We start from the raw sequence: 228088 nt of genomic DNA, 5'->3' as shown, positions 1-228088 counted from the left end.
AGTTCCCATCCTGGGCAACTCCTGAGAACTGCCACCCCCTTTAAGAATTTAACATCTCCTTGCTAGGCTCTGGCCTTGTGAGAATATATATATATTAATGTGGTTGGACACATCTGATTCCCAGATTAACAGCCTCTGCACTCTTCCTTTACAGCGTTCTTGGTACTCTCTGTTGAGTAGTTTTATCTTTTTACTGCTTTTTTTCCTGCTCCAAAAATCTCTTCTCTGTCTGCATTCTTTGTAGGCAGGCAGAGGTATCAAAGAGGCATACCACAAAAATATACAGCTAAGTCTGTGCTTCTCAGCAATGTTATGGAGGAAAGCATCACTTAGAATTTGCAAATGATAGAAGTAGGTGGAATAGTAAAGTAGGAGAAGAGGTCCATGTTACAGAGCAATGTGCCTCACTTGCTAATAGAGATTTGTGCTTGTATGGTATGATAAATAACCAATTAAACCTGAACTGCCAGTGCAAACCTGAGGTCATGGGGTAAATGAGGTTCTTTCATGCATAAATTGGTCACTGTCTGGAAGGCACAATTAGATATTGCTATTATTGATTGTGAGAGAATGAGATAAATACTTGCATTGAGTTCTACAATTTCCATGCATCAACACACTAGAAAGGTCTTCTAAAGGTCAGAAGTTCTGGGAAAAATCTCTTATCATGAAAGAAATAATTACCCCAAACTATTTTGGATAACAAGGAAACTAAGAAATAATCCTAATCTGAAGTAGCTGTGTTGTCTTAACTCAGAATTTGCATTGTCCAGGAAATTCTGACACTGATTTTTTTTTTTTTTTTCCTTCTGAAGTGGCCCATTCTGGCAACAGAGAACAAAGGACAGATGGTGCCTACCCAGGCAGTGATTCATACAGATGAAATACAAGGGGAAGAAAGAACATTAGGAGCATCTGTTTCAAATCTGTGTCCATAGATTACATCCATGAATAACACATACTTTTAATTCACTTTTATCCAATTAAAAAATAATTCAGTGATTTTTCATGTCTAGGAAGGTCAAACTACAAATTAAGGCAGTAGACTGATTGTGGAGCCTTGGTTGCAGGTAGTAGTTGTGTCTGGCTGCATGTATGTCATTATGCAAAATTCTTAATTCTCATATAAAAAGACACATTCTTTAATGACCTAATAATGCCCCGATATGAAGGAATGGCTGGCTCAATTTGTTAGTGCTCCTAGAAATTTCAAAAGTTACAGAATATTTTTATTTTAATGTACATATTTTAAATATTTTTATAGATTTATTTTTTAAATAAATTAGACCAGTTTGGAATTATTCACATTTCCTCTGAGACAAAAAGCCTTACTGTTTTCTTTTTGAGTTTCTTTTTAGAAACCACTTTTGCTGTGGTTCATATTGGCCCCAAATCATTGTTTTGAAGCATTTTGAAGTGATTTATATATGGCCATGCATGGTATGTTCAACAAAACAGTCAAATATGTTCACTTTTTGTCTCCTACTGAGATGCTAAGTACTAAGTTTTGTCTAGGTGATTTTAAATTTTTTTAAAGTGCGATTAAATATTCTTTGTCAATATTTCATGTGCCATTAAGTAGCTAACTTATTCCGATTTTTTCAAGCTTCTCTTTACACACTTTATGCCTTTAGAGCTCACGTGGTGACTGCTAAGCTCCTTTCCTTTCAGATCTGCACGTGTAGGATAGAGCTTGTTTTCCTTAAGGTCCCTGATGAAAAGGAGCGTGATGCAGCAGCACAGTCAGGATCCTAGTGGGTTTTTTCCTTGGTGGGATTTAATGTCTCATCCGTGCAGGAGGATCTGTCAGTCTGAAGGTCTTCCAGGGCTTGGGCTGAGGCCATCCAGAGGCAAATGAGGAGACAGCACTCAGGGTTTGCTGAAGGGTGCACAAAGCTGTGGAACAAGGCAGGGCTCCTGCCGCGGATCACTGCTCCAGAGCTGCACAGTGAAACCTTTGGTGTCTCTGTCACCACGGGGTTACATAAGTGAGATACACTTTGGATCTATCCAGTGTCTCCATGGGGCTATGCACACTACGTAGGAGTGCTCTTGCTGTATGTATATGGAACATTTTTATGAATTTGAAAATATGGTCAGTGAATGTATGCTTTAAGATTGCATTTTTTTATCCATTTGCTATGGATATATAGCAGCATGTGGGAAGGACTTTGTACTTTTGCTTTCTCTGATGTAAAATCAACAACACTGCCTGTGTGGAAATCTACCTGTGCCTTTATTTGTATCCTACTGCCTATCTGTTTATCTGCATATTTGCAGTTCAAGTGTTCTGGTATGTATGTAATGTTTTCTAAAATTATGAAATAACATCACTGAGGTTTGCAAAACCAGGAAAAAAATGTCATTTACACTTAATCTGCTAGGAATATTATGGATTACAGATTTCTATGTGCACTAACCCTCCTTTATTTACCTCATCACAGCTCTGACTAAGATAAATGTGTGCAATCACTGTATGCCTTATTTTCAAGCCATAGGCACAAAACTCCCTCTCTGATTCTTTATAGACAGAAAGTGTTACAAGGGTCAAGCTTGCTTTGTGATAATGTCTTTTGACAACTCTGAAGATGTCAGGGAGTTGGCTGCTTTTCCTGAAAGGACAGTTAACAAGAAATTTGACCTACTGGAATTTGCAGGTTTGTGCTATTTAATTTGAAACCCTGCAGCTACAACTCTGAACAGAATTTTCAAATTTTTTGCACATGTGTATGAACAAAGTAACTAAATATTTAAAAATACGGAATATAGGAACAAGTTACTTAAAATACTGAGATTCTTTAAAAAACATTTTATTTCTGCAAAAATTCTAACTAATAATTTATTAAATACATATGTTCAGTTTATATGCAGGTTTAATTATTTTCATAAAGTAAGAATTCTTTATTCATTAAAAGAATAGTATAAAATATTCAAAATAACAACACAGCTTAAACATATCTATCATCCCTGCTTTAATTTTCTGGTCTGAACAAACCTGGTGGAATATAATAACTGAATAAGCCCATGGTGTCCTACTTTAACATAAAGACCTCATTGCTAAGGCTGAGGTTAATCTAGGATGCTGAGGTTTCTGTGTAAGAAATCATGCAAAACCATTTTGTTTTGAAAGTGTACAAGTAACAAAGGCTTCTTCTGTTAGCTATAGATAATTGTATACAGAGCCATATTTCCACATCTATAAAGGATCAGAGTACCCAAAATTGTCTCGCTATGGTTGCACATACAATTGTGAAGAATATGTGGAGGAAGGAGGAGAACCAAACAAAAATAAAAATTAAATATCCTAATAGCGTTGAAATAATCTCATGACCTTTTAATTTGTGGGTTAGCAAGACTGTGATTTATGGAAGGTGAACAATCTGATCAACATTTCAGGATACTCCATCTGAGTAGTTCAGTGCCTTCCTGCCTCTGTGTTTGCAAGTAAGATTTCAGTAAATATGACCCAGTGGCACAGGGTGACAGACACAGGCTTATGACTACCTGGTAGATCTTTGGTTTTTGGATCTCTTTTGGTTTTATAATTTTATGGCTCCACACTGACTTGGCCTTCAAAGCTTAGAAAACTCAACCCCTGCAAACCTTGAACTAAAACCTGGCATAAATTGAATTTTTCTGAATAAGAAAGCAGAGAATGGTGAACACCTATCTGATACAGATAAAGTTGTCTTTATTATGTCTTTTTGCCCATCTAGGAAACTATTAGTGTGAGGAAAATAATTTAGGTCACCAAATCCTAAAAGGAATGATGCCATTTCATGCATGTGTCCAAACTCAAACTGCTGTCAAGATATGATGAAGGAGAGAATATTTTTGCCTGCAACTTGTGAACAAGCATGTTTGAAATATTGGGTCTTTTTGCTGATTCTTTGGAAAAAGAAATTCCAGATACTGTAAAGATATGCACTGGCACCCAGAAAGATTCCCATGAGCAACTATCTCCAGATATTTCTCTCTTTCTTTAAATCCACTTATAACTTGTCTTGCACAATATTTTTATCCTCACATGGAGGAAATATCCTCACATGCAGTTGGAGGCATATGGGTTTTTATTAGAGAAATTAACAGTAATCCACTCTTTTACATTAATTGCTTTTAATCAGTAAAGACGTTTCTATTATTTTAATTTCAAACACAAAAGAGTAATTAAGGATGGAAAAGTTGAAGAAGATCAATAAGAAAAGTGTAAATCTTTTTTTCTGATATAGCTCTCACTTGGAATACTTCACTCGCTTTATAAGTTGTCTGTTTTTTAAGCTTGTACCCACATTTTTTTCAGCAAAGAAGTTTTATTTTAAAGAAAATAAAAATTACAGAGAAAACTGTTTTACAGACAAAGAAAAAAACCCAAAACAAACAAAAAAACCCCCAAACACCGAAACCCCAAAGCAGCAGAAGAAGCAGGAACAAAAGTAATGCATTGGGAAAAATTTCTATTCTCTTCAGCTGCACAGATGAGGAAGACTGGATGAATCCTCAGTTAAGTATGAATCCTACTGTTTGTGTTAGTTATCATAACTTTTTCTTTGTCAAGTATTATTTCAGTCTGGTCCCTTTCTAGTTTATCAGGGCAGGAAAGCTTTTGCCAACATTAAGAAAGCAGCTGCACACATTAAAAAAATCAACTCTTGCTTTTTCCATCAAAACAGAGAACTAAACCTATCAGTGCTCGCCACTGGACAGAAAACTAATAAAACAAGTGGTCATTACAAAGCCAGAAAATTCATGTAAGTGGCAATAGTGCCTGTACAGAATATTTTCTGCCATCTCTTTGCACCAAGATGCAGCATGTAAGCCTATGGAGCCTCTCAGTAACAGGCTTTTAGTAATGAGTCACTTCATTTCTGGCTTACAGATAGTATTTTGGATGAAAAAATATACTTTTTGAAGTAAGCCTTCTGACTAAATGTTTTATTTTGCCTTTTCTCAAGGCTTTTGAGTTTGTTTTTTAAATACATGGTGCACATTTGGTTTAAGTTGCCAATAAAGTCCTTCAATAGGATAAGACAGTCCTTGTAGTCTTCCATGTCACCTGCAAAGATTTAACATATAAGCTACTGCTTTGAGCTTCTTCTTAAAAAGGTTTCTCATTTCATGTTCTCCTTATTTAGCTTGTGGATGTTATTCAGGTAGTAAAAACTAGACCTAAAACTGGGCAGCTGGAAGCTTTGCCAAGGGCGAGTACATCAGGGAAATGGTGGATGGACAGGAGGAAAGGAACAGAGAGGTCTTGTTTATGTTTGGGCCCTCTGGGGCAGGGTAGGCCTTTATGCCAAGGAATAAGAGGCAAAGAACATGATTTTCAAATCAGGCCTGCCCAGCAGAACCCTCACAGTGAATTTAGCAGACTTTGAAAGAACTACCACCCTCTCCTGCACAACTTGTGTAAATCGACCTGGTTGATTTCACTCCCTGAAATATGTCAAACCAAATCCTGACTTTAATGTTTCAAAGAAATCTCTCTAGATTAATGCTACAAATACATTTAGGGATGCAGAGAAAGCTTCATTTAATTTCTCTGATAAACTCAAGTTGCAGGCACGTTTCTGCACATGAAAATGCAAATTTATCAACATATGTTAAATCTAGCATACTTTCTATTATGTGGAATTATCTACTGCAGAGGAAATATCCAGTCTTGCATCCCACATTGGACTATAAATCTAATTAACTGCCTAAGACATTTTTATTCAAGTAAGTTAGAAGGCATTTTTTGTTTTGGTCATGGACAAAATAGCAGAGAGAACAAAATTTGATGTATTAAGTAAAGTTGAATTTGAAAGTCTTATTCATAGACTTTTAGTCTTTTATGTTCTTATTCTCCTCTGATAATAACTCATTAAGGACATTGTTCAGATTAGAAAATGAATACATTTCACTTAATTCAATTAATACAGTCATATTAATCTTTGTTACAGTGAAAGCACTCCTATTGAAAGGAGCAGTGACCTTTAGTAGACTATTGGAGTTTCTCCCAGGGATGCATTAAATAATCTTACTAACTTCTGTAATGTTCCTCTAAGGACTTAATTAAATGGAAGGGAGTGCCATAAGTGAGGCTGTCTTGATGCAATTGCTACAGTGAGCTCAGAAAGGAGACACATAGAAGGAAATCTGCATGGCCTTTTAGTAGAAACTGGTAAAGATTACTTTGATATATTAATGTGACTTGCTCAGCTCAATCCTGACATTCCTTTAATATGCTGGATTTGTTTTACAGAAATGTAATGCACTTATTCTCTTCTTGGAGGAAAAGCAGCTTTATAGGTTAAAATATAATAATCATTCTGACCAATAAAATATTATTCAGATTAAAAATATATGATAAAAAGTCCTAAACAACTGTGATGAGAATAAGACACTGACCTTCCTGGGAAAATCTGGCTGGCTGATAATGTTTGTTTGATATTGGCATCATTATTGCCAGTTGATGTTTATTACACTGTGCATTTTGAGGGAAGAATCCTTGGTAAGAAAAAGCATTACTGTGCATTTTGAGGGAAGAATCCTTGGTAAGAAAAAGCAGCTGGAGAGGCTGTCCCCAGCTGCTGAATTGTGCTGCTCTCAGCACCTTGGTCTAACATCTCGTATCTGTCCATGGTGCTGGACATGCCAGAAATGTGCATTCCCAAGCCAGAGAGGCAATTCTATCCCAGCTGCATCCAAAGCAGTGTGGCCAGCAAGGATGATCAGAGGGATGGAGCACCTCTCCTGTGAGGAAAGGCTGAGAGAACTGGAATTTTTCAGTTTGGAGAAGAGATGGCATAGGGGTGGCCTGATTGTGGCCTTCCAGTATGTAAAGGGAGCCTAAAAGAAAAACAAGAGGGACTTTATAAGAGGGAATGTAGTGACAGACAAGAGGGAGTGGCTTCAAACTGAGAGTGGATTTAGATTAGACTTAAGGAAGAAATTCTTTACTGTGTGGATGGTGAGGCACTTGATACTGGCTGTCCTGAGAAGCTGTGGATGCCCCACTCCTGACAGTGTTCAAGACCAGGTTGGATGAGGCTCTGAGCATCCTGATTTAGTGAAAAGTGTCCCTGCCCATGGCAGGAGCGTTGGAACTAGGTGATCTTTAAGGTCTTTTTCAACCCAGGCCATTCTGTCTTTATAGGATCACAGCTACAGAGTTAGGCATGACAAGGATTTAGTTCACCATTTTTCATGCTGCTATTTATATTGTCCCTTACATGTACTCATTCAGATTTCAGGATGCCTATAAAATTCATGTGGTCTTGCAACAGGCATATTGGATGAAATGTAATTTTTTTTTTCATGAGGTCATCAGTGGAAGGTTGGATGGGACAGCTGAAAGTCACACTGAGTGGCATAGTTTAACTACAGTGCATGTAAAGGCACCAAAAGCACCAGGATTGCTCAGGTTTTCCTCCTCCCTCAGTACCAATGGGATCACTTGGAAGCAACCACAAAAATGCTCCAGTAGGGAAGTTCAAACAGATGGCTAGTGTAGCTCTGATCCTGCCCTCAGGGTCATTCTGCAGAGCAACACAGACAACATTTGTCATGTGAATTTCTCACTGTGTTATTGGAAATGGAGATTGGTTGCTTGAAGGGTTTTACTTTGAATGTGGCTAATTAATCTCCAACATTGGTTCGGGATTTTCTGTTCCACATACTTATCTCTGGTCTCTTCCCTGACACATATGAATTCAAATTGCTGTCTCTTGCCAATGTATTTTGGGGGATTTGAGCATTCAGATTTGGAGACTAGAGAGGATTTTGGTTATGCTTCAAGAAGGAAGAAAGATAGACTGGCATATTTCCAGAAAATTGACAGATGTGCTAAATTGTGTTGAAGCCCCAAAAGCTGTGCACAAGTGTCAATATTCAAGTAAAAAGGCTTTTGTAAAGGTTTTGTTACCCTCAAATAGGCAAAGGCTTCTTTTGAATTTAAATCTATTGAAAACTGCAATATTTTAAGATTTATTTGCATATGCAGGTTTCTCACTGAAGTCCTATTTTATAGAAGTGTTGCATAGAAATTGTGGTTAAGGGAGGATAAAGAAGAGTACTTATAGATTATTACTGGTCTTCAATTATGCTGTCAAAATCAGGAAGCATAGCTCTTGATTGTAGTGTAGTCTAATGAAACTGATACAGTAACTAAAACCATCAGGGGTAGGGAAACAGTGCAAAGTTATCTGCCCCAAATCAGGTAAGCTTCAATTACCCTAAGTTCTGGTGCCCATTCTTATTATCTGGTGACTGTTCCATTATTATCCACAGTGGTGGTGATTTGGGACCTGCTTGCTAGACATCTGGATTTGAACTGAAGGGTGAGGAATTGTCTGTCATGTGTCTGGATTAAAGTGCAGCAGGCCTGAAAATGTCCCATTATGCTCTAATTCAAATCAGCAGCAACACAGTTTGCATACAGCAGAAGGGAGGTTTCCCTGTTCTTGACAGGGAACCTGACTCACTCAATAATAGGTAAAACTTTGGAAGGGATCAGGATTAGTGTTGCTTATGCTTGGTTCTGTAAGAGATTTACTTTGGGAAAGGGCTTCCCTTGAAAGCTAAAATACATTCTACCCCAAATCAGCATAAACTTGTGTTTCAGTATATCATGGATTTAAATTTCATAAAGTGCGTTGTATATTGGTGCATCATATTTGGTGCGTAATCAAGCTAGTTTATAAACACCAAAATGTCAGTATTTTTTATTATTATGGGAAAAAGTTGTAAATTTATTGAAAAATGTTCTTAGGAATAAAATGTACAGATAATTTCCGTGACAGAATAGTACTTAAATTTACAAACTATTGCTTATGAAGTTTAAGAACAGAAAAAACAAATAACTATATTTTTCCGCACAAAGCATGTAAAGTGCTCATGAGCATCTTTTGAAATTTATAAGCACTAGGGCAAAATTGTAAAAATTATATATCACTGCTAGTGGTTTTTTAAATCATTATTCATTTTTACTTTACATCTTAGTTACAAATGCCCCTAATTATGATAATTATGATAATAAAATCTAGTTTACTTGCTTGTAGACATATCCTGTTAGATATTAAGAAAATAATTCTGAAATAATTATTACAACTCTTTGTAAACTGAGCCAGTTTCAACAGTTTATTGGCTTTCATATAGATCTGTGTTTTGAACATTAAAAGTTTCAAGATTTGTAGGACTAGAACTACATAAAGCTAAATAAATATTTACAACACTTAGAAAGGAAAGTCATAAAACAAAGCATTTGAATATCAAGAGTTATATATCCACAAAGAATTTTTTAGTCAAAGAGTGTTATGGAGCAATGCAGTGTCTCTGAAGTAGAAAACCTGAAGGGCAAGGAAAGGAATTCACTTCAAGTCTTTATCCACTTAGACCGAGCTTGGTGATTAGTGCCTCAATCCAGCAGGTACATTCTTGGCTTTGAATATCCAAGCCAGCTCTTTGAGATCAGCTTTCTTTTGATCAGTCTTGCCACACACTACCAGCCAAATACAGAAACACATTTCTATGAGGATTTTTTGCTATCTAGTATTTAGAGCCCACTATAAATTTCAGAGAATTTTGGAAAGGAAGTCAGTCAGAGCAATAAAAAAGAATTAAATCTTTCAGGAGCCATTTCCCAGCTGATCTTTAGTCAAACAGTTTGTCAACACTTCACAGGAGAATAAAAGCTTTTCATTTTGTTTTAATCAGGAGTATAATTTCTCCACAGCTGAGTTGTCCGTGGCAGTCTCAAACATCATTCAGGTATGACATTCATAGGGCTTAATATTAATCCAAAGTTATTTGTTGTTTGTTTATTTTTTTCTTGCCAAGCTTATCAGAACCAGTGAATTATTTGAGACTGAAAATCCAAAAAGCGCAATAAACTTTCTAGGAATAATAATGCCTAATCTTTTGTAATCTAAAAATCTGTAAGCCTTTGAAACATAGTATTCAAAAAAAAACCTTTGAAACAAATATGGTAATTCTAATATTTATGAAAAGTCCAGTTTATCTTTAAAACACCCTCATTTCCTCTAAAGTACTTTAGAAAGCGTACCTGTGTAGTTTCTAGTGCCAGGTTTCTGCATAGTTACATAGATGTCCTGTAATTAATAAACCCCATGTCATTGAAGAGCTCTGTCTTCCTATGGGTTGTGCAGCAGGTTTCTGCACTGCTTGCCACAGAAGCTTTTTGATGCTGGCCTACACTTAACTACTTAATGAAAACCTATTATCTTGGGAAATTTCCGGAGGAAAGAGGTCATATGCTAGTTCCACACTTTTATATTCTAAATCATATCAGCCCTCATAAAGATATCTTAAATCTCTAACACTTAGTTTATTTCAGGGTAAAATAATTTGCCTTTCTGAACCCTTTTTTCTAAGCCAGAGCTTCTGCTGCAGCACAAATGGGTCCATCATAGTTGCAAACAGCTCTCATTTTGGCATGCACCCAAACCAGAGTGCAAGGCCAACCAGATATTGAGAAGGGAGTGACTGATTCTACCCCATGTAGCTGTCATACAGTGTGTTCTCTGGAGAGATGTCGAATTTGCCAGAGCAGGAATTGTAATAAAAATAGGCTCAGATCATGTCCTGCAGATATAGTGGAAAAAGCCTTGATGCTAAAAGATAAATCTCTGTAATATACTAATAATATATATACATGTGACCTTCAGGGTCACATGTAACCCATATATGTAAGGGGGAAGAACGCTAACTTGTTCTTGCTTAGATGGAAAGCCCCTCTAATGAAACAGTGATTTCTATTATTGCTCATAACTACCCTATTTAAATTCACAGATAAATGCAGACTTCCAGTTTAAATTAGAACCTTCTTGACATGCACAAGAATATGATACTTGTGCTCTAAAATAAAATTATTGGAGTAAAAAGACTGTGGCACAATTCTTACTCTATTTCTGAGAAACTGGAATATCTAAGTCTAGTAAAAGATGTAAGTGATATTTAGAGAAAGAATATAGAGACTTTGTTGTCATCTGGTAGATATGCAAAGGATGAAAACTACTGGAAAATCTATACACAACTGTTTTTTCATTAAAAGAGTATTTTAATTCTTCATGCAAGAAATTAATATTTATTTGATAATAATACATAATTCAGCTGCTCAGCTCTCGTCTAACATCACTCAGGGATAAGTGTCTGATCCAGAAGTACTGTCCACCGCTCAAACTCATTTTTCATCGCAAACCAGTTCTTTCAGAATTATCAGTCAGCCTTACATAATTATCATGCTCTTCACTTTGTGTTTGGTTTGTAAATTGCCTTCCATTTATTTTTCTTTTCAGTCATGAGAATTAAGGAAACTATACTACTGCCTATTTTTGATTTTGGTCCTCAATTACTTTAGCTAGTCCATAAATATTTAGTTAAATTGATTGGATATTTCTTGTTGGTTTTTTTGTGAATACTTTGGTGTCCACAGCTGAGAGAGTCCATATTAGTATGCAAGTTCATGCCCTCTGTGTTGGTAAAGGAAAAATTTGTTTGAATGGGAATACATCATGGTATTTACTTCCATGCTAGACTTCCCCTTGGAGAAATAAAAACATGCTTAGCATTGTCAGATAGTAGTATTTAGGAAAAATATTCAATGAACATACACTAAAAATAATATTAAGATGCTCATTTTCAATTGATTTTCTTATGAAAATCTAAGGAAATTCCTAAATATTATGCCAACAGTAGGGTACCAGTACCTTCAATTATAAGTTGAATTAAATGTTTTTCTTTTTTATTAATAAGGTTTACAGATTTACAAATTTACAAATTATACCTTTGTACCTGTGTAAAAATAAAAATTCACTTCCATGCATATATTTTAGAATTTCTATGCTGTGCTATGTAGCCCACTTCTATCTTCATCATTATCACTAGGTACTCATGCTAAGGAGCAAATGCCATGCCAAACACCAACTAATTTTAAAATCATTTTATAATAAATTACTTGAAATATTTTGTGGAATGTCCCATTGAAAACATGTTATTCTCTCGCACTATTTTTATAAAAATAAAAAGAGAGGAGAAAGCCATATGCAAATAAAAAAGATGTATTTTTACTCAGAGATTAGTTCTGCAGCTCCAAGTATTTCCATATTTGAGAAGCTAAGCATGAAAAATGGAATGGGTTTGACATGGCTGAATAGAAAAATACTAACCTCTATTTGAATACCTGCATCTTCTGCATTTTATTCTTCCTCAGTGAGCACAGTTCTGAAGTTGCCTTCGCCAGATGCTAGTCCTGGACAAGAGGAATAAGCCAAACATAATTTTATCCTAGGAAAGGACCAAAATAAACTACCAGCATTGTGTTTGATAGAGGGACGATACAGAATACTGCTGAGAAACTTCCTTGACTGACATCCAGCCCTACAAAGAATCAGTCATTCTAATAGTATAGATCTAATTTAGAATAAAGATGATACAGTTATTTTTTGGTTTGGCACCATATCACAGCATCTAGTGAGACTGAACATCCTTCTGTTTCAAAGGCAGTTTCAGATCTCCAGTTCAACCTGTATCACCTAGAGAAAACTGTTTTTACAATGCTCTTACAAGTTCTTACTGATACCAGTTTCATGTTATGATCCCAAGACAGGTGTACAGAATAATATATTACTAATTATGAGTAATTACATAATACTAATGTAATCAAGATTTGACATCCTAACAAGTGAAAAATCCATCTTAATAATTTTACATTACTTATCCACCAAGTATTGCTACCTCACTATTATATAATAAAGCAAAGATTTCTCTCTTTTCTTTGATCCTTTCCAATTAGTTGTGATAATTTTTGTACTTCCCAAACCCTTCAACTAGGAAGAGTGTCTCTGTACAGTAATGCCTTTGGACTTACTTTTCAGTCTTGCACACAAAAAAACAAATCCAAAACCAAACCACAGTGGTAACAAGCCAGTCATCCATGATTTCTTTCTAAGATATTTCTTCATTATTATTTCCTTTCATTTTTCTCCTCTGCAGCATTTCTACTTTGGTGCCTCTGTCCCCACTTGAAAACTAACATATTTTCACACAAAACCTATAAATTTAAACTTAAAATTCACGGATCAGCTTTAAAGATATGCACATAAAGTTGTATTCAAAATCATTTGAGAAATTATGCTTGTGTTTTCTGGTAAAATAACTGCTAAGAAGCAGGATTACATATAATAGAAATAATTGATATATGTCTATGTTAATCCATTTTAGCATGACTTACTCCTCCATAGTTCTAAGGCAGTAGATGTGTCTAAGAAGGAAAGGAATTTCATGCATTATATGCAAAACTAATTTCATGCATTTTGCTTCTCCATGCTGCTTGGGAGGAAAAGACAGGGTTACACCTGGAAGGCCAGGTGTTAGAGCAAACCATTTTCTACTGATGACAATTTCATTCTCTGATAGCTCTTACAATGTCTTGTGGAATCTTAATATTAGCCATTAAGCCAACAGACCACATCAGCTAAAAATCTATTAAACCAAAAGACAGCTTACTTCAAATATTTTTCAGCTAAGTAGTTACAACACAAAGTATTCCCACCCAGACAGGTTTGTAATTGCTGGAGTAATTCGGGTTAGGAGGGAGCTTAGGGGGCCCCTGGACCAGCCTTCTGCCTTAACCAGGCTCAGCTGTGAGGCCAGGCTGTGTCTGGTTAGGGCTGGAAATCCTCCAGTGATGGAGGCAGCTCAGCTTCCCCTGCTGCTTCTCTGCCTCACTGTCCTCATGGAGAAAGGTTTCCCTCACACGCAGCTCGAACCCCTCTTGTTTCCATCTATGGCACTGTCACAAATCCTTCTGCCATGCACCACTACAAGGCTCCATCTTCCTGATAAATCCCTGGCAGGTATTAGCACGTTGCTGTTGGATCCCCCTAAGCCCTCTCTTCTCCAGGCTGAACACGTTGCAACAATGCATTTGCAAATCCATTCTGACTAGCTTCAAAAGAAAGCATCAGGAACAGGCACTAGCTTGCATTATTTATGGTTTTGGTTTTGGTTTTATTTAAGGGTTGTCTGACATGTCCCTCCTTCTGGTTCCTTGTTTTTGCTAGGACTGGTTGAACTCAACTTTTGGCTGTTGGGTTAACCAGCATTATATCCTGCTGCAGCATTTATCCTGCAACCTTAAGCACATCTCTTACTAGCTGAGTCTTACATTTCATCATTCTCAGTGATAAACATTCTCTCTTCCTAGCAAAGGACAATATCCAAAACAACAGATTATAGTCTTAAGATAATAAAATTAATAAAAGAATAATTTAACAAAACGCAGCTATTTTCTGTGACTTTACTTCTCTTAATTTAAGATCTGAGGTAATTCCATCACCAGGGTTTGAGGAACAAGAGGAGAAGGAGAGCAAAAATCAAAAGATGGATTGTTTTTATTTGTATCAAGTCTTACGGAAAGCTTTTTTCCTTTAATTCTGCCTGTGTGGGAGGTGGAAAGATGCTGGGAAGAGTTCTTTCTCAGATAGATATCCTGTATGTATAACACAGAAAAATGTTATACAAACAAAATAATTGCATCTTTCCCAGATGTGCAGGAGTGGAGCCTGACCAGGACAGCAGAAAAGCTTTCATAAGAAGTCATCATGTAAGGTGCAAGATGTCACTTTCTGTAGAGCTGTTGCTTCATAACCCTGTATAATATTTGCTAGACAGCCCAGAATCCACAGGATTAAATTAGGGCTCTAAAATAAGGTTACCAAAATAAAAGCTTTCTCATCAAGAAATACTGTCATAAACAATCCTTCACAGCAGAGGTACTGGGAGAGTCACCTGCTCTCTCTCTTGGCAACAGAAAACTGCAGGACAAAACTGATACTGTTTTTCGAACACAATAAATACTGTATTGGTGCACTACAAAACCAGTTACAGCTTGATGTAAACTTTCTCCCTTATTTTTGTAAGGTTTTGACAGAGGAATATGATAATAGAAATATCAATACAAGATAGTTGGGATCTCTCTGGTAACTTTGGCTGAGATACCCCATGAGGCTCATGTTCCTAATTCCCATAAAAGTAGGAATTAATTCATTCAGGGATATGAAAAACTGTTGTTGACTAACAAATTGTCCACTGCAAACACTTGCAGTGATAAAAACCCATCTAGTTTTTTTCAAGGTGGTATTATAATATTTTTAAAAAGTAATTGTGTCATTTGGCTGTCTCTTCCTGTTATAAAACTTCTTATTTACCACTTTCTAATTTCAGTCTTTCTTATGACTTGTCAGAGAATTTTTACTGCTGCTCTGTGGTGAATATATAGGATGAAACTAGGTCACTTCAGTAACCTGGGGCTGTCTTTGCTCTGTCTCAGTGAACACTGTTGGTCCGTGGTGAATGAATTATTTCTTTCCTTGACTGACAAGAGGAGAAATTATTTTAGGAAATTTTATGCCCATTTTAGACTGCTAATGTATTAATATGTAGACCACTAAGGCTTTGAAGACCTGATCAGGATACAGTGGGAACTGCTCAGTAAAGACTACCTGGGAGAGCCTCAGAAAGGTCAGTCTTTGCTCTACATTTGCATCATTTTTATGTGAGCAAAAGCAGACAGATCTTGGACCCAGGTACCACAGAGGTGGAGACAACACTTGGTTCATATCTCCTGACAACGTGCAGCGGTATGACAGCCATCAGGAAGGCAAAAGCTAAAGCAAATCGAATAAATTTTTAGCCACAATGAGCTCTTTGCCCATGACACCCATGAATAATATTTTATACTCTGCATAGAAGGAATTATGGCACTCTGGGTTACAGAACTGACTTCATCTAGAAAACAATTATATTGTGTTCCCACAGGACTTCACCACTGCACTGTAGCCCAAGCCAGCAGTTTAGGAAGCAGCCTAATCTGAGACATCCACCGATGACAGTGACTGCTATGAGCAAAAGTAGCCTTTTGCTGTTCCTGACACTGGTTTCCTACATGAAGCCCCACATTAGGATTTCTGTCCTTATTTTCAAAGTGCTTACATTCAGGAGATGCTTGTGGATATGAAAGTTCTCAGTCAGACTTAAAATAAAACTTTAATAGAGATCACCATGGCAAAACCCTAATGATTCCTCCAGTCTCCCATGGGAGGCCCATGCTGGAGCAGGCTTTTGGCAGGGATTTGCAGACCTGTGAAAAGGGGAGCCCACATTGGAGCAGGTTTCCTGATTGGACTTCTGACCCCGTGGGGGACCCACAGTGGAGCAGCCTGTCCTTGAAGGACTGCACCCTGTGGAAGAGTGACCCACATTACTGCAGTTTGAGGAGACTGTGCCTGTGGGATGGGCTCACACTGGAGCAGTTCAAGAACTCTCTCCTGTGGCAGGAGACCTGTGGGGAGGGGCAGGGGAAGGACTCCTCACTGTGAGCAGTGGAAATAGCAATGTGTGATGAGCTGACCATAACCTTCATTCCCTGTCTCCCTGTGGCACTGGTGGGAAAGAGAGGAGGAGCATGGTAGAGCTGGGAAGGAGGGAGGGGTGGGGGCAGGTGGTGTTTTTGAGATTCTGTTTTACTTCTCATTATCCTGCTCTTATTTTTTTAGTAATACAATCAGTTCATATCTCTAATTCGAGTCTGTTTGGCCCATGATAGTATTCAGTTAGTGATGCCTCTCTGTCCTTAACTCATCAACCCTTTGTTATATTTTCTCTCCCCTATTCAGCTATGGAGGGGAGTGATAGGGTGGCTTTGGTGAGTGCCTGGCATCCAGCCAGCACCAACCCACTACAATGGGCATCCTGTAAATGCCTGTGTGCTATGGATAACAATTCCCAAATGTGATGGCTGTAAAGGCTTAAACAAAGCCCCTGTCTGGTCATGACTTGCTTACTCCAGCTGGGATTGTCACCAATCCTTTCCAGCACCTCTTGTTTCTAAACAGTAACCAGCAGGTCCATCTGAAATCAGAAACAAGTGGCCAGACAGTGAAAAGAAGAGAATGGAAATTTTTATAAATTCAGGACTGTATCTCTCGCTGAGCTGGGGCATCCCACACAGTTTTAGCACAAACAATTGAAGGCTTCCAAAATTTGTTCTTTGATTGCTCATTGCTGTAGTACACTACAATTTAGTTTGTTCAGTCATTACTAAAGCCATCCACCCACTTACAGCTATTCTTATAGAAAATAGCATCCTTTCCCACTGATGCACATAATTTGTATCTTCTGATAATTGTACATATGATGCATGGAGAGAAGACAATAATAGATAAAGGCTTCAACTTGATTTCTGACATACTGCTGAAAAAAGGAGGCAATGGCTTTAGTTAATGTGTGCATACATTTTGCCTGAATGATAAAAAAGCAAATGGAAAGCTTCAATTGCACTATTCAGTAGTGGCAGTAATGTTCTGAGTTTATGAGTGACTGAAATGTTATCGAATGGACATGGATATGCAGTCACAGGCATAATGATTTTGCCTGTAAGTAACTTGCAACTTTTAAAAACTAAAAGTTAAAAAGCATGTCAGACTCTATAGATGCAGTTGAGAAGCCCAAATTGCTAAATAAAATGTGGCATGAAAAAATCTTAACAAATGTATTTTCTTGTTAAAGGGAACATTAGTTTCTATTTGGTATTACTATAAGACTTCAAAAATTATGTGTTACTTATGCAGTTTAATCTATCAAAATAATGGAGTACACATTTAAAAAATAAAAAAAGCCTTGTCCAAGAATTTGGAATTCAGATGCTTAGAAAAAGAAGGGGGAGACAAACATAGAGTCATAAATCACAGGGATTTGGAGGCTTGGAATAATTTTCTGTGAACTTCAGGAAGTACCTAGTGACTGTTGCAAAGCAAATTAAAAATCTGAGGAGCTGAGATAAAAAACTTCATAATGAAGCTCTACAATTATGGAATCATATATTTTAATGTCTACCTATATCAATGTAGAGTTCTTCTGTGTTCCATATTCAGCTGACACGGCTGAGGATAAAGCAAGCTGTGCCTCCCACCTCTCCTCACAGCTGCCTGACCACCAGCTTGTGCCTTGCTTGGGGCTGCTCCAGGGCAGAATAAGGAGGTGTGCCTGACACTGTGCTCACTTGTCAGCTCTGTTGGGCTGACTGCAATTCCTGCAAGCAGCAGGTAGCTCCAGCCAGCCCGAGTTCATGTCTGTAAGTCTGAAGTGCACAGACCTCCTCCTCAGAGCTGCCTATGGCAACAGGGAGAAAAGGTTCCACTAGAAAATCCTTTTCATCTGTACATGGAAGGATATATTATGTTTACACAGACATCAAGAAAAACTCATCCTGTTGTATAATCACACAACCTTTGATTTATGCACATTCCATTAAGTAACATCATACACATCTTTTCTGTACCTGACACAGAAAGTTTAATGTCTTGTGATACTATGTGGGACTCTTCCTATGGAGTGCTCATGGAAGTCACATAGGTGAAAAGTATTGAATATGTTAAAATTATATGTGGAAAAAGAAAGAATGAAAATTTTCTGCCAAATATAGGTCACCTATTTGTGCAAGTTAGCTTCACAGTTCACTGCCTAACCTCTTGCTTTTTCACCTAAGGAGTGTTGTGTAGCTAACCCAAAATGAATATATGGTACTTAAGCTGTTTTAATGTTATTTAAATATATTCTTGAGGAATGAAATTGAGAGTAATACAGCTAAGTAAAAAGAAGTACACTGGACCATTAACATGATGAAGTTAGTGTAAGTATACAGGATTAAGTAATGAGTATTAAATGCCCCAAGTATGCTTACAATTATAGCAAATGCATAGTTGCATTATTTTACAAATACCATGTTGTCATATCCTAAAACTTAATTTTAATGTAGGAGCCAAAATGAACTTTTTGATGCTGTTAAATTTTAGGCAATGGATGTTAAAAAAATAAGCAAAATAAATAAATTCCTTGCACATGACAGTAGGGTACTACTTCTATATGTAGCTTTTTGATGGACTCTGGTCACAGAGGTCTTACTGTGGAGGTTGTTTAAACGTACTCACTTCATAGATTTAGGGCAAAATTAGAAAGGTACCAAAATTTCCACAGCCTAGAACTGAATTTGCACTTTATTATGAAAAATAAAGGCAGGCACAACTTCCTAAGGATGTTTCCTGGGAATCGCAGAGAGGAACCTCAAAGAAAGAGAAAACAATTCTTATCTTTACTTGCTGCAGCTGTTGTTTTACACATGTGGAATGTGTTAGGAAGATTGTTTACCTGAAGTGTTCTTAATTGGATTGTGGTGATGTTGTTTATATTAATTGGCCTGTTGGGTCAAAGCTGTGTCCTGGCTGTTGGCAGACAGTCGCGGGTTTTTCTTTAGTATTCTTTGTAGTATAGCATCTCTTTAATATAGTATAGTATAATGTAATATAGTTTAAATAAAGCAATTGTTCAGCATTCTGAATCAATGGAGTCAGATGCCAATCATTCCCAGGTGTTGGAGTCATCCCTGCTTTACTATATAACACAATAAAACTGAAAAGTCATCTTGGAAAATGTGTCTTTTTTAACCAGGATGAGTTCTCTGGTAAGACTCGCTGGAGAGCAGCACAGAAGGCTGTGACAGCGCCCGGTGGGGCTCGATGGTGACAGAGGTGCTGCTTTCAGTAGCATTGCCAGTCTCTGCTGCCCTAAGGTGTTCGTTTACCCACAGCTTGGGTGTGCACCTCCTTAGTGCCGAGGTCAGGCTAGGTTGGGGCTGGCACAGTCCCATGGCATTGCCTTCCTGCCCTCAGCTGCGTGCTCTCACCTCTCTTTCCCTTGGCACTGGGATTTTACTCACCCCTTTGAGAGCTAGTTGGGACAGTAAAGGGAGCAGGCAACTGTACGCTTTTCTTACTGATTTAATTTTCTGTGAAGAGAGCCTTCCACACTGACATATCAAAAGGTCAATATGAGCAGCACTATGGGTGGCAGCACGAGAGCAATGCAAAGCTGTGGGTAGGGCTGCAGCATCTGATCTGAGTTGTCTTAAATTGTCTTGGAAGTCAAACTGGTTTGTGGCAGCCAAGGCTTACCAGGATTAAGCTGCAGTTCTGTGTTCGTTTTCCTGGCTGCATGTTCCTGCAGACATTGGCATACATGGAAATTGCATTGGTCCAGGGATCAGCTGAAAACTAGCTACTCTTTTTTACTAAGTAAGATTAATTTGCAAAGGGTCCAGCTGCTGAGCCAGCTTCCCTTTCTGGTCACATACACACCCACTTAGGCTTGATTAAACTGCTGTGGAATTGCATTTCAGGGCGAAGTGGTTTATGCACTGAAAGATCTCCATTGCATGGGAGAGCCTGGAAGGGAAAGCAGCCAGAGACAGGAGCCCTGCAATGTGTGAATTGCTGCATCCCTCCCGCTGCTGCTTTCTCTTCCCAGAGACGATGCCTGTGGGCCTCTGAGCTGGCAGGGTAACCCGGGAGAAGCAGTGTTCCCTGGGTGCCTGCTGGAACATGTGGAACAGCACAAGTTCACCTTCACAGCAGCACCCCCAGCACGCTCCTGCCTTCCCAAGCTCTCATTCCAGTCCCTGGGACATGGATGCCAATGTCATCCACCCAGCAACGTGACAGGGAAATGGGAGGTTTTGCTGTCCTGGGAGGGAAAGCATCCTGTGACCTGGGTACCTCTTTACAGACTGCAGGCCTGCCCCTGTTTCTGACTCACTGTCTGCCGGCAAAAAAATTAAATGCATCCTTGAACATACAAGTGCTGACAGCTACAAATAAGGCACATTTTTCTAAAAAATCTGTCTTGTGAGCAATGTGGCTTCCAGGTACTGTGAGGCTTCCTTTTAAAAAGTGCCAATGGATATGCATAAACATGCTTATGCTAAACATACATAAATAAATTGCATATACAGTAAGTTAACTGTAACTAAGCACAAAACAGAAAGGATAGAAAAGGGAAAATGTGTATTTCTGTCACAAAATAATGTTGGGGAGTGAATCTGATATGTTTATGTGTTTCTAAAAGATCTAAGCAATTTGGTGGAAAGGCATATAAGAAATACCAAATTTTAAGAGAAAATATTTTCTTTGTATTTACTGCCTCATACATACTAAACCACAGCTTTCCCTGGGGCTGTTTTATTTATAAATTCATAGTTATAATTCCCATAGAGTTACTCTGAAAAAATTGCAAGATGCAGTTAGAATAATTAAATAAAAATACAGTAATTTTTACAGGAAATACAGCAAAATAATACCTGCAATAATGCCTTTTAAGCTACCCAGTCTCACAGACTGTATTTAGAATTAAATAACACTGAAATTACAAGTGTGGGTGTATCAGAGTTTACCTTTTTTCAAAACATATTCCCTGGGGAAGGCATGTGCTGCCCTTGTGCTGCTCTTCACAGCCAGGATACCTGTGCTTAAACCCATTAATTGGTGTTATAATGAGGCTCTGGTGAAGAGCCTAGGGGCTTCAGAAGGAACCAGTTGTTTTGTTTTCAAGGAAATTTTCTCAGAAGTCTGTGTCGACCCAGAAAAAAAAGTAATTGCATTTTTCCATCTGCAAACAGGTAAGTAGGAACCTGTTTTGTCTACCCATACTCTGTAATATGTGACAAGTGTGACATAGGTGTGTGTGTATCCTGTGCGTGTCTGGTACCTTTCTCCAGTTCTAGGCTGGCATTCCTCAACTGCTGGGTCAGGGGCATGCATGCTGTAAATGAGGTGGCTGAGGGTCAAAGAAAAAAGAGGACTGACCCTGATGTAAGAACCAGACTGTAGGTTTTAACAGGTTTTTAACAGGTTTATTGTAATTTTTGCGGCATATTTTTTTTCCTTTATTGTTAATTCCAGTTAGGGTGCCCACTGCTGGGGTTCATGAAATGGCTTGGGCTCCTGGTCAGGGTACTACAAACATGGACCCACATTCTCTTTTCCACTGCTGCTCCTGGAGCAGCACACCCTGGCAGAGGCTTTGGGTCTCCCTGCAAGATTTGCCAGGGGGCATCTGTCAGAGCCCAAAGAGGTAACAGCTGCACAGGGCAGGGTGGAACATTTTGGAAGAGAGCGAGTACTGATAAGGAAAGAGGACAGCAATTTTTGTCTGCCTAGGGCAGCAAAAAACCTTGCATCAGCTCTACTCAGTTTTATTACAGATTTTATTCTGGTTTTGTTCAGTTTTCCTAGGGAATGTTGTGATGTGCATTTGCATTGCATCTGCTCACCTTACTCAATTTAGGGAAAGGTATTCTAAGCAGAATACATTTTAGAGTTGCTTTTCAGAATGTGAAGCACATCAACCTAATGAATAGCCTCTGGAAGGGTCCTGCACCCAAAAAGCCACACACACTGGTGCCTAGCAGTTAGAAGGCAAATTTAGAGAAATGAAAAAGGTCACTGGTGCTAAAATATGTACCAGGAAAGAAAAGGAAAGAGATTAAAAAAAAAAAAAAAAAAAGAGTGTTGCCATTATATACTGAGGGAAAAATACATATCTGAAGATTGCCAGCATTTAGTGGGAAGGTTTGACAAAAGCTGTGCTTTTCCTTCCATACAAAAGCCTTGGTGTTTACTGAATAAGTTCAAACCTGTAACTTGTAGAATTATTACAGGATGTAAAACAAGACAGTGTAAGTTCAGTGTAGAGACATTAGTGTTGGTGATCCTCAAGAAGCTGCAGTCTCTTAGTACTGTCCAGAAGTGAAAGGAGATGTCACTTTTGTTGTTCTATCAATTTGTTCAATGCAGAGTCCTCCATGCAGATGGAAACAAAATCAGATTTCCCCAAATGAACCTTAAAGATGTTCAAGATGCAGATTGGGTTTTTCCTTGAGTGTGCCATGTCTAGCAGTGATGACAGAAGTGTACATTACCTGCAAAGATGCTAATGAAACTTGAGAACTTCTTAGTTCTCATTATTCACTTACCATGAGCCTTTCCTACAGCAGTTCCACAACTCTAATGTGAGGACTAGGGTGTCCTTGCCTTTCTTTGGAAAGCTCATAAGGAAGAAGCAGTGCTTTTCATAATCAAATATAAATACTTTTCCTGGATTTTTTTTCCTTGTCTAGGCTCAATGCAAGCTGCTTGCTCCCTATGGGAGCATGAGCTGTGTCCTGAGGGTTACCCCAGTGCCAGCCATGCCCTCATGGGCGGGTGTGTTTGACCATAGTGGGCAGGGCTGGGGGACTTCACAGGGTTCAGTGACAGCCCCTGAGAAGGAGAGTGAAGAACCAGGGCCAGGGACCACCCAGGAGCTCCCACCAGGAGCTAAACCAGAATGGGTTGGGGGCAGGACTGAGACAATGCTGTGATGAAGGATTTGAAGTTCATACAAGGGACAGAGATGGAAACAAGGTGCAACATATGACCACAGGGGCCATCCAGGAAAAAATAGGTCCACGGACATCCAGGTGGCAGGGCCAGAGACAGAGGTGGGAGATTGGCACTGCTTCCACACAGCCCAGGCAGGGGTTTCGTGGGCAGGAGTGGAGGAAGATGTAGCTTCTCAGGTCCATTATGGCCTATGGGTTCCCAAGGACCTTGATATTTCCAAAGGAAATCTTCTTGAATGGTTCTTCCCATTACTCCCAACAGCCTCCTGAAAGATATGGCTACTCTTGTCTTTCATCCTCCTGCTGTGACAGCAGCAGCACTGACATGGTCAGGCAGAGCTCCCAAGTCTCAGTTCCTGCTGGACTCTGTCCTCAGGAGTCACACTGAGGCAAGATACCAAGAAAAAGTGGATTAAAAGCAGAAAGATTTTTCTGGGAAGCATCAACTTCAAAGTTCTACTCAGTTTCTAACAGCATGTTGTTTTGTTTTTTTTTTTTTTTTTTTTTTTTTTTATTTGGGAAGCAAAACATAAGCTGTTGCACCAAAACTCAGAGTGTCACTGGGTTTCAGATTTAGTATGAAATCCTCACTGCACTAACTTAAGCAGCAATTCTGGGATTGACTTCAATATTTTTTTTCCACCTGTTATCTTCTTATACTTAACAGGATGTATTTGGTACTGAGGAAGCCACAAAGAAACCATGCATAAATGCTGAGAATCAACCCATAGGCCTGTTCCTCAGCTGATGGATTTGAAGTTCTGTTGTATGATTTCTGAAATCAAACTGGATTTTCGATGCAGAAATTGCATTTAGATATTGCTTTGCATCACGAGTAAGGCACACTAAGGCTCCTGTGATCTCCTGGCCATCAAGAAAGAAAAGGAAATAAACCTAAAGGAAGTTTAAATAGAAATACCCACTGTGCTAGGGAAAATGATAGATGTGTACATAAGAGGGAAAGGAAGGAGCTGAGGCAAAAGGGAATGGAAAAGGCAATAAAGAAATATGATCAATTAACCTACAACAATTAACTTTGCTAATAGTTACCTATGACTAGTACCTAATGGTTTGGGAGAGAGTGGATATATGTCAAAAATCTCTGTAGACCTGTCTGAATATGATAAAAACTATATTGAACAGCATGGGCAAATAGAAGTTGTTGGCCTGCCTTTGAGTGGTGCATGAACCCAGGGCTCCCCCTGTATGAGAGGATAATAAAAATGAATCTGAAATTCCTCTCCAGTGGTTTAAAATATGAGACCTGATTTGATTAGTGTTTACAGCTACATTGTCTCACTGCTCTTTTGTTTCAGTGATGGACTGAATGTTGCATCTCTGCTACTGTAGTTGTCTCAGAAAAGTACAGAAACAAAGGCAGATGTTGAACCAATGAGACAAGCATGTCCTTGTAGCCCAAGGCCATGAAACAATTTCATATATATACACTCAAATACACTCTGGGGAAGCACCATTTAGGCTGTATCCTGGGGTGAAGCTTTTCCTTGTTCTTCAAGACCACCTTTTCACTAATGTACCCATCAAACTGCTGGGTTTGCACACATTCAGATAATCACCCTGCTCAGTTCCAAGGGTCCTGCCAGTGGCACGTGTAGCACCTCCCCAGCTCAGTGATTTCCACACATCCCTCACTGTGGCCCATGCACTGTGTCACACCATCTGTTTCCCCTGTGAAGCCAGATGTGGATTGTCTCCCAGTGTACAGATGTTGAGGCCAGTCTTCTGGCTGGAAATTTTGCTGGCTCCATTTTGGTTATTATTTATCCCAACCACAGTGTCATCAGTAGATGTCCCTCAATTGTTTTGAATTAAATAATGAGGCAAGGACATGCAAGTGTCCTGTTCTACCAGACTTTCTTTCTCCTGCTTCTGACTGCAGAGCTGCAGGGACTGCTAGAGGCCCTGACAGAAGGCAGGGAGAATCTACAGCCCATGCTCTCTGTCATTTTTTTCTGTGACTTTATGCAAGTGATTGGCACCTTCACTGGGAGAGCTGTCACCTCTCATCATCCTCTGATATTTGGATGTTTCTAAACAATTCTGCATGTTTCTCTGAGCTGTGTCACCTTCTAATTTAGTAAATGTGCTCTTCTCTTAAAATAGTTTTGTTTATTTCTAATATAATAGAAAATGGTTTTTTCTTCTTTGTATATGGATCAAAATTTACCAGGTTAGACTACAGATATATTTGGGGGTTTGCTGCCATCTGCAGTTGAAACTTAATAATTATCCTAGTTTGCGTGAGTGAATCTTCCGTGTCTTCAAAGACCTTCAAATCTCAGCAAGCAACAAAACATACAGTGATGCACTATCATTCTGTTTTGATTACTGAGTTCCAGTAGGAGGAAGAGTTTACTATCTTTCCAGCTTGTCAGTGAACTTTACAGCCAGAGGTACAAGTTCACTGACAAGCTGGATAGATAGTAAACTCTTCTCAGCTCTCCCTTTGGTCAATTTGTTCAGTTTCTGGTCTATACACACTCAAGACACAATGCTGCCGTTTAAACTTTGAGTGGAAACTGATCAGAAACTTTACAGCCTTAACACAGAACTTGACTGGTTTGGCAATGTGAGTTGACCATCTGCATTTCTGAACTGGACCATCTCCTTGTTTCATCTCTGAAAGAAAGCTGCTGATGTAAGATAGCTCTTCCCACAACACTGCATTGGGTTTTCTCATTGGGATATATGGTGTAGGAGAGAAAGGCATTAAAGCTTGCTGTATAAAACAAAATAAGAAAAGTAACTTTAATAAAATTTACTCCTACAGTACTGAAATCATTCTAGACACCAAAAGATCCCAAAAAGTTTAGATGCATCATGGGACATTTGGAATAATTTAAAAAAACTAAACAAACACCTCCTAAAAACCAAACAAACCAACCACAAAACAACAACAAAAAAAACCCCATAAAAATCCCTGAAATGACTTAATTTCTAAATATTTAATGGTTTAGTAAATAATGCATATTAAATAATAGGAGAGTAATTCATGCAGTTCTTCACACATCCTGCAAGTAATTACAGAAACATGTAAATAATCACATAAAAGAATGGGAATGGCACAAGTGGAATAAGTAGACGTATTAAATTGTTGTGACATGAACAGTCTTGTATTTTTTTTTAATTAATCTACTCAAGCAACTTCACTGAGGTCTTAGTCTAAGAAATTATTTATCCTGCACTCCACTAAAGGAACTGCATCCCATTTCACAGGTATTGGTTTTAACTCCTTTATTACAGCACATTTACCAGTTAAAAAAATCTCTGTACTCATAAGGATGTAGTATGACAATATCGTCTGATTTTCCTATCTCTACAAACCTTAGCAAAATTAAGAAGTATTATGCTTGATCCTCAAGGACCAGAAATCACTGTATCTCCTTGAAGCCAATAGAGAAACAGAAGATCTACCCCTAGATTTTAAGTGTTTCATAGCCACTTCACTCAAACCGAGAGATATAAATGATGATTCAAATGATAGTTTTCCTTCTGCATATTATAGTTTATGTTCTCTTGCCCAATTTGCAGTACTTAAAGTATCAACAAATATAATAAAGTACAATATAGCAGTGATCAGCATGAAGTACATCAAATTACTATAGTTAAATCATGGAGTGAACTGCCAGCTTGTTTTTGCAGTCACACAAAAGCAGTGTCTTAATCTCTTCTGACAAATGGAGATTGTTACTTATGCAGATGGTGTGTATATGAAACATGAGTGCTAAAATTTCGCCAGCATATCTTTTCCAAAAGAAAGCTTAACAGAGCAATACTGAAGTTCACATAATAAAAAACTATTTCCATGCTGAGATCTAAGTCAGAAATTGTAACCACTGTCAATCCAGCTTCAACAAATTGTCTGTATGGTTGAGACTTTGTAGTAAGGCATTCCAGGGAATCTGGGAATGTTTCTGGTCACTAGGGAAATGGACTTCATCTGGTTTGAATTTATTTTCTCCTCCTGGGAAGACTTCACAATCCTCACATGGGCAGAAGTGGTCAGGTTTCTTACTCAGTACCTGGGAATCATGGGATCAAGTCTGGGCTATACTACTATGTACTGCTGGATTGAAGCACATCACTTATCTTCTTTTTAGTGTTTAAATTTAAGTGCCAGTTTTTTTCACTAGAAAGTCAGTAATGTCACTGTTGAGTCAGAAATGACACAGATAATGAGTGACACGCTCCATACATTCTCAGAAGGTAATAAGGGCAAAAATCTTTGTGTTTATTGAGAGGTCTTCTTTTATATCCTCGTCTGACACAGGTGGACCTGGTTGGTCATTTAATCAATACATTTCACACGACTGGCTAATTAGGAAACCACCCTTTGGTAAACATATGTCCATAACACATTCCACATGTTCACAAACACCAGGTGCAGCAACTTAAGATAAGAATTGTTTATAATTCTTTTCTCTGAGCTTTTCACAGCTTTTCCCAGAATGATGCCTGGGAAAGAATCCATTTCTCTCTCACAGTATCTACAAGTAATACTGAGGTGAAAAATTTATTACCAGCTTGATAATTCTGTTGATGAAAATGCTAAGAGTTTTTTTTACTTAGTGTACCTTAAAAGCTCTTACTATGTACTATGTAATTTGTCTATTGATGAGGCCATTCAGAATTCATAGATATAAAAATTATCTTCTGTAAAACTAGGCTAATAAACTGAAGTTTTTATTGTAATGCATTCAGATTATATCTTGAAAAAAGGATAGATCAAAACATTTTTGCCAGATTACATTAGTGAAGAGTATAACCTTAACAAATAGTGAAAATAACTTTAGCTTGTCTATTTCTTAAACTATTGGTATACTTCAAAGTGTTTTGGAACAACCTAGCAATAACAGAAAAATAGGAGACAATACGTTACTTTCTGTATTATAGTTAGTGACTAAATGGTGTTGTTTTCTCTAATTCTGTACTACAATGTCTAAGTTACAAATTTTCTGAGAGACTATAAAGGTTCAGTTTGTAACTTGGTTCAAGATAGTGTATCTACCATAAACTCAGTATGTGAGGTTTAGAACTTCAGCTTCTTTTCGATTTAAGCTTTAGGTTTTGGCCATGTGTTCTAACATTTAGATGGGGAAAAATTCCTATCTTAAGGAGAGACCTATGACTCTTATTTTACATAAATCAAGCAAAACTCTCCTTTACTCCTTTTATGATCTGGTGCAGTTGACAATGTACATGACAAGGGAGAGAAAGAGGGAATAAAATACTACCAGCTCATTTGATAAAGAGGTGAGGGTGCTCCCGTTTCTCCAACACTTAACCAAGGTAAAGAAGGGAGGAGAGGAGGGAAATAAAAAGCCCTTAAGTGTCATCTAAATTGCAAGATTAGGAGGGGAAAGTGGAATGAGCTCTCAAAATTGTCCTAGTGGTCTGGGGAGAAAACATAAATTTGAATAAACAGAAGTAGGAGTTGGGGAAAAGTATTAGAGGAAGGATGGAGCTAAAAGGCAGCTGTGAAATCCTGTAACATAAGTAATGGTGAGATCTTTTTATTGAGTGTCAGGGCACTTGGTTTAACGTCCTTGGGAATATAAACAGGCTTTGCCGTGGAGCTAGTGAACAAGGGGAGTTCAAAAAGCAAGAGAACCAAAAAGTACCAATTTGGTTTTATAGTCCCAGGTTTTCCAGGGTAGTAAGAAGAAAATGGATAGAAACTCACTAGAAACTGTGTCCACATGAAATCTGAATCCTCAGCATTCCTGACCACTGACATGTAATCAGCACAGGGTGTTTTGTTTATTGTCCTGCTCCAGCTGTGATGATCAAGTGTAGGGATGTGTCACAGTTTTACATTGACAGGAAGTAGGTTTTTTTTTTTGGATATGCTGTGGTCACCAATAGGTGCTCAGATTTTAATATTGGCACCTGTTTTAGCCACTGAAGTTCGGACATGCCTCTGAGAACACACAAGAGTTGAAAACCAAAGCTGCTCCCCTGGGAGGGTCTCTTGGGACTTGGAGGCGAAGAGGTCGGATCTCCCTTCCCCGTCCAGCTGCTGCTGCTGGGCAGGGGAGGGGCAGCCTTGTGGTAGGCCTGGGCCTGGGCAGAGATGGGAGTGAGGAGGCCCTTGAGGATGGAAGGGTGGAGGAGCCCCAAGAGACATCGGGCAGCCCCCCCCCAGCAGAGAGAGAGGGAGAGCCGGCGACGGAATATGACAGCGGCCGGCCGAGGAGGAGAAGGGGGGAGTGCAGCGAGAAGGTGCCTGGCAGGGCAGCATGGGAGTGCCGGAGCTCCAGACAGGCAGAGACTGAGATATTTAACCCTTTTCTTGCATGACTGGGACCTTGCAAATGCTGATCCTCCAGGAGCTGAATGAGAAGAGAGATAAGAGATGAGATAAGAGGGGATGGGCCACGAGGGAAGTGCAGAAGACTCTTGAGTGGGGGGAGAGATGACAGAGTGTCCTTCTGGCTGGACTTTTCTTGTGTGGCCATAGACTGAACCATTTTTTTCCCTGTGACACAGAGACTGCATTTAGGGGGAGGCAGTGCCTCAGAACCAGGAGGGCTCAGTGTGGGTACCCCTCGGCCCCAAGGGGTGAAAAATTTGGGGGGGACAGATGTCCCGAAGGAGAGACTGTGCCTTTTTTGGTGTGAGACAAGGCATCCTTAAAAGACAACCCTAGAAGCAGCTCTGGTCCATGCACAGTGGTGAGAGCACTGGGCATGGAAGGAAGATGTCACGATGGCAAAAGGACTTTCTGGGCGGTGCTGAGTGACATGGAAACACACGAGGTTTCAGCGTGTTTCCAGGGGAAGCCTATGGTGCAAGAAGGACTCCTCTCCTCTTCATGAACTGAAGATTGAGTATTCTAAAGGGTGGTGCTGAACTGAGAGTTGGTGATTTGGGGGAATGTATTGCATTGGGAAATTTGGTGGGGGCGAGGAGGAAAATGCTTTTGCAAGGTTTTAATTTTCCTTGTGTTTTTTCTTCTTTTCTTGTAGTTTAGTTAATAAAGTTTTCTTTATTTCTAAGTAGGAGCCTGCTTTGCTTATTCCTGGTCACATCTCACAGCAGACACCAGGGAGAGGGTATTCTCATGAGGGCACTGGCATTGCACCAGTGTCAAACCATGACAGGATGCATAACAGGCTCCCCCATACAGCAGCAGGCTCATGGTCAGGACATTGCATCATCATCTTTCCTGATCCCCTGTCCCGTGCTTTGTTTCTGGGTGAAGGAGATTTGCTGGTTTGTTGTATAGTTGTGGGTTTGATACAGATTTAGTTCCCTTTTGGGAGTTCTGTGTTATGAATAAACTAATAACCTTGCAGCTGACTTGATGGGACTCCCTACTTTTGTGGCTAGAGCTAGATGCTGAGGGGAAATGGGGCAGAGCCAGCTCAGGGAAAAGCTTCAGAAAGCCAAATAGATGGCAATTACTGAGATGACTGAGGAATAGAAAGCAGTAAATATGGATATTTAGATGAAATTTGTTCTTGCTGAAGAGGTAATTATCTTTTCTGAGGGTATACTAATTTATCTCTGTGGTTTTTTTTGCTTGGTTTGTTGATAATTCACACACTGTTTGGGAGCTGGATGCTGATGTAAAGGTGGAGCCTTCATAGCTGAGGCATCTGGAAGTATTTTATCTTTGGTAATACTTGCAAGACCTGATGAGTACAAAGAAAGGGAAGAGCTGAACTAGGTAAAAGTAATTAAACCTAAAGTGTAATTAACTAATGTGGCCTGTTAAGTGGACTGACAGTTGGACAAGAGTTGCTGTAGCTGGTGTGCTTTGAAGGAGCAGGAAATAAAGGGAAGGAGGGGTGGTGTGCTGGTACTGTGCAGTAGAAACAGGCCAGCAGCTGGTGTTAGCATGGCAGCAGTTTGCCTTAGCTTTTAGTTGTGTAATGCAATAAAGTACAGTTAGAACACAGTTAAATGAGGCTAAAATCAAAGTTTTCTATGAGAATGTTTGAAAATAGAGGTTAATCTGATTTAAAAAACTTAGTCTGTCCTAAAATAATAGGAAAATAGTACATATGCTACTAATCAAAGAAATGTAATCCATATTGCTGCAGGCCTGTTTGACTGCCAAAATACAGAAGCCTTTATAACCAACCTTGAAACAAGAATATGTGGGAACTTGTACATAAATAGAAATCAAGATGAAATGTGATGCATGTATTTACTAGCAGTACTTTGTGTCAGGCTGACATGCTGTTTTTTATTAGTCCTCTGCATCACTTGATACAATTCCAGGGTGGAAATAATTATGTGAGAAGAGTCAAATTAGTGGAAAAATGTGGAACTGGTGGAAGACAGACCTCACCCACAGCAGACCACACAGTGGTCAGAGGGGAGATGAAGGACACATAGTGCAACAAGAGAAAGTCTAATTAGATGTTGTTAAATGTTTTTTCTTTCAAAGTGAACAGTGTCAAACTGGATAAAGTTGTCTGGAGATAAAATTCCACTCTTGAAGAAGGTCAGAATTCTGCTGGAGTTGTCAGATCTAATGTCCAAGCTGACTCTGCTCTGAGAGGTAGGATCAAATGATATCCAGAGACCTATTTTAAATGAACTTCTCCTAGAATTCTTTGAAAGATCCTTTTCCAAGGCAAAATTTACGAATGAAAGGTTGCTATCAGAGTATTATTGCAAGCATGGATTTCTGGGGCTCTTCAAAGTGTCTTCATTTATTGTAGCTGTAGACTTCTGGGAAAATTTGGGAAATCCTGCCTAGTGCAGGGAGATGAGGGTATAGATGAGAAACAATTAAGACTGTAGTCATAGCAGTGAAACTATTTTGTGCATTGCTATATAAAAAGCCGAGAACAATAAGAATTTTTAAGAGACAAAACAGATCAAATGAGGATGCATGAGCTGATTTTCACCTGACGAGGCCACCAGCGCTGATGCAGTCATGGCAAAGGCAGATATGGTTCTAAGATGACAAATAGGTGCTTACAGTGGTCATTATCAGGAAATAAGAGTTCAAACCTAAATAATCAGGCATGGAGGGATTGGAGAGCTTTTCTTGAGAGGACTTGACTTAGTTTAGGAAGATTCGACTGAATGCCAAAATGTTTACAATTTTAAGATCATCAAAGCTTTATGATAGAAGAAAGTCTGTTTAAGATACAGGGTAAGATATTGGGCTCAGAACTTCTAGCTGTAAGATTAGTAAACGTTGAATAAAGTTATAAACCACCACATTCAGCATTCAACTTCTGAAATAACTTCCCAGAAGAGGCAATAGGGTGTTGACTGATGCTTGATCTGCTGTTAAAATAAATTGTTTGATATGGCTGTGGGGACAGCAAAGGACAAGAGCTGATGACTTTGAAACATAAGACTGGGAAGGACATAGTCTTTTAGAAATATAAGCAGAGCAGTTTGATGAAAAGCTACAGTAAATCACTCTGATTCTTAAATGCCATTAGTATTAAAGGGTTGTTATTTCTCCAAAGGATCTAGGACATCCTGAGCCACTGAAAATGTACGAGCCATTTATTACCAAGGAGACTTAGACTCAAGAGCTGCCTGCACCAGCATCCATACAGCTGTCATGGCCCTCCAGTGCATGGTAAATGGCTCTGCTCTGCCCTGGCCCAGGGGTAAGGTTCCTTCAGCTGAAGAATTGCTCTGCTTGCTGCTGTGACAGAAGGCAGATTGTGTACAGGAATCCCTTGAAGGACAGACTGCATCTGAACTAGACCTGTTTTAATATTCACTCAACCTTGTCCATCTAAAGCCATTACGAGGGTCCTGCCCTGCCAGGGAGATAGTGAGGCCTGTTGAGTGCATCTAAGGAAAGCAAAGGCACTTTTGAACACAGCAAAAAATAATCTGCATTTTGATTGTTTTCATTTAGTCTGAGGTCTGGGCACTTGTGAGAAATTATCTAAATATATAGTGCATTGAAAGTTTCCCTAAATTTCACTGCTCTGCAGTGATTATATTCTTATATACATCTCTTGTTTGCAACAATCGCCTTGACATTTCCTGAAGGAAAATTTCACTTTTCTATCTGACCACACAATTTTTTTTAAATATAAAATAAACTGAACTTCTACCATGACTGACTGAAATATGTAACTGTACTGTTTTTGAAGCAGCAGAAATCAAAAATCTTGCTGTTTGGAAATTATTTCAGTAGTAGTCCTTGAGTAAGAGTTTGCAATGGCTCTGCTTAAAAGTTTGTAGACACTGTTGTGAAATACTGTAATTTAATTTATCTCATATAAATGCATGTAATTTTTATGTGGTAGCACTGAAGCCACCTTTAAACAGGCAAGCCTAGAATACAGGAATGTACAAAGTCTAAACCTGATACATTTGCTGTGTTGTCTGAATGAAACATTGCAAGACAAGATTTTGGTGAGGGATGCAGTGATGTCTTCAATAGGATTATATTTCTTTTTCTTTCAGAATAAATTATAAATGTCACAGTTCTTCACAGCTGAAAAGCCTGAATTAATTAGTGTGTCACCTGAGAGTTTTCGCCCTTTCTGGGAAGGAGTGAAGTGATTTGAAAGAGCACTGGAAAAGGCCCTCATCCTACTTGACCTTTGCAGAGATGCGGCAGGCAGATCGATAGGGAAGTGACTGCATTGAGCTGGCACCTTGCAGAGAGGGTGTACTTCAGGAGTGCCAAAACAGGTTATAAAAACACAGGGGCTGCCTGCTTTGTTTTATGAAAAGCCTCTCTCTTTCTTTTGGTTAAGGCTGAGGTAGTATCTGACCATTTTGTCCGTACTCTGACTTTATTTTATTTTAATTGCTTGCATCGTCATCAAAATCAAACCCTTCCTCCTTCAAAAAGATTGCTGATGGGTATTTATAATAGCTAATTGGGGGGTGGAGGGGTGAATGATCTGACAAAGTTGAAAATGGCTCTCTGAGGTGGAAGTTTTAAAGATAAATTGGGCTTTCTATCATTGTTTTCCTCTTTTTTTTTTTTTGGCTCAAAATCAAAGCTAAATGGCACCACTGTAGAAAGCCCAAATGTGCCTCGCTGGTGTTGGTAAGAATTGGTGATGACTACAAGCACATGCACACACACACACAGTGCTGCAATGCTCTTGCTCCCTGTGGAGTATTGATGCAGGGGTTTGTTCCTGTGATCCTTGGCCAGCTGTTTCCTTGAGGGAAAATCATTGTGGTTGGAAGTGTGTGTGCTGATTCTTGGACTGAGAGTGAATTCCACCACACCAATCTTCTCTCCCAGACATTTGTCCATTTGTCTTTCAGTGTTGAAGCCCACTTGTGAGGAGTGATGCAAAATAGCAAATAACATGTGGGTTGAAAGTGTGCCACCTGAGATGCTGCTCCTGAATCCCCTTTGATGAGCTTTCATGTAGTGAGGGTTTTACAATTTTAGTTGCAGGCATCAGGGAATCCTATTTTCAGAGCCTGCCCTGCCTTCTTCAATTGTTTCCCAACAAGCACATTTATATATTTAATTTTTTTTCTTGTATCACTAGGCTCAGAACAGCTAACTGACCGGGGGGAAAAAGCATCAAGAGATGCAACACAAAACTAAGTAATTTAAGTTGATGATAGTAGGCAAACCAGGTGTACTACTCCAAAAGGAGACAAGAGTACCAGAAATGAGTTAATAAGGAACCTTTGCAATGTCACCACCTTTCTGAAATTCAGTCCTCTAGCAACTCAGAACTGTGTGCCTGCTACACTGCTCTGTGTTGCTGTGTATGTGACTGGCAGAGAAGTGAGTGAACAGGAACCATATATTGTGCCCATATAGGCACAAGAAGTAGGACACAGTGATTATGAGGTTGATTAAGATTAGTTTTTTAGATAATACAGTATTCAAATATTGCCAATGTACCTCAATAGCAGCTCTGTTATCTGCTTCATGGATTTTAGTAGAAGCCATTCTTGGTGCCTCCTGTTGAGTCATGAGCTTTGGTGAGATACCCTCACTTCCTCAGCTTTTCAGAGAAGTTTAATTGTGGCTCAATCCACTTAGTCTGAGATTTGTTCAACAGTCTGTGACTAAAGGGCTATAATATAAAAAGGTTGAACTAGAAATGTATAGGTTTACAGTTTTTTGCTGTAGATGTGGCTGGTCTGAAACAGCTGATATCATAGAGAAAAGGCTCTGGCATTATTTACCTTTCTGTGTTGGAGTAGCCATCATCTCTTCTAGAAAACAGGAGACAAGCTGAATCTGATTGAAATAACAAACTGAGCACTTGTCTAGTGTGTGTAGGGATGAGGTCACTCACAAGGTGATGCTCTAAGCTCTGGTCTTTGTTTTGAGGATTTTCTATATTGAAATTAAACAATTAGTGGAGAAGGGGAAGAGAATTAATCCTTTCCCCCAGTAGACTGGAACTGTAGCTTACAGTCAATGTAGAGTTGCAGTCTTTTATGCTCTTCTTCTGGCTCATTTAATCTTGATTTCCACTTATTTTACGCTGAGTGACTTGACCAGGAATAATGGACTGAGTCTTTACTTACAGACATCCTCCTAGACTGGTGATTAGGGCATTTGTGTGAAACAAGGATTTATAATTTATTCATATTGTGCATCTAACTCTGACAAATTTTCTTGAGGGGTAAAATGAAAGATGAGGCAGAAATTACTGGTTTTGTAGGCCATGATTATATTGATCACTTTAAAAGTTCAGTGTTCTGTTATTCAGTGTAGGACAGAAAGTTGGATACAGGAGGCCTACAGAAAGACACAGGAGTTATTTGTACAAGCCAGCATACTGTGAGTGCCTCTGGTCATGGCAAATCCCACTTCTGGCGTGGCACTGGCTGGAGTTTTCTGTTTTATCTATTGAGAAATGATGATCAATGGCTACTGCCTTTCCAGGCATGAAACACTCCCAGGTAAACAGTTCCCATACTCAGAATCCTATGGGTACCAAGGGAGAGGGTTTTCCTGCATGTTCCATCTGTGTACCCTCCCTGGGTATGATGGAGGATGAGCATTCCATGTACAAAGCTGTGTTGCTGTGATTTTTCATCCATCCTGTCTTCTAAATAATCACTCTAACTTTGAAACCTGCTGAAGGAGGTTTTATGGGTGCTGCTGCCTAGGAACTTGTCCAACTTATTCAATGTTGTGCTTTGTTTAGTGCTCTTGCCCCCTTCTGTGTGTGAGGAGGGCAGTGCTGAATGACTTTAGTCTTGAATTCCTTCCCGTTAAAAAAGTAAAAAGAAAGATGAAAACATTTCTTAGAATTTTTGCTTTTCTTACCAGTCTTTCTGTTATGAGATCTCTTTGAATAGAACATAGCTATTTTCTGAGACACTGTTTATCTTTTCTTTTGCATTTGAAACAGAATCTTTCAGTTTTAATCATCAGCTTGCTCCTGCTGTTCTGTCAGTGAAAGAGATAATCTTCAGTGAACTGTGGAAATTCTGCAGAAACCAGAGAGGCTATTAATGCTCCTAAAGTCCAACTTATTGCCTGAAAGGGATCTTGGCAGAGAAGATCACTTGGGCTTCAGTGTGAAGACTATTATTTTACTGCATGGAAGTTGCAGAAGTACCTGAAAATCCTTGTTACAGAGGTTCTTTCCTTAATCAGGCAAAATGGGAAATAATCTGAACTGCTGTTTTACATGCAGAACAGTTTGAAGTTCTGTTTAAAATATAGAATGAAGAAGCAGTGATACTTTCTGATCTGCTGGAGAGGAAAACATTTTATTTTCATTTTTCTGTTAGAACTTGACACATGGTCCAATAAAAGGTTAATAACTCCTCCGGGGTGAAATGTAACCTACCTAAAAGTCTAGAACTGCTGGATGGGCACTGCACAGGTCAGTCACTGTGCCTCACAAGGATTAATTTTTAACGTGATCTTCTGTGTTTGGTGTTCCAGCTTAGTTTTCTAACTCACCTGGTTTCAATTTTTCTCCAGGAATAATAAAAAAAAGCTCTTGGTAAACTCGTTGTTGGTATGCTAATAAGACTAGCTGAAATAATCCAACGTGCCTGTTGCATTGCTGACCTTCTGGCAAAAAAAAAAAGAAGGGAATATTCAACTTGGACCTATGTTCCTAGGGCTTTCAGGTGATGCATGGTGCTTAAGAAAGGGATTGTTGAGCACCAGTGGGAGAAGCAAGATATCTGGAAATGTCACAAATAAATAGGTACCTAACTAAGACAAATAAGTGCCTAATTCCTCATCTAACTCTCAGTTGCGTACTCTCTTGGAAAGGAGACTGGCTTGTCCCTCTCAGAGCATGGTAGAAGGAAACTGAATTCTTTGCTGTGAATTTGGCCATGGTCAAGCCTTTACTTAGTGGTATAGAAAACCTGCCAGAGGAATTTCTGAATACTGTGAAATGTCCCACAGGATGATTGCTCTGTCTTCAGGATTTATGGATTTGTATAAATAGTGAGCCTCTTTCTCCCCTTTCTTCCCTTCCCCTCTTTTTTTTTTTTTTTTTTTTTTTTTTTTTTTTTTTTTTTTTTAAGCTCCGTGTTTTGGGGTATTTTTGCCTTGTCAGACATGTCAGAAATGCTGGCCAATAGAAACAGATATATGACTCCGTGCATATAAATTAGAAAATGAGAGAATTACTCTGAAGGAACAGGAAGGCATTCCTTATGGTGTACAAGACTAAGGTTTGTATCTCCACTGAAGAGAGAAGTTCTGATCTCAGTTTTTTCATATTAAATGTGAGGAAACATGACTGGCTTGGAGAGAAAATACTGCAATACTGGAAAGCCCACACTGGCTCATCATGTCTGTGCTGGGTTTCAGTGTGATACAGTTAATTTTCTCCATGGTAGCTGGCATGGTGCTGTGTTTTGGATTTGTGCTGGAAACAGTGTTGATAATTCAGGGATGTTTTAGTTTCTGCTGAGCAGTGTCAAGGCCTTTTCTGCCTCTCACACTGCCCTGGCAGCAAATAGGTTGGAGGTACACAAGGAGCTGGGAGGGGACACAGCCAGGACGTCTGGCCCTGAAAAATTCAAGGGATTTTTCCCTACCATAGGGCATCATATTCAGCAGATAAAGCTGGGGAAAGAAAGAGGAAGAGGGGTTGTTCTGAGTGATGGCATTTGTCGTCCCAAATCACGTTAGTCTGATGGAGCTGTCCTTTCCTGAACGTAGCTGAACACCTGCCTGCCCATGGGGAGGGGTGAGTGAATTCCTTGTCTGGCTTTGATTGTGTGTGAGGCTTTTGCTTTAACAATTACACTGCCTTCATCTCAACCCATGAGTTTCCTCACTTTTACTCTGCTCACTCTGTCTCCCACCTACCAGGAGTGAGCAGCTGTGAGGGGCTGAATTGCTGCTGGCTGTGGTTAAACCATGGCAATGTCACCTGCCCCGGTTAAATTGCAGTCCCACAAAAACCAGCCTTGCTGGTTTTTAGTGCTTGGGAGCATTTTAGGTGCTACTTATTATTTCCAGCTTGAGTCTGCCATGTCTATTCCATCACACAAGTCCCTGAAGTGGCCCTTCTCATGGAACAAATGATGACTGTGAGAAAACAGAGGTCTTGAGAGATGCATGAAACAACATTTGTGGGCCTTGAAATGCTTTCCTTAATTTGCTAAAACCTTTTGCCATCGACAACTTGCCAGAGACATATATTTGGCCATGGGACTTACAGAAACAGAGGGATATATGGCCACACGTTTGTTTACAAACATTTAACAAATCCATCAAAAAATTAAATAATGCACAGTTTTTTTTTTTTTTTTTTTTTTCAGGTTTATGTACGTGAAGTGAGTGTCCAGTACTAAGAGAGCTCCAACAATCCAATAGGCAAGTGCAGATTGAGTGTTCCTGATTTTCCTCTTAGAATAGAGATCTGATTTTAAAAAACTGTTCTACAAATCAATGTACTAATGAAACTAGAAGAGTCTCCAAACTATCTTTCTGGATCTTGGATCTTGTGTGTTCATGAACTGGATTGTAGCAGCCTGCAGTGCCAGATCTATGAAGTATTCAATAACAAAGTAGGCAGTGCTTGGTGTGCAAAAACAGTTCTCCCAGACAGATAAATTACTAGAAAAAAGTGCAAGTATGCTTATTCTGACAATGAATTTAAATTATTGGCTCTAAAAATGGGGCATCTGTCCAAAGCTGTGAAACACCTGATTTTATTTTATTTTTCCTTGCAAATGTTCATAGGCAAAATAAGCCACATATAACTGTGGTATTACCTTCATCTATCCTGGTTTGCTAATTTCTACACTATTCCACAAGAAATCACAGAAAGTTCTTTGGCTTCATTTCAGCAACAGAAAAAAAAAAATTGAGCCCTCTTTAGGTATTTAACCTCCTTTAGTGGCTAGAAAGAAGGCTTGGGGTAAAGGACTAGTCAGAGAATTTTTCACTTGGCTGTAGCCAAGTGAAAAATTCATTCCTCAAAAACTCATTCCTGAGTTACTGCAGGCAAATTAAATATTTTCCTTTTTTTTTGTCTGTTGGGATTTCTGTACTACTGTTACCTTTCTGTCTTCCCCTAGTTGGCTATAAGTTGTTTCAGACAAAACCATCTGTTATAGGGTCTATACAAGATATATAGATGCCAGCTTCTAGGCAGGAAACAAACTAGCTTGTTTCTGCTGCTGGTCATTTTCTAGAATGTTGATAACTGCTCAGGATTTAAAGTTCCTTTAGGTAAAAACCTTTTCAATACATATACATTGTATAGCCTGTTGGAAGTTTGTTCCCTTTTTAGTGAAGAGCTGCTTTATTCAACCCTGAGGAATGTAAGTATGTAAAGTGTGAGAAAAACTTGTGGGCTTTTTTTCTCCTTTTTTTCTTTTCTATAAGGTACGGCCTTTGCCTCTAGGAGAAGTTATATTTACTAGCATAACCCTTTTCAATTATCTGCACCATGACATTAGTATAGAAATTGGTTAATATTCCTTTTTAATCTTTTATCATCTCTCTACTTTAGAAAGACATGTAATTTTCCAGCCTACTCATGTAATTCAGAGTAAAGGAAAGAGAAGCTTGCTATGACATCCTCAAAATTTTTGGTTGTAAACCTTTTGAATGTAAACTTAGAAATATAAATGAATAATGAATTGAAAATGATGACATACAAAGGGACTCTCTATCTCTTTAAGTGAAGTGTATAGAACCTTCCTTCTTGTTTTTTGTAAAATTGAAACCTTTTTGTAAGCCAAACTTTGGGGCCTCACAAACAATCTCTTAGAAGTTTGACAGTCTTAGAGAAAACCTGATTTCTTGGAATTAGGAAAGACTTTGCTGATAACTTAAATCTCCACCACAGAAGACTTTGTACAAAGTTTTTGTTGCACTTTAAGGTCACAGTATCAGATATCTATATTTTATTTCTTTTCCTGATATTATAAACTATTTCCCCTAGTTTTTCTCCTTCCAAAATCCAGACAGAACCTTGTTCCAAACTATTCACACAACAATTGCAACAACATAACTACCTTTATGATGCTGTGTTTGAATCAAAGATTTTTAAGAGAAAAGCAACTGTGGTGTCTATGAATTATTCCCTGATTTACAACAGCCCTAAATTTTCCTAAGTTTTTCTATTAGAAGGGTCTGATCTCAGCTGTGCCTTTCCATATCTCACTGTCACTGAAGCCTGTCTGCACCAATTTCACTGGGAGTTTCACCAGAAACAAGAAGAATCTTTAAGAATATCAGCAACAGTTATTTGCTTCTACCCACTCACATTCAGAGGCCCTTCTGGGGTTTCCATAGGCTACAGGGAAAATGCTGTTACTCTGCTCTGATTCAGATTTGGGTGTGAAACCTTCCCTTCACTTACACACTGCACACATTGCATTTTACAGCCATCGTCTTGATTACTGAGCTGCAATTGATTTACTACAGAGCAAATTGAAAAATTATCTCTAGACTTCTCTGTAAAATTACCTCTGATAGCAGGAGCATTAGACAGTGCCTTGGTGCTAACAGGAGGCTGTCAGCCTGTCACTTTTCCTGCCAGCTAACTCTGACTGCTGGAAGAAAATTTAGGTCCAGCTTTAGAAGCTACAGCCACTGACAGATTGCCTCCTAACAATGGCAAACTATGGGACAGCAGATTGGGAGGGAGAGAGACACTCACCTTACTTTATTTGAGCAATTGGGGTTCTTGGCTGGCCCTTTAAATAACAGTGATGAAAGAGTTTTCATGCCAAAGTCAGTAGGAAAGAGCAACATCCTTTTTATTTCAGCATCTGTGGGTTGCACACATATCTCCTGTAGTGAACTGCTACTCATGTGCCTTTTTTTCCCCTCATCAGGAGCAAGAGACACACCATAAAACTCAGGCAGCAGCCTTAGAGCAGAGGAGGCAGTAGTCTTTCCCACAGTATTCAGTGCGGATGGAGACATCATTGTTACAGATTTTGTAGAAGCTCAAAGTACAAATAATTTTACATGGAAGTGTGAATTTTTGTTTCCTTTTTTTTCAGTATGTTCAAGGAAGATAGAAAGTTGAGAACAGATTTTTGACCCACAGGGTGTACTCAACAGTCATGACCAAGTCTGTTCACATTTATGAATAAGGGTGTAGTTGAACAAACAAATTGAGACAAGGTAAATTAAGTTAAACCAGACCAATACAAACCTCACTAAGGAAGATGCCATCTGGAATTTCAGGAGGGATTTTGGTGCTGAGAAGGATGAAAGCTGAACTGGAAAGAATTAGACAATAAGTATGATAGAGAAATGGTATTGAGATAGTAGTTGCAGATAAGACCAGTGGAGCCTCAGGTTTATGTTGAGAGCCAGAGGGGAAGGAGTATAAAGTCAAAACACTGACTTCAGTGTTTTGATATGAAAAACCAATATATTTGTGAGGAGAAAAACTGAAGGAGCTGTTCTGTGTCAGAGGGCCAGGAAAGTTCTGTCTTCTAGGAGCTATTTTGAAGTTGCTGTTGAGCAACAGGAGGAGAAAAGCAACGTTTGCTTTTTTTCTTAGAGTTAGTGAATACAGGCTATTTTCATACAAGGGTGTTTTTTTTTCCTTTAGGAGAGAGGCTGTCACTGGTGCAAATGAAAATGTTGATTCCCTTCTGCAGAAAATTTTATGTACTAGTGGGGATGCAAGTGAACACATGCATTACTCATATCTCCTGGGGCTTTCTAAAGTTGTGATTTTAAGGTCTCCAAGTGGAGTCACACCTATTACAGTTTTTACAATGTGTTTTTAGCCTCACAAGTCCATGCACAGCTAGAATGTCTTTAGATCTCACCTTCACCAGTGCACATGGGTGTGTGTATGTGTGTGCACACCCTGCTTGGTATGGCCCTTACAGCTTGTGTTAAAGTCACAAGCAGCCACAGAGGTGACCTTCCTAACTGTAAGATGACAGTGGTGTTGTCATTCTGCTTGGCATGGCTGGGAGCTGTAGCTGTGAAAGGGCAAGGCCTGATTTTCTGTCCTTCCCTTCCACCTCCCCCCCAAACAGGGCTCAGCAGCTTGCTAATGGGAGGCTGGCTTCAGCAACAGTGTAGTGACCCCTGGCCCTTTTATGAACTCTCCCCTGCCCAGGAAGGAGAGACTGACACACTCCCTCGTGTCTTCCTTGAATTCCTTCCACAATTTCTGCTTTCTTCTCTTGCCAGACACTTTGACACCATGACTTATTTTTACACTCACAGCCACTTTCTGCTGAGAGCCCTAATGAGTGCAAAAGGGCACTTATGACTACCAAACATTGCAAAGCATAACAGTGCTGTGGGGGAGACAATCTAAAAATGAGCAGAAACAGCAAAACACTGAAGGGCAAACAGGGCAAAGCCATCTAGAAATAACTACATATCCTGCAATGACTTTGTCCCACCCTGAAAGTCTTTCCTCCTCTCTTCCCTGCAGCTTGCAAAGCTCTGCCTAGGTGTTTCAAGGGTGCTTTAAATTAGGCTTTACAAAGCATTGGGGCACTGCTAACACCATGTAAAAACGTCTCAGTGTAAGCTTGCTGCTTTATGGTAGAACATTGTTAATGTTTGACAACCTTTAAGAGCCAGTCAGCTTTCTTTGGACTCCAGCTTGTTGTTGTAGGTTACAGACTGTATTTTCCCCTTCCTGTGGAAAAAGAACACAAAAGGGAAAGTTTTATTGGCATTTATCCTTTTTTTTCAGCTTAATGATCTGCTTTATGCACTCCTTCAAATGAGGCATTGACAGTTCTTATAGAAAAGTGAGTTTAACAGCCTGAGGATGCTCTTGGGCTGTTTATTTCTGCTCAGGTCTCCCATGTCACCAGCCACAGGGCTCCTTTTCTTGCTGTTATATGTGTATTTGAAAGGTGTGTATATAGTATTTGGAGCTACCACTCAGAGTTTATTAATCTGCTCTTTCTTGTCAAGGTTCTTGATTTCTTGATGTAACCTGCTTAAATGTGGAACTAGAAGAGTTCTTTGCCATTGAGTTGAAGGGTTGGAGCCAGGCATTCTCTAGGCAGGAAGGTGGAAGTTGCTTTGCCAATTCTCTTGATCAAGATATTGCTCCATTCCTTTATGGTTTAGGGTCTCTGTTGTTTTTCTAATCTCTATCTATATTAAGAGCTTCACCCTCCCTCACAGAGTCAGAAATGTGCAGTTGAAATCCTTCAAAAAGCCCACTCTGGGAGAGGATCCTGTGGACAAAATAGCTTATTTCTCAATTTCATGGAAAATACCCAGGGCCAGTCAGTGCCTGTCAGTATGGCAGGGAAAATCCTGAGCCTCTCTTTACAGTGACAACCCTTGCAAAGGTCCCTTTACGGTGGACCTTTGGGACATTTTGGGACATGCAAGGGAAGGTGCCTTTCTACTGAATAAACACACCCTGAAATCCAGGAAACATAGGGATGTAACAATGCCTAAGCTTATTTGTGTCTAAACTCTATCACAGACTAAATGTGGACTAATAAAGCAGACATGGTGACTTTAAGGACCTAAAGAATATCACCAGAGCAGAATTGGTTTGCTCCATATGAGTATGGGGTCAGCTCTGGGTTTTGCTCCTTTTTTGACATGCTGAGTGCAGCTGCAGGTACTCACAAGCTGCTTCATCAAGGCTCTTCCTCTGAGCTAAGACTTTTTACCACAGGCTTCCAAATGGTCCTGTAATCACAGTGTTATGGATAGCATAGGGCGCTCAGCAGACCTTAATATGTTTGGGAAGTGAAACAAGGTCCCTCATGCTCTGACAGCTTATCAGCTGCTTGTACCATGTAGCAGTTAACCTTCCCAGATTCCCAGGTTGAGGAGAAGTTAATTTCACCCCAATATGAAGTGCTGATACTTGGAGGGCTGAGGACAGAGGGTGGCAGCACAGCCCTGTCAGAGCTCACCCACACTCGCTGTAGAGGCTGTGGCAGTGCTGAGTGGCTGTAAAACATTTCACACACAATTGCTGCTAATTAAATGTACTTGTTTGTTTGTTTGTTTTGCTTCACAACAGGGCAAAAGTAACTTCTGTTTGCTCAGTGTGTTTTAAGCTGTATCTTATTGTTTGATTTACGTTATGTGGTGAAGTTTAGAGCCACAAGTTGTGTGCATAGTGTATGTGTGCAGGGAAAACCTTGCCTCAGAGATCACCCACTGATCTTTCACTTATTAAATGCTCTCTAACTGATGCTCTTGCTGATTGTCCTGACAGCAACTAACAGGCCAGCTCTTAGTGTAAGGCAGGTAAGTAAGAGACTGTGGTACTGAGGATATAACCAGATCTAGCTTGGGGGCAGAGTGAAGAATTTTGGTACAAATCATAGCAGTGAGGAATGAACCACATTCGTAGAAGGAGGCATGCTTCCAAGAGCCCTAAAATGCTTCATTTTGAATTTTTTTTCATTGGAAAAACTGAGATAACAAAGTGCTTAATGTGCTACTGAACCAGGGTAGAATTTTACAGTGCTGGGTGCAGGGCTAAACAACCCCAAACCCAGCAGCTCCTGAGCCTCCTGAAACCAGATCTATGAACCTCACTGAAAAAACTGGTACAATCTTCATTCCTCTCTCACTTTCCCAGATAAGTGCAATGAAGGTGTTGGGCTGTGGATATAAATACATACCATGCTATAAGAATATGCATATGTTGAAAACTTTATTCCTGAACCCTCTTTGTTCTTTGATGAAAACAACAGTAGGATTACTGAAGGATCATTCAGAGTTCTCAGTACTAATAAAAGGTTTCCTGAATGAGTGTCAAAAAATTATCTTTTCTTAAAAGAAGTTCACAGAGCATTGAAAGGAAACCTTGCCCATTTCCTTCATTAACAGGAATAGTCTTTGTTTTGCATGTTTTGAATGAAAGGTCAATTTTCAAACAGCAGACCAAAGTTTCTGGTGCATGCTGGTCAAAGCTCAAACATAAAAGTTTTGTATTGTTGAAAATTTGTGGTGTGATTATATTGTTTTTAGTGCTTATATTGTGCTTATTTATATTGTTATGAATTGATTTGGACCTGTGTAATACCTTATTGTTGTACCTTGAAATCCCTGTAAATCTGAGATAACAAACCTAACTACCAAATGTTGGTTACTGGAACTCTATGAAAGCAAAAAATAATTTATTTATGACTTGTGCTGTAATAAGAGCTTTGAAAATTAAGAAGTATAGAGACAAACACCAGGCCACTTTTACAAATGCCTTTGTCCTCATTAATTTTGTTTAGCACTTCAACATTTCACTTACATGAAATATGATGTCTTGCCTTCAGATCTGTTGGTTTACTTAATCTTGTCTTGCTGGGCTCTTCTGGCTAATCAGGAAATGCATCACAATCTGTTTATTTGTGCAGACAAAATAATTTTATGTCTGCTAATTTCAGGAGAGGCTATTTCAATTCTGAGATGTCTCCAGAAGCCTTAAGTAGCTTACTGGAAACCAATGTTTATACTTATTTTGTACTGGTCATAATTTTAGATCAGAACAACATAAAAGAATATTCCTGAGCTGAAGATATAATGTGCCTTTTTCAGCAGACAGAATATCTGAGTTTAAAACACACCAGAGGAGAACATCTTCCATCAACCCTCTTTGGATGTCATCTCTCTAGATCTATTTAAAAAGACATTAAAAATCCTTGAAAGGACAAAGGTCAGATCTGAACAGGCTAATTTATATATAAAATAAAAATGGTATTAGACAAGTCAAGACCTGATTGATAGAAGTCACAGTCCACGTTTTCATTGGAACTTCATCTTTGTGAAAAGAATCTGAAATATTAGTGAGAGATCATTTCTAGTTATACCTTTAAACAGAAATATGATAATCTCATGCAGCTGTGCTAACATTGCCGGAACCTTATGCAGTTTTTTGCTGACCTCACATTTCTTAATAAGTACACTCTGATCCTCACAAATCAGACAAGAATTTGAAAGAAATATTTGCAATTACCCATTTTCTGCAAATAGAGTATTGTCTTCCCTATAAGCCATTGTTTTAGAAAAGCTTTGTTTGCCAGAAAATGATGAGGGTGTGCCAGGGGTGTCTCCAAAACTTACATTTTACTCCAAAACTACAATTTACAAGTTGTAAATTGTATATGATGACACACATTTCATTGCCCTTCCATTGCTGCAGGGAAGGGTCAAACAAAGTAGGACAGCCCCTGATTTTGGGCAGGTTTGCTGTGTAATTATTTGGTGGCAGTAACATTGCCCTGACTTGAAAGGTGGGACCCTCCACCTGGGGAAAAGCATTTTTGGGATGGAAAGGGATGTGAGGGACACAGCCACAGGCTGTGATGTGATGGTGAGGCCAGGCAGGTAGGTGAATGTGTAAAGCAGCTGTCTGTGTTTCTTTGCTGCAAATAAGATTAGTTTTTAGATAGGTTCACTTTGTGCTGGGAGCCAGAGCAGCTCCCTAGAATTTAGAGAAGTCATTTGAGCCGAGTTCAGGAAGACTCAATAATTGTGCCCTTAGGTTCTGAAGAGCAAGAAATGTTTTGAAATAATTATTCCCAGCGGAAGCTGTAATGAGGTTAGGTTAGACACGATGAATAATTCTAATTCCTTACTGTGTAATGACACAATTTAAAATAGCATTTCAGACATGGGCCTCCCAGGTAACTGGGTTAGATCAGTAATCTCCTGCTCTGATAGAAGCCCTTCTGCTCATTCCTCAGTGTTGTCTCTTTTTGTAACCGACTGAACACAGGCTTTCTGGGTTTCAGTACAGCAATCTGACTATTTTATTTATTTATCATATTGCAACCATATTAATTAAGCAACAAAATGCTCCAGACAACTTGTTGTTAAGATTGTTTATATACCGTGTGTGTTAAAGGGGGAGGAGAGGAATTAGTGGCTCCATCCTGAGAGGTGACTAAATGCTAGAGGAAACAATTCCAGGCTTTTTATAGCCTTGAATATAGAGGCTATATATTTTCCCTGTGACTGTACATATACACAAGATGCCTATTTGAGGGCAGGGTAGAATACAGTTTTCAATATAAATATTTTGGTTGTGGGAGAAAAACAACATCCTTGAAAGTGATTCAGGGGAGGAAGATCCTTTTGAGCAGCTGTATCCAATGTTAGACAGAGTAACTGCTGCATCCTACCATATTGTCACCCTGGTAGCTGAAAATTTGTTTTCTTACCAATGAAGTCTCCTTCCTCCAAGTAGTCTCTGAAGGGAAATTGATAAAATAGAAATTGATAAAATTCTCTTGCAAGAGAAAAGATGTGTATGAACTTTACAACACAAAAAATAACAGATTGTCCTCAGCAGTGACGAAGTCTATGCTCTTAACTAGCACAATATACATGTAGGGCTCCCAGCATGATTGAGCCTTCCTCATACAAACTGCTTTTGTCTGTCTTCTGTCCTCTCAAGCATTATTCTGCTACTGTTGGTCATGGACACTGAGCCCAGGCCATGAGAGACTTTGTGTTCCACCTTCCTCTCTCAGCTGTACTTACTTGGGCATCAGTTCCTCACTGCTCCACAGGGACTGGCTGGTACATAGCATTAGGAACCCTGAAACTATGAAGAAAAGCTCAGGTGGTAATGGTTCATCCTTCTCCAAGGGAAAACAATTGGGGAGCAGTGAAAGCACCTGAAGCACAGATGCAGTTGTCTCAGTAAAATGAGGGCCTGACCTGTGTTTGTTAGCTGCTTGGGAGATCTGTGGTGTCCCTTAAATGTGAATCCAGCTTCAACACAAGCAGAAGTTTATTTCTTCCCTTCTGAAAGAGATTGTGGAACCATCTGTGCTGAACTTGAAGGCAGTGCAAGGGTTGTACATTGATCTCTTTTTATGTGGAGAAACAAAATGACTTTCATATTGCCTCTGTTACCCCAAGTATCCAGGCAAGTACCTGTTGGTGAACTTCCTCCTCTCTTTCTTGCTCTTGATTTCTGTTTGTCAAGTTTGCTTGTATAGACAAAGTTCATCTGTGTCCTGCACAGATGAATTGTATGGCACATCAGTTGTATGGCAACCTGAAGAGTGGCACATCTTCTGCTTGGGAAGGCAGCATGTTCCTTGGCAGGCTCCCCAGAAGGCTCATCTAGATTTGTGTCTGTCCTCGCTGTACTCATCACCTTGTGGTTAGTGCAGATGTCTGGCTTAGTCCCCTTAGCAGGGTCAGAGAGGGGAAGTTTCAGATCTCCTTATTCCTCTGTTTGCCTTGGTTTTTTCAGCTTCACAGGGGAGATAACAGCAGCACTGAGACAGCCAAATATTTGCTTGTATGAGTACGTATCTTAATTAGCAGAGTCCTTCGAAAAGCTGACTGTGGCAAGTGCTCCAACAGCAAAGAGGAATCCTTCATGCTATAAAAAGCCTGGAATGTTTCCTCAAGCCTTTAGTCACCTCTCAGGATGGAGATACTAATTTCCCCTCCTCCCCCTTTAACACACATAGTATGTAAATAATCCTAACAAGAAGCCGTCTGGAGCATTTTATTGCTTAATTAATATGGTTTCAATATCCTGAATAAATAAGACCACATTCAGATTGTGAGTACAGTAAAGTTAAGGGGATATGATCCAAGAAGGAGTTTCAAATCCCTTCGCATCTGTTCCTCTATTTTGTTGGATTAATTTTATGTTCTAAATTAAATTATTCTTATGAATTTGTTGCCTCTGATGTTCTGCCCTCCTCCCCCCATTTTTTTCATCATCTGTCTGCTCAACACCTTTCCTGCTCCCTCGCACAGGGAAATAAAAGCCACTTGACAGCCCAGTTGGCTGAGCAGATCTGTGCTGCTCCTCTCCATCCCTTGTGGGGCTGCTGAGTGTGATGGGTTTGGAAAGCTCTGGACTTATTAGTCTCTGTTTTCAGATGAATGCAGGCTTTCCAACTGGCATTCATTGTTACTTTGATCCAGGTTTTAATTGAAAACTTGGGAATTCTAAATCCATTGAACTGTAGTAGACTAACTTTTTAGTAAAAGATCCTTTTCTTCCCCTCTTACCTGCCCTTAAATAAAACTAAAAAAAAAAGCCAAACAGCTCCCAGGGCCTTGCTTATTTCTGTTTAGCGAAGGAGAAAAAATTGTTAAGTATTCATCTTCTTTATACAGTCCTTAGAAGGATTTTTTAAAACTTTTGGCTACAGAAACGCTGATGTGACTATAGTTTCCAAGTTATCAAAGAAGGTCAAAAACAGCCTGAAAAAGGTCACAAGGCTGGGGAAACAAGAAAAACCTCATAGGCATAAGAGATGCTTATTTGGTAATTAAGCCTTCATTTTCATTTTGTTAAATTATAAATTGCCAGTGGAGGGAGTCTCCTCAGGCTAGGAGAAGGACCTGGCACATTTTGGGCATTCCCACAAGGGGAAAATAACTTGGTTGCAGGTATAGATGCTAAGGAGCTACTTGTTCTCTTTGGCTTAAAGAAGAGTCTTTGCTCAAAGGTTCTTCCTTACAGACCTGACTTTGCACACCATAACCTGCTGATTTCCCTTGCTGCTGCCTCCAAAATACTGCAGCTCCTGCTGGGGTGCAGCTGCCTCCCCACCTCTCCCCAATGCCCCTCTTGCTGAGAGCAGCCAGCAGTACTGCGGGGAGTTATTGATGTCTGTGTGCTTCCTATTTTCCCTAAAGTGAGCCGCTCCATGTTCCGAACTGATTTACCACCACCACAACATTTGATGGGATCAAAAGCTGCCATAAATCCCCTCTCCTTTTTCTTAATGTTGTATTTTTATGGTGTGTGGTTGTTAGTGGAACTGGAGTACTTTATCTCTGGTAAAAAATTGTCCTGAAAGGTTAGAAAGCCCTTGGAGAGGTACAAGCCCGCATGGCCAGACTAAATAACCATTTAGAAATGGATTATGGTTAGAAATCTAATATTTTTTTCCAGGAGTGTTGTCAGGCCATGGCCATTTACCTGCTGTCCTGTCTCATTGTGCATAGTGAAAGATGAAGACTGGTAACTCCTGGTATCCCTTTTAGTAACTCTTTGTACCAATTTATTAATGGTTACTCTTGCACTCTTGTATTGCAGATTCCTGACTGCATCCAACTGCTCATGGAGCAATCTGAATGGCGTGTGCCTTTTCCTCCTGCCCTCACAGGGAATGCAAAGAAAGGATGCAGGAGGTGTCCTAAGTCAGCTCCCACATGTTGAGGGACATGTGCTGTGCTTGTTGCTTCATGCTTTCTCTTTGAGTCTGACTCCTGAAACCTTTTCCCATTTAAGGCATATTAGCCATAGTCTCTCCACTTCTAATTGTAAAAAAATATTGCTCTCTTTTACTACTTACACTCATCTCTTCTCCAGCAATAAAAGAAACAGCAACTTAATGCAAAGTAAATCACACCTGATTTATGCTTGTATAAACAGCATGTATCTCTTCACGTGCAGGTAAATGGAATTATAAAGACATTTGTGAATAAAATTTTGAGAAATGAGAGAGTTCACTAGTAACTCATTTACAGTGACAGGAGATGAATAGAGGTAATTTAGTCTCATAAAAGTAAAATTGGCTCATGTCTTGCATGGGGATGGGAAAAAGATTATTGTTCAGCAGCTGGAAAGCTGAGTGGAGCTGAGAATTGGCAGCTGTGCTGAGGGGGTTTGACTGCCTGGCTCTGTAACCTCGGGTGAGTCATTTAGTGTGCGTGGTGTACACGCTGCCTCCTGTAAATACAGATCTAATTCTTGGCTAGTTTGTAGAGGGATCTGCTCTCCCCAGGTGAGGCACCAGAAAATGGGACTCTGCTGCTCTATTGCTATGCTTGAATAAGAGCATTTCCTCCTCTCCTTCTCCCGTGGCTGATATATTTGTTCCAAGTGTATTCAGTCTTCACATCTTTCCTGGGGACAGAGTGGAAAGTAATCTTGAAAGAAAAGCAAATATCCTTTGGTTTTAAAGTTATACAGTAATAAGATGAAAAGATTAGGGCCTGTGGGAGTAGGCATTATGAGACTTAGATGAAGTACATAATCTTCTACCTTGTTGGACAAATAAGCTGGACTGAAAGCACAAATGAAATGAGCTTGGGATCTTCCTTCCAGGACTGTTACTAGTGAAAATGTTGTGGAAATCCCCAAGTTAAAGGATGGTCAGGGCTCTGCTCTGTGGTGTGGGCTGAATGGCAGCTCCCTCTCAGGGTTTAGATGTTGCCTGAAATGAGAGACTTGGGAAAGGATGAGGTGGATGTAAAAAGAAAAAAAAAAAAAAGGCATGAAAAGAGGTAAAGATATTGCTTTACTAACTTTTTGAAGAACCTTGGAACCTTGTTCTGCCACTGTAGAGGAGGACAGAAGGGGTGGTGTGTATTTTATTTTTGAAGGCAGAGTAAGAGAGGAGTTCTGAATTGCTCTGAGATGGCCTCTGGCTTTCAAAGGTTCAAGAAGGTGCTTTATAAAAATCTATGGCACTAGCAAAAATGCATTGGTTTTGCAGTGTGGGTAAGGTTTGTTTATTGATGTCAATGGATTGAACCCCACAAAAAGTCCATTTTTACCTAACCTGGTCACTTTCAGCATTTTTAGGCTCTTAAGAAAGCTAAGCAAGGACACTGGCTCATTCCTACTGGTGTTTTGTTTCCTAAGAAGTGTTTGCAACAGTCTTTTTGAAGCTGGGCTATTATAATAGGAAATGGAGTTGCTAAACCTTGCATTATCAGTAATTAATATAATGATTATGTTTCTCTTTTCATTTTTGTGGGCTTTCTGGTTCCTCTGAGTGGTGATGATGTGCAGGCTGCCCTTTCTTAATGAATTTTTTTGCACATTATGGCTGGTAAATGGAGACAGAAAAATACTTTGTGTCTCTTTATAACATTCCCTTAAATTACTCTGAAGATGCTGCTGTCTCAGTACTACCACACATAGTACTTCTGGGCTTTTAATCAGCTCCTCATGCTGCAGATCTGTGAATACTGTTGTTTACAACAGTTTGGGGCTCTTGGCTAAACACTACAAACAGCTTCAGCCTAGGGCTTGCTGGAGTCCCCAGTGATCACTCCAGCCCAAGTGCTAATCCTTCTGCTTTGCAGCCTGGGCTGGGATTTGCCACCAGGATTTTAAAAAAGCCAATTCAAATATAGGAAGCTGTACAAATGCTTGAGGTCTGGGTAGGCAGGGGAGAGCTGTGTGAGTTCAGGGAAATCGCCATCTCTCCTAACCTTTAAAGGTCTGTGTGCATCTCTGGGTGATTTACTTGAAGAATGCCTCTGGATTCCCACCTCCAAGTGAAAGGACAAATCCAGTGAGGGGTTCAAGTGAATGTGAAGTGTAGAAGCTAAGGACAGTAAGTTAATAACCCAAGAAAGGGAAGCTATGCAAAAACAATTGCAACTTTTCCTGGTGTTTTGGTTTAAGCCCAGGCAGCCGCTCCCTCATTCCCCCACCAGCAGGATTGGGGAGAGAACTGGAAGAGTGAAAGTCAGAAAACTCATGGGTTGAGATAAAGACAGGGAAAGAAAAAGCTGCACACACAAGCAAAGCAAAACAAGGAATTAATTCACTGCTTCCCATGGGCAGGCAGGTGTTCAGCCATCCAGCAGCCTCCTGTGCCGTGGGGAAACAGAGATGCATAGATACACCATGATGAGAGATGGGAATTTTGGAGTTGTGAGAGGTCGGAAGATCATCTTGCAGTGCAGGGTAATATTTGGGTAATGTTTTGAATTTTTTTTATTTCTGGTTGTAGTAAATGTTTTCAAAGTCAGTGCCCCTGCAGATGCAGAGCAGGCACACCACAGTTTCCCTCTGTAGCATGTCTGTTCTGTGAGCTCCAGTCCTTGAAAGGAAGTGCCATTTTTAAATTCTTAGCCTGTCTGAAGATGATGCTTTTGAAGTGCCCAGCTTGTGATTCCTACCCATTATCTTTGATTCCTTCTCCTCCTCCATTCTGAAGTACCTTAATGTTCTCATGGATCATCTTGCCTGATGTAGTAGTTCCTGTTTATAAGTTATGCCATTGTCCCTTAGCCATCTTCCTTTCAACCCAATGCTTTCAGTGACCCATTTTGCCTTACTCTTTTCACTGCTGATCTCCCTATGCCCTTTTCATGTTAGAATAATTGCCCAGTGACTTAGATTTACCTTATCTTATATTGTAAAAATTTTCAGGAAGAGATTGTGTCCACATAACTTGCTTTACTTTTATGGTACTGCAAAGTAGAAATGGTTGCTATTAATAATGCACACCAGAATGGCCTCTTATTTGACAAGTGTACTTTTATTTTAACATATAATATTTATGTCATGCTTGCTAGTTGTCAGCATATTTCATAAAATTAATGGAGTCCCACAAAATGGGAACTCTCTGCTGTGTCTGGCTGTAAAATTTTTGCTGGGAAGTGGAAAGAGGCTGCAGGATTTTGTATGCAAAATAAGAAAGCTGAAGATTTGGCTTTGTGTGTGTTTGGCAGCCAGTGTTGGAAACAGAGTGATATATGGGATATATTAAAACATTTTAGAATGATAGAGAAAAGAAAGCTTCAAATTTTGTTGAAGCTATTCAAGTTAAGACATGCAGACTTTCATTAAAAAAGCCAAGCAACAGCTGAACTGAAGCCACTGATTTGTTTTCACTGTGAAAAAACAGCTCTGAGTGATAAGAAGATGGAGAGTTTGCTTAGTGAGAATAAATTCATACATGATGTTTATTGTCTAAACCATATTTGAGAAACTGATAATCTGTAGGATATTAAAAAATAAAAGAAAGAAAAGAGAAGCATAGTATGTCTGCTGCCTTTCCCTCAAGTGTTCCTTAAGCTGCATCCCCTCCACAGGTCTCCATCAAAATTCTATGGAACTGTTTTCTCTGTGTGAAAAATTGACTTTGATTAAATGAACAATTTTGCCACTGACTTAAATGGAGCTGGTTCTCTTGCTGTACAAGTTATTTTTAGAAAGAAAAATGTTCATTGATGCAAGAAATTTCTCCCTGATAGCCCATTTCTGGTGACACCACGGATATAAAGACAGAAGATTACCCAAGCAGGTTTCAGCCGTGACCAGCCAATTAAAAAATGTTCAAATACTTTGGTGTGACACTGTTGCCTCCTTGTTTTTTGCTTTGGAACAGAAAGAAGGGAGAATTAGATACTGAGAACTATATCACAGTCTATCAAATCCTATGGCAGAAGTGGATAGTTGTAAGGTTTGCTTAGATCTGTAAATATATCATAGTATAAAACACAAATAGAGTCTGAATGTTCTCTCACTTTTTTAGTGAGAAATGTTCAGGTTTGGGATTAAAGCAAGATGTGGACAGTAGTATTTTTTCTGGACAAGATTGTTACAGAACATTAAAACCACACTGCCAATTGGCTTTTTTTCTTTAATTAACTTTTTTTTTTTAATAACTTTTATTAACTTGAGGTGCTCAAGACTAATAATAGCTCTGAGCTACTTTGATTGATGATGTGAAAGCAACACACAACTGGAATGAAGACATAAAATATTAATAATGAGAGGGGTCCTGTAAAATGTCAGCACAAGAATGGAAAAAGGCAAGCAACCTTCCACAACTTGGCCACAAAGTGTGCACAGAGTTTGGAGAGCACGTGAAATTTGAGAGGCTTCCAGTGGAAGGGTTTATTATGGTGAGTTTACAAGGTGAGTGAGAGCTGGTGCAGACAGAGGAGCAGGTACCTGAGACATGAGGATCAGAGTGCTGGCTTTGGATTAATGCTGAGTGCTAACAGCCTGCTGGGCTCTAGCTGGGTTCTGCAGACATGGGACTTGTTCCATCCACCACTCTGAGCATGCATGAATGCATAAACCCAGGAGAGAGCAAAACCCTGTGGTGTACCTCTTGTTGCAGTATTCAGTGTCACAGACATATTTTCTGAAAAATCCTTTTGCTAGGATTTTTCTCCTGAGAAGCTGAGAGGCCTCAGAAACAAAATGTAAACAATAATTATTGTGTAATAGGTGCATCTTTGATTAGTCTCATGTGGTTGTACTCGGTGACCAATCACAGGTCCAGATGTGTCAGACTCTCTGGTCAGTCACAAGATTTTATTATTCATTCAACACATATTATTCATTTATTATTCCTTTCCTTTCCTTTCTAGCCTTCTGATGTCTCCTTTCTCTTTCTTTAGTATAGTTTTAGTATATAATTTTTAATATAATATAATATAATTAATATAATATAATATAATCATATCATATCATAAATCAGCCTTCTGAAACATGGAGTCAAGATTCTGATCTCTTCCCTTGTTGGGGTTGCCTGCAAATTCCATGTATTCAGAGCGGAACTCTTGAATCTCAGTGACCATTTCCTGGGTTTGGCAGTTTGCTTTTCAATGTGTAATCTCTCCTCCTGCATTTGAGCTCAGCTAGGACAGACTAATCCCAAGATTAAGGCGGATCAGATGAAGGGCTGTTTCCATAGCAGATGCTGCCGTGTGAGTGCTGAGTTCCTCTTGTGATACAGCAAGGCCATAGAGCAACGCAAATGGGGCAAATCCTGTTTGTCTTGACTAATTGTCAACTCAGCTCTAGTTCCCTTTCCCCCTGCAGAAAACAAACCACACCAAGCATCCAGTTAAGGAGAGTGAATTGGTTGAAATTCTAACCCAGGCTTGTGTTTACATCTCTTCTGAATCCCAGTCTGCAGGAAGGTTTGCATTAGTTCATGTTTGCCTTTGTCTAGTGCTGGGGCTGGCTGCAGGAGGGCACTGTCTCCTGACTGCCCCAAGGACTTCACTGTGTAGCTGAAACTGCTGCAAAAAATCTCAGAGCTGCCCTCAAAAATGATTTAAGCAGGTCTAATGAGTAAGTCTTTTGACAGGAATTGATACTACTGAGACTGTTCTGTAAAACCACAGCAGTTTATTTCAGTATCACCTTGGGAGGAGGCTTCCTACTAAACAGAGAAAACAAGGTTATCCAGGAGGTGTAGCTGTTATTTCAATATTTAGATTGGAAATCTTAATGTCCTTCTGAAACAAAATATAGTTACAGTTCCTATGACAACTGTTTCCCTCTCGTCTGGAGCATGGGCTAACGACAGGATTTCATTACATGGTCATGTAACACTGGGCACTGTGACAGCCTTGTCATCTCCACTGCGCTGTTTGCTCCTAAATGGCATTTAGCTTTGCCCACTTGTGTTGTGCAGAGCATGAATTGTAGCGACTGACCGTCACTGTGCTTATTGCCTGCCACCTCCCACTGCCCAGCTTCCCTCTTTTCATTAGCAGGCTCATTTTCTACCAAAGTACATTTGGTATGCTGAATTTTATTGACAAAAAAAATCCTAGAAACTTATTTCAGTGGTAGAAATTCTATACACTGGCATTAATTAAGAACAGCATCTTAACAAGTACACAGAGTACTGACAAAAATTTGTGAGTACAGCAGCTAAACCAGATTATGCAGCAGATTCCTGTAGTTACTTCTGGCAACACACGTAAGAAAAACTATAACCAGTTGAACAGATATATTAAAAGACTTTATTCACAATAGAGAAATTTTTACAAATATAAGTTCTTAAAAATTAAGCATCTTGATCTATTATGTTATTCCATAATTTCAGTTTATATAAAGATGATAAGACTAAATGGAATATGTACAAATCAAAACCAATTTAAATACATGATAGAAATGGATATGTATGAAGTTACCATAGAAACAGTGAGCTATTGGGCATTGCAAAAAATCTGTGTATAACCAACACATATGCAATATTTATCTCACAAACAATCAAAAATTTTTTTCCCTGTGAAACAATGTTGGTGCCATTTAAAGGGCTCTACCTCTTGGGACCCAACATATGTAGATTTAAATGCATTATTATGCTACAAAGAAGTGGAAGAAGTGTGGGCAGTGCATTTATGTAACGATAATGTGTCCATGTCACTGTGTTCTCCCCCCGCCACCTCCCCCCAACAATGAGCAATTTCTTTTGCTCTTATGAATGACTGGGAACACAAAGTCACCATCACTAGCCACTTCCATGAAGTGAGTTAAGTGAATGGGAATTAAAATGCACGTTACCTTACTGATCTAACAAGCAGTGGTAAATATGGACTGTTCAAAAATGATTGCTCTAACTTTGGTGTTTTGGGGTTATTTAAAAACAAAAAGAAAAGTTGATATATTCTCAGTTTATGAAAAGTTTTTTTCTTACAGCTGGCAGATCTACACGTTGTACAATCTTCTCGTCTACTTACATTACTTTACAAAAAGTACAGTATAGTGCAGTTTGTACATACAACCTGAATACCAATACCACATCAAATTTGTGCTCTTTCAGATCATCCTAACTCCCACGCGAAGGAAAATTCCACGCTATGAAATGTCCATTTTACAAGGAAACAACCATGATGCTTATATTTAAGTACATGAGACCCAATGCACATAGAGCTGTGTGACTGGAGCCTGCTTTTGAAACAAGGAGAAGACCTGTCTGGTTCTCTGCTCTTCCCTTCAGCTTGCTAAGTACCAGCAACATCACCACAGACAGCGGGGGGAAGCAAACCTTGGTTAAGAAAACCATGTAGAAAGTGGCTTAGAAAACACACTTCTCAAAGACTGTTTCTGTCTGAGCTTTTGTAGTTATTTAATTGAGATGAGGTCTAAAGCAGCACATACATGTGAGGGGCAGTAGCAGCAGGTGACCCACTAAGCATAACTAAGAAAAAAAATATTTTTACATGTTAAAAAGAGAAAAAATATTTTGGTTTTATTCCACAGCTATGGTGATTCAGGGGATGGAAAAAAATCTCCTTTATAAATACTATTTATAAAGAAATACAATTAAGTATAGTCTTCCAGCGGTATGAATTCTGGAGAATCAAAAGCAGCAGAATTTCTGATTTTCAACAGAGGAGAGAGTCAAGACCTCATCCTTGCTTGGCTGGGTTCAGAAACCTGCTGTGCCATGAGGGAATCCATGCTTTAAAAAAGAAGATAAAAATTTAAAAAAACAAAGTTTTGAGCCGCTGTGCCTGGCTCTGCGTGAGCTGGCTTTACCTGCACATCCATTTCTATTTGTTCTCCCAGTGCTGGGTGGCCCAGGCTCACCAAGGTGCCCCAATAACTCTCATGCAGGAATGGCCAGCTCTGCCAAGCTGTGCTGGAGCATCAGTGGATCCTTGCCTTGTCCCCCACACCAGCGTCTTTGGCAGCTTGTGGGGCACGTGCCATCTCCTCTGTCAGCAGGGGAGGCAACAGGCAGCGCTGTCCTTGCAGACTTGAGGGCAAGCTCTAGCTGCTATATATAAAAGTGTAATTAGTTATTTTTGGCTTCTGCCTAAGAAAACCTCCACTGCAGACCTCTATCAGCATAGAAAAAATGCACTCTAAAGCTTAAACAAATGTGTTCCCTCAGCTGTGATTAGCAATGCTGGACATGTGAGCTATCTTACTAAATACCATTCAAGAACATTACTCTTCAGAACCAGGTTTGTTCCACTGCAGTCCAATCAATGAATAATGTTCTTTCTCAGAATGGGAAGCCAGGCTTTTTCTACCTGAAATGTGTGGAAGTCATCCCATCACTAAATGAAAACAGGTAGGCTTAAAAATCATGTAAACCACTTCAAACCAAGTAGAAACAGGAATTAATTGTGCCTCATTTATTTTTCCCTTTGGTGATGCCACAGAGCAAAACATTTTTGGCAAAGCTGTTACCTTTCTTAATAAGCCAGGCCTCTACTCGAAGGAATATTTTTTAAGCCCATTGCATTTCTGTTACTTAAGACAAGGCAGTGTTGTCAGAAAGTTTTAGTTCAAAGCAGGATAACTTCCTCTCTGAATTACTTCACTTCTTTTGAGGAGGCAGGTTTTCTTCAAGGCATCTGAACACCCAAGTTTATTCACACAGATATATCAAACTGCTTTGTGACAATTAACCACCAAGCCTGGTGTCAAGTCTGGACCTACCTAAATCTTTGCAAAAGTAACAGAAAAACAAACAGACTGTATCTGATATAATCTGAACTTGCAGGAAAATGTTGTTGAGTGGATTTTTTTTTGCCAACCAACCAAATGAAAGCTACTGGACTAAATATATAAAGAAGGCTAATAGTCCCTTTCTTAATATGAAATGATTACCTTATTTTACTCCATAGTAGCTTGACTAAAGACATAAGAATAACACCACCTAGAAAAGGGAGGAAACAATTGATTCTATTACAATACTCTAATCAAAACCTGAAAAACTAAGGTCTGCTAACTAATGTGCTAAATCCATAGAAACTATTTTAATCTAACTTCAACTTATACTGCAGTTTCAGAGTTGGGTCTGCATGAGATGAAAGTACCCCTATGTCGACTTCATTGACAGTGAAATACATCAGATACTCCAGCAAGTAATGATAGACCCGCATAAGAAGAGGCTGTCACAGTCACAAGATTTGTCCTGGATGACACACAAAACAAACTAACATAGAACATAAAAAAAAAAGAAAAAGAAAAAGCTCTTTATACTTAATTCAATATGGCTTTTTGCAACATGGCAAAATATTACAGCTTAAAGCATACATCTCCTCACAGAGGAGAGAAGAATTTTGCAGTCAAATTAAAAGCATAACAGGAAACAAGAAACATGCAGACCTTCTGCTTTTTTTAGCCAAAATGACACTGCAGCCTAACAGAATCTGGGAAGATACCCTATTTCACTTCTAAGAAGGTATTAATCTGAATTAGAGGATTAAGGTTTTATCATAATTAATTGGGTACATTCATAAAAATTTACTGTTAAAGAAAACAGACTGCAAAACACTTGATTAAAAAATTTAACTTAGGAATTTAAAACCAAATCATGTGCCCTAGTCCTGGAAACGTAAGGAATGAAACAAAGTATAAATTAATCTTCATCTATTTCTGGTTTTCTTCTTTATTCCCATCATCTTTGTGAAGAACAGGGAGAGGATGAGCCTCTGTGTTGAAGACCCAGTGTTCAAATGGAAGAAGATCATCTTCAGAAAACAGCAAATACAGGTACCTGGCAAGAAAACAAAAAAACCCAGGAAATGAGACCACATCAGGGAAGTGATTTTCAGGAGAACACATAATAATTCATTTTTAATTTACTTGAGTATTAAACTTCCTGTTGAGATGGCATGACTGATTTTTTCTTGCACAGCAAAAAAAAAAGCAAACCCAGAACTGAAGAGATCAAAACAAAAGTTTAATCTCATTAAAAATTTAGGAGATGTTGATAGATAATGAAAGCATTTGTTTTTTTCTCTTAACAGGCCCTGCATGCTTTCCATGGAAGTTTTTTTTTTCTTCTTTTTCTAAAATTTTCAAATGAAAAGTATGCTCTATAAGCCTGTTATGTTCTCTGCCTAGTCAATTTGTTTCATTAGTGCTGGCATATATAATTAGATCCTATCAAAGACAGGAGATGCAATGTCTCAAAAACTATCAAGTACCTTTATCAGAAGTAAAGATAATTTGCAGAAGTCAGGGAATTTAGATTATTGACACAGACTGGAAAAAAAAAGGACAATTTTGCTTCCTGCCACCTAAGAAGAGCTCTGCTATTTCACTCAGATTTTGTAACGTGAGAGTGTCAAGGGTACTAATGATAAATACTTATCTGTAAAGATGATACACAGAACTACTTCACATTAATGAAAGTCAACTGTCTCAACTTACTTGAGTGTCTCTGAAAGGAAGAAACTTTGCTGCACATCATCATGGCTTTCATGATTGTTATACACATCTCTAAGGCCAGAATAGCCGCCGTCGACTCTGCAGTGTTTTTCCAGCGCCTGAAACAGAGATCACCCAAATCCGTGGGATTAACAAAATAAACATGCCAGTTTTTCTGTTTGGCAATAAAACTAGCAAAAAAAAAAAATCCACAAATTCCTTTGATAAAGAGGTGAAAACTTGGTAAAGGTCAAGATAGAAAAACTCTTTAAATAAAAAGACATAGGCATACCTGTCTAATTTCATATTCAGGAAGAGAAGCAAAATAATAAATTAATAAAAAGCGAACACAAACCGGCTTTCAGAAGGAAAGACGTATGGTATGAGGATTTAAAGACATATGGATTTTCACTTATATTCTTTTTCTTCTTTATAATAGGAGTAACAATAGCCTTTCTCTCCCAGTCTCTCAGCCTTTGGAAATTGTGTTACCTATAGCTTTTCTGGTCATAGTTTGGTACTTAAAATGATTGTAACATGATTGTACACCATACTAAAGATCAGTCTTTTTCTTAGCTCCTGCAAATCCCTTCCAAAAAAGGAAAGGCAACTCTTCATTTTCTGTGTAAGTTATATGGCTTCTCTTTTCAATTATTTAATTTTTCAATGGGAAACCACTGATATTGGGCTCTGACTGAATTTCTCTTGTGCAGAAGTCATATTTTTCTTTGCTACCTCTCTGAAAAAGCTTTTTCTATTACACAGGCATAGATAGAAAGTCAGGACTTAACACAACATAATTTAGCTGTAACAGTAACAATGTATTTTTCTCTAGCTAGTTTCCAAACTCTTTATTCAGTTAAAAGGTGTAAAACAGATGACTGATTCCTATTTCACAATAAAAAGGAGTACATAGGCCATCTTTTCTGCCCACAGGAATGTCCTATATTTATGAAGGAGAAAAAAGATCAGATGAAAAGTATATAAAAGGGCAAAATAGATGCAGTGAGACTATTTAATAAATTTTGTTGCTTTTTAAAAATTAGGTGTTTGCAATAGAAAGGCGGTACCTATATGCATATATATGAGCCATAAGTTCTTTAAATATACTGCTATCCAATACCTTATTTGAATATTGGTTATCTTATCACTACTATATTTAAAAAATTAATTAATAGGGTTTTTTCTTTATAATTTATGTATTTAACAAGGCTACAAGTATTCTTACTCCATTCATTTTTCCTCACTTTTACAACAACTCTCTGGTATCAGACAGTATAAGGAAGGAGTAAAGAGAATTTAAGATGATTATATTTAAAACAATTCATTATTCAAAACCAAATTAAGAAAATGCTATTTAACCCTAGTAACTTCTTGCAATGAAAATGACAGTAAGGATTGTGGATGGCTGCATTCACTCAGGACCACACTACTGTGAAACAAATTGTTTTCTGTGGAGATGGCATTGGAACAACAACTTTCAGGCAGAAACACCTGGGGCTCTATCCCCCCCAAGAGAGAGCCAGGAGATAACTGGTTCCTCCCTTTCTGAAGTTACTACAAATACCACTGAAGTGAGTACAGGATGAGTAGATTTTATTTAGGGAAAGATGCTGCATTTCAAAACACACAAGCTAAAAAAGCAAGGCAGAGGATATATCTAAGCCAGGCAGAATAAATATTTTCTGAAGACAGATGGGACTAAGAGTCACTAATAATTACTGAAGTATTCATCACCTTCCCCTGCTCTAAAGGCTCTTTAAGATCTGTGTTTTGCTGTGAGTGGATATCCTAAATGTCCTTGATTTTTCTGGAGTCCCTGTAGCTGTGTGCACACATTTGGCTTGCATGTCAGGCTCTCCTTGGTTTTCACTGGAGAGTAAGCCTATCGTATATTTAAAAGGGATTTTTCTCCAGAAGAGATCCTTTAAAGTATAACAGCCTATTTGTCTTTTCTTATGTGTCCTTAGGTTCTTTAATTTTCCTGGACACTTTTACTAAATGACAAATACACTTAAGTTTAAAGAAGTAATTTCCTCTGGCTGGTATTCCTTCCCTCTTGTATACTTCAACCTGCAAGGAATTCCAAATTCTGCATCTGTGTCTGGATTTTCAACGTCAAACAAATGATGATGCTTTTTAAGGCACAGCAGAAGCAGAACTTGAAGGATAAGGCTACTGTGCAAGGAAATATCTGCATTCTAAACAGGATGAGGTAAAATAAAAGCAAATTGCATTTACCATTTATGTGCTCTAATGTACTTTGAGCATTCTCTGAGTTCAGAGGCATCATAAAGGTACTTGGAGGCACTGCTATGATGTAAACTAAGGGGTTAACTTGCCCCATGTTTGCCTTCTGGCAGTATCTGCTTGATGCAAATATGAAGCATCTCATCCCTCAAAGCTACTTTCCACCTAACTAAAGGAACAGGACATCCACCTGCAGGATTAGTAGGATAAAAAGGCTCCAGGTTGTCAACCATCCTGGCAGTGATGGGCTTTTGTGCCCTCTCCTGCCATTTGAGAGCACATGATGTTCACAGTGATAGGGGTAGTGGTGGGCAGGAAGAAACGATCAAGCACATTTTAAATAAGCAGTTCTCAGGAAATGAGGGTGGCTAGGATCAGTTATGATACCGTAATGGAAAACATCAAGCACAGTGAAAACTGGCTGACAGTCTCAAACTATTATAAAGGGGAAAACAAAGGAAGTGATACAAATTTAAAATATGTGCCACATTTATGATGCAGAGAGGGAGGCTTTCATGAGCTAAGCTGATAAAACCTTTCTGACTCAGTAACAGTGGATATTGCTGGTGGTCATAACTGCATTTTCTCCAGCTGCCGAAGTACATACAAAATTATCTTGGACTCAAAGCAGCAAAGAAAATTCACAAAGAAAAAAAAGGACAGGCAATAGCATATTTTTAGTCTATAAAGTTAGAGAAAGACTTAAGAGACTTGTCAGAGAGTTTAGAAGTCATGACTCTAAACCTGCCTCCTTTTCTACTACAAAGGCCCTGGAAAAAAACCTAATGAGTTCTCATCGCCAGAGTAATGAGTTGAAAGTGGACATGAAACACATGAAGAACAACTTTTTTTTGGATAAAACCCAAATGGTCCGATCATTAGTTTCCTCTTTTTTCTTGTTTAAATCTCAGGTTCCCCTTTGTGCAACAGGTATTGATAATTAAACCAATGGCCCTCAGTGGTTGGAGGTTTCCCCAAGGACAGAATGGATCAGGTGCTCTTTGGGGCAGCATTAAGGAGCAAGAGGGAACAGAATTTATGACATAGTTATGGCAAGCTAGCATGATATGTGCTGTAACAAAAATAATACTGTATCAGGTGGAGCTGTACAGCTATAAACACCAAGAGAGAACGGAAAGAAAAAAGATTTTAAACCTACAACTGACTGCATAAGTTCTGGAAAGCTGCAAGATTTGTTTTTGTGAAACACCCAACTGCAGGTTTGGAGAGTGGAAGATGTGCCCTGGGCAGAATGGGACCAGCTGCATCTCCCACACCCATCTGGTTGTGTTGGAGTCAGATTGAGAATAACCACAAGAATGTTAAACAAGGGACACGTGGGGAGTGAGAAGGAGGTAAACAAGTGTACCAACCTGAAAGAAACACAAACAAACTGAACCAAATGGGTAAAGAATAATAATAAGGAAAACATTTCAATTGTTTATAACAATGTTATCAGTGTGGGCAGTAACAATGAGTCAGGAAAAACATCTCCTGGAGAAGGAACAGTTGGCATTGCTGAAGCCTGATGGGATGACTTCCACAAACAGCCATTGTAAATATGCCAATTATAATCTGCCTGGGAAGAGTCCAGTAGTAAAATGTGTGCCTATGGGTGGTGTTAGCAAAGAAGAAAGTAAGGGAACAGCCTTCTAAATTAGAGGTTTTAAAACCCAAATTGCTTTGGAATTAGTAATTCAGAAGCATATTGTTTCAGGGCCCCCCAGAGCCAACACCTGAGGGAGGCAAACACAATGCCCTAAAATAACTGCTCTCTACCTAGCTGAATACAGTGCTCAATGCAGGCATGGAACAATTGTGAATATTCAGGCAAGAAGTTTAAGAGTATACTACTATTTTTAAGAGTTTAAGAGGTAATACTACTACTCTTTTTTGGAAAGCAGATTTTGCTTTACATTTAATTTCTGGAGGATATCTAATTACCTGACTTGAAATAACCTTTTTTCCACAATGCTCAACAGCATTTGCACAACATTTCTGATATGATCAATATCTATACAGTGAATACTGAATGCATTTAGAGATCTTAGTTGCTGTGGAGGGAGTTGGGTTTATGGGGTCATAACCCAGTAACAGCTCTCTAGTAGGGTCGCTTAGGGATGAGAAATTGGAGGGCACAAGTTTACATGTTCTACCCTCAGAGCAGAGCAACCTTCTATAAGTAATTGTGTAAGCCCCTCCAAGAAGGTTGTAATCACACATTTCTAGAAACAAGGTGTTGGGTAAACTGAAAAACAGGACATTTTTGAAATCCTGGAAAGCAATACCTCTGCACAAGAGAGGTCACTGTCAACAAAATACTGCAGAGAGTTTTGATTTTTTTTTTTCATTTTTCTTAAGTACACAGAGCCAGAAAAATAATGTTCTTCTGCTTGCTGTATTTCCTGTCAGATTTCAGCTAATTTAGCAAGGGCAATGTCAGTGTGAGGAGGACAGAAGTGAACTCCAGAGAAGTGTAATAACGACCCATACCTCGAGGATAAAACCTGGTAAATCTAAAGGCTCTCAACCTTAAGAGTAAAAGTGATTAACTGCTGAAATAAGGTAAACAATAGATTTGGCAAGCCCACTCTTTGCAGTGCAGACCAGCTGCCCTTTTGGAAGGCTTGTGCTAGACAAACACAAATAGCTAGGTTCAGCATGATTGCTTGAAGCTCAAAGGCCAGTGGCACAAAAAATTCAAATCCATAAGAGACTGCTGTCATTTAGGGAGTTTTGTCCATATAACTTATGTTTCTTGAAAGTGACATGGTTTTATGTTTGGTACTATCTAGTCCTTCATCCTGGTCTTTGTCACCTTAATTGAAATCACCTTCATACTATTACTGAAAATACATTTCATAAAACTTATTTCCATATCCAAGGCTCAAATCTGACACATGTATGCATTTTCCATTCACATGCAGCAACACCCAACATCTGGGACAGTACATCCGAATATGACCCCTAATCCTAGAAGTATTTAAGATGGAGAAATAACAAGGTACTTTTCTATTATACAATATCAGCATTTTTTGATTTTGTCAAAATGTCATCTATTTGGCAAATGAATTCCTGGAAATCTGAGTTGATATCCCTGATTTAAAATAAATATTCAGCTTCCAACTGCTGAACAATGTCCAGCTATCATTCAATAGCTCACTTAACAATATTACTAGGATTTAACAACAAAGAAGTCCAATAGAACATTACCTCAACAGCTTCCCATCCCCACTCCCTGTACTTTGGATCATGAGTGAGGCGCCACATGTACATGTAGGTCTCTATGACTTCTGGTCGTAGGATGTAGTATTTTTCATTTTGTCTTGTAGCAATGGCCTCAACACCACCATCAAACCTGAAGGCTTCTGGTCCCAGTTTCATTCCTAGCCAATAAAAAAGCACAGACTAAAATAAAGGCATTAAAAAAGGTTTCAAATTATGTAACCAAATCAAACTCCCCAAATTACCAAATCAAGCTAGGCTTTTATGTGGCACAAAGCCAGGTTACCCAGAACAATATAATTTATGAAAGATACTGCAGTTCCTCCTGGTTTTGATAATTTATAAATAATTTGGAGTAGGAGAGAGCTGTTCTTCACCAATGCCTTAAATGGCAGTTTCAGTTTGAACAGTGATGCTAACATTTGCATTCTGGAAGACTTTGTGTAACTAGCAACAAGTGAAATTTTGCCTAAAAGATGAGGATATTTACTTTTCTATATCAAACTGGAAAATACACTCTGGGACATGAAATGCTGCCAGGGTTATTTCTATAAGAAGATGATAAAATCCAAAGAAATTTCCTGTACAGAAATCCACTTTCTTTGTGCAATTCTATTATTTGCAGCATTGCATCAACAGGACTGAGTACAAAATATTCTTTTGTGCATAAAACATGAGTAATACCTATGTTGATGCATAAACGAACAGAGTCCTTCTATTTCTCGTATTCAGCTATACAGAAATTGGCATAATGAAAGAACCTTGTTAATTACTGTTACGTAATTGTCACGTCAATTACTACAGTGAGGAGATACACTTCAGGTGCACAGAAATTATTTACAAAACAGAGCAGCCATTTGAAAAGCTACTCTTAAAGCAAGGCAGCATTTGCTCAGAAGGGATGAACACTTCTCACTGTGCAACAATTTTCATTCAGCTTTATGCAAAACCACCAGTGGCTGCCTTCATGGGGGCAAGCAGGGCAGCCAGACTCTGCAACGTGGTACTCACGCGTGCGGTCGTAGGATTCATGGCAAGTCCTGGCAATTTCAGCACCCAGCTCGATGTGGTGGCCTGTCTTGTCACTGGGGGCTCCATCTGCTCCCAGGGCAAACATGCCCCCAGCAAAACAAGTGAGGTGTCCCATCTTGTGTTCCAGCAATCCGCCCTTCCACTCGGCGATGTACGTCAGGCCCCCGCTGGACTTTCGGATGAGGTGGGTCTCTATGGCCTGCAGAAGGACACCATCTCAAACCAAAGGCCATTTGGAAAAGTGCAAAGGACAAAGCTGTCTTGTATGCTGGTTGTTTTTGCTCTCTATTGCCTTTGCTCACAAAGTGCAATGGATAATAGGAGCCAGCATAACTTCAAAGTCAGCCAAACCAAGGCAGATGAGCAGACATCAGTAACGATGACTAATTTTGCTTCAACTTCAAGCAATTTACAGGGTATGTTTTATAAAAATGTTGGAAAGACCTACCAAATACACTTCAAATTTTGAAATATTTTATTTTTTCCCCCTTTTACACTGAGCAGTTTCAGGTAATTTAGCATTCAATAGTAATTTAACTTCCAACAGTTATTAGCCATCACTTTAGCTTCTATATTTCTCATTTTAACTCTGACTTAAAGGAGGTGGTTATTGATATAATTTCATGTAAATTATATGCAGCCATAACTCATATTCAAAACACATGACTCAGTGTGTGCAGTGAATGATGTTAGGCCTCTGAATCTAGATGGCATTCCCAAAGTCCAGTGAGTTTCCCCTCCCAAACTGAAATCCTCCACTTATCTATCAAGAGCACGGTCTCACTGAGATCTCTGGAAAAAAAACCATAAGCAGAATAAGAATACACAAATCTAGAGGGAACTGGAAGTTGATGATGTTAGCAATGTATGGTCACTAATTACAAAATCCAGGAAGGCAGCCTGCTATTGTGGGAGGAACAGAATTAAAATGAGAGAGAAGATGCAGAAGAGCACATTAATTAGAAGCCCACAAGGAAAGTAAGGTATTACTCTTTAAAAGAAGTAATGGAGAGGAGAAAACTCTGTTACACATTCAGCTATCCATTAGTGCTCTGGTTGTCCTGTTGAAATCATAATATCCAGAAACAGTACTCAACATGCATTATATAAGGGAAAAACCATTAAAAAATATCACTACAGAAAACTATTAACAAAAAAGCCAGAATTTAAAAAAAAAATTATGAAGAGAAAGTAGTGATTGTAGTAATGCTTTCCCCCATTTAAGCATTTGTAAAGGTTGTTCCTATAAGCATGAAAAATCCTCTCTAAATTAGAAACAGCAGAATAACTGCAGTTTTTACATACTGGGGTTTTTTTCTGCCAAGAACATAACATTGAAAACTATACTTTATTTTCCAGTAATATGAGTGCAAAGCACTTAGTAAGGATGTTTTCTGCCCAGATCCAGAGCCACTATTAGCTCAGAAAAGTCCTCCACCCCTTGTTCTCACCCTGATTGCATGCTTTTACTACTAGGTACCTACTGGAAAACATACCTAAATTTTAAAGCAGAAGTAAATAATGAAAATTCCTGTGCTTTAAACAAATTCTGCTTTTAAAAATCCTGTGTAATTTAACCTATAAAAAGAGGAATTAGATATGAGAGGGGAAAGGTAAGAAAACACACAATAATTTTGCAGGAAATAGCTTTCAGACCTATTTGGGCATTCTAACAATAAGCTACCTAAAACCAAGATGAGAAAGGAAAAACTTTAATGACATTTCATCTAACCTTTCAGCAGGGTATCTCCCATCTCACCAAAACAACAGTTCTAAAAATAGGCAAAAACTCTACTGGTCACTTAGCTGTTGGATCAGAATTTATTTAAAAAGTAAGCAACCATAAAAATAGATTGATAACTAAATTTACCTATGTTGCATTTTATTTGAAGTTACAACTGAAAACCAGAATGAAGTATTACTGTATCTGCCTGACATAACAGCAATGATGCACTTTTGAACTATATATTAACTAGACCAGAGTTGATTCTTGTAGTATAAAAATGGATTTTGTGATACCAATTAGTGTTAGAACTTTTTTTCCTCTCTTTTGGCTCAACATTAAAGTTTAGGATAAAAAAGGATGACTTCTAAGAGTTTTTAAATTATTCTAGGAAACTGGTGTTAAGAAACTAACAAATTGATGTTGATTGATACCAAGAATGTCGCAAAATAAAAATATATTTCCAATTTAAGTATTCGTGTTTAGTAAAGCAAATCATCTCTGTTTTATAAATGGGGCCTATTAAGAACTAGTACATATCTCTATTAAAAGTTATTTTCTTATGTAACCATCTTATTTAAAGCTATTTTTATGAGGTAGGTATTAGATATATTATAGACACTCAGACTGCCTTGTCATGCTTTGTACCATCCTGGGTCCCTGGGTGCCTGATAACACCTTTGCAGTGTGTATGTCTTTGTTAAGAGCATGCTAGGTCACTCTGCATTTTTAGCTAGACATGAAAGCTGAGGTTTAAAAGCAGGATAGGAAGGAAGGGTTATGTTCCTGTAGAGGAAGGCTATGTGCTGTCTGCAGTGCTTTGGGTGCAGTTCTGGCAGGGAAATCAAGTGAGTAAAACAAATTATCTTAAAAGGAGAATATGTAGTGTGGTGACAAAGATCCACCCAAGTGAAAAAATCTGTCTGGTACAATTGATTCTGAATTTCATACTTAAAATAAACTCATTTTTATTTTGATATAATTATGTACTCGCTTCAAGAGACACATCTATTGGAATTGCAGGTCTATTTCAACTTGCTCCCCAACTACAAATAATTCCTTCCTGCACTGTTTTCAGATCAGGTGGAGGGATGTAGCACCTCTCCTATGAGGAAAGGCTGACAGAACTGGGATTGTTCAGCCTGGAGAAGAGGTGCCTTTGAGATGACCTAACAGCAGCCTTCCAGTACCCAAAGGGAGCCCACAGGGAAGATGGAGAGGAACTTTATACAAGGGCATATAGTGACAGGACTAGGGGGAATGGCTTCAAACTGAAAGAGGGTAGGTTTAGATGAGACATCAGAAAAAAGTTCTTTCCTGGGAGGGCGGTGAGGCACTGGAACTTGTAGCCCAGAGAAGTTGTGTAAGCCCCATCCCTGGAAGCTTTCAAGCTCTGAGCAAGTGAAAGGTAGCTACAAATGTATGTTACCAAAGAAAGCAATAGCAGATGCCACCTGGGAGTGGGAAAAAAAAAATGAAGCAAAAAAATGGAGACAACCTGATTTGAGGCTGTAGTGGACAGAAAAGGAGGGGAAAACTAAAGGTAAATAAACATTTTATGGACATTTAGAGAAATACATTTACTGCATGTAAAGCTGGTGTGGTATACAATATGTCATGCACCCATAAGCTCCTAGAGCCAGAGTAACTTTTTACAGCTAATACAGTTCCTGGCAATTTTTCTTTTTTAGCTTTCACCTAAGGCTTTGCTTACATACCTCATTGTAGTAAAGCCTTCAGCCAAATTACCTTTTTCTCCATCTTGTGGGAAATTATTCCTTCAACACAACAACTGTATAAATGCTTGTGCACTCCATCAGAAACACTAACAGTGCTTTTTACAGTTTGAATTGTGACTCAAGTGCTCCTTGCATTACTACTGGCATCTTTCTCATGAGTCTGCACGTTAAAATCATGGCCTTGCCTATCTGTCACAGTGAATGAGACATTAGGAATGGTTTCAACTACAGGACTGCAAATTGCACATTTGTGTAATCTCTGTTATTGACAGCATAAAGGAGAAACTCTTCAGTTTTTCCCAACCTGATTTCCTCCCCCTCCTGCCCTCATTGTTAAGGCAATATGTTTAATGCTCTCTGCTTATCAACCTGTTCCTTAACCTATGCATTATACTGCCAGTTCTTAACCTTGCAAAATTAAGCAGAATTGGACCCTCCTAATAAACAACCATTCTTCATTCAGTTCCTTCATGTCTTTAAGCTTTTCACACATCTTACATGATGTCTTCACCACCCCCTTCAGTGCATCCCTGATGTGATTTTGTGGTTGCAAAGTCCTTCATTTACCCTCTGAGTTGTTTAGAATGTATGGTTTACAGGGAAACAGAGAAGACCCAGAACTGAATCATCTCTCTGTTCAAATGAGTTAAAAACTAATCAATAAGATTATTTTTACAGGGGTTCTCTTGGTGGATTACACTGATAGGTAACAAAAACACTAACTGAGATGCCTGCAGAGCACAGGTGGAGGCTTCTTAGGAAAACCAATCTGCTCCTCAAGGCTGCTCAAATTCCACATAGACATGTGCCATAGAAGTGTTACCTCTGCTGGAGGAGCTGAGATAACAAATTACAAACCTCAAACAGCAATGTGACCCCACAGTTCTGTTACTTCTAGCTCTTAGGCATTTCACCTCTCCTTTTACAGTATCTTCTTAATTATGATTAATGAATTTCAATGATTACTGCTGTTTTAATGAAACCCAGGTGGTTTCACTTCCCTGCCTCAAGATGTCACTGTAGCTGGAGATAAAACTGCTCAGCAAGACAGTTCCATATTTCTGTACCTTAATAAATTTGAAACTTCAGAAATATGATTCTAAGTTTCAAGGGTTTATAATGTCTGTTTTGGGGATAATTACAACTCTGCAGGCGTCTTCATAACAAAGCACCATAAATTATCTCTGTTCAAACTTTTAATATATTTTTCTTCCCCTAGGAATTTTCATAAACAGTATTTTGATCATTTGAAGCAACCGTGAGGATGAAAGAGAATTCTATCATGTGTTATTTTCAATAATTCAAAGATGTAAAATGTCAATTGCTTATTTATTTTTTTTAATATTTACAGCTTGCACCAGTACATTTTATTGCTTTGAAACAGCACAGAGCAGCAGGTCAGGATTACTGCAGATTTACATTCTGCGAGTTTCTAAGTAAATTGCTTTCTTGTTACTTTTTTACTTCCCTTACATTTTCTCTGTTTTGTTGATCTAATGCAATAGATACTTTTCTTTCTCAACCTTCACAATTATCCAATTTTTCCTTTATTGCAAATTCCAGTGAGTTCATTACAAAAAGTTTATTGATGGAATAGGAAGTTCAAGCCCTTGTTATAAACAATTTAAATACTTTTGCCAAAGAAAAGTAGTGTCTTATGCTTACTAAACTGAGCTTTAAAAATCAGAACTGAAATCTGAACACAGAAGAACTTTCATTTGGTTAAACACAAAATATAAGAAACATTTTAAAAGCACCAAAGCACTTGACTGCTTTTGGACTTCAGACAAGTTATGTAGACAAGCTTACATGTGCAATGAAATATGAGTACTTATAAGGGAGGTACCTACATTTTTAAAGGGAATCAATGGCAAACATTTATACTGTGAGACCTATTCATTTGTTCAGTAAAAAGATGATTAAGTTCCAAGGGAAAGCTGACTATTTACTTGTGTTTGAAAATATTTTTTTTCCCTCTATAGATCTATTAGTGTCTCTTAGAGCACCAATGCTCTAACTCTAAATGTATTAAATGTGTTTTACCAGAAGGATAAATTTATTAATATTTTAAAACAGTATTAATGGTCTGGCATGAATCAAATCAAGTCACTCTCAAAATGTTAGATTGTGCATGTTCTGAATACTCTAGGATATCTGTTGATTCTGACAAGTTTTTTATTGTTGTCAGAAAAGGGAAGGGAAAATAGCATGACTAGTAAGAGCATGGCTGCTCTGAAAAGTGCAAAGCCATGAGCAAAACCCATACAATTTCTCTTTAGACTTCTCTAGCTAAAATCCTCCTTAAAGACTTCTAACATTAAAGCTTGCTGCTTCTCCTGAAAGTCCATAAACAAGCAAAATATTTGAATAAATACTTGATCTGGTCCAAAATGTAAGACATTGTGCAGTTATCAGTAAATTATTAACAATTTAAAAATCTGCAGAAGCCTGTCTTTAGCCTTGATGTTTTCTGTAAGCATTTGTAGAGAGTCTCAAAACTTGTGCTGAGAGGGGAAATGCAGTGAAGAGAATGAGAAGGAGCAGTGAGTCCTCTGGACGTTCTGGTGTGCTCAGTGTAATGAATCTTGTGTTCCTACACAATGCAGCCACACTATCACTATGTGCACAACACCAGTGCAGCTGGCTGATAAGTATTTTAAACATGACAGCTGACAAAACTTCCTGTTTATTGATTTTAGCACATTTAAGTTACATTCAGTTAAGTTGCCTTCTGCCTCCTACACCAAAAAAAAAGCCCCAAAACAAAGTATGCAGTGGGAATGATGGGTACCAACTGTTTCATTCTAAGATGGGCTGCTATTGCAGCATCCTGCCTGCCTCATTTATGTATTTTCTTCAATGCCAAGAAATGCTTAAGTATTAAATATTCAAGACATTAATCACTTTTAGCTTTACCCAGTATGACAAGCCATTATATTTGAGTTGTTGCAGTTCTCTCCTTGTCCACATCAGTTATGCAGTTTTTAAGACCACTACGATCACAAAGCAAACCCCTTCAAGCAGCTTAATGGAGACTGCAGATAGCACAAACCAGCCACCAGACTGTCACCTCAGTTAAACAGATCCTCACAAAAGTTCCAGAGATGAAAAAGGCCTGTCTGCCAATATCATGTTTTCAGTTTGCTAACAACAGTTTGTTTTCCCTCTCCTTTCAATGAGAAAGGAGTCTCCATGGATTTTTTTTTTTTATTTTTCTGAAAGGCTGAAATCAACAGCTCTGAAAAATATTCACTACTTAATGCTGACAGTTAAATACACCCAAAATCCCCCAATCAAAATATCCAATAAATATACCCAAAATCCTCCAATCACTACCTTTGGCCTATATCAAAGCCAGCCTCCAATGTTAGCGATGTGCCAAAAAAAATTAAACCCCCCTGAAAAAAGTAATTCTATATATTTTCTGTCTGAATCCTGGGGCCAGAAATTACTTTTTCCTCTTTTGACAGAAGTTTACTGCATTGCCAGCATTGCTTAATTGTGTAATCCAGCCTAGCGGCAATTTCTGAAATGGTGTTGAAATCTGGCAGAGTGGCCGTGGCACTGCTTCACAACACATGTTCCTCTTTTGGCCATTTCCATTGTTCCCACTTCCAGTGCTATGTTCTGCAGAAATCATTTGTATTCTTGTTAGGATCATCTGAGCAGTTGTTACCCATTAAGAAAGAATAAACAATCTTACTGTCTAAAAGGGAACTAGCTGCCCTGACTCAAGGCAAAAGTGCAGAAAGCAGCTGCTTTACCTCACTGAAACCACAGGGCCACCAAGGGCTGCACCGAACTGAGCTGCCTGGGAAGTGCTGGTGAGGATTCTTCCTTTTCCTTTGAAGTTCTTCTGGGGTGAGTTACCATTCTCTTTACAGCCTCTAGATATGCCACTTCTCTAGAACTACACTGAGAAAGTGATGCAGGCAGTGTCAGAGAGAGAGAATTAATATATATGTAAGATGCAGAAGGATTGCAGAAATGGCCATAAATAAATGTAATAGGAAAATTTGGAAAAGGTACCTGACCATCAGGCCTCAAGTGTGAGACAACCTATTTACAGGAATAGAGGGAAAATTGCCCTTCAGCTTAGGAAATGAGGGCTGGCACATTTAAGAGGAGAGGATTTGATGCAGTTGCTTGTGACACTGCTGTTGCTAGACTAGATATAAATGAACCCACAAGGTCCATTTTTGCTCTAAATTATCATATTCTCTTACAAACCTACTCAATTGTGTCTCAGAGATCAGCTTGTTAACTGAGAAGAGTGAGATGATTCCTGTCCTGGATACTTGCAAAGACTGATGGATTATTCTATTGGCAGTTATTTCTTCAAAATATAGCTAAAAGCTGAATACACATTTGTTCTGTAACTGAATGCTGCATGCTACCCATTGAAACCAGTTTAGAAAGATCTCTTATTTTATGTATTATGTGAAGCAGGACATTATTTGTATTACTTTTCAAAAGAGAAAAAATAACTTACATTAAAAATACATTCACTTGTCTTTTTGTGTGAATTCTACAGTTTATGAATCCCTCTGATGGCCTTATACATTCATACTATGCTCTGGTATTCAAAATAAGACGATCTTGTGTGGGATCTCAGCACCTCAGGACTGATGTGCAGAGTGACCGAGACCACCCTTGGGGGGCTCGGGAGTCCTGGAATGTTGCCAGAAGTGTCTGGTGGCTGGACTTTGATCCTACATGGGAGGCGACACCTGTATGAGGATGGGAGGATTTCACTGGGGTAAATGGTGAAGGGATAAGTTAATTAGAGTGTGAAACACAGGGTTTAAGATTTCTGTACAGTGGGGTTTAGAGAAGTAAGATGGAGGAACTGGGGCGTGTCCTGTCCTTCTTCTTCTTCTTCTTAGCCTCCATCTTCTGTGGTGATGTTGGCACTTTGGGATTGGTTATTACTAAAAGCGCACAGGTCAATAAGGGTAAAAGGTATTGGGGAAAATTGATAAATATTATATACGTAATTTTGAGTATAAAGATAGGTGACCGCCCCGGGGGCGCTCAGTGTGCTCATGGCTGGCTGCTGTGCAGACCTCTGTCGGGCCAAGGGAAAATCTTTTAGATAAATAACTAATAAACACCGAGACCGAGAAAAGATCTGAAGCCTCTTCTCGTCCTTTGAAGCGTGGGCTGTCCAAGGCCACCCCGGGCCTTTCCAGGTCATTTAAACAGACGAGAAACCAACAATCTTGGTCCCTTTTCCCATTAGGAATAAACTCTTTCAATGGCTTCGGCCATAAATGCATTTTCATGGCAAGCAGAAGCAGTTTTTAAATCTAGTCTGACATTTTAGTTATTGCTTTTAACTTAAGCCATTATATAATCGACAGGTGATACAAAAATTCTAACGGAAAGCATTCATTTTTTTTTAAAATATGATTTACAGAGCAATGTGAAAAATAACCCCAAAGCTCCATCTAAATAGATTTCAGCTTTTCACAGTGAACTATATAACTCACCATATATTTTCCTTTGTGGTTTCTGGATAGCAGAAGGTATTGAATTAGGAATCAAGCCTTCACATCACTCTTTCAGAACTGGGGGGGTATGTGCTGGACTGAATGGCCAGGAATAATCATGCTGTTCCCTTTGGCATAGTCTTAAAAAGATTCTGAGAGCGCTGGGGGAAATTTCTCTAAGAAAATACCAAGCAGACTCAGAATGCCCAAACTTTGCAGCCTCAGTTGTAAAGAAAGACTGCAGCTTGTGCAGACTCCTAAATCAGCTTTAATTTAGATAAGTAATGGATCAATAGCAATGAAGTCAGTACCAGGATGGATTTCAAATCAGGATAGTTATCCAATGAAGAACCTGGAATCTCAGTGGGGCCCAATCATCCTGCAGCTTCTGTGAGGCTGAAACTTTGCTGCTGCTGCTTTCTGAACAAGCTACTTTACAGCATCAAGCTGCCAACTCCTAAAGCTGCATGTGCACTTCCAGCTTCGGTTCAGATGTACCTCAGTACAAAAACCAAACAGGAATGCCATTGATCAGAAAATACTGGAAATAGCAACAGCCAGCAGCACAAGGAAATCTGGTTTTTAGTCAGGTCCTCTCAAACACACTGGTCAGACATGATGCTCGGACTGTTTCTGAGCTAGTACTACTAAAAAGTGTTAAGAAAATAGGTACTGTAAATACAGTCATATGAGCAGAGCTGAGACCCTGTCACTGACACTGCCACATTCAGTGATGGTGCTGAACAGGTGATTCTGCTCCTCCAGCTGAAATCTGAGCAGGGAGAACTGGTCCTTAAATGTGGGGGCTGTCACCACTTCTGCTCCCTGCTGGGACCTCAAAAAAAACCTGCAGAAGTAGAAAGCTGCAATCAGCTTTGAGGTGCTTCAAAATGTCTTCAGTGGTAAGATGAATTGATAATTTCACACACTTTGTTCTCTCTGGCTGACAATCCAATGTCTGAGCTATTACAGCAGCACTGTTCTTATGTTATAGCCTCAAATGCACTCAAACCTAATTTAAGATCCACCTTTTGCTCTGAAGTTGATACCATGCTAGCAGCAAAGATGAGGCTGACTGCATCCAAATCTGCACTTACAAAATTAAAGGCAAGATTTCCTTAGCAGAGGACACTTGGTTGTCAAATTTACAACCACCAGACATCACACCCTCCCTCAGATCTTCACACTGACTTTCCTCTGTAATGGAAAAAAAGATGGTTGCAATAAGAAACCATGGCTGTATTTTTTTAATGCCACCACTTTTTGTGTATGGGAAGTAAAAGGAGACTTAGGACCTCCCTAGGGACAGTGTGTTTCCAGATATATGAAAGAATAAGCAGATACTGCTTAGCATCTCAAAGCCTTGTCTGTGGAGGCACCATAGATACACACTGTTAATAAGAGATGAAAGTCCTGGCCCTAGACAGCTTCCAGTCAAAACAGAATGAAAGGATAGGGAAAAAAGAAGTAATATTATCCTCTTTTTTAATATATATATCTATATATATGAAAGCAAAGAACTGAGAAAATAGGTCATTTGCCCAGGATTGGAAGGAAAGCCTGTAAATATGCATTTAAACTGAATACTTGCCAAGTCTCAATCTGGTGTCACAAACCTGTTATTTCTCCCAAAAGAGCATATTAAGGAAATACCATAAAAAAAAAGAGAGTGCAGACCAGTAGGATCATAAATACATATAGAAATGTAAGTATGAATAGTTCTGATTTTATAAAACTTTCTCTTGTGTCCGTTTGGGGTGTTTTGCAGAAGCTGGCAAGTATATGCTCCTATACAAAAAAGTCATTGTGAAAAGACACCCCAATTTTAATTTCTAATTATCTACCACATATTCTAATTATCTACCACATATATACCACAATAACACATTGATCCATGTGTGGACCACAATCAGAACACTTTTTATGGCTGAAACTCATGAGAGAATTGAACACAAGAGAGGAACTCCCTCCTGGATAAAAAGGAAAAGGACAAGACTGATATTTATCTAGAGAAGGCTCAGGAAAAAGAGTTGAACATCTATCTGAGTGCTACTTGTAGATGCATTTTTTGTTGCTTCTTTTATACCTCTCTCCTCCAGAGACAACTGACTATATTGCAGTAAAAGAAAAAAAAATAGTTATACTGCAAAGTTCTCCCCTTTCCCGCAGTATCTGTATTCCTCTAGCACTTCTATTTGAAGAAGTCTTTTTTAGAACAGAAACTAATTCTTTGAAAAAACACCCTGTGGTAGCAAATACATAAATCTCTCATGTTGTCCTCACAGCCTGTCTCTTTAGGATTATTATATATTAGATTATTGTGGAAAAGAAGATTTAAATGTCTTATTTACCTGAACAGAATCATAATACATTTTCTTGCCGTCTTCATCTGTCTTGTCCGACATCAGCCATGCCTTGAGCAGATATTCATAAAAGCTATCCCCAAGCCCTCCAATGGAGACATGATCTTAATAGGGAAGAAAGAGATTGAACAGCAATTTCATCCTCAGCCATGACAATAAAATACAATTACAGTTTGAAACAGTATATTTAATGATCTATTTCTACAACATCTTTAATAAACATAAGCCCGGAACCTCAGGAAAAACTTTACTAGTTTATACAGAGAATTGTTTCTTTTATTGCTGTATTTTTAATCTAGCTAAAATACCATAGTTATTTAATATCCACAATGTGCCACAGGACATCATGGCAAAGCGAAAACAATTTATATGTGTCCATTCTAATTAATGTAGTCTATTCCATACAAAACCACGTCAAACTAAGTTTTTTTCTTTTTTTATTCTAAAAAGGTAAAAAAGTAGAAAGTGTTCTCTGATTTGATAAAGGCTTTCCCTTAAAGTGCAGGCATTGCTCTTTTAGTCACTAACTTTCCATTTAAGTCACTTCATAAAAAAGGCTTTTAGCTCCTTACTGCAGAGCTGAGTTTCAGGTTATTTAGTGGTATTTCAAAATGCTGAGCCATATGTTTAAAAATAATACTACATTTTTAAACTTCTGACTGCTCTCAGAACTCAGCAGTGGTTTGGAAGGAAAAAAAAAGGACTTCACCTCATCTGCAGAAGATTGTTGCTGTGACACTGCTTTATTCTGCCCTATGCTTACTATGTGAAACAATCTGGTACTACAGATGCTGTGATTATTCAATTGCACAATTTAGTGACTCTGGAAACACTAAGATCACACAAGCCAGACATGCAACATCAGTTGCACCAGTGATGGGAAATTTAGTGATGCTCTCAGTTGCTTGTACAAGATTGCACGCACTTACTGTCCAGGAACCTAAAAGATTCTTGGCAAAATTTTGATGGGTTATCATTATTTCAGCACAGATTCCCTAAATGCATTAAATACTACAACTATACATACATGTAAAGTGTTTTTCTAAGCTCCATTAAGTGAAGAAGTAGCTAGAGGTTAGCTTTTGAAACTTGTTGCTGCCTGGCAAAATTAAGTGATTTGGCATTTATCGAGTCTTCAGTGAAAAATTTCAAAGTGCTTTATGGGGACTTCTCATCTATAACTGTCAATTTTACAGCAAAGGAGGGATCTGCTAATTCCACTCAAGAAATCCAGGGATCACACAGCAAGAAATTACAGAGATCACACAGCAAGTTCCTGAGTCATACCAGAAAATTCTGGCCGTGAGAAATCCAAAAAGCAACCTGGATGGGATGATCCAGACTCATAAAGCGAGATGCAGAAGGTTAGTGATCCTGCGCTCACACTTCCTGACACATAACTCTGTTCTTAGCTTCAAAGTTATGCTCGTGTTGGTAGAATTCAAAGGAACACAGAGAATTTATTTTTATACCCCTTTGTGTCTTTTCTCCATGGAAAGCCTCCCTTCACCTTCCAGACAGCTTGCAAAGACATGCAAATGTAGAAGATAGATATTTGTCTATTCCAACTACATCAACAGTGTCCTTTTCCTCCACTAGCCTGTGACATGCAAAAAAAAAATTTAGTTTTCTGAATGCATCCTGTCCCTTTGCCTACCAAGTATATTGTGCCATCAAACCTGGGTTTGAAAAGGCTTTTTTTTCCTCTCAAACCTCTTTTGAATGAGATATATTGAAATTCTGGGAAGACTACACCATTTTTTAAATTAAATGTTCATGATCCAAAAGGAGAAGAGGTTTCTTAAAACAATGGGAACATTTCCTGTGATCAAAGGCTGATCTTTGAACAGCAGCATTTAAATGACCTTTACAATTTCCTAAATAAATTACCATAGAAACCTCTGACATTTGCAAACTAAATAGCACAAGCAGAGTTTCATCAATAATAAGCCCTGTTATTATATACATTATTGCAGTAGACAAATCCAATTGACGCATGCTGCAGCAAATCACTGTCAGTTTACTGTCAAAATAACAAGGGCTAAATGAATTTACAGGAACAATGGCAGAGATCCATCAGCAGCCTTCACAGCTACAGCACTGCTGGAGAAGAAACATTCAGAAACCATTCCTCCCTCTCCACTTTATATTTAAGATAAAATATTTCTGTCTTGTGCCAATTAAGGGTCTTGATTGTTTGGTTTTTCCCTTCTGTTGTAATCAGCAGAAAACAGCCTAGAAAAGCAATCTCAAATAACATATTTTTCAAGTCTCACGTTCTGATTTTCTCTGTGGGGAAAAAATTAGTTAATCAGTGTTGGTGAATGGAGGCGACTGATATGAAAGAGATGGAACAAGATGGAACTTGTCTTTGCTGCTTCAGCATGCCAGGAACAGACCTGCATCAACACCTGCACCCATCATTCACAGGCATGGGAAGCTATTTATTCATCAACACTGCATGCTATTGGAAAACAAAACTCCATGGACACTGCAAATTTTTCTGTGCACACCAACAAAAACTGGCATTTCATGTGAATGAGGAGTGCTTAAGACGAAGTAATATTAAAAATATGGAATAACAAAAGCCATAAGGCAGAGTAAGTGTTTTGACTGCTTTAAAATGTGTAAGGCAGAGTCACTAACTGCCTCAGCCTCTGGAAAGATCTGCTCTCATGAAGCATCAAAAAGCAGTCTCTATGGCTAAGAGAAGCCAGGAAAGGAGTTAACTGCATCTATCTCACAGGTGCTGAGATTGTCTCTAATTAAATCCAGTACCTACTGCTGTAGGATCAACCCTTCCAGGGGAGGTTTTTATGTCTTGTAAAGCTGTGCTGAACCGACACGTGTTACAATTGGGCACACGTCTCAAATCTGTGCAGGGATGTCACGGTTTATACCAACATGCAACCACAGCTGATGGTCATGCATGCTGAGCTGCCACAGGCCTTGTGGCACAGTGACCTGCAGGGAGCCTCACAGCATAGCAGACTGAGAAATGACAGTGCACTTCTAATTCATAAAGGGAAATGGCATTTGCATTGATGGGAAAATACACCTGAGCAGCAAAATCTTTTTGGATAAGATTTTAACTCAGAGTGACACAAAACTTTCAAAAATAGATTTTAATCAATAAAATCAAAGAAATCACAGAAAGGAACAGGTTGGAAGGAACCACAATCCAACCTGTCCAACCTCCCTGTGCCAGCAGGGTTATCCTAGAGCACATGACACAGGATTGTGTCCAGATAGTTATTGAATATCTCCAGTAAAGGACACTCCACAACCTCTCCCAGACAAAGGCAATTTGCTCCAGTGCTCTGTCACCTGCACAGAAAAGTTCTTCCTCATATTCAGGCACAATTTTCTGTGCATCAGTTTCTTCCCATTGTCCTATTGCTTGGCAACCTGGAGAAGAGCCTGGTCCACCCTCTGACATCCTCTCTTCAGGTACTTAAGAGACACGGACAAGGCTCTTTCTCAGTTGTCTCTTCGCAATGCTGAACCAGCCCATCTCTCTCAGCCTTTCCTCAAAGGAGAGATGCTCCAGTCCCCAGTCATCTTTGCCACCCTCTGACAGACCTACTCCATCTGATAGACCTGTTTCTGGTACCAGGTCCCCAGAACTGGGCACAGCACCTCAGCTGTGGCCTCAACAGGGCTTTGTAAAGAGGCAGGATCACCTCACTTGGCCTGCTGGGAATGCTCTTCCTAACGCTGCCCAGGATGCCATTGGCCTTCTTGCCCACAAGGGTGCTGCTGGTTCATGGCCATCTTGCATATCTTGCTTGGTTTTATTCAATAATGTAAGGAAGAAAAAACAGAAAGACAGAGTTGCCTGAATAGGATGGTTACAGACTGAACCTAAGCAGGAAAAGTGGAAAAAGCAACAATGTCTCTAAAATCATGATCCTGCACACTGTGCACACCTTCTGACAAGTTATGGAGATCAGAGAAAGCAATGAACAACAATAAAAGGCTCAGTCATCATGAAGGAGCTAAGGAATTCAAGTAATTCAAGTAATTCAAGTATTTTATAGTCTTTTCCTTCTAATTTTGGTATCTTCAGTAATGGTTCCAAGGGGATTAATGCCATGACACATTTCTGTTTAGTTTGCTTCCTCAGTTGGTGGCATTAAATTTCAACAGAAATCACAGCTGGGATTAACTGGAAAGACATGTCTTATTACTTTTTTTCCTTCAGTAGAGCCACATAACTCTGGAAATGTGGAATTTGATTCAGACAAGCTGATAAAGCTTCCTTATACAGCTACTTCAGAGAGCACTTTAGATTTTTGAATAAGAGACTTCTGTAGACCACAAATTCCTTTCCAAAGTCATACATATTCATACATTTCCCGACTTCCACAAGTCACACTGAAAGCTCAGAAAAAGTATATTAAAATATAGCAAGTAAGATTATTAATTTTATATTAGTATTTTTTTTTACATTTTATAGAACCTCAGATATAAAGTGAGTTTCTATACATTATAAAAGTTCTTTTTATATTAAAAGAACAGGTAACTGACTGAAAGAAGTTAATGACTGTAAAGAGAATGCTGATAGACAGCTCATAGTAGCAAAGACTTCAGCTACTTACGCTGGCCCCACTGGCCACTGCTGGGGTTCAGGTAGTTGGGGTAAAGGCCCTCTGGTTTATCCAGGCGATTTAGAACTTTTCGGATATTCATTACCTAGTGGAAGGTACAAAACACTGAGCACTTATCCATTTTCCCCACAAAATACAGGAGTGTAAATATGCCTAAAAATAACCCCCCTGATCTTATTCAACACACACACACACCCAAACACCTCTGTGCAATTGTATCACTATTGACAAAGCTGATATCATCATGCAAACAAGTTCCTGAAAATCTCGGGAGTTTCTGTGCCAATTGTCAGCCATGAAACAACACAACAGGAGCAAGCTGCAAAGTTCAGGACTTGCCATGCAGAGTATCCCCCTCCTCCCCAGGATGCTGAAATTCACTGAGGCTATTTGCCTTAACTACGCTCAGCTACATCAGCATTTATATTCCTTGTATACCTAAATCAGAAATGCTATTAAATATTAAGCTTATCACCTAGTGCAGGTGTGGAAGTGCACTGCAAAGGAGTTTTGCCTGGAAAGGAGAGCACGGCTGGAGCTGACTGAGCTTTACACCAGCAGCTTGCCCAGCAGCAGGGACCCAGGCAGCCCCCAGCGCTCTGCCAGCACTACTAAGGAGCTCACTACAAATGAGATGCCCGGGGAAACAATTACAGTCCAGATGCTCAGCAGCTGGAGCCATCCAGCAGCACAATCCACTGCAGAGCACATGAAATGAGTTATACTGCATTTTAGGATTCACGGAAAATCAAATGTCGCAGCTTGGAAGAATGAGGACCCTGAGCACTGCAGGCCAGAAATTGTAACAAAAAGGTACTGACAGCTTCATTATAAACCCCCGAGTGCCTAGAGACCAAGTGAAGTAGCTACTGAAAAAGAAGATAAATTAACTTATACCAAGCTGCAGAAGGATTTCTGTTGTGGTACACAAACTGCCTGCTGCATCTTGATACTACTCACTGCCCAAATGCAGGCTGCAACGAGTCCTAGACCTCAATTAATGGGTTCTTCTATGAATACATCCATGGAAAGCTTATTCCAGTGTTTATTCTTTATCAAGTGTACCAGCCCTGGAATGGTTAATCTCTGAGGGCTTTGGAATTACAATCTCTTAAGGGTTTTAAGAATAGCTTACATAAACAGATTTCCAGCATCTTGCAGCTAGAGCATGATGCCACAGTGTAGAAGAACCATGGGCTAGGACTTTTAAGATACACAATTTCATTGTCTCTTAGTAGAGAGATGTTGTGCATTAAATTACCATAAATGCCACAAGATCATTAACTTATGTTCGAAATTTATTTCTGGCTATTCCTCAGTGCTGCCACTCCCTACTCATCCACTCCTCATCCCCAGTCCAAATTTAAGAGAAACTGTCCTTATATTTACCCCTAAATACATGAAAACTGCTAGGAGTTTGCTTCACAAAATTTATTCCAATGCTGACAATGGTCCTGCTGCAAAGCCCCTCAGTCCCTACCCAATAATAATTTTAGATTTGGCTTTGCTTTTAGAGCTACTGCTAAACATTTGGCATCTCATCAATAATTAGATTATTAAGTAGATAATATCAGCTTTAGGTAATATGGGGTGGCTGCAGTAAGAATACAAAATCAGAAGAAGTGTACGTTTTAATTAGGAAATATAAAGAAGAAAAATGATAAAGTGATAAATGAACAAGTGATAAATGATAAAGTGATAAAGTCCTGATAAAGAACAGGACTTGCTGCTATTAGTACGTTAAAAAGCAAAGCAAAATTGTTCAGGTGGGAGTTGAGGGAAGGAGGAGTTCTGCCATGGCTCATATATATAAAAAGTATCCAGAAGACAATGTTATCAAATTTTGGAAGAATTAGTGTGCACAACAACTGGTTTGTCTAAGGATGTGATTTCTTTTTTCCTTCCCCAAAGAGAGTTCAAAATATATTTCTTATAGTGCAATGGAAGGGCTTTCTGATCTCACTGACAGCAGTCATATTATACAGCATTTTGAAGAGTAAACTTGTTAGAATCACCATGGTGCTTTGCTTTCTCTAGGCATCAGTTATTATTCTGAATATAAAGCCACGTTTTGTTTACACCCCATTAAGTAAAGAACTGAAGAAAGCTGTACAGTCTGATTGCTTAATGTGATACTAATGTAGAAAATAAACAGAAATTAAGTGTTTTATGGGGCCATATACAAGAACATATATCAGAATAATTTTGGAAGAAACTTTTGACTTTTTAATACAAAAACATGACAAGGTAATTAGGGAAAATGCGACAAATGCTTACAACTGAGGGAAATCCAAATCCCTCCCTATTGATATTAGTCCCTGAATATGTGCTTTATCTTTTACAACATGATTTTGATGGAGCAGTCTGACCTTTTCAGCAAAGACTGGATTTCCAGACAGGTGGCTCAAATGTACAAACTCCAGATGCAAAGTCCCAAATTCTGCCAAAATGCTGCTTCCACCAGAGGCCCATGGCCAATTTCGACCGATTCCACTAAGATGGGGGGAAGAGAAAGACAGAAAATAATCATGAGCATCTGTAAGGCAATGCTAATAAAATGTAATAGGCAGTAGCTATAACATTATCATGAGAAGATAACTAATCTAAATGTACTTAATATGTATGTAAGGAGTCATGCTTCAGCAGCCTTCCATGATTTCCCCACAGGACCTTGAATTACTTCAGTCCAGCTCTGCTTAGGCTGTACAGTTGCTTTTTGCAAAAACCCAGTCTTTCAGCTCACAAATGGCTCCATCACACTTATCACTGTCACAGTGTTCCATTGCAGGATACCATGTTTAAAGACACGACAAAAAACTACTAAGCAAGCATTCTCATACTTCACCTCTTTTCCTCTGTAATTAACACAGCACTCTCCTATTCTAACTCTAATTTCTACAGAGCAATTTCTCATTAACTTAAATTAATGCATATACACAGAATAGGCTTTAAGTTAGAAGTACTGCATGCAGCATATACTTCTTAATGCATGAGACTTTGATAGGGTAGGATAAGTATGTATTTTCTGTCTGGGCACTTGTACCAGGATGAGTAACTTCAGTTTTAATTATGACCTAAAGATACTTCACAGCAAAATTAATCTTAGGATTTGTATTGAGAATAGAGAAAATCACATTTATTGCTAAATCTCCACTAGAAACTAAAGCTGCTTGAGACTCAGAATGGCGAGTCTACTGAAATTTCATTACAAAAAGGTGGAGATTCTTTCCCCCTTGAAATTTCCAGCAGCAATATTCAGAAAAAAACTCCTGAAATTAAAGAAAGTTTAGCCACTGTTCCAGAGCACCTAGTTGAATAATGACATATTAGATTGGCTTATTATTAGGATGAATGTTACATACAAATACACTTATTAGGTACTGGAACACCTTCCACATTTCCAAGTTGTAAAAAGCATTAAACACAAAGACATCTGTATATAAATAAAATTTTCATTTTACTTTTACACATAAGCAGCCACTACATCAATTAGCAGTTGCACAACCATGAAAATATGGTATTCTTCCTGAGTTAAAATGTGACTCAAAAAATCCAAAACCAGCAAAAAACTCCAATAAATCATGATGGAAGTTCTCAGATTTATTAAACTCTTCTTCAAAAGATCGTCTATAACTGAAGTTTAACCAGTGGATGGAAATTAAGACTCCATTAGGTCAATCTCCCCGCTAGCTATATCAAATGGTATTTTGAGACTTCTGCCAGACACACAAAATAAAACCAAGTCATTAAGCTTCAAAAGCAGAGAAAGGCACAGAGAGCACAAAGGAAAGAGATCTGATGAGGCTGCCCTGGTTGACCATAAAGGTGCAAGAGGTGGAGACACATATAAGTCCTCTGATGTAAATAATTGCCCAAAAAGTGTTTCTGATCTTCATAGCTGCAGACCAAAATCAATGAAAAAATGAAATCAGGGTACTGCAAGATGCACACAATCCCCATTTGGTATGGTATTTGAGTGACTGAAACAAAACACAAGTTTTATGGTATCTTAATATCTCATTTTAAGATGTCTCTTACAAAGATTTGAGTATTTTTTACACAGTGAAGAGAAACCCACAGCTGGTTTACAAGCTTTCTGCACTTCAATCTCCTGTGGCTCGGAATTTTTTTGAATGGTAACATAAAAGCATCACATATTACAGAAAACAGGATCAAGGTGAGTACAAGCAGACAACATATCTGGAAACCTCTCCACTACAGTCTGAAGAACTTGTGGACTGGTTATTCACCCAAGAACAGACCCCATCTCTGCTACATGCTATCTCAAACTGCTGACTTCTAGATGAAAATATCTTATCCTGTTTCCAAATCACCCAGATTAAAAGAGGTGACATAAAGTTCCCAGGAAGAAAAAAATGAGAAAAACCCCCTCAATTTCGAAAAGTTAGCATGTTGTGGTACAAATGGAAAAAGCACATGTGCTTTTTCCTAGAAAGTTTCTCAATCCATCTCAAAGTGAAAACATTGAGCTGTTCCTGCAGCAAGGCATCAACCAAAATCGACAGAAAATGTAATAGAGTTCCTACTTGGACTCTACCCCAGTGTCTGCTGATACCAATACAACCTGCCAGAACACTTTGATGTAGTGTGTTTTGTTAACAAGGAAAATTTCCAAACACAGCTGTCAAAAGGTTTTCTGCATGCAGCAATGTGTTTTGCCATGAGTGGAGGATTCTTCTTGTTTAAGATGGTTTGAAAATCATGAACTTGCATTATTTGATCTTAAACAAAATATAAGTAGAAATAAACATTTATGTTACATCTTAGGTACTATTTAATGGAGCTTTCATTTTTTTCAGTTGGGTCAGGTGGTTAGGAAAAAAAGGCATTTTTTTCTGGTAAATCTGCAAAATAAAAAGGCTATGTGTTGGCTTAGCCTCAGATGTGAACTCTGTCACTGGAAAGCTCATGTCAATAACGGTAGTACTCAAGATTTGCTCTTCAGTCCCTCAACTATTTTTCATGCAACCTTCAGCTATGGATGTCTGGTATTTTGTCATACCATAGAATGGCCTGGGTTGAAAGGGACAGTAAAAACCATCTGGTTCCAACCCCTCTGCCATGGGCACCTTTCACAGGTTTCCCAAAGCCCTGTCCCACCTGGCCTTGAACACTTCATGCCACAGCTTCTCCAGGCAGCCAATTCCAGTGTCCCCCCATCCTCACATAAAAAGTTTCTTCCTGGCATCTAATCTAAACCTACTCTCTTTTAGTTTAAAGCCATTCCCCCTTGTCCTATCACTACCTGCCCTTGCCAAAAGTCCCTCTCAGCTCTCTTGCAGACCCCTTTAGGGACTGAAAGGCTGCTGTGAGGTCTCTCCAAACACTTCTGCAGGTTGAACAGCTCAATTCTGTCAGCATGTCTTCATAGGAGGGGGGCTCCAGCCAACTGATCATCTTCATAGGATATATTTCATCTTTGGGAGCAATAGAACAGGAAAGTTTTCTATATTCCCTCACACTAACTGGGACAGCCACAGTACTGTTTCTGATTCCATTCAGCTCCATCCTTATTTTAAGATGATACTCCAGTGAGCATTGTGCAGACAGTCAGCTCCTGGAGAGAGAGACCAGGAAATACTCAACAAAGCTTTCAATAAACAAAATGGGAGAGATTGCACAGTCTGATCATTTTTGATTGGGAAAGTAGACTTTGACTTTTGTTTAACAGTATTTAGGCTTAAAAAAAAGAAAAGGAAATGAAGAGGGTGCTCTTTTTTCAGCCCTGCCCTCACCACCCTCCAAATAATAAATATAGCACCCTTAAAAAAACCCTACAGAACTTTAAAAAAGAGGAAACTAAACAGAACAAAATAAACAGAAAAAAGACATCTTTGTCAGGGATTATAAACAATGAGTACATTTATAAATTACTTGAGGTGCCCTAGAAAATAACATGCAATAAATACATCTAACAGCTCAGTAAATATTAATAACTAGACATAGTAAAATACTGATTTCTGCCCATGCATGAGATAATATAACCAGGGCTCCCAACTCAGACATTTTTCAAGCTCTTCACCGTTACCATTATGAGGGTGAACAAAAACTCCTGCAAAGTTAAAAAAAAACAATGCTGAGAACCTATTTACCATTCAGCCATAAAGTCAGTGCTGGGTATCTCATTACTCTTCAGTTATGACGTTATGCACTGGCTTCCTGAAGTCTTGAGATGCAAACCTGAGTCTCTGGTGAAAGTTTTTATTTCTATTCCCAAGTTTTAGCAAACCTACATAATGTTGCAAGTTCCTACATGTTTTTTGTCTGGGGGTGTTCATTACTCAAGTCAAGAAACAACAGCAGCAATCTGAACCCAAAGAATTATCAGGGCACTTGGAGGATTCTCAAAAGGTGGTTCATAACTCTGTGCCAAACTTATGTGCAGATCATTCCTCCCAGTCAAAGCAAAACTTGTAAAGCACCGAAAATTTTTGCATCTTATTTTGACTCTGTTTAATAGTTTAATGTCACAAATGTCTTGTAAGCTGACAAATGCAGTTTTCAGAAAGAGATGGAGGACAGCAAAGGGGGGCAGATATGATACTTTTTATATTAGCTTTATTCCTGTGTTCTGCTTTTTTTTTGTAATTTACCTTGCCACTGAATTTTTCAATTTTTCTTATATTGATACACACTACAACCTGTACTGTCAGTCATGTACTCACATCAGGGTTAGAAACCAAACTCCTACTGTACACTTCAGGAAGGAAAGATGGAAGGAGACGCACTACTCAAACTACTTTGAAGATCCAGACAAGTGCTAAAATATCTGCAGTTTATAGGGTACTATTTTAACCTATCTGAAATCACTGTGTCTAAAATAGTATATTTTACACTGCATAAAACACACAAAAAGTTTCTGTAACACATTCAGAGAACTTTAGGACTTTTTATAACTTTTATTATGTAATTAAGGCAAATTTGAAGTGAGAATCTGGATCAGAGAAGCATAATATTTTGGTTTATAATATTTCTCACTGATTTTATAAACTTTGTTTCTGAACACTGAGTGCCACAGAATCTGAAAACCAGTGTTTGTAGTTCTACTGTCATTCATTCTTGGCAAATGTGAGCCTGATTGACCTGGGCTGCTGGTAACTCAATTCAGTATTTTTCCAGCAGATCATTGTTGGTTCATTTGTACATAAGAACAGAAAGCATGAGATCACTAAGTCTTCTAAAATGTACAGAGTGTACCAAGAGAGGGAACCACAGAGGAAATATAAATATTCAAAGGTTGCTTTTTAAAAAATCACTGAAATTCAGAAGCACAACCATATTTAAAAGAGTTTTAAAAAATTATCTACATCCCAATATATATAAAGCAGCAGCTAATTTTCAACTGAAAGGAAAAGCAAATCCTCAGGGAAACTGCACAAGTACTTCAAAGGGTCAAAACACTTATCAAAATTCTTGTCATCAGCAAGCAGAACTGTTTGTCTCTGCAGACAACTTGTTTATTATACCCCAGCCTTTCCTGGAGGATGCCAGGACAACTCTGCAAGCTGGAGGCAGAGCAAGAAGTCAGAATTTCAATATTTAATGCAAAATGCACCAGGCACAACAGAATAGTCAGTGTCCTCTTGCAGACTCAGCCAGTAAAAAGTGAAAGGCCAGAATAAAAGAGACACAGCAACAACAAGTGATGTGTCCATGTACCACTGTTGAGAAAGGTTTTAGAATTAAAAATGAAAATAAGTCCCAACAGCCCCTTTGGACTTTACTAAAGCTGATTTTTTTTTTTCTGTAAGAAACTACCCTGTGATTGTGGGTGAAAATGCAAAACGCTGTGACAGAGAAATCACTGAGAGGGGTCCACTGAAATTCACCAGAGCTGGAGCACGCAGGTTGTGCCTGGTACTTCCAACAGCGCTGAGGGGCCAAGGAGGATCTGCCTGGAAAATACAGATTGTGACTGGAATTGGTTAGGCTTAATCCTCTTTTAAGAGGATTTCTGCAGGAGCAGAGTGTAGCCCAGCCCAGTGCTCAGAACCTGGTTTATGTCCCCCCACACCACCAGCTGTGGCTCAGACACCCAGGCCAGAGGGGGACCTTTCCAAATGGAGGTCGAGACACAGGCAGAGGGTGTTGCAAAGGACACACAAACTTCCCTGCAGCTTTCCCCTCCCAGCACCCCAGGATGCACTTCATGCTTCTCCTTGAGTCTCAATCCCCAAGCAAGCATGCCTTGAATCCAGAAGTAATGCAGAATTATCAGGGCTTTCTTTGTCAAAGAAAACCACAAATCCTCCCCTGCTTTTTTCCCCAAAGGAAGCCTGGGGTCCCCAGACAATTTGGAAAGCATAACATGATTGCTTTTCCATGTTTTAGTCTTAAAATTCTGACCACAAGCCATTTGGCTGCACAGCTGAAACCCCACACTGCAATCCAGCAGCATTGCGCTGTGTGCCAGCTATGGGTCTGACCACGAGGGAAGGCGGGGAAATGGGAGAGCTCTGCAGCTCCAGCAAGGGCACTCTCTGAAATTCATCTCCTTGGGGCTCCCCTGATAATCAGTGCAGGGAGATAACAGAATTAAATCACTTCACAGAGGAGATGAAGCTGAAGATGGAGTCTTTCCTGTTACACAGTAAACCCACGGAGACCAGTCTCCTACAGGTACCCCTTGCCAGGTGCCCAAATCTCAAAATTTCAATTAGGTTCACAGGTACCAGATGGGTTTTTAAACTCTCTACAGGCTAATACACATAACAAAAGGGAGAAGTGGAGATAAACACTCTGTAATGTTATATTTTAAAATCTTTAATTACATAAAAGGTTTTTTTCTAACTCACAATTTATCTTTAATGATTTTTTAGGAACTAGATGATTTTTAAGGTCTGTTACAATCCAAATCATTCTACAATTTTGTATTTCAATCCAGTTAGAACAATCTCCAAGGGCACAGTCCATTTTGGCAGAATTGCTCATTATTCCTATGTCCTCTTTTTGTAAAAAGTCAGTAAAAATACACAGTGTCCAGCCACAGCATTTCTACTTTTCTAATGAAGTGTTTATATATTGCAGAAGCCTTCAGTCTATACACTGCCAAAGCCTTTGGTGTATTTCTTTTTTGTCACTACCAGTCTTTCATAATATTTTAATTTGATTAAATCAACTAAGTCTCCTTAGAACAAATGAAGAGAGGTCAGAAGACCATCAGGTTTTTCCTTTACGTACTAGGCATCTATTTTTTGATTTTAAACAAAATACATATAAAAGATGAAATTTCTCTAGAGTCATAGATGGCATGAAATACATCAAAATGCTAAATAAAACTTAATTGCTCTCAGACATTCCTAGGCAAATGATTGAACTCAAATCCCAACAATTAATATGTTCTAAATATACACACACACTCAACTTAAAAATAAGCAAATACTGGGGAAAAAGTATTTTATGGATACTACAGTGGCATCCTCTGGGAGGGGAGAATACCCAGGATAACCCTACTGGAGCAGGGAGGTTGGACCAAGTTGGAGTTTGGATCCACTGTGGTCCCTGCCAACCTGGCCCATACTGGGATACTGTGATCCCTTGGGAAAGGGAGACAAGTGGCAGCCAGAAGGATGATTCTCAGAGGCCATTTTCATAGAGTATCTAATGTTTCATGCATTATTTAGGATTGCCACATTGAAAACACTTTCATAAGAATAATTTTTTGGACTGCCCTGAATGGAAAAAAAAAAAAAAAAAAAAAAGATGAGTGGCTTCTCTTCCCAGAAACCAATGTTAATCATTAGACACACATTTATTCCTAACAACTCACTGAGAGGCTAAATCCAACAACACAGACCACACTGGGGGAGTTAAAGGATGAGTTAATACTTAGAAAAGGTTCCCTTCAAACTCCTGAGCTACATCTTTCTCCTCTTAGTACTGCAGCTAACTAAGAATGCTAATAAATTATGCTGTGTGATTTCAGCTTTAATTAGAGATTAATATTTTAAAGCAAAATTAAAACCAAACTCAACTATGAAGCACACAGGCAATGCTTGCTCAAAGTTTCAATCAGTCTATTCCAGAAATTAAATGCTAAAAAGATTTTTTTTTAAATTTATTTCTTTCTCCCCCATCCCTAAAAATACAGTATATAGGATTGTGGATCTTGGTTTAAGGGTCTGTCTTCACAAGCACTGAAACTGATGATTTATTTGCTATTGCTTCAAATATAGTTCCTGTATTTTTGTTTTCCCCCTAAATGGCCAATCATCTTCACCCTTGTTTGAGAGTAGAAAGAAAAGTACAGAAATCTCATGTTTGCATACACCACTGGCACTCACTCAACTTTTCCACCCAAATCTTGTGGTGGGAGCTGCCAAGGCAGGGTCAGACTGAGGAATCTGTGACAGGACTAGCACAGTAACTGTGTATTTCTAGTGTGAATATCTTCCTATCCAACTACCAGTAAATGATGGTTAACTTTGTGCAGGCTTGAGTGGTCCCAGAATCACCCAAGGCATCCAGACTCCTGCTGGAGATCTGACTTTTCCACAGTGTCCCTTCTCTGAGACAGGAAAATTATTATCATCTGGTCAAACACCTCTCATTCACTGTCTCGACAGCTGGAGACAGCTGAAAAAGAAACTGAAAATCAGCCAGCTAGCCTGCAGGGCAGTTTTTGATGTCTGTTTTATTCCTCTTTGTAAGGAGGATCGTGTAGGCAAATTCTAACAGCTGGTGAGCTTTTCAGCTGTGACAATAAATGTGTTAACTGCTGCCCTTGCCTAACCACTGCCCAGCTGGCAGCTTCCTGCTCAGCCCAGCTGCCCTCTCTGAAACTGATATCAGCTCTTACCTGGAGAGATGATCTTTAGGGATGCTGACTTGGCAGGAGGAGGCAGACAGTGAATTAGTACCATCAGCAATCCCAGGAGGAAGACTAACACAAGTGGTTGGTTACTCAATTTTATGGGATGACAGGGAATAAAAAATATTTCTACATATGTTGCAATGTTAGACAAAACACAAATGTTTTTCACTGCAACAAGTGAGATAATGAAGAGGTATAACCTCAGAGCTATTCGTTTGAGAACATCAATTTTGTCTATTTGCCTATTCAATGCAGTGTCAGCATTAATTTATGCTGATTTCCTGGCCACTTCAGTGATGCCAGTGGAGGAGATGCATCCATTTGTATCGGAGACCCATGCACATCATCATCTGTCTGGAAATGAGAGCAGGAAAATCAGAGTGCTGTGGCTAACTGTTCATCATTTGAGAAACTACCAGCACAGCCCCCAAAAGATGCTAATATGAAACAGATTTTAAAACAAGATCCCTGCTTTTCTCCATGAAGTCCATCAGGTCCTTCAAAGGCAATGTTCATAGTTACATTTTCCTAGAAGAAAAGTTATCCTTGTCCCAGCATTTTTGCCTTTTATTGTTATAAGGAAACACCCAGAGACCTCTAAAGCTGCCCTAGAATGGTCACTGGCTCTTTAATGTACTTTCAGGCAAAAAAGTAAAATGTTCAAATGTTATCCAGTGGACTGATCTTCACCAAGGTGACACCCAAGAGGCAATTTGTCTTGAAACTGGTCAGAGCAGCAACAGAGACTGAAGAGCACTATTCATGTAAAAGCAGAAGGAGGTACATGAAGTACAAAGTTTCCAGTACCAGCTTGTGCTGTGGCCTCTGCCAGGACAATTCCCCACCTCCCTGGAGGGTCAGCCAGTGCTGGTGGACACAGGGAAGGCAAGAGAGCTCTGTCTGCTCCATGTTCAAGTCATCCTACATGAAACTCCACTAAATATTCTCTGTGGTGAAAGGTATCTGCTCATGATTAGGTCAGAGCAGTGATGGCACCTGGGGAACACTCATGTGAGAGGACACTACAGTGAATGGAAACAGCAGATATGGAGCAGGAGGAGCCAAGACCCAGGTGGAGACCAAAATGCCAGAGAGAACCAAGATTAAGAGGAAACAATCTCATCTGCCTCTGGAGAGCAGCAGAGAATAAGCAAAGGCCAGTGAAACTGCCTTTGGGAAGACCATGCATTTACTGTAGGCATTGAAGTCTGACAGCTTCTCAGAATAAAAATAAATCACCATGGGCTCCAAAAACGACCAGATAGCATGGGATACTTCTTTTGTGCTCTGATACATGGTTTTTGGACATCTGAATCTAGTGATACTGTGTCTATTGACACTTAATTAGAGTATCTTATTTTTACAAAACAGTCCATCCAGACCATTGAGCTGCTTTGTTTACATCAAATTCCTGTAACATTTCTCTGTGGAAAAGACTGAATTTCTTTAGGATTTTGCAGGCAGGGTTCGTACAACCCTTTCCTTATGGCTGTCTGCCCCATGACACTTCTCACATTACTGCTGCTCTGAGGGAGCATCAAAGCTTGTGGAACTGGCACTCTGTGGCAAGCCATCAGAGCACTGAGCTCACATTTACAAGCCCACATGGAGGAAGGGAGAGACAATTAGTCAGGCATTACATGATCTGAAATATCAATATGACACAAGGAAAGTACTTTCAGTGTCATCATCTAAAACTGTACTAAAACTGTACTTGTTACCATAACAATTTCTGATAAAAGTTATCTGAGCACAGCACAGACCTACATGTCTCCCACAACACACTAATGAATAAACTAAAAAATTTGTGCTTCCTATTACTTTATATACTAAGGTTTAATTAATCAATTCCAAAGGCTAAAAAAGCAAGAGGGAATAGAACACAACAGAGCAATGCCAGAGATAATAAGTACTAGCATGCACTACTTTTAATCAGGTCCCCAAAGAGAAGTGAAAATAACAGGAAATGAAAGTAATGAATGGAATTTCACAGTTCTGCCATCCATGTGACAAGTTAAGACAGAATAAAAGAAGGTGGTATTAGAATGAAATTCCCTGCTGTAGCAAGTGGTGTAACTCAGCGCTACTGACAGTCAAAAACCTTAGAAAACCAAACCCAAAGAAAAAACATCCTAAGCAAAGCAAGAAAAAACTAACTCCTGCTTCTGGGAAGCAGATTCACTGGGCAGGAAAATAATTAAGAGCTTTGGAAGAATCTATGAGAAACACCATTTATCTCTGTTCTTCTGCTCTCTACCATGCCTTTTAATACTAAAAGACAAACTGTGTAAGTTTAAAGCTTATTTTTGAACTTCACATTTCACATTAACATTGCTTGCTGCCTTAAAACCACTGCAGCCATGGCATTTGGTACTTTTGATATACTTTTGTCAGTACATCCCTCTTTAAGACTCTGTTCCCAGTTCTACATCACTTTTCCAACATTCAACTTTTAGGTTATCCCTTTTTTTTCTCCTGAGGATTTGCTATAAATCCCCCCTCCACCCTGATTAGTTAATTAACTTCTGACTTCAGTTAGTTTCTGTCCCACATCCAATTTCCTTTACTAGTAACTGATGTTCAAGTTCTGCTAAATTGTTCTTTTGCTATATCAGCTGCATTGTCCAAGTGCAAAGAAATGTTATTAACTTCCTCTGTCTGTAAACTTTGTTATGTGGATGAGTGTTGAACAGTTTGCATTTGGAGGTAACTAGGTCACATAGAAATAGGCTGGAGAATTGGTGCTAAACCCAGAACTTCCCCATATTTTTTCTTCTGCTTGATGTGTTTGTTGGTCGTTTTTGTTTTTTTTTTTTTTTTTTTTTGGCTGCTCTGTTCTTTTCTGGTTCCACAATTCTCTTCTTGTTCTCCCAGTCAATTCCAGATATCCAATTCCAAGTCCCAGGTATTCTTTCTTTCATTGCTAGTCACTGGAGATCAAGTTGTCTCCACACTTTCTCAAGTGAAGGCAGAGAGATGTGTTTGTCTGGTGGAAATCCTGCAACAGCAGTCCCCTCCAGCTCAGGCTAAGGGCACTCACAACCCAACCGAGGGTACTATTGTACCGAAGCATTGTGAAAACAATGGCTTCTCTATCAGAAAGGCTGTATCAGTTTTTCAAGAAAAGCCACTACTGATCTTCTGGACAGGACAAAATTCCAGGATTTGGTCTTTTCAGTCTGATGAGGACTTAAAAGAACAGGTAAAGATTCAAAGCACCAAAGCACAGAGGGCAAGTGACAGCTACATGTGATTTCTCTGCCACTAATTTCCCCTTTCCCACTTCCTACCACTAATTTTTCAATATCCCAAATAATCCTAAACTCAATCTCAGTCATTTAAAATATATCTGTATCACTCTTGTCTATACATTCATATTAATTCCTTATCATCAGACAGTAAATCTAAAAAGATTTATTCTTTTTCTTCTCTGAACTCAATTAGCTCGTATTAGCTTCTTGTGCCACAAAAATATTTTATGTGGGTTCACAGCCATTCAGGTTAAAGTCTTTCAAAGCACCTAGTCATATTTATTGAGCTTGGTGCAGCATGTGGTGCCATTAAATGCTTGAAGCAGAGAATCAAAATCATTACACTAACGGCATGGCTCCGTTATTAAAAATAATGGGCTGACAAGTCGCAAAGGTCTGCTTCAAACCCTTTTGTAGCTTCCAGTCATTGCAAGGAGCCTGTGTCAAAGGCTTGCTGACTGACAGTCAATTATTTCTCCCTCTAATACAGCTGCTGGATCAACAGTGGTTTCACATACTGGACAGCTTGTCACAGGACCTGCAGCTGTGATATTCATCAGATATTAACATTAACTTAACACATGCTGTAAATTACACTTGCATATGGATTTGTGGGTATGTGTATCAATCTAAACATGCACAGTACAGAGACACCACTGTTGTTGAGGGAAACCTCTCTTCAGTATCTGCTGTCACAGATGCTGTGACAGCTGTATGAAACTCTACTGAAATGGCATTCTGGTTCACTGAAAGGGACAGCTCCCCTAGATTAAAGAAACTTAAGTAGTCTTTTTCAGACTAGTGTTGTGAAAGACATAATCTGTTTTGACAAATGCTCTAAGAAAAGTATAAATGTCCTCTTCTCCCAGTCTGCTTCAATCTTCTTGTTTCTCTTTACCCACACACTGCTGTGTCATAAAAATCCATTTGTTCTGGGATAAAATTTATTTTGCTCACCGTCAGTCACTAAGGCCTTGATCCTTACTCACAGCCAATAGAAAGACTTGTGGTCGCTTCAAGGGGACTGACTGAGCACTAAAATCCTGTAACTGTCATTAAAAATAGGAATGCAGAGAATCCTTGCAGCCAGACTGAAACACCTGTATCACTGTGTAAATCATTTCTGTTAGCATCATTCAGATTCAGGAACTGAGAACTGATTCTCTTTCTAAAACATCAGTGATACAACATAAAAAAGTTTCTTTTCCCAGCAAATGACATATTTGCTTATGCACAGTTTTGTCCTTCAATGCCTACTAACCACATAAAAATAAAATTGAAGTCAATAATTTAAAGAAGTACAAGAAGTACTTACATGCAATTTACATCATTTTTCCCATCTTTATACATTTATAGAAGATACATTTATTCAGTATAATACAGGCAATTTAACAATAAAGGGCCATCCCTATTTTTCTCAAAATGACATTAGTTTCAGGCATATCACACGGCTAGAGGAAGTTATACATTGTATTTATCAGATTCTGATTCTGAATGTTACGCTTTTGCTCCAAGTTTAATAAACACTACATTTTATTTGCTCACATTTGAATAAGTGAATCAAGCTCATTGCTGTTTGCATTATCACAAAATATCAACCAACGGCTTAAATATGATCAAATTCATTAATTAAGGTAAGATCAAGAAAATTTTCTACTGTATAGCAGGCAAATGGAAATAAACCCACAAAGAAACAAAAAAAATGACACATAATGTAATACACATCTGATTTTCACCTGAGGAAATAACACTATGTTTCCTGTGATAAGAGTTTCTATCACCAGGTATTCAACTGTGTTCTACCTAACCCTGAACTTCATCAGCAATCTCCTTATTATTACTTCAAGCAACAAATACCTTTACACAGCTGCTGTTCATCTTACAGATGAGCTATTTACAAGAAACCAATGATGCTGACAAGGCACAGCACAATACAGCTTAATTCCCACATATGCACTAAAAATTCCGATCCAGGAAAATCTGGATACATCATAAAGAAAAGCCGAAGGAGAAAGAAAAGGACAAATAGCACCACAGAAACTCAGGAAAGCCAGATTAGTCAAGATTAGTATTTTTAAAGAAAAAATTAATTTCTTCCATAATCTTCTTGCAGTATTAAATTACAACAATACCTCGATACAGTAAATATCTTGAAGAAGCAAAGGAGTTTTCCACCCAATTACTTAACAATCCAATAGAGCTGAAAAAGGCTGAAAGATGTTTGCTACTTTGGTAGAGCAGAAAATGAGAAGTACCAAACATTTATTCTAAAAGTACTTAAAACACATAATCACAATTCATGCACTAACACTCATGGCCACATTTAAGATATTCCTTGGAGGATTTTGTAAACCAGATTATCAGATAATAAAGGACCTGGCATCGAATAGTCAAATAAGCTTTTCTTCACAGTAATGGGATTTTAATCAATACAATGAAAATAATATAATAAAGAATGAAGTGAAATAAGCATGAAGAGATTACTATTTAAAGCAATAGAACAAAAAGGCTCAGAAAAAAAACCCCACACTTCTGGAACCCTGCTGGAGACAATATGTGTACTTTTTGTTCCTGTACCAGCACAGTGTTTCACTAATCACCTTGAAAAAGCTTCTGCATATTAACAACATACAGGGGGAAAGTACATTGCTATTTTTCTTTTATAAATTATCAATGAGAACAATGATGATACAGTTTTATAAAGCATTTAAGAAAATTTGGCTTCTGTCCCAATTCCAGGAAAACATTTGGTCAAAGGTTTTAAATGTTTTTGTAATCCCTCATTGCTCTTGATGGCTTAAGTGAAAGAATCAGTATTTCAAGCTTTTTTTTTTTTTTTATTCCTGCCCTTTTTTTCCCTTTTTTTTTTTTTTTTCTGTATTCCCAGCTGTAGACTGGAATAACATAGCATGGAATATCTTGCAAGAATTGTCATGTAAAAGTACCATATTTGTTTTTCCAGTGTAATGAAGATCATGTCTGGAATGCAGTATGTTCTGGATAGATATGGCATACTGGTTTGTTTTTTCTAACACTTCTGAAAGATAATGTCAGTGATAAATAAGTACTCTTGGTAATGTGCACAATTGTCTTTTCAATACCAGAGAGACCTTGAACTCAAAAAGCCACCAAAATAAATTATCTTTAGCTCTATTACGAGTAACTTCCTGACACATTACATTACGTATTTGGGAATTTGAGAGAAACACACTGGCCCCAAGTCAAAGTGATCAGGTTAAAAAAAAAATTAAAAATGAGATGACTGCCCTTTCTCACTCCTGCTTCTTTCAGGAAGGCAGATTTCCAAAGGGTATCTTCAGGCTCCCTTTTCCTCCCTAAGAGGCAAGCATGAGGAACCACCTCTGCTACAGCTCTATGGAGAGCAACAGGTCTTTTTCTAATCATCTTAAGTACCTAAGACATGTTTGGTCAATTCACAACCAATTAACAACACAAACCAATCTGTGTCACAAACAAAATTTACTCATAAGTAGGCTTTTGTGAACTTGTACTACTCATGAAAATCTCAGATGCCAGTAAACTGTACCCATGCAACAGGCTGAATATTCAAATGACATATTTAAGCCTTCAAAGATAAGCCCAAAAGCTATTAGCCATTAAAACAATGCTGACAAAGTTAGTTAAGCAAAACTCAGTTAATTTACAAAGGGAATTCTGGGTAAAAGATAGAGAAAACAGTGCATTTATGGCCTCAGTAGAACACCGTGACATGATGTGAAACAACATTGCTGAAAGACTGAATACTCTAATGCCTGTTAGAAAATGTCCATTTGAAAAGAATTAAATTCAAAGTGATGCCTTTTAAAAATCTTTGCTCCAGTAGATCTCATTACCTAGAGAGTTTGCTGTATGACATGAAATGGGCAATCTGAAAGGTCAGCCAGAAAGACTCTCAGGGTTGCTGCACCAATCACAATTTGCTGGGATGTATATAAAACACATGCTCTCCACAGCTAAGAACTGAATCAAGACATTTACATTAATGGGCCTTTGACAGACTAATACTCAATTTTCTTATACTACACAGAAACTGCACAACATGAGCACCATTACAAGATATATAGCATATGGATACCATTAAAGCTCAATTATAAGGAATACTTGCTCATTTATTTCTCTAAGCACTACTCCAAGGAATGTAGCAGCAGTTTCACAGATGTCAAGTGGAAATAGTAGCCTTTCATTTAATTTGCTGAAAGATTGTTCCCTCCTATTAACTAATTTCCTCCTAAACATGTGTCAGTGTTATAACAATAAAAACGTCATTTTAACACGAAGTTTAAACCAGTGAAGGCAAATTGCTGGAACAAACTACTTAGCTGTCTTGCTAACCTCTTATTTCCTTCTCAATAGGTCTCAAACTAGCCCATCATTGTGCAAGTCTCATTTTGTCTTTACCCTCTGCTATATGGATTTCTACAGCAATGTGAATGTAGCTACAGCATTTACTGCTGGGGCTTTACTACTGCTTGTTTAATACAAAACAACTGCTTGTTTAATACAATATTCTGGCAAGTATTTTAAATTATATTCAGTCATACTACATCCTCTAAGCCAGGTGTCCTCAGTTAGGTTATGGTGTGCTTCAGTGTCAAGGTCTGCTCATTAAAAAGAAGGAAACACAAGGACACTCAGTTTTTTTATGTGAGATAGAAAGAGAACACCACAAATTTTGGATGTTGGTTAGGTGCATCCACCTAACTCAATACTTAGAGCCCACATCTGCCTATTGGATAAGAAGTCAGGCTGAATGTCTTCCCCAACATAAAGACATGTTAGTGAGCTCCTACCTTTTCCTGTCCTTACAAGAGTCAGTCTGTAGTGAGCTAAAAGTCAGTCAAGGCAGAACACAATCACCAAAGTGTTGCTCATTGGGTTATTCATTTTTAAGGTTGACTTGCCAGGCATTAACTCTCTAGTCACTTTACTACTTACTCTCTACTATAAAATTATATGGCAATATTAGAGAAAAAAACCCAGCAGACAGCCTACACAACATCAAATTGGCCCTGTACTCTTCAATATCTTCATAAATGACTTCCAGAGGTCTGGAAGGGATACTAAGCAAGTTTGCAGATAATGCAAAACTGGGATGAGCTGTTGCCTCCCTTGAGGGGAGGGAGGCTCAGCAGAGAGATCTTGACAAATCAGATGGCTGGGCAATCACCAACCATATGCAGTTCAATGAGGGAAAGTGCTGGATTCTGCATCCAGGATGGGGCAACCCTGGATGTACGGACAGACTGGAGAATGTTATCCTGGAGACCAGTGCTGTGGAAAGGGACCTGGGGATCCTGGTCAATGGCAAGTGGAACATGAGTCAGCAGTGCCCTGGCAGCCAGGAGGGCCAGTGGTGTCCTGGGGGGCATCAGGCTCAGCAGGGCCAGCAGGGCAAGGGAGGGGATTGTCCCGCTCTGCTCTGAGCTGGGGCGGCCTCACCTCCAGTGCTGGGGGCAGTTCTGGGTACCACAACATAAAAAAGATATTAAAGTATTAGAGAGTGTCCAAAGGAGGACCATGAGGATGGTGAATGGCCTTGAGGGGAAGCCACATGAGGAGTGGCGGAGGTCACTTGGTCTGTTCAGCCTGGAGAAAAAGAGACTGAGGAGAGACCTCACCACAGTCTACATACAGCCTTATTGTGAGGGGAAGAGGAGGGGCAGACACTGATCTCTTCTTTGTGGTGACCAGTGACAAGACCCAATTGAAGTTTTGCAGTACCTTTTAATGCTGAGAGGAAAAACCTCAGATAGCTACAAAAAGCCTTGAGGCATTCACATACATGACAGAATTTGGAGGAGCTTTTGGACATTAGTACCCATGTCAGTTCTTCAACCACCAATTTTCTCAGCACATCTGAATGAGATACAGCACTGGATATCATTTAGGGTTATATTTTATCCTACGTGTCTATGAACTAATTCTTTAATGTGTACTCTTTGTCAGTTGTAGTATCTTGTAGTACATGAAAGAACAGAAAAAAAGTGCAGCTGATCTAACTAAAAGTTACAGTATGATCAAACTGATTTACAGTGCTGGACTGCCTAATCCACCACAGAATTACTTCAAAGAATACATAAGACGCTTAAAAATATCTGTTTCTCCTAAGAGCTGCATGTCATGTAACTACTCTTGTTTTGCCATCTGGAAACTGAGCTTTATTATTGCAAATGCTCACAAAAATTGTGTTACATTGGTAACTTCAAAGAAAACAATTACCAAATTTGAAAATAATTTAGAAACGTTGGATATTGACAAAATGGTTTGAAGCAGATTCAAACCATTCAATTATTCGAACAATTCAAATATGAATTATTTGCAACCATGTGTCTAAAGAGAAAGAAAGCCAAATTAACTGTATTCTTTATTAATTTGATTTGTTCCAAAGCGATTTGTTCACTATAACTAATGCAATAAACTGCAGTGCTGCCCATTTGTTAATTTTGAAGAGCAAGCCAGTTTATTAATTTTTTCGATATGAAAAACAAAATGGAATATTTCAGGGTCCTAAAACCACTCATATGCCACCGGCTGCGAAATACAAATCAATAACCAGCATATGATGGTCACCACCACACCACCACCATGCATTATTCACAGTCATTAAGGTCAACCACAAACCTCAGACAATTTGCAAGTTTCATACTTAGTTTTTGATTTTTTGTGATTGTTTTGTTTGGTTGAGGTTTTTTTTTTGTTTTTTTTGTTTTTTTTTTTTTTTTTTTTGTAACTGAGAGTTATGCATTAAGCAAAACTGACATGAGATCTGCGTAAATCTTATTCTCTTCCAATAAACCAACAAAATTTCCAAGTAGGTGCTTTGTAAATTCCAAGGCTGTTATTTGATTAGAGCCTCAGTAAATCACTTCTCCACCTCCCCCAATCCCTTGTATATTTTATTGTCATTACAGAGCAGTCAAATCTTTGAATTTCTGCTTAAAATATTTGATTTAGCTAGCTCTCTGCTCAGATTGAGCTGGATCAAAGAGAAGACACAGAAGGCTTTGCTTTACTCAGTTATCCAAAGCCAGGTTTGTGATCCCCCACATGCCCTGAGAACAAGCAGGTCAACTGTGCCAAACAAATATCCACTTTTAGGCACTTACACTTTACCTACAAAACACAGCACAGCAAGTGGGGGACATGGGAAGAGACACTTAAGAAGTTCAACTCCTGAGCTGAACTAACCTGCTGATGAAGACACCCACATTGATTCCTTGATCTTAATTATTCACAAGCCCTTAGGCATAACCTGCCCACTATTCACTTACCAGTAATATCCAATTTGGACTCTCTAGCTAATGCTTTCTTTTAAAGGAAGCAATAATCTAGGGAGGAAAAGCACATGTCTGAGAAGTGAAAAACCCAAGTCCGCTGAATTCCTGGAGAATGTCTCAAGTACTAGGAGAAAAACTCTTCTAGCAAATGCTGTCCATCTTCTGTTGAAATTTTGCCACAAAAGAACTGAAAGGACAAGATTCACTGGACTGAAAACTTCTGGCTTTTGGTCTCCCCGAACACCTTCTCTAATGCATTCCCAATCAAAACTTAACAACAAAATTCCTAGAACAAGACAAGCAAATTGGCCAGAAGTCTTATGTAAATAAATCAGGTGGTTTTAACTATCTGTTCACTGACAGTGTAAGGATACTGAATAGTTTCAGACCTGATCTACAGGTCTGATCTACACAGATGCTTTGTGCTTTTTCCCAATCACTTGTTAAAAACAAGACTAAATAGAAACCATACTAAGAAGATTACAACTCTTAATAGATTTTAGTAGACCAGGTTTGATAGTTGCAACATCAAGCAGTCTGCTTAAGAGCATTTTCTCTTATCAATTATGCTGCTTGGATCCTAGTTGTAATTTCTGTTCAGTATCGTCTAATTTCCTAATAGACAAGAGGCTCTGAGCACGGGGTGACCCACAATAACCTTCATGCCTCATAAAGAAAGCAAGAAGGGCACAAATACTCTCCCCCTCATGTCACCTTGTCATGCTAATTCAATACACCTAGGTAATTTCTATTTTCTCCTTGCATTTCTGAAAAACATATAGGGATAGATTATGAAAAATGTAGACTAGAATGACCGTTACGGTAATTGCACTGGTTACAGTTATTAAATTGTCAAAATTAAGTCAATAAAAGTTTTAGTAACACCATTATATTACTTGATTAGTTTTGAAAGTGATTAGCATAAGAACTCTATTTAATTGGAAGCATCTCAATTTACAGCATACATTAAATTCTCAGTAGCATTTTAAGACACTTCAACATATGCAGGTCAATTACTAGTAATCACAGATTCATACAACTGCTTCAGAAGAAATTTCAGTACAACACTGGTAAAAAATGATAGATGGTTCTAAAAATTAAAACTGAACCTCAGCTCTGAAAGGTAAAGGTGAACTTCAACTCACATTATTATGGTAAAAGGCCATATCCAACATCTATGCTGTTAAAAACATTCTGAAATGCTAAAAAAATATGAGCAAGGATTAGAGAACAGTTGTCTACCTTAGAACAGATGATGATAATTTGTGAGGACTGCCAAATTACTGAAATGCACTAACTGCACTCATGCCCAGCTGCACATTAATTACTAGATTAGAAAGTTATAATTAATTTTCTTAGTATCACTACACCGCTTTTCTTCCTTGAGTTAATAAAAACAGATTGCAATCAATCTTTGTTAATTCCTGCTGCAGAACATGACTGCCATAGCTATTTCCATCCGCGAAGAACTCCACATGCACAGCTCTTGCACTAATACCCTGCCTAGAAGCTGAATCTTCACTTTAATGAAGCGTTGTAATAAGGCCAATAAATTATAAATTATAATTTGACTTAGTGTAGTCGGTAGAAAAACCACAAAAGCTTAAAAATTAATTCTTGAAGAATCTTCTTAATGACAAAAGGTAGAAGTGGATACCGTGTTCCAATGTCTTTTGAACAGGAAAAGAGGGCTTACTCATAGTGGCATTGTTGAAAACCTTCACTGGTGAGACTTGTAAAATTTCTTTATCAACTGACTTTGTCATCAAAAGTGCTCCAGACCTTTGCACATATTGCAAGAAATTTTGAGGACTAGTAAAGAAAAGCAACTTTATAGAGATACAGGGTAAAGTTCATCAAAGTTCTCATGAAGAGCATTCAGTTATGCAGCAAAGATAATTAAAGCAGCATTCAAATAGCATATATTTCCCTGTGCCCACATCTGTGTTATTAACAAAAGGTGTTTTTGTAAAATGGAAGGGATTATTCATGTAAAGTCAATGCACTGTTTTTTCATTTTCCATTAAGCCCAAAAGTTTGTATCTTTCTCCAACCTCATTACTGCTTAAAATGTACATTTTTTCCCTCTCAGTTTCCCTCCTTTGTAAAAGATGAGTGTAGAACTATGAGAATTATGATATTGTGGCATCCAAAGTGTGGTAGCCTATTCTATTTTGATCTAATGGAAGTCTTCACATGGTCAGCTTAAGTGTGAAAGAAAGAAAGGGAAGAGCAAATGTCAGCAACAAATGAAGGTTGACAATATCTGTTATTTGGGTGATTGTGTTTTGTAATGTTTATGAAGTCTTCTGGGGAATGGTAAAGAGGAAGTAATGTTGTATTTGTGAAAGACTAGAGATAAGAAAAGGGATTTTAAGAGAATATATAGCCTTCAGCAGCAAAGGCAGGCACAAGCTTTTTATTAAGTATCTTTTTTTCTCTCAAGCTCCTCTAGAAGAGCCCAATTTGCCCTTACACTGCTAAATATTATAAATATGTTTTTATACATACATGTAAAACATCTATAAGTTTGTGCTGAGGTATACATACACACCCCTCCACCTCCAAAGTATACCAAAATACACATAGGCTTGATTAGCAGTCTTTCCAGAGTATTCAAATATTTCAATATATTTAAGATCTTAAGGAACAATGTACTAGATGATACCCTCGGACAAGTGTAGGATTTATGTATCAACTATTCTATAAATGATCATACCTTAAAGCAGCAACTTTAGTATACATCCCATTGAGGGGCTGCAGAGAGCCAATCAGCAAGGTGAACTAAGGAACATTAGGGATGTAGGAATGCAAGGAGGTAAAGAAGGAAGGATGGACTGGGGGATGGAAGATAGGAAGGGGAGGAAATTAATAACAGTCTGTCCAGAAGTCTCAGAAGACATATGTGGGACAGTATCCAGTACAATTCTCAAACATTAATTTTCACATGCCATCAAACTGAAACATCTGGAAAAAGGTTCAGAGAAGCAACCCTCAGACTGGGAAAACATGATACATCCAGGATTCAGATTCCTCTTGTGGAGGATGTGTGGGCAAGGACAGAATCACGGCTCAGCAGAGAAAACTATCAGAGCTGAAAATGATCACTAGTGTGTTTCTCCTCCAAAATCAAAATGGATTAGAAGAGGGGAGCAAGCATGGAAGAGGAGTAGCAGGGTTAGAAAATACACAAAGTAGAGCAGGATCAAAGACAGACTGCAAGAGTTTTGATTAACAGAAGGCTTACCACAAAAAGGAACTGGATGGCCTCAGAATCTTGGCACTAAAATATTGCAACTTAGATCAAGGATCTGGATGTTTAAGGGACACTATGAGAAAAAATGTAGCTGTTTTCCAACCAAAATCTGTGCTGTTATAATGATCAACATCTAGATAACTAAAAGTAACAAACACAGCACCACAGGCATCTGCATTTAATGCTGAGATTATTGTTTAAAAAAAATTAAACAATATTTTTCTGTGTTTTGTATTCAGCTGGGTGCATGAAGCTGGTCATAAAGCTGAGAAAATGCAAGTACCAATCAGTAATTATCCAAACAGGCAAGCAATTAATACTTACATCATACCTGAAAAGAAAGAAAACTCTTGAATTCTCACCAAATCTTAGAAATAACTGAACGATTACAAATAATAAACTTTTGTTTCTGTTAAAAGGTAAAGCAAAAAATGAACCTGTGTGAATATTCTTACTATTCTGATATAACAGACTGATTTCTAGGGGAAAAAAGATAGCTCATTTTGTGCTAATTTGTTGTTTTAAATGTCAATCTAAAAGATTAAATGGAAAATGGTACTGCAAGAGTATCTGACATACCCATGAAAACACATATGCCATGAATTTCAGAATAACAAAAGGTGTCAGAAGCAGTAAGGAATAGTCATCTTAAAATTAAACATGCCTATAAAAATGGCACAACATACACCCCTCAACACTGGTACAATGAAACTGAAAGCCACAAAATTCAAGTTTCATGGTATTAATTAGATTATGAAGTGCTAAAAAAAGATGTTGAAAATTCAGATAAGTAAAACTGTTGTTTGTGATGTACATGATGCACTGGACCTGCGTCACCTGCAGCAGGGTTTTGGCTGTCCAGCTGAGAGGCCATGGTTTGGTGCAGGTTAAGGAGAGAGCCTCCTGTATAGCAGCAGCAAGAAACCAGAAAATGATGAATAAAGATTTACCAATTAATTTACCAATGAATTTACATACATCTATCTGTGTGTTTATCTGAAACCGAAGAAGTATTGAAGGAAATTGCTTTTTCAGCAAGGGAAAAACCCCAGTATTCTTTGAAAATGACAGCAGAATCTGTTCTCAGTAACAAAAAAATAGACTTAGCAACTCTTGTTCATGCTCATCATTTTAGGATGGTAAGAATGCAGAGTAACTACAAACATCAGTCAGCTATTTCCTTGGTCAATTTCAATTCTTATAATCTACCACATCATATAGGTGCTAAAACCACTGCAGGAAAAATAACCAAACAACCTCACATAGCTGAGAATTCAACCAGGTGGAAGTTTCAAATTCCAGCTAAAATACACAAGCAAAGCACTTTGCAAATGCCCCTCTTCCGTTTCTCATGGTCTTTTCAGGATTTCCCTAATGAGACATGAGTCATGGGTTTTGCAGGCAGAATCCTGCAAATGTACATAGATTGTAACAAATACATAAAGTGAACAAATCATAAGCGGCTTCATAATTTGTCTGTTGGAAAATTCTTAGGTGGAACAATCCCAACACAACTATTGTTTTTAGATAATGTGTTGGGATTCATAAAATTAGAGGGTTTTGAGAAATCAGCTCACAACACTGATTCGGAGTGTCCCATTCCGTTCGTGTCTGTATATAGCTTGCTGATGGCAAAAATAATGTGCTTTCTTTGAGGTAAATTGAATTGTGGTGAAAGTGACTGAGAAGTACTTCTGCTCATTTAATGCATTTAATGAAAACTGAAGTCTCTAGAAAGTGATTCCCTTCCCTCTGAAGGAAGCCTCTTTTGACAGTCACACTTTGTCTGCTGTAAGATTATCATTTACTATACACAGATAAAAATTAGGTCATACATGATACAAGCAATTAAAAGGGAAATGATCTTTAACCAAGTGCAAAGATTAATGTGCCTTCACTCAGGGGTCAGCATTCCCAGCATGTTCAGTATCATGGAAAAGCCAGGCCCTGGGCACTTGATTTCGGGGCAGGATAAATGCTCCTCAAGCTGCTTCACAGTGCCCTTTGCAGTGTCCCACTGCAGCAGGAGCTTGTTCCTGCAACACGCAAATGCATCCCACCTGGAGCTGGACCTCATCCTGCACATCCTCACAAACAGCTCCAACTCCCAAACATGTCTGGCAATTCAATACTAAGGGGTCCCTTGCAACTCTTAGGCAACAGGAAGGTATGGCATAGAAACAACTCCTGATTATCTGCCAATATCGAGGTGATAACAGCACTTATCCAGCTCAAGCAGGAGCACCAGCAACACCCCTAGCCATATGCTCATTTATATAAGCCTATTCTCAATAAATGTGATTTGAAAAACTTGCAGAGAAGCAAGAATGGTTTTAACTTAGGAAGCAAACTGAGGATCTGATGCAGCTTTCCCACCCTATGTCACTGCATTTCAAGGAAGGGCTGGTTACAACCAGACTGGCAGGAAATTGGATGTGCATGCTTGGTACATGCCACCTATTGGCACATGAACTTCCCAGTCCTGGTTTCTTCTAGGGCAAAACACAAAACAGCTCAACCTGCCTATCCTCCCCCTTTCTGGCACAGAAAACCTTTCTATGTTCTTTATAAATGACACACCAAAAAAGCAGTTTCCCATTTTTTAAAGCCATCAAGACAAAATCTCATGACAGTCAGGAAGGTTTTGATGCCCTGGGGAGCATCTGCTGATGAGGGGCACAAGGCCCAGGCAGTGGAGCCTCTGGTAAGCAGCTGGTTTCTGTGGGACTGTCTGGCAGCAGGTTTGTTTGGTTTTGTGAAAGAACATTACCTATTGTTAGCACCACAGAGATCTATAAAGTGTTTGTAATTGTACATTTTGTGCTGAGGAGTACCATAACTAATACTCACATAGGCTTTTACACAGATAAGTAATATGATAATTATGAACTTGCAAGTATCTATACTCATTTTATATTGCACTAATAAACTGTGGGGAAAAAGTGTTTAAACTTAGAATCTGGGACTAGGATCTTTCTTTTGGCTATAAAGAAAGCACTTCAACTCAGAAGGATATTTTGCAGTAATAATAATAGGTCCCAATTCTTCCTGTGTTATTGCCAGAGGGCAGCCTCCCATGCAAATCCTGCATTACAATATTGAATTGAAGCTGCTAGTTGAATAATAAAGCCTATCATTATGGGCTATCACCAAAATAACATTTTTCTTGGTTCTTTTCCTTTCTCGACAAAGAGCTACATTGCTTGAACTATCTCATGAAATTTTTGTGATATTATTATAAATGAGATTTTTTGCATTGCTTAATGGTAAATCAGACATCACCACAGGTCAAATATACTGAATATTGAATAGAAAGCACTAGTCATGCAATGTGGAACCAGCTACTCATTTCAGCTGAGGTGACAACACAGCAAGGAATTCCAGATGAGGCAAACACATGGCAAGCAATTTGTTTCCTGTGGTGTTCTAACATGTCCTAAAACATAGAAATTTTACATTTTCTGTTATTTAACATGCATGAATATTTTTCCAGGTTGTTTTTCAATACTGACTAAGAAATGTAAACTTGTTTATGAATCATGCAATGAACTGAAATGACTGTGCTGAAAAAATACCCTTTGCTGAAATCATCCTTGTCACTAGTTACTTATAAATTAGGATGTAATTAATTTCCTCATCTCAAGATGTCAGTGCTTCCAATTAATTGTGCAAGGTCTTCTTTAGTCAATGGAAAGAGATCAGTATATCCAGACAGCAGAGCATTCTATGCCAAAACATATGTTTAACACAAAACAAATAATTTTTAGAGAGACAAAGTTCAGCCAGAATTTTCCCTTTGCATCCAGTGCTAACACAAATCCACACTGCAATCCAAATGCCTGAAGGCAAAAGTCTGCTTTCCATTGGTCTCCTTTGCTGCGGGGGAAATCTCAGTGTTTAACTCAATATCCAAATCCTTTTTTTGTTATCATTACCACTTTATTACATCAGTGGAGTCATTTGCCAAAGCCACACATACAAAGCCTTTATAAAGTATGTCTGCTACTTTTAGCTTTTTTCTTAGGTAATTTTGATTTCTTCCTCTAAAATTATGCCAAAATTAGACAGAAGGGATATAGTTAAAGATTTCATCTAAACACAGTTCTGCGTGATCCTACAATAACAAACTGTGCAGACAGGGTGAGCTTTTCATATCCAAACTCTCTTTTAAAATAGGTTTATTCTTGCCAAATACAGTCAAATTTGAAGAATAGCTTATTTACTAAACTCTTCAAACCTCTGCAAATTCTGCAAGTGCTTTTTAAAATTTATTTATTTTTAAATTTATACACTGGAGTTAGCAGTGCAAACCAGCAAAATTAAATTATCCATCCTGGTTAAAACTCTGCAAAAAAAGTGCTTCTTGTGAGTAAAAGCATGAACTGCTAATTCTGTTAAAGAATATAGTATCATGCAAAAATTTTGCAAAATAATGCAACAATCAATCACATTTCAGACATTTCTGACTGTAAGTGGGAGAATCAAGCTGTCAAAAAGGTTTACTGAACTTACATGTTTGGATCCCTTTGTAATAGTCTCAAACTTTCTCAATGCATTAAAACTCCTTACTAACTATAAAGATATGAACTCTTAGATGCATTATGATGTTTTGGAGATGTCACAGAACTCAAAAAGAATCATTCTGCTTTATGCTGAATTATTTCCTTAAGAATACTGGAGTTTTTCTAATGAAGTACCACACACACAAGATCTTTGGAAAACCATGAGACTCCAAATATGTTTTGAAATTGGCAATTACTTTGAAATATTTTCAAGTAAATCCCATTGTTTAAAGGTCAACATTTCACACCTCCAAGGTGGTTGTTTCATTGGCCACATTTTCACCTACAAGGAAAGTGCTGAGAGGGAAGCTCCTTTAAATGTCTGCAACCTAAATCACTGCCACCAGCAGTCTGAAATACCAGAGTCAGTGTCTCATAAGACAATACCACCTGTGTGTGTCACCCTTCCAAACTGTTGCATTTTAGCATAAAACCCCTCTCCAAAGCAGCCAGGTTCTGCTGGGCAAGCTGAGATGGTGGCAGAACCATCCTATTCAGCACTACTGTCACAGAACAGAAATCTTAGCTGGTGGTAAAAAGTTGTTCTAAATAAAAAAGCTATGGGTGACTTTTTTTTGCTATTTTTTTTCCCAAGTGATGTGAGATAAAAAACAGTGTTTGAAACTGTGCTATGGGTTTATCTCCTTGTTCTGAACACACAGTGGCTGCAAGGGCTCAGAAGTGCCAAGAAACTCTTGTTTAAACTAAACACTTTGAGGATTGGAAAGACCTCCAGCATAACTTAACTGTGCTGTACACAATGTAGCAATTTGAAAAAACAGTAATTTTGAAAGTCAAAAGAGGATCTTGCTTTAAAATCATGCTGACAACATCCCAGTGACATAAATATTGCAGCTCTGCCACTTCCATTCTCAGTTACCTATGAATAACTACTTTGTGCAAACAATTTAGCAAGGCCCCTGCTATTTCACTTCATAAAGTATGTTATATTGAATACAACTCAGATCCACTATTTATGCACAATCAATATTAAACTGTAAAAGGCAAAGACTCCTGAACTGACACCAGACACAGTAAACATTCTACAATTATGTCAAGTAAATCTTACCAGTCCCTGTGGTTTGATTTCAATACAAATCAATCACATGTATTTCAAATTCCTCTTTTGTAACTTCTGCTAGGCTTTCCCACTCTGACCCACTCCAATAAAATCTCACAGCTTTTCCTTCTATACAACACTTCCCATGACCCTTTTAAGCCAGAAATTATTATATAATTTAGATTTGTCAGTGAGCCAGAGAAACAGGCACAGTATCTCCCTTACCACAACAACACCTATGAACAAGCTGGACATCCAAAAAACCTCCTTTTCCAGAAATAAAAATATTATTTACACTAGTTGAAACTTTTTCATTAAGGCAAGCCATAACTATTTTTCAAAGTTTCAGATGCACTTAAAGGTTATATGCTACATTGATTCTTCATAAAAAGGCAGGCACTTAAATGCCTAGCAGTATTGCTACATCACAGCACACAAGGCACAATAAATAAAACTATGCAACTGGTCAATGTATAGAGGGCAAACACTTAATGGAAAATATACTCTTTCATATAGAAATTCTTCTGGGTTCCTTAGTGGCAAAGAGTAATGCGGTCTTATTGGAAATAGTGACTAAAATCCAGCTACAGGTCTGCTTTCAAAGGGGGAAAAGTGACATAAAGACAAAATTTCTATCTGAAAGAGGAAAAAAACCTCAGACTTTTATACTCAGATGTTTACTCCCGATTGATTCAACAGAATAACAACAATCTGGGTTCTTTTTTGTATTTGACAGCTGGGCATCATCCCATAAACACAAGCCCCATACAGCTCTCCCTTTAATAGTTACAGGGGTAATAATAAATAGATGTGTTAAAAAGATTATTTGAACTTGCAACTTGATGCAAGTCTGGGTATTTGTTAAAATTACCTAATTCACTGAGTTATAATTTCAGATTTTTAAAATTTCTATAAATCTGACAGGTAAATTACAGAAATACAAAAGCAATCTGATTGATCAGTCATAAACTACTTAAAGTTTATAGAGAAAGAGAAATTACAATTTTAGCATGGAGAACCCAGATTGTCACAGCTTACTAGGAAGAAGAAAGAAAGGATCTAGTAGTATTTTCAGAAACTGTTATAGTTAGTATTTTAAAAGTACAGAAGCAAAGGATATCTAAACAAAGGATTTGTGTTAGAGAGGAAAACAAATAAGTAAACAAATAAAGAAATAAAAGTGGCTTTGCCACTTTGTGCTTCTTATCCCCAAAAATAAGACTCAAACCTGTCTGTCAACCCACCACTGCTTTACACACTTCTCTCTACAGCCCTTTCCGCCCCTGTTTTAAACCAGGAGTCCACAAGTGCTATACCACACAGTTTACTTAAATAATCAAGCGAGCCATAGAAGGAACTTCAAATTTTGCAGCACAAGCAGAAGTGAAAAACAGATGCTGAAGATGAACTGAAAATACAAAGCGACATCAGAAATGTGGAAGTGCAACTGAAATTTTAGAAAGAAAGAGAAGGAAATCCCCCTACAAACCACTCATTGATCTAATTTTTTAAATTTTACTTTAGACACCAAAGGAAAATTTTCAAGCAAACATACTCATAAATTGGCAAGTATTTTTAGCTGAAGAATAGTACAATGAACTTTTTATCATACTTGATAGCAAGAGTTCCAAAAACAAGACAGTAAGTGTCCCATGATTACATGGTGAGGAAAGAGGCAGGATGAACTGAAACAATGGAAAAGATAAAGAGAATAATACTTCACTTGGATGTCTTTGGTATGCAAGGAGACAAAAGCACATATATATGTTTACACAGAGGCATGCAAGAAGTGAGCAAATCTGGCTACGATGATACAGGATAAGCAGAGAGAACCAATTATTTTCTGAAGAACATTTGCAAAGTTAAACAAATATCCAGCTCATCTCTTAATCCAAAAATAATAATTTAAAAATAACCACTGACATCCATAATCTATTGTGAGTGTTTTCCAATTTGAAGCACAAATCAAAATAAAATCAAACTAATCAGAAATGAGGCACATCAGATCCGCACTGTATGCAGGCTTCAGTGGCTTAGCATCTCCTAAGCCTGGATGACAGCATATTTGTTTACTCACAGCATTATGGAAGAGTCATCTACTGAAGGTCAAAGCTAGGCAGATGTGCAAGGATTCAGAATGAAAAACCAAGAATCCAGCATTTCATGTCAATTTTTCTGCCACAGCAAAGGAAATTATTTCAGCAGAAGTCCTCTTTCACTTTTGTGCCAGGTAAGAAACAAATCCCTTTTGCACTACCACCTTGCACTGCTGGCAGCTGACATCTGTAGTGCCCCCACAGCAGTTGTTGTGAGAAGGTAGGAACAAACCATAAAGATTTACCACATAATTTGGACTATATGCAAAAAGAACATTGATATATTAACAGTTAAGGAGAGATTTAGACAAGGGCTATATAAAAGAGATATTTTTAGCCTGAATACTTTATGCATGCTTAAACATACTATGTAGAGTAAGGTTTGTTGCAATTACAAACATATGCAAGGCTTTTGTATTCAGAATTTTCTCTAACAGCTTAAAAACAAATAACCAACATGCCTCAAGCTGCTGTACTACTGAACTTGTGCAGAACTTATTAAAGCCTGTTGAGGAAAAATTGTTAGCATGCCTGTAAGTAACCAGCCAAAGTCCACAGATCATCACCAGGCAGCAGTTAGCCAGCCGCTTCAATGATGAGAAAGTCCAGGAGTCACTAACTCCCTCCTGCTCCCACACACAGATGTGCTTTTTTTGGCTTTCTACCTCGCTGCTGTTTGAAAGGAAGGTGGAAGATAAGCCTGTCTGAACTGACATGCCAGGGGTTTCTGTAGGTCTGGCCCTGAGCAGTTTACTGGGAAGCTAGAAGCAAACACAGCCAATCAAGCAATATTTCAGTGTCCATCCCACTGTGGGGAGAAGTTGCACTCATAAATACAGAGCAAGCAAGGGACAGCAGAAGATGCTGACTGTCAAGGAGGCAGCCACTCAAAAAAACACATCACCATCACACGCACATGTGAAATTCTTTTTTATTCACTTTCTTGTGACGAGTGATGCTTGGGTTTATGATCAGAATGAAGAAAGTTGATGTATCCTTATGAATACACAGATACACCCCACAGGTGTAACTGTCAATATTCTTCACCAAGCACTGCAAAGAAACCATTTTCTTCACCAGCACAGTATCACAGGTAGCAGTCCTGAGATGGACCAAGGAATTGCTGACATGTCTGGAGCCAGATACTGGAGGCAAGAGTGACTTCAGGAAAGCAACCATCCCCTACAGAGCAGCAAACACAGAGCTGCCTTCAAACCATGGCTGCCCAAAGCAAAACCACTCCTTGGGAGAGGGTAGAAAACAGTCTTGTGTAGCTGGTATTCCTCTTGTTTATTGGTATGAAGGACATGCTTATACCCCATTTGAGAACAGGTAAAAAAAAGAGCACAAAGTGGCCAGAAAACTTTCAAAGTAGCACATGTTCTAATGCTCTCAGACTAAAACAACACTAAAAGGACTTCAGGATGAGCAACATACTAACTGACAAAAACACACTGTTCTTAAATGAATAAATATATTTCTGTATGTGTCCTTCTGTGTGCAACATATATCCACTTAAATATCCCAATTTAAACTATAGAGCCAGAAGGACAAAAACTCTGCAGCAATTGTAATAGTTTTGTGGCAAAGATGGATTCAACATATTTTTTTATGTGTTTCTAGTAAAAAGCAGTAGTTTTACCTCTTGATATTAAGTAATGCCCAAGGTATCCCAGTGGGAGTGTTGAAAGCAGGTAGCAATTTCTCTCCAAGCTCCACTGCCTTTTTTCGGAAAACCTGAAAGTTAAGAGGAAACCAAGTGTTGGAAAATGTATTGTTGCTCCAACTCAATTCATTTAGCCAATATCATTATTGAGCATATGGCACAATCCATCTCAGCACAATGAAGCATCCCTGCTCCTTCAGTGTGACATCAAAGGAACAAAGCAGCACAGTCTGTTTCCATTGCACCTGGTGAGGAGAGAACTCACACAGCAGGAGCACACAGTGACAATGCCCAGATGACCTGCTCCTGGCACCACCAGCATCGAGCCAGAAGCACCAGCACAGCCAGACCTGACCCTGCAGAGCAGGGCACGCACTCCTGGCTGCCCCTGCTGGCGCCCTGTGCTCAGGGAAGGGGCTGTGAGCCAAGGATGCTGCTGCACCCTGCCTGGCTGGCCAGCAGCTCCCTGCCCCAGGTGCCATGTCCTCCTGGAGCATGGGGACACAGCCGCAGCAAGGTCACCTTTGCTCTCTGTCAGGTTTGTTCACGGGGCTCAGCACGCTGCGGGAGCCTGGGCTGCATTGCCAACCTTGCAAGGGCAGTCTGTGGGAAAAACATTCCCCCACATCACCACACATTTTGCAGTGCTCCAGTCTTTATGGACTCAGCTGGCTTACACCCAGAGAGTGCCAGCGCCACAATTAATCAAAAAATTGCAATATACCCCTGCGGCCAATGAGACTTAACTGATGCACAGCATCCAAAGAGTTTCAGCTTCCATTTCAAAAACATAAAGCAGAAAGACCCCACATGCTTACCATATGCCCACAAGAATGACAGACAATTTAACAAGAGGAAGTTTGTGTCCAGGTAAACAGTTAAAAAGCTGGAACAAAGAGGATTTTGCTTTTCTTCAACTGCCAGCTCAGCTCAGGTTACATTAACCTTACTGTTTGTGCACTGAGCGCTCTACTAAGAGAGTTTTTAATTAGAAACAATATTGTTCCAACTTAAATATAGAAACCTATTTAGTGATTTCAATATGTGGATGTTCAAGGCCTATCTGCGTGGAATTACACTGGGATCTTGTGCAACACTGAAAGAGATTATCCCAGGTGTAGTAGTCAAAATAGCAAAGTCACCTTCATTGTTCTCTCTTTCTAATAATGGTGGTTCCTTTCAACTCGTTTTTTGTCCTCACACATATTTATGATGGATTTATACTTATTTATGCATTAGAAATCAGTTTGTACATCTGATGCATCTTGTGGTGCAGCCATGCATACATGTCTACGTGCATATATAAAGATATTTGCTGGGCAAAACAAGGTAATGAAGAAATTTCTTTCCACAAAAATAAAATACAGTTTGTAAAATGCCACCTTCTAAAAGCCACATTGAAGGAAGGTTTTTACTATTGAAAAAATATGTGATCAGGAGAGAATATAAAACTCTGGAATGTACTATAAAGAAGCTCCAGACTATCCCATCCCACGGTCTCTCCATATGATACAGATCTCAAGATTTCTCTGGCAATGGTCCAAGATATTTAGAAATACAGTAAAATATATTTTGAGGGAGCTTAACTAATTTCAAGCCAAATTATGTCTGGAGTCAGAAAACTTTCTTGAGTGGATTGCATCAGAGTGCTGGGAGAAACCTGAAGCAAAGCAGCAGGGAAAACAATTTGCTCAGAAATCCCTTCACAATCCATGATATTTCTAACTTCCCAGTATACCAATTATGTGGATTCTGATGAGAATTAGTTATGGATTTGTGATCTTTATCTAGCACATAATTCAGTCTTCCCAAGGCTTACAGCCTTGGTGAACACTCAGAACCAGTTAGTGCAGAACATAATCACCTCTGAGCAGATTTCCTTGGGAGGAGCCAGGGACAGTCACCCACTGGGAGTGCACAAGCTTTCCCTCATTTCACAGCCATGTTTTTCACCTTGGTCTGCTGAAATCAAACCTATCCTTTGCTCTTACAGCACAAGAGAGCCTTTCACAGCATATGGAGTGATCAACTCATCAGCCTCTCTGCCCTGAAACATGGAAGTACTGACAGGAGAGTGGCTGCAATCATCCTCCTAAGCCACGGGCACACCAGGACCCTGATATTCTGTAGAAGAATCTGCTGCACAGCAAAAACCCCCCACCTTCAACCATGCATAAAGGGGCTAGATAGATATCTTATGGAATGCTGTCAAATGTGCCACATGTATTCTTTTTAGCTGTTTATGTAAGGACAAGAGGAGACTTCCCCTTCAAAACACACACACACACTTACTCACTGCAGAGGCAGCAATGCTCAGTACCTGCTGTACCTTGCAGGTATCAATCCCTCATCCTTAAAAAGACTACATGTGAGCTCAGAATTAGATCTTTTCCAATAATTGCTTCTGGACAAAACATGTGATATTTTAGCATCTTAATTTGATGTCGAGCAATAATGCTTCACTTTGAAGTATTTCTACCAAGTCTAACATATTTTTAAAATTCTACTGTATTTATTTTATAAATAAACAACACAAATTCTCTCAAAATAAAAATTGCCTGCTTTATGGAAATGTCACAAACAATGGCTATCAAAAAATAAACATATGAGACACAAAGCATTAAGTATTGTTCCATGTATGGATATGGAAGGAAAAGGTAATTCAATTCTGTCAAAGCTAGTGTCCTGAACACCAACATTAGAATACACAGTGAAGCCAGGCATTCTAACTTTTTTCTTGTCCAAAATGCACCTCTTCCAATGCACTAGACAATTTTCATAGTAGGCAATTAGGAAAATAGAATTTTAAAATATTTTTAAACCATCATACAATTTTGAAACAAGTGCTGAGGTGAAGATGCACTTCTTGTTTACATGAGAATTTCAACAGGTTATTACTAAAGCATGCTGGTGATTTTCCTTCTCCTTCCAAAGTTAAAAATAAAAATCAACTATGGACATTGCCTATTTTTATCTCTAGATCTTACTTAACATGGCTGAACAACTGACAGGCAAATCACTATCCGTGAAGAAGAATGGCATAGACAATAATGACAAGACTACAACAACACTGAATGACTGAGCACAATAAATTGTAGCCTCCTGCAGTAAAATTATTCTCTTTCAGCTAGGATAAAAGGGTGAAGATAAAGAAAGGAACCCCTTTATTTTTCAATTTGCAACTTTAGAAGTTAATAATAAAAATAATAGGAAAAGCAGGTGCTGCAATTATTGCACATCATCCACAATGTTCACTGCATTTTTCTTCTGCAGAAACCTACAGTATTGGAAAAGAAATAAATATTGTACTGGGTAAGATTTTTTTTTTTTTAGTAATACAAGTAAATAAACAATAGGAGCTTCTACTTATTATCTCTTCTTGTGAATTGAATTCCAACTTTTCCCAAGCCCTGATCCTTCCCCACTACCACCAGTAAAGTGACTGTTTGGCAAGCACAAACAATGACAGCCATTACGAGAAGCACAAAACAAAGGCAGAAATGACAGAGCACAAAAATCAGAGACATTATATATAATAAAGGAAAACATCCAGGGCAAAATTTCCCAACGCAGTGGTTATCTTTAGAGCCTCAAGGACCTTTCCTGGCTTTTCCTCATGAATGCTCATCCAGCAGTAATGAAAGGTTACTTACATGAAGTACTTCAACTAGGTCAGACCTGGGAGAAGCTGTCACAGTCCCATACCTGAACCCACCCTTCCCTACATGCTTAGTTTAAATATTTATCTACAAATACAAAAGTCTACAAAGCACTCCTGAGGCCTCTATCACTTTCTCCAATGCTTTGTCATATCTAGACAGCATACTTTTTAAAGGAGGAGTGTGGAGTTACTTCCTTGGCATATTGGCATTCCCTTTACCAGGTGGTGCACAGAATAAGCCACACTGCCATCAATCCCTTCTTTTAAATTGAGGATTCACAGCAAAGTACTATGATTACCTTTAAAGTCCAATGAAGCCCCTAAAAATTGCACTGGTATTTAACTCAGCTAAACACCATACTTCACCAAAAAAATTATTCTAAGTGAAGCACTGTGATTCAGGAAAGAAAACGATAATTGAGACCAGTCACAAATACATGATCAGTATTTAAAAGTATAAGGTTGGGCAGGATACAAAATGCTTTCTCAAGCATTTCTCTTTAACCTAATTTTTGCTAGTGGTCAGACTTTGGATGTGAAATAATTCTCTTTTTGAACTCTAAGGTGTTACTAATATTTTTTAAAAGTATAATGCTGATTCATATTGTGTGAAGGTCCTGAGCCAGGGAACAAGACATTATTTTCTCACTCATTAGATAGCCTTAAATATTTCTTAAATACATATAAGTGTTTTTGATCTTCATAAGAGAGAACAAACTAACTAATTAAGAGATCATACATGCAGAACTGTGATGCTAATGTTAGAACACCCAATGTCACAATCAATCAGATCTTGCAGACTCTTCCGTCCATTAACAAATCTTATTAGGGAAAAGAGTGTTCCCACAGAGAAACAAGGCTCTGCCTGCAAAGATGCAACCACAGGGCAGAGACCAGACCTGTCATCTGGTGAGCACTGGCTTTCATTATACTGCAAGAATGTTATCTCCTCTGGATAAACAAAAATGTTTCCTCTGGCTGGAATGACAAATCCCTTTGCAAATGTCAGATTACCTCATTGTAGTTTTAATTGCTATTGCTAATCAGGAAGAAAAGAAAGCACAGGAAACAAATATCTTAGAATTGCATATGTGGCACATCTAATTTTAAAAAAGGCATAACATGGTACAGCATCATAAATTAAAGAACAGCCAGAATTCTGCCTTAAGAAGTCCGCCACATAGAGGGAACCAGAAGTTAAAATTTAACATCAAAGGAAGGAATACTGTATTTTAATCTTTTTTTCAATTGACAAAGACATTTTGTCTACATTTCTAATTCTATCAAATTAAGCATTTCTCTTTTTTCTTTTTATATTTACAGATAAAAACTGACAAGTCACTAAGTAAGATTTATTCCTTTATTTCCTGTACTTGACTGCCTTTCCCAGTAGGGTAAGGAATGAATATTTCAGTACAAAAGCAGAAAACAAGAGCAGAAAAATGAACAGGGACAGGCTGCTTTCCTGCTCTTCAGAACACTGAATAGAAATCCTCTCAGCATAACAAATGTTGATTTGGGTTCAAAGTGATGTGCTAACAAAAAAGAGCCCTCTTAGAACAACTTGTCCCAATACCTTCTTTACAAAAATCCAGGATTATTGCTGTATTTACCTTTGTTTTATTTTCACAATGAAAGACAAGAAATGCTACAAAAATTGTGGTACTCCACCTGACATAACAGAATATTAAAGTAGTGTAAGCTGAATTCTGCCACTATCTGCAATACCAAGTGATACTACACCTAAAAGTCAAATTAGTTGAAACCTATTTCCTATAACGCATTTTCAGTGTTTATGACAGCTGGATAAGTTACCCAGATGCTTGTGTTAATTCATCAGCAACTTGTGCTTTTACAATTACTGTCACCTTGACACTAGCAGGTGCCAGTGAGTTGTATTTTATTCAGTCCCCACTTCCAGCTGAGCTGAAGTAATTTATGAATATTCTGAGCTAAAAGGTGAGGAGACAAATTAATAACATTTCTGGAAACAAGCATTATAATGAATCACATCAGTGTGATCATCAGTGCCAACAGAAGAAGCCAAATGGCCTTCAAAGAGGACTTTCACAGCTGTAGAAGTATTTTGTACATCTAGATTCACAAGTGTCAAGAGTGTGTTTTGAGCATTTTCCCCAGGAAACAGACTGTGTTCAAGACCAATTTCCTAGCTCTGGGTCAGCCCTGGTCCTGCTGGACTTGAGCATGGGAAATGCCACACCAACACAAGCCCAGCTCTGTGGGGGGATAGAATGTAAGAAAATAAAGGTAGTGCAGAAGGTAGTCTCATCCCTGAGGAGTTGCAGCTGTACCAATCACCAAAGATTAGGAACAGGCCTGCCCTTAACAAGCCACAGCTGTGTCCAGTGAGGATGAGTGCTACAAAAGAGTAAGTTAACTAGTTGAGAAGAGAGGTGGAGTTTGTTGGCTGTGCTGTAAGGAGCTGCCCTATGAGAAATCACTGAGAAGGTAAGGAAGATTTGCAATAAGATGACCACACACGTCCAGCCCAGGACTGCACCCAGGCTCAAGTTTTCCTACCAGGATTCAGAAGAGGGGGGCAATGCATAAAAATCAAGTGGCTCCACCTGAGAGTATCTACAGTAGCCAAAGATCAGCCGGAGCTGATCAACACAATGGCACACACGGACACCAGTCAGCATCACACTCTTCACCACCCAGAGTTTTGGGAAGGCCTTCTAGTTTGCAAGTGTAGTGCCAAACCCAAAGCACCTGTGCCCATGTGTACGACTCAAAGCTTTTGAAAACAGTGATGGTAGAAATATGCAAATGACTTACTGCAGAGACTCAGGCAGCTTGTGGGATCTGTGAGCAATCACTCACCTGCAAACTGCTGGAATAGCAGGTGTCTTTTTCACAACTACACAAAGTAACAAACATGAGTAAGCTTTTAGATTTGTACTACCCTTTCCAGAATAATCCAATATGCTGGTCACCAGCTTGTAGAAGAAAGTTCACATAAAAAAACCTGCCTATTGCAAAAATTAGATCAGATTTTTTTTAAAAAAATCCCTTCTTTTATTCAATCAGCCTTTTTTTGTTATGGTTTCACTGGCAGCAAGAAAATTAATTTTCTTTTCTAGCTGACTGATGTACCAAAGAAGTCACATAGTACCATGAAGAGTATCCCCTCTGTGGAAAAGATTGTAGAGAACTTAATCGAATGGAAGTAACTGGATTAGTGAGAGATTTCCAGATTTCATTCAAATGCACACAGCAAAAAGCAAAAGCCCCCGCAAGTTATTAAAGGTAGCTAACATATGTAATTACTTCGGTTATTTTTTAACTAAGAATTTCTATGTAGATATACTGTGATTGAAAATCTTATTGTAGGAAGGCCAGAATTAAATGGTACAAAATGTTAAAAAAGAGTGCAAGGCACAAACCAAATAAATAATGTAATGTACAGAAAGTTTTCCATACCTCACTTGTACATTAAAACTTAAAAAGGAAGACAGGAACAGCTACATAACTGCCAAATTCAAAAAAACATAAAGGAATACTTTTTTCCTGTTATATTTGGTTTTTTTCTTTGGTGCTATTCACATGTATTTAGGATTGCTTACACAGACAAACTCCAAGAACTATTTAGGAGGAAGAACTTTTAAACCACAGGAGAAAAAGCAACTGTTCATTTATCTACTAATGTCAAAAAGCTAAGTTTTTTAAAGCTTATGTATACTTGAACAATTAGAAGCTTAGCTACAACCCATTAGCACTGGAGAGCTTATGAACCAACCATTTAATAATATCCCTGCTGCAATAATTCAAGAAAAGGAGGTGATGAATGCAGTAAACAAACTGCAATGATTGCCTGTAATAACAAAAGGAATTTGTTACTCACAAAAGCCTTTGAGAATTCCTCACCCCAGACTGAGGGCAGCTTTAATTTTTCAAGAGGTGTGATAAGCAGCATGCACAAAGAGTAATGAGCTGGGTTTACTGCACGCATACGGATTAACCGAGCGCTGGCAAGCGGCTCCCGAGGCCCCAGGTACAGGTAAACAAGGCTCACACCTCCAAAAACTGTGCTCAAATCTTAAGACTCTGAAATACCACATCACCCCAGATAGATAAATTATGAAACAGCTCAGTGTCAGCAAATCAGTGTCAAAGGTTTGGGGTGCCAGCTTTGTGTCCTATCAGCAATAGAAACCCTGGAACTGCAGGTCTCCAGTCAAACAAAGCATTTGTTTCAAGCAAGGACAGATGGCAAGCTAGCAGCCATTAAAAGTGTCAGCAGCCATGATGGAAGACTGAGCCCACATTTAAGAGCTAGGGGAAGTTTTAGATCTCTGTTTTCACACAATATCCACATAAGAGGAACAGGATCTTAAACCATTCAAGTTAATGCTATGTTATATTCTGCTTTCAACAACAGGCACCACTTAAGAGACCCCATACAACTGTACAACTAAAGTATGAAGAGACACTAGCACTAAAAAACTCTTTCCCAAGGCTCCTCTGTCCCCAACAAAATAAGCCCTCTCCAACCTGTAGAAGTCCAACATTCACATGTTTGGATGCTGGTGAAAGGCACTGTCAGCCCTGGAAGCAACTTGTAGACTAACACCAGGCAAGGATGCCAAGAGTACAGAACATGTCATGCATTTAGTAGTGAGGTCTTCTACAGTTCAGGAAGATGATACATGCATTTAAAAGTACATTGGATATAAGTGAATGCGACTGAAATTAAAAATACGGCATATAAAATGGAAACTCATTATATTGTGAAGTGATACAGAAAACATCTGGATGTCATCCTAAGAGGTTGGTGTTTTTCCTGATTAAGGAAACAGCTGCCTTAGTAAAATTACTCATATCCAGCAGTAACAAAGAGTATCTTTTAGCTCAATTCTTCTGTTAAGCCACAAGCATCTGCTTCCTAATTTTCTTTTTATTTAATCTTGTGTACCCAGCTCAAGTGCTGTAACAACAAATTTAAATAGCTGCCTCATTTTATATCTTGCAAGCTATCACGACTAAACAAAGAACAGCACTTTGCATATGAAACTTTCCTTTCAAGCAGGTGACCATTGAAGGGTGATTTGCAACACCATCTGTGTGAAAGCAGGGGGTGGGGTGGAGGAGCCTCATAAACTGCACGGGGAATCAATAACTACATCCTCAATGCAGCATAAAGGGCTTTCAGAAGATTCATTCCTAGGCTTGTAAATTTGACTGTATATTTTAATTCCAATACCATTAAGTGATTTAGAGTGATGCCTTCACTCTAAATGACAATCCTAGACCATGGTGGCAGGCACAGAAAGGGCTGAAATCACTCTGTACATAAAGGGAATTCTATTTTATTTTTAATGGTAACTCTGCAGCAAATGGGGAGCTGTTCGTTTCAGCCAATGTTATGTGACAATTGCAAATTTCTTTCAGGCACTAATGGCAAGAGTTTTAAGTGATGGCTATCAATTACACAAGTATAACAATGTGAACAGGATACCAAGGGTGCCTACTTTATTTGTTCTTCCATTCATTTTTTTCCTTACTTCATTCACTCACTTTAATATTTTACTCCAACACCAGAACGACAGCTTAATGAAATTACTCTCATCAGTTTGAATCAAAAAGATCCTTGGATAAAAGGGACCAAAACTCAGGGTTTCCCATTATTCTGCCATCTCCCTTGAACTGACCACTAGCAAATCTGAGCAGCCCACTGAACAAATGGAACAAGTAAATATCCATCTTTTTGCTCTGTTTGCCCTCAAAAAGATGGTCTTCCTCAATTCACTACATAGTATTGATCTGACATCATCACAAATATTTTAAGGCAGTTACTTGTATCATTCAGAGGTTGGTCCTCAAATGGTTAAAATGTACACTTGATGTTGTCCTCAGAGGAGGCAGCACAGAGTAGGAGTTCTCCAGCCAGCTCAGGGTTTTGTTCTTTCTGGAGTTACTCAAATTGCTCCACAGCAAGTGTGCTGGGTCTGCAGCAGCAGTGCAGTAGCAGTAAGGAAGAAAAGTTTTCCTTTTCCCTGCTGTTTTCATGCAAGGTGCTCCAGATGGCCAAGGGCTGTGTTTTTATGAAGCTGTGAGTGAAGTTTCACAGGAGGATGGTTGAGGTTGGAAGAGACCTGTGTGGAAGGAGTTCTGAAGGTCATCTGGTCCAGCTGTGCTGCTCAAGCAGGGCCACCCAAAGCCTGCTGCCCAGGAACATCCATGTGCACAGACAGCTTTGGAATGTCTCCAAGGACAAGGACTCCTCAGTCTCAATGGGCAATCACTGCAAATCACTGCAGTGCCCAGTCACCCTTACAGTAAAAATGTGTTTCCTGATGTTCAAAGGGAACTTCTTGGGTTTCAGTTTCTGCTTGATGTTTAATATAAATGTTATATGTATATTTTGGCATTAGGGCAGGGTCATAAGTGACAAGATGTATCTTCAGACACGGCAACAAGGGATTTATGAAGGGTCTTGTCTTGTTGTCAGTTGTTTGATTTCAAATGAAGCAAGCAATAAACTTGTAATAATAGCAACAAGGACAACTAATAGCTAGTGAACTACATGTAATGCAGGCTATGAAGGGATTAGCACAAGGAACAAAGTATGGATGAGAATCCAAACTGACAACTTTGAGTACTGAAGTTTTAGAAACAAGCCATGATTTTAGGCACAGAATTATGGAGTTCCAGGCTTTACACAGTCTTGATTAAACATAAAAAGCCTAAGGAGTTAATTTGCATTGCTCTAATGTCCTTTGCCAGAGACCCTATGCTCCTCTTCATGCATAGGCAATTCCACATTCCACTGCCCATTAGTTTGATGTGTTCATGGACACAAGGAGAATAAATTAAATTAAACTAAACACTACTGTTTCGGAGTGTCTCTTATATTCTTTAAACATATATAAACTATAATGAGTATTCAATGGAAATTAGTGTTGTATATTATGGCTGCCCCATGTTTAAGCAGTAAAGTGCTTCTTTTAATCCTTATACTAGGATTGAAGTCAACACAGGAATTTCCAGATTTTGTGATCACAGATACTGGAAAAAAGTAGAATGATCTCGAGTACAAAGACAGTGCCAACAGTCCCTCTGTTAGATCTACAGCATGGATCACTTATGAATAAGCCACTGAATCACAAAACTCTCTCACTGAGTTTCTTCTAGCACCAGCAGCTACAGAATATTTCTATCTCACTTGTATAGATGTATGGGACATAAATCAACTGTTTTAGCTGTTTCAGTCCTCAGGTTTCAGTGGATGCTCAGATTACAAATAAATTTGTTTTGGTCAATTTCATTAAAAACAATGGGATTGAGAACGTGCCATTTGGTAAGCAAATTTACAAATTTAAATTTACAAATTTACAGCTTGGATTTGCAACCATGTGAACAGCTGAGCCTGACCCCATGACAGGTGAGTTTGGAAGCACCAACAGTTGCATTGATGCATTATTTTTCAAGGGGAGGAACAGGTTAAAATTTAGCATACTCTGCAGGCTCCTTTCCCCACAACCCCTCTGACACACTATCTAGCTGGCTTTTTATATAAGTAATGAAACAATAAAAATCTTCCTCTATACAGCAGGACAAAAAGATGATGGTTTCCTAACTCAGTGCTTTCTTTCTTATTACTGAGATTTCTCTGACAGACAATAATCATTGAATTGTCTGATGAATAATAGAGAGGATCAAAATGAGCCTGAATAAAGCACTTGTATATTTTCCTTAAATTAAATATAAGAGATGTGAACTCTTGTAGTTCTTTGCATGTAAGCCAAACAGGACGCTTCAAGAGAGAAGAACTGATTTAAGGAGCTCCTTTTATGTTGTAAGTTAAATCATCAGGCAGACTAATTCAATTCCTTTCTGTTTACTGTAAGACTATTTCTCTTACTGGACAAGTCATAAAACTAAATTGACTAAAATATAACAATTTCCAATTCTTAAAGACTCAGAAACAAGTCCTCTGACTGAACAGCAGGGCTGCCAGCACATCAAATTTATGAGCAATTCAACTGCTTCTCTGAATTTCCTGCAGTTAAAACTTTTTTACTTTTTTTGAGCTGAACCTCAAAACCATTCCTGTAATTAAACATCCATAAATTGTACTCTCTAAAGATTAACACTATTTTGAGTGCAGAACATATTTGAAGGAAACAATGGTTGGAAGTATTAATAAAGACTTCAAGTATGTGTATTAGCACGTGGACATTGCTTTCCATGCCCCCAGTTGAAAAAAGAGGAAAAAAAAAAAGGCATGACAACCATGTAAATTCTCTCCATTTTTAACAGTGGCTCTCTCAATTTTTAACTACATGGCTGTAGTGCTTTATTTTATTCTTTAACCGAACACTACACATTGCTATTTCTAGAGAAAAGGCCTTTCAGGCTTCACTAAATTATTTCTATATTTAATAGCATGTAAGTTAAAACATTAGAGTACCTTAAGTGCAATTTCAAGCAGAACTAGATAGAAAAAAAGTCTTCAAAGTATGATTTAGGAAAAGGGCATCTTAGTCACCAGCTTCACTCACTCATTAATTCTGTTACCAACTGTCACAGTGAATCAAGAAAAAAAAATATGGCTGAGTAAGTCCTCCTCTTTACTTTACTTTTGACCTTGGGTCAGTTAATAACCGTATTAACTTAAGACAGACCCTTCAAGGAAATTAGAAAAGCTGATGGCATTTAACACCGAACTAATTCTGCTCAGGCGTGCTGAGAACCACCACTGTGGTTTCCTGCAGCAGTGTGGCAATGATGGCCCAAAGCATTACAGCAGTTGTAAATCTTGCCTGGAATCAGGAAGATTATTTATTCTTCCCACTAGAATATAAATGGAAATAAAAGCAGCTCTGGAAAGAAAAGGCTGAGCACAGACTGAAGCATGTTTGTAAGAGATACCCTGCAAGCAGCAAATGCTGATGAGAAGGTTTCAGTTATTCACAAGTTTTGCATGATAAAAGGAAAAAGATTGAAATTGTCTGTATACTATGAATAGTGTTTTTAAGAGCAAGTTGGGGAAAATAGCATCCTTTAAGAAAAACAGCATTCTAAGCTGCTGACTTTGTTCTGCAGCTGTTAGTTTGAAGAAAACAACAAAAAAGAGTTTTTAAAGTACAATGGAAGGGAGTGAAATTCATAGCATATCCTTTTCCCATGATGATCCTTAGGATCTATTGGACTGTAAAATCATCTAGTCATGCTTGCAAAAATTAAGGACAACTTGGCCCCCAAGGGACAACAAAACTTTAAAGCAGCAACAGGACTGAACCAGCTCCCAAAAACAACTAGTATGGTTATTTTGCTTAGCCTGCAAAAGCAGATGATTGCCTAAAGACTGAGGGAAAGAAACAAACAGGACACATCTAGTTCTTCAGATGAATTAGTTACAGAGTATTTTTGGTAGTTCAGTGGATTTGAAAAAAAAATCAGAAATAACAGAACTGGTCCTTTATGCCAGAAAGAAGACAGCTCTTTGTTAATTGAAGGTTGACTCTACTCCAGAAACTCTGCTGCTGGAGTGATCTTCCTTGTTTGCTTTAGAGTTATGTCAGTTTACATAAGACTTGGATGTTAAAACAAGCTCTTGAGCCTTCATGTAGCATAGGAGACAAGAGTCTCCTCATCCTGTACTGTTCTAATTAGCTACTATTTGAAGGAGTTCATCAGGGTTGGGTGGGTTAATGTCAGCAATTAAAGGTGTTGAGTAAAGAATATCAGAGCTTAAAACATATAAAAAAATCCAAATTCTTTACAATATTTTACCATCTCCTGACCTCTCTTGTATCTTTTGCTTTACTAGGGAATTAAACAGTCTGATGGCTGACCAGCTAACACCTATGGGGATATAGAAGCTTGTATACGAGTTGACAAAAGACTTGCAATGTAAGCAGTGAGCTAAGAAACTGAATCTGCTGTTTAACTACATCCTAAATTATTTTTTGCTTAAGGAAACCAAGCAAGATTTGTCTGAGACACTGGCACTACATACCACTCCTCCTTTTCAGCTTTCCAATCTTCATGTTCATCCTCTTCTCAGTTTCTGGCTTAAGAAAAGTTTGCAGTTTGCCCAATTCTGTGCACTTAGCCCTGGGCAAAATGAACCCTTACATTTACTGATTGGAGGAAAACAGATTTGTTTTTCCAATGTTTCATGACAGCTCTGTTTAGGGGCAATCACCTGCCAAAACCAAAAAATCCCATTGGCATCTCTCATGCTGGAAGTGACACAGGATTTTTAATGTGCACATCTTTTCCAAATTCCTTCTCAATCATTTGTACACAGGGTGCAAACACAGTCTGAGTATGGCAGAGGCAAGCTTTTGGCACAGATGATACAGCAACTGGACTCATTTATCAACCAAAACATTTACCAACATTATTCAACTATAGCATTTTTACAAATGGCAAACAAAGCATGTGGCTTCCTGCAGTTTTTGAAAGGTGTGGGAGAAAGCTCCCTACTCATCCTACAAATCTTTCAGATTTCTGTTGCCTGAAAATAAACAATTGATCCTGCCAAAAAAAAAAATCCACAGGACAATTAGCCCTCACCATAAACTGATCCCAAGAGTTGGTGCTAACTTAAAGCAAATGAACCTTGTTTGTATCTGTCTCATGTTTGATCTGCTGAGCAAGATGTGCTGCAAGTGCAAAGGAGACTTTTAAAAGAATATCTCTTTCTCCTGCAGCAAGGATGCCATTATCTCTACCTATTGCTGGAGATATGAAGAGCATGCAAGAGCAGCAATGATGTCTGTCTGTTTCTGATTTCAGGCATTCAATCTTCTCAATGATATTCAGTTAGCTTGAAGCAGCAGAATTGGTGGGTGGCACAAAGTGGTGTTTTGAAATGAATTTCTAATCTGATCCTTTAAAGAGCTAATTGGATAGGAAGCTTCCCAAATTGCATTATACATTTCTGTTCACTCAAATTGTATTTATAATATTAAGAATATGCCTACATATTTTTTACTAGATGTAATTTAAATTTTTGGAAAGAGATATGAAGATAGAAAGATTCTTTGCTAAAGTCAGCTTTGGGAATCTGATGGAATGTCTTCAGAGCTGCCAACAGAATCAAAAATGTGGTAATCTTCTACTGGATGGTTTATGCTTTAAGCTAATAAGAGAAGGATGTTATCACCTACTTAACTCCCAACTTAATGAAAACTAACCTCAGACTCAGTTTACTGAGACAAAGCACAAAGTGGAATCTCTCATACACTAGTTATACATTGTGAAATATTTAGATGAAGAAAAGAATAGTTACTCCACACACAGAGTATAATAATATTTTCATGTGTGCTTTTTCTTTTGGTAAAAAAATCAGTACAATGATTCAATAATATCTATTATTATCACCTAATTGAACGTTTATACCACATCCACAGAGAGACTATACTTCCCAAATATTTCACATAGCTCAGAATTTAAGCAGCATAAGTTCATGCTGATCTATTCCCACTGTCAGCACTGAGATTTTTTGTTGCTTTCATTGGCAGAAAGAATTAAAATTCTTCACTGTACTATTATACATAAGCATTGTTATTTAGATATGACCAGTATATTTGCAACAATTTAACTGCTGCTTGCAAATGGCTCCACCGAACCCTGTATCTAACCATATGTTGTACATTTTCTATTAAATCTGCACAGCAACTCCACCACCTCCTCAGGCAGCATGTTTTTACCCTCCTCTTACTCTTCTTTATTATGCAACTGCATTTTGTGCTGCTAAGTGACAGAACTGGAAACTGAGATAAATAAAAGAGAGAAATATCTTGGAAACAACTTCTTTGCAGGTGCCTGGTGATTCTGGACAGGCTGCTAATAGCATGTAATTTCTTCTGTACAGTATATCAACCCACATGCAAAGAATTCTTCTTTAGAGTCTATCTAGAGCTGCTGCTCAAAGGGAAAGCACTCACACTACTATTTCTGACAGACATTCTCTTTCCAACTGTTCTGTAGAACCGGAATGAAGTGAAACTGTAGGAGCAAGTTGAAAGCCAAATCCTCAGAAGAAACAAACAGCTCCCTCTCAGCTGCTTGAATTCTACTTAATAACATAGCTCATGAGCTTGTGTCAAATATACCAGCTGTTACAATCACAATCCAGTATTTCTTAGGTCTCATTATAATCCATTCTCCTTTCTAGCAATTTACCATCAGCCTACAGAAGTGTGGAGGTGAGCAGGGATTTTAGTTAAAATTAATGTAATGAGCAGTGAACTTTTTTCTTATTTCCAAAGTCAACACATGAATGCAAAAGCATGTCAAATAGGTTTACCATAGAACAAAGCAAATTTTTTTTTTGTTTGGAGAAAACTCCTCAAACAAACCATTTTCTGCTAGGCAAATGGGAAACCACTAAAAGTGAAGAACATAAGTTATGTACAGGTTGGAATTCTAAACTGATATTTCTCAGATCAAAATCAGGGCTCTGATTCCTGGTTTCATAGCAGGCTTAGTTACAGCAGCTGCAGCAGGCTGTCACCACAGCTTCTCAGTCCCCTGCTGTGGGTATTCACACTGATAGAAAAACAGAATGATGACAGACAAACAAAAGCAAAACATACCCACTGCTGGACTCCAGCAGACAGCAATTCCCTGAATTAAGGCAAATTACCACTATTCCCACTTTACATTAGCACAGTGGCCTGAGGGCCCTCATTCTGAGGCACAGAACCCGTTGGTGATGGCAGCTGATGCTGTGCCTGGTGGTGGTGCCTGATTGCAGCACAGGGGCACAGTCTCCATCAGACTGCAGGTACTCAGACCCCAGAAGCAGTTCCCTGCCATGCTACACGTGGGTGTTATCAGCAACCCCACAGCAGAGTGGGAAGAGAAGGAAAACCTAGCAGCACCATCTTAATTAAGTGCAAGACTGGAAATCCACAACCCTGTTACCATTCTTCCAATTTTCTTCAGAATTAAGTGTGTGGGCAGCCTGAGCAGCACAGTGGCACAGAGCAGCCGGGCAAGTAGCACTGGGAGAGAGTGGACAGAAGTGTTAGGAATGAGAAAACTTTTGGAGAAAAGGGAACCTATTTGAGAGAGATGGGTTTCATCAACAGTGACAGCGTAATTGCACTGCAGGAACTTAAGAGACACAAATAGAAGACTGAAAGGCAGTCTGCTTGCAATGGCAGAGCAGTCTACAGGAGCCAAGGTTATCTCCAGAATGTGAATCCATAGGGATTCTGCAGTTCCTTTTTATGCAGGTAGCACAGAAAGTGAACAGCATTAGATTTGTTAAAGGTGGAGAAGAGGCTGAAATAGTAATGGAGATTACAGACTGATTGTGGGAAACAGAGAATATTTTAAATCATTCTCTGTCCCTGAGTAGGATGTTAAGTGCTACATCAGAGCTGATATAAACCTTGATTTTATACAGTGTAATGACAGCTTTCTGCGGAAATTCAGTCTATAGGAGAAAAAGTATCTCTTAACTTAGTTTGACATATTACTGTCAACAGGGGTCACATGCCCCAATTCAACACATTCTTTAAAAAAAAAAGGTTCACTTTGGTAATGTTTAAGTTTAGAAAGAGAATCAAGATGACCAGCTGAAATGAATTTAGAAAGAAACAGCCACAAGGTTAAATTGCTTGGAGATGATTTGGAGAACAAAAGGTGAGGTTCAGAGTCCAAAAATTCTCAAATCAAAAGGTTCAGATGACTTTTACCTTCTTTTGGTTTGACTGTAAAGAAAGTCACTAAAAGTAAAACCATATTGAGTCCAAGTAAGGAATACAGAAACAGACAAGTTAAACGAAAACCCTTAAGTCAGGCTAAATGTAATTTTTGAAGAACAATTAAAAAAGAAAAAAAGAGAAATATGATGCCTGCTAGAGAGCCAGGAGAAAAAATAGCAGATGTCTGTTTAAAAGAGCATAGTGCATGAACCAAAGCCTTGCTAAAAAGATAAACTTGCCCCTGTGTTTAGTCTTGAGGAGCATAGGCATGTCCTCATGCAAGAAGTTTCTTCAAAGAATAAGCCTAATGGACTGTTGCAATATTGAGGCTGGACTAGCAGGTTTCTTGAGGTCACTTCCAAGTTGAATGGCTCCAGAATTCATTGAAATACCAAGTTAAAAAATCATAAATCTATAAAAATGAAAGTGAGCATAAAGATCATTTCAGAGCTCTACAGGAACTAAAACATGACACCACTGAAACACTGATGTATTGCTTAAAAGTGGCAGCAGATGGATGGTAGGTGGGAAACAGGACCCAAATCTGAAAACAGGGCTGTAGAAAGCTACAGGCAATTGAAGTCTTCTAGTCTGTATCACACAGGGAATTCTACTGCCAGCCTGTGCAGGTGATTAAGGAGGAGTCAAGTGGCATTCACAGAGAAGTGATCAAGCTGATACAGTATGCCTGGAGTTTCAAACAGCATTAGAAATCAAGCTTCCAGGACATAAAAGGGAAAGTTCTCTTGTTAACTAGTGTCAAGTTAAGTGAGAGGAAGCAGGAGATAAAACACTCGGTCAGTGCTCACACTTGATGAGCTCAGATCCCCAAGGCACATACACTGGAACTCAATCACAATTTGCAGAAAAGGCCAATACTTGTGTATAGGTGACAAAAACTTAATTCTCCTACCATTCAAGACTCCTAAATGATGGAATTTTTTTTGTATTCATGGAATTTAAATATTCTCTCTGAAGAGACACCTCTACAAGAGAGGCAGAGACAGAGAGAATAGCTGCAGCTAAATTCTGCAGAATGTCAGAATGTCTCAGCATTATGTGAAGTCAGCAATCTTCTGTGGTCAGCCTGGCAGAGGCAGTTGGAGATCAATAGCATCTGCATCATTATTTCATGCCTGCTCCTCGTTAGTAACATAGCTTGACAATCACTGAGGGATGGTGGTTTGCAGTGAGCAATGATTAGGTCTGTCTGAAGTCAGACAGGAAGCCAACATCATCAAGTGAGGTTGAACAGTGGCACTGTAACTCCAACTCTAAATGCAGATATAAACTAATTAAGTATGTCATGACTTTTTTTCCCATTTTTTTTAACCTCTCATTAATAGCTGGTAGAGAGTAACAGATGAAACTCTAAGTCCAACTTTTCAAAGAATAGCTTGGATTTTTTCCTTTTTGTTTTGTTTTGTTTGGGAGTTTTTGGAGTTAATTTGTTTGTTCTGGTTTGATTTTGTTATTCCTTCCCCCTGATCAGAATTAATTAGTGTTCTTTCAAACAGGTTATCCTGCCACAGTAAAAAAAGTACAAATCTGTTATATTTCTGCTTCATGCCATGAAGAAGAATGGCAATATGAGCATATTATATAGGAAGAACAGATGCTGCATCCAAAATATTTTAATTCTGGGGTAAAAAAATAAAAAGCTACTTATCCCATTCAGAAAACAGAAAAGCTTCAAAGGAATCTGGGAAATTACCAGCTGAATCTGAAACTCATGGACTTCTTATTCACTTCAGAGCATTTTGGATTAACTTTTTTGCTGCTCACACAAACAGCAAACTAAAAGTTCCTTCTATTTCTGCCTATGCAATGTATTCCCCGACTGTGGAGCCAACTTTCAAGTAAAACAGTCCCCTTATTACTGAGTTTTAGCAGTGCCTTTTAGAGCCAGTTATGAAGAAATCAGAAGACCTAGAGAATGTACCAACCCCACTGCACTAAGAGCAGGGCCATACATTTGCCATGACTTTCAGCACCAGTACCACAGCTATTCCCAGCAGTGAAAATTACAGTGCTCACAAGTAATGCTTGTAATCTCCATGAATTCCAAGAAAGATTTTAGTTGCTATTAGAGGGGCTAGTGCTGTCCTCCTCCAAAAGTTAATGAATTATCTCCATATATTACTACATTTGGAAGTGTAGTATATACCTGGGTCTGCAGAACAGAGGACCTTGCAGCATGCAATACTCCTGACCCTTGATATACCAGAATTTAACATCAAACTGGCAAGTACAGCAAGGCAGTTGTAAAACAAATTTCTCCCTTACACTTTATTTTTCATTTTATAACAAAAAAAAAAAACTTAAATGAGGAATCTTCCAAGATTCTAAGACATGTCTTGTACTTAATCAAGGTTTAATTTGAACAAAATGATCAAGAAAGTTTGAAAAAAAAATCTCTCCCAGTCCTGTGGGATAAATCTATCATATTACAGTTTCCTAAAGATACTTTCATATAAACAAAAAAAATTTTCAATACTAGCATTGCTTTTAAGCAGCCAGGCTTATTTTTAATAATCCTTTACAGCCAGTGACTTATGGAAAAAATAACAAGAAAAGCCTTCACAAGCAGTATTATTATTAGGGACTCAAAAGCCCAAAAGAAACAAAAAAAAACCAACCACCCCCAAAAAAGAGAGCAGCATTTAAATAGTTATTCATCTTTAAATCAAGTTTTCTGATACTTGTGGCTATTTTACAAATGAAGTGGATATTTGACTGAAATTCATTTCGACTTGGGTTTAGACGGATACCACAATGGGAAAAAAAAGCATATGAAATTTCTAGCACTTTAAGGTATTTAATATGAATTCTAGTAAGGTAGAAATTGTAGGAAGCTAAACAGAAAGCATCTCATGGCTCTCTTTGCAAGTGAGAAGCACATATAGTTATCAAGGGGTAAAGTATTCAATTTGTTCATTTTTAGAATGATTCACGTTGGTGACTTTATCTAAATGAACTATTATGTGAGTAGGATGTTTTAGGAACTACTCAGTATGATAGCATATTCTTTAATTGTGATTAGTTAGACTTACAAATGATTATGGAACATACAATGTGTTGCAGCTTTGGATCATTACCCATGGAAATGTAATTCAGAAGCACAAACAATAATTATTTCCATCACTCCTTCTACTGAAACATAGCTTTCTTTAATTAGAATACTGCTAAGTGAGCACAGCAAATATAAGATTTTTTAAATAGTTAATCTGATAAAGAATTAATTGAGCTTTTAACGGAGGAAGTTTAATCCTTCAATCAGTGTGCATACAGATTGTGCTAACTTTTTAGGAACACCCACTAATGTAATGGACCAACAGATTACTAAAGATATATTTTCTCTGGTGGCAGCCAGGCTCTGGGGCCCTCAGGCCTTTCTACACCTCTCAGCAGCAGCAGGGAAGAAGAAACTCTCATAACACAGGAGAACCTCACCCTGCTGCATCCCATTCTTTACATTGGCAGAGGTTGGCTATTGCCACAGCGTATTGGGATTTAGGAGACAAGTCATGAAGGTTCCCCAAATCTGATGAAGGCACAGCATGCTGAATTGCACTCTCCAAGCCACCAGAACAACGGTTTAGGGAGAGCAGATGTCTAACAGAGAGTGTGAGAACCAGTGGCAAGCATGGACGATGCCCTTCCTGGCCTGCAAGAGCTTGGCATCCTCCTTAATAATACACCTCCTCTCTGTGTGTAAGAGGCAATTTTACTTTCATTACTGAGTCCATCAATTTTAGAATGGGCACTAGCATCCTTTATCACTGATGTTCAGCTGTAAAGAGTTCCATTTAGTTATCTGCTGTGTGAAACACTTTCTTTTGTTTCAGATGTCTCCTCATTTCATTTGTGCCAGAGTTTTACTGGAACACGAGTGCTGCTTTCAAGCTAGCTGGAAAGGGGGTGGTAAAACTGCCTCTCTGAGGATGAAGGAATGGTTGAGAAGCAATGACTAGGTGTTATATAGGAGAAACTATACACGCTGATTGAAAGTGAGACTGCACGTTAACAGACACAGGACATAAACCATCAACATACATATGAAATCACCAGCATTGATGACAAAGGATTAAGGCATTTCTTGGCAGACAAACTGCCACTTGATGTAAAGACCCATGAGCATTCATCTACCAGCTCATCTGCCAAGAAATGAGCTTCTGTCAGGACTGGTAATTAAAGTGTACCAATAGGTTATGCTAGAAAAGCCCACACCTGTTTCCCAAGTAGATCTCCAGTGAAAAGAGAAGAAACATAAGTGAAATAATATCTAGCAAAGATCCAGACACCAGCTCCCAAGCACAACTCAATTTTTTTTCATTACTGTTAAGTGTCTGACTGCATTTTTTTCTCCTGCAAAATTACAAGACTATTCAAATAATAAAACCTGCACATTTTAAGACAGGAATGTCTTTTCCATACCATCTACACTCAGCACAGGTCCACGTGATATAAGCAGGTAGGTCTAGTTAAGACATAGAAGTGTCAGAGGAACGTTGTCTCCTTGTAACTGCTTTGTCAGGTACATGACCCAGCAGTACCTGCTAAAACAGCTTTAACATAATGATAAATTTCAACAAAAAATAATCATGCACAGCCATAGAATTAAAGTAATTCAAAGTGACAGGTTCAATTAGTATTTGGGAAATTTACTCGTGAAAAAAAATTAATTTCCTTAGATTTGTGGAGTTTCCGCTAGTAATTGCTTTGGATTTAAGGAATGATAAATTCAACTTATGTTTAAAGAGTACTAACTTGTGTAATCCTGCAACAAAATACTACTATAATCCAGAGACAGAAACAAGAATTTAAACTAGTAAGATTAAAGAGTTTTCAACTGCCAAGCTAAAACTTGAAAATAAACATGTCGTTTAAAATGGTACCTGTGACTCTTTTGGCCTTCTCCAAAAACATTACACAAGTAATTGCATTCACACAAAGCTCTAAGGTGAAACTGCATCTTCATTCTTTCCAGAAACCATGACAGGTAATAGAGATTACCAGGTTATTAATGCTTTAGAGACACTCACATGTATAGGTTTATAGCTGCCTTTTCTTTCTTAACATGTCTTCTCCATGTGAGTTGAAGGCTCAGGTTCAGGTAGGCAAACAGAAAGTAAGAGTTTAAACAAGTTCAAGGGTACACTTGACACCCATCTGGCAAGCAGAAAGCTGATGCACCAAACCTACCACTACCTCAGAGTAGGAACTCCACAATTACACACTCTAGCATGAAGCCCAGAAGATGTACTGGGTGTGATTCCCACTCAAGAAAAAAAATGAAATATCACTAAACACTTAAATGAAGCAATAGCTTTAGGACGTAAGAAAAGGAGCAGCAATAGAAGCAAGAAGATCCATTGGACTGGTCTCCATTGTACAAGATATTTTCAAAGTTTTAAACATCAGATAAATGAAATTATTTAATTTGGATAAAAAAATTACTAAAATTAAATTTAATGACTTATTTAGATGATGATATGTCAGATAAACCATCTTACTTCTTCTCCTGAAAGATAGTAAGCTGAAAGCAGTCCACCGACGAAACGAATGTTGACTTCAAATACGGAAATTTCAGCATTCTGTTGAAATAAACATAAATTTATTTCTATTGAGGTTTATTTTTACATATATATATATATATATATATATATATATATACACACACATACAGGTTTTAAGGCATAATAGCTGTAAATAGCAAAACACAGAAGATGTAGGGAAGGCCAACACAAGAATTTAAAGCATTTTTTTCTCTTCCTCACTTTGACAAAATATCCTGCTTAACTTTTCACCTCTTCTGTGGGCTATAAGGTTTTCTCTAAATCCACATATCCTTCCAGATGATTCAGCATTTGCCCAAAAGGTGCTCTTGGATCTCATGTCCCACACTACCTCCCCTCACTCCATCTCAGACAGATCAGTATTGATCAAAATGTCCCATCAAGTGCTTTCCTACTTCAGTCTAAATGCTGCTCACCACAAACAAGAAGGTAGCACTAGAATGAGTTAATTATGTGCTCATAAAAAACAAATGTAATCATTATGTGCATTCACAAGGAAGATGATTCCCTATTACAGTGATAGCCCTTTCCAAGCTGGTGTGGATGAATCTTTTACTAATGACAAAGACTTGGTCCAGCTAGTATCTACCTCAAAACTCAAAGCACACTCTTTCCCTGCCTTTGGAAATTCAAGCATAAATGAGGAATCTGAGTCTCACATACTTTTGTTCTTTATGAAGGCAATTCCAATTTTACCCCAACACTCACCGAGGCATTCAGCTAAAAAGTTGTTCTAGTGAAGTTTCTTAATTTTTGCCTTTTTCTGTAATACTACTTTTTTTAATTTCCGTGTTTCTGCAGAAAAAGGTACCCAACAGCATCCCAAAATTTTGGGCACATAAAAAAAAGCATTTGACTTTCACATGTTCTGGGTTGCTCTTGCTTCTACTGAGTCACTTTTCCATTTTCTCTTTGCAAACATACAGTATAGCTATATTTAATATAAATCAATGCATGGTGGAGCTGATGGATTTTCTTCTGAAAGGCTTGCAGGTTTTTTCATTTAGCTAGGTTTTGTGCTTTTCCAGTTTAAGCATTCAGATGTCAGTTTACATAGGAGGGAAGAAGTTGCTCCCTATTTTTTATGGATTTTGAATTGCAGCAAACTGCCTTTACAGAAAAACAAACAAACAAACAAACAAGCACTGGACTACATAACAGAAATATTACTTCATGCTTTTCAGTTTCCAAGGTGCTCTGATTAAGAAAATGCATCTAGACACATTGCAGAGTTGGTGAGTTTCTTGTAAACTGTAAAGGTACAGGCTTCAAAACACACTCTCAGGCTTGCTACAATGCTTGTTGGTTCACACTCAGGAATTTACCTTTTCTCCTCTAAAATGTATTCTGCACTTCCCTCTCCCCCAAAGAAGAGGATATAATTTCCAATCAGAATGACTGTGTTTAATATATAATTAATATAGTATGTGTGTGCCTGTATAATACACCTTTTAATACACATGAACACAATTCAAAGAGGCTGACAAAGTAAAGCCATCACACACATCTGACTCTTGAAAACTCAGACTGGCATCATGGCTTAAGACTGCAAGATTATCTTGCTGTCTTGCAGTGGTCAGAACATAACACTCTTACAAGTTTATTTTGAGTCATCTAGAAATCTGCAGTTTCTCCTCTGTCACTGCTCTCCTCTACTGCTCCTCTCCTATTCTTTCTAAGAAAAACAACAAAGTTTAATTTCTGCAGCTTAATTTCTGTTTCCAAAATGCCTTTTTTTTCAAAATCTGTTATTTCTCTTTCCAAGTGTTCAGTCATTGTCTCACTGAATGCAGCAATAAGGCAAATAGAAACAGGTACGCATCTCAACTTCAACATTCTTCTGAAGGCTTTTTTATTATGCCATGATCCACATTAAACCTGGGGAGGGGATATAAAAACATTTAAATTCTCTAGAAATCTGAACTAACTAGATGATGCATCTGTTCACCTGCTAATCAGGCTGCCTGTGTAGGAACTACAGTACATGTACTTTAAATACAGAAGTCTACCTTAAAATCCAACATATAATACAGCTAGTAGAGAACTGATTTGACTAAAGAAAGGCTGATCTGATCTAGTCTGATTGAAGAAAGGATGATCAAATGAGTGAAAGGGGTGGCTTCTCTTCTGTGGAGACCGAGCTAGCTGAAATTCCTATGAATAGTATGAGAATATGAATTTGTGAGTCTTCTTCAGAAGTTCGGGTTCTTTCCATTTCAATCCTGAGCCTTAGCACATGTCAAGTACCTTTCTTTGATGTGGGAAGGTTGAAGCTGTAAAGAGGTAGGTGTCCGATGAGGAAATGAGTTAATCAGATATCCCAGACACTTGTGTTTCCTTTGAGAACTGAATTAAATCACTTTTTGATTTTCAATTGCTTGAAGTAAATTGAGTGGTGTATGACCTGAATATTTTGTCTCCGGAACTTTACATTTTGCCTTTCTGGATTTAAATATGACCACTTAACTCACAAAACCATTGCTATCTTTCAAGGAGTGCAAAGGCCCTTTAAGGAAGTCTCAGTATGTGTGCACTGACATCTGCTTCTGGAAATCAGCTACGGACAAGAAGACTACTTGGAAATAATTTGAATAAAGGTTTTACTGTTGTGCCACAAAGATGAATTGCACTGTAATACTGAACATGTGTTGAAGGGGTGATCTTTCAGGACATTTCTTGAAGGCAACCATTATTCTAACGTCATCAGATTCCCAATAGGTCACTTGAACCTCTGAACCTTCATTTGGAATATTTGCCTCTTACCAAAATCTTTATGCAAGCCACTGAAGCAGACAAACACTGAAACAGTAATTTCATTAATGGTAGATTTGAAATCTGTATGCCTGATAGTTACTCTTAAATTCATTGTACCAGGTTAATATTATTCTCAGCGCACAAATAACTGTAAGTGGCAAAACAATTAAAGTTTTATAATTTCACATCAAGAAAACATGTTTACATGTTTTTGTGAAGGAAAGTTTGTGAAGGAATGTTTTTTGAAGAAGTAATCTGTTAAGAAAAATGAACTTGTCCTAAAAGTAGATTTCCGCTACACCAAATTTACCCTTCTTCCTGGTTTGATTTTTAAAATTTTTGTATGACATGACACATTGAAAATGCCACACCCTGATCATTACTCTCTTTTCACATATTTAATCATCCATGTACAGATTGCACAAGTAAGTCTATATTTCTACTCAGCAAATTCTAAGTAAGCATTTAACAGTACCAGAATATATCAGAAAAACTTTCATCTGAACTTCACCAAATTTCTACTTCACCATCTGTAGAAGTGAGAATTATTTTTTATTTTAAATTTAGCCTTCTCCTTCAAACAGTTATTGTATCACCTACAAAGCAAGTCTGAGAAGTGGTTGAATTAATTCTATTACCTCTAATGGAAATTCTGTAGGGCAAAGTGTCTGGACATGTACATTTCAAGATGACTAATGAAATGTCATCTTTCCCTTTTTAAGGTACCAAGTGCAAAAGACAGCTCTGAACAATTGGAAAAATATAATTTCCAGTGTTATAGTCTCTTTACATTAGTAACCCAAATATAGACTGGCATCTGTATGAGAATATCTGAAGCACCTTCGTTAGTACACATCTTATCTATGCTAACATCTAAACATCAGTTTGATCTGATATTTGCAGGCCTCACTTTTAGAAAGGATTCTGAAAGTCTGTGGGTGCTTGAAAAAGAGTTACATGTATTGGGAATAACATGTTTTTGTTTTAATTCCAGGGCTTTTATGTTAATTGCTGAATGTGAGTAATGTGGTCTTTCATCTTATATTTATTCAGTAATTTATGATTCACTATTTGAACCATAAATTGAATAGTCCAACTACTATACAACATCCAGGGAAACTGTGATTTCTGATCAGTGTACTTGAAAAAAAAAACAGAAAACAAAAAGCAATGTATGAATGCAATATGTACTGTGAGAGCAAAGCTGTGACAAGTTTCAGGAATATCATCTAGTTTCCTTGATTAATTTCTAAAGATGAAATTATTTTGATATAGACATACAACATCCTGTACATCGCTGGCTAGAGACATAACATCAAAGTTATGTTAAAATTGCTTTTTAAGTAGAAGAAAACCCATAGCTCAGAAACACTCAAGATGCTGGAGAAAATTAGAGATATAACTAGGAAACCTATTATACTAACTCCTTTTAAAGAAAGGGAGAGTGACAATGCCTTAGCAAGACACATCTTCAAAAAGCAACAAATATAACCAAACAAGGAAGGAGCAGGCAGAATAAAGTGCCAAGACTTATATTAGTTAGCCTGTGTTACTCTGCATTTCTATTTTATTGACAAATCTATGACAGGGCCAATTTGATCTCAGATGTGTCCCACCACTCAACTTCCCTCACCCTTCCACAAATCAGAGGATTAGGACTACAACTGAGAAACTACTGAGGCTTCAAACAGCTGTTATACTGAATTTAATATTGAAACATTGTTCAGACAACAAACTACAGTCAACTGGGCTCTCCTGAAGGCCTTTTCCCATTGAACTCCTCCAGCTTCCCCAAAAATCAGTATTCATATCCTTCTGGATCATTTCCTAATGCATGTCATTCCTGATAATCTTCCACTCCACAATTCACAGACCAAGGCCAAAACGATTTCCATCAGTATTTTATCATGGGAAGTCATCCTCCCTTATAAACACAACATTTGAAACACAACACTATTTTATTTATCCACCTGGCACTCACCAGCAGCTCTAGTTACATGTTCTGTCATTCAGAATACAGCTGGAAAAAACACTCTGTGCTCTTTACACAGATGAATGTATTCCCAATGAACAAATCACCTTAATTTACATTTGATAAAGAGCTTGCTCTCTTAGTTTTTATAAAGATAACAAAAAATAATGCCCCAAGTCCTAACGTATCATTTGTTTCAGTCTTTTCTATTGCAAAGATTCCTTCCAAAACTTTCTTTCCTTTGGTTCTCCTGTTCTTGTATCATCAAGAGTGTACAGAACTTCAGCCACCTCATCTGCATTTCCATTTGCTCCTGTGTAGAAGGAATATAGCAACTCCCTCCCCATGCACACACACCATGGCAAGCAGCCCATACCCTGCAGTTTAACAAGCTGTGCAAGAGAACACCAGGGAGCCTGTACTGAATAATGCTGAATAATGTATATAATTCTAGACTAAAAAGTGGACACAAAGGGCCCACATTTCCTGTGAAATTAGATGAACTTGTAATTATTTTTACTATTAAATAATAATATTCCCCTGTTGAAGCACAAAGGTTGGAAACAGCAACAAATCCTAGCATTTTCAAGCAGCCCAGGAATTACGATAGTCACAGATAGTACTACAATAGCTCACTTTCAACTATTGCAATTAAACAAGATTTTAGTTACCTGCAATCATGGGGGAAAAAAATTTCATTCATATTCCACAAATGAAAGTTACTGGCAGCTTGCTAAAATATTCAGTTCCCAAAGACATGGGAAATAATCTTAGCAACCTTTTTACCATAAGTGTCAAAGCCTGGTTATTGCATAACATTATTTAACCTTGCTGAAGTCCCCGCATGGCAAACTGCAGGCACAAAAATAAAGTGCTACTGAAGGCATTAATAAACTCTAGCAGCAAAAGAACTGTGTTTGGTAATGAATTTGCAGGATCTCATTTTAGCCCATCAAAATTGGTTCTTACACATAATTAACATCAAGCCACTTTGAAGTCTGGCATTTAGAGTGTACTAATAAGTTACGCGGCAAACTAGTAATCAAATAGTCCCACAAACTAAAGAACCATTTTCACCTGCTGGCTTTCTTAAGATTTCTCTCTGACCCATGACTTTTTTTTTTTTCAAATTGGAAAGCTGTTTCAAATAGTTGTATTAGGAAAATTTCTGATTTTCTCACTTGAGGAGGAAAAATACCAAGAATAAAGAGCCAAAAACCTATAATGTTCCAAGGTAGAACATTAGGTTGTGGATTGTTAAATAGAAGTCAATCACAATACCTACAGTTTGAAAATAGTAGGATTTGGGTTTGTAAATGCTGAAATTTGAAATAAGCAAACTGAAGTCTGGAAGTCTGTACTGTTACAGACTGCCACACCACAGATACAGCTGAGTCAATGATAAATGCTGGAAGCCTTATTTATGCAAATAATATTTGCTGTTCTGGGACCTTGCAAAGGGGGTATGCTAGTCTATACATGACAGTAGCAAAAACCCCATAATGTCAAGTTTCTCCACTTCCACCAGTTCTTTTCCAGTTCTCAAATAATAGATATATCACTCACAAAACTTTTAGGTTGCATGAAGCTGCTGACCAAATCTCTTTGAAAGACACTCAGATTTGCTGTGCTAAGCACAAAGATGAAAGAAGTCATAAATGAGCCTTCAAGCTTCAAAAGTGGCATAAAATCAGATACAGTGACTGACCAATACTTAAGAGTATTGGTAGGACACAAGACAGAGGGCACCCTCACCTTCTTCCTCATTCCCTTCCCTTTATGCAGTTCCTCAATTCATTAGTACCTGTCTTTGAGAGCAAATAATGAAATGCCCTTCATACTTCCACAATTTCCCTCTTATCTGAACAAGTGCATGGCTTTCTGCTCCATACCTTGTTCCCATTCTGATCCTGTCTGGCTACACTTCCATCAGACAGCTGGTCAGTTGGTCAGGGTGTGAATCCAAGCCCTGTCCCATGTACAGTTTGACTGCCAGCACCTTCTGGTCTTGGTGTGGGTCCCTGTTGTTCCTGTCAATGCGCAGACATGCTTTAGGACACTGTGTAGACAAAGGACTGCTCCCAGCAGGCAGCACAGGCAAGACTGCCCTTTTGCACAGAAGGAGTTTAGCAGGGCTGAGGAAGAAGGGGATGGATCCCTTGGTCACTCATGCTAAAGATACTGGGGTGTGTTTGGGCGTGGATGCAGAGCACCATTGACCCAACACTCAACAACTCCCAAACCCTCACTGCTGTACCATGGGGCTCAGCTCCTGCACCACTACTCCCCGACACCTGACCCCTTCATTTGCCTCATCAAGATCCCTTTTCCTCTCTCTCTCTTCCCAAGCACGTATTCACTGTTATTTGGCTCTTGGACTGCAGAGACTGATAGCTTTTTCCTCCCCAGTGTGAAGCAGAAGTGGGGTGCTGCCACAGAAACTCCTTCAGAAAGCTCTGTGTGTGCGTGTGCAGCTTCTGAAGAAACAAATAAGAAAAAATAAGATCAGAGGAGCAGCATGCATAGTTGTAGCTAGGAAACAGCCAAGCTCCCTAAAAATCCCATGAAAGACTGGTTCCCTTTTCCTGCCTTGTAACCTGCTGATACAGAGCCCAGCCCAGCTGCTGCAGCCTTGGGCTGTGCACTGTGGAGGGGTGTGTGGGCAGCAGCCTGCGTGGGGAGGTCAGAACAAAGCCTTGGCTATATTAATTAGAAGAGCAAAAGATGAAACCCCAAGAGAGATAAAGAGATTCAACAGAGAACAGAGCACATATCCATCGTGCTACTAAAGCTAAGACTATGGATTTAACCACTGCAAATGTCATCTCTTTCCATAAGTACATCTACATCTCTTATAATATTGACAGAATCAGAAAATGCAACATAATTCCTGAAGGAATGGCTCAGTTTAGCTCAAACTTCTGCAAGGTTTCAAATTTAGAAAAAAAAGTCAGCAGTTGTGACACAAAAAAGCTCCAAGCATTGCAATGTGATCAAATCTCAGTTATAAAATCACAGGGCTACCAGCTGTAGCTGTAATGAAAATAGCCTGTGTTATACTCCAAAAGGGAAAGCTTCTAAACATACCCACTGACAAGCTTACTAAAATGCACAAGTTTGCCAAGAAAGGTGCTGCTGACTTAACTAGAGTTTTCCCTCAAAATCAAAACCTATCTTCAGAAAGGTAAAGAGGAGCAACCCTGACATCTAATTCATTGAACTGCAAGATTGAAATCTAACGCATAAAGAGAGGCTGCCATTAAGTCGTCTTTATTCCATAAATCCTTTCATGTGGGTAAACTAGTGCCTACTTCACAAAGTGACACCAGGCAACTTTTATGATCAAGTGTTGAGAGTGGTGTGAGTGCTGGCCAAATAAGTTTGGTGAATATCTTCTGGAGTTTGTAAAATTTTCCTACATCCAGCTGCATTGAGAGAGAACATAAGGAGAAAAAAATTCTGCTACAGAATACAGTCACAGCAATTTTTGTAAAGAACATCTTAAAGAAAATTAAAGATTTGAAAGACATAGTTCTAAGAATAAATGAAGAGAAAAACGTATTCTACTTATGGAAATACAGGGGAATTATGCTGATTAAGCAGTCCCTGCCCAGGAAATGATCAGAAACATCAAACACAAGTTTATACTACTCAGAAGAAATAACTCTTTAGGATATGTCAGTGAGTCAGTTTTTCCAAATAAATCACTTAATGGGACAAAGGTTTCTAAAACAGAAGCAAGTAATAGTGTACATAACATTTTTCCAGAACATGTCACGTAAGGCCTGATAAACGCTTAAACACAAAAGAACTTTTCTTTCTTTGCTGTTCTTTAAACTGTAAGATATAAATACAAAATGGCATTTGAATCTAAAATCTATACTTAAAGAGGAAAACTAAACAAAAGTGCAAGTTGAGGAGCTTCCAACAATCCAGCCATTAAACAAATGGATATCCATTATTAAATTTGGCATCACAGATATTTATTTTAATTTCCTTGTTCCAGTTTGGGAAAATTCATCTACTCACTGATGATGCCAATGTAAAATTCAATTACATATGATTATGAAGTATTATGAAAATAATTTTGTGAGGTGTTGAACTCCAGGCTGCTATTTACAGGAATATCAGTAACAATATACTGTTAGTGACGCACGTCAGTGTTATCTGTGAAGCTGCTTTGGTAAATATGCTTGACTCCTGCATTGAACAACTAATGGAATATGAAATTTCTGACATTTTCTTAGCTTGGAAGCATTACTGAGAAAAAAATAGGTGCATTAAAAAGAGGAAATATAGGCAATACCATCTAAAAGTTTCCAGTACAAATATATAAAGATATATGTAAACCCAAAGATTTTCATGTTAATAATGTAAATCACTCTACAAAGCTTTATAATGTTCCTCCAAGTAGAGCTCAGCTCATCCTTTCAAGTGGAATTTGTTATTTTCTGTTGTCTTATCCTGGTTTTTAAACATCTTGATAATACCAAGCTAATAATGCAGGAATTTAGTATTACAAAAATACCTTTAGGGAAAAAAATTCTTATGCACAAGATAAAATTAGTATGTCATTCAGGCTTCTTACACTACACAGGAGCACTATTTAATATCCTCTATTTACATTCTAAATGTAAATATAAATGCATACTAAATTACTGCTTATATAAACTATGCTAGATCCACTCTTATTAACTCCTTCTTAAAAGGATAATTAATTTTCAAGCATGGAAGAGACCCTAATTAAACCTGACTTTTGCATAACTTATTAGAAAGAGTACTTTGTTTTCAGAAAGTGTTTCTAACATTAAGCATGTCAACTACAAGAGCTTTCAAGTGCTCAGTGTACTGTGCTTACTTTATTGCACTGATCAAAGGTGCTTCATCAGCTCTCTGCACCCAACAATAAATCCTCTGGCCCAAAAAAAAACCCAAAAGGAAAAAAAAAAGAAAAAATACCAAACTCAGGACTTTGCCATTTAATTGAAGAGGTTCCTACTTGTTCAAGGCCTTTCCAGATTAAAAATTTAATGAAGAACATTGCCCTCAGCTGCACATTTGCCACTTAATAGGGTAATTTGTACGTGCAGTTGTGAGGACCTAATGCTTCCTAAGACTAAAGCAGTTCAGTTGTGCCAATAGTTCAGCCTAACTCATGATATTCAACTTTACTTGAGCAGACAGAGGAACCTAAGCAGTATGTATGGCATGCACCTTTCAATAAACACAACAAAAATCTGTAGATTTCATAAAGGGAAAATGTAAAAGGTTTGCATAATGAAAAAATTAATGCTTGAAGGGTCCCAATTCTTCTTCCCAGAAAAGCTGAAAAGTCTAGTTTTTACTTTATAATGGCAAATACTCTATTTCCTTTTTCCTTCCTCCGGTCCAGCTCATTGCCTTCCATCTACCTAAATCTCTTTGATTGAAAAAGAGCAAATAAGCAGAGCAGTAGATTTCTTATCTTCCAGCTTCCTGCTTTGTATTATCTATCAATAATCTAAATTCTTTAGCCTTGCATTATGTTTGTAATATCAAACCCCCAGTCCTCAGTTGGCCCCTGGAGACTAAACTAAAAAGTTAATCAGCAATGCTCCTTACCACATTGAAATCCAAGTTTTTTTCAACCCACTCCTTGGCTTCCTTGAACTCCTCTTTCATTTCCATGATGTATAGTGTATCAAGGGCATCCACAATTGTTGCTCCTTGTATGTTACCTGAAATACATGAAGAGCCAGTGATTTACTTTTCAACAGAAGACTTTTCAGTTAGATCTAATTAATTTAAATTAATTCTAATTTCAAAATCCAATTTCAATTAATCCAGTTAAAAACTGGGTGCATAAGCATTAAAGTGGTAACTAGTAATTCACAGCCCTTACTTTGATTCCCATGCCACAACAAAACATCATAATATTTAAGTATTTCTTCCACTAATGAACTTTTGAAGAGCTGCTCTAATGCACTGTATTTTCAGTCATATTTTTACATTTTAAACCACTGACAGAACAGTTCGCCGTAAAATGACACAAAACCCAGTAAATCTCGGTAATTGAGAAATTTCTGTTTCTTCCAGTTTGGAATGAAAACAATCAGCTGCTTCTTTGTTTTTATACTCAGAAAGATACATAAAGCTTTAAGAAGCTGGTGAGCACTGATCCCATTTTAGTTAGGAAAGCCCTTTAGGTAGAATCTGCTGGGGGAGGCAAAGGCAAACTTGCACACATGGATTTGCCAGCTCAGGAGGGGCTGCAAGGCACAGGTGGTCTGCAAAAATGGCACCCTTCTACCCCTGTTAAAGAGATGGGTAAGAGCTAGCCTTGACCTAACACTGCAAGATGAAGTATCACCAGTACGTTGGCTTTGGAATGGATTAGATGTTCATCATCCTGTACTGAAAGGTTAATGTGGACAGTGGGGTTCAAGAAAACACAGTCACTCAAAACACTTTTCCATGCTTACTCCAAATTTACCTTGACCTTTTGAAAATACCATTTTTGTCTAGGAAGAGTTTCAATTCCTATTTATGGGATAATGTCAAAAATTCAATTTTGACCACTCTACTAAGACTTTCATTTCCTAACTTGGCTCCTGCAGTTTTCATAATGACAGGAAGACCACTGTTATATTTTAGAGAAGACTCTGATACAGAAAGAAACATTTAGAATTAGATAATAATTTAGGTTGCAATCAACAGAGAAAGTCATTATGCCCAATCCCTGTCTCCCTCAGCAGGGCTAATGAGTCAGGTGAATAGCTGACTACTCATTCCGGAATTGATTGCACCAGGGGAATGACAACATAGCAGCTACAACTAATTAAGGAACTTGATTATTCTCTTGTCTCTGAAATACCTGATGAAAAAGTAAAACTTAATTTTATAAACTTATCAAATATCATAGTTCAATTTTTTCATATTTAAGAAAGCTACTCTATCAGCCAATTCTTGTGTTCACTGCCATCATGGGTTTCTCTCATGAAACAGAGAGGAGATCGGAGAGCTCTGTATAGCAGGATTGACATAAATTCCTTAAATTAAGGTTCCAAGTAAAAAAATAATTTTCCATTTCCACCATCTTAAAGAAAATGATATTTGAGGTTGTTACAACAGTTATTTGGTACATGTAACAGAATGAGATACTTTCTCTATTTTAGCAGCTGTTTTTACCACCCATTTTTGGAATGTCACTTTCCTACTCTGAAGGAAGGAATCTCCACATTTTCCCCCAGATATTCCACTAATAAAACTGCAGCCTGCTTTGGTAAGAAAAACATAATATCCTCCAAGAGCTTACTTGGAACTTGGCTGCCCTTCTCTAATATTAAAGGAAAAGTATTCCTTTAAACTTGGCTAAGCAACTTATATTTTCCCCAAGCTTATGAGAAAGTGAGAGTGGAAAACTGCTGGAGGACATCTGCTCATGATCACTACTGCAAAAGCTCTGGAGATGTCTGGTAACTCCATACAACAAAAGCAGTTCCTTGTGAACCTTTACAACTGAGCTCTACTTACAGAAAAACCATCTATAACCTGATTTGCTTCAGTGGATTGTGATAGGCTCACCATGCAAAGACATTCTTTGTGATAATCCCCTTGTAATACAACTAACACCACCACTAAACAGTTAAGCTTTCAATTTTAAGGATTAGTACTTGAGCTGCAACCCACTACTAAGAAGAAAAAGAAGAGAAAATAAGGAGAAAACTTATTGAGAAATCACCCGTGGAGTCACCTACTTATTATGATCTTTTCCCCTGAATCTGGCATATGTGGCCTGCTTAGAGCACAGATTGAAAAAAAATGCTAGAATCTCAAGCAGATCTTACTGTATTTGAAATTATTTCTGCTAATATTCTGAATGCTCCAGAAAAGGGAATAATTACACAATTAATGTGACACTTAGTCAAGTTTGTCTCAAACAGCTGTGCTTCCAAGTTCTTGAGAAAAGACAAAAGAACAGAGAAAGAGTCAGTTGAGAGGCCAGAATTATGACTTGTGAACAACTGCAGTTTGTGCTAAGTCAGCCAAGAGAATAACTTAAACCTGAGAGTAGTATGGAAATCGTGATGCTGAACAGGTCATTAATAACCAGTCAGACAAACCATTGGTGGGGTTGGGGAAAGGAGTGCAAAGAAATTAAATGAACATTCCTTATTATGGGATAAGAGCAAACATTTCACAGGCCTATATAAGCTATGCTTCTCAAAGCACAGCACATAAATTATTAAATAGGGTTATCACTGTTGTTTGTTCCTACACAACATTCCCAAGGAATTACACAGCAGTCATGGCCTACAAGAAGCAAAGATTATTGCTAGGCAATTACAGTACACACTCATGACACAGAATATTTGGACAAGAGGACTGTTTTCCTATACACCTACAGTACTGCTACAGATTTGACTCTGTGTTACAGAGTGCAAGCCAAGTTGCAGTCACAGTGGTAGAGTTTCAGAGTTGCCCCAGGCAGGAGGAAGATATCACAAAAAATACTTGGATAAAATTCATAGACCTCAGGTTAATACAGATATATTTTGCAGATAACTAAATACATATATATATTTTTTTTTCAAAGTAGAGAAAATGAACTTGAAAGTCATAAAACATAAGTCAAAGGAAGTAATTTTGATGATAAAGAGATAACCAGATGTTATATAGAAGCCTACCAAAATTAAGAATTATTAGTCTCTACCAAAACCTCCAGACCATGTACTCACATATGCTCCATTTTACTTCTGTTGTTAACCCTTTACTTTTATCACTCCTCTTTACTGACAGCATCATTTACTCCAAGGGATTAATAGAGAACACATAAAATAGCCTACTATTAACTGAAAAGAATGCAAAAGAAATCAGTCAACAGGAAACTTTCAGTAGACTATCGAGAAACATCACCAGAGCTTCATTTCCAGTTTAACACTTAAAATCTTGAGCAATGATCTGGAAGAAAACAAAAAAGAGCATATTGCTAACAAGATCTGTGGACTATTAACCACAACAGCTTATTAAAAGCACAGGTAGCCTATATCTCCTCTGGGTAATGCACAGTCAGCCCATTTAAACCGCATGCTTTTTAATATCCAACAGTGCCAGTGCACGTGCGTGCAAATAAAAGAAGAGATTACATTAGAGAATGCATCTCAGAACTGGGCAGCAAGAGCAGAATAAGAAGAGTGATCAGAGGATGAGTAACTTTGTATGAGTTTCCAGGACGCCACGGCAGGGAGAGCTGCTCTGGATGTGAGTGACAACCTCATTAGCAGAGCTCTGTGACTGAGCTTATATGGCCATATGGTTAAAGAACCACACCTGGCTTAGGGCCAAACCCTTTGGAGCCTGTGCCAAAATAAGTTCTCACTTGTCTAGCCCGGGCTTTTAGATATGGCCAGAAATAGAATACTTCAGAATCAATGCACGTTGGTGCACTTAATAATTTAAAATTTCCTCCCATTCCTTGGACACCAAGTTGGCATTTGAAAATACATACAGGTTTGACTAAAGCAACATTTTGATTTGTGCTGGAGGTTTCTTGGAGCGTTGCTTCAAAAGCTGACTCATATCTTAGAACAGTGTTTTCCTTTATTTAAAGTTCACTGGAAAGGTTCCTATGCAATATCATTAGCAATTTAAAGTGTCAAGAGTGATTAATTATTAAAGCGTGCTATGCCAAAACATGAAACTCTTGACTCAAGTACTGGCAAACCCTCAGCAATATTAACACTTTTAATTTCAGGGACTATTCACACCTGGTAAGAGTGGGGAAAGAAAAATTAACTTAATTTTTAACAAATCTAGTTTTTCATATGCGTAATATTAAACAATATAGTGATATTTCTAGAATGCTCTTCCAAATCTCCAGTATTTTATACATCTGTGCATTTTAGAGCCAGCTCTGGCATCTTTGAATTTGATAAAGTTTAAATATTTTTTCCTTCATTGCTTATCTCTGTGCTTCCTGCAGAAGCCTTTGGCATCCACCACGCTTCTGGCACTGTGCAGCTCAGTTACATGTTTAGTTATGAACCACCTTCTTTTGTCTGAACCTGCTGCCTAGTAATTTGCTATCTCCACCCTTTCCTTACAAAGGATATCACTCCCCACAAGGAACAATAAATCCTTGTTCATCCCATCTATGCCACTTTTTATGGACCCCCACGTATTGTTCTGGAAAGCTGTCAAGCTTTACTGCTTACTGTGAGCTCAAGTCTGCCCTGTTCTCTGCATTACCTCAGAACTATATCTCCCGTTTCACTAAGAGCCAGCTTAAATTAGGAACATTTTCTATTTCTTAGTGCAATTATCGCCTGTTGGGAAATCCTCCTGGGTTTGAGGAACTGTTTGCAGTTTGCCATTGTCAAAGCTACCCCAAATAACTTATTTGCACTGCCAAATTTCACTCTGGTCATTTGATTTTTCAGCGTTGGGGTGAGTAATTTGAGAGTGTGTCTCAGCAGTAATGGATTCCTGTGAGAGGCCAATAATAAACCTGAAAAATGTTGTTAGAAATCTAAAACGACAATACACTTCTCATTGTTGTGCAACATGACCTCCTCTCAAAAATGCTGTACTGAGCAATTCATCCACATATCTGCTAATGTTACTCTTTACAGAAGTTAATTTAATTGAGATAGATGTCAGGCTTACTTCCATCACATACCAAAACACAAAATTTCAAGGAATACAGAAGGAAGAGTGAAGACAAACAAGACTGGGGTGGGGGGAAGATTTTGAGTCCTTTCAATTTAAATTGACATATTGTTTAAACACATGCACAGTTAATTGCCCAGGCTATATTAATAGACGTAGAGTTTGAAAAGACACATTGCTATACACTCCAAGACAGTTTTGGATATAAATTTTGGCAGGCTTTAAAATTATTCATACACCTCAACACTCCATAAAAGAAATGACAAAAAACAGTTCAAAGTGGGAGGAGCAGGATCTTACTAAATTATAGTACTTTGGGGTTTGCAGATTGTGAGTATTTTTTAAATGCCTCCCTTTTTGCCTCCAGAAAAGGTCCCTTTTCACTTGCAGAGATTAATTATACTATGCCTACAAGTTATAATATCAAACTGGCAATACTGCACATGAAACACAGCTTCAGATAATTAAAAAAGCCCTTTAGTTACAGTCATTTAAGTGCAGAAAACACTTCTAGAAAGAGTTCTCTGCAAGTGCAGCAACACTCATTAGTTTTAAAATTAGTTCAGAAGGCTTAGAGAGGAATAGCTCCTAGTTTGAGGGGCTGGTGGTAGAGTGCTATGAAAAAAGAGCAAAATTGTGATTTTGCCACTTTTGCAATAGGAAGGTAGATTAATAAATCTCTGCTTCAGCTAACCTTGTTAACAGTAACCTGAAACATAAAGGTTAAAGAATTAAAAGGTAGCAGCACTTTCTCATAGCCTACTTTCTACTAGGAATAGTCAGAGAAGAATTAGTACTCACAGAAGAAGTCATACCAGGAGATATGCCCGGTTGTGCTAATGGACAGGTATTGTGCAAACAAATGCTGAGCTACTCCAATTTATGTGATTAATCTGGAAACAGTTGTACACTTCATGTAATTAAACAAATAAGAATGTTCCTGTCTTTTCAAATAGTTGCTACTACATGGTAAAACACAGAAAGTACAAAGGAAATAAAAACATTGCATGGATGTGCTGAAAAGACATTGACAATAGTCAGAGGCAGGTATGTGGCACTGGCTTAAAGGTGAAATCTTTCAGTGTTTCTCTAAAAGTATATTATTCTTGGTGTGCAAATGCGAGAGAAAGCACCTTCTGCTCATAACAAAAATATATCTACAGTCTGCCAGTCTAAAGACTTCCTCAGCTTATCACATACACCCTTACACACACACTGCCTGCAGAACACCAGCAAGACCAAGGCAGTTCTTTGATTTCACAATTTGTTTTCGTGGCTTGAGTTTCGGACAAAAAAAGTAATTTCCAAGTTCAGCAAGAAGTCTTCAGCAACAGATTAGCTCTACTACTAGTAATTTAGCACTAGTACAAGGTGCTAAAGCAGGGTTCTTTTCCTTCCCCCCAAATTAGAACCACCAGTTGTCCCTACCCTTTCTCCTATCAACACCCCAAAGGCCATTTTCCTCTTCTCCTAGCCCTGGTATAGTGCCTGTATTTCATGATGTTATTTCCTAAGCCACATCCATGTGGAATTACACCTCTCAAAAGCCATCTTATTTTTGTCCTGAGAAGCACAGCATGACAGCTATGACTTGCCTTCAAGACACAGCAGTCATTAAAATCTACCTGCAAAATGGAGATTGAAAGGAGCCATGCATTTATACTCCAAAAAAAAAGCTTAGAAGCAGTATAATTTGAAAACAACTCTCCCCTGCTGTGTCAGGAGAGCTGTACTGTAACTTTTACAGCATAAAGCACTACACAGCACTGGACTCTTCTGTTCCTCACAGTGAGATATAAAAGTCTCAATCCCATAACAGCCACTCCCAGCATTTGCAAAGCAATGTAAATGCAGCAATTAATTCAAAGGAGAAGTGTTTCGTTAGGCATCAAACAGTGCCCAATTAAATGTACTGTGTTTTATTGATACCAAGATGATTCCAAACTTGCATTTTTAAAACAATTGAGACCTGGCAGCAAAAAGAAAAGACAGTCTTGGCAAATTGGAGATAGTTATGATGGATGACAGTGAACTGAAGGTCTTACTTGATTTCTGAAGGTTGGGAGGAAATTCACAGGACACAGAGCTGAAGGTAACATATTCTCCACTAATACAACTCGGAATTACCTTAAATTAGTCAACCATTTGCAATTTTTTAAATAACTTTTTAAAATTAGAAACAAGGAAGATAAGGAAACTTGTCTGTTCTTTCATGAAGGAAAGAAACCCAACACACAAACAGATCAGTATTTTATTGTTTTATGGAAAACAATAATCTGTTGAATTTAAACATGAAGGTGCAGATCAGATCTAATAAATCTGAGGACACCTACAGAAACAAGGTTTTGTTTGTAAAGAACAAAAGGTAGCTATGGATTCGGGCAAGGGTGAGGCAGAGCTGCTTGCAGATATGCTGCTCTTTGGTATTCTGTAAAGCAATTCAGCAGAAAGGGACCTAATGCTTATTTTGATTTGCGCCAAGATCAATAAGACTGAAGGTGTTTCTAAGGAAAGCTCCTCAGCAATAAGGTCATATTCCAGATGACCACGATGGGAAACTGATCTGCATTTAGACTGACTCTGCCTCTTACTCCTTTAAATAGTTTTATTTTTCAATTCAACACTTGTCCTCTTTCACAGAGAATTGTGCCTGAAGTGACTTAAACTTATGCAATGTCCACAGAACTCCTGCTTAAGAATTTCACAAGTCAATACATCTACAGCTTGTTCTGCAAATCCATGCAATATTATCATTAACTCAAACCTTAGAAATGTTTATACCACTTCTGATTTCAAAGGAAACTACATTAAGAGTTTAAATTTTCAAGACATTTTGTTGTACTGCAAGAAAAGAGAATTCCATTAAATAGTTCCTCAAACATATTAAATCACACAACTATCATTCTCCTGAACACAATAAATAGTTTTCATTCTCAGAGAAGAGAAGGAAAAAGAAACATGATGACTCAGCCTTGAGGTTAACTCAAACTTCTCTGTTTTAAAGTCCAATAACTAACTAGGTAATAATTACTTATTAACATTTTTGATATTACCTTGGTGTAGCCAAGCAGTACAGCAAGATCAAAGTAGATGTTGTATTTTCCAACTTATTTCTGCAATCACAACTGCGGTCTCTAAGCAACCTCCAAATATAGTTGGGGATTTGATAAGTGCTCTATTTAGGCTGTTTTAGGAAATGTTTCCACTTCAAGCTATCTTTTGCAAACATTCAACAAAGTAAGTTCCTGTTAAAATCAAAATAATGTATTGATTTTGTCTCAGCTAGAGAAATTAGTCATTTTTTCAGCTTTCTGTTTAGAAAACAAGCTATTTGAATAGAAAAATTGGTGTCAAACAGTTTAATTCTTCATTTTTCTGCAAAACTGAAGATAATGACAGTTCATAGGACTGTATTTATGCTGCCTCAGAATGCTGTTTCTCTTCAGCCCCAAGTCCCATTTGGACACCAAAGAAGTCTTGCCTCCTTACACCGGATTTCTACAGTGTGCCTCTCCTAATAGAACTTTTCAGTCCCATATTTGTTCTACACTGATAACAACTTGTTCTTTATTTAACATCTCCTGTACAATATTTAGAGGTGCAAACAACAGTTATATTAAGGAAAAATAAAAGCCTGATAAGGGAGTCTGGTGCAAATTAACAAATATTTATAAGAAATGGAAATAAATTCCTAAGAACTGCATACAGCTTTAGCTACCTTCATGAGTGTAGAGAGTATTGTTTGTTCCTTGTATAGGATTTCTCCTCTTATCCACCCTCTTCCCCACCCTCTTCCCCTTAGTTCCCCGCTTATTGAATGTGGCATCAATGATTTCCATTGTAAATGTTTAAGACAGGACAGTATTTATTGCAGCAAAACTGTATTTTTATCATGCAGCAATGCCATGCTCCATTTATTCTCATTCAGACACTAATCTACAGAAGTCGCAGAAAGCATCTACATTTATTGTTACTTTTTACACATAACAGAAGCAAGAAACATCATGCTGCATGACAGGGAGCAGCAAGAAAACATGTTTATCACTTATAAGCTTTTCAGCTGATTTACTGTTCTATGCTACCGTCACTAAGCACAAAAATACACTGTACTCACCAAATAAATTGCTTGAATGTCCTTGCTTAGATATGGGTTTCAGTTCATTTAATCCCCATGCGTAACGCTTATAATTATCCCAGGCATGCTTCATCATCTGCAGGGAAACCAAAGCAGGATTATGGTGTTGATTTAGCAAGAAGCCACAGCAAACACCAACTTGAGAATATTCTCAATATTAAAAACATTTAATACAATTCTTAACCAAATTCTTGTCATATGCATTATGAAATATTCAATAAAGTATAACAGTGGCACTGCTTTCCAGGTGGCAGTGGGATGGCTGCTATAAGAATTACATGACTGTCCTCTCCACTTTTGTTACCTGCAAGCTTATGGTCAAGACACACTCAAAAATAATTAATTTTTAGGAAGGGAATTCATTATGTCATATATCAATTCAATTGAGATTTTATTTCCCTTAAGCCTACATCTCAGAAACTGAGGAAAGTAACATTTTTAAGCAAGGTTTTCCCCCTAGAACCTTTAGATTCTTTAAGGTGAACATAAAGCTTACAGTAGTTTTCAGATTCTGGCAGAGACCTGCTTGCATACAACTAGCTGGTTCAAACTCAGCACAGCTAGTAACAAAAGAAGGATGGTAAAGTGTGCAGGCAGAACCCCTAGAAAATATTGTGAGGTTTTTACAATACAATCTTTTATGACTATAAATGCATCTGTAGCTACTTTCACATGTCATTTTGCACAAAGAAATGAAAACATTTACAACTGAGCATATCACCACCAAATCACATTTGGCACAAGAAAAGGTGCACCACAGATAAATACTGCTTTGGGAATAAATACTGATTTATCTGACACCACAGATAAATACTGCTTTGGGAAACAGCCTTGCAGAGCCCAGCACAGTAGTGCTGTGGTAAGAGCAGGGGGCATCCACACAGAAGTCAGGGGAGTGGGTTGACTCAGGAAAGGCTCACACTCTTCACCACCATCACCAGGCATATCTGGTGTGATCCGTCCTTTTTCAGAGAGGTCCAGGTGCATGTCCAGGAGCCCATGTGCTCCTCCCCAAACATGTGGTGAGAAGAATGCACACAGCTCTGCAGGCCTGGTGACAAACCACTGCCACTGCAGCAGGTCCAACACCTCCCCTTGGCAGCCACCAGTTTTAACACCTGCTCAGGAATAGTCTTCTTTAAAGGTCACCACAAGCAGCATTACTTTATGTAACAGAAAGAAAGATTTTGCCACCTTGCTGCTCTTCCTCCCCTCTTCCACAAGGCAGAGTAGTGCTGGGAATGCCAGAGGTCATCTTCTAGACAAAAAGTGACAATTTCAGACCTTTTCAGAGATAGTGCTTCAGGCTGTCAGATGACAACACTGCTCTGTCCTTGCTTTCAGATCTCTTCTTGAGGCCTTGTGTGTCAAGGATAATTTTGTTAAATAACAGTTATAATCCTAAATTTAAAAGCAGCAGCCTTGGGACATGCTGATAATAGTAATCCTGCACTTTCTCCTTTTCCTCTTTTCTTTGCTCAAATCTCAGAGAAATTATGTCAATTAAAAATCTGCATTAAGCCATACTATAACAAATGACAACAGATTTTTTAGAATACTGCCATACTCATGAGAATAAACATTTCTCCACTATTAATGGGAGAAAAAATGCACATCTATCCTGCACGAAAATTCACAGATGTTAATCCACACTACAGGTCTAGCCTTACAAATACAAAAATTGGCAATGGCAGTTAATATGTGACCATTTTCAAGCAAAAGATTAGCCTGGTGTCAGATCTCAGCTGAAAGGCAAGTCAGAGGCCCTGTGGAAATGGTCTTGGGCCATGGATAGCAGTGATATGCCAGATGGAATTGCTGCCATCCATGGCCTGAGCCCAGCAGGAGCTGTTTCCATTGCTTGACTTCGTTGCAGAATGGCTTAGGAGCTCCCCCAAGATGGAGCTTTTTGTCTCAAAGCAGAACTGGTAATAGGCAGCCAACTGGCAGGCTTTACGACTATGGGCTCTTCTCAGTCCCTGGTACAAGGATCAAGACTGCATGAAACCAATCATTTGTCCACAGCATATTTTCTAATTTACCAATTGAAATTTTCTGGTAATTTGCCTGTTGTACAAGAAAGACTTATTCTGCCCTGCCATCATATCCCAGACCTGCAAGCTCAGCTTTAGATATCAACGTACAAACCCCCGAGATTTCGGGAGGCTAAATCCTAAGCTTTGTCAAAGCTTATTTTCTCATGCAATCACATCAGAATCTTTTCATTTGCTTAATCTTAATCAGGGCACACCAGACAAAAGGCCTTTTTTCTTTTATTTAAATAAACTAAACTTGTAATTAAGTGGCCTGAATCAAGGGGCCTAAAGATGCAGTACTATAACATTATAACTGCTCAAGCCACTACCAACATCGTTCTTCCCTTTTTCCCTCCTTTTTCTCCTAGCACTTCTATGCTCCTTCTCTTGCCTAAGAAATGCAGTGGTCATCTATTCCCAAACCAAGTCAGTTTAGGAAACAGAAACTTTTGCAAGTGATATTCTTGTTTTGAGAAACATTTTTGTCTTTTCTGACTCCCCAAGTCAGAATGTTGCCAGTATCAGAGTTACCAAGAGGGAAAGGCAAGAACAGCTCCAGACTGGTTCAGTCCAGCCACAACAGTGTGTGATGCTACAAGATGTTCTAGATGTAATTACTTGCCTTTAGTTTTTCCCCATGGATTGACACTTCAATGATATGGTATCATAAATGTATGTGTGATTTGGTAGCAGAAACCACTCTGATTACCCTCTTGCTCATCAACCCCTAGCTAATAAGACAGGAAGATAACCCAGACAGTAGACACTATGTTCTAATAATATTTATTATTGTGTGCCAATGAACATCAGATGGGTTGTTGGGCCTTTTTTACAAAAATTTCCTCCCATTCTGCCAACTACTCAGGTACTTATCTAATTCTTTCCCAGAAAATTACAATGTGTGGATTCCACAAGCCAAGCAGACATTAAAAAAAAAACAACAACAAAACCCCCCAAACAAACAAACAAAAAACCAAAAAGCACTGCTTTTCCTAAACTTAAGGAAATATTCCAGTACAAAAAACCCTACCAGAATTTACTGAGCAGATCAAACTCATCTCTTTTGGCTAATCAAAGTGTTCTTTAGAACTCTTCCAGAAAGCCTAGATTTAGACAAAGCCACTGAGGTTAGTGAGTAAATTTACTCCTAAGAAAGGACATCCTTGCTTAGACATTTGGAGATTTATGGACATACATTGAAATCAAAAGGCAGCTCCAAAAGAAGTCAGTGAGCCCTCTAGTGTTTCAAAAGAAACGAGTCATTCCAACCAGACACAACCGTGAATGGCTCTTCACAAAAAAGTTATTAGCTCGTAGTGTTGCTGGGTTACTGGGCAAAGAGCCCACAGACACAGCAGCCAAAGAACCCCACCTTAATCAACACTGCCTTGCTACACAAGCGACCTTGGGCATCTCACCTATCAAGAAGTCTCAATTTCTAGGATTCAGTATGTCAGAAGTAGTCTACATTCTTTCCCTCCTGTGGAAATTCCAAAACCATATTAGGTTTCCCACTACATTAACTTCCTCTCTGTAAATAGCTTCATTTTCTATGTAAGAATGAAAAGGTTCTAAAATATTGAGGAGCAATTTTAATAGACCCAGCTCACCAAGGTAATTCTCTGCTTAGGCAAAGCTCCTAGCACTGGTACTTCAGAAACGAATTTTAACAGGTCTTTTTTGAGAAATCCATCTATCTTTGCAGTGTTCACCTTTTTGTTTGCACAGGATATCACCAAATCATTATCTCCTGATTTTTTTTTTTTTGGTAATTCACAAAATCTTTTGATTACATCTCTGACTACTTGTACAAGTGCTGTTGATCACTTGAAATTTCTAAAGATCACAGTTTCTGAGAACATCTGGTACATCAACACAACTTTGTCTTTTTAGCATCATTACTGATGATGTTAAAAAGACAAATTCCCAGTGAGGGAGACTCCAGCAACTTTTGACTAAATGATTCCTGATACTCTTTAACTCCTCTACAGTATAACTAATAAAATTATTTTAAATAACTACATATTAGCCTTCCAGGATGTTAATAGGTAGAGTTATATTTGCATAAAAGCATTCCTCAGTTCTTCCACTTTTACCACATATTTAAAAAAAATTCTCAGACTGGTTGGGATAGGAAATGAGAGACAATCTGGAGATCAACCCCTTTCAGCTTCTGTGCTAAAGCAGGTTCACCCACAGCAGGTTGCACAGGATTTTGTCCAGGCAGGTTTTGAGTATCTCTAGAGAAGGAGAATCCACAACCAGCAGCTTGTCCCAGTGCTCTGACACTGTCACAGTAGAGATTTCCTCACATTTAGCTGGAACTTCCTGTGTTTCTGTTTGTGCCCACTGCCACTTGTCTTGTTGCTGGGCACCACTGAAAAGCCTGACCCCGTCTTGACCTTATGATAGTTGTATGCATTGATAAAATCCCATCTCAGCTGCCTCTTCAGGTTCAACAGGCCCTTAGCCTTTCCTCATAGCAGAGAGATGCTTCAGTTCCTCATCATCTTTGTAGCCTTTTGCTAGACACTCTCCAGTAACTCCTTGTCTTTCTTGAACTGGGGAGCCCAGAAAGGTTCATTGAACCTCAAACTCTAGCACAAACTATCAGTTCTTTCTCTGTGAAAGCAGAGAATAAATAAAACTCTTTCCTACAGCCATCATATTGGCCAACTCAAACATGATGATAATGCACTCCCATTTGTTGGTATTTTAGTTACTGTCATCTTTCAAAACACTCTAACACAACACCTAGAGAGTACATATAAGTCACTTGAAATTCGCAAAATACAGCTCTATTCAAACATTGACAGAAAACAACAGCAATGCTGAATCAGGACAGTAAGAGTGGTGTTTAGATGGAAACCCTTGCAGTACCAGGTGGAGTGAAAATAATAACTTAATAAGGTTTATTTTTAGCAGTTACATATAAGTGGGGGAGATGCAAAAGAGGATGTCAGGAAAATAATTAAAGCACCTTTTAGAACTGGGATATTAAAGAAGAAAAAGGACTAATTGCATGAAATAGTACCATCCTGACCTTCAACAGAGCCATTTAAATCTTGCCAAGACAGAGGAGGAAGGCAGAAGACCAAGGTAACTGAAAGTTCAAGAAATGAAGAGAAAAAAACCCCCAAACTACTCCCTTCCAAATCAAACCTCCCCCTGCAACAAACCTCTGAAGAAAATGTAACAGTTTATATAGTCTCTATGAACTCCCATCCCTGGCTTAAATAATCTTTTCTTTCTCAGTTTACACGGATCTTTCTACACATTTAAGTTATTCTCACCTTTTAAACTCCTTACCAGAAGTACATGTTCACTCAGGCTACTCTCCCTGCATCTTCTCTCCTTGCTGCTGGAACTAAAACATCATTTTCCCACAGTATCAGCAAGGGCAAGGAAGTCCCTAAAATTAGTGAGAAACCTCAACAGGCATTCCACTTGAACTTTCCTCCTGCAAAAATCAACTTGCATGGCTGAGGACTGTTCTGGGTCTGGCTGGGATGGAGTTAGCATCCATCACTGCAGCCCATATGGTGTTTTGAACAGGTGCCTGAAATAACGCTGATAACACAACAGTGTTTTGGCTGTTGCTGAACAGCACTTGTAAAACAGCAAGGCTTTCTCTTTTTCCAGCTCCTGCCCCTTTTCCACTCCCCCTGAGAGGGAGAATGGAGGAGGTGGCTGTAAGGTTGAGGAGGGGGACAGCTGGGAGAGCTGACTCCAGTTGGTCAAAGGGTTATTTCTTACCATGTTCAGCAACAAAAACTGGGGCAGAGGAAGAAGGGGCAGTTTTCCAAGGTGGCTGCTGTTCAGTGACTGGGCATCAGTCTGACTGTGGGAGGATATGAGTGATTGCCTTTGCACCATTTGTCCCTGTCCCTTCCTTCTTTCACCTAATAAATGGGCTTTATCTTGACCCACCAGTTCTCTGGCTTTCATTGTTCCTGTTCCCTCCTGCAGCCCACCTGGGCCAGCAGCTGTGTGGATGCCTGGCTGCTGGCCCTGTGACCCACCACGGTGTCTGGTCAGCGCAGGAAGTTCGTGACCACAACACAAAATTCCGGTTTCTTTGCCCCGATGAAATATTACATCAACGTTAGCAAAACCTCAAGTTATAGAAAGCCTTATATTCTTACTTTCTGTTTCCACTACTGTTAACCAACAAGCTAACTATTCTGTAAACTATTCTCCATAACCTGTTCGCAGCCACTGAGAACCAACCAAATTGCAGCACGGCAGAAAAAAAAACCATTATAAGAATTTATTATTAGCAAATGCAATACTACCTTTGAAATTATTGCCACCAATTAGGATTTCTGTGAAAAACTGTATGATCCACCTTCAGCTGATTCGCTATCACTTTCAAAAAGCTGTGCTGGATATATGAAAGCTTTGTTTAATATGCTCTTACTGAATCTACTGATTACCACAGTGAGTAATTTTTAGAAATATACAGCCTTTGTTTCTTTAGTTATCAAAAGTGTTACATTTGTGTTTCACCATTTTCACAATGATATTTAGTGTAACATTGCGCTTTAAAGAAATACAAGTTATTAACTGAGTTTATTGAGCTTCTGTTGAATAATATGCAACTAGAAAACAGAAGTAATAGATTAATTTTCTCTTTATCTCAATATATAATGCTTTTTCTAGGATTAGTAAGCACAACTATATTGCAAATTCATTCGACATTTTCCCTTGTTTCTGAGCATGATCTTTGTTACCTTTGCCAATATTCACTGTTATTGCTTTGGTAATGCTTTAAACCTTTCATTTCAATCTTTTCTTGCAGTTCTGCATGCAATCCTAACACATTCCAATGTCTTTTCCATCTGGAAATATTTTGATCACTAATAACTACCTTGACTTTTTTTTTAACTAATTTTTATCGGTATTCACAGTGTGTTCAGACTTGCTCTATAGTGGAAATTCTAGGTAAAGACATAAGGTGTTCCACTGTAGTTACTTCTTCACTGATTAGTTCATAACCTTATCTAAGCAAACATGCAGATCTGACTACCAATGATACATGTCTGCTTTAGGCTCTTTCAGTTACTCTGTCTACTGTTATGCTGGACTACTGACAGAATTCACTATGAGCAACTTTCCATAAAACGAAAACTTAACTTTTTAACCAAACACCAAGGTTCACTAGAAAATGAGTAAAAACTGGTTTATATCCAGATCACTGTTTTCTGTATATAGAATTGTCTCAAGTCTATTTGCAAACTAAAAATTAGCAATTATACTTGAATTTTATTTTAAGCTATTTTCTGTTACTATTGCTTACTTCAGATACAAAGCTGAAGAAATAATCTCAAATGTATAAAGGTTCATCTCAGTTGATACTGTTTATATTTTTTTTCTCTTGAATCTGACAGAAATGACAGACTCCCTTTCTCTGTTGGCAACAGAAAACTGTTTTTTTCCTTTGAGACATGTAAAATAAATCCTGTCACTATGAACCTTCATACAAATAATCACTTCTTATCTGTCAGCAGGAAGATTACTGCAAATCAGGAGCTTGACAGATTTTTGGTGTTTATAACCTCATTTCCTAATGGCATCACCCTGAGTTAAAAGCAAACCACACAGCGTCAATGTTTGTGTAACAGGCACCGCCGTAGTGTCACCATTTTTAATTTAGCAGGTGGATGACAACCATGCTCTGAAGCCCTGGCAGGCTGGAGGAGTTCCCATGAGTGCTTCCTGATGGGACTTCCAGCCAGCCAAGAAAAGCCACTAATGAGACTTTAGCATTAGTTTTTGGGCCAGCAACATGGATTCCCAGTCACTGCTTTCCATGAAGCAGCACACGAGGGTTTGGGGAACATTTAGGTGCTCACAGCTTCCTTGTGCACTGTGATGGGAATGAAGGACTCCCAACAACCCACAGGTTCATCCAGCAGTAGGGCACTGCCAGACACAAAGTGGGGGAAATACCCATGCCTCCTACCATTACTAAGGTAGAACTAAGGTAGCCAAACTGGATTGCAGGATTTCCCCTTAATATTAAACATGCACATCGTATAATGTAATACTTTATAGGGTTCTGTATTTAATGATCTGCATTAAAGGGATATGTGAGCAAAATCATGCTACTCCTCAGCATTTAAATATCTTACAAATAATTCATTTCTTGCCCACAAGGACAAATTAAAATATAAAAAAAAAATCTAGCATTTGCATAAAAAAAAGGAAGGAAGAGAAAATAAAAATCTCAAGGCCTATTCTGAGAATTAATTCATCTTTTGTATTGTAAAGCACTTCAAACTCCTCAAATGGAAAGCCTTACAGAAATGCTAAGTATTATTCCCTCATGTGTTAAGTTACAGATAAACTTCTATTCTTATATTTTCTATTCCTCACAGTAGCTTGTAAGCCTCCTTAGGACTGTATTAAACTATCCAACTAATATTCATCATATGCCGTTCTGGGCATCATTTATTAACCAGGGACAGACTCTGTACAGTGCTTCATTCTGTTACTCATTTTAAAAGGAATCAATTATCCTATTAATTCTGTAACAAGAATTCTAATTAAAAGGTAACTAAAGAGAACAGGAAATTTGCAGGTAAAGTATTTTCTACACTTATTCTATTACTGCATATTTTATTTAATGCACAAGTACACAAGAAAAAAGAGACTACTCCATGTAAGAAATAACTAATAAGAACAGCAGCCCTTATGCTTTGATGTCTGCATTAAAAAAAATAATTTGAAAAATGATTGTATGACATGTGAAACTAATCCATGATAACAAGTCACGTTTTACTCATTTGTCAGGCGTACCTCTCTTTGTCAACTGAGTATAATTGAAATATCTCTCTTTGTTAACAGTAATGTACTGCTAAAATTATGAATTTACTGAAAACCTGGAGACACCAGAATATTTTACTATTGGTTTCTGAGAGCTAGGATACAGTGCATTAACTATTGCATTGCTCATTTTAGTAGAAGACACCAGAGTGATAAGGCAGAGAAACCTGAAGGAAGACCTTCAGGAAGGAAGAGTTTACCTGCATACTTCCTATAGTAATATCATTCAGTTAGTATATTATATTAGCCAATATCTACAGCCTGCTTCTTACCTGGCCATCTCACCAGTACAGCTACAAGGAAAACAAACTTTTGGTGCAGCACAGAAGTATCCTGAGACCCCTTCCTTGACCAATCAAAAACTAAGAAGGCAAGAAAATGTATGGCCCTTCCCATAAAGAGCACTGTCCTTGCACTTCCTGTAACCAAAAGTCTGTTTAATTGCAGACAAATGAAATTTAGTTCAGGGAAATAGAAAAAAGGGTGGTTCAAAATCTTGTCCACGTAGTTACCCAAATAACAGCATTCACCCTACCTTGAACCAGCCAGAGTACATCAGTTTTAGCTCAGTTTTAGACTCATTCACTCAACTCCAGCTGTCTTTCATCAAAAGTATAGAAAACAAAATAGATATGCAAGAAAATGCTATTTTCTTATCAAATGGAGGGGTTTGAATAATCTTTTTCTTATTATGTTTTATTTTCCGTCCCAGGTAAGCTAGGATTTGAGTATGTTCTGTGGACATTTAAATAGTTTTTCCTGAGAATATCTGCTTTGAAAGCATCAGTTAGCATATTGTTGAACTCCTTCTTCCTCCAACTCTCAGTTACTAGTGGGTGAGCCAACCACACATTCCCACTAGCTACGGGACTAAGTGGAAAAAGAAAAGAAAATATAGTACTGAGGTATAGTATTATGAAATTACACACAATTTATGTTAATAACTGAAAATCTTCATTGTTAACTTATACCACTTGTCATTTATGTCTGTATACATAAACAAGATAGAAATCTTGAACTGTCCAAGTCATCCAGTCCCAAACAAAGGAGCAGTCTAAAGAGCAAGACATACAGCCTCTACCTTACAACTTAGCAACTGTTACCAAGATCTGCATTTTAGACAAAAAATGAAGCCTACAGCCTGTCACTCAAAACCACTGCATTACTCCAAGGCTGTCTTCTTCAACACTTAATATAAAAAGTCAGATGGACTCTTTAACAGATACAGGGAAAAAGTATTTCCTTATCACTAGCACAAGAGATAGGTGATGTTTCTTCAGACAACCTATGATTTCAGCAGTTTGGATATTTTTTTTTCTTAAATCTCTGTGGTGGATAAATCAGTGATGTTCTATTGTTCTGTTTTTTTTATCTAAGGAGAGTCACTGTCAGCTATTTTTAAGAACCAGATCACAAAGATGTTTTGTGTTAATTAAACACCCATTAAAAGAGAAACATTTCACATTATAAGGTAATGTGGAAGAACTCAGGTCATTGTTCATTACTGACAATAACCAGAAAGAAAACTCAAATATTTTCACTTAAAACAGGAAAGCATTGAAGAGTTGTATAAAGAAATTGCAGAATTAGCAGCAGCCTCTGAAGTTCATGCACGATTTGAATAATGTCATAGAAGGGAAGGCAAAAAGAAAGCAATTTGTGTAAATACTACTATTATGAACAATAGTGGTATACATAGACTCATCCCACTCAGTGTCATTTTTTTTTTCTTAGTCTACTTATGACTTGCTACAGTTTCCAAGAACTCCCAAGCTGAAGAGTGTGAACAGTTCAGCTCCTGCACCTGCATGATACAATCATGCTTTTGTTCTCTTTTTCCTACTATTCTTTAAGAAATGATTTGGTAAGTTTGGCTTCTGATTAGATTATAAATTATTCATGGCATGGACTGTATGTCCTGCTTGTTTTTAGGTACCTGGCACTCCACAGCCATGCTGCTAGTGAAGTTCCCAATCTCAGCAGGGGCAAGGCAAATAAAAAAGTGAGCAGTACAATAATAAGCAGTGTTATGCATTAAAATACAGACACAGAAATGATTAACATCAAGGTGATTCAAGCTGCTGTTTCAGAGCATGATTAACATACACAAAAATGAAACAAGATACTTTCACACATTTTGAACCTCAATCTCCCCTTATATGCTTCTAAGTTTTATTCTGCTGCTAAAGCCAGTAACAAAGTTTTGGCCACCTTGTTAAATGGAAATTGTCAGTATACCCAGGTCTATCCAGCATTTCTTTTAAGATAGGAACAACAACTAAGAAAAACAACAACCTTCTTGAAGTTTCTCCCCCTTGCAAAATTAGTCTACATTCATCCCACAGTCCTGCTTCCCTACCAGGGAATTGGAAGTGACAAGACAGTATCCTTGATGGTAATAAGTTTTAGCGGTGAGATGAATGGCAGACTGGCATTGACAGGCAAAATTTCAGATGTATTTTCTAAGAGCAATGTTTCTTTAATCATATTTTCTTTTATTTACTTGTACTTGATTGAAACAATCACTTTTAAAGGTTTTTTTAATTGCAGTTTTTTTTTTTTCCTTAAGAAAAAAAATGAAACAGTGAGCCATGCATTATTAGTCGATTTGGGACCATTACCAACTTAAGTTAAATGGCTAATAACAGTAAATAAAAGCAAAAATAAGCTACAAAAGCTACTAGAGTTTCCCAGTTAATGAGAAACTTACTAGAGCTTGATGCTGCCCCCAAATTCATGAAGTGGAGGGCAGTTTGAGTTTTCAAAAATGTTGGGTACTGACAATAAATGCTTCCCCCATCCTCAGGCCGTCAGCTTTGACGAAAGGCCAGCTCTTCCTTTTCCCTCCCCTCTCCTCTCTCCAGCTGGAGAAGCTGAAGTACTGTTAAAGCTCATTACTGTGGCCACAGTGAAACTGCACTTTCCAAAGTCAGAGAGCCTGTTCACTGAAGAGCATTTACATGGATTAATCAGATATGCAGTTGCTCCATGGATCAAGGGCTAAGTCTGCATCATTACCTCTACCGCCAGAAAGTCTCTTCAGTCTAATATTCTGGAATTAGGGCAAAAGGATGGGACTGATTCCCAGCAGCTGAAAACCAGTTACACCTGGGTCAAAAGCAGGTGATGCAGTGCAACCTTACCAAGCTTGTAACCAACCACTTTGGGGTGGGGGAAGGAAATCCAGCCTGGGAGCCAGGGCTGCTGTTGGCAGAGGTCAAAACAGGCTGGAGAACAGGCCAACAAGAACTTCATGACATTTAGCAGGGCTCAGATGGTGCACAAGGACAAGGAGCCAGGGAGGCAGAGGTGTGGGCTGCCCAGGGTGGCTGTGCCAGCTCTGTTGTGCTCTGGGGGGCTCCAGCACTGTGGAGGCACAGACCTCAGCAGCCCTGTCTGACCTTGGATCAAGGACCTTCTCATACCTCCAGACCAAGTTATCCTGCAATCCCACCAAACTCAGTATGGATTGCACATATTTATGCACATTTTTTAGGGCAAGTAAATTGACTTGCATTTCCTGATCAACAAGTACAAAACTACAAAATTTCAGCCCAAGATTGTGGCTGTTCAAAATATTCCAGATGAAAATCATGAATTGTTGAAGCCTTTTCCCAGCCTTTAGAAATATTTCAAGGTATTTTCTATATTGAAAAAAATATGTCAGCTATGCAAAACACTGCCAGCTCATTTCTGACAGGAAGTAAGAACTATCTACTTATGGCACTAGTATAGAAAGATCCAAGAAGAACAGTTAAGATAGTCAGACCTTGGCAAAATGAGATGAAGATCCAGTGTCATCTACAAATTCATGATTTCTGCCCATTTCAAATTTACATCTACTTATCTTGGTCAGAATTGATCAAACAGCTTTTCTAGGGCTGCATTTGATTTCAGAAAAAAAACATTATTTTAAGAAGTATTTATTTCTGTGGCCCTATCTCCAGGAAACATGGGTTGTATAGTAGCAACTTTTCTAAGGTGAAAATTTCTTGCTGTAAATTAATCATCACATCTAGCTGTGCACACAATGAAATAACCACCAAAACAGGAAATGTGTATCAGCTATTTTCCTTCAGCAGTTTTATCTCAGTATTCGAAATGGACATTGTAAGCTGCCTAAACATTACCATTCTTTGTGTGGCATTTTTTTTCCTCTTGGAACATTTATTTGATTAGGTGGCCTGTGGATCCTGACACAGTCAGTGTTGGTCAGGTTCCCCAAATTCAGGACACTCAGACCTTATGCCTTTGCTTAATTTCACTACCACATGATACTAACAGCTGGATTGACAAATTAACTTTCCAGTTCATGTAAACACATCTGCAAAAATAGTAATAAAGACACTTTCCCCATACCCAACAGGTGAAATGCACCTACTGGTATCTCTATTTCCTTCTGTCAGGCTGGAGTAATGATGGCACCTTGGAAATAATGCATTTATAATGAAAAGTACAACTATGCCATGAATCCTTTTGTGGAAGGGTGGTGCTTAAGAACAAACTTAAAAATCTAAACAAGTCTGCTTTCATGTACTGAAGTTAATTTAACCCTTAGGTAGTATCTATTCCAGTGCTATACACAGCATATTAGTGCTTTACACAGTATTTTTCTTACATATCTAAATCTTCCTCAGCAATAGGCAGACATGATTGACATAGAAAATCATAAGATGGCTAATAGTTCATCAATTCCATGTGAGTTTGGGAAGAACTGTCACAGGCTTATGGAGAATGCCTCTGATCATGTTTTCATGGCAGTCAAAAGAATCAGATGCTCTGTTATAAAAGAAAATAAATGCAAAACCATAAAGCCATTATGAGACAAAACCAGCCACCAAGGATACCAGTGGTCTGTTCCAAAGATCTCCTGGCAGTGGAGAATACAGAAGAAAAAGAAAGAATTCAGTTAAGAGGCATTATGATATTTTCATCAATGGAAAGAATGGAAGATGGGCAACAAGATAAAGACATGAAAAAAGTAAGGATTGTTCCTGAATGACTTTGTAAAAGACAAAAGGAAGAAATGAACCACACAACAATTAGGTTTGTTACTGAAAAGGCAAACTCTCGAGAATCATTGCCAGAAGATACAGTAACCTAACAGGATACTGAAGGATTTGAGAGAGCAGATGGTCAGAGAGTCCCAAACTTCATACTGCATTTCCTGAGCTGTTAAGAAAAAGTGTGTCAAATGCAGTTTTCACAGCACAAATGGAACATAATTTTAGTTTGCACAACCTATAACACAGATAATGGCATGATGACTTTTATTAGGAGATACCTTCTAGCCAACACACTCAGACCTCTAAGGCCACCAAGTCCAACCATTAACCCAGATCTGCTAAAGCCACCAATAAAATATGTCCCTAGCTATCTTTTAATAACCTCCAGGGATGGAGATTCCCTGGACAGCCTGTTTCAATGCTTGACAATCTTTTAGTGATAAAGTTTTTCCTAATACCCAACCACTGGTGCAACTTGAGGCCATTCCCCTTGTCCTATTGCTTGTTACCTGGGAAAGAGTAACCTGACTTTGCTACAGCCTCCTTTCAGGCAGCTGTAGAGAGTGATAACATCCCCCCAAGCCTCCTTTTCTCTAGGCTAAACAACCCCATCTCCCACAATGGGTGAAAATTTTAGCTTTTCACTGCCATCTAAACTTACACTTTCTCAGCAAATACGGTGCCTCACACAAATATAAGCTACAATAAAAAAAAAAAAAAACATAGAAAGTGTAATGCTTCTCCATAATATAATGCATCAACAGCCACTTGAAATTTCTGACCCTTCCTAAGAAGGAACAGGAAAGCCAGCTACAGAGAGAAAGGAAAAACTGTGGATGTGACTGCTTTCCAGCCACTCCTTTTTATTTTAAATTCTCTTGCTTTTTTCAGGCAGGTATGTAAAACCACACAAGTCTCCCAGAAGCTCTGTTGACTCCTCACTTGCATTTCAAGATTCCTTAGGAGAACTTAATGTAAACTACAGTAAAGATGAGACAAAGTCCTTGCTCTCCTTCAAACTATTTTGGACAGTTCAGCCTAAAGTTGAAACTTAAGGGGCTTGGAACAAGGTGATCTTTAAGGTTTCTTCCTTGAAAATAATCTAGTTTGCCGCAGCTGTTTTCTAAGATATGCTTCAAAGATAGGCATAACTGTATGGCAAAAGTGAAAAGAAAACATTCAAATCCTTATAGTAATTAAAAAAAAAAAACCTATGTCAAGTCACCAAGCTACAAAGTGTCTGGTGGAGTAAAGCCAGTGATGAATCTTGCTGTTGAAAATCCACTTCCCATGTTTATAAACAGCTCTCCCTCAACACACAGAAAACAACCAACCAACCAAACATATACAAGCAAAAACCACATCAACTTCACTTTTTATGGATAGAAAGATGATTTTGACAAGCCCCTTGCAGGCAGGCTGATGGCTGAGGAGCAGAGCAGGCAGGGACTGAGCCTCCCCAGCAGCCTACTTGACAGGTCCTGTCAGTTTTCATTTCCGGCTTTCTGCCTGCCCACGAGCGGCTTTTGTAAATTCTGAAAATTCTTTTGGGTGAAACATTTTTTAAAAATAAATATATTGTTGTTTAGTCTCACATTTCTTCCCTAAATATCAAATTTCTCCACCAGGAATGTTCTCTACCCAGCTCTGGGCTCAACCCCTTTTCCAAGTTTATCCTTTTCCAGCTACCAAGTCCCCAGATCTCCAGCGCAAACAGCCGCGGTTATCCCTATAGAAAGGCTTCAGGAAACCTCCAGCTACGCCTACAGTTACATAAACATTGAGGTATGTGTGAACTGTGTTATTCTGCAAGCTTTTTGGGGGTGCAGGCGCGAAGGACTGCAGAGTGGCAGACTCTGAGCGCGGCGGGGCAGAGGGAGAGAGGCGCTGTGCCGAGATAACAGCAGCGAGATAACAGCAGCGAGATAACAGCACCGCCCCGGAGCGCGAGATGCTGCAGATAACACAGGGGAGCAGCCCACACACACACGGCTCACCCCGTCCTGCGGCACCCCGACAAGGCAGCAGGCACAAAGGGCAGGCAGGCGGCAGAGATAACAGAGTGCTGGCTTTTAACAGGATTAAGGCCAGTGAGAAAAGCGAAACCAGGCTGGTTAATTGTGCTGAGGATGACAAACGGAAAGAACTTGGAAAGCAAAGAACGGGAGAAAGGAATGCAAGGAGAGACAAATCGGGTGTTTGAGGGCACATTATCGGTGCAGTGGGTGCTCTCCCTCCTGCAGGGGAGGGAACGCCTAGACAGGATCTCCTGAGGTCTTCAAATACGGAGCAGATCTTCCCCCAGGTTTAAAGCTCATTTGGGTAATACTAATGGAACTCTGTCCATGAAAGTTATGAACTCTGTTTGTACCACTCTGAAACAATGCAAATAACTTCAGTCAGGACCTTTTTTGATTGTTTTTCCTGTCTCAAAAATAGATTTCTCTCAGGCCAAGGCAGGCAACAATCATTCCAGTTCTCAGAAGATATTCAACACAAAAAATGACTGCCATATCAGAGTCTAAAAGGCGTATCTACTACAGTTTCCTACCCCTAACAAATGCTTATGAATAGTACAAACAAATAAACATTTCCTATGAGTAATAAGAGCGTTCAGAACTTGAGACTGGAAGACTTTTGGAGCCAGATGTGATGCTTGCATGATTAATAATGCCCAATAGAGTTTTCTTCCACGAAATTACTCAACTGTTCTCTGAGCTTGTTTGAATTTTTTATACTCATAACATCCTGCAGAATGATCTCTACAGCTCTGCAACATAATGTGCAAAGAACAGGTTTTTTCTGGTTTTATCACAGTAGTTTCATTTGATGTGCCTTATATTCGACAAACAGGAATATTTCTCAGAATAGATGTAAATAACACCACTAAGTACACCATAAAAACTGATGTCTTACTCTTACCTCTTTCTCCCAATTGCGGTGCTTTCCTAAAAACATGGACTCCATTTAATCTTAAAATTTTGAAACAATGTATGCCTTTATTATTCATTTTGGTAAAGATTTTTGTAGTGGAGAATAGACTTGACTGAAACATATGATATACTTCCTTCTAATTATCTACTATTTTTGAATTAGAAGCTAATGTGCTTTAAATCTTAGTGCTGCATTCTAATATGGGGAAGCAATTCTCATCTTCTCTGAAATACTTTATTAGATCTATCCATAAAAACTTTATATAAAACAGCCATGTGTTAGCATAGTACCCAGTTTTCACACCATGTTCATGAGCAGCATTTTTTAACTCTCAGTGATGAGCAGTTGCCTGCCTATGATCTCAGTCTCTACACATTTACTGATTTCAGAATCAAATTTCAGAAATCCAGAACTTTTAACTTTTAAGGATTCAAATATAACATTTAGCATGTTAAATTAACATGCCTTAGATGTCTAAGATGACAGTTTAGGACAACAGAGGTTTCAGTCCTTCTAAGGATATACTATTTCACCAGAAGTACACAAAGTTCCTTTTTGGACCCAGAAATTCAACACATGAGCCATTTAGACAGCTTCTTACAATCTTCTCAAAACTGCAGTATGCTTCATTCCTAGAACTTATTCTTTCACAGTATCTCTGTTCAAAAATGAAAGAGGAAGAAATAGTTGTTCATCTGACACTACTTTTTAACAAATATGTGAAATGCTTTACTCAAAGAATTTGAGAAAGACTTTTCAGTTCTTCCAAAGCTCCTCTGCTGTGTTTGGGACTAACACAATAAAACTACATAGATTTTTCATTCCAAGGTTTCTATCTTGTAATGACCACTTGAAAGAAAGCTATCATAAAAAAAACCCTCCTGACACATCTGTTAAGTTTGTTTTGTCTGCTCACTTTCACAAACTGCTGAATCATATTTTCTCCACATGCAAAAGAGACGACTGACCACACACAGAGATCTCATCTGAACATTGTGGCTTGGATCTGTAATTAGCAATGGTTTTAGGTTGTTTAAGTTTGTTTTAAAACCAGGACACAGTGGAAGGGTCTGACATCATTTGTTTAGAGTAAGACACAATGTATCCTAGTTGTTTCCTGTTAATCATAACAATTCATCATTCCCCGTGTCCAGTGATTTAGGGCTGCCAAGCACATGGAACAGCAAACCCATATGTATTGGTGTCCTGATTCTGGCTAGGATGGAGTTAATTTTCCTCTCAGTAGCTGTACAGTGCTGAGCTTTGGATTCAGTAAGAGACTAATGGTGATAACACACCAATGTTTTCGTTGTTGCTAAGTGGTACTTATCCAAGTCAAGGACTTTGCAAGTTTCCCAGACTCTGTCAGCAGGTGCACAAGAAGCTGTGAGAGAGCATGGCCAGGACAGCTGACTGAACTGGGCAAAGAGATATTCCATACCAGGGAACATCGTTCTCTGTATAGAAACCAGAGCAGTCCTGAAGGACTGCACCCCATGGAAGGGACCCATACTAGAGCAGTTCATGAAGAACAACAGCCTGTGGGAAGGACTCATGTTGGAGAAGTTTGGAAAAGACTGTCTCCTGCTGGAGAACTCCAAGCTGAGGAAGACTTTAAGTACTCTGGCCCCTGAGGAGAAAATGTGTGATGAACTGGCCACAGACCCCACTCACTGTCCCCTCCACAGCTGGAGGCAGAGGAGACAGACAAAATTAGCAGTGAAGCTAATCCCAGGAAGAAGACAAGGGGGGAGGAAATGTATTCTAAGATTTGGGTTTACTTTTCATTACCCTAATCAGATTTGATCTCCTCATGTTTAATCTGTTTTGCCCATGACAATGACTGGTGAGTGATCTCTCCCTGTCCTTATGTCTTCCCACAAGACTTTCAGCCTCTCTCACCTGTTCAGCTGAGGAGGGGAGAGACAGAGCAGCTTTGGTGGGCATCTGACTCCCACCCAGGGTCAACACAGCACACCCAATTAAAGTATATTTGCAAACTTTTAGCTGACATGGTTAATTGAGAGTTAAAAATTTACCTGCAGTAGTTAAGGAAGGCAATGAAGTACTGATGTGAATATTGCAGTGGAAATCTTATTGTCCCATCTGTCAGTCGTAAAAACAAACAAGGCAATTCTATCACTGCCTTACCCTGATGAACACAAGGGACTCATTTCCTTGTATTCTACTTGTACCCATTAATAGCCTATATTCTTTTAAGGCTGTCATTTCTTTGAGGAGAAATCAGCTTTGAGCTTGGTCCTTTTACACGTACTAGTGTAGCAGCTTTGACAAGAGCTACTAGGCAGTGTGTTCATCTGCTACTGACTCTCAAACAGGTCACTAACCATTGCCCCAGCTACATCAAAGCAGAGCCCTGCAGAAGTGTCACACCAGTCAGGGCCCACAGCTGGAGTGCTGAAGAGCCTGGAGCTTTTCATGTCCCATTCAAGAGCAGTGAGATGTGGCAGGAAAGCCTTTGGGCTGTGCAACACAGGAGAGACGGCTTTGCTCTGGTGCGTGGTACTACTGGAACCGGTCTCATACCACAGCCTCTGGCCAAAGATGGAAAGCCAGAGATATGGTCCCACAATACACCACTATAATTAAAATATTTAGCAGCTCAGGCTTTCCACTTCTCTACCTGGCTTCATGCCTACCTTTGTAATGACGTCTCTGCTACTCGCTAATAATAGGTAATAACCAGATGCCAGAGCAAGAAACTATCAAGCTTAAATACTGAGCAAGTATTTTACATTTTTTGAGGAAGTTATAAAGTCAGCATCAAAAGTCAATAATGCCTGCTGGTGCTGTAATCAGACTGCAGACTAAACCCAAGGCAGTGTCAAGCAGAATGTAAAATGAAGGGTCTGCAAGAGGCAGCACATCAGAAATACGTCTGTATTTGAAGTTCCGTGACAGAATTAAATAAACTCAAATTCAAAAACTACAGTCTTCCAAAACACATGCCCTGAAAAACTTGTTTAATATTTGCAGTCTAGTGCTTTTTTCATTGATTTAAAGAGAAATTGTTTACTGCCTTCTTTTGGAGGAACAGCAGTCTGTGTGGACCATCATTTGTTATGTTTGAAAGCGACAGATACAGCCATAAAGAAAGGAAATCCACTTTCACTGCAGTGCTCCCTCTAATTCTCTGTCTTCATTCCCAACACTAATGAAGGGACATTAGAATGCTTCAAGAAATCATTGGGAAATGCCAGTTCCATGCCATCATGTCACAGTTACCTTACAAGGTAGACAATGGGAGGAGAGTCTCCAGATGGAATGATCTTCCAATGATTCCATCTCTGTACAATAACACTCTTCTTGGAAGCAAACTACTGTAATAATTTGTTCATGGAAGGTATGTTTTTCACAGATCAAAGTGGACTACAGTTTTAGCTACATTACAAAGTAAATAGAGGATATATGTTCAACCTATGCCCAAATTTCAAGGAGAAGTACAAATATTCCCCAATTTTCATTCATTTTCAGAAACATTTGCCCCCTGTGCTCCAAAAGGCTTGGCATCAAGTGCACATGCCATGTTATTCTATGAATAACACCAGCACACACACTGTGACTTAAGGGAGAGATGATTTTTCAGTGGCAAAGTGTGTGCCAAAAAAGCAGTGGGGTTTTGGTGAATTTCCTTCCAGCTCTGATCTGGCAGAACCACAGCTGGTTAGAATTTTAAGTGTACTGCCAAAGTCCAAGGGAGAATAAAAAGAACATGAGTTTTTGTGCTGATCTGGGGAAAGTGGTTGACTGTACAGATCTTAAAAGGTCATGAAAAGGCAAAAATCTTTTTTTTTCTTCACAATACATATTTTTCCTACTTTTCTGTAGAAACAGGAGCAAGAGAGTTTAGAGACAGATGCTAATATAAATTAAATTCTGCTGTAAAACCTCAAATTATTTCTAAATTCACATAGAGGTTCTACTGAGGTCATTGCTACTTCAGTAATACTAACCATCACACAAAAGCTGGAGAGCACAAGGAGACAGAGATGTCCCAAAGTGAGAAATTAACTACGTGAATTAACTGTAGAAATTAAATTCTTATCAAGTACCTTGTATAAAAAGCTGATCGAGAACTGCTGATAAGAATTTTCTGTAAGCTGTAAAGTAGTGAATAAAATTTGTTTTGCAGCACATTCTGACTTGCAAGCAAATATTGCTCTTGCCCAAAGAGGTCTATATTTAGTTAGTAATAGCCCTTCTGAAGACCAAAAATATTCTTTATCCCCAGCATTCCAAAGGGTGAAAGGCAAAATATATGAATTATACAAAATTTAATCAGAGTTCATACAATAGTCATCAGTCTACCTTTATACACAGCTCCATACTATGTTTCAAGAGCTACCTTTCATCATCTGAGCTAAACACTTCCTCCCTGCTCACCCGCCAAAACAAGAGCATTTCCCAGGCTTCAGTCTCACACACAAGCAGGAACAGCTGTGAAATACTCTCGCTGTAGAAAAGCATGCTGGGTAAAAATTACAATTTCTGTTTACTTCTTTGGCAATAATTCCATGTATCAGGGTATGAGCTTTTTCTTTAGTCTTTTTTCCTTAACAGACATACAGATTCATATATCCAAACACACACAAATCTTCCTCCACTCCAAATGCTCTTAAATGCTGATTTCCTTGGTAAAATGTGTCACACTCACAACATCCTAGTTACTAGCTTTCAAACTAAGGATGAGTAAGTTTGCCTTATCCCATCAGAAAATCTTCTCTCCTTCTTATATATAACATCTTTGTGGAATTTAGTAAAGTCCAAGGAAAAGGCTGAAGTTGAAATCTGAGTGAGACTGAGGAGGCGGGGAGAAGAAAACATAACATGTAACAAATTCCCTCTTGTTTTGACTAAAACATGTACAATGCCACCCAGGATGCTTCCTAGAAATAGCATATTTGAAACCAGATATTACAGCATAGCAGGAATATCCAAAAGAAATTATGAATAAGTTATTATCTTCCAAATAATAGCACATTCATGGCCTGCAGAAGGTCCCCACATAACATTGGATTAAGGGCAACCAAGCTACCAAGCACAAGAGAATCATTATTGGTGATGCTGCAGTAAAATCAGCCACAAAGTTCTCAGGGAATGTTTCTATATGTGGACACAAGGTAGGGCTGGTAAAACAGATACTTCAGTGTGTTTGGCATTGAGGCAGCTGATCACGTCCACATTTATTTACACTGCAGTGCTCATATGAACACAGGGGACTTTTAAGCTGGTTTGGAGACTTTGGCATCAGCCACTGGTCCTGTGCCTTCCTTAAAAATCATACACATTTTGCAAACAGTGGCAGGCATCTGAAGTGAGAAAAACTTCTCATGAAAAATAAAGAATAAAACTGGCATCACAGAAATACTATGCTCAAACAAAAGGTAAGGAAAAACTCAGCAAAATCGCCCCATCAGAGAACGCAGTCAGGGGTAATTAGCACACCATGAACCCACTGCACAGGTACTCTGAAATGAACACGTGTAATACCTTGCAGTGCACTACTCTGTGTGTAAAATAGCTCCATCGACACTTGTGTCCTCCAGGTTCTTATGATCAAGACTACAGCTGACCAAAAAAAATGTTCTCTCAGTGCTCACCAGGTGACTGCTCATCTAGAAGTTTCTTTTCATGTGCAAGAGATCAAAATGGTGTGACTTCACTAGCTTAGACTACAGGATCAGCCTTATGTAGGAAAATACTGAAATTTTGATTGAAGGTACTGATCAAAAATGTAGAAGTGGACAAGTGCAGCCACTGGTCATGCTTTAGATTGCTGAGCATCCAAAATAACTTACTTTCTGGATGAAATTAAACCTCCATACTCAGGTACAGTAGAAAATGTAAAGAAAAAATAGTCTAATGAAAATTAAAATAAGCTTAACTCCTCTTTAAAACTTCAAAGCCCTTTCCTCAAATTTAGTCAGTTCCTACCAAAAGTACCCGTTATAGGTTTTAAACAGCTACCTTTTCACACTTATAGGGCCAAATAAAAACTGTGTGGTCACTGTTCCCATAACAAAGGACCATAAATCTGGGGTAAAAGGAAAGTTACATAGTTCCTGCTATAGATAGGAGGAGCTTTGCTTCTCACATCACAAAATCAGAATAGGTATGTCATATTGAAGGGATGCTCATGTATTTCTATAATGCTGGAAACTAACCCTTTTAGAAGTAACTAGAGGGTCTGGACACTGAGCATGTGGCAGTGCAAGGAAAGATTTCATTTTCAAAACCAAGCTTCTGTAAAGCCAGACCTCTTTATGATGTCAAAAGTGACAGAAAATCAAATGCTGATGAGTCAGACTCTTCTGAATCCGTGTGCAGTTCAATAGTACAACCTCATGGTAAAAATATTTACAGTTCCTCTTGTGAGCCCCAAAATAAGTCACAAAAACCAGATGGAAATTTAATTGAAAAATACATGTTTATAAGCTAGTGGTTACACCCTTAAAAGAGAAATCGGACAGAACTGCGCTTTAAACCTATTTTAATGGCATCCATGTAAGTTTCAATACAAACTCCAAGCCTAACAACTTTGAAATGACTGTTTCATATTTGCATTGTATAAACATCAGGTGACTGATATTTTGATCAGAGGTATGCAGAGGAAAGATACCTCAAAACAGCACACAAACCATGTCAGTGTGCTCATCACCCATCTACAGCCACAAAAGTGGCAAAAGCTGCAACTAAGAGCTTTGTTTTCCATCAATAGCTAGTATTTCAAAAATTCTAATGGCAAGTCCCTGTATTAACCAAATCTCTTTGTCCAGTAAACACTTCCTCATCTTTTTAAATAAAAAATATCTGCTGAGCTAACATACAGTTTCCTTCTGGGCTTCCCCAGAGAAAAAGAGAGGCAGCAAAATAGCCAGGAAAGGCTGCATTGGCATTTTCCTCCACCACCCCAACTCCCAGGATAAAAGCTTGCTTCAAAGCAACTGATGCATGAATGAGAAATGTCTAAACCCCAAGTCTATTCAAATTAAATGCTAGACAGCAGAGATTACGATCCTGAAAGAACTGCAGAAGGCAATATAAGACCCTGAACTTGAGGGGAATGAGCTCAGCTTCTTCAGGGACCTGATCTGCAGGATCCCATGGGAGAATCCCCTGTAGGGCTAAGGTGCCCAGGAGATCTCATTGACCTCCCATGTGCCACATCAGGAGAGCAGGGTGGCTGCAAAGGAGCTCAGGGGGAGCACAAACCTACAGGAGAGGGGATAGGAAATGTGGAGAGATGTCCAACAGCAGCTCAGAAACACTGGCTGGGCACCAGGGAAGAGGAAGCCAAAACTCATCTGGAATCTGCCAGAGGACAGAAGGTGCCTTTACATCAGCAACAAATGAAGGACCAAACCAACCAGGCGCTGGTAACTGAGGAAAAAAAAACAAGAAAGAAATTCTAGGGAATTACAAGACAGCTTTATTCCAAACCTTTGGAAGAAAATGGAGCAGAACCTCCTTCACTCTATTTCCAGGAATATGAAGGACAAAACACCTTTGCAAATGGCAAGGAAAACTTCCTAAAGGCAAAATGTATCAAATCGACCCGGTTACTTATGAGGAAGCCAATGGCTCTGTGGATGAGGGCAGCACAGCAGACACAATTTCCCTGACTGGCTTTTTGACAGAGTCCTGCCTGAGCACTGAGCAGTGGAAAAGGACTCATAAAAAAAGTGGCTGGTTTGACACTCTCAAGACAGCTGTAAACAGGTCAAAGTCTAACTAGCAGCTAGCTAGAAGTGACGTGTCCCTGGGGTTCAAGTGATCCAAAGAGCAAACACAGTCACCAGCTCCACGTGTAACCCAAACTCCAGCAGTCAACAAGGTGGACAAGAGGGCTCCCACCTGAATGACGCCACGAGCTGATGACCAATTCTTGAGACCAAATAAAGCCAAATGCAAAAATCTTATGCCTAAGTATATAACAGGAACTTAGAGGCTAAAAACCAGCTTTGGGACAGATGTCCTGGGGGTCCTGGTGAACACCTGGTTGAACACAAATAAACATCCTTGCAATGATGAAGGTGAACTGTACAGCAGGCTGTGTTAGCATGAGTTCATGCTAATGATAGGAAGCACCCAACACTTTCCATGTGATGTTCCTGATGCCTCAAATGGAAGCCTGTTTCTGGTTTTCAGTTCTCTGCAACAACTAGAGATATTCTTTTTAAATTATGGAGAATACAATGACCTATGAAAAGAGGCAGATGAAGCTGGGTATGTTTGGTCTAGAAAAGAGAGGCTTCTTAATGACTTAGGGGATACCCATAGAGAAAAGGTAGCCCAGATAATCTCAGTGTGGCACAATGAAAAAAGTAAAGGCAGTGTCATCAGTTGCAGCAAGAGAAATTGTATCTAGCCACAATAACAATTCAAAAATCCTACAATAAGGGTCTTCAGACACTGGAATAGGTTTGTCCAGAGGGGCTGCAGAATCTCCCCCTGCAGAGATCTTCTGCGCTTGAGTGCACAAGACCGAGCAACTCAATTTTATTTTGAAGTCAGCTCTGCTCTATGCAAGAGATCAGGCCTCCAGAGGTCCAGTGGCGAGCCTGAATTTCTCTCCTTCTCAATAAAAAAATTCTATGGCAAGCAGAAGGCTGGGAAAAAGAACAAATAGGACTACAGTGTGCATAAACACAGACCAACCGAGACTCCATAATGCCTACAGATGATAAGGCTGCACATGAAAACTGTTTCCATGAAGTCTGAAAACTTTCTTAGAGGACATCTACTTTCTGCAATATTTAAATTTATATAATAAAAAAATAACTTGTGTAAAGCTGATTGCTGAAACACAAGAGTATCTTTGCTTCATCCTAATGTTCTGGATTTTGCTTGCAGCATATGTGTAATTATATTTTCAATTTATATGACAATTTGTAAAACAAAACAAACCCTATGCCTTTAACTTTTTTCAGACCACACAGAGCTTGTCCCAGCAAACTGCATTCTCAGCTACAGACAACAGACCAATTGCACAACATATTTCACTCTTATGTAAAACTTACATGTGGTGAGAGATATTAATACATCTCTATCAATACATGAATATTTTTTAAAAAGAAACTGCATGAAGAGACATATGGGCTTTTCTTCAGAAAGACCATTTCTTTGAAGTGCCCTTCTTGATCTGTGATGTCACTTCAGCCCTTGACAAGATCACACACCTTTCTATTTCAGTCAGTCCAAGTTCAGTGCCACACTTACTCTAGAGACTTAGTGAATAAGACATAAAAATATCAGTCAATTTGCAGTTGGTCTTTACATGGCATAGTTTTTCCCATGGTGATTCTTCAGACGATCTCACCAGAACAGAGAAAGCAGCATGCAGTTTTGAAGTGGTATAACTTTTAAAATCAGTAACATTTATAACTTTTCTACTCTCTAAATGGCAATTAAGTTTTTTATTGCTTGATGGGGGTGGGGGACAGAAATCCATCACTGCAAATGATTAACATCTATTTCTTTTCTTTTGGCTTTAAAGAATTTTGTATTACTACCTAGGTCCAATTCAGAATATCAAGTGCAATTCTTAAAATCACAGATGGGTGGAGAACTACAACCACAGTAGCAAGCAACAGATTTCCCCACAGACAGCATTATGGGCAAAGCTTTATCAGCAGTAGCACCATTCACTGCACCAACAGATGTCAGTGCTCAAAGGCAGTGAGAAAAGTGTGAGCAGAGTTAAAGGCTGGGTCTGCATCTGCATGTGTCTGTCACTGAATAGTAAAATTACTATCTCCTTAAGCACTACACTTTGAAAGCAAAATGGCTTTTTTTTAGCTTGATATTCTTTCACACTAGCTACTTCCTATTTCCTTGGAAGAAAGCAGTCCCTGAACAAAAGGAATTTCAAAAGGCAAAGATTCATATTAAGCAGGGAACTAAGTGAAAGAAAAGTATGCAGATACTTTAAAAAATAGTCTCACAGTGGTCTGAATGCTAATTAAAGAAGCAAGCCACACTGATCTAATGTCATTTTACTGCAATGTTTTAAAAGCAGACACTGACTTTTAATAAATAATTGAAAAAGAGGGCTTATGTTGCCAAGCAATATGATCACCCCTACACATGTGAGATGATGTAAAATCCTGGGAAGAAAATATCATACATTCTTTCTTTCTACTTTATTCATATGAAAAACACACAGTACTGCCTCTACCCTAAATTGCCAGCATTATATATCTTCATATGGGAAGTGCAAAGCTGCAATCTTTTCCATTAAAACTTCAACTTCTGTTTCTCCTCAGTATCAGAGAAAGAAGCTGATTCTTCTATGAGTACTTTCGAGATGCACACAGTGTCATATAATAGCCAGATGTTCCACAGCCATCAGCTCATTCATTGCACAGAATCTTTTCAGTCCTTTGCACGGTATTGCCTACCATCTCTCCTGATTTTCACCTATTTTCCTATCTGATTAGAGATTTGCACTTAAAAGAAAAGGCCCAAGTTTCAAATAAGTCAGAGTCCACTCACTTACTGTATTCTTAAAACAAGTTTAAAACCAAGGTACATGCAGCTTCCAAGAAGGAGTAGGAAGACAAATGAAAATAGATTTTACACTTGTAGTTACCCTTGCCTAAGAGACCGCACATCTCAGTGTTCCCACAAGGACGGTGAATGCTTAATTTTAACAGTTATAAGAATGTAACAGCAGGTTATGTGCTCATCCAATCTGTTTGAAAAGCTTTTAAAATCAGAGGCATCAAAATGAGCAATACCTGTATCTTCATAAATACCAGCTATAAAATCCAAACAGCTTACCGTGGAGAGTTATAGCAAGTTGTCATATTTTTTCATGCAAGCCTTTCTTGGTTACAACAGAGTTCAAACTGAAGACTTAAAGATGCAAGAAAGGCAAACTAGGAGTTTTACTACTCCACATGCCTTCCTTCATAGCAGCACTGGAGCACAGCGCTCAAGTGTTGCTTCAAAAGCTTCCAAAGCTAATGATCTAAACACAGAACCAGGAAGTCTCAGGCTTTACCTGTCCCTGCAATAAAACCATGCATTTAGCAGCAGTTTAGCGGTAAAGCAAAGCTGCTCATGTGCGATCATGAATCTCACTCCAAAGCTCAGGTTTAAACTGACTCTAATGAAGTGACACACCCGTGCTGGACACCTGCAGCACAGGTGGGAGCCAAGACAGCCTTACCCAGCACAGAGCAACAGCCCCTGGTTTAGAGGGGAATGGCCAAACAGGAACCAGGTCTCCACATTCTGCTCTGAAACCTCACTGTGCAACCCTGTGTGAATCAATGGGCTGCTCTCAGCCCTAGAAAAGCACCCAAGTGCTTCCCCCCTCAACAGCAAAGCCTTCTGGACTCTGCAGGCAGGGCTGCCAAGCAATAGAACTGCGGCTCAACCACAAGTCTGTAAAAAGTTTCATTTCATCTGGTTCGGGGAAGCATGAGCTTCATTACTCACCAATGATGTTTTCATAACAGACTTGCAGACACGATTAAAAAGAGTCGTGGAAAACAGCAAAACAGAAGATGCCTCTCAGAAGTGTGCACGCAATCTTTATGTCACATGCTTTAAAAACCTCAAACAACTCAGTGAAAAAAGAAAAACAAACAACTGAATAATGTTCTGGATAAAGAAAATTTTCACAGAAAAGGAATCAGCATATTGAGCATCTGGTACATTGCCCATATTGCTTAATTCACAGTCTCTCATCCCCCCCCCCCAGTTATTTCCCTCACTTGTAAAATCACAGCTCTTCTATAAATAACTTAGGAAGAGACCACAAAACCCTTCAAAACCGAGTGTCTAAAACCTGCTTTACACAGAGACACATGTGAATACTTGAGTTTGTTACCAAAAAGACACACAACCAGTGAGTCTCATCATCTCTGTACCACCTCAGGTGGCAATTTATTGTCAGAGTAAGTGCTGCACTGTTAAGACAGAGCGAACACTGAATCACAGCCACTTTCCTGAAATATTACTCTCACTGTGCCAAATAAGTTGGGAAGACAAATTTGTTATTTGTAAATAAAGGAAACACTTATCAAGATAGTATCTTTAAGATGCAAACCACAGAAATTTCCTCTTATGCTGGCTCCCTGAGCTAGAAAACACCCCAACCTAACCAAAGAGGAAGCTAACACACAGCAATCCTTAGAGCAGTGTGCTTCAGACAACTTTAAGAAAAGGTCTGTCCATCCAACAGTCACACAGGTCCTTCTGCAATGGACAATGATTATTTTCCACAAGAAGAGCTGTCTTCTGCCTCCCCATGGCTTCCTTTTCATAAATCCTGTGCTTTCATTAACATTCAAAGAAGGTATCAAAGCCTGGCTGTCTACCACTCTTATTTGCTCCCTGAATGAGATAAGACCTTTTTTTGGTCTTAACAGTAGATTTTAATAAACAGGTGGAATTTTTTCTGCTTCCGTTTGTCTGCAGCATAGAACTACAGCCTCAGGCAACTGTACTTACTAACATTATGATTTAGTCTATTTCTTTATATTAATTGGCTGCCATAGGCTACTACACTAGCATCAAGTACAAAATCATCACTATGAGAATGTAACTTCTGCTGAAGTACAGGAGATATTCCATTTTAAGCTTTATCCCACATGTTTACATCACCTTATTTAGTTCTCATGAAGAGTCCTATGTGTCTGGAATTTACATTTTGCCTTTACAGAAAGACAAATAATTAATCATGCCCTTGTTTTGTTTGTTGGTTTATGTTTTTGTGAAAACCAGATGTTTTTCACCCAACATTTAAAGTCTTTTCATTTTCCCCACAATTCTGAGGATCTGGTTATAAAGGACATTCAGTTACTTTTGATAAGTTTACCTGTTGAGAATACAGACCAAGCCTGAAGATGGGAAAATTAAATATCATTCTTAGCACACAGAAAACAGGTGCAAGGCTATAAAAACAAGAACCAGCAATTGGGAACACATCCTATTCCAATCAGATATGTACACAGTCATACAGTGAAACACCCCTCCAACTCATGATCCCAGTTCAAATCCAAGATCATTTGACTGAAGGGAGGCTATGAGGTTCTCACTGAAAATCCCCAAACAAAACAAAACAAACCCAAACAAGGCAGCACCTGAAACAACTCACCTGAAAAAATGTCCTTCCCTAAAAAGAACTCAGAGTGTCTTATCAGGAAGAACATTAATTCGGCGAATATATACCCTATTTCGTATTTTGGGGACATAAAGATACCTCAGACCATTCTCCTCCACTTTCCTCTGCTTCCAAATGCAGTGGGCTCAGTGGGGGTCCACTGCATCCACTGTGCTCAGAACTCCACTAAACCCTTTCAGCTCCCTACCCCCCAGGGCACAAACCCAACTAAAGCAAGAGTAGCTCCACATCTGGTTGGCAAGCTGATCTGGCTCTCCATAGGTTCTGCCAAGTGAGTCACTGAATCATACTCAGTAACACAGCTGAAGCTTCTCTGCATCCTGTAGTGCCATTAACCCTAAGCAAGCACTTTAACTTATTGGTTTGTGACATTTTGGATATCATAAGGCAACCCTGGCCACCTCCAGCTTGCCATTATCATATGTGATTCCCATCTTTAGGCACTTTATTCACCTCCTCAGTGACTTTTATTAAAAAAAACCCACAACACAAACAGTATTTATCAGGAAGGAAAGCACTATCAAACATTCAAAAAATAATAGAAAATACAAAAATACCGAAGATTAAAAGTAAATAAACAAAGCTTTGGGTGAGAAAAAAAACAAGATTAATAATAAACTTCAACAAACTTAATAACAACTATACCATGTCAGCATTAAGGTCACAAGATACTTCAGGAAAACTTCTTTTGAAATGCATTGATTGCATCATCAGCATGTTGGCAGGAATCACCACACTGCTTACTCATTACATGTCAACTCTTTTCCTTTCACTGAATCATGTTCTTAAAGAAATGTACCATCAGGGAATGTAGCTTTTTCTGTTTGAAACTCAAACCACCCAGTACTTAAACTGCTGTATTTTAACTGTTTCCTCTCCTATGAAGGTCTTCACAAGTAAAAGCGCTCTGAATTTTAGTCTACAGTAGCTGGGGCCTCAATAATTCCTGTTTCTGTATTTCTTGTCTCCTTTTCTGTTATGAGAAGAGGGGTTGGGAGGTAAACCTTCTGAAGAGAAATGCTTCATTCTGCTAAGATGATTACAGTAGATGGAACCTTTAGTCTGCAAAAGTCTCATTGCAGAGATTCAGTTTTAATGGAGAACTTAGGCAAGAAGAACAGATACCAGGTGCTAAGACACAGCTACTCAAAGAGATTTCATACATTTTTTCCACCTGTTCCCTCACCACAGCCAAAACTAGCACCAAGTCAACCCTTTCATTAACACCTTTGACTCACCAACCTGACAGAAAGTTTAGCAGAAATCTATCCAATTTCTTTTTTTCTTTTTCTCTGACAGTTTTTAGCTGACTTACTGAGCTGAAGCAGCTTATGGAGGGCTGCAGTGAAAGTCACAGAAAGTAGATAGTGGGAGAAGGCAATCAAAAGTGGCACAAAGAGACTTCTCCTCCTCTTCCAATAGCAAGAAGTATTAGTGAGCTCACCTTGTCATGTAAACACCCTCATAAGGAAATAAAACTCCATCCAGCTGGCACTGGACCTTCCTGAGCAGCAGCACCAGGATACCAGGCAGTAGGAAAGCAGCTGGTGGAAGCATGCAGGAAGACACAAGGGGCCAACTGCCCTTCCACAACAGTGAGTGACCACCCATTATTTTGCCATCACTCCTTGTTGATGAAGACATCTGATTATGCCCAAATATTTCATGTCAAGCACATATTAGATCTCTGATTAGTGCTTTATTTCCATGCTCAAGCTTTCTTTCCTCAAGATATTGCTGAACATCCCTGTAACATTATGGAGATTTTAATCTAAACTGCATAAAAGCCACCATAGGACTTTAAAAGCTTCAGAATTCACACTGCCAATGCCACCTCAATTCATTTCTTAATGGAAGGACAGGGAGGGAAGCTGCAGAGTCTGTTTTGCTGACTTGCAGCCACTGCCCTGTTGAGCTCAAAGGACTGGTGCTCAAATTCCTCTCTGCAGGACTTGTACTACATGACTGCAACAGCTGAGAGCTGTGCTTGTACTTGGAGCACTGTATGACCACGCTCTTTAGACATTGATTCCAGTTTACCAGGGAGGCTTTTATCCTGAAAACATGTCCAAACACCCTGATCAATAACATGAACAGTTTCCAAGGTAGTTACCTTGTACAAGAACAGCACAGCTGCATTAGTATGGTGCTCCACCACAGAGCTTGCTGTTCAGCAGGATTAATTAGTCTGGGCAGAGCACCACACTAATGTGATTATATAGCTTCTAGTACCTGAGCTAGCTCACTCATCCTTTCTATTCTTTTGCTTTAAAATAAAAAGAGCTTAGGTTTTGCTGTTTCCTTTACACCTAAATAATTCCAGCACCGTTTTTTTTTCTTGGAAGAGAGAGGACTGAGACTTGGAGAAGACTCAAAATAAGATATTTCTAATTAAAAGAATGCATCTCCTGCCTTCATAGCCTATTTCCACTATTATCATCCTCATCTAATAATTTCTTTTGCTTGTATCAACTACCTATGCCCCTGCAAGTCTTGCCTTGACATCAGGAATAATGATGTCCAGCCATAACCAACAGCGACAAAAGCAGAGACTGGAAGACATTGCACTTGAGTGGAACGGAATCATCACTGCCTTCCACTCCTTTTTTCCAGGAAGGGAACAGATACCACAGGAGGCACTTGCCACAGACATACCAGGGGCCCAGACCTTGCTCCAAGTCATGGGAGCACTGGAGGAACTGACTGAAGAATGCAAGTTCTGGCAAATGCAAGTGTGCTGCTAATGCTCAGAGTGTGCTCCATGGCTCGAGCCTCCATGAGGCATCCTGCATGAGGACAACACCCAGGACAGGCAGTCAAAAACTCAGCAGCCACAAGCAACTGACAGCAGTAGAACAGGAAGTGGTGGGGAAGGCCTCCCTGCTGGCAGTGCTGCTCTTCGCTCCGAGTTTGCCTGTAACGCATCAACAGAAGAGAAGCAGAGCACGAGCACAGCGCCCATCAGTATCGCTGGCTTCTGGTTCACACCCGTCCCTGCACACAGCCAGGCCCCAGAGGTGTAACACAGTGGGGCAGACCTTTCCACACACAGAGCTTGAGAGCAACCACAGAGTTCTGACAGAGTGAAAAAGAAGTGAGGGTTCCCTCATAGCAACAGGATCTCTACTTCTTCATGTTTCCACAAGTATTTTACTCATTCAATAAGCATCTACCATTTCTTTTTCTTTTTGGTAATATTATGTTGGTTTAAATACTAAGAGAGGTTCAAGAACATTTTTATTTCCTTCTTGGTTTAAGTTTCACCCTGTTCATTTTTTTTTTCTAATATAACAGAGCAAGCTGTAGAAAAAGTGGTTAAAATTTCTAGAAGAAAACTTGGCTAAGAAATGCCATAAAGTCACAGCATGTCATTGCTTTGTGATTCTAAGTGATATTGTACTGGCTGGACTTCTAAACACACACATCAACTTAAAATTTAAAACAGTAAATGGACAAAGCATCTCTAAGGTATCTCCCCTCTCAGCTTTATGTCAGCATGTTGGCGGGACAGAGCCCTTCCAGAACAGAAACACAGGGAAGAACAACCTTATTTTTTGGCATTCTTTTCCTTTAAAGTAACTTGCTTCCTTCTGTAAAAAGTATCACCAAGACTAGTTTCAAATGTTGAGTTCTAGATATATGACATAAATAATACAATTTGCAATGCGAATTCCAGGCTCAAAAAAGTATGAAAGCAGGAAGGTTTTTTATGTTTGCATCTCCAGCATGTAACCACTGGGCACAAAGAGAAAAACTTTTAAGGGATAATTCTGATTTCTGTGCATTTACAGTAAAGTACAAAAGTTCATACTTTAAAAAGATACATTTTTAAACTATTTAAAGTTTTAAAACTAAGCTAAAAAGCCTTCAGATTAGAAATCCATCTTTACTCTAAGGTAACAATATAAAAAAGGGGACTAAAGCTTGCAAAAAGACAAAGAGAACAGCAACAAAAAGCCAACACATGAAACAATGTGAAGCAAGTGAGCACAGAATAGAAACACTGTTTTATTGTCAATGGAAAAAAGACAAAAATCAAACCAAGCAAAGTACTGCAAAAATGCTAAAGCAAGTAAGGAATCAAGATGTTAAGATCACATAGTGATTTAGGAGGAAAAGAAACTTAGTATTGAGGACTTAAACTGAGGTATGAATGAAAGCAAAGACCTGGAAACAAAGTGCAGTTTCTGTGTCATCTCCTATGCTTAAACAGCCAAAACTCTGGTTTGGGGAGGCTACTGTGAAACTGATGCTCTGTGTGGAAGTGGAGGAAAGGAAAGGGAGGAAGAAATTGAAGAGATATTGGCCATGTGTTTGTAAGTACACAAACACATGCATATCCACATGTAACAAAAGGTAACTCAGACCTGCCGGCACACAGTGGGACCAGCAGGACAGCAGCATGCTTAAGTGTTATCTTCCTCCTCCTGTTTAGTTACTTGTTGCAATCTTCTGTACCACAGAATCAGGTACATCAGGTCTGGAGCCTCATTACTTCCAAATACTTCTCCATGGCAATGTCACAGAGCTGGAAAAAGAGTTTGCTGGTATTTCTAACTTTCCATATGCCTCAGGGAGGCTGCATGACTAAACCAGAAGACAACATACTCACTGCACACTTCAAGATGTGGTCTGTACCGTGTACTCCTAAGAGTTTCTCCCTTCAAAATACCTTTGCATTGGTACATGCTGCTTATGACTTAAAACTATGCTACACAGTTTGGTGAAACAGTTAGTGACACAAGGACTCCAGAGCACAGAACACAACTTGATATTTGTGAGAGCTTATTACATGATGCTCTGTGTGATATCACAGCTCACTTTTCAGAGCACTCTGTACAAACACACAATAAAAATAAATAATTTTAACTAAGGCTAACCAGGTTTCACAAATACTGAAATACTCCGTAGTAAGGCTTACTACAGAGACTATCTCATTTCCATCACCACAGTACATGAAATATATACTACTAATTAATTCATAAACCCTAATCTCTGCAGGCAGCTGAAATTGTCAGTTCGATAAATAAACCAGCCAGCACTGATGGGAAGTTGAACTGTATTACTAAGGAAATTCTTCTTCTGCTAGAGGACCCTGTCAAACTCTGCCCACGACAGCATCACCTAGACAGAGTTTTTGTAGGGAAGGATTTAAACCGGTACCTGAACCAACCCAGCAGCAGGACCAGAAAAAGGTGGTTGAAGGAATTCGTCAAAGCACACACAGCTCTGACGCTTTACCGCTGCAACCTAAATTGACTGTATTTGCCAAATGCCCTCAACTCTTCAGACTACCGATACCGCTGAATAGCGAACCGCACGAACCCGAGTCGGACCACGACCCCTCTGGAGCGCTGCACCGCACCTGCGCCCCGCCGGATAGCCCGGGCAGCTCCTGAGCCGTGCCCCGCTGCCTCCGCACCCGCGGAGGATCGGACACGCACCGCCCGAGCCCGGCACGTCCCGTGGGCAGCGCAGGCGGACCCGCGCCGCTCTTTCTCCCCGGCGCCGCCGTCCCCAGCCTGCCAGCCCTCGCGGGGCTTTGCTTTCTGCCCGGGTTTCGGTGCAACAGCTGGGGGAACCCGGCAACCTCGGGAGGGAGGGAGGCGCAGCCGGCACGGAGCCGGCAGCGCGGGGCCGCAAGCGGGAACGCACCGCGGGCTGCGAGGATGCAACCGCGGGCGACGCCGCCGACCTGCGCTGCGGCTACTGAGGGACAGCCATCCAGAAAGACCCTCTTCCCGCAAGGAGGAGGCGGCAGGAGCTGTCAGGGGTCCCCCAGCACCGCCGCCAGAGCCGGCAGAGACCTGTTGCCCCGCGCGGGAGTGCCGAGGCGCATCCCCCGGAGCGGGACCGACCACCACCGCTACCCACCTCTTTGATTTTCTCCCTCCTCTGCCGGACGTCGGGGTCGGCGGGCTCCTGCCCCACGGCGCCGACGGGCTGGCGGAAAAGGCGCTGGGGCAGCCCGGGGGCACCCGCCTCCTTCCTGCCGCGGGCGTCCTGCAGAAGTTTCTCCTTGTCCTGGCGGATGTCTCTGCGGATCTCCTCGGGCAGCTTCTGCAGCGTCTCCTTGGCCTCCCGCAGAGCCCGCTCGTGGTCCGCGCGGATCCGCTCCAGGCTGCCCGGCCCGCCCGCGGCCGCCGCCGCCGCCGGGCCGCCTCCGGGCTGCGGAGGGGCGCGGGGCTGTCCGCCGGGCGGCGGCGGCGGCGGCTGCAGGGCGGCCGAGTGGAAGAAGACGCCGCTGAGAAGCTTGGAGGAGTCGGGCAGGAAAAAGATGGCCCCGAAGCAGAGGGTGATGAAGGCGCTGAACACCAGCAGCAGCACGAACTTCTCCGTCAGCCGGAACGCGCCGGGGCCCGCCGCCTTCCTGCCCCCGCCGCCCGCGCCGCTGCCCGCGGGGCCGCCCAGCGTCCCCGGCCCCGCCGCGCTACCGAAGAGCGGCAGCAAGCTGGCGGCGGGCATGACCCCCGCGCCGCCTCAGCGCCGCGCTGCGCGCCCCGCCGCCGCCGCGCAGGGACCGCACCGCACCGGACGGCTCGGCTCCGCCGCCCCCTCCCCGCCTCGGCCGCACAAAGTTTCCCCGGGCGGACGCGGCAACTTTTCCCTTCCCCGCGGCCGCGCTCCCTCTGCGCTCCCGCCGGCAGCGCTCGGCAGCGTCTGCGGGGCGGGCGCTGTCAGCTCCAGCCCATGCTGCCGCCGGGCCGCCGCCGCGGGTGCCGCTCCCCGCTCCGCCCGCGCGGAACTGCCGGGCAGCCGGGGGCGGGGCGGGCCGGGGCGGGGCCGCCGCCGGCCCAATGGCGGGGGGGGCGGGGCGCGGGCGCTGCCGGACCGCGGGTCCGGGGCTCAGCCGCGGGATGCGCTGCCCCGGGCGCCGCCGGCGCCCCGCGGCCGGAGGGGAGCGGCAGCGGCGGGGCGCGCCCGCTTCGGCCCCGTGGGCGGCGTTGGCCCGGGGCGGGCGGGGGCGCGGCACCGGCGGATGCCGGCGGCGCGCCCTCGCGCACCCACGTGCACGCCGGTGCGCGCACACACGCGCGCGTGTACGCCCGCAGGAGCGCGCGGCGGGGGCCTGCGCGCTCACGGGCGCGCGTGCACAGGCGCGCACGCACTCGCCGGGGGCGCGCGCGGGGCCGGGGGCGGTGCGAGGGGAGCGGGGGCACGGCGGGACCGGGAACAACTCCTGAGCCGCCGGGATAGGGCGAGCCCTTGTCTGATCTTTGTATGAAAAACAAGGGTTAATTTCATTTACTGGGGTGTTTTTTCTGTAGGTAAAAGTGCACCTTGTCCAAGGGAGCAGGGTATATGTCTGTGCAGTGTGAAAATCCGACTGTTCATCTACGCTCGTACGAATGAAAAGACCATCGTGTGTTGGCACAAGGGTAACACATCCGTGTTTGATAGTGGATCAAATTGCTGCATCCAGCTCCCCAAGCATTAAGCGAAAGGGAAGGTTTCCAAAAAAAAAAAAAAAAGATATCGATTTATTATTTTTGCCCGTGTTACAGAGCAATGCAATAATCAGCAGGCATGTAAGAAGAATAAAATGTTGTGTCACTTTAACAGAAAAAGGGAACCCAGCCAACATCCAGGAGTTTATCTCCAACTCTTTTGGAACATACTCAGAGTCTACCTAGAATTTCACAGCAGTCCAGCACTGTAATCTTGAAAATTTCCCCCAAAAGGTTAACCACACAGTCAGAAAGAAAACAGTGAGATATGTGGTCCCACAAGTTAGGATGCTGAGGTTGGTTTGTTTGCGTATTTGCATGGCTTTATTTTACAAGGGATAAAAAAAGAAAAACCAAAACGACGGTAGAGGGAAGTCTGTGCTTTAAGCAAGGGCAGGGAGAAGGCATTGTGTAAGCCTTAAAGACATGATTTTGAAAATGGGCTTGGCATGGATCTAATTCTGCTCCCAGTGGAATTAAGGGGAGTTTTACCATTGACTTAATAGGAATAAAGCAAGGATGCTGCTCAGTGCTATTCCAAATCCCTTTCTTTAGAAGTTAGAATATGTAACAGATTAATTAAAAACAGGTTCAGAGAAGACAGTTATATAGAGTTATATAGAAGTGATAGAGTCCTGCAAAATTCCCCTAAGTATATAAGCAAATGCTTCTGTAAAATTTCAGGATTATACATGAAACTGAAGGATCAGGGGCCCAACTTCATATTCAGTGAGATCAGTAATTCAATTTCGTTTTTATTCTGGTTTTCTTTTAAATCCTATTTTTTCCTGAGTTGCATTTTCCCACATTTAGATGTGAAACTATTGCTCAAATGAAACAATGAGCTCTCTGACTTTGACACACATTTCCCAGAAATGTTTAACGTAGCCTAATAGCTGTGCCAAGACAAAATTGTTTAAGGTTGAAGAAATCAGACTGCTTGGAAAAGGAGATAAGAATCCATGGTGATTTTAGTTTTGTTTTTGCTTTTTTTTTTTTTTTTTTTTTTTAAGCAACATTTAAGGTAGCAAATATGGGGTTTAGCTGTTGAAAGACAGCTGACTAATGAAAAAGCTTCCTAAATGGTGAAATACCACTCTCAGCTTCAGCAAGCATACTCTGCTTCAGTCACTGTGTATGTGGGTGTGTAATATTTCTCACAGATTCCCCTCAAAACTCATCACTACTTATATGATAATATTTGGAGGCTGAAGTTATTGCTGGAAGAAATGCCCTCCTTCAGTATTCTGGAGTCATTCCTTAGGTTGCCATATTTCTATAGCACTTTATGAACGGATGCAGGAGCAGAAAATACTATCACATGGGGTTCTGCTCCTGTGTCTCCTGAAATGAGAGACACATCAGCCTTTTGCCTTCTTTTGGTGTTCATCCTAAATGCCAGGGGCCAAGTGTGGATTCATGCAAGGGGTTTCACTGCCACACCTATCACTCTCTTTGAGACATCCTGAGCATAAGGGAAGCAGCAATGAGGATTTTCTATGCAAAGATGGAAATTGTGAAATTCTCAAGCCTTTGTGATGATCATTCCTCCTTCTCTGAGCAGGATGCAAAATTTTGTATGCAGTGTTCCTGTTGTTAGCACTTAATGTTACAGTTACCAGTAAGGTCATGTGGGAACTATTCAGTGGGACTGCTGAAGCATGGAAAGTTACAGGCATACAGAGCTGTTCGCTACGTGAGGGCAATAGGGACTGAAAGACAAAAGAACTGCTTCAACACAACCCTGATACACAGCTTCCTTGGGCTTTTTGTCACTAATTTACTTCAGGCACAAAGTATTCCAAGGACCATGAAAATACAAGGAGTAGCTCAGAGAAAAACACCTTTGATTCCAAATGGCAAAATGAAGGCTGTACAATGCTCCTTTTCAACTGGCTGTGTCCAACAGGCTGTTCAGCTATAAAGTTAAATCATGTTCATAGGCACTTAAATAATGTCAAAAAATCCAAATAAAATGCAAACAAGAGAAGCTTGGTGTTTGCATTAGAGACAACAGTGGAAAACCCACCTGTCTGCACCAGGACTTGCATTGGGAAAGCCTCTTTGAATACAACTCTGTCAGCACATCCACCTAGGGGATATTGAACTGCCTGCTACTTTGGGCTGGGTATTTTTTTGCTAGTCAAGCTGCATTACTTCCTGGATGACATCAGCTAAAATGGGAAAAAACCAAGTCTCTGGGCAGTAGTTTTGCTATGCTGGGTCCTACCCAGTTTGGGTATGCCAACAAAACACTGGACTGTATCCCTCCCATGGAGGGAAATACTGCTTCTGTGGATTCAGCTGCAGAATCAGGAATAATTTTCCAGCAATCATGCACAGGTCATCTATAGATGCCCAGCATCTATAGAAAGGTAGTACTGATACATGAGAAGTGGTGAGAGGGAGATTTGCATAATAAAGAACAAGACTATTTTCTGTAATAAATGTTCTGAATGGGGAAATTTGTTACATATTGACTGAAAGACTTGGAAAAGACCCAAATACTTATCATAATATTTTTTTTTCTTTTTATTTTTTTAATCTACTTATACCTAATTTGTTATGGTTCCAGCCTTAGATCTTGTCTAATGATAGTAGTGGTAAGGAATTAGCCAGCTTGGTCTGAAAGATACATGCCACAGATAAGAAGAGATTTAACAGTTGTCCCACTTTTGGGCCCATTCAGCTGAGGCAGAGATACTTACTGATACATTTTCTTGGATAGTGAGTTTGTAACAATGCAACTCCCTTGCAAGGGGTTCCCAGTGTTACCTTCTAGTTAAGACTACTGTAAAAACACATTGACAGCTTCCTTTTGAAATGCAATACTTTAACACAGCTTTCAGAGATACTTTTAATATGTTTGCCTTTGGGAGTGTGACTCATAAACCCAATTTAGACATCCAGCTCTTCATAGATTAAGTAACGTGGCACAGACTTAGGGTTCCCAAGGCACACAAGCTGGATTCATAACACCCAGTGTACTCTTTGGAAGGAGGCTTTGACCATTTGAGGACCAGATGTGTATTAAATGCTCTCTATCTCTGATTTTGGCAGCTGGCTGCAATTCTGAATTCAGTCTGTGAGGAAAATGTGATTCACAGACACAAAAACTTTGTTCAATCTTCAGTGTTTAGAGAATACAGGACTGCCTGATGATTTTCTTTAAGAGCTCAGAAGAGAGAAGTGTTGACCACTTCTGAGAAGAGAGAAGTGTTGACCAGGAGTTGGAGATTTGTGTTTGACATGTTTTGTAGTCTTGGGGGATTAGAATTATCCTCTTTTTCAGTGGAACATGTACATCCCCCACCACCATTCATTTTGAAGTAGTGCTATGACTCAGGGACAAGTGCAGGACTTTGAAGGCAAAGAGGAGAAAAGTTTTCTACTGAGCATTCCTTAACAACCCTGGAGGAAGAATGCTCCACTCCCAGAGGAGGCTACAGCCCAAGAGCTAGGGTGCTAGTCTGAGAGATGGAAGACACCAGATTGTCTCCTTCCCAGTAAGATTGCTGTTGAAGATTGGTCTCCTATTTGAGGATGAAAAACAGAAGAAAGAATATTAAATTTTCTCACATCCTTTCTCAAACATTTCCTCTAGCCTAATGCATGAGATGACTGTGGCTAACCAACTAAACTTTATAAATACTGTAGAAATAAATGTATCAGGAACATGAAGCTGTAGGCTCACAAACCTTCATAAACACTTTTTCAACTCTCTCCTGGCGTGGCTGTCAATTATACAAGAAGTCTCTTTTCTACCAGTATAATTGGAAATATCTTCCATCCCTACCTGAGGGAGAGGATTATTCATTTCTCCACAAGAAATCTCTGTAGTGCAAACAGCTTTCAGTGTTTGTTGGGAGGCTTTGCTGGAAGCACTCAGGTAAGCATCCAGCTAAGGGCAGAAAAGCTTTGCCCTTTCTCTCCTCCCCAAGATTTCAGAAGACAGAAAATGAACTGCAAGAAATCCTGTCTGAAGAAAATATTTGACTCTTCTATTAAAACATCAAAGATTAAAATAATTTTCTTCAACATTGCAAGAAACCTGAGAATCTAGAATTTGAACTGGGACTGCTTCCAATATTTTATTCAGCAGTAGCATAAAGTATATCATACTTAGCCTCAGATGGCATCTTTGAGAATATCTCACTTTGGTTCTGGCTTTTTATCCTTTTATAATTGTTTTAGTGAGAGACTTTTGCACTCCCTCAAAGCAAGCAGACATGGTTTGGTTTTCAATGTGTAAGGAAGAGGAATATAGAGGTAAACATAAAAGTAATGGAAAGAAAAAGAACTACAAGCTTTATTCGTCTTTTCAGAAATTTATCGATGTTCACATCCTTGAAGAAGATTTTAGCCATGGAACTAAGAAATGGAAGCTAGCTCTTACGGTATTTTAGCATTTAAGATTCAGAATCTTGTGTAATTGTTTGCAGAGCAATTAAGGATGAAGTTGTTTGGAGACATCCCATGAAATTCCATCTGGACCTTAATCTTTAAGAGATTAAATGCCATGACAGGTTTCTTCTCCTTCAGAAGTGAAGAGACTGCTGAAATTAAGAGACTAGAGTGAGACTGCTGTTCTTTTCCTTCCTGCCTCCTATTTCACACAGGAAAAGTAAAAGGCCCTTAGATTGGGGAAATATATTTAAGGGACAAATCTTAGTGGATTGTGAGTGACTGAAAGTAGTTTTCTGTGGAGGGATAGAATGTAAGAAAATAAAGATAGTACAGAAGGTAGTCTCACCCCTGAGGAGTTGCAGCTGCACTAATCACCAAAGATTAGGAGCAGGTAGCCACAGCTGTGTCCAATAAGAAGATGAGTGCTACAAAAGAGTGGGTTAGCTGACTGAGGAGAGAGATAGGGTTTGTTTGCCATACTGTGAGGAGCTGCCCATAAGAAATCACTGAGGAGGTATGGATGATGCCATAAGATGACAGCAGTTTTCTGCTGTGGTTTTCTTTGGATTTAATTATCTCCAGTAGCACTAACATGTCTTGTGCCAGAACCTTGGCTGTAGCAACTAAAGAAACCCCCAGCAGCTCTTTTTTTGCTGTCATTGAGTTTTTATATCACATTTATAGGTGTGGATTTAGTAGATTCTGACAAGATTAAATCAAGACAAGAAGGCAAAAATTGTTAAGAGGATCCTTGGAAAACAGCCTTCCTGTCCTTTCCAAGGTGGTTTCATTTTCCTGAACCAGGGGGGAGATGTGCTGGCTGAAAACAAGATATGGCCATTGGAGTTGGTGTTTGTAGCCATTTAACAGCTGTTTTGCAGCCAGTTGATTGGAATTACTGTATGTCTTGGCTGAAAACCAGATCTGGCTCTGTTAGTGTGTAGCCTCAAGGAAAAGTGGTTAGAACAGAGATTTCTAACCTGATAAACCTTCTAAGGAGTAAAAATATGCTAGAATAGATGACTAAAAGTATCAACAAGGAATGTTAAAAACAAAGGACACTGTGAATCACTCATTTTTTTTATACTAGCTGTGCTTAGTTTGTACAAAATTTTAATTCCCTATTCAATGGCTCCCAGACTATTTCATAAAAAACAATGTTCTTGAGCTTTTTTTAACCCTGAACACGTGTGATGACACATGGATTATGTAAATTGCCCTCATGTAATAGTTTAAGTAGTGTCCTTGTGCCTCTCCTCCCAGTGTATTTCCCTAACCAGATGAGTTAATTCTGTTCAACAGCACATTGAAATAGAAGTACAGATGTGGTTTACTGACTGTGCCCTGTTTGATGGCAGCATTACTATGAATATACTTAAGTTTTGAGTATATTTTAAAGGTTCTTTCTCTTTCTGTAAATCAGTTGTGAATTTGGGGTTATAAGCAGTATTTAGATTTTTTTTTTTTTGTTAATCTTTCCTATTGAAAATATTCCACTGCTTACTGGGTTCATCATCTGGAATACAGTGGTGCAGTTTTCCCCATTGCTTGTAATTAAGACACATTTTTGTTTCACAGACTTTTGCTTAAAGGTGTGGCCAGTTCCATGAGCCCTTGGTGGATTCTCTTTCTCCAAGCCACAGAAGCCTTTTGCTGACAAAGGGTTAATATTTTTTTTCTTTCCTGTCTGTGCCATGTGTGCTCTGACTCACCTTGACACACTGATATTGCGTCAGAAGTGTCCAGCTACCACCTGATGGGCTGTATGAATTTGGTCTTTGCAAAATCCCTGCCCAAGCAGTGGCTGTCAGCTGCAAACTGGCAGATGGTGCATGTGCACACAGTGCGCATGTGACTGCTCAGACCTTACACACTTGTGAATTATTTGTCTTGCCCAAATGGAATCCAGGAGTTTCAGCCTGGCTTCAGATCTGATCCCTTATCCTGCTGAAATGCCTTTGTTTGATTTACCGCTTGGGCTAAATGATGCAGGAAAAAAAAAAATCGGTGCTAATCTGACCTTTGCTCTTGCTGTTTGTCTAGACCAATATCTTACTGAAAACCTTGATAAGAAAAATAGTTTTGCCATTTTTCATCTGTGTGATGGTGTAAACCTTAGTTTCCTCAGCTGTAAAGTAAAAGCTAATCTATATTTCATTGAGACCTAATGTATGGAGATTACTTTGATATCCTTAGGTGAAATATTGTTTTGGGGTGCAAGTCTAGCTTTCTTTTCCTTAGAAATTAAATTCTTCTTCATTTTCAATGCTCAGTTACTTATCCAAGGATTTGTAGTGTACCACGGACAATGTATCCTAGGCCAGTTCTGGTTTATTGGACTCTTTTGGCTGCGTTCCTGAAATACAGGTCTCCTTTCTCCTCCCCATATGTCCAGTTGTCCCTGAGCCTTCTGCTTTATTGACAGCTGTAGAACTCCAATGTCATCTGGTGCTCTGGTTCATTGCTGCAACCCTGAGCTTGCAGTGTGCAATGCTTTGCTGAATACAGGGCATCTTTGAGTGCATTATGTGCCTCAAAAGCACTGGGCAGTGTGAGATCCCAAACACAAGAATGACAAGACTGAAGTAGCTTTCCAACTGGCAGATTTCAATTTAAGATGAGACTCAGAAAAATATTAAGGATGAAAAGGGAAGATAATTATTGAGTCAGAAGCAAATGTTTTTTAAGGAAATTAATCTCTCTCAAAAAAGATGCAGAAGACTGAATAATGCATCGTTGACTTTCAGACTTTCATATGTGGCATGAAGTTCTCCATGCATGCCTTGAGAAAAGGATAAATGTTTGTATGTGAGTCAAATCTACAAAGAGGAGGACAAGTGGTACAAGATCCTCTAGGATTTTTGTAGTTTCATGTCTCTGCATGTTTCTCTAGTTCTCTTTTATACAAGCTATTCCTTTAATGTCCCTGCAAGCAGGGTGGGACTCCGCCTTTGGCACAGTTGCAAATGTGGAAAGTAACAGTCTAACAGTCAATGAATAACAATATATTTAGATACTATATCTACCATAAGAGGTAATATCTGCTATTTTCTCAAGTTAACCAGTGATTTGGCTACATTTGAAAAAATATACATGGTCTGTTCCTTATTGGCTACATTTGAAAAGTATGTTCCTTATTTTTGACTCGTCATTGACACTAGTTATTTTGCTCAAATGAAAATGATTTGGCTCTTCTTTCCCCTTATATATTCAAATCAACAGACAAGAGACAGCAAAATTAGTTAATTGTTAATGTATGTACACGAACACAAGACAAATTCCAAATGGAACAGCATGAGGCATCTGGGTAAGGTTGTCATGCTCTTAGAATCACACATTTAATACAGGTTTACCTTGTTCCACCTTTTCCCCCCATGTGTTAGCATAGAGGCAATTAATTTTCATAGGTGTACACCTTATTGTTGACCTATATTAGGAAGACGTTGATCTGCAAATTGCTCTGAAAAACAGATCTTTAAAATTAGAATTTTTTTTCTTTACCAGTGAGGCGTGTTTCCTGATGGACAACAAGGTTTACCACATTGCATTTAAGCATCTGTGAGCAATTTATTCTTTTCTCTAGTTGCAGTGGAAGAAAGAATAAATGCATTCAAGCTAGCAGCAGGGTAAAGTCATATTTCTCTAATGGTTTGGGCTGGCATGACCTATCCTTTGCCTCTGTGAGAGCTGGAACAGACTGCTTTTGAAAAAACAGACAGAGTGGTCTTTAAAAATCTTTATCAGAAGAGGTTTGGTGTCATGATGTCTTTTACTATACTCTCACCCATACCTCTTCAAAGAAAGATCTTCTGTCTTTTGTTGCCTCACATTTCTTCCTCTGTTTTGGTTCATAGTGACATTTGATAGTGCGGAACTCAAGTGCACAGAAAAATTAATAGTTAAGTGTTTTGCTCAGAATGACCAGCACTATGCTGTTTTGTTCTGTCTTTGAAATGGAAGGTTGCAGTGGGGAAGACCAGTGCTGACTTGGCCTCCCACCAGTCCTGTCCTATTAAGAGTCCAACTGGGGCTGCAGAGGGGCCTCCACAAGGCACTTCACGACCACACCTTTACCAACAAGGTTTTCTTGCACCTCTGGCTGTTCATCCATCCATGATGTGTTTGTGCCACATGTAGCCATCCTCTGGTCTCACAGTCAGGCAATAGCTTCATGTAAGTCCTTTGCCCATCAGCATCTCACCACAAAAGTGGGAGATTAGGAACGTGGGCTGGTGCAACACTCAGGCTACAGGCTTACCTACAGTGTGCCCCTGTATCCAGTTGTCCTGAAGGACAATGGACACTATCCTGTCCTTTTGTAACCTGCACAGAAGAAAACATCTGCCCCCAGCCTGGAGATGGCTCTATTGGCATATTCTGCAAGGGTCATTTGTCCAGTCATTTTCTTCCATGAGGGGAAAGTAGAGGCCTGACAGGCCATAATTCAAGACTAACAACACAAATATGGTGATTTGTCCATGGAATATGGACCATGTAGTAAACAGACTGCTGGAAAAGTGACAGCAGAGAGAAGTTCTTAAGGATGTGTTTGTGTGGAAGAAAATGAGGGAATAAACACAAAGCAGACTTTTGGGAACGAAAATCTGTCCCTGAGGCACCATGTCAGGAAACCAGATGCTGTCACAAGACATTACTAATTGTCAGCTAGAGTGACAACCCATAGTTGGACATGATGTCTTTGTAGCTGTTGTTTGCACTAGGCAGAGGCAAGAAGGAGACCTTAAGCCAGCTATCCCTTGTGTCCTCTACACACCAGCATATCTTAGCCCTACTAACCTGTGATCCTCCAGGTCTGACCATGATGGTGCCCAGTAGCCAGGAAAAATGCAGAAATGGTGTAAGCCTTTCAATGTTACAGGTTTGGTCTTAGAGCCAATTTTATGACTGTTACTCCTGTTAGACACTATCTAATTCCATCCTATTTTAGTCAATTGTATTCCTTACCGGGATGTAGAAACAATCTGTGTGCTCTGAACCCTTGACTAACAAATTCAACACAGGAGCAGAGTTTTTCCCTGCAGCTGAATCTGTTTATAAGCATTGTTGGAGGTTAAGCCACCAGGGCAGCAGCGTTTCTACCAAGCTGGTCTGTGGCTTATGAGTGGTTAATGCAGTGATTCAAATACTGAGGTAAATGCCTCAACACATAAGTAAAGCAGACACACTACTAAGAACAAGGAAATGTGAATGGGTTGCTTTAGGTTAATGCATTAACATAAAGTGAGCTACTCTACTGTCCTTCCCAAAACAGGATGGGTGGTTATGGAAAGCAGATCCATAAATAGAAGTTGCTGAGTTGTGTCCTGTGTCAGGCCTGTCTAGTGCTCCTTATCATTTGCTCCTTCAATTTTTAGCTGTGGAGATTTAATATGAGCTGCTTGTCACTGAAATAGAGCAAAGAGAGTCTAAGCATTGGGAATCTGGGAAGCAAACAGCTTTAAAATTAAAAAATACCAGCCAGATGCTTTCACAATAGTAATAAAATCATACACTGTGTTGGGGTGACCCTGTCTGGGTGCTAGGTATCCGCCACAGCTGCTCTGTTACTGTTCTCTTTTGCTGAAGAGGGGAGAAAGAATATGATGAAAGGCTTCTGAGTTAAGAACAGGGGGAGATCACTCAGCAGTTATCATCACAGGCTAAAGAGACTCAGCTTGGGGAAATAATTGAAATTATTATCAGTCAGATCAGAGTAGCATAACGAGAAATAAAACCAAATCTTAAAAACACCTTCCTCCCACCCCTCCTTTCTTCTCAGGCCCAACTTTTCCTGAATTCTCTGCCTACTCCCCTACAGTTGTGCAGGAGGATGGAGAAGGCAGGTTGCAGTCAATTCATCACACGTTCCTCACACCCCTTTCTCCTCAGTGGGAGAACTCCTCACACACTTGAGCTGGTCCAGTGTGGTGTCCCTCTTGTGGGAGACAATTCCATGAATTTCTCCAGTGTGAGTCCTTCCCACAGGCTGCAGTTCCTCACAAGCTGCTCCAGCATGTGCCCCTTCCATGGAGTGCAATACTTCAGGTGCAGACTTCTCTGGCCTAGGTTCCCCCTGGAGTCACAAGTCCTGCAGAAGCCTTGTCCAGCACAGATGCTCCTCTCCACAGGCCCATAGCTCCTGCCAAGACTCTCCTGGAGCCAGGGCTTCCCATGGGAGTGCAGCCTCCTTGGGGCATTCACCTCTTCCATGGTGGGTCCTGCAAGGGCTGTGGTGGATCTCTGCTCCCCCATGGACCTCCCTGGCCTGCAGGGGCACAGCTCCTCACCAGGGGCTGCAGGGGAATCTCTGCTCCTGCTGAACCTGCTTCTTCACTGAGTTTGGTGTCTGCAGGGCTCTGCACATGCTCACACTTCTCTCCAGCTGCAGTTGTGCCAGGTGGCTGGAGCTTTGAACATCCTGGTCTACTGCAAGGTGTCCCTGCCCATGGCAGATGGGCTGGAACCAGGTGGTCTTTCAAGTTCCCTTCCAACACAAGCCATTAATTCTGTGATTCTATGACTGAAAACTCCACTGTGTGCATTGAAAAGCATGGAACTTCAATGAACTAATGAATGGATGAGCAAAAATGTTTGCTGCTTTTTTTGTTTTGTTGTTTTTTGTTTTTTTTTTTTTTCTTCTGGGGTGCAGAACTCAGATGTTTGTAAACATAAATCAAGTCCTGCAATCAATTATGCTCAGGTTGATTATAGTAATCAAAAGGGATTTTGAGGTAAACCTCTAGTGCTCTGTGGACTGTTAAAATGTGTTTCACTTTCACTTAGTCTCAAGTACTGAGTCAGGGGGTAGCTCTGCTTGGGCCTTGACAAAGGTGAATTTTCAGAATGTAGTGCAATGTAGGACTGAAATAATATTGATAAGTGAAGAAACAAACCAAGAAGAGAGAGTTTTATGCTTGACTGTCTTCTGAGTCTTCTTTAGCCAAGTCCTGTGATCCCACTAAATTTCCAGCTTCTTCCTTGTGCCCAGGTATATAGGTAGTCAGGAGCACTGCTCCTCTCTCTCATACATTAATTGTTTTCCTTATTAGACTAAAATGCATTAAAAGGTTACTGAGAAACTTCAGTGAGTGTTGAATGCAGTCACATCTAGATATCAAAAATTATTTTACAATATTCCATAATCAAAAATAGCTACAAGCTATTTTTATATCAAATACTAACAATCAGTATTGAACTCTTAATTCCATGATTGGTCTTGATGTCTTAGAAAAAATTGTCTCCTAAGGTGATATTATACTTTTTAATATGGATATTAGAATCAGCTGATGCTTCTTTTCTTCTGCTGTATTTTTTCATCCTTCTTGCCCATGAATTAGGAGGTTAAGACATTAAATAGTCCAGTTAACATGTATGTTAATATATAGTTATATATATTAACATTATATATTTAATGTTAACATATATAATATGTTAACATAATTTGTTGTTAATAAATATGATGTAAAACACCTACAAAGCAACATAAGTTGAAGTCAGCTTTTCTCTTTCCTTTTCTGGCTCCTTGCAAAGATAGACAAAGTAGGGGGAAAGGGTGAACTCTGGAGGAAGGCTACTCTTACCTCTGGTGTCATTTCCATGGGCTTCTGTGTAGTCAGTGGAAAAAGACAAGCCCTTTCAGATTTAATAAAGTGTAGCTGCTTTGAGCTTTTGTTCTGAATCTTTTCTGGAAGAGATGATCTCTCTCCATCTGCAGCAGAGAAAATTCCTGGAGCTTATAGAGTAATCATTGAATCATTGCCCAGGAGCAGCAGACAAGCACCAGCAGTTTCTTCCAGAGGTGTAAGAAAGCTCTGGAGATTTTATTTTTTGAATTGGATGGGGAAGCAGGCAAGTGATTTAGCTGGTATATAATATCAAGAGAAAGACCACTCTTGCCTGACAGCAGTGTGTGCTTGTCTGTGTCCTTGCTCATAAAGCATGAACTATTAGTGAAAACAGGCTTTTCTCTCCTACAGTCCTCTCACAAGCACTGAGTAAAACATTAGGACATGTATGCAGTTTCCAGTCACTGCATTAATGAAAAGAAACTGAATTACACTCTGAAAGGTTCCCGTCACAGTGTTGGTTCAAAAGCAGTGGTGACATGCTCTGAGCTGCTGTTCGTTATCAGTTTTCTTGATTGTAGTGCTGATAAGTGATCTTTTTCTACCCCCAATGATTTACATCCTTCCCTTAGTGTAGTGGAGATGCATCCTGTAGTCCTGACCATCCTTTGCCTTTCAGCTTTGCAAGGAATTTTTAACCCTGTGAACAGGTAATGATGTACCCACAGCCTGGTCTGGCAGTGCCCATGCACTCTGGAATGTTCATGCTGGGCACTGATAGTTTGTGCTGTCCAATGGCTCAGGCAGACAGAATTTTGTGTGTGGGGAAGCTCCTTCCTTATGGATGCATCACAGAGAAGAACAGAGATAGTTTAATATGCTTCAAGAGAAAAACTTCCCATCTCACTCAAATACAATAAGGTATTAGTTTTTTCCGTTAGGGCTGGGTAAAAAATAGTAATCTGTTGTGGCTAGCACTAACACAAATGTCTTCTTTTGAATCAGTGGATTTGCAACTGAAGGACTCCCTCTGTCCTTGGGCTTCCTTTACCTTTAGATGTGCTCTTTTTTCTTTGTTCAGGAAGCTGTCATTAAACAGCAATAATCTTTTATTATTGAATTTAGCTGAATTTTAACAGGTGGCCAAGAGATCAAAGTTTCAGGCTCTGTTATTTATTAAGAGAGTCATTTGAATCCCTGATGGTTTTATTATTTAGTACTTGGACTTAGATATTTTCTTTCATTTCACAAAGGTGATTTTCACATGCCTTTTGTGATTTAGAAGCTACCTTTTATTGCAGAGCAAATTTAGTCTGCTTATTCATCACTTTGCCATGATAAACATTAGTCTTCTGAGGCAGGAATTTATCGGTGTAAGCTCTATTTCTCTAGCTTTCCTTTGGGCAAGTGCTATGTGCTGGTCTTTCACAGGTTATGAAATGTAGAATAGATATTAGTAAAATATGTATTTGCCTATGTGTGATTATATCTTTACATGAAACAAAGCATAATTTTCAGATGGGCACATCCTTTTTGTAACACATGAGATGCACTTAGCAGCTTCCTGCAGTTTGAGTATTTGACAGAGTTATAGTGGAAAAAAGTGAACAAATAAAGATATATGGGCTGAAAATTGCATTTAAAAGTAAATAACACACCTATAGCATAATACGTAATCTCAGGAATCTGAGTGCCAGTGGGGTAAGAAAATACTATTTGGAGGTTAAAAGTAGAATACTAGAACTATTCAATTTCTTCTTCTGCTATTCAACAGTGACTGGAAGAAATAAACAGGTAAACTTCTGAGGACTGAATTGGAATATCATGTAAACATTTCATTTGAGAAGTTTATCACAGTTGTGTAGGGGGATAGAATATAAGAAAATAAAGATAGTGTAGAAAGTAATCTTACCCCTAAGGAGTTGTGGCTGGGCCAATTATCAAAGATTAGGAGGAGACCTGACTTTATCAGGCCACAGCTGTAACCAATGAGAAGAGTGCTATAAAAGAGTGGGTTGGTGAAGGAGAAAGTCAGTGCTCTGACGAGCTGACCATGAGAAACACCAAGATGGTATAAAACTTTTGTGATAAGGAGACAACACGATGGAACCCCTGTGATAAGATGACAACGCAGTGGTGCTCTTTAACAAAATCTTTTTAATATTGTATTGTTTATGTTTTTATATTATAATGAGTGCACTGCTTGTGAAGCAATGTATTTAAAAGCATGCTTTAAAAACAAGTCTTTTAAAACTCAGAAAGTTTTACTCCTAAAAGTCAGGCCTTGTGTGAAAATTCTAGGTACCATATTTATAAAAAGTAACTTAATTTCATCTTGGCAGATTCTAACCAGACAACAACTTTGCAGAGTTGATTCTACTGCTGAGCTGATGAACCAGGAATGAAACCTAAAGGCAATTTCAGTGTCAGGTTTAAAATTTGTAACTAACAGGTCAGCCTAGTTTTCCTCTTGCATTATAAATTAGTAGGAAGAAAATAAGCTTTTTTTAGAAAAACTTTTGATGGGTATTTGACACTCTAGCATTTCAGTCTTGCATTTGTTTTAATTTACCATGTGTTACGTTACTGTTCTGAATGAACAGGAAGGTTTTTGTTAACCAAATATTCTGATAAGACTTAGGTCATAGCTTTTAGTTGAGGCATTTAAGTTGTTTCTTTTACAGTTTACACATCTGTAATTACAGGGACCAGATTTTTCACTGTCAAGCTTAATGTAACCTAAACAACTTCACAGTCCCAGAGAAGTTAAAAAAAATATTTACCTACTAAATTGTTGTTTATTTTCCCTTGTTATCATAAATACCTGTGAAACTTGTGGAAAGGGCAAGCCCATGTATCAGGAGCTCTTTCCAGCTCATGGATTCAGGTATGAACTGTGGGGATATATTTGTGTACACACTTCACCCCTCATTTGTGTTTTGAATTCCAAGGAAATCTCAGCTCTAACATCCATGCATTATTAGGGGAGTAGGTCTGTGGAGCACAGGGCAAACAGCTGTGCTCTGCTATACAGATAGATCCAGGATGGATTGTGGAAGGACAAAATTTACATATCCAGATACAGATCTGGGAGAAAATTAACTGACACAAAGTAAAGGATTTGAGCACCTTTTATAGCAGAGGGGCTTGTATGGCCCAAGTGAAGAGGATTTGGGATTGAAATTTACAGGAAGGGGTAAGGTCTAAATTTTGGGGATTTTTTTTTTCAACTGTACTGTATTCCTGTGTTTCTGTTTTCTAGGAAGGAGTCATGGAAGTGTCTTTGGTGCAACGCCAGGCAAGAAGCTGCATGGCTACCAGAGTTATTATCTCTGTCTTTAACTACATATGTATCGTTATATAGAAATATATAGTTGGAATACAACCTTGCAGTAAAGAGAAGTCCTGTCTGAGCTAAGTGATATTTTTTAATATATTTTCAGACTCTTGAGAGTTTTTCAACTGTTCTGTGGCAGTGTAATTAAAAGCAGAGCATTGTTTAGGGCAAATGAGACTGTCCTCATGAATAACTTATACTCTACAAGAGCTGACTTGGTGTCAGCATATAAAGAACAGCCAGAAAATAAAGCCATGGATACCTCATTTGCACAGCTTAAAACCAGTGGGCATTCTTTTATTTTTTGCATGAGCTCCTTAACCAGGAAAAATGTTTGTCTGTACAGTTATAAAAGAGATACTTCTAAGAAGCAGAGTCCAATGGAAAGAAGACACCAAAATTGAAAGGATAAGGCTCTTGTTGGTCTAGAAATAGAGTGGAATTGTTTTCTGCCTTTCACATAGGTGAGATAGAGGTCTGCATAATTATATTTCTAGAAAACATATAATCAAAAGTGTTTCTCTGAGTGTCACATGACACTTATACTTTTTGCTAGTCAGCACCTTTTATCCAACACCACAATTCTAGTTCCAGGTACAGATTTTTTCACCTGTACTTCATGGATTTTGTTTACTGTGTTGCCACTGTACAAAATCCCCCAGTAGTAACAAAGAACTCCTCAAGTCAGAAAATACTGATATATGGACACTCCCTTGACCCCCATGCACATTTTCTGTTTTCCTAACTTGTCTGGAATACAGTTGTATTATTATGAAAGTAAAATCTGTTGCCAGATTATATTTAAGGCAGATTTAAATGGTTGAAAAATTAAAGGTAAAAGTCCTAGAGAATGATAGCTGATGGTACAATGACTTTATATCTTTTGTGGAAGGAGACACATATTGAAATACACAGCATTTATTAAGAAATTTTAGTGAGATTATGTAATTCCCTCTAAATGTTTGATCTAGAGTTTAACAAAGGCTATGGATTAATTTCAGAGATTTTCATTCAGAGGAGCTTTCCTCTCCAGTGCATGAAGGGATATGATCTGAAGGGTCTTGTAGGTGCTATGCTTGTATCCAGTATAGGCAGCTTCCACACGAGCATAGTCATGTTCCTTCCTCCTGATTCACAAGGTTTTGTTATAAGAAAGACTTCGTAATAGAGACCATAAAGTAATTGTTTTATTTTTGAAGGTTGAAAAGGCACTATGTGTTTTTGTTGTAAAAACCCCTGAAAAACATGTACTTTTAACTATGTGACATACCCTGCTTTCCTAGAAGTGCTTTATTTCCTGCAGACCATGAGGAAGAACAGAAGATACTTTATCAGACTGTTAACTGGAGAGTTAACTGCCAGTGAGCACACTGCTCCGTGCGTTTTGGCACAGCTGCTGCACCCTGGTGTCAGTGGGCTTCTTCATCTCTCCATCCCCCCTTGTCCACGTGCCTGACTGCAGGATAGACAGGATAAAGCACCCCATGGTTTGCCCTAAGGCTTGCAGGCAGTGCTGTGGGCTGGTCTGTGTTCTTGCAGGGCACAGGAGCAGATAGGAAGGTACAAGAGGACCAGGTCCCTTTTGTCTAAAGGGCAAAACTTTTTGACATTTGGTCCTGCAGCCTCCTTCTTGTTGAAAGGCTGATGCAGAAGTTGGCTACAAACTGATTGAATTCCATCACCAGGATGATATTGCCCTTCTTCTCCTGTGCTGAGAGTGAAGCAGGACTGGGACTGTGAAAAGCAATCTCTTTTCTATCTGTGTAAAGGGAATTTTTCTGAATCTTTAGCAGATAGCTGGGATAGTTACAGGGTAAAAATGACAAATTACAAGCATAGTACAGGAAGACTAGTCTTAGCAAGAAATTGCAGAGATTACCTATAATTTTTACTGAGCAAAAAACATGCTATTTTATCACTTTTCAGTAAACTAGCTCAGTTTCTTTTGCAAAGAGGGAGATTTAGATGATATGGTATTTGGGTGGAGATGCATTTAATAACATTTTATGGCATACTATTTTTTTACAACAAGCGTAAGGCTTGTCATTTTTACTTGTCTACCATAAGAAAAGTGACAGTCTGTTTGAACACTGTAAGACTCCCGTTAAGGCAAGGCATTTTTACCTCTGTCTGCATTTTCAAAGCAGGGCTGAGGTGAAAGAAGCAGATAACTAGAGGTGAGCTGACAATGTACCAACCATTTGAGCCCTTGAAAAGTCATGTCTGAAATTAGAGTGTAAAATCTAAGAATTTAGAGTGTAAAATCTTCAAATCCTTCAGCTACTCCTCTCTCACCTCACTTGTTTAGGCTGAGAGCTGTGTCCAGCTCTGGGTTTCCCAGCAAAAGAAGGACATGGATCTGTTGGAGCAGGTCCACAGGAGGGCCACAAGGATGAAAGGAAGGCTGGAGCACTTCCCTTAAAAAGACAGGCTGAGAGAGTTGAGGTTGTTTACCATGGAGAAGACTTGGGATACCTTAGAGCAGCCTTCCAGTACCTAAAGGGTAGCTGGAGAGGGACTTGTGAAATGGGCATGTAGTGATAGGACAAGGGACAATGGATTCAAACTGAAAGAGGGTAGATGTAGACAAGAATTAGGAAGAAGTGTGAGACTGGTGAGGCACTGCAATCAGCTGCCCAGAAAAATTGTGGATAGCCTGAACTAGTCCAGGTTGTATGAGGCTTTGAGCAGCCTGATATGGTGGAAGGTGTCCCTACAAATGGAAAGAGTGTTGGAACTAAATTATCTCTAAGGTTTCTTCCAATCCAAACCATTCCAGTCCTTGCTGTGCTGATAGCAAGCACTAACTCCCTCTTTGTTCCCTCAAGCAGATCACCTTAGCCCTTCTGTACTCTGAGTCAGTCCAAGGAGAAGTGGTCCCAGTTCAGGGCTATGGATCCTTCTGAGATGAGTGCCCACCCCAAAAGTGGGTGGAGCACATTTGCTCACTCCTGCTGTCTGTACATGTGCTCCTGACCCTGCTGATGAATTTGTGTACATGGGTGTCCTGGTTCTGGCCAAGACAGGGTTAATTTTTGCAGTAGCCAGGAGGTGTCATGGCTCAGACCCAGAGGTTATTCTGCACCACCTCACATCAAGGCCAGGGCACGGAAAGGGAGTCTCTTCCAAGAAGAAGGGCTCTCTTCTGCTCTGGATGGCTTTGGTTGGCTGGCTGGGTGTTGGGCTCCATGGTGAGCATTTTGCAAGTGAAACAGTCTCTCTTTTGTACACTTTTGTTATTAACACTGTGGCTGTTACTGTTTGTTTTCTAATCTCATTGCCTTTTCCAGTAAATTGTTCTTATCTCAGCCTGTGATCTTTACTTTTTGTGCCTCACTTCTTCTCTGTCCTGCTGCAGGGGAGGATGTAGGGAGGACTGAAGAGCACGGGGTTTTAGTGACAATACTAAATTGGAGAATACCTTTCTAAACCACACAATGGGTCAGGTTATGGCTGGTAGAAAAAAAATATAATTTTTTGCCATTTGTTCTCTCCCCTGTACTGAGAACAACAATGGGTGAAGCCAGGAACCCTCCAAGCAAAGCAGATTGGGGGAGGCTGAGCAGGGGTGTGTGAAGGCAGATAATTTGCAGCCCAAGGTGAAAGCACTAGTGGAAGTGTGACACAGATGCAGGAATGTGGAGGTGGCTGGTACTAAGGTCAGGGATACTCTGAAACATTTTGTTGTGATAGGATCAGCTTGGCTGGGCAGTGTTCCCTGAAAACCAGCTCAGGTCTGGCCTATTCTGCTTCAGGTTATGTCTGGATCACTGTTTGATGTGGACATAGAGGTGTGAAAGCAGGGTGTGATGGGGAAAACCTGCAGCTGAAGTGTTATAATGTGTTGTTAAGTTTTTTGTATTGCTCCCCCATTTTATGTATTGTTTCCCCCCTTTCCAATGTAAGATGGTTCTGTCCTCCCCAGTTTTCCCGCCATAGCCCTCCTGACAGTTTTGTTGCTATGGTTACCCCTGCCCCTGGGTTTGTCAGTCAGTTAAGTTATGTGATTTCTCCTCCCTTATTTCTCCTTATAAGTAAACTTTTTCTCCTCCCTGGGCCCAGTCAATCACCCCCCACTCCTCCTAGTCTTCGAGAACCTTCTTCTCTCTGGGGGTTGTGGTTGGCTGTGGTCCCGGGGCCCCTCCTTTACTTTGTATTTATTGGATATTTCTGTATGCCCATTATGTTAAGTTCCTCCCTATACCTTTCTCTATTGGTCTGCTGTGAATCCCTCCCTTATCCACCCCCCTATCTTTAAAACCCTACTTCTCCCGCTCCTCGGGGCCATTTTGCTGGCTGGCTGTTCCTGTGTTGGTGCCCCTGTGTCATCGAATAAACCGACCTTCGCCCCCAGCAAGGTGTGCGGCTCCTTCTTCTCGTCCCTAACCACTGAGTCCAGTCCGCAATCCAGCCCAGCCTGAGGCCAGAACGCCAAAGGGGGTTGGCACTTTATGCAGTTGGGGTGTCGGCCACCTCAGCTAGCCGGACTTCGCCTTAGTGGCCACATACAAACCGCTGCACTGAAGAGATGTGGATATGCAGAGAGGGAGAAAGCCAAAATATCTTCATGTTCCAGTTAACCTCTGGGGTTGCCCCAAGACATTACTAGGTTAAACAAGTGACAGTGATTTGAGAGAGAACCCGTGGAGGCAAAAAAAGTTGACAGAATTAGGTATTGTGTGTTCCAAGGATAATGTGTCCTTGAACAGGTTTTGGGAAGCATTACATTCACAGGTGCCATCCCTAAACATCATTCATGCATTCCTGCTTGTTTGGCTGTCAAAGTGCTGAGACAAATGTGTTTTTGTGGTCAATGGGAGAGAACACCAATGCTCAACTTTCAGTTGAGTTCTGACATCTAAAGCAGAATGTACTGTTGATTGACTGTGGTGGCCTGTTGCATAGATATGGGTTGTTCTTGGGTTTTGTCTGAGATTTCTCCCCAGCAACAGAAGTAGTAAGTAGTTTATTGAAACCTTCAAAATTTTTTCTGGCCTTTAAATACTGAAACACTACCGACAGCATTAACTTCATTTAAATAAAACCTCATTTAAATGTCATATTCTATGATGTAATTAAATCAGTTACCATATCTCTGTCACTCTTTATTTGTTAGGAGAAAGTTTATACTGCAAACTGCTGTGGCTTATTAGTTGCTTGTCAGAAGTATGATTTTAAGTTAGTTAGAAAAAGATTATTTGAAGAGGCTGTATAAACATTCTTCAATTAGAATTAGGAAAGACATATAGAAAAATTTAGGCTCTACCTTAAAAGTTGTAATGGCTATTACATTTTAAGCTAAATTCCCTGTGCGGACATACAACATTATTTTTGAGAAGAGGTAACAGAAATTTGAAGCAGGCCACCAGCTTTTCTGCAGGAAATTTTTATTCACTTGATTTATATAAAAATACTAGCAACAAGTGGCAAGACTGTAAGCATCTGTTTCCTTGGCTCTCAGCAGGATGGAGGTAAGAAAGAAAAACATAATGTCCCACCACCTGTGCAGGAAATCTCAGAGAAAAGCACTGTTTCAGATCTGGACTTCTAAGATTCTCAGCAAGGAGTTTGCCTTAAAATATGGATTTCCTTTCCTTCCTAGACTATTTTACACTGGTTCATGAATGTGGTGGGATTTCCTTAAGGATATGTCAACAGGAACGTCACCGGATGTCAGCTTTTTCTTTATGTGTGTCTGTTGTTGCATTGTTTTGGTTGGTCTAAAAAATACAAGGTGCCTACATTGGTGTCCATCACCAGGAGAATTCCTGGTTGCAGCTCCTTCATCTTTGGGTGCATTACAAACAGAGTAAGTACTCTGCTCAGTGTGTTGGAACCACAAAATGGGCCAGCAGAGCCTTACAAAATGGGCCAGCAGAGCCTTACAACTGAGAAGGCTTCCAGACATATGATTTAATATATCTGTCATCAGCGAGCACAAGTTTCAACTCAACCGCTGTAAAAAAAAATCATGGGCAAGGGCATTAATTCCAGCTTGTGATGCTTCTTGCTCTCCCTTGAGCACATCAGCCTTTAGTAGGCATTAACAATTTTCTGTTTCCACCTCTTGTGCCAGTGGATGTGAATTGCAGCACTGCAATTTAAAATAGCAAACACATACTATGCAGTGTAAAATAATGAGAAATTTAGAACAACTGTACGGGCAGATGGTTTTATAGTTCCAGCATTCAGGAGAAGATTTAATGCTATTCAGTCTTGAATTAAAAGAGGCAGAGATCCTTTGAACTCATCCAACTATTGGGCAGTCCTCATTACAAAAAATGAGGTCCACATCTTTGGCAAAGTACTAATATCTTTTTTCAGAACAGCTGAAATTAAATGAACAGAGATCTTATGAATTTTGAAGAGAACTATTTTCACAAAACCACACAGCAAAAATTGATGCTAAGAGGGTGAATAGATCTTTTATTTGTGACAATTGAAAATACATGTGACTGCATCATTTAGAGGTGTTAGATTAATTTTTCTTTAGAGAGACCTTTGTTCAGTAGAATAATTGTAGAAAGATGCGTAATATCTGATTAGTTCCAAGAGAATTAACTTTTTCATTATAATTTTGAGAGGGACCAGCACCAGTGTTTCTCCTGTCCTTAACAGGATACGAGGAACTGAGAAGCAATAAGCAGTTAGGAATCAGAAATCATCCTGTGAATTTCCAATGAGCCTTAGTCTTTCAGTTATGCAGAAGACAATTGCTGCATTTTTGTAACCTCAATGAAGTTCACTTAAGTCATAACACTAAAGAACTTGCATCCCTTTCTGCTTTATTCTGCCAGACCTGAGCTCCTGATTTGCAATACCGTAGTCATTGGGCTTTGGAGGATGACTGAAGGGAAAATGGTGATTAAAACATTCCTTTCCCAGGACAGATTGCCTTGCTTACATAATTGATTATTTGTCAGAATTTAATTCCTGTTCTATGATAACACTGAGGTAGTGACAAAAGAGTGATCTATGTGTTTTGGTGCCGAATTCTGCCTGGGAAGACATGGGTTTCTTTCTCAGTTTTGCTCCAGATTTCTGCTGTTGCCTTGTGCAGGTCACTGAGTCACTCTGTGCTTTACTTCTTTGTCTCATAAAGATGAATGCTAAGCAACTCCCAGATCGTAGTTCTTGTCCAGAAAAATACTCAGCAATTTTGGATCCCCTAAAAGCTGTGGCCAAACAATGGAGTTGAAGGGATCCACATATCCCAAATTAATTCCACTAAACTGAAAAACAGGAAAAGGAAAATGATGGAAAAGAGGATAAACAGATGTATTTCGTTACATAACAGGCTGAAATATCCTTACACTCCTAGTACATTTTATTTTCTGTGGTTACATATAACCCAACTTTTCTCAAATGACTCCATATTGCTTTTTATTCAGCCTTTACAATTTCCTCAGCTTTTCTAGGCATTGATCTAATGAAACCTTTGAGAAGAAATCAGCAAGAGGAAAGCTCTGACCTATTCCTATTTACTGTACCATCTGTTCATTCCTGCTCGTGTGTTTCTCATGGCCAACGTTTTCTTTTCCTTTTACCTTGAAAGCTAAATTTAAAAGTCTTCATTGTCAGAAAATATAGGTTTATTGTCAGTATGCCAAACAATCAGGGAATGTAGCTTCTGTTCCCAGTAACAATTTGCTCTCCTGCACAAATGCTGCACCTCGCTGCTAGCCTGGGCTCTTGGAGAGGGGGTCACTCAAATAGAGGAGACAGGAAAATCTAAGAGAAACTCAGCTTTTGGGGAACTCTCTCATGCATCTTCACCAGGGACATTGTAGTGACAAATTGTTGAATTCCTTCCACAGCTCTTTTTACATTAAGAACTGTAGAAATATGTTTTCCTAAATTCTTTTGCCACCCAGGATTTCAGTTCTGTTGGATGTATTCTTACTGTCTTACTGCAAGGTCCGCAAGGAGCTAGATTCTCTAAATGGGAGCTTTCCCATTGATTTCATTATTTACATTGTTTCACTTCACATTATTGAAACTCCTACTCACTGCAGCTCTGACCCTCAGGGTGAAAACTTCTAAAATGTGAAACTTCTGTCAGGAACACCTCATTTTTTATGAGAGTGAAGATTTCTGAGACCAGAAATATTACTGTGGCTTGAGTCAAAGGAAAACAACAATCTATATGTTCCTGCTTATTCTGCACATTTTTTACCTCCCAGAAAAGACATATGAACACAGATTTACATTTTTATTTAGCCATCTTGTAATTTAATCTCTCCATCCTTCAGTAAGTTAAGCACATGTTTTTTCCTCTCCTGTTTCTCCTCAGTAGCTGCAGCAAGCTAAACATTGGCATCTGTTGCTCCAGCAAATATTTTGTGGTTTTCCCACTATCTGCAGGTGGCTGCACTTGGCTGCATCTCCCAGTCCTACTGCTTCTATGTTTCTCTGACAGAAAGATATAGAAGTAAAAACATGCAAAAATACCATGGTCTGGAGAAAAAAAAGTGCCTTTTGGGGAGTTTATACCTTCCAGATATAACACCCTGGATATTTTACTTTATATGAAAAATTTTGAGGTTTTGTTTTTTCTATTTTTCTAGTTTATACTGAGAGAAAAATGTGATCTTTTTGTGTTCATTTGGGTGTTTTTTTTTTTTTTTTTTTTTTTTTTTTTTGAGTGAAGGCACTAGCAGTTAGTAGTATGGGGACATTCACACTGAGTGGAAATCCTAATAATCTCTTGTAGCCCAGGGAAAAGAACTTTTCCTACCCACATCTGATACAAGTACAGAACTGTTCCTCTGCAGCATAACAGAGATCTCTTGTATCTCTGAATTTGACAATAAAAACCCTAATTTCCTCCATGTCCCATGGGAGACACTGGGACGTCTTTCCCAATGTCTTTCTATAACAATTATGCAGTTTTTTTAAACTCAAGTTTTATGCTTTATTTTCTCCCCTAGTCAGGTCTCTGAATTTGGTTCCTGCCTCTGATAATGGTTCACCGTGCACCTTTGGATAGGTTCTTGATTTCTGTGTTTGCTGCCCAGCTGCCTTTTAAAGAAGGGTAAAATATCCCAAATTTCCCTGAAATGCTTTACAACTATTTTAATAGCTGCATTTTGATGTAAATTTGTAAATAAATGGACGAATGCAGAGTGCAACTATAAATATGTCAACAGATTCTTAGCTGAGTTTAATTCCATTTTAAATAAGTAGGTATTTATTGTTTCTTGTGACTTTGCTTTCTGTAGTGGAGTAAAGATAATACTGCAATGTATATCAGATAGATAGATAGATTTGTGTTTGGGAATATGTTAAATTTTTAATGTCTTCTTGCAGTGGTTTTCCAGCAGTTTGTTTTTCTTGGTTTTTAAACAAAAACCCCAAAACAAAACCAATCAAATGAAAAAGCATGAGTGGTTATTTTAGAATGGGAAAAATATTCCCAAATGACTCCCAGTCATTTGTGTTTATTTCCCAGATGGCATACTATGAAGTTATTACTACATAAGGTCTTAATATTTCTGCAGTTTATAAATCAACCAAAACTTAGCACTTGGAGTTTTCTCACTGTGTTTGCCACGCAGCTTACAGATATGTGTCATTTACTTGTAGTTACAAATGTCCATGGGATTTTAAGGGATCATTTTTAAGGTGGGGCTGAACAAAAAGTAAACCATAACAAAGTCCATGTGAATTACAATACACCCATGTATGATGTGTTTCTCTGTCCATGTGGTTTTGTTGCCATTAGAAGCTTTGTGTTGCACTTTGTGCTAAAAACAGAGAGAAAGTTAAGGCAGTTTCTGACTGCTGTGTGATCAAACACATTGGAAACTTGTACCAGATGAACCACTAATTATTTCTTTTTACTATTCCATTTCCTGAGAGAGAAAATATTTTTGTCTCAGGAGTCTTTGCATCATCTGTGATATTTCCCTTGATGAGGATGGCAAGATCCTCTGATGATGCTGAAGAATATCCTCCCCCTGATAGTCCAACACTGGAGCCAGCAGGAGTTTTGCTTTTGGAGAAAAGCAGGCATGGAGATGGCAATAAACACACACAGTGCTCCACTGATCCTCTGACTGTGCCTTCTGGGCAAAGCAGGAGCTTCCTAAACTCACTGAGGTGATGGCACACGAGCATGTTTTCCCTGGCTTTACTGCATTAAGGGTGTCAGCCTGTCTGCTGTGTAGGACAGCTCACAGGCTGTGTATCTCATGTGTACGTGCATGTTTGTGATGGTGATTTAAGCTGGCTGGTGTCTGAGGGCACCCAGAGATCTGGTGCACAGTAACATGCCACAAAGCATGCTGCTTTTGCTCTGTGACCTTCCCCAAGGAAGACAGTGAGCTCAGAATGAGCTGCTGAAGGTGCTCACTGTGCAATTTGGAGTCTTGTCTCCTTCCCACAGTGCCACTGAGCTGTGCTGGGAGCTGCAGAGTGACCAGACAAGTTTATTGCATGTTGCCACCCAGAAGCATTGTGCAAAGACAGGTCTGGCAATGCAACGAGTTCCTTCCTCAGGTGGGCATCTGCAGACAAGGCTGTCCATGTGGTTGGCCAGTTTTGACACACGGTTGGTTATGTGCTGTGTTTTTAACACATTGCTGCAGTGTGGTTGGTCCCAGAGGTATAATGAATCACAGTGTTCAGTTCAATGGTTTAAATTATAGTTCCATAGAAATTCCATAGTTAAATATGTTAAACTTTTCACCTCCTTTTGATACTCTGAAAAACCTCAAATCTTTTTCATGCTGTGGTTTTTTTTTTTGCCGATCCCCCTCTTTTCAACATTGTCTTTTGGCCTCACAAATGGTTAGGGCGGTACCAAATAAGTAATAAATACATCAAGGCTCTTTGGTATTGTAAAGATGTGAAACTCTCACCATGTTCTCATGGGGGTATCATATTCCATCATTCATAAAAAAATCCTGTGGGTAGATCAGATACTTAAGAGTTTGCCTTATTCACATTAAAAGTCAAAGGCATGTCTTTAACACCTCCAGTGATTTTAATGGAGGCAGCTTTAAAACTTTAAGAAAATGCTATATCATTTCAAAACTTGAGAGTATCTGGTTCTGATTATAAACAGTTAAAAGCGTTTTAAATTTGAGCTATAAAGTATTAATTGTGCTTATTCCTTAAGTCAAATGCACTTTATATCTGTTTCCATGGTGATAAGAATATAATGCACAGGGAATGTTAACAGGCTGAAGCAGACTGGATCCTGAGGTGATCTGAGCAACTCCTGGGAGGGCTGAGGGTCCTTAGCTCCTGGCAGCAATAGAGTGGAACATATCAAAGGAAAAACATTTTACAGGGTAAGGTCTTGCAACTTTTGCCAATTAGGAGTAGAATCTGTTGTACAGTAATGCATGATCCTGTTAAAAGCAGCCAGAAGGGACTCCACAGCAGGTGACAGCACCAACTGTAAAATCCCAGCCTGGGAGGCACAACAGGGTCTTGGTTCCTTCTGGAGTTTGCACACTTAATGGTTGTCAACATAGCTGCTTACCTGTGTGGCACCCAAAGAGCTACTCAAAGCGCCACTGAGCCTCACAAATGCATTCCACTGCTGGTGGCACACAGTGAAAATAGGACTTACAGCTGGAGTGTCACTCAGCAAGCCAGGGAGAAATGGATTTTACCTCTGTTTTCAAACACCTGGTAAGTGAAGTGAAGCTAGTTCATTAATTCATTCTCTACCCCACTCTCTCCCTTCTCTACTTCCTTCTTCTAGGACTTGCTCCCAGTTTGTTTTCTACCATGGCTAGAATTTGTTTCAATGAAATATGAACTATTATTTTAATAAATATTAAATAAATTTAAAAAGAATAGGAAACATCATTTCCTACCTGAGCAGATCCAGGAAATTTGGGATGACAGACATAGAAACTCACACAATATATTTTCATATGTGTCTGATATATAGACCTGTTAGGAGCTCATTTCTTCTTCCTCAGAAAACAAAAAGTGAGATTGGTTAGCAAAAGTTCAGAGGACCTTGGCTTAGGAGTATTTTTACTTTAGTTCTCTGTTAAATGAAACTGGGATTTTTTAGTATGTTAATTATAGCTGTATATATACTAATGAAATTTAATAATTATATTTTTTGACAAATTATATTGATATATGCGTATTTAAGACATAAATTGACCAATGGTACAATTTAATAAAAACTGAAACTTGATTTATTGAAGAAAATACTGCACAAAAATCATTCATCTGAGATTTTAATCTCTCTGTGTCTGGACGGTTCGTTATTAACATTCTTTGCAAGAGATGCCCTGGACCCAGGCCTACCCTCCAAAGTAGTGTGAACATGACTCAGCTTTTTAAGGTTAAATATGAGGATATTTAAAGAGGTTTATGGAATGGACAGTATAGCCGGAGGTGAAATTTTATAAAATTGTATTTCTCTCTTGTGCTCCTGCTACAGAGTAGAAGCAGTAGGAAATGGTTCTGTTATTCATGAGGGCAGGGTAAATTTCATTCACCAGCACAACTTAATTGAAACACTGCAAATATTAAGAAAGCGTAATGCCTATTTAGATGAAAAAGACTCATCTTTTATCTGGTGTTTTCAATTTTGGTATAAAAATACAGGTGTAAAGAAGTGTGAAGTTTGGGAGAGATGTATTTTCTTAAACAGACACCATCTTAGTGGAAAGCAGACAGGTATTTATAAGCATTTGAGCAAAGTGTTTATCACAGACACTGAAACAAAAGCCTGCTGAATTCTAAATTGCAAACCTGGTCAGGAATTGACTGTTGGACTGTGCCTTTTAAAATCTCTTCCATGAGCTATGATATGCCTTTGTGAATACAAGTGTCAGAGAAAAATGTGACATAGGCATCTCTGTAAGGGCCTTGCATAGGAAAAACAAACACACAGTTAAATCCAGTTAAATGTGATAACACTTTTGGCTGCCTGGGAGCACTGCCACCCACTCATACAGAACTAAACCAGCACTGGTTTTGCAATTGCCTTGAGCCTATGGCTGCCTTATGGAAAGATCCAGAAGAGAAGTCCCCGTGCCTCCACGTGCTGTGGAAAGCCAGGGCTCAGGTGGTGCTGGCAGTGACTGAGTGATGGCATTATCCTGCCCAGTGACAGGTGAGGGGGTCGGCTGCATACCAATGAGCTCGGGTTTCAGGAGCCTCTAAACTCCACGTGTAATTAAAGAGACTTTTCATATTTAATAGTATTTATCTTGTGTGTCAGATAACACTTGTTAAAACTCATCAGCTTTTCATTACCAAGATCATTAATACTATTGGTGATGCTGTGACTTGAATAGCTCTTCGCTTGTTTGTCACAGCTGTGGATTGACTTTCTAATGACTAATTCAGCTGTAAATTTGTCTTTTCAAGAACACAAGCAGAAGTATCAGACCTATTTCTTACCTCAAATTATATATTTTATTGAAATTTCCTTTCAGTCTAAGGCAATGTAAAGCCAGTGACTTTAGAGGAAAGCTCTCTTTGGAAGGTCATATTCTCAAAGAGGTAGTCTGCTGCCCAACAGAGCAGCTTTTTGTGTATCTAAGTTTTGCTGATCTTCCCATCTGTTTCCCCTGCTGTGATAGGACACCTGGCAAAAGGACCAGATCTTGTTTTTTCCTGCATGTGAACACTTTGGCCTGCTAACCTTTGCATTACTACCCCTATGGAAAGGACAAAATTGTGCTGGGCTGGCAGGCAGGAAACTTGTCTGCTCTGTGCCTCCACTTTTACTGGCAGACTGAGCAATGGAGTTACTGAGATTGCTGCTGTTGCAGAATGGAAGTGCAGGTTAAAAAGTTTACTTTTTTTGCAGTTTTTTAGTCTTTAAATACAACAAGCCCTTAATGCCAATTTGATCTTGTACAAGGACTTAGACGGACAAGCAATCTTAGGTTTTAAGGCCAGAAGTAAACCAGTAAGTCACTGAGTTTCATATCTTATTGGTCTTCCATGTCTTTTGCCAGAGTCAATCTTTGATTAATGCACAAGTCCTGGAGGGAATCAAGGAATGGCCATCACCATGTTTTCTTTTTAGTTTTTTTTTTTTTTAATTATTATTCATCACTTCAATGTTTCTTTTGGTTTTGAGATTTTTTTTTAATTTGTATTTAAATGTTGCTCCACATTTTCTGGACTTGAGAGACCACCTCTGCACTGAGTAACTGATTTAGTCAATATAATTACGTGTGCCGAGTGAAGTGCGATGTTTCTGTCACCTGCCAGTGTGGGCAGATATGACTCAAGGAAATACTTTGATTTGCAGGTCTACATCATCAGAGTGCTTATACTGCTTATAATTTCTTAGATTGCAAATTAATTGTGATAGGCCTGTGTAGACTTTGCTTAACAAAAAAAAAACCAAAACCAAACAAGCTAAAAAATGCTTAACAGGAAATTCAGAACCCACATTCTGACGCAGGTTGTTGAGACTGTGTTTGTGGGTTGGGAGGAGAGGGCAAGGGGATTGCCACCTGAGGCATGACATGAAGAATAAAGTTTTTGAGGAGCCTCTGGTTGGCACAGAAAAGCCAAAGCATTGTAGATGCAAAGAGTAGATCCTCAAAAGTGGCTGTACTAGATGACAGTTTAATGACAGTGCTGAGCCAGGTTTAACTGTTGTCTTGTCAGCAAACACAAGGTTATACACTGGGAGAAGACGACTTTTGAGGGTGAGGTCGAATCTGAAAAGGAAGAACATAACCAAAGTGCATTGTAGTCAGAAAGTGATTGATAGAGGCAAAATAGTTCAGCTGACGTGTGCAGCCCATTTCCTTGGCATCACTCTGAACTGGACCTGAAACTTCCCAGAGGCATCCTCGCTCAGGGTGAAAGCCAAGCCAGAAAGATCATCCAGGCTTGCAGCCGAATCCAGCATGGATCAGCACTGTAGTTCTGGCCCAATAAAACTGTCAGGACAGAATTAAAATTATGGAGTGCTCTGCTGGGGCATGGGGGAGGTGGGAGGGAGTGGTGAGCTTTGTCTACTGCAGTGTTTGCTGTGGTTGTGTTGGTGCTCCCATCACTTTCATCTTGCACAGGGTGCCTAGGTAGGGAGGGGGCAGAGGGACTCTTTCCTGTAGCACATGGAGAGCAAGTCAGTTTGGTGGAAAACCCTGGGGGTTATGTTTTGTTAGTTAGTTTGCTCACTGAGAGGGCTGCATGTTTGGTTTATGAAGCTGTAATCTCAGTAGTACAGATGAAGTTTCTTTTCCTCTTTGTTGCCAAGTCATAGTCTAACTTATTCACAAAGACCCTCTTCAATT

The 228088-nt window shown here is 39.2% G+C and overlaps 1 protein-coding gene across 2 annotated transcripts; it reads right to left on the bottom strand.

Annotated features, from left to right (window-relative positions):
- Positions 1 to 57051: 57051 nt before the first annotated feature.
- MAN1A1 (mannosidase alpha class 1A member 1) lies at positions 57052 to 196551 on the bottom strand. Of its 2 annotated transcripts, XR_009274539.1 has the most exons (13): positions 195961 to 196551; positions 160106 to 160202; positions 150946 to 151061; positions 140556 to 140636; positions 117661 to 117755; positions 86031 to 86154; positions 83653 to 83746; positions 79040 to 79155; positions 67714 to 67933; positions 66691 to 66863; positions 61231 to 61346; positions 58597 to 60571; positions 57052 to 58519 (listed from the first exon to the last, which is right to left on the bottom strand). XR_009274539.1 is itself a non-coding variant. In XM_058801355.1 (12 exons), the coding sequence occupies exons 1-12, from the start codon at positions 196549 to 196551 to the stop codon at positions 60445 to 60447; spliced, it is 1950 nt and encodes a 649-aa protein (XP_058657338.1). In that variant the 3' UTR covers positions 57052 to 60444. The 2 variants fall into 2 exon arrangements, 1 of the variants encoding a protein (XP_058657338.1); XM_058801355.1 differs by having other exon boundaries at positions 57052 to 60571.
- Positions 196552 to 228088: the final 31537 nt, after the last annotated feature.

The sequence above is a fragment of the Ammospiza caudacuta genome, chromosome 3 (assembly GCF_027887145.1).
Source record: "Ammospiza caudacuta isolate bAmmCau1 chromosome 3, bAmmCau1.pri, whole genome shotgun sequence".
Classification (NCBI taxonomy): domain Eukaryota; kingdom Metazoa; phylum Chordata; class Aves; order Passeriformes; family Passerellidae; genus Ammospiza; species Ammospiza caudacuta.
This window is presented reverse-complemented; position numbering and strand designations above follow the sequence as displayed.

Bases quoted from the DNA above. Each gene is read 5' to 3' on its own strand.
- MAN1A1 (XM_058801355.1), bottom strand. From the start codon at position 196,551: ATGCCCGCCGCCAGCTTGCTGCCGCTCTTCGGTAGCGCGGCGGGGCCG. The intron at 66,864-67,713 runs GTGAGTACCACG...TTTATTGGCTAG, and splicing joins TGAATCCTACGACCGCACGC to GAATGAAACTGGGACCAGAA. The intron at 61,347-66,690 runs GTAATGTTCTAT...TCTCTGTTTCAG, and splicing joins GGGGATGGGAAGCTGTTGAG to GCGCTGGAAAAACACTGCAG.